Raw genomic sequence first — 283,440 nt, forward strand, 5'->3', positions numbered from 1 at the left:
CTCTTACTTTAAAGATTTTATTGATTAGAGTCGATCGACCGCGACGACGCGGACGATCTATTAAGTGGACAGTGACATTTTATTTCCAAAATCAGACATACAGCTTCAGATATTTTCCATACAAGTCGTAATCATTCCGTTTAATCAGTAATCAATAAAACGCGTATGTATCATATCGCGAATTACCTAATATAGACTTTTAATAAAAATTATTACGTTTTTGTAATTAATAAATAATGATTAAGCGCTGAGTGAACGTAACGTTACGAAATAGTAACATTTAAAAATTAAACTGTCATTGTGGCAGACATGAGATCAAATTAAGAGCTCAAATATGAAATGTCAGTCTGGACCATTCAGAGCGAGCACCTGATTCTGTCACAATAACACAAATAGCGACCCTACTCACGACTCAATCAAACGTCGACGAAATGTCGCCGGCATTGACGGGTTAAGAAGTTAACAAAAATACCAAATGGAGTGATTGACGTGATTTAATGTGTATTATAATTTGCTTTTTGTATTGTTTTTATAAATTAGTTTTGATATTACCATGTTTATATTGTTGGGACGTGCCTGATTGAGTATTTGGATTATAAAGTAGAACAGTTATTTAATATTTTCACGTTCACTTGTCATTAAAATACTATTTATAAACACATAAAATCTGAGTAAATTTACATATTATTTTTTTAGATGAGTTAATTATTAATTTAATGCGTATTAATTAATTATTATTCAAAATATGCAAAGTAAATAGTTACGTTAATTTGTTTATTTATGACGTTAAAAGTTAAAAGGAGAAAGTGATTTTGTGTGACATATTGGTCGAAACTATAAGGGAAAACATTATCTATGGTGAAATAAATTCCATATTAATTATTAATTGATTCTTAAAATTACTGTTATTGGTATGCTTGATGAATTTCTCCTCTTTAAATATGTAGTTTGATTAAATTGAGATTTATCAATTCTGTATTCGACAGCTTTATTAATAACGAGCTTCCGCCCACGACTTTTTACGTGCATCCCCGTTTTTCCCCGTTCCCGCAAGAATTTCGGGAAATCCTTTCTTAGGGGACGCCTACGTTATAACATCTACCTGCATGCCAAATTTCAGCCCGATACGTCCAGTGGCTTGGGCTGTGCGTTGATAGATCACTATATCAGTCACCTTTGAGTTTTATATATATAGATTCTAAGTTATTTTATATTTTTGAAGTGAAACTTCTTTATCGGGGTTGGAAAAAAATTTAGTGTAACATTTTTTCGTTGAGCGTGACATTTTTCCGTTACGCGCCATCTTTTTCTTATCCCTACCACGCGTGATTCGACGTATTTCTGTAAAGTTGCATATAGGTAGTTAATTATTTTTTGAAAAGGAAGTTTTACTTCTTAGTTCTTACGTGTGTACACGCACATATTTTTTATTCAAAGTGGACACAGGTCCGAGAAAAATTAAAGATCCTTAAAACGCAGTATTGTGAGTTATAAATGAATGAAATCGATTTTTTTCATAGCTATTTTATATAAATAAAATGAAGAGGTGAACACGACTTTTGATTTTTTTTTTATTTACTTTTTATTTAAACCCCTAAAATAATATTCAAAAAGTGCAAAATAAGTGAGCGAAATTCAAACTGCCAGAACGCGCCACCACTGGTCGAACGAAATGTGACGTCATTTGACACGACATTGTATGAATCATCACTCCATACTCCATAGTAAACACAAGGTAAACACCCACTGGACGTGTCATGTGACGTCACGCAGGCGGCGTTTGAACTGCTTACATTTGTTAAAAGTTTTAAATTTCGTTTTTAAAAATATCTAGAGTATTTTGAAGCCCATTAATATTTTTTTCTACGTTATAAAATAGTAAACTATTAATTTAAGACAAAAAAGAAAAACATGAATATTCCCCATTGAAGCAGTGGTGATATGGATAATGGACGGATACACTTTGTCAAGTACATTTTCGGCTCAGCTAGTCCCACACTTGTTGCTGTCCTCTTAGGACTTTTTCTTTTTTTTTTAAAGTAAGGAAACCTTGCATAGATACCCACGGCCCCCGGGGAAGCAGCCGTGGGTTATGTTGGATTCTTAGGTACCGACTAAAACCCCACTGTGTTCCGTTGAGCCGCTTTAATGATGGGGCCGCGGGTATTGGTTGGAATTCTTCCGCGACTGCTGTCCTAGGACCTATTTCATTCAAATACCACTGTTGTTTTTATTGAAGCTCAAGGTCACTCACTCTCTGCACCCATTAATTTAAACTCTTCTAGAAGGATCACCACCATTACAAGACGCCACGTCAATCTAGCTAGTTAACCTATTCCACATAAGATGTCACCTGCTCAAAATACAAGATGTCATCGATTGATCACTGACGACATCTGGAGCGTCACCACGCCACGGAAGCGTCGCCCATCCGTCATCGTCAATGGACAAAGCGTTTTGTATTTATCCCGGTTATTTTGGCGCGTGATTCATATGTCTTAGGACTTAGGGCATGGATGGGAATGTGTATTCCAGCATATGAGTTCAAAACATTCAGTCTTGTCTTATACGTCGCGTCGTATCAATTAATTATAGGTAACATATCATTTTAAATATGTTTTTGTGTACCTACTAAATGGCTGGATTGAGTTATAGTTTTAAGAGTTTAAGTTGCGACGTAAGCTTTGTGTTTTGAATTGACATCGAAAATTGTGCAAAGAAGAAACGTAAATGAGTGAAAGATTTAGTTGTTATTTGTGACTATATTGACTGTAAGAAACGTAAGATTAACTGAATTGTAGTTAGTTATATTTGTGTCTTTAACATCTTTATTTATATTAGTTTCACATTGTAAACTTGCACTGGCACTGTCTTTGTTAAACATTACCTAGCTAATATTTTTTAAATCGAAAATAAATTCTATAAAATTACATTAAAAATTACAAGCCACAGCGTTAACTTTAATTGCCAAACCAATAACAAATAATCGCCACTTCCAAAATCCCAACCAAACCGTCCTTACACAAAATCAATAAATTACCCCAAACGTGCAGAACTACAAAAATATATTATTTCGCGTGCAACTGCACAAAATCGCATAATTTGATTAATGACCGCTCTTTTTGTCCGTCGCTTCGACACATGTTCATCGATCAACGACAGATGTCGCCCGACGTGATAATGCGGTCAAGAAGATCGCAAATTTGACAAACATTAGTGCAATTTTTAGTAACTAGCCGCCTGCCCGCGGCTTCGCCTGTGGAAATTTCCATGAAAATCTTTCGTGGTTCACCGTGGTAAGAAGCTTGTCACTCTAGCCTCCTATCTCCAAATACATAAAACCATAGAAGAAATCCTAATTTTCACGGTTCACCGCTGTGAAAAGTAGTTTTATGTAGTACTACTATACTACTACTACTACAGTAGTAGTAGTAGTATGTACCTAGTACGTAGGTTATGTCAGTGACACAGAGTGTTCTAGTCTTCCACCAATCTCCAGACATATAATAAAATGATACAGAAAAATTGTTCCGTTGCGAGAAAGAGAGACAAACAAACATACTTTCGCATTAATAATATATATGATACATTCAAAACCATAGTATCTATGTTAAACGTATAAGAATACTCTGGTCAAGTTTGACTGGAAATTCAGTTAAGAGGGGTTAGGCGGTCAGCGAAAATTCAGCTATTCGGGACTGAGGTAAGCGGTGAGGGGGTCCGCGTTTAGTATGGAATCAACGTGCTCGAAACTAAAAATCGTAAGCGCCATTCACATTTTTATCACAAAGTGAATGAAAATATTTATTATTTTCTAAATCTAAAACAGTCACGAAATCGACAAGGTAAATACCTATGTATTTGTGATTTTATACGAATTATTATCGTAAAATACGGTTGTAATGAGCATTTATATGATATTTTAGAGGTAACTTCAGAATTTTTTTTTATCGAGCAAAATTTTTCCAATCGTGTTTCGGAAACAGTCATCCCATCCCACATACGTTCTGTAATACATATTAGAAATTCCAGTGCGAAAAAACTTCAATGTTTTCAATTATAGCTCATAGAAAACAGTTCATTTTGCCGTGTTCACCTACTAAGGCCCCTTAAAACAGCAATTATAATTCAAGATACGCGCTCATTCTATTGTATAGGAAATTAGCAAAACATGTGCATTTAATTGTTATAAACGATAATAGTATATTTGTAAAACTATAGGCTATATAGATTGCTATTCTGTCTGTTTATTCTAATGTATAAACTCCATACCATAGAAATACATATAAATGGTAACGTTATACCTACAACGACTCACATAATAATAGTTTTAGTTAAAAAAGCCAAGCACACTTGAATACGATAAACTTATGAACTTTTTTTTAAAGGGAAAAGGGAAGCGCTTGACCACAATCTCGCCTGATGTTAAGCTGAGATGTGGTCTAAGATAGAACGCGCTTCCCTAGAAGGTACCTATTCACTCTACGCATGAAGACCCCCATATTGTACTCGTCGGGAAATTATTGTATGGTCACTGATCCTTGAACAGCAGAAAGTTTAAATTAAATTGAATAGAATAAAATGGTCTACTGGTCTACATCTAATCTAAAGGAGTCGGTTAAATAGTAAATACAACCATACCAACATACCTACAGGTGAATTTAAAAAGCGTGTGATAAAGGAGTTATGTATATGGTTTCTGTTTTTATGTATGTATTTACTAGCTGCTGTGGTTCGCGGTTGTACCCGCAGTTCTCCGCTCTTGTTGGTCTTAGCGTGATGATAGCCTTTCTCGATAAATTGGCTATCTAACACCGAAATATTTTTTCAAAACGGACCAGTATTTCTTGAGATAAGCGCATTCAAACAAACACACTCTTCAACTTTATAATATTAGTATACATCAACTAATAACCTACTTTTAAAACATGCAGTTTTTGTAAAAGATCTCATTCACGGTTTCTAAACTAAAATATTATGTATACGACACTTTATTCTGTATTAAATTTAGACAGAGAAGAATTATCACCTGCTACTCCCACACAGTCAATTTACAACTTTTACAACTATACTAATATAAAAGACATAAAATTTGTAAGTCGTAAGATTCGTTTCCGACATCAAATAAGTTCTCAATACGAATGTATTTTTTATGTCTCGACTGGGTAAAATGATATGAATGATTTTATAATTGTAAGTCTGTTTTTTTGTCTAATTAGGTCCAGTACTAAAAGAGGCATTCATCGAATTGTAAGTGTAAAATTTTTGCATTAAAAAATATTAGGTATTTTCAACAGAAAAACTCATACGAAAAACAAAGTCGCCCAATTCAGTGCCCAAAACAAGTAAGGAAGATTGTTATCCATTAATATCATTTTTCTTTTCAATTTTCAAAGAATAAATATTCAAAATAAAGGAGCTAAAATGTATGTAGGTACCTACCCATAATCTCGATACATAATTATTACATAGTCACCAGTTTCAACTAGCTTAAAATAATAAAATGTCAAAATACACACACACACACATTATATTTTACATATCTAATATATAAAAATCAATGCCACTTTTCGTTGTAATTCCATAACTCGAGAACGGCTGAACCGATTTCGATAATTCTTTTTTTATTATATTCCTTGAAGTACGAGGATGGTTCTTATGTAGAGAAAACGTTAATATGTACCACGGGCGAAGCCGGGGCGGACCGCTAGTATGTACATAATATGCAGTTCTACTTTTCATTTTGAACTCAAAAATTAAAATTGTGAATCATTCTTTCAAAAGTGAGACGGAAGTTTGTTGAATTATTTATGTTCAGCGTTTTTTCGATTACGATATATTATTTTTATTTAATCTAGATAAAAATTTAAAAAAGATATTTATTTCTTTTTTAAACCAGTGTTGACAGTGTACCTGTAGATACCTGTAGATACCTACAGAATAATTTCTTTTTTAACATTATACCTAATCGTCAAATCTTTACTCCTTTTTTTAATTTAAATAATTTCAATGAGAAAAATCTTTAAAATACTGATTTGTTCTTATAAAATAATATACTAGAAATAAAAAATATACATACTGACCTATAAATATCCACGTTACCCGAATAGCCTATAAGTTTTATAAATAACTAATTTTCTTTACTATTATATTTACTTTCAATTGTACTCATTATAATAATAAATAATAATAATACTTCTTAACATTAACCCTGTAAAGATACTGCAAGTTTCAGCCAAACTTCTACACTCAACTCTATAGAGGTAACCCTTAAAAATCTCCTCGTTAACCCGTCACCGGCGCCCTGACGCTTGAGTGATCGGTCTCTTCGACCCGCTGAATAAATACCGAGATTTAGCACAATAAATGATTTAGTTGGGGTAATAAGCGGATTGATGTTAACGATAGCCTCGCATTTGTCAAAGGGTTAACTGTTTAACCCTTTTGCCAAGGAATGAGTCTTTTGTGGAGCGAAAAATGTCGGGTGGGTGTAAATGACCCAAGCTTTTGCGTAACTAGCTGCTTCAGCTGGCTTCGTCTTAGTTGGAGTAAGAAGACTGATAAATAAAGGCTATATTGTTGCTTAGAATTATTAATGTAGCTTGGAAGTCTAAACGTGCAAACATACAAAATATTAATTTTTTTTTCATCATAATTGCGTAGTGTTGAACGAAGGAGTGATGCGTTTGAGGTAGAATTTAAAGTAAGAATTCTAGACTTATTTATTGAATACTAGCCTACCGCCCACGGCTTCGCCCGCTTTGTTTAAAACCTAATAAATTATATACTTAAACCTTCCTCTTGAATCACTTTATCTATTAAAAAAAACCGCATCAAAATCCGTTGCGTAGTTTTAAAGATTAAGCATACCATACACATAGAAAGCGACTTTGTACTATGTAGTGATGTTACAATTATTGACAACAGATGGCGTTGTCATTATAATAAACTCGATCTATTATGTGAAATAGGTACCTAGTTGTATATTATTATTTAAATTGTTTACAAAGTGATATCTATTATGTTGATGTGTAATTTGAATTGGAACGATATAATATTATAGTTTAAAATATAATTACCGTTACAGTACTCTTAGCAAATGTATTCAATTACTTAATAATTTATGAAAACATTTAAAATTTCTGTACAAGTTTTATCATGACAATCCTTTTTCCGTTTTCTTAATATTATCACATTGAGATCGTATTATTTGTGTCAATGTCCCAAACTAATAACGAAACTAAATAATGCAGATCATTAACCACTTCTCGCTTCTCATCTAAATTTATTCGCTCGCAAACTTGACCAGCAGTGGACAGTCAACAATTCTTTATGTCGAACATGAAATGTAGCGTCGTTAGTGTGATTAAATCGACGCTCGGTTAAGATGTCTGAGTGATTCCCGGGGGGGTGGAGTGACTAATTAGCCTGGTAATGTATGCACGTACTTTGTCGTATTATAATATAAAATATTCATCTTTATACGCTTTAGTGGTATGAAGGTATTTTCAGAAATCACTAGACTTACTGATATTGTCCTTTTGGGAAATCGGCAAGACGGTTATGGTTACTACTACGGCTACTACTGTTATTTTTTATACAATTTACTAATTTATTTTCGTCTATTCCATAGATATAAGCGTAGATAAAAAAAATAATTGATTACACATCAGTTTCTTATTTATATACTTTTAATAATTAATAATTTAGAAGTACAAAATGTGTACTACTAGATTTGCAGTTTATTCAAGTTAACCCTTTGTAAAGCAAAGTCACTCTTTTCGATAAAAAATCAAGCATTATACAAGGAAACGAATATGATACTTATTGTACTTTAAGACAATATAATATTATAGTTATTAAAATTCTGCCCTATTTGTAATTCCACTTTATATTCGTCAAACATGTGCGAGTAATAAATTGCTGTTAATCTATTGAGGAGTTAGAGACAAAATGTGTTTCAAACTATAAAAAATACTTAATAAAGTACAGTCTACACTGGGTAAAATATATTGTATCGAATGTTTAATATTAGTAATTACTATGGATATTCTTCCTTGCAGTTTGAGAAAGCTTTTGGGTCATTTTGAACGGAGGCATGTCAAAATATATGCAAAATTTTTGAACTGGTTTGATATTCTGTTACAATGTTTAACCCAAATACGTGTGTTATAAGTAGATATAAAAATAATGCGAATTCTCTATTGTTTCCGTTCTTCAGAAATTTATTTTGTAATGTGTGTAAACAGTGTGTAATGATTTCATATGGTGTCGTTATTTGGATCATCAATGAAAAAAAGGGTATTGATTTATGTGTATAAATATTGTGTGTGTATTCTTACACTCTTTCATATTTTGTAGAACCTGTAAAATGTAATCTATTTAAAGATGTTCTTAATAATATAACTTGAAAATGAAAATCTGTTTTGAACATAATATGAAAAGAATTATAATTTTCTAATTCAAATTAGTTACACGTCTCCGATCGAGTTGCAATACGACAATAAGACATGTCAATTGTCACTGTAATCTGCTTATTAATTTGTAGTAATAATTATTGTATATCCATTTATTCTAAGAAAATTCTCCATAGATGGTCTGTCTTAACTTATAAATGATTAAGTAATAATAAAACAGTCTATTTCTATTCTTGTGTTTCATTTTTGCTTCACTCACTTTATTTGAGGAAAAAATTAACATATTCATGTTGTCTGTATGTGCGTGTAATGTGTGTCTTATCGCTAATTAGTCAATACTATATAAATGGACTAGCAAACCTGGCGAACTCCGTTTCGCCACCAGCACCAGTGACACCTTTTCTTTGCTATGGAGCCCGAGACCTTTCCAACGAATGCAAAACCGTGGAAATCGGTTGGTGCGTTCTGGAGTTATAGCGTCAGGAAGGAAAACCCGACTTATTTTTATATAGTAGATGTCAATAATGCAAGGGGAAATGATAAATAAAATAACCTTTAAAGTATTTAACATATATATTTCTTTGAGCTTTTAATTGCATTTTGAAATACAACATAAAATATTAAATAAGATTATTAAATTTGGTAAAATCAATATTTCAACACCTTTTAAATGAGCAATATATCTCGTCGGAGCTAGCGTATACATTCTTTTGAGTTTAATATTAAATGATACTTTGAACGTTACATTTATAATTACGTGCGACTTCGTAACACATTCAGAGGCTCGGGAATTAGTAAATAGACTAGCAAATATCCTAAACGATGTTAGCAACCCCGAACCTTTCAATATGTACAGAAACGCACTTCCATGATATTCGCCTGAAACTTACACAATACAAGTTTACAATATTCTTTATTAAATATAAAAGAGTTTTCACTCATAAGACCGTATATACACATCGTATAACTGTTGTTACATTGGAAGAATCTCACAATACCAAAAGACCTACACGTATACGAATGTAATTGTCCTCAAAGAAAATAGTAACATATCACTTTTAATAAATTTTAAATATAATTTTTATTCGGACAACCGTATAATGCGCTGATACAATGGTATACAAGTGTTCACAGTAGGGTTACCTAATTTACTTACTTAGTCTAAATAATAAATAGCGATCTCGCGAGGAGAGGGACCTACAGCGAATTTACACTAAGGAGATTGTTATATTGCATCCTATGACGATTTCGTCGTATTTACATGAATCGACCATGAGATTGGATCTCCGAGATTACAGGCATCGACGGATATCAAAAATTATATAAAAACAAAAAACTCCAAAATATACATAGATAAACTTAGAACAGTTAACTAACTCTGATTTACATAAAAAATTAAGTAACACGAAACATGATATTGCAACGGATTCGTCTGAATACTGACGGCCGCGACGCGACAAGCCAATCGTCGCGCGACGATACTTCCCTTTAGATTATTAGCAAAAAATATACTTTTACGAGAGATCGAATCTAAATTTCAAGACTTAACGTGACTTATATTTACAATTATCGAAATGGAATTACAATACGTCGTGGAAGATAAGCCGACCGGCCGGCCGCGCTACAACCTCTTTAACTAAAGGCAATATTTTAAAAATATTCTCTTACACCTAAATGAACGTAAGACGTTTGGCGTATACTTATGTCGCTAGATTAATTACACTAACCGTTCTACGCGGTGATCTCTAACGATTACCTAAATAATTAAATTGGCAAAGAGTTTCGAAATACTTAGCGTCGCGATGCGACCTAAACCTATGAAGGTTCAATGCAGGATATGGTATCATCACATCTGATGGCCCGGCGGACACGTCACACTTACACGTACTTGCTAGACAGCTGCTTCGCTAACTCCGTGTACTTGAGAAACTTGGAGTGCGGGCTCTCGTCGAACGACTGCGAGGGACTGCGCGGGTCCTGCGGGGAGGCCGCGTTTGAGCCGCTGCTCTTGTGCGTGCCGGGGGACGCGGCAGGCGGCGGCGCCTTCATCGGGACCGGCTCGGGCAACGCGCCGTCCTTCACGAAATGCATTTTGGAGAGATGGTGTCGGTATGCACCCTTGGAAATGAACGGCGTGTCGCATAGAGCGCACTTCATAATGGAGTCAGTGACGACAGCGTCGTTGCAAGCCCAACTGAAAGTTAAGATGCTCGGAGGGCCCGCGGGGGAAGGGGCGGGAGCGGGCGCTCTGTTGGAATTTGTTTCAGTTTTATCGCAAAGTTTTTGTAAAGCTGCGAGCGGGTGACTACCGCTGCGACGGGAAGAACTGGGTTCATTGGATGATGCACCACCGGCTAAATTATCGAACATAGAGGAGAGTGCTCCCAAACTAGATGCTGGCTTTCGCTCTGTACCAGGAGTAGGGGCAGATCGATCACTGGAAGGACTGCGCGGACTAGGCACTGGACTTGGACCTTCTATTTCACGCTTAGTAACAGCGGGTTTGACATCTTCATCTACCGAACTACTTGGCCTAGCTTGCTCCTCGTCATCGTCTACTTCAGTTTTAACCCTAACAGGCTGGTTGCTCAAGTCTACACCGTTTTCGCGCTCATCATCATCAGTAACCTCTTTCTTTATCCTAACTTCAGCAGGTCTATCTTCAGACGCCGGGGTCTGAGAGCCGCGGGTGTCGGGCGTGGTGCGCGGGGTCATGTGATATGAATCTAACTTTCTATCGGGAGTGAGTGATTCCACTCTACTGCCTCCACGTTCAGACATTGAACTGGATTCGCTACCGCTACGCTCGCGACGTCCATAGCCTTGCTGATGATGGTAATTTCTCAACATGTTCATTGTCTGAGGATCTACTAGAGGCTTTGTATAATCTACGCTTTCATCTATACCTAACCTTTTTAAGATACTTGAGCCGATTGGAGCGTGTGAAGCACCTCCAGGCATGCCAGGCACCGAGTGCCGTGAACGGGTGTCGAAACTCTTTTCTATTAATTGCTCAATAGCATTAAGAACCGATGGCGAAGAGCTTTTATCGTTACTAGCGTTATGGTCTTTGGAACTAGGAGAAGATTCATTAATAGATGAAGGAGAGCGGTGGTGCGCAGAACCTGGAGAAGGTATTTCATCATTAATACTCTTACGGCCATCGCGGCTAGTCGGCGTAACGTGTCCGGGAACATCAGGTGGGATAATGTTATTGGAAAGAAGCGCACTTTTCAGAAAATTCCTTTGGCTATTAGACATGGGCGCACCTATGCATTGACGTATATGCTCTACAAATAGTGCAGTCTCAATTTTATCACCGCATTTTTCGCAAGTAATTCGGCTTCCAGCACCGAAGTCTCTAATGGGCTTTCCCATTGGGACGCTGTTACCTTCGCCATTTTTAAATTCATGTTGTGCTCTCTCGAGTTCAAGTAGCTTTCTAACAGGTAACGACTTTTTTCGTTTTTCACGTGTCTGACGTCTCCTACCCCCGCTTTCAGTAATAGATCTCATAATATGCTCTTTATAATGCGAATTTTTAACCATGTGATTACTCAACTCTTTTAACGAACTAAACGCTTGGTCGCAAACCTTACAAGTTAAAACTGCGCTTACATGACTACTCGTTCCCGTGGTGGGAGGAACAGCGTTATTAGTACCTGGTGTGCTAGAGTTTGAACCTTTAGCATCATCGGAAGACTTCCAAGAAATAATTTGTTCTTGTGATATAATATTTGTATAATGTTGGGTACGCTGCATATGGCTAGTCATTTCTGCTAATGATCGGAAACTCTCAGCACACCACATACATTTCAATATCTGTCTAGTTTGTTCAGCTCCTTTTCCTAACCATACATCTTGACCGCGAACTAACTTTCTAGGTATTGGCATATTTTCTTTAATAAGCATATTAAGATCATTATGATTAGGCTTAGATGAACTACTTGAAGACGAAGAGTTATGTGACGGCGTCGAAGGTGAGCTCGATGGCGGCTGCAGAGAAGATGGCATGGGGGCACCTGACGTGGGAGGCACCGGTACGTTCACTCCACAATGCTTAGCTTCCTTCATATGAACTGTCAGATCAGCTAATGAATTAAAACTTTTCTTGCACCAGACACATTTCAAAACATCTTTAGTCTGGTCTGCGCCCTTGTTCAGCCAGTGCGATTGCCAAGCTGAATGTCGAGCGGCAGCGTTCGGTGTTAATCCAGCACCTAATGCTGCACTCTGAACAGATCTAAATAATTCTTCTCCACCTAACCTACTCAGTTCGCTCATCTTCTCGAGAGCTTTTGTCGCATCACTGGGGGTCGGTGCACCGTGCTTAAGTTTTCCATTCCAATCGCCGGGTACACCCCCTTTAGGCGAGAGGCTGGCTGCGGCTACGGCGGCAGCGAAATATGGCAAATGTGGAGCAACGGGCGTGGTCCATGGCGTCGCAAGAGGCTTAAAATCTGCAGACCTAGAACTTTTTCTCGTTGGAACCGGAGACGGCGAATCTTCTGGTCCTCTCTTTCTTGTGCCGACAGATAAATCTAAAGGCCCGTTTTCATTCTTACTAAGATTGACAGCATCATCGCCGTCCATATCATCATCGTCATGGGGCGACTCACTTCGTTTTGTACTGAAGTCCAACACGGCGTCTGCGCGTTCCGCGTCGGTCAGGTCTTCCTGGCAGGACATGAGAAGACGTTGTTGTGCCGCAGCGGCTGCAGCGCCGAGGTAGGCGGCTACAGCGGCCGAGTGCGGGGGGAGCAAAGCGGCTGGAAGCGCTGCGGGGAGGGCGGCGGAGAGCGCGGCCGGCAGCGGGAGGCTGGGCGCGCTGCGGCCGGAGTACACCGAGTCGTTGGAGGGGCACCGGGGCGCGCCGGACGACTCCCGCGACAAACATCTCGGACTCTCCCTGTTGACAAAACGACAACTATAAATACACACATCGTAATCCATGAATTAAATTATCATTTCGCTTTTCATTTGTAGCGAAACCGGTTTCGAGATATTCGTGTATGAGAACACGATTGTATATTATCGTTTATCATAATATTTATGGATGAACATTATGTGTTTATAATTTAATACATCCTATTGAAGTTTTAACAGATATTTACATTTAAATGAGATTTTTAAAATAGTCAATCACTTGTTGAACATGGCACTGTGTCATTATTTATAATTACAATGCCTTTTATAAATATTTTTTTATCACTAAAATTAATAAAATATGACGTTGATCTCTTGAAGAAACTTTCTATTTCAAAAGAACTGTTAATAGGATCGTTTAAATTCGATTATAGCTTTATGGAAATTGAATCATCATCAACATTCATATAAATGGAGTCAACCTGAAGTGACCTCATATATTTTAACGCTATTATTTTGTAAATTAGATGCTTAAAGCCTACTAGACTAGCTCTACGTTATTAATTTAAATTGTAAGATAACACTCATCGCATCCTTTAAATTTGAATACGAAATAAACCAATTGACAATAGAAATCTGTACTAGTCATCATATAAGAATGTTGGCAATAATTATAGTTATAGAAGAGAATCGAAGATAATTCCTTGATAAATGTTTATTAGCGTGAATAGAGGAAGGTATAAGTTATCCATGTTTATGAGACAATAAAAGATATCGACTGATGTAACGTATTCCGATATGAAGACAATAAAAATAAATCTTGTCAACGAAAATAGAAGGATTAGGATATTTGAGTTCGCATCAGAGTTGCCAACTAAACGCCAACTTTATAGCAGTTTAGTGCACAGGTGTTGGAAGAAACTATTTCCCTTTAGTGTGTCTTGAAATATCATTGTCAGACGTTCAATAAACATTGATTAGTTAGAGAGAAACATATTTTTTCAACAATAATTTTGTCAGCAAACAACAAAAATAAATTTATATGTAAATCGAAGACGGTGATAAAAACAAACATTAACGGAATAACTAAGCCGTAACTAATTGATAGAATTTCCAATTCAAATAATATTCATTCAAAATAAAAGTGCACTTGTATAAATAAAAATCGTACCTCACGTGGTCAGGTTCAACAATCATCTTCGACGAAATGTTTTCGAAATTTTCAAAACGTCGAATGGTGAAGCGTTCTCGAATCCATTAATGAGCACAATACGATCTTTGAAACACTTTGAACATGAGAACAGATAGACTTCCTAAGAACTATTGGAAATGTAAACACGACACGAAAGATGCGGCCGGCGGTCGAGAAGGAAATGCGCGGTGCCTGCGGCGGCGGCGGCGGTCCCGCGTGGAATGAGATGCCTCGTGATTTACGACCCGCCTGCAACACCCTCCCCCCGCACGCCTCGCGAGCGACAGAGACGGCCGCCGGGCTAACGGACGAATCGGAGCGGAGGAGAGAGACGGGTATACGTATTCGGCTTCGAGGGGTGGTGCGCTGCGTAATGCAAGCGTGCGTGCTATGCGCGAGGTGGACGTGCAATGACGGGCGATCGTTTCGTTGACAGGCCGACAGTGTAGCTGGCGCATAGCTGAGTCACCGTCGTGACACCGATCAAAAGTTTGATGAGCTATCGAAACGATAACTCATCGACGTTTGTAATTTAAATGAATGTTTGATGTAAGATTGTCGACTTATAGGATTAGGAGACGGTGACGAGGAAAGCGCACAGCGACACGCGGGGACGAGGCCTTTCACCGTGGACAGACAGGGGACAGGGGACGGATTTACGTGTATCATGAACAGATTGCTGCTTTTGACAAAGGAAAATGTCTTGTTTATCCTACTGTAAAAGACTTATTCCATTTCATGATAGGTACCCAAAAATACAATTCACAAAACTAAGCATAAATAGTAGTTTAAAAGTATAATTAAGCTAATGGTAACCATAAGCAAGTAGAGTTTGAAACAAACGTATGAAATTTCAAACGGCTCGCCAGCTGTTTATTGCTTCCTATAAGCATTAGTTGGGTGCGGGTCAATCAATCACTTATATTTATGTGACAGGTATTATACTCTTTCCCCACACATTCGGCACGCACACTTTCGGAAACAGGCGCACATTTAAATGCCTTATAGGTAAAAAATGGCAAAGTTACCGCGTTTATTGATATAAAAGAGTTTTTTGGCAAGTTTGAAATTTGAATTGGGACACTGCTTAAGTGTGACTAAACTACATTTAAAGCGATCTCAGATGGATTTTAGGTACATAATATGTTGGATTCAAATAAAAAACTTGAATTAGGTACTTATGGAATTTTCAAAACTGGGAATATTCTTGTTTTATTGTTATTTAAGTGTATTATTTCCTAGAAGAATTGAAGCTCTGCTGACGAGGAGTCCTTTTTGCCACCATCGCTATATTTTTTTTCTGTTCTGTGTTAGATTATTAAGATTTATATTTTTATTAAGGTTCATGGTAGCAAATAAAACGCTTTCTATTTATATACCATCTAGATTTCACGATTTTTATAACACTACAAAAACGATCAAAAAATACGATTTTTCCAAAAGCAAATATATTTTCAAGCGTCGTGATGTCACTCAATACAGCGTCAGATCATACGATCTCCATTTGCGCGGGGACACCTGTCATTGTTGAATAATTTCACAGTTACAACGTGAATTATAAAGCAACCAGATGTCTGAAGCCATAAAAATGCACAGCTAATAACTTTGGTCAGTTTATTGTCAGAATAAAGTAGTTCTTAATTGCAAAAAAAAATGTACCCAATTAAACATTTAAAAATGAACATTTTAGGTTTGTTCGTGATAATATCAGCGTGATACAGATCACCTTATTAATTGATATACAAAAAACGAATCGAAAATCTAAACAATAGTATCTGAGATGGATGTTCTAGAGGAGAATGTTTATGATTGATGACGTCTCCTCACTGCAGCTAATTGACAGTGATGGAACAGGGAGCGTAGATAGCCTGCCAATACATTATTTGCTGTTTAGAAAACTTTACAATCCATCCATAATACTAAACCTATATGCAAAAGAGTCGATTTTACGATAGCAATATTTTCCGAGTGATAAAAATCGGCTGCCCTTGGTCTTATAGTTTTTATTCCTCATAAACATTTATGTTCCTAATTAAGTTGTTGAGTTTCATCCATAATTCGTGTATTTCGAAGCCGTTTCGTATTTATAAATTATACATTAACCATTATTGATTATTATTTATGACACTTCTAACATATTTTAATATACTTTATTTGTTTTTATCACTATTAGACTACTTAAAGATAATATAATTATGAAAATCTGTTGAAATAAAATGTATATTTGATTTCTGATATCGAACTGATTTCCTGTACGACATTGTGGATTTTTTTATCTAAATTATTTAATCTATTAAACACCTGTTAAATCTATAACTTCTGGGTATTTTAATTTAATCTAAGACAAAACTGTATCTGTTTGTCCTTAATCAATAATGTGGTTGAGGCCGTAAGTGACATTTTAAAATGGCACGTAAATTACAAACAAGGTTATAATAATCGTCGATATTACTTTATCTCCAGCGACCATTATCTAGCATATTCGATCAATCTTGTCTCCTGACTATCCAGGAGACGGAGCTTCTTCAGTTAAACATATATTGATGGAGTGTCAAACGTAAAGTTCTTGATCATTTTTAGTGTCACTACCTACTAGCTGTCACTATCGCAGCCATTCATTCTTGGAGCGGCTATAAATCATTGAACTACTATACGGTCAGTTGTGAACTTTAATTCTTCGAAATAGAGGTGAGCGTTGAGATCGTTATGATTGGTGGGTTCCATAGCGTCGTGGACAGCAGTTGACAACTGATCATCGAAAACAATGGGATCGTTAAAGTGGACACCAGGATTGAAGGCGAGACCACCGTCAAGCAGACAATGCTCTTAGCAGTCGCAGTTGCGTGAATGATAGTTCTGATAACTTAATGATTCATTAATGCGAATTTTATCGATATTACTTGTTCGAAAAGTCAACAATGCTTGTTTTATTGAGCGTTCGAAAAAAATATTTTTTTTACACTTCTGATGCCTCGATAGTACTGATGATGTTTTTATTAAAATTGCTTATTATTAATTTAAAATATAATAGATAGCTGTATGAGGAAGGATACGTTGTTTTAGGAACGACTATCCTATCATCAGGTACGAGTAGAATATAAGTTTTATAAGATTGCCTTCTCCAAATACACATCTTGAGGAACCCATGGAAATCTTTCCAAAGAAAGGCTGAACCACTTCACTGTTCCTATTTTGTGGAACTCATGACCTTCCTAAGAAAGGTTGACCAAGTGTTATGACATTACCTTTCTGCATTAGGGTCCTGGATGAGGGTAGCCGGTATGCTGTGCTCGATGTCCCTCTCGTCGGGCGCCGGGGAGGTGCGGGACGCGGGGGAGGCGGACCTGGAGGCTTCATCCTCTCTCTCCACCGCCCCCCTCTCGCGGTGGTGATCCTTCACGCCGCTGTCTGGACTTGTGGCTTCTTCTGTGGACAAAGAGAGGAAACTTAATTTGGTCTAAAGCATTGTGTACATAATCGCTTCTATTATTATTAAACTCGTCTTAAAAATTGGCAACAGTAAGAGCCGCTATCTTTAGAATGTACATATAGTTTATGTAGCCAAGTTAGAATGTTCCTTCCTGGTAGTAAATTGTATAGCTTCAAACATTTAGCAACAGGTTCAATTAAGATATAAGATAACCGTCTATTACAGGTCAATGGAACAAATTAAAATTGAAAAGTAAAGTCGGTTGCTCAAGCGAAAACAGACAAACAATACATTCGTAAATCTTGATAAAACTTGAAATTTAGGTTGAATGGGAAAAGCAACATTTTAAAACGACAGTTACGATATTATCGCGCATTCGATAAAAATAGGAAAATTACCCAAAACGGGGCCAGAGCTCGTCGTGTTGCGCAAACATATGATTAATGATTGATTGATTATTCTGTTAGTCATAGACTCGAACGGATCAATTATTCAAACCGGCTATCAGCTGACATAATTTCAATAAGTCGATAATATCGATTCATTCGTCCGCTTATCGCTCGAAGCGTCTGCCCAATTAAGAACACCAGAATTAATTTGTCGACCTGAACGGTAATCGAACCTAATCGCTTGCGTGTTTGCTGTACACAATTTCGTGATTAAAATTCATCTGCCATGTGACAATAATTCTAATTTTGGTCGATAACAAACACGCAATTGGGACCGAATTTTGTTGCAATATCCAGCAGTGTCAATGTAGCATGAATGGACTTCAGATGCGCATCTAGACACCGGATATCACCATGATGCTGGGTATCAAATTAACTAAGACTAAACCGTCGGGACGAAGTGCAGAGCGCGACCCTTCGTCCCGATTATGAAGTTATCATACGGAAAACGTACCGAAAAAAGCACTCTGTAATCGGAGAGCATTCAAAAACGCAGCGACACGGTGGCCTGCGCGGTCCGCTTATTTCACTGCTCACTGGCTCGTGAACTGCGTTTTGCATGCTAATTGATTAAAACGCATCGTGTCAATCCATATCGGACAGAGATGCACCGCATGAAATGCCCGAGGCGAGCCCGACTTCCACAAACGCGTCCGCTCCGCTCACATCAAAGGAAGCATTTGCCTATGCCCCTGAATGCTCTTCCGAATTCGAGCTCAAATGACGCGTGGCGTTATCGTGATGCTTTTGAATTATTGCCGCAAACCAACACCGTTGCAGTCATCTGTCTGATTCCGCTCTAAGCAACCGACTTGTATAGACTTATCTCGCTAAAGCCAATGGTACAATTGAGAATTTCGGAAAACGGTACGAATTGTTGGCTTCTCCGTAAATCGATGCGAAGCGCGATTATCTGTGGTAAATTATTGATTAGCGATACGGATGTCAACGTTAACGAAACGCATTGGGTCGCAATAAAAGTTATAAATCGTGATTGTATCGTGCCATCATAAATAGGTCTCGATAGAGTCGGGGACGTCGTTAGGTTTTGAACTTTATCGCAGTCGTTTTAGCCGTTCTTATGGATAAATCGGCGATATGAGTTATTTGAACGATTTTTAGTTGAGCTTTGATCGGGGTATAAGTTATCAGCGGTTGGTATAATCACTCAAACAGATACTATGTCATATTTATCTAATGATCAATCAAGTGGTGATGGTAGCACTAATCCTTATCCCGTATCAGTCGATAAGGGACACCGTTTCGCAACACAAACTTTATTTGCTTTAAATTCTTTGTAAGTTCGTAGCGAATGCACTTACTTATCGGAAATTCTGGTGATTGATAATAATCGAATAGAATTTATTGAGTAAACAGTTGAATATATCGGAGTGATACCAAGTTCCAGCACTGAGCATTTGATGAAAGTATTGTTGATTTAACGATTAATAATAATGAAGATTGTCGTTTTGATATTGCATTTGTTTCTTTTATTAACGTTTTATATAAGATAGATCATTCTTAAAATATAATGATTTTGTAAAAATAAGTAACCATTGTTTCTTATCGATTTTGAAAGTAAACATACTCACTGTCTCTTAGTTAAAATAATAAGAGTTACATAAAGAAAGGAAGTAATAGAGACAATCAATTAACTTTACATATATTTATTTTATTTATTTCTCTTCAATAAAACTATACATAGAAAACTTATTGCTAATATACAAAAAAAAAGTATAGTTTATTAGGCGGTCTTATCATGCATGGTTGACCTATTGGAACGTTATATAGGAATTTTTTATTCAAGTTCAATCATTCTAAATTACATGACGTTTTCAATTTTGTGAAAAGAAGTAACTATTGTATCTTATCGAATTCTTAAGTACTACACTCTTCCTCAATTTAAAAAGCTTTTTGTTACCTACATATTATAAATCGTCGTATGTACCTATTAGATCAACATATTCGAAATAAACATAGTTTTCCAATTGGAAACTCTGTTTTATCAAATTCATGAAAATATACAAAGAGTGTGAGATCCGGCTGGAATTAAGAAAACTTACGTTTACAGTAAACAGACAGATTCCTTTGAGGTTATTATAATTAAATAAATCGAATGGTAAGTTTCAATCAGGCGACGACACGTAATTTCCCCGCTCTCGTTATCGACTTCTGCACCAGACGGCACAAAGCACAAGCTTTTGTTCCGTTGTTTGCGCGTTCGATTCCACAAAGCGTAGTTTTTGTATTAAAGAACCGACGGACCGCAAGTTTTGTGAGCCAATCGACGGTTAATGGAATTAGAATATTGTTCTGTGACGTCACGTTCCTGGGGTATCTTCTGTTGTTCTTTAACGTAGACGGTGTTTTACAATATTAAGATAGCAAGTTTAGTTAATTTTTTTATGCTTAACAGAGAACTATAGCTATATTTTAAGAAGCATTGCATCTTAAGCAATATAAGATAGAACTTATATTACTACTACTAGCTTCCGCCCGCGACTCCGTCCGCGCGGATGTCGGTCTTCGCGTGGATGGTTTATTTATCCATTTTGAGTACCTCTGACAATAACATCTTATAAATATCTATTGGACCCAATTCCCAAATACGGCTAGGCCTATAATAATACGCAACGTGTGTTCGCGGTTCTACGGAACAACGTCTATGGATAAAACTGAAAAATTAAGATTATTTTTTTTCTACGTATTTTTCCAGGATAAAAAGTATCCTATTTTACGCCCAGGATAATAAGGTATAATTATACCAAGTTTCATCGAAATCGAACCGCTAGTTTTCACGTGATGCCTTCACATACAGACAGACAGACAGACAGACAGACAGACAAAAATTTTTTTAATCACATATTTGGGTTTGGTATCGATCCAGTAACACCCCCTGCTATTTATTTTTTCAATATTTTCAATGTACAGAATTGACCCTTCTACAGATTTATTATATGTATAGATATAGATGATGCAGTTCAGATAAAATTGTTACAGTTCTTTTTTTCAATTGTCTTCCCTTTCAGTAGTTCTTCCTTCAAGCCTCCAATGTAGCGTGAACAACTACCTATATGTAACCATAATATACAAATCTCACTATACGTATGTAAAGCTCACTCGATACCACAACAAAGTGATCAGCCTACCAGCGAATTACAATCAATTTTCAACAATCTTTTCTAACTAATCCGCGCTATCTTGCCCCTGTCCGCGCACAGGCGCCGACACACTATCTGACAGTTTACGATCCCACCTGGTCAATTACCACGTGATAGAAGATAGCCTACTGGTCGATAAAAACCTAGGTTTAAAGCAAGGGTAAACGTGCGACTAATGTTTGCGACTAAAAGTTGCTAATTCTAGGATAGTTTAAATAATGGACCAAGTTTAAGAAATTAAAGAGTATATATAAATAAAATGTACGCTTGTGTGTTTAATCAAGATTTAAAATTTATCATTATAATGAATCAATACAATTAAGACAGCTCCCAAAATGAAATGCCGGAATCCTCGCAGTCACTAATCATCATTTATCAAACATAATAGTTAAATGTGGTTGATAATTTAAACAAAGAAATGATAATAATACTTAAATACATCACGAATAATGAAACCAAATACTTTTCATAGCACTTTTTACAAGCGTTGTTATCTTGTTATTAACTGCTACGCGTGCGACGCGATATCTTCACGACTTGCGACAAATTGTCGCGCGTTTACTTCACCGCTCTTTAGCTACCAAAGCTACTGCCTAGGATTCGTTACCGGTCTGAATTTACGACTTGTTATCGAGTATTGAAGACGCGAAACACTAGCTGAGCATTACGGGAATTTATTGGACAATACCAAATTAATTACGTCGCTACCTAGAACAGACTGAAGGAAGTTTTAAAAATAACCGAAGATAGTTTAAAGATGGGTAATGGGTTTAGTGTTTTTTGTATTATATTTAACTTATAAGTATGTTTTTTATTAAAAGTGGCAATGTTTGTATTTAATCGAACATTCAAACAGTAAAATCAAACCGATTATAATCTATGTGATAAACAAAATTTCATACGTTTCAATATATTCTCATTTAAATTAAATATCTACACTTTATAACACCCTCTACGTTTGGCAAGTATCAAAATTTCTCCAAATCTCTCTAACTGCAATCTAATCCAATCAAAGTCTACACTAAAAGAATGGCGTCACGTTTCCATCAGTTTAAGAATCACTTAGCGACGCAACAAGTGGAGGCATCATTTGTATCTGTCACACTCCAGTGAGCTATCAAACCTATACTCGTGAACTAGCCGTTACTAGTGTTTGTGCTGTTTTCATTTACTAAAGATTTGGTACTGTGTATAATAAACTAACAACGATTTCTTTTGCTACTGTAACTCTTCCTGAGAGTTAATTATAATAAAAAGGAATAGTTAAGATTTTAAACTTATATATTTGCATAATGTTATCGACTGTCAACTACTGCTAAAACAACAAGCCAAGCATTTGTTTATGTAAACGGTTAAAGATTTCAGCATGAAGAGAGAAGATCCCTACTTCCATACTAATATTATAAATGCGAAAGTAACTCTGTCTGTCTGTTATGCTATCTCTCAACCGATTTTGATGAAATTTGGCACAGACATAGGCTACCTTTTATTGCGAAATATGTACCACGGGCAAAGCCGGGGCGGACCGCTAGTTATAATATAAATTACAATTGCAAGATAAATCACGGAATAATATATTGACATATTCCTTACAATATACATAATATATCTACTGGCTTAAGTAGATTCAATTGAAGAATATTATTAAAATTACATAATATAACTTTAAATACGAATATTTATGATAAGTATACTGCTTTTGTCATAAATCTGGTTACACTTCAAACGATTTCATCTCAATTTTCTCTTCCAAAAAATGCATCTATCCATCTTAATTGATCTATTGTAAATCAATTGCGAGATAAGGGCCACAATCGTGATCGCAAGAGCAACAAGTATCATTTGTAGCTGTCACAGGCTCCAGTGTCAACGAATTAGAGCAGTCATCGTAATGATAGGATGATATATCTCGTTCAAAACCAAGGGATTTGTCCCTAATCCATTTAGATGTTTAACGACCTTTTAAAACGCGATTTGTTTTGTGTTTTCAGCTATTTTATATGAACATACAAATGATTATGCGAACATCATTTATTTCATGGATCTTACTACAATAATTTTATAAATATTTTGTCCAACTATTATTTTTATACTACCATTGGCTTTTGGCTAATTCAATGTCTGATGCTTAGCTTTTATCATTCTTAAATTCTACAAACACGACAACAGTTTTTTAAGCTTTGTCTTGATTTCAATACAAAATATCTCCAAGCTCCAACACATTTGTATTTTGTAGAAATAATATATCCGTAATTAAGCCCATCTACCGGTGTTAGATCATCAACACATTTTTCGATATCTTTTATTTATCATATTAATAAAAACCCACGGCAACAGTATGAATAATCGTTACGCAGTAATTATTGAAGTAATATCGTTAATATCAATCAACGTCAGACGAAGTTAAATTAATACCTTTACGAATCGAGTGTCGTCAATCGATGAGTGATGGATGGGTGACGTACACCCGGACCAAGGTTAAGTTACATTGGTACAGAGTTAGTGCGATGTGCACTCTAGAACTGGCTAAATAAAATAAACCTTTTATCAATCATAATATAAACCCTTGCAAAAAAGAAAAGACAAACGAAAAAGAAATAAAGCTTGTGTGGTAAATGGAATTGCAACGATGAATTAATATTTTAGATACATAGGTACTTTGGTATATTATCATGATGGACAAAATGAAGAGGATGAACTTTCAATATCATGATGAATTAACAAGCAGATGTATTAAACTACACAACAGCAGATTTCTTTTACTTTTTAGTACAGAAAAGAGAATGCCAATGAAACTTCCATACTATTTTTATTACCTAATTGTCTATTGATACATAATAATAAAATTATTTATCTGATTCAGTTCTATAATCCAAATAAACGATATTCCAAATATACAATGTGATGTAAGGTACCTATACAGTTAAACCAAGTTTTCTTAAAGAGATCTACTCAATCGATACTTACACTGACCAAATCAACTAACAAATCAAACGACCCTCAAACCAGAGTCCCCAAACTCAACCACAGATAGTTAAAGCTTGAAAAATCTCACCCAGGTTGTAGTACTACGTTACAATCCATATTTGTCAGTGTGGAGACGGTTGGACATCATTTTCATTAGAGGGTGGATGAGGCTACATTAATACTGGCGTCTGAGGTGCGATAGGGTCGTATAAGCCCGACCATATTTTTTCAAGGGTTCGTTGGAAAGACGTTTTCAATACGAATTGTTTAGTTTATTGTAGTTTATTAGAGTTGGATGATGCTCGTAATTTTTTTGTGTTAAAAAAGAACTAGATAGCAGAATAGAATTAGCCTTAGTTATTCTTAATGACATATATTATGCATTAAAAAAAATGGTTGTCTGTAAAGTCGGTTTACTGACGATATTTGAACGTGACAACGTCTTAAGGCCGATTGTGCTTCTTTGTCGCTCGTTCCGCGCTCTCGCTTGCACTTCAAGGCCTTACGGAACGCCTCAGAGCGAGGTAACGTCGCATGAGTCATGTTTTTTCGTGCGTGCAGCCGGCTCTATCGAATTATAAGACGTTGTCACGTCAAAATCTTGCCTTACTATATCTATGAACATGACTACACACACAAATATTACGATATGGAAATTTTTAATCCAGTAAGTACCTATTATTTCCAAAAAGCCAATCATCAATCAATCAGTCATAAGATTGGTGAAATCGCGGTCGTAAATTTCATGTAATCATAAGGTAAGTATCAAAAATTGTATTTTTCCACGATTATGAATGGACTGATAACTAATTAATTACTATTAAGATTTACAATTATTAAGTTGTTATTGCTTGAGCTAGATTAGATGTAAAAGATTATTAGCACATCCGTATAATAGTAATTATTTATTAATTATTTTCACGTGTATCTTTAGGCAATTTTTAGGTATATATTTTATTACTAGCTGTGCCGCGCGGTTTCACCCGCGTGGCTTCGCTCCTGTTGGTCTTAGCGTGATAATATATAGCCTGTATTACTCGTGGATAACGTAGCTTTCGAATGGTGAAAGAATTTTTAAAATCGGTCCAGTAGTTTATGAGTCTATTCATTACAATCAAACGAACAAACAAACAAAGTTTTCCTCTTTATAATATTAGTGTATATACACAACACACCGCTTAGTTTATCAGCATTAACGAGAAGTACCTATATATCTTATTTTTGACCATTTAAGTACCTACTTATAGGAATACATCACTTTGTCGTATGATTTAATTATTTATCAATATAATTAACGATATCAACTTAATCTGTCATACAGAGGCATCATTACCTGCTTTATCGTGAATTGTATCACCTACATTTTTGATATTTTTTTTGTCACTAAGTGCCGTTATCTATGTACAGTATAGTAAATTTATTCATATCTATTATAATTTATATAATATCTATCAAGTATATTTTATTTTCTTTTCAATTTCATAGTATTTTTATCACTGGTATAATAAATTATAATTAATCTTTATAATTGATTTTCGTAATTTGTTACCATCGCCTTATCTACTCATCTAATATGTTATTTGCAATGAGGTTGCTTGGAAGAGATTGTTATATAGAAATAAGACTGTCCCCGTTTATACCATATACCATACCGTCTATACCACTTATACTATGTTTATACCCACCGGCCACCGTAATACCCACCGTATCAATAACTAGAATTGATTTCAACTAAATAGTTGTTTTTTTTATAATTAACTAGCTTACCGCCCGCGGCTTCTCCCGCTTTGTCTAAAACCTAATAAATTATATACTAAAACCTTCCTCTTGAATCACTCTATCTATTAAAAAAAAACCGCATTAAAATCCGTTGCGTAGTTTTAAAGATTTAAGCATACAAAGGAACATAGGGACAGAGAAAGCGACTTTGTTTTATAGAGGTACTATGTAGTGATATCGATTTTCATCGAAGCCTTTTAAGATACCTATATCTTTAGAGATGAATAACAGTCAAAGTAGAAAACTCTATTTATATAGATGTAAAAATTCATTAAAAAAATATTCCAGAAAAAAGGTGACAAAATTGTTAGAATAGAATACAATTTTTTTTTTCAATATTTGCACAGGAAGTTGATTTTTTTTTCTATGATATTTATTATTTTTTACACTCAATTTGTCTGACTAAGAATCATCATACTATCAAAAATGCCATCTAAAGAACACATAAAAATTAAATCATTAACGACACTATAAAAACTTGATTCATACGCACCAAGGCGTCTATCTACTAATATTTTTACGCCCACATCCCGTTTTGACCCTAAGGTCAATCACGAATCAACATATTGTCAATACTGTGTCCGTCTGACGCCTACCTTAAACAGCGGGAGTCGATTTATCATGATTCTTAATAATAAAGATTAAAGATATAATACATTAGCCTTGTTTCGAGTACTGAATAGAAATGTTAATAGAGAATTATTCTGTTATAGTATTTTGATGTAAATGAGTGGTTTTAGGCTTTTTAAAACGGATAACGGATAGCGACTTATTCATTACATTATTTAAATCGACATTTCGTCAACTTGTGACGTTGTGCTCGCTGTAAAGTGTTCGAATCGTCGGGTTAAATCTATACTTATTATAATACGAGTATTATAAAGCTGAAAAGTTAGTTTGTTTGAACGCGCTAATCTCGGGAACTACTGGTCCGATTATTTCGGTGTTAGATAGCCCATTTATCGAGTATAAGGCTATATAAAGGCTACATATCATCTCGCTGAGACCAAGAGGAGCGGAGCACTGCGGGAAAAACCGCGGAGCACAACTAGTAATGAATAAATTGCGTTTAAAATCCCTTAAAATGTTTAATTTCTAAATGTATTTAATACTTAATCAAACACAAGAAAATAATGTGAATGAGTCAAAATGATGGTTGAATTTGAAATAATGAATCGATAAATGCAATATCTAATTCTAAAATTAAAATTACGTAGGTATATGTACCTATTTCTTTGTAAAAAAAATAATTGTGATAGACAATCTTTTTATGCTATAATTATTATTAAAATAAAATATAATCAGTTGACACTAATTGAATGATTTACAAAAATATGATATTAAATTGATCTATGGATAAAAGATATTTATTGCGCAGATAATGTTGTTTTTGTATAATTTATTGTTTTGGTATTGGTATTGTAAAAAGACAAAAAGAAGGAAATTATACGTGTCTTAATTTCGACGTTTTCAATTTCTTCATTAATTTAGTTGAAATAAGTTCAAATTTAAAAAACAAATTTAAATTATTGAATCTTAAGTGAATATCTATTTCCACAGTTACTTCAAAATACTTACGTAACTAATAAAAGATCTGGAACTATTAATTATTTTGATTTATTCATTGATTTTATTTGAGAAAGACTCAATACATATAAATTAAACAATAGAATCTTAAATAAATAAATAAAGTCGCGTCATGGCAATACAGTCACGTCATAGAGTAAGGCGACGATTTTGGTAGGTATCTTTGAATTTTGCAGAAGATGTTTCAATTGTGACACTCTTTATTTTAACCATACAGACACATACGGCGGAAAGCGACTTTGTTTTATACTATGTAGTGACTACAGATAAAAAATCTTGCCCCTTAGCAACCCGGTGTCGATATTGTAACAGATTATACTTGTAAACTCGTATTGATAGAGAAAACATGCGATTCACAATAGACGGCACGCGATCGGCCGGACACTCGCGTACCGTCAGCAAAATACGTCGGAAAGTAGTCGATGTAAAAAAAAGTAGTTAATCGTTAATTAATTTTCGTGCGTTTTTTTATACAATTCTAAGATCTGTATTCTGAAGTCAGTAGGTATTTGAAGAATATTTCATTTTCTAATTAATATTAATACTTAATGTTTCAATTATATTTTTCAATTGGAAAATTTATCGAGTATAATTTACAATTTTTTAAATAATGTAAGTTAAATTTTATCTTCATTATTTGTAGTGATGCGACACCAAATATAATAAAAAAAAATCATTAAGAAACATCGAAGTTTTATAGTTTCACTGAAAGAAATTGTATTGTAACAAAACATTTTGTTTGAATGTATTGCCACAAATTTAATCATGATTTACAATTTAGAGATACTAGATATTTCTTCTACCTTTGGTTCCTACTTCTGATGCTCAAAAAGACCCTAAAATCGAATAATACCAAAGTGAAACTAAAAATTATTATTTTTTGGAACGTCACCTTGTCTGCTGACGGTACTTTTGATCCAATCCAAGTACCTGCTCTAACGCCGCTCACTGCAGGGGGCGGGGACTCTCGCGTTTTGACCAATGACTCTACTCCGCTCAAGCAAAACTAATTATTCTGATTTATGCTCCCATTGTTCATTGTTGTATGTGCATATGCATATATGCGTCATGATGCATCGCATATCAACCTTTTCTCCAATATTGTGTTCTTGCCTTTGTTCAATTTCTGTTTCTTTTTCTACGTCTAGCATTATAACATTTTTAAAGCACCGCATTCGTTATCATAAACATTATTTTTTTACCAAATCATAAAATTCAAGACTACCGAAATTACGTAGTAAATAGATAAGATATGCAAATTGTAAATTAAAGGACACTAATTATTCATCAAAATCAAAGAAAGTAGGATACAACTATTCGACATCTCATACACAGATCCACTAAACACGCACACGCAAAAGCACAGACAATATCTGTCACCACAAAGCCCAAAAAGACGAAACCTTGCAAGTCACATCAAACCGCACAAATACCGAACGCCATCCATATACCCCAGCACCTTCGCATTCCCGAACAAAAATATTGCACCCGAATTCCGCTGACAGATAAAAAGGCGAAATTGCGAAAGGGGGAAAAAAGCGCAAAAGTAGCAGACCCCGCCCACTCGCGACAGGTGAATGCGTTTGCGCAGACTACGTGGAATACATTTGCGATATTGATATACAATGGCCGCTGACAGCGCCATCTATGGAACGTATTTATGGTCCCGCTTTTGTTACGATCATTCGATACGTCAATGTTTTGCATATCTGTGTGCTTGTTTTTATAGATGTTTGTTCACTTCCTAGTTCCTGTTATTTGGACATGTTAAACTTAACTCAACTTTTACTTACTTAAAGATCATGACGACTTGACGAACCATCCTCATACGATATTGTTGTATATTTGAACAATATCTTACATACAAAACTATGAATACTAATAATCCGAACATAGACAAAAAACAATAAACCGCTACCTATCTCGAGGACGTTAATCCAAAACTGAGACTTAAATCCCTCAATAAACTAACCAAATAATCTCCATCTAAACCGTTTAAACATGAAGTAAAAACAAAAGCCGCAAACAATAGAGGCGTGACTAGCAAACAGACAGATAACGCTAATATTTACATTACTCTAGATAACAATGCTTGTCCGCGAATTGCGCTCAATATGTATCTATGAATTAATTTGTTTCCGCGATAACCATTTTTAAACCTTATTTACTTGACAATTTTACAAATGGTTTAAGACTACCTATGGGTATAAAAGGAAAGAAGGCAGATACGTCAGATGATAATAAGAATCACTTCAAAGAAAAGTGGCCCCAACAATCGTGAAAACACTATGTAAGAAATCATATTGCGAGAAGAAATTATAGATCATGAAGATATAGAGTATAAGGTAACCTAGCTACCTAACTTAATAAACGAAACACAACTATCTACATACCAGTAATTTAAACATTTTAAACATTTAGTTATTTATCTTGTAAACTCAAAAATTTAATCACTACTACTCTCGCAAAGCACTCAATGTATCAAATTCTCTATCTATCAAATTATAATCATAACCGTTTATCCATTATACAATACTAATAACAGAATTTCAACTATTCGAACAGGGCCAGGCATTCTTCAACCGCATCACTAAATAAATCGAAATATGGAGGTTCTTGGACACTGCATCCAATTTTGGATTCGATCTCATTACCATAAGGCAAGTGCATCGCAAGCATTCGTTGCACTGGCCGAGACACACAGTCGAATAGAATGTGGAGCCAACGAGAATTCTCATTCGAACAATATCCTTGTCAGCTAAAAATAGCGTGATGTTACGTTTTTAGGGATGGTCGTATTCGAAATACTGTTTGCGATATTTGTTTAAAATTTAATAAAAAATTGTTATTAAGGGGAAGGCATACAATGGTTCCAGAAATAATACATTTTCGCTCACTACTTCATTAAAATTAAATTAGGAAAGGACTAGTAAGGTTATCGTAACATTTTTCATCGATGCATCTCATCAAACAACAAAAATAATAAGAACTTACCATAACAATAGACGCTGCAACTAAAAGAACATTAAATCGTCACAACCGTGAGTCCAAACGCAAGTATTTTATAACGTATTTAGATGCATTAAGGGTCATCCTTAACCGGGGAATGTCGATTTCATTACCATACCCTCGACACTCGACCACAGACACTCACCGTATATATGTATAGCATAATATGATGCTAGATTGGAGTCTAGCTTCAGAATAGATAGTGCACATTAGCATACGCTAAGAATATCCTACAATGCATTCGGGATTAAGGATAATTTAGATGTTTTTTCGCCGAATGTTATTTGGGTAGACTATAATATTTTCCATTTAGATGAGAACTCTGGAGAAAGTTGCGAAGTTATGCAAAAAATTGTCGAGCATTGCAATGAAATATAAAACCTGAATCAAAAGGAATTAATTTGTCAATAGCATTAGTCAATATTACAAAAATGTTACCTATTCATAAACGAAAACTGCAATAGAATGACCATCCAGTAACATCACCAAAAATAATAACCAAAAACGAATCCAACCATAAAACAAAACCCTAACAAAATCAAGCCATTGTTTTGCGATCGTAATTCAATTATAAAGCGGAGGAACAGAATGACCCGTAATACGTTAAGATGCACCGATTCGTGGAGACAGCGCCGACCGCATTTTATCAACACCTAATGATCTGCCGTAATGAGAAAGGTGGGAGCGAGCAACACCAATAAGGTATTTATGCCAGCGTCCTTATGTAATGGAACGTGTCAACGCTGCGGTGGAAAAGTCGCCCCCTATTAACGTCCCGGGAAATTAGAGAAAGCATTCCCGGGCAAGATAATGTACGCTGTGACGCCGGGTATACGGTAATGATATTAGTCCGTCAGACTTGTGTTTTAGTTAGGATCGAATTTTGTTTTTAGATTCGGTAATGGAAGCTTCAGTTGGAAATGCAAGGAATAAGTCATATTAGTGACAAAATAATTTATTGAAGAAACCTATTTTTTACATTGTATTGACTTTCTTATGCAACCAAGTTGGCAAAGTTATTAGGTAATATTTTTATTTATGTTGTATTGGTACCATTTTTCTACAATTTTCTGGTACTGTTATTCTGATACAAATAAGTTTCAGATTTTTCCTAATTTTACACTTGTAAAATTAGAATAAAATACATTGAAGCGAGTACTTACTCGCTTCAATGTATTTTATTCAAATTTATCAACGTTTAAATATCGCTTTAATCAATTACGCTGCAACATATTTCAGACTTTACATATCTGATAAAGTTAATTTCAAATTATCGTCGAACAATCTTGGTCAGCTTTGATCCTTACAATGTATCCCAACAATGAAAGAAGCGTAAAAATAGTTCCTAGTTCAGTTAAATTAGTACGAGCCCATTTGACACAACGTGAGCCATTTATCTCGGCAGAATGAGTGTCCAGTTATGGAATGGTTCTAAATAAAGGAAAAGGACAATAGCCGATCGCATGTCGCCGTACGCAGAATGCGACTCGTTAAGTCGCTTCGGACGCGAATTTAAGAGACAGCTTCTAAATATTGCGGCGTGCGCATGCGTCGCTGATCGGTATCGCGGGCACAATACCGAGCCCGTCACGACGGTAGCAGAAATATGGACGGGCGAGCGTGCCTCCTTGTTTTATGTTAATGCGGCGAGCTAGCGAAAAATATCCGAGTGATGGACCCGATACCGGCTACTTCATTTGCGACGAGGAAGTGAAATAATTAATGTGGATCCATCGGCATTCCCTCCGCTATCACGCCTGTCGATCTGCCGGTGAAATTCCGGCCCTAATAAGTCGCCCGCTCTCATTTATGTCCCAAAAAAGACGATAAGCGACAACTGCAATAATTTAGGATCATTGTTTCTTTTAATTTATGGAGTGGCCGATTGATTCGGCTTAGCGAAGGATGAGTTAACGCGAGGAAAACTCAATTTATGCCCGGCATCTTCGATATACATACAATGTGGGATTTAAATGCGTGATAGGATTGGCCGGTGGTTTTGGGCGGTGACCATATACGTGTCTTCGTGATGCACATATTAAGTTGGTTCTGTACATGGTCGATCGGATACGGAGGAAATACGAGATAGGCAGCGATGGCGATCGTGTCTCTCGACTAGTGAGGTTACAATGGGCGTCTGCAGCGAAATTATTAATGCCACGGGCGTTTGGCGTTAAACGCGGGTGGCTATTATTATCAAATGTATAATTCTCGTGCTGTATGCCCTTCCGTGATCTCAAAGCTCTGCTCGAAATCGCGACTCAATTCAATACAAATAATAATTCGTTATTCAGTTCAATCGTCTTTAAACATGTTGCTTCATCGTTCTGCAAGATTTGGGGCATTTAACTTCAAACGCATTTTCTATAAAGGGCACTATTCATTAAGCTGTAAACAAGTGAATAGTTAAATATCAGCACAATTAACGAGCGACTGGCTTGCAACATAAAACACCTTCAAAAATTCCGCAAAACCTAGGCGAAATCTGACGGACAGGATCTAAAGATTTATTCCCAGGTCCAGTATCGGTTTAGCATTAATTGGAACGGCTGATCGAAGATTTCACCTTCTATAAATGGCGCGAAGGTTTATGGTATCGAGGTGCGCTGTTGCCGTCAATGCGTCCGCGCTCGCTTGTAATTGGTCGGCCGCTGGTGACATTTACACGCAAACAAGATGGCCGTCGATATGGCGATTGACAAATCAGCTCGTTATACGTTGGATACAGTGTTGGCACAAATCTAGTCTTCTGAAATTCATTTAGTTACTGGCGGGTTTTTAGAGAGCAAACATTTGCTGTTACAATTGACGTTGTACGCTTTCTACCTCTACATCTAGTCCATTGATCAATCAGTCACTATTTTTTGTTAATTTTCATCAAAAGAAATAACATAAAACATAAAAAATTGTTCAGTATACTCAGAAGTAAAGACGTAATTATGCTCGTCATACGAAGCTGACATCTACTTAACTATAATCGAGACACAAATTTTCCAAACACCTGCCCCTAATACATCACACATTTTATGAGAACCTAAAAATGCACCCAACATAAAACAAAGGTCACTCGAGCGATGCATTAAAAATTCTACAATCGCATGAATTCCGTGTACATGTAATTACATAGCTAGTAAAATTTGTACTAAAAGTGAGGTGCCTCCGTGTTTCCGAGGCCCTATTAGCAAAGAAGCGTTTATGGGAGTCTAGCATGCGATACCAATTATTGTGGTTCGCATGGCATGCCTTAACGTTTGATCTAATGTAAAGCAAATAGCCTTGCGGGATGGAGGTCTTTTGGTAATTAATATATTTGCCTAATATGTACATGTTTACTAAGGAAAACATCGTGAGGAAACCGACATGTCGAAGAATTAAAAAGTTCGACGACATGTGTCATCCGCCAACCCGCACTTGGCCAGCGTGGTGGATTATGGCCTGTACCCTCATAGGAGGCCCGTGTCCCAGCAGTGGGAACGTATATGGGCTGATGATGATGATGATGATGATGATGATGTACATGTTTAAAAAACTTTGTAGTTTAAGGAACGGTTATACAGATATGATACTGCAGGAACTGCTTTCCGAATCGGTGGTAAATAATGATCAGTGATAATTTTTCTGGATTATGACGATTCAAAAGTGCTTCTAAATGAAGTCTAGTTGAATGAATAAATGTTTGAGTTTGATATTAACTGACTTATTCTATAAGTAAACGTGTTAATCATCTCTTATAATTTCATATTGTTATTCATAAATAAATAAATCTGTCTGTTAAATAGCTATGCTTCTTTTTTCGGGTACTATTGTCCGGTTCCAACTTTGAGCAAATGCGAGATGAGCTTTTTCGATCAAATTTATAAATTTTATTTTTATTTCGAAGGCATAACTTATATAGAAATAGTCGAGGACACACAATAGAAGTTAAGATTAATTTTAAGACAAAATTACGATACCATATTTTGGATATTTTTGAGCTGTGCATTAAGATGATTTTTTTTTGAGTTAAATAATTTAAACAAATTTTATATTCAAGCTGACGATTAAATATTTCTGGTGGTTGTTTTTATGTTTATCCTCTAAAATATTTTCAATAATTTATAGTAACGTAAATTGCGAGTCACGTAACACAAATTTTACAGTTTTATAGTCAAAAAACTTTAAAAGTAAGTAGCTTTTTGTCAATTATAAATTTCCAAGATTTAACAATACATTACAAATTATAAATTCCTCATTGCTGACAGACAATTAATAACGCAAGTAATTGTTGCAATACGATTAAGAGTCCAAAAATTTCACACCAACATCGTCGAGACGATAAAAAATCGTGTTGATAAAGGGGTGTGATGGATGACGATACGGCGGCGACACGGCGGCGACACCGTGACGGATGGCCGTCTCGCACAATCGATAGATCAATCATCGTACGACTGTCGCGCGGGCGTCGTACGATTTAATTTTTGCAAAGAGCTCTTCGAACTTCGTTCGCCTGGTACTTGATGGAATTTTTTGAGTGTTTATTGCACGATCTTATTCTAATTTCTGATATTGCTTGTAATAATATTTTTACGTGTTTAGTCGTAAGTTTTCAGGACACAAATAAAACAGAAATCGATGAATTTCGATATAAAGTAATTAGTCTACAACATAGATATTTGAACAGTCTAATAATGTCCTCTTATAACTCAGGCCCCGGAACCACAGACACAATAGATTTTCTATTGTGTCGTGGACCGATCGGGCCGCTTGGTGTTCAATGGGTTAAAGGACAAGGCAGGTGTATTTCACAGCTGTTCAATAAATGATCATACTACATCGAGATAACCATAAACACTATCGTGATTGATTAAATTTAAAACACAAAAATATATCATAAGTTTTATTCAAGCTTTAATATGACCATTTTAGGGGTAGCATGTTTACACATCGGTCATAATATTTTATCTTTTTATCTGCGCGTGCGTCACTCCGTGATGGATGGTATTCACTTAACTGACTAAATATTATCGGATGTCCCCTTAATAGCCACACCTTGGCACACGTGTCTTTGTGTTTCTAATAATTATTATTAAAATACAGACCACTATATCAACAGCGATGTATCTAGCAAATAAAAACGTCTATCAAATATATAAAACGTTGCATTTTATTTATAATCACATTACATACATTTATAGCATTTTTCAATTAGCACAACAACTTGCTCTAGCATCGAAAAACATATTCTGATGTTTAAAGAATTCGTAAAACAAGAGCAATTCAATCGCTGTACAGATATGAGCGGCGCTAAAGCCTCAAGTCCAGTTTAATACAAATTTACAGCCGCCTTGTAAACACTAAAACGGATTTAGTCACTCTAAGCTTATCGCAATAAAAACGCAAAGTTCGTCCCGGTAGGGTGTCCACAATAAACATGTCCGCCGGACAGTCCCGCGCCGCACTTATCAGCGACCATAACGTCCTCAACTTTACGACAACCTCTCGATGTACGCGCGTGCATAAATTCCAACAAAACGTCAACCGGCGAGATTTTATTTAACAGATCAAGGAAATTGTATCGATATTTCAACGATAATGTTTTCGTGTTACGGAACAGATATCTTTATGTGTACGTTCCGCGGGTGTTCACTGTTCGTATGTACAGATAATGCCGTTGCATATAGTGTTGTACCGCGAGCGCCTGTTTATTTCTTTGATGCGATAAAATAAAATTTATATAAATCGTACGTTTTATGGGCCGAGACGCGATGCGCTCAAAATATTTAGATCATTTATCAGGTGTACGCCGCGCTTCATAAATATATGTGTTATCGTAAAAACGCTGAACGGGACTGTATTTTAATCAAACACTAAATAAAATGGAAATCTTTCTGAATGTTATTGAACCTTAACGTTCAGCTCAGCGTTTGTTTATTTTCATACGTAACTAGCTTCTTAATAATACTTTCGGAAATTGCAACTATAAAGCTTAATACCCACTGGTCAGTAAACGATCTGCAGGTAAAGCTATCTGGGGCACAGTCAGGCTTTGGATGGGTGAACTTTAATATCTGCCCGTCAACATACGATCAAGACCATGATAGTAATAAAACAACGGCCTTTAATCCCTATCAATAATATAAATGCCTATCGATAATTAATAATATCTTAATCCGATTCAAGCACACAATATTACACAATATTAGTTACTAAGCACACTTCCTACAAATATTATGAATGAAAACACATGTAACATTTTCATCATAACAAGTAAAGTGTTTTTTTTTTTTTCATTATAGATGTGGAATAGATCTTAGAAGCTGATATAATCTAATTTTTGATAAAACAAAACGTGTAGTGAAATAAGCAGAGGCGGCTCGTGACAAAATTTTATGGGTGTTCACTTGAAATAAAACACTGAAAATACCTACATGGTGTAAAGCAGTACAATTTAATTAAAAAATTACTTATAAAGGAAAATCTATTAACCTTCGTAAAATATGTCTGTTTTCATCGACACGGTCATTGAACTCGCGTATTGACTTTCGGTACGCGGAATCTAATGCTTTACGAATGTTTTGTCGTTCGATAGACGCCAATTGCAGTTCATTCAACAAATGGTACCTACCGAGATTGTGAATGTTTTTTCATCTTGATTGAAAGATGAGCTAAGTCGTCAACGCCCGTTTCAGTCCAAGCACTCTCACCTCCGCCCGCTCGCCCGCTTCAAATAAAAGACACGGAAAACAAAATATTTTGTTGCTTTCATGTTCATCACAATCACACAACCACGGTGTTTTCACATATTGTTCGGATTTAAACACACGCGTATATGTTTTCGTTTCTGTCGTACATTTTTGCGTAAATCAAGTTCAGGCCGTGGCGGTCCCTTAGCTTTCAATTCAAGCCGAATTTGTAACGTTTTAACACACTTTTTAATGAACGCCACATTATATAACTACAGGCTATTTCAACAGTCAACACGTATCTTATGATTTTAATTAGAAAATTCCCGAATATACATTCGCGCGCGTGCAAGTTGACTATAGAGTGTTTGTTTATGTATCAGTGGCAACGTCGCGCGCAAGCCGCAATCGCTGTCTTGTTTACGGGCGCCCGGGCACGCGGTAAAAACGAACCGGCAACGTTTGCGGGAGCGGCGCTCCGAATTTTGCTATATTTTCATAGAAAATCTTCTGTTTCACGCGCAGGACTCTGACAAAACTATCTCTTTCACTCCTATTGGATTTCGTATTAGAAAATGTACTAAATATTTTTTTCATTGGAGCGCAATCGTGAGCGCTCCGCTACGCGCGTTTTATAATACAGTATTATACCAATGATGGATATATTCATTGGTATTGCCAGTAGTTTTTTACGATTACGATTGATTTTAAATAGTAATAATTAATATTAATAATGAAATTAAGGAGTATGATTTTATTATAATTATTTATGGGAGTTCACTGCACCAGCGCTCCTTAGGGCGAGCCGCCTCTGGAAATAAGAGATATAAATTAGTATCTGGAACGGATTATCTTGCGATAAACATGACCTAAACGTCAGCAAATTTGGTTGTTATCTCTACGATGTAAAATAATTAAATTATTTATAATATATTCTATGCTTCATGTTTACAAACTAATGCATCGATTGTGCCCAAGAGTGAATAGCATTTTGGAAGTCTGGTCACAGTGGACACTATTTTTCAAAAATTCACATTTGATATAATTTTAATAATTCAAGTAAGAAATTTAACACATTTCTAAATTACCGCCAGTTTATATTGAATTTTTGTTTTGTAGAGCAGATTATAAGAATGGAATGTTTACTTCTATGGAAGGAAGAATTGCTTGAGTATGTATTCATGGTAAACATTGTCAATCCATTAACAGGTGTACCTTTCTCCTCACAAATAGCGAACCTGAAAACCAGTTCCCTGTTTCTAATTAGGCAATTCAGTTCCCGCTAATGGCGTCCGCTCGGTGCCATAAAGCAAGTGCAATCTGATCGTGTGAACACCCCGCGGGACTGGCGCGGGACATGCGACGGGTTGTCACCCTATTGGTTGCGATAGATTTGTTTCGGCTTAGGTAATTAATGGTTTTCATGTTGTTATCGATTTCTGGTACTGACCTTACCAGAGTGGATGGCTGTTTCTGCTGTAATATAAATGTCAAAGTAAAGACTGTCCATTATTTTTGCGAAGATTGAACTGAACTGATTTCGATGATATCCGAAAAAGTTAAAGGAGTGAAAATATATGCGTTGGAACTTGGAAGTATGTTGGTTGAATTGTTTCAAAGCTACGAATTAAATCCTTTATTTATTATCCTTTAATTTCGTCATCAACAAACTTACAAAAATCCCAAATTATAATTAACCCTCCTAAATCCCGATCAATAAACCGGCCGACCATAAAGTCAACTGACAGCTGCCACAGATTATGCGCGGCGAATTGAAAAAAAAAAACAAAAAACGAAAAAAAAAACACAAACGTCAAACTACAAGAATCCACACTCAGTGCGTTATTGATGAAAACAATTCGAACACCATTTAGATAGCGTTGAAGTATTATTATACTCTGTGGGACGTAATTGCGAATTCACTTATGGAGGAGGCATTTACATCGGCATTTTTATAGGCCGATAGTGACTATAAAAATGTTGAGTTGTGTTTGCGGCGGTAATCAAGTTATGCGAGTTATTGACGGCCGCTTTTGTGCGCGCCGCGGTGTGGGGCGCAATTCGTCATTCCTTTTATGAAAACTATTATTGTTTGTGATGTAGTAAAAATACTACACAATAATATATGAATATTTACAATTAAGTGGGAGAATGTACCTAAGTACAAGTTAACTTTCAAATGAAGTTTCCTTTTCATGGAATTTACTATTGTTCAAAAAACGAAAAGTACTGGTAATTTTTTTTATTACCTGATTATATCTGTTTGGATATGCAGGTCCAGGCTGCATAGATTAAGAGATTATAGAAAATATAGCATTGTATATTTAGAAATACTATATTAATGCATAGTACAGGATTCTCCCTATACATTAATTTAATGAATTAATATGCCGCATCCAAATCTTAGTGAACCGCGCTGCGTGTGATGTCATTCATAACTCGAAGGAGTCGCCTCCGAGCGTCCTTTAAAAAGTTAAAACAAAATACAACGTGAAACTAGATTTATCCTTTTACATTTGAAATAATAAATTTTAACATTAAACTGTTCAAAAGGCAATAGTTTGATTGAGTAGGTACTTTAGTACGCAAAATTTGAATAAAACAGAATAATGGTCAATAAATAATCTTATTTATTAGATATTTTTATCTGAAAATAATTGCATAACATTTATGTGTTATTAGTTAATATATTAATAATAATAATATAATAAATACTGATTTTTATAAGATATAGTACATACCGATACGCAAATACAGTTAGAGCTACTCAGTATATAGTAGAAGGTCTCAACTTAAGACCAATGTCTACTTTAATTAAAATTATAATTATTTTATAACAATTGTCACATTAAACCGCCTTCAAATTGTCAGAACTAAACAAATTTTAAATTGGATCACAAACAGAAGGCACAAGCTCTCAAATAAAAAAATAAACATCAAAATCGGTTTAACCAGTCGAATTTTCTGAGATGACAAATAAAAAAAAATACAGAAGAATCGATAAACTCGTTCGTTTTGAAGTCGGATGAAAGTTATTGATAAAAAAAATAAAACTAACAAGAATTGCTAACAATCACTTGCCATAAAGGTTTGTCATTTATCAATCGGCCGAACGGCTGAGCACAATTCGATAAAATATACACCAAGTAAATGACATCAACCCCACACAAGGTAGGTATTCGATAATAAATCTATCAATCTATCTATATTGCAGGAGTTTTTAAAAGATAAATAAATTATATATAGCATTGATAAATGTGCGATAAGCGAAGTTATTTTTAAGTGCAATCCATACTATTAATATTAATATTATAAATGCGAAATCTGTCTGTCTGTCTGTTACTCAATCACGCCTACTAATTAACCAATTTTCATGAAATTTGATATGAAGATATTTTGATACCCGAGAAAGGACATAGGCTACTTTTTATCCCGGAAAAACAACGGAATCCGGAAATCCCACGGGAACGGGAACTATGCGGGTTTTTCTTTGACTGCGCGGGCGAAGCCGCGGGCGGAAACCTAGTAATTTATAAGTACGAAATAATCGTTGATAGATGTGTGACATTTATCATTTACGCAGGTGGAGGTATTTTATCGAAAACAAGTAAATTTTAATGTCCCTTAATAAGATTAAATATATATGACACAAATCTCTCATGGACATATCATTTTTATACGTCCGGGATTATTACAAGAATTCTTGATAAATTCATCACTTTACAAACTCAGTAATAAAAACTTCAATGTCGATAAAAATCTATGGATTTTTAACGATGCTAAAATGTACAAGAATCTAGGAAATAACTATATCTATACTAATATTATAAAGCTGAAGAGTTTGTTTGTTTGTTTGAACGCGCTTATCTCAGGAACGATTCGATTGAAAACTCAGGTTCGATTTGAAAAATTATTTCGGTGTTAGATAGCCCATTTATCGAGGAAGGTTATAGGCTAATATCATCCCGCTGACCAACATGAGCGGAGCAATGCGGGTGAAACCGCGGGGAACAGCTAGTCGGCTATAACGCAGATCTTTAGTACCTAGGTATCTTTAATTTTCTACAAAGACGTAAAATTCATTAAGTTTGAATATTAAGAGTGTGTGACTTTTTTAACCGACTTCAAAAAAAAGGAGGAGGTTATCAATTCGGCCGGTATATTTTTTTTTTTTTTTTTTTTTTTTTATGTATGTACACCGATTACTCCGAGGTTTCTGAACCGATTTACGTGATTCTTTTTTTGTTCGATGCGGGATGGTGTCGAATTGGTCCCATAAAAATTTTATTCCGCTAGGCCTAGTAGTTTTTATTTTATGAGCATTTTTGTCTGTACTCGATGACTTAATTTCAATGTAGCAAGTAACTTTGATTCACTTCCCGGTAACCGATTGAGCTGAAATTTTGTATACGAATGTAAATTGGATAGCGATGAAACATTATCATGACATGGAGCTGATCTGATGATGGAATCGGAAGGTGGCCATAGGAACTCAGTAATATATTGACTCAACTTTATCGAGTTTGGGCTCGTTTGATTCGTGTTGAAAAATACACTAAAAAGTATTAAATAAAAATAACTGCGTTAAAAACAACCGACTTCAAAAACGGAAAAGTAAGAAATAAAAAAGATTTGATATTATTAATTACTACATATTATTTTTATGTGCTATTTATTAAATAGGTTTGAAGTCGGTGCCAAACACTAAGCACTTAGTATTAAGCCCATGCACCGACATCAAACCTTTTTAATAAATAGCACATAAAAATAATAATATGTAGTAATTAATAATATCAAATCTTTTTTATTTCTTACTTTTCCGTTTTTGAAGTCGGTTGTTTTTAACGCAGTTATTTTTATTATACTTAAAAGTTAAATCCTACCAATATAGGACCATCATCATTTTTGTGGACAACCTTTTAATTTCTACATATTACTTTAAACCTTTTTTATTAAACTCAGAGTAGGTACTTAAATATAATATATATTATTTATAAAAAAGGACCCAAAGCCCTTTACAGAGTTAACCAACATCAAAACGATACAAAAAAGGAACATTCGAGAAAAAAAAATACATTCAATTAATAAACTTGACACTCTCTCAATCAACTTGGAACTGGAAAAAAAAGCGCGGGAACCTTCGAACGAAGCGGGTGTAATTTTAATTAATTGAGCTTAAAATTATTAATTTAATATATGATCAGTGGAGTTTGGTTTTGTATATATAGTTTATAATTGTAGAATTGTATATATTTAATAAATTTTGTATAGTTAGTGTTCGTATAGGTAAGTTTTTTTTTATATTTTATGTATAGTATGTAAAAACCAAAAATTCATAGGGTAAGATTCGGTAGATTGATCTATGAACGATCCGCCGGATCCTAATCCCCCAGGGCTGGGTACCCCCGGTCCTGAGGTAGCCAGTTATGTAACTATTACAAATACATGTCTAGATAAAAATTTAGTTCCGGAGAACACTCCAAAAAAAAGGCGTCTTAGAAGGAAAGAAAATAGTGAATTAAACGAGCTAATGTTAACTGAAAATACTTATGTTGATAATAGGCAAAATGAATCTAATATTCAACCTAAAATACTTGATACTAGTTCCATGCAAGATAGTCGATGTGAATATGTAGGTACAGATTCTTATCCTTACATTGTTCATGTTCAGCGAACTGAATCATCACCCGGGGATGGCTCCACATTGCACCCCATAACTTTTGGAAGGTTTTTGAAAAACAATAATATTAAGAATATTGTGTCTGGAAGTATAAAAAAAATAGGCAGAAACCGTTGCATAGTTGCATTTACTACAGCACAGGATGCAAATGATTTTATCAAAAATAAAAATTTAAGCTCATACAATCTTAATGCAAAAATTCCATTGTTTAATATTACTAGAATTGGTATTGTTAAAGGAATACCAACTGAATGGTCACCTGAAGAAATAAAAGAAAATGTGTCCACCCCAGTAGGCTGCGGTAAAATTATTAAAGTCAGGAGAATAAATTACAAAGTAAATGTTAACAGTACTGTATCTTGGAAGCCAACACAATCAGTTGTTTTAACTTTTGATGGCCAAGTTCTACCCGAACGTGTGTATGTGTGTTATAACTCCCTACCGGTTAACCTATATATTTTCCCTACCATCCAATGCTATCAATGCTGTCGGTATGGTCATACTAAAAATATATGCCGATCTAAACCCAGGTGTTACAAGTGTGGCCAAGACCATTCCGGTGACACTTGTACAGTAGAAGAAGATTGTGCATCATGTTTGTTGTGTTCAGGGTTCCATTATGCAATCAACAAAATCTGTCCAGAGTTTAAACGCCAAAAAGACATTAAAATTAGTATGGCTCAAAAAAACATTTCATATGGTGAGGCAAGTAAACTTTACCCACAAATATCAAAGTCGTATGGGGATGTATTAATATCTTCACCGGCTTATTCATCCCCAAACAGATTAAATGTAAACAATACAAATTCTTCATATAAAAAAACTTATTTTTTGAAACCAAAATCGTCTCCGAAAATGAACAAGGGTTTTGACAAAATAGCTCACAATACGATTATTAGGGAAGCTCAGATACCTACGCCTGAAAATGGCTGTGGTTATCAAGTAGCCCCTAATGAAACTGAAACTTCCCAGATAATGGACATAATTACTTCCCTTATCAATACATTATTAAAGAATAACACCTTAAAACCGTCCAACGTTGCCACTTTATATAAATTAATTGATAGTTTAAGTAATAATCATGGATTCCAAAATAATACAGTGGAACTGCAGAAGCGTAATACCTAAAAAGTCAGACCTAATTTACATAATAAATAAGCATAATCCTTTTTTAATCGCTCTAAATGAGACTTGGCTAAAACCAAATCTCTTTTTTCGCATTCCAGGCTATGTTTGTATTCGTGATGACAGAATTGATGGGTATGGTGGTGCTGCCATACTTATTAAAAAGTCAATTCAATTTAAACGTCTAACATTACCAGCGCACAATAATAAATATGTAAATAGTGTTGGCATTAGCTTAAAAAATAATATTTCAATAATTTCAATATATATATCGTATAATTCAGCATCAACGTTTAATTATTTACAAAATTTAATAAGATCAATTTCTACGCCTTTATTGTTGCTTGGTGATTTCAATTCCCACCACCAATATTGGGGAAGTAGTATTACTACTAGTAGTGGTGAGCAACTTTTAGATATTATGGACATGCATAATTTATGTATACTTAACACAGGTGAACCAACGCGACGTACGCGAGCGAATGAAAATCTGAGTGCGGTAGATCTTTCTCTTTGTTCGCCAGGTTTAGCATCATCCATATCATGGCGTCCCTTATCATCTTCATTCGGCAGTGATCACTTCCCGCTATTATTGTCAGTCCCCATAGGAAATACTAATAACACAACAAGAAAGCCACGGTTGAAGTACCTATTGAACAATGCTAATTGGGATAATTTTAAAGAAAAGGTTGATCTACGTATTAAAGATCTACCTGAAAGTCAGGCAGGTAATGAAGAGATTTGTTCTGAATATTTAGCGAAAATATTGATTGAAGCTGCTGATGAAACTTTCCGGCATAAATCTTCTAAAAGTTTGAAAGTTCCTACCCCACCGTGGTGGGATAAAGAGTGTAGTGATGCAGTTAAAGAAAGGAAGCGTATGGAAAGAATATATGAAAATGACATGTCTGATGTTAATTTTGAAAACCTCTCTCAAAATATTAACTTTACCCGATCACTCCTTAAAAAGAAAAAACAAGAAGGTTGGAAATCTTTTTGTTCGTCATTATCACCAGATACTTGTTCAAGTGAAGTGTGGAAAAACATCAGGCGTTTCCGATCTGCTTTCAGGGAACAAACATCTGTCATTTCTGAGGAATTAGCTCACAAATTTATGGATAATTTAGCTCCATCTACAGCGCCAGAGTACATTGGGAAATCATTACCTATTATCTCTCCTACAGACCATGATTATAGCTCTTTAATAGTATCTCCGTTTGTTTTAGAGGAACTTAAAGGAGTTCTTTCATGTGTTAAAGATTCCGCGCCGGGTATGGACGGGATTCCATATTCCTTTTTATCTCACCTATCAGAAATTGGTCTAAAATATTATCTGGACCTCATAAATTTAATTATGATTTCTGGGAACATTCCGCGATCCTGGAAATTACAAGAAATTATTCCTATTTTAAAGCCCAATAAATCTTCAAGTGACGTATCATCATATAGACCAGTGGCTTTATCATCTGTCCTTTGCAAAATTTCAGAGCATTTAATCAAAAATCGACTGGAGTGGTACTTGGAACACAATAATTTTTTATCAAATAGCCAATACGGATTTCGTAAGGCGAAAAGCGCCATTGATAACATCTCCATTCTGACTTCTGATATTAATATTGCTTTTTCGGATAATCAACATGTTGTTGCTGCGTTTGTTGATATTCGCTCAGCATATGATAATGTGGTTATCACAATCCTACAGCAGAAACTTTTCAGACTTGGAATTCCTGACGTTTTGATTAATTTAATCATATGTTTATTAGAAGAGAGATATATTGTTTTGAATATTGATGAATCAGTCCGTTTTCAGCGTACCATGAGTAAGGGTCTTCCTCAAGGGTCGGTCTTAAGTCCTCTATTATATAATATTTATACACATGATTTAGCTGATTCGTTTAATAATAGAATTAACATCCTTCAGTATGCTGATGATCTTGTATTATACACTATAGATTCTAGTTTAGATTCAGCTTGTATTTTTTTAAATAAAGGTCTCATCGAGCTTAAGGGCTGGCTAGATAAAAATGGATTGGATGTTTCTGTTGACAAAAGCGTCGCTCTGATTTTTACGAGATCGCGAATAGTTCCTAGGGTTGATATTAGTTTTAATGGGAAACGGATCCCACTCCAAAATCATACAAAATTTTTAGGCGTGGTCTTAGATAGCAAAATGTCTGGTACCTTTCACGTTGAGTACATATGCTCAAAATGTGAAAGTATACTTAATTTGTTGAGGTGTCTTTCCGGAGTTTGGTGGGGTGCCCACCCTTTTTGCATGAAATTGGTGTATAATGCTTTGATTCGCAGTATTCTGGATTATGGAACGTTTTTGTTAGAAAGCGGTAACGTAACGGCACTTAAGAAATTAGATCAAATCCAAGCTAAAGCTCTGCGCATTGTGTTAGGTGCAATGAAATCGAGCCCTATTAATGCCCTTCAGGTTGAATGTGGAGATCCCCCACTGAAGATCAGAAGGCAATATTTATCTGATAGATTTTTATTTCGTATAATACAATTCACCAACCATCCATTAATAAACAAGTTGAAAATTTTAAACGATCGGTTACGTACATCTTCTTTCTGGAAATATAAATCATTACCTTGTTTAATTGTAAGTTACCGAAAACTCATTTCAAGCTCAACTAGTATTTTTCAGTCCCCAGTTTTACCTCTGTATGCATATAACTTCAAGTGCCTTTTGATCAAACCAATTATACGGTACAATATAGGAATCAATAGGAATGATATGAATTCAAATGCAAACTTTAGGTTTAATGTCGATAGGGAGTGGCGCAATTGGCATCATATTTTTACGGATGCATCTAAAACCTCGACTGATAGTTGTGTTGGAGTTGGTATATTACACGTTCAATTTAAGATTACGCAAAAGATCAAGTTACCGCCGGAGTCTTCAGTCTTCACTGGGGAATGCTTTGGACTACTAAAAGCAATAGAATATATAATATTAATGAAGCTACATAAATCTGTAATTTTTACTGATTCAATGAGTTCTCTGCAATGCTTAGATAAATATCCTTTCTATAATAAACCATTTTACCCTGTTATTTTTGAAATCAGAAATAAGTTAGCCGAATGCCTGAACCTGGGATACTCGGTTACTTTTGCTTGGATCCCAAGTCATTGTGGAATCCAAGGAAACGATAGGGCTGACAGTTTAGCAAAGGATGCGGTGCAATGTGGAGATATGTATCCATACATTAATTACCCTCATGATCTTATGACATTACCGAAACGATATCTCTTTGAAGCGTGGAATACGGTCTGGGCAGATACTGGGCAGTGTAAGGGAAGGAATTACTATAGAATTCAACCGACAATACCAATAAAGCCTTGGTTTGTTGGTGTTGAAGCAAATAAATTAGTTGTATCTACAATAAGTCGCATGAGAATTGGACACATGTGTATCCCTAGCCATCTAGCCAGAATTGGCGTATTAAATACTGAAGTTTGCGAGTGTGGAGAGGGTGAGGGAAATATAGACCATATATTTTTCTCTTGCTCTTTATATGATAATTCTTCCTTTTATAATTCATTAATTTCCTCAAATGTTCCTCTTCCTACTCGTATGTCATATCTATTAATGTATCCTAAAAAATATTTTATTAATATATCTATTTTTATATTTAAGAATAACGTCAAATTGTAAGGTTTATTATTTTCCATTTAATCTATTTAGTTTATGTAAAGAATATGTAATAATATAATGTAATTTGTATTGATTTTTCCTAACTCTTCTGATCAACTTGCCTATACCGTCCTATCGTGGTCCTATCCTATTTTCCCGTGTATGGATTCCCTACCTTTTACTTGACACTGGCAAATAGTCATATCTTCTTGCCATTAAAAAAAAAAAAAAAAAAAAAAAAAAAAAAAAAAAAAAAAAAAAAAAAAAAAAAACTTGGAACTGTCATCATTATGGCGCCAGAAGAAAAAAAAATAAAAAAAATATTTTCTCCGTCGAAAGCTCCAGAAGGCGAGCTTACATCAATCAGTATATCAGCTTATCGAGTGAAGAAATTAAAATAAAAAAGTTATCAAATATCAAACTCGGGAATCGTTATTTCATACCGGTATGTATTAAATACCGTTAAGTACTTTATTTTTTTTATAATAATCAATCGATATTGGCAAATTTTCAGATTAAGTACATCATGTACTTACTTATTTCAATAAATTTTATCAAATTAATTCGCAGAATGGAACATTTTTTTTATGATACATACTAGTAGGTACTAAAAAGTAAAAATACCTAAAATTGACGTCATTCTGAAAAAATTTTAAAAAGACAATTTTTCGTCAGTAAACTTCACACTTAACTAGCGATTCAAATATAACTTTATCCTTTTAAAAATAGTTTCTTCGTTACAAAAACCCTTTATCAAAATCTATATGACATCCCATCACCCACCAAATATACAGGGCAGTTGCCCAATTAAATCAATGTATACTCTATATTCTATAAGTTCTATAACATCAAAGCATCAAAAAACGTCCTTCACATTTCTGAACGCCTGGTACATCAGTCAATCGCGCGGCTGACAAATTTATTATGAAACTTTTTTTGAAGTCCATACCGAGGACCAATGTATCTTAGTTTCCGGTCGTCTGTCCGTCATCAGAAATAACAATATTTTTAATGAATGTACCTTTTTGATGTCGACTAATACGCGATAACACATTTATAAGCAACATGGTGATGTGCGTGTGATATTTTTGAATAACATTCAAATATTTCGTGTCTCCGGTGTCATTGTATAGGTATTCGTAATCATCCGATGCAATATATTTAAAAACATTATTCAAACAACTCTCCATTAAAAATTAAAATATAATATTTAATAAGACACACATGCAGACATTATTGTTTAATTAAAATATGCACTAATATCCTTTTTATACGTAACAAGACACGAAATAAGAAATTTGGAAAGCGGCTATTGGTTTATACTTTATACGACTGAAAGTACCATAAAAAATAAACTATTAAACTCTTTTGTTTATTTTAAAATTATAAAACCTTTAACCCCTAAACACTTTCACGTAAATATAATCATATGCAAAATAGATAAATTTAATAGGAAAACAAATAAAATCTCCGCAGTAATCTATATAAAAATAGCATACGCCACGGGAGATAACTAGTATGCCTTAATTACATGCCAACTCAATCACATAATCATATGATTTATTTATAAATGGAAATTGGAGGTGATAAAGATAATATGTTCATTTGGGTTTTTTTGTAATTAAAGGTTTCTAATTATTATATGCGTCATAATTTAAACAGCTTACAAGAATCAAAATCATTAATTATTATCTGATTGTCTTGTTCTACCCATTAATAATTATCACTAAAATTCGAATGCGTTAAATGTTATGATCTTTATAAACGATACATTCTACGAAGTAGGAACTAAGAATACTCAATTTAAAATGCACTGTATACAAAATTCAATTACCTACGAGCGTGAAAAAATCAAATTAGTGCCTAACTAGCTACTTAAAATCAGCGTCCGTCCGATAATAATTGACGAATTAGTATTCCTATGGCGTGCTGGTCACTGCATCAAGACGCTTCAATGCGAAGACGGCCAGGGAATGCTACGTGCGCGTTATGGGCTCCTGGTACTTCATGCCTTATTACCGTCTATTATGTATGGAAATGTGTTTGTTTGTACGTGAGTGTGTCAGAGTATGTGTGTTTAGTCTAGAGTTAGTTTACCTACTATTACAAAATTGAGTTATAATTACAATGATGTTACTTATTTATATTTTACTATACAGGATGTAGAACTCACATTTATTGAGTCGCATACTCAACAGAATGATCATTTAAAAAGTTAATTGAACCCCTAGAAGTATTGTTTTAGTATAAATAATTTTAAATATTCGTTTGTCTTCCAAGAAGCTTCCAAGTATTTAAAACCATTCGATACAATGATGTCCTAGTACAACGTCCACAATAGACCCACGAAACATAATTAGAGAGAAAAGCGAGGCAAGTAAAAAAAGATGCACCAAATGAACAAAATGCACCCAATCACAAGACTGACTTCATCAAAAGAAATCCGCAATAGCGAGACAGTTCGTCCGTGGAATACAAAGAGGCGGGAGGGAGACACGAATACGCGAGGTGGCGAGGGGGACCGGGACAAAAAACATTTGCTTCCACTAACGAAACAATCGCGGGCATAATTGATTTTAACTTAGACTCTGCAAATGAAGTGAGCAGGGGGAGGTCACCGTGTGACGGGAATAGGAAAGATTTCTAATTGGATAGGTATGTTATTTACAGACTTAATTCTTGCTCAGACGTTTAATGCTTTGTGGACCAGGCCCTTAGTGTTGTGGTGGTGTGAAACAATACCGGCCAAGCCCGAGTCCTATTCACGCACTGTTCAAGCGAAATTGTTTTCGTAAAGAACTGCTTTTTCGTACCAAATAATTTAAGTTACTTTTTTTTATAATATATCATAGAGCTTCCTGACTATTATAAATGTTTTCTTTCAGTCAAGATTATTTTCACTTCCAATAAAATAAAACCTTGTGAATCTTTTAAAACTTGTAACGAAACTGAGTTATTACAAAATGAAAACTTATTTGCCACGAATTAATTTTTATTCACTTTGTAAATAGTTACAATTGAATTGGAATCTCGTTACTATAGGCAAGTCCTCTTAATCAGGTGAACACGGCTCATTTAAATAAACACCACTGTGCCCAGTCCAGATTCATTAGTTAGAAATCATTGGCACATTATTGTGGTTGCGTCTTGGCGGTTCTACGTTTCTAGATACCTTACATCTGCGTGATTCTTTGGAGGTGTAAACGCGCTATATTTATTTTTTATTTTTATTTTTATATCCACCATAGCGCACTTTAAGCGTGTTTTATTAGTAAAAAATGGTATTGGACTAGTTCTCGTAACTTGTTCAATATCGAATGATACGTACGTATAAAAATTAAAATATTTTACTATTGTATAAATATACCGTATTTCAACTTCAGTGCAAATTTACCCAGTAAAAAATCAACAGCTGTTGTTTACTGAAACTACGACAATTTTCCTTCATAAAATGTCTTTTCTATGAACCACATACGGCATACCTCCGTAGTATCATGTTTCAAGTTCACCGGTAGCCAATTCTGAAAGCCTAGTAGCACATGCTATAACTGTAGCAAGATAAGGGTCGTGTCTGACTGGGCTACTGCACGTCGAGATCGCACCGTGCGATTGTCGCGCGTTGATAAAGTCGCAAGATATGTCGAAGGATGCAGGGCTTTACGGTTCTTATAGACCCTAATACTTATTAATTCTAGATGTTCCGATGGATTTCGTATCAGATTGAGAGAGATAACAAAATATTTTCCGTTATTTAGTTATTATGTTTCATTTCTCGTCGGACGTTGATTACACCTTCTCTTAAATTTCACAAATATTAACATAGGCCAATTTAAAGGACTAAGAACGATCACCACATAAATTAGAATTATTTTGTTCAGATCAGATCTTAACTTTTTTCAAACGTTCAAAACCCGTTTTTAATTTTACTTACTTGTAGTGTTAGTAGGTAATATGTAGACCGTACTCGTAAACTTAACATACCTGAAACAAAAAGTTGTACATTAATTAAAGAACTTTTAAGATTTAGCAGAGCAATCATTTTCTTGATTGCTCTGCTAAAATCAAATTTAATCCATGATAAATAGTTTTCAATTTTTATAAATTGAAAGATGCAAATTTGGACAACAACATAAAACTTGTTTCGAAATAAAATTGAAACAGGGTAAAGGGCATATAAACTTACACAAGTACATGTGATAACGCCTATAGTGCGAGCAAAGCGAACCAACCTCTACAATTAAACATTTCCAAAACGCCAAGCAACTGCCAGAGCATATTTGGCTCAGATGCTCCTACAATTACCGCCATAAAAGGGGCTTAGGGGCCTTCCCTAATCCATTTACGATATAAAGACGAATAAATCAAACTTTACCACCTACACGTGTTGATAACACACACATACACACACTCACACAAATGGCAATTGTCTCCCGCTGAAATATGGCCCGTGGCAAGTTGTTTTGGATGAGTGGTACTTTATTTAAATTGTGAAACACTTGGTAGTGCCCCCTGCTTTGGTCGCATTTTTGTTCCTATTATAAGTTTGGTGAACGACGTGTGCTTCCAAAAGCACGGCAAATGCAGGAGAGGTGCTCTATATCTACCCTATATTTAACATTTTATAATATTTTGTAAATTGTGTTTTTAATAGTAAATGATACTTTAATGAAAATAGACATCTTTGGTAATTAAAGCACATTATATTTCACTACTGACCCCAGATACAATCAAGTTCAAACCAAATAAATTTATTAAAAAAAAACAACCCATCTAGAAAACTGTATCACCGAGCGAAGGGTTAAGATAAGTACCAGACAGGTATCATTATGCGGGCATACTTAGGGGTGGGGGTGCGGGGGTGCGAGGGGTGAGGGGGGCGGCAATTTAATTCTGTCCACGCACTAATAATGACCGTCATAATTCGTTCAAAGTGTCCGGTCGGGGACGCTTTAGCCCCGGTGGGGGCGATTCCTTTGCATCTACCCCCCTTAATTCCATTTACCTTGCACATTCGAGGTGATATTTTACGGTTTTAATACGCTGTTGTTATTGTATGAGATGTCTTAAAAGTTTCGTGTTGTGGTATTTTGGGGATTTGAAGTGACAGTTTGGGAAACGGCGTGGTTGTGTGTCTGTTTATCAACCCTGAAAAATATTTCAAATAGAATTGTGTAGGTTATTCAAATTGGACATCGATCATATAGTAATATCTAAGGACGGCAGCTAATTTTTATTATAAGCTTTTGAAAGCCATACATAGTTTCCCATAAATGCTTAATAAAGTAAAAATATTGAGTACATTTAAAATTGTATTTTTAAACAAAATTTCTATGTATTAAGGATGTAAGAATTACATCCTTCTTCATTATCATGATACCGAGTTAAATTACACCATATAATCACATGAACATACAGAATCATGGCAATTCAACCTGAAAATGTTAATCCTGACCAATATTTGCGAAGACCCATGCGATAAGCGAATTTACAAAAACAGATACAATATTAGCAATAGATTACTGATAACTTGTATCTATACAGTACAGAATAAATAGTAATCAGTAGATTTGCTGTAATCTCGGCCACTGATAAAATTAAAGGCGTTATTTACGTGTGATAAGAAATTTTACCTTTGTTCCTGATTTGAAGGGGTGATAATAACAATTAACGAAGTAATAGTGAATTAATCAATCATTAAATTAATTAAGTACATTTCCAAAATTTGGCATTGTTAGATAACCATCAGAATTTTATGTTGGTAATCATAATGTAGAAAGAAAACTCGAACGCGACTCCTGACTATGAATTATCGCAAATATTTGGTACAGATGTGCTTAATATTATTATTGATTTATTCCTTATATTATGGTATTTCCTTATTGATTTTAAGACTCGTGCATTATTGCGCAATATAAATATAGGTTATACGGTATATTTATAACATTTAATACCTACCTAAGATTAGATGATCTTTATTCGAAAAAAATAATGATCTTCAAAAATACTATTGGTATAGGACATCAGTTGCAATTTAGTTCATGCCTAATAATAATAAGCTCTAGAAAGTGTCTCTTAAATATAATATATGTATCATCTCATCATACAATATGACAATTAAAAGGGATCGCAATATCGTCAATGTGATCCCAACAGGGAACAACAAAAATAACATAAACGGCTTATAATTCAGACCCAACAGAATTAGCATTTACAAACAAACAAACCGTGTAATCCAAGTAAAATATCAACGAACAGACAACACTAATTCTAACCCGACAATAACCATTAACAGGGTCTATTAACACAAAACATAACATATTTAGGGATGTGACGGCCGCTATCGATGTAAGGTAAACAGGGGGGTTTTATCGACATCGACAAAAACGTCGACTCAGTTAAAGCGACCGCCACTAAATACGGAGTGAGAAAGGCTATTACAATATTTGCTAGAATCTCGTTATTTTTAAGTATCTCGCCAGCGGTTCTCAAATTACGGCGTGGGGGGAGATTAAACTTGCTGTTATGAACATGAAGACTAAAGAGAAGAGATGGAAATATTACGTTAAGTTTTAATTATACAGAATGTATACTAACTAGCTCGAACTGAAACATAACGCAGAAATTAATGTTTTACGTTTATAATTAAGAACTTTATTATACATAATATTATATAGACTTGTACAAGTCAAGTTTTGCTCTTTTTAAATACAAAAAAAAACAACCCAAAATACGTACATAAATGAAATGAAACATAAAAGTTAATAATTACACTGAACCACCAGTCGTTGGCGAGTAAATTGGTAATTAATTAAAGAGAGTATTATATCTAATGGAAACAATTAAAAAATCTTATTCAGAAGAGGCAATAAAGATTTAAAAAAATAGTGTGTTTTCTCATACCCTAAAAAGGTACTAGGACTTCATACTGGGTGCAGAGATGAAAAACTTTGAGCACCAGCGCGTACAGTGCGCGACGTCATAGCGCCGCGACGTGGGGTTGTAAATTATAATGTTTTATGGTTTAATACTGCAGATAAGGCGAGGGTAAGGAGCCTATTATTAACCGTGTTAACCGACCCGCGTGGGGAGGTGTACATGCGATTTTTCCGTCGCATTGTGTATACTTGCGACTAGTTGTTTGTAGTCATTTTTTATTATCTCTATGTTAGCTCTGATTTAGCCATGATGATTTTTCGCAAAAATGATGATATAAGTGTAAATGTATGTTTTATCTAGTTTCATTTACATGGTATACTACGTAGAACTGAGGTGTCGAGAAAAATAATATTCAATATTAAAGAAAAAAATTGTCTTAAGGTGGATGTTCCGACCGTCCCTCCATACATTTTTGATTACCTCTAAACACTTAACACAGACACTATTTCTTTAAAACTAATCATTTTATCACTTCTCTATAATGAAATGTGTGCGCGTTCGACCTTTTTAATCAATAATTTACAATATTTACTTAGAAAAACAACAGTAAAATACCGGAAAAATTTGACACTTCTACAGTAGTGTGCGTGACTTTTGCCAAGCGAAACACGACATAAAGCACGACATCTAGCGCATAGACTATATACTTATTACAGATCTAGCGCGTCAATGTCTAAACGAAAGGCGATGTTTAGACATAAGACGCGCTAGATGTCGTGCATTCGCGTTCGTTATCTTATACATAATGAGCATAATTCTAATAAATCAAAGTTCTGTGTAAAAATTGAGTAATTTCATTTCCAATCGTTCAAAGAAAATAACAATAAAATAAAATAAAACTAATGACCTTAGAAACTATGTTTTTTTTTGTAAACAATTTATTACTCATTATTGTTCGTCCGTCGTAGGTCTGTAAACTGTATTGTACACTGAAGGTAAATGGTACTGTAGGTACTTTAGTTCGGCGTCGTCGTCGGCTTGATATAAATTACATTCTTGATTTCATTGACACGCGCTATGATTTGCGCGCGGAATTTCTTGTGTTGTGAATTTATTTTTGTATGCTATGCATTTTAATTGATTCAAATTGCAATGTTTCTCTAGTATGCATTTGAGACTATATTGTAAATTGTAATAATTGATCGTGGGTATAGTAATTAATTATTCTAATAACGCAATTAGTAATATATGTATTTTCGGTGGGATTCAAAACAAAAAATTGGCCCGTGAATTTTATGAAATTTCACCACATTGCAAATCACATCAATCATAGTTCATACACATGTATGACGAAAGTGATTAGTATTGTGGCTAACATTGACTCATCAGTTCATCACTGAAACCAGTGATAAATCAGTACCTATATCATATTGTGTTTGAATATTTTTAAACAATGATATAAGTATACAATTATTATAAATCGGTAAACTATCAAAGTAATCACAAACTTGCAAACATTGGTAAAATGTCCAGTAGTTTATGAGCCTATTCATTACAATCAAACAAACAAACAAAGTTTTCCTCTTTATAATATTAGTGTAGAGACAAACACGAATACGATCACGAATGCAAATTCGGGGATTTTCTAATTATTGCTAAATAATAATTGAATTCGTTTTGAAATACTCTATAATTTTTAGTGTATAAATATTAAATAGACATTTATAATGTGGTGCTCATTTTTTTTGTACTGCTAACGCTATTGTAGGTACCTATTTTCGTTGTTTTATTTCAAGTGAACACGGCCATACAATTTTGTCACGAGCCGCCTATGATTGTAGGTACTTTTGTTAGGCTCCTTCGTCGTCCGCGTCGCGTCGGCTCGAAAGTTCTTGATTTCATTGTCACGCGCTATGATTTGCGCGCGGATTTTCTTGTGTTGTGAATTTATTTTTGTATTATTATTATTTTTTATTTATTTTTTTATTTTATTGATTCAAATAAAATATTTCACTAGTATGCATTTGAGACTATATTGTATTATGTATAATTTATCGTAGGTATAGTTATTCTTATAACGCAGTTATATTTTCGGTGGGACAATTTGACCCGTGATTTTTCTGAAATATCACCACGTTGCAAATCACATCAATCATACACACGTATGACGAAAGTATAGTGGCTAACATTGACTCATCAGTTCATCACTGAAACCAGTGATAAATCAGTATATCATATTTTATTGTGTTTGAATATTTTTTAAACAACGATATATACAATATTATTATAAATCGGTAAACTACCAAAGTACTTCCGAATTTTCAGACAGACAAACAAGTAGTTTGAACACGCAGTTTTCTTATACTAGTAGCAAAAATCAAAACCATAATATTATGTTTACCTACTATATTTTACTAAAAGTCGAGTGCGTCGAAATCGTAAATAATAATATAATGTTTTTCACCTTCCTGGTTATTTTCCCATAGTAAATAGTGTTTTAGGTTTGTTGTTGTAGGTAGGAATAATAATAATTATTCTTACTTGTTGGTTATGAAATGTATATTGAAATAATTTACTTTTACAAATCATTAGTGATATTAGTTTTGAGTGAAAATGCTTGGATCAGCATAATATTATATGGTACTTCAAATACATGTTTTGATAAAAAAACAATAGTGTAATAAAATAAAACTGCGTTTTATTGTAATCAATGTTGACAGTTTTAAATTCCAAAATTATTGATCAATAAAATAGTTTACACCAACAAATATAACTTTTATTTTTATAACCATCGTTCATAATATAAACCGTAGCAGGTGGCGTTTTGAAGTTCTGTCTACTCATACAGAAAAATGGAAAACTTGTTTTTTTTTGTAAACAATTTATTACTCATTATTGTTGTTTGGCTGTGTGTTTGGCAACTCGAAGCGTGGTCGTCCGTCGTAGGTACTTTTGTTCGGCGTCGCGTCGTCGCTCGTCCGCGTCGGCTTGATATAAAACATTCTTGATTTCATTGACACGCGCTATGATTTGCGCGCGGAATTTCTTGTGTTGTGAATTTATTTTTGTATGCTATGCATTTTAATTGAATCAAATTGCAATATTTCTCTAGTATGCATTTGAGACTATATTGTAATAATTGATCGTGGGTAGGTATAGTAATTAATTATTCTAATAACGCAATTATATTTTCGGTGGGATTCAAAACAAAAAATTGGCCCGTGATTTTTATGAAATTTCACCACATTGCAAATTATATATTATACAATTACAATTACAATTATTATAAATCGGTAAACTATCAAAGTAATCACAAACTTGCAAAATATGCTTTTCCGAATTTTCAGACAGACACACAATTTTATTAGTTTGTTTTAGCAAAGTAGGTACCTATACCTATACGCTTACGTCGCGCGTCGCGTCGCGTCGTCGAAAACGGTGCGCCCAGAAACAAACATACCTACCTAATTCAGTTACAATCCTTTTTTTGTTCCGTAATATATTGTATTCTAATACGATTTTTTTTAATCGTCGGCCAGTTCTACTAGGTATAAAAAGATAAAATTGAAATATAATTATTGTAGCGACAGCCATATGTTACTATGTTTTCGTAAATATGTTTTTCACCTTCCTGGTTATTTTCACATAATCTTATATATATATAAATGAATCGCAAAATGCGTTGGTAAGCGCATAACTCGAGAACGGCTGAACCGATTTCGATAATTCTTTTTATATTATATTCCTTGAAGTACGAGGATGGTTCTTATGTAGAGAAAACGTAAACATGTACCACGGGCGAAGCCGGGGCGGACCGCTAGTAAATAATAAAATAATAAATAGTGTATTAGATTTGTTATTGTATCTTGTATACCTACGAATAATTATTCTTACGTCTTGTTGGGAAATGTTCAAATACCTACCTATTGAAATAATTTACTGTTACAAATCATTAGTGTTATTAGGTAGTTTTGAGTGAATAGGCATGGATCAGAAATTCTGAATATAATATGCTACTAACTACTCAAATACATACACGCCAAACTTGTTTTACATTCACGCCATCTAGAGTTCAATCTTTATCATTTTTGTATACGTCTGTGTGTGTAAACGACCCTGTATGCAATGACAGATGTTAAAACGCATGGTTTTACCGAATTGGGTGGATTTTAAGGCAATGATATGACATATTTAAATAAAATATAATATTCAGTAATCGCCATGACTATTCCTACGACCTTAATCTTTTCCAATTACGCAAAAACTCAAATAAACTAGAAATGTAGAATTCAGCGCCATCTAGCGGGACATTGGCTGGGAACAGATCGTAGCAATCACCTTAATAATAAATGGTCCTTCCATTTATATTTTTTTAGTTTCCAGTAATATTTATGAATTATATGTGACTCAGTCTATCATTCCTTACCATTCATCTTCATCGTCGTAACATCTAGCATCAGGTCCGACACAATCGCACGACCAGTCGCAACATCCAGTTGCACGTCTACTCCCCCGAATATGATTTTTAACGAGCCATCCCCAAGTATGTAATTGTTCGAATACGGTCATAATCGTTATTTACGAAGCGTGCACGGCGCAAAATTATTTTTTATTGTTTTCATTTCACGTAATTATCAAGTGAACAACTTCCGATGTGATTAAATACATGTTTAGCATATGAAAAGAGTTTCTATGCATCTTTGTAAGTGAATTAATATATTTTTATAATTACATCCGTTCTGTATAAAATGCACTTTGTATTGTGACGGAAATTTTCTTAACAACGCTTTGGTCTTTGTTTCGCATTTTAAAATGTATTTTAACTATTATGTATGTTTTAGAGTTTGTGGAAGTCATAACAATTTAATTTTTCAACCTATTCCTGTCTCGTTTTACTCTGAATTAAATAATAAATAATCAAATATTCCGAGACATTTAACCACACGCCATCTATAACCGAACTAGGTTAAACTGATACTGTGAGAACTAAACAGCTGAAAATAATACAGTCATTTTGTAAAAATAATCAATTTTATATCAATTATTATACACACATGCTATTGTAGTAGATAATAAATTCACCTTTCGAAATTTAACGTATTTAAAAGAAAGTTAAGGTTATTTTTTGTTTCATGTGTATTAAGCAGCATAAAGTACTGATTCATTCATTGAAAATAGCATACATAACCCAATTTTCAGAAAATATTTTTCCAATAGATGTACCCTTTCTAATATTAACAGCATCCATACATTACATCCATACATTCCTACATTCCTGACCACACAAACATTGCAAATTCTGTATGCACTATGGGCCAATTCCAATTTAAATCACTTGCCAAATTTAAATATTATCACAACTAAATACAGCGTGGCCAAAATAAAACATTATAACAACATTGGGCTCATAAACACTGGTGTATCCCATAAAATGATAAACAAACGGCGCCGCGGTTTGGCTTCCAATAGTTGGCCGACATTTTTGTGGGCTTCTTCAATCATACAACCTGTGGTCGGTGCATGTGCTGTTCAAAGTATGCGTTTTTGCAAACATACTGTATAGCATTCATGTGTTCCTGGTATCTACTTGCATCGAATTGCGTGGTATTGCTGTGATTTTATGAATTATATAATTGAAATATGTTATGGAACTTATTACAAGTTAATTCTCAAGAACGGTTAGGAAACATTTACAAAATATTAGAACGTATATCTCGAATCGAAATAAAATAGACGATATTTGGATAGTGTATTATAGAATAGGATAGTCTTATGGACGTTGATGTTGAGCTGAATTCCATTGTAAGAACTCAACAACATCCATGTTGCATTTCAAATGAAACAGCAATAAATTTTTACACAGAAAAAAGTGCACTAACAAGTGAAACACGCAGAAATCATAACAACAATCTATCCTAAAAACGTCCGAAAGCCTTAAACCGAAAAAGCCCGGTAGATTTATAAACTGGCCCGACGCTAACATACTTTCACATGTCAATGGCGCCGCGTAAAAGCGTAAAAAATAAATGAAAAAAAAAAAATCACAACACCGCGTACATGCATCTTTTTCACTCGCTGACAAATGGGCCGAAAACGCGGGATGAGTCGGATGAAAAATCATTTGCAAACCCTGACGGCGCTCGCTTAGCCGGCCCGCCCCGGCCACTTTTTAACCGAACGCCATCAATAAAACGGAGAAAAAAAGCCGTGACTCCGCTAGGTACGTTCGCACCGACGACCGTATAAATCAAGCACAGCGCTGGCGTGGAGTCGCCCGAATTGTGGCGTTTTATGGCCTTTTGATTTACACGGCCACTATTGTCGCGTATTTTAATGCATTCGATAACCCGTGTTGCAAAAAGCTCAATGGAACTGCGATTTGTGACGTTGAGTTCCGTAAATAAAACTCTGACAAATTTTATTTCGACCGCGTTGTGCTGCACAAGTGCGTGGCATGTATTGTCTTGAGTGATTGTGAAATATGTTCCACGTTTATTTATAGCGTATGATGTTTTTGATTACTCAATTAAGTTGTTTTGAAAGATAAACGTCTCACGTGTAGTAACAGCGTCTAAATCGACAAATAAGGACTTTGTCCGTTACATTATTTTTAACACGCTTATGAATCTTATCGAAAAATTTAATAACAATCAATCACAGATTATAGAAAAACAATAACAAGTACCAATACTATACGTGTCATTTAATCATGATAACACATTTAATCTAATACCTACCTACTTATTACAAACGAATACATTTCTTCATTATTTAACAAACAGTTCATACCTCAACATGGAACAGAGTTGAACACATCTTACTTTACAGAAACCCATAAAAACAGTACTAACAGCGACTCCACGCCACCCGTGTCAAGTGACACTGACGGCCGGCCCATCACGCCCGATCAACTGGTGTTCCAAACCTCACTCATTCACTCACTCACTCATTCAGATCTCGAGTGATCGAGGATCACTCTCGAGGACCTTGAAATCATTCAAAGACTTACCTGTTCAGTTTTTTATAATCTGCAACAGATGGTGCGGCTTTTTGTGATGCTTTAGTCTTTAGATGCAACGGATTTATTTTAGGCTGTTTGGTCAAATATTATTAAAAGTGAGTTTAGTTTTAAGTTTGTGTTCTGTGACCTTGACGTTTTTTACGCCTTAATAAGTTTAATGAAGTATGTTTTGATGGTAAGATTAGGAATAAAAAAAGTTTATAAATAGTTGGTTTTTTATTTGAATTATGAATATATAGTTTAATAATTTTACTTACGATTTTTTTAATTATGTAACACGAAAACAATGCCTAGTGCCTGTACGATGGGTACGTTCCCAAAGTATTATGAACGAATGAATGAACGAATGAATACTAAATAGATCAATGGTAGAATAAGATATTTCCAAACTGACTATTAAATATATAATTTACACCAGAAATCCAGAAACTTACAAACATGTCTTCATTACTTATTTCATCGTAATACTTTACAAGATCGTAAAAAGCGCAATACATTGGCCTACACTCAACACTCACAAAAAGCGGACACTATCCTATCCAATCACACCGCACCCGTCCATCTCCATCCGATTTCCAATGAATAAAAAACAAACCAATCCCAAGAACGCGTTAACTAAATCCTCAATAAACGGAGAATATCACCGCGTTCGCAAATAATCAGGCGTTATCGAAAAACCTTGGTAGCATTCGCTGCACGTCCATAGTACTGATTGACGCGAGACGTAGCCCCCCCCCCCCCCCCCCGCGAACTCCCACACTCCTGCCTCCCCCACCACCCCCTTGACCTGTGATCTGAGTAAGAAACATGTGAAAAATGTCATTAATGCACTCCCCTAGACGGTCAATAGATATAGGTTTACGTATTTCTTGTATTGCTTTATCGACTACGTTTCGTCTAGTTTTTGTTCTGTGCCGTCTGAGATACGAGTGCTCGTTTCGATTGTTTTATTTCAACGGAGACTTTGAATTTAATTGGTGTTTTAAAATGTGCTTGCAAATAATAAAAATTATGTCCTAAAAATATCACTTTTAAGCTTAAACACACGTTCAAAGTTCATTTAAAGTAATTCTCGAATAAATCAATGTAAAAACGTCCGGTACACAGATCGAGCTCAAAAACTGAACAAAACAGTGAAAGGGGAGACCGAGCGGAGTGGCGAAGTTTGTTAATTTGGGCGAGCGATTCAATCCGCGCACGAATCGTGCATAACTTTGAATTGCACAGTTTAGAATAAATGGCTCGTCTTGTAGACGCTTTTCAATGTATTTTTTTATAACTAGCGTAAGAATGGTGGAGATAGTGACGAAAAGAACACAATTGCATTCACACTCATTAGTGGTTCTTTGTATTTGCTGCAATGCGGGCAAGCTTAATATTTTTTTTAACTCCGTGACAAATAATGATGAGATATACGTCAAGATACGGATAAAAAAATCCATTTTAGTGTCATTTTTATGCAATGTTTTTAACGTCAGTGGATACATTTTAACCTTTGATGTAGAATGAGGTACGAATTTACTAAAAACAATCTGGAATAAATCAGCTAAACAATAATCATTGCAATTATGTACATGCAAAAATAAAAATAAAAACCTTAGGGGCGGAATTCGGCTCTATTTTGTGAACTTTTTAGTTCAAACATTGTACAGATCAGAATGAATAAACTACATCTCTTCCTATTAGCACACAACATATAGAGACATCCGCATTGTTTACAGCATTTGGAGATTGAACAATCCACGGCCAACCCGATCAGATATCTTAATAACGTCCACATGGCGTCAAATAAAACCCGTCAATACAGACGCAATAACGCAAAACTCCAAACAATAGACATTAATAAGAGCGAATAACGCTAGGCCCCGCTATCCGGGATGCGCTTATTAAAACATTTCACCCGAGCAATATCTGGCGATGGCGACGTGCACAATATGTGCCGCAAACTCGGTCCGCATGTGACGACCTGTGGGAATCGCGGAGAAAACTTCATTAACTCCGGCGACCCCCTCCTCCTTACCCCCCGCCCTCCTGACGGACCGGTCGCTTATTACGTCTCGGACGTGCCGCGAAAATCCTACAAATGTGACGGCCAATGATCGAGGGTCACGCTTCGCTGGTTACGTATCTTTCGCATTTCGATTATGAGCGATTTGGAGTTTATTGCGCGATTGCATTGTTGTAATGGCGATCGACTTGACATAAACACTTATAGGCTCTTTTGTTTGTTGATTAACTTGAATTTCCCATTCGTATAATTTCTATGTTCAGAGACATATCACTTTACACCTACAGTTTAATAAATCGTGTATGACAATAGTAATTAAAGTATATTCATCGATTTCTCGAAAAGCACTGAAAAATAAATTCACGTAGGTATATATTTATTTTTTAATGCTATGAATAAACAAATACTTTATGCAGAGATATGAATAAACTTACAAATAAAAACACGTTTACATAAAGCGACCGCCAAGTATTAATATAACACAATTAAGTCAGCAGAACCCAGTTACTACTAAACCGCTAGGTACTATTAAAAGATCACCTAATTCGTGTCTAAAAATTGACGTAACGTGGATATAGTTTCTTAGAACAATCGACCACACAACTCGTTGGTGAAGGGGACTCAAATGTCGACTGACGCTGACGAAAAATGGGCCGAATAGATGGACTTTTGATGTCCTGATGATTTGTCGACTTGATGACGTTCTTGGGATTTATTGTGTGAAAGAGATAAAAGGCAACGTTGAAGACGCGTCGGTGGTTCCAGAATAGAACTTTCTAAGATAATCTAAATAATTGCTGACTTCATATTTTTGTAGCAGTCATACTCTATTTTAAGATTGTGATTGATAAAATGTAGCAGTAAATTTTGTGAGCACGAACAACATGATATTATGTAAAAATTCTATTGAATACATTATAATTCAATATAATAAGAGTAACTATTTTGAAAAAAAAAACACGTTTAAATATGTGCATTGTAAACTTGACACTGATTGTGCTAATATTTATCTTAACACCCGTGACAAATAGCAATTTTTTCCTGTAATATTTACAAATGTCAAGCGCAATAATATTAAAAGAGTATTTCCTGAAAATGTCACAGCGATGACAAAACCAATGTTACTGGATCCCAAAATAGAGGTGTAATTAACAAATTTGTACCATGCATCGGGTTGTCACGCAGGCGTCATTCCTCACTGCTGTCACCGCGTGACAGACATCTTCGGTGGTCTGTCACGCGTGCCAAATATCACACAGGAAAGATTATACGTTAATATTTTATTTTACTAGCCGACCGCCCTGGTTTCGACGAGGTTGAAGAAAATAAAATATGACACCATCCAACAAATAAAAAAATTTAAACCATCACAAAAACCGTTGCAAAATTTGAAATGAATACAGTAAGATGCAGTAAGTACATGAATAAACAGAACTGAAAAAGAAATATGACATATTAATTCCCAACATCACTACATACAAAACGTGTCTCTTGCAACTTACTTACCAGTCTATAAATAACAATAAAAAGTGAATCAATCAGCCGTCCAATAAAATTAACAAGCAGATAATTCAACGGGAACAAATAAAGGCCGCACTAAACCCGTCACTGTCGTATTTCTTTACGGTCTCGGCGACCGGCGTCAATCACTTGTCAACGGTTGACGACCAGCCTAACTTGACACTTGGAATATTCTTAATCTTTATTGACACCACCCACCGCTCCCGCGCCACGCGATAACACGCTCTCCCACCCCCACAATAGAGCTCAACATTCACGCAAACTTATATGTGCAATCCACCTAAGTAGCCCCTTTAAAATTGTGATTTTTATTGATGTATCGTGGATTAAAAAATGAATGATAATATTTGATTAGCTCACCAATATAATGGAGTTTAAAATAAAGGTGACATAATACGGAATTTGTACGGACGTTTATTTTTAAGTGAAGCTGTAATTTATTTTTACAAAAAGTCGCGTTTGATAAATGAATTATTTGATTGAAGGCCGAATTAATTTTGTACAGAATTATTAAAAACTGTCGATCACTAACGCGTTGTAAACGAAGACTCCACAAAATTTTATTTAGTAAAATAAATTGAAATTATAGGGAACAATGTGTAAGTTAAACACACTGAGTAAATTGAATTTTATGCCACAACATAAATAAATTACTGATCATGGAACTTGAGAACGGATGCATCGATTTTGATGTTTGTTTTAAAAATTGTTGGTGATATTGTGTATTGTTAGATTGACGTTGATTAATGTGATTCTTCAAATTCTTCGTTAAAAAAATCTAGTGTCATATTATTAAAAAAAATGTGTATTATTTTAAATTTAAGGTAAGTATACAGACTCAGCATCCTGTGAAATGCTTTACCTAATGTACGAAATAATCTCATGTACGATCAGTTCAATATAGCATTTCATAATTAAAATTAAAAAAGAGATAGATATAATATCTCCCATCTAGATACATATAATGTTAATGGTGACAAAAATCATAACCAATCGTTTTAATTTATTAATTACTAACTGATCCGAGTTTGTTTACCTACAATATTAAATTGTTATTTTAATATTATAAGTCCACAATTATATCACATATCTTTAATTCTGCCAAGCCAATCTTTTTCCATATAGCCCGACTCGTGTTTATAAAATAAAAACATTTAAAATAAACATCTCCGATTGAAAGCACGTCTCACATACAAATACTATTGATTTGACAATGTCCAAGACCACTTAAGCGTAGTGTACACTGTACTCGTTCATCACAGATGACGTGTGCATGTGTACACCTGCTTTAGAATAAACAAGTTGCAGGACAAAGTAACCTACGTTTAGATAATCTCGCACGCTTTGGGATTGTGTGGACCTGCCCTTAAGTAACCTAACCTCTAAATTGTCGGATAGTCACGTATTTTTCTAAAAGTACCTCTAATTGGAGTTTGCTTACAATTTATGATCGCCTGGTTAAACGCGGTTACGAAAGATAGCCTCGTTAATAGTGTTACTGAAAGATTAGCGAAACAACGAAACTTTGAATTTACGAAATGTCATCCTATGCATTGAGTAACTCTAATAGCAAAAAAATATATTTTGTATTTTTTTTTCAATCACAACATATTTGTTACAAACAAATAATACAAAAGTGTCTCTTTTAAAATCCCAATCCATTTTTAACAAATTTAAAATGTTCTACCGTATCCACACTAAGACCACCGTAACAAAACCCATCCACACATTGATTGATAGACGTTATTTTAGTTCATTAGGGAGCGTTATTGATATTAAGATGTACGGACCCACAATTATAATATTTATCCCGTCTAGACAGCATCCGTCAATCTTCAGCCCGACCCTCAAAAGGTGTTGAGATGCTCAATCTTTATAATAAATTCGTTTTTAATTTATCAATTTTAAGTGGGCGATTTATTTTGACCTGTTATGCTTTATTGATTGAGTCAAAATAGAATTGTGGCTGTCTGTTTTTATGATCCTTTACGCTTTTTGTAAAGGTGCTTTTTCTTAAAATTAAATGTGATGGAATAGCCTATATTACAATATGGTGTAAGCGTTTATTGTGAATGCTCGATAATCAAATTTGTAATTTCAGCTTGAATTTCATGTAGCTGGTTTGTTAAATGACGAAACTTTATATTTATGAAATACTATCGTAACTAGCCAAAATTCTGTTACCTACCTTTTTTTGAGAAATTATAAATTCTACCAGCAGAGCAAATATCATCAAAATCTGTTCAGCAGTCTTGGCATGAATCATGTTCAACTGACAAACATTCGATACAATATTACCGTTGCAGCATACCTTCGAATGTCATGCTATCCTGGTATTATTGTATACTGTTGTACAATATTACCAGGATAGCATGACATTCGAAGGCATGCACATCAAAACCCAACGACTACAGCTACAATCAAAGTTTAACCTTTAATTATGTATTCAATTCACTGCAGCGGAGTCAGCCATGTACAAAAACTACCAGAGCAAGTGGCATAAAATTCAAGCTAGTGCATAGAAATGTAAATGAAGGCTTCGTCCATCGACTGCGCTCTGGGGACACCTTGGGGCTGAGTTACGTCTTATACCCCCGGTTTGGGTTGTTTCCGCCATTCACCGACTTCCTAAATGACCCTTTTTTTGGCTGCAACGTCGCGGGTTTCAATTTTGTTTCTTGAGCAGTGTTTTAGCTAAGCTTTAAGAAAACATTGTTGATAAAACTACTGTAAAATTCAACATTATTTTTCAGTGTCAAAAAAAGGAAAATCTTATTCTATTAGAAACATATTTAGTTACAGAAGATAGTAGATACGTTTCAAGCTGATTATAAGTACATTTATTATGTACTAGCTTCCGCCCGCGACTCCGTCCGCGCGAATGTCGGTCTTTGCGTGGATGGTTTATTTCTCCATTTTGAGTAACTCGGACAATGACATATTATAAATATCTATTGGACCCAAATACGGCTAGGTCTATAATAATACGCAACGTGTGTTCGCGGTACCTACTACAGAACAACGTCTATGGATAACTGAAAAATTGAGATTAATTTTTTTTCTACGTATTTTTTCAGGATAAAAAGTATCCTATTTTACGCCCAGGATAATAAGGTATAATTATACCAAGTTTCATCGAAATCGAACCGGTAGTTTTCACGTGATGTCTTCACATACAGACAGACAGACAGACAGACAGACAAAAAATTTTTTAATCACATATTTGGGTTTGGTATCGATCCAGTAACACCCCCTGCTAGTTATTTTTTCAATATTTTCAATGTACAGAATTGACCCTTCTACAGATTTATTATATGTATAGATAAGAATTGTAATGCAATACAATAAATCTTTGCAATTTTGGATTCAAACGGGACAGTAGAACGAAAAATGTTAGAATTAGCGTAACAGAGCATGTATGTATGTACTGTGCCCAAAATATTAGGGTTGTCAATTCGAGACAAGTTTATATTCTACCTCTGTGTAATGTCAAACAATATTTAATAAATCCGGCGCGTGTAGGTGCAACGTTTGATCGTTCGCATCATACGTTATTTGTTGCTCTTTGTTTCAGCCGGCCGTGCCTTGGGAACGTCTATTCAAATGTCTCTCGTAGGGTTGACACTTTTTAGTTCTAAAATATTTGTTGCTACTAATAATTGATTGACTACTTGGAAAAACATGACAAAATGTGTCTAAAAAAAGGTACTCAGCAGTTATTTTTCTAACAAGTACAAGATTAAATTTATCACGTATTTAATTAAGCCGGATTGCAAATTTCTAAGTACTTAAATTTTTTTTAGAAACAACATGAGTCACCTAATTGATAAATACGCTTTATCTTTGAATAATACTATAAGCCTTATAGTATAAGGAACGAAAATGGATGGTACTTATCATAAAATATATTATAGTTTTTACGTACTATCTCTATATTACTTTCGACAATTCGGCAATTTAGTTGAACAGACAGACTTACAAATAATATTCCTTCCATTCCCTTACAAGAAATTTTTTTGAACGATGCATCTTTATTAATTCACAGATTTTGTATAAAATCTTTATTTTGTGAATGCAATAGATGTTAAAGGTAAAGAAATTAAAATTAACAAATTTTCCTAAAAATCTAACGTTTACACAGTGCAAATAAACACCCCAGTAATAATTTATTCTCGACACAAATGACACCTGTCAAAATTAATAACTCCCCGTTGACAACCCTATCCCTGCACCTTAGCAAGACGTCATCGCATCGCATCAATCAGAGCCGGAGGGCGCGGGTTCGAGTCCCGGCATCAAGATAGCGTACGACGATTAATGCTTATGTTACTATAATATGCAAGTAGGTATATACTATATAGCATATAATTTTGTTATAATGTATCGCCATGTGTTGTGATCGAAAGACGGGTCATGTTCAAGTACATTTTATGGCCAAAATATATACAGTGCAACTTTTATGTAATAATTATTAATTAATAATTAATTAATAGAGAGTATAAGTTTAAATAGATTTTATAATTTGTCTTTTAATTAGCCCCACGAAAAACTGCTTCAATGATTGTTAGGAAAAATAAATTTATTTTTTGAATAAAATAATTATTTTATAACATGATGCGACAGTTCGAACTAAATAAGTAAGAGAAATCAATTTTCCTTCTACAGAAATTCACCTTCAGAAAGACCATCTGACCAGATGTGGCTCAGTGTGGACACAGGTTGAACTAACAGTTAAACTTTGGCCTTTTGAATTTAAATACTTATACGTTGAAACTAGATAATATACTCACATATATATGATATGGAAAACTAACTACATAAATATATACTAAGTACTAACGTATTACCACATAAAGTCATCACTCATCACACAACATAAAACATTTAATTTTATAACTCAATCCCATTTCAAAACAAGGTTTCAAACATATTATTATCTACTTATAGAATATATAAATATATTTACCAAGTTAATTTATCTAAGTATAATGTATATTCGCGCGTCGGTTTGCGCATGCGCCCTTAATCAACTTGAGCGTGATGCGTCGGCGCATTCGGGTAGTGGTTTGGTAACTGACTGATTGCATTGATTATTTTTGTTGTAATTTTCCTGTATAGAAATTTTAACTTTATTCCATCAATTGAGAATAATATACATCTTTTTTTTTATAGACTGAGAAACAAGTTAGTTTAACATAGTGATGCAAAGTCCCCTGGATACATCCATCACTATAGTGAAAAACTAAAAAAAAATATAATTTTTACACTCTTGCCTAACCTTGACCTAATCGAAAATTGTTTATTACTTATACAACAAAAAAACCTAATTAAGATTCAGTTCTATCACATTCCTTAGAAACTGGATAATCGAACTTATTGAATGAATCCCAGCTACCTACATCAATTTAATCGATTACTCTCTGATTTTAAGGTCGAATAAAGTTATAATTTATAATGAATATTATTTGCCGAAACATACCTAATATTATATTTCCCCGCTCCCGCTCCGGCTTCCGCTCCGCTCATCACCAAGTCAACTCCACACCCCTGCGCGAACCGTCAGGAAGTCGTCACGCGTCACACTAACACGGACGAACAGACAGACGGACAGCAATAACATCTGATGTTACTGGTTATGCAGATTTTCAATCTTCCCGCGGGTTTGGCTTACCAACTGGTAATCCGTAATGGGTATGCCGTATGGGTGAAGCGTATTATGTTGGGCAATGACAAAAGTTTTCATGCGTTTTTTTCATGGCAGATAGTAATTTTTTATTTATATTTCTAATGCTTTAAATGTAATTTGAACAGTTTAGCAAGAAAGGAATTTTAGAGACAGACTCGGGATAATTTTTCTAAATATGTAAAGATAAAAGTCTGATTGTATGTATGTTAAAAAATACAGTGCACTTGTTTATTAACGATGCAGATGGTGACAGAGCACATATTATTGAGTTAAGTTTTTTCATGTGATCAGAGATAGGCTGGTTGTAGAGCTTGACCGACCGTCAGTGCGTACCTACCGTCGCGTCGGTCCTGACGATACGCATCAACAATTGTATGACTATGACACAATACGAGTGCGTATGGTCGGTCTAGCTCTGCATCCAGCCTAACAAAGTAGGTAGGTAAGTAATTATAAATGTCAAAAGGGAGATGGTTCGTTTATGTTCGTTATTATGTACCTACATGTTTATCACTAAAACTTAAGATTACAGATTTAAATCCTATTCATCCAGAGGATTAACGAAAGGACAGACAATATATCATAATATATTGTAATAGATCCCTATATTAATTAGTGTTTTATCGAAATCCGAATGATTAATGATTACGCATTAATTTACAAATCAATCATAGTAATCGAATGATAAGGTATCAGAGTTGGCAGGGTTTTTTTAAGACAAATATGTTGCAACAATTATTTATCAAATTAACTACATACTTCGTTTATATAACTGACAAGCTGCTCCGCGCGGTTTCACCCCCGTGGCTCCACTCCTGTTGGTCGTAGCGTGATGATATATAGCCTATATCCTCCCTCGATAAATGGGCTATCTAACACCGAAAGAATTTTTCAAATCGGACTAGTAGTTCCCGAGATTAGCGCGTTCAAACAAACAAACAAGCTCTTCAGCTTTATAATATTATAGTATGGATTGTACTTTTTTTCTTTACATAGTGTTGTTGCAATTATTTTCTATGCCTTAGCAACTGCATTTAACGTACAACCTACTTATAATTTAAGAAAAAAAAATGAGAGTTGTAGGTTTTTTAACCACCTTTAAGCCCAGGCACACATTTAAATTATATCACAGAATAAATAGTAGAATCAGGTTTAGAGAATCACTAAAAATTTAAGTTTCTATAAAAGGAATAGTTATATCGCCTGACAAGCAAATTGAGTACTTATTAACTTTTTATAACAAGTGATAACTGCGTTAAGAACAACCGACTTCAAACTTGCAAAAATGCCCATAAAATAAAAAAAACTACTGGGCCTATCCGAATAAAATTTTTATGGGACCAATTCGACACCATCCCGCATCGAACAAAAAAAGAATCACGTAAATCGGTTCAGAAACCTCGGAGTCATCGGTGTACATACATAAAAAAAAACAAAAAAAAACATACCGGCCGAATTGATAACCTCCTCCTTTTTTTGAAGTCGGTTAAAAATAACCTTGACCTAAACATTGACGACCACAATAAATAAGTAAAAAATAATTTTAAATTAAAGTAGATAAAGTATTAAAAAAATATTGAATACCTATAAGATGACAACTGCTAAATGTGAAGATCTCAATGATGTCATCCGTATAAAAAATATCAAATAACCTCCTCCTTTTTTTTGAAGTCGGTTAACAAACAATGATACCTACACTAAATGCAAACAAACAATCCCGTTACCATGGCAACCGGAAATACGTGCCACAAAACATGAACGTGCCATAAGCCTTCACACCGCTTACTCATAAAATTTGATTAATTACGATATTTTCAGAATTTTCAAAAACCCAGATCATTTTTATCAGCTCATTAGTAATTAATGAATTATTATTTAATATAATTAAGATAATAAAATGCACAATGACAATTCTATCTGCTGTTACAGATTGATCACAGTAAACGGATCATGCTTTTAGGGTTCCTTTATATTTATGAAAAAATCCTTAGAAGATTTTACATTATTTTTATATCGAATAAAATTCCCACGCTTACATCGATTCAAATGTAAGGTAATGAATAAAGGTTAGAACTATATTTTCTTCATCCGTGTTTTAATTAAATTAAATTGTTTAACATTTCTAATATTAAAAGGTTAATAATGTTTTTTATATCTTTTCTAACTCCATAACCACACATAAAACTGGTAATGTAAATTTTTCTATACATTAAAACTAATTTGTCGACATGTCATGTTGACCCGCCGGCCTCGCTCTGCTGATTCAATCAACGATGATTGACACTCGCTATTGACTGAATTAACATCTTCAAAGTCGGTTATGGAGGGTCATATGTTTGTGTATCACTAGTTTGCTGCCTGCGGCTTCACTTGCATTTTTCGATAAAAAAAAAATATAGGTTGCTTTTATCTACGAGAATCACGGTATCCACTTGTGAAACAATAAAATAGGTGCCTTATAGATTTTGAGTTAGAACAGACATACAGATGCGGCGGAGGACTTTGTTTTATAATATTGCCCTAATCCAAAATAATTTGATCTTTCTACAGAATCTTCTGTTTACTATAAACTGTAAAGATATACAATTACGAATTTAAATAAATTTTGCAATGAAAAGTTTATCAATTATGTTCAAGATGTTCTGTCTGTCCATCTGTCAAAGATTGAATATGACGGGGTCAATGTTAAGTTTGACGTTTATGATGAAACTTTTGTGGTAACTACTGCTTCTGTATTCATAAATATTTAACTCTATGTATTTATGTAAATAGGGTTGTCACTTGTTATAATTACTACAAAAATATATTTTAGTTTATTATTATTTATTATTTACTACAATATATTTTTAAAGTGAAACTGTTATTACATCGTCTCAAACTTTTTGGTCTGTGTAGCGCATGTCTCGTGACGCACGATACGTACGATAATTATCGTACAAATACGATAATTTTTAGTTAAATGTCTATAGTGTGAAAAAAAGTATCACTTTTACCGTGGTTTCATAAAACCACACAACATTTTTTTTTATTTACCTAATATATCAGTTCAAAATTTATATCCAAGTAGTACTTAACGTTTTACTAGTTCCATTCTTTAAGAGCTTTAATGGTTAATAAAATATTTTCAATTTTGAAAATCAATGAAATATGTAATGAATTACTAACTTTCTTAGTTGCACATTTGTTAATTGTCATATTTATTTAATATGGCTATATTGAAAAGGTGACAACCCTAATACATGTAAGAACAAGGTATTTCTAAATTTGCGATGATGAATAATGACGACACGAAATCGTTTAATCGACGATACATTCTAAAATTTACACCATCTTCAATTTACAGGCAACTAATATTGAATTTATTCAATTGAATTGAACTTTGGTTATATTAAAATAACAATGATTTTGACAAACATTATGAAATTCATGGTAATAAATTAAAATACAATTACGCGATCGCTGTACACCATGACACATTCAATCCAATAACGCACTTATTTATAGATCATTTATTTATCTAAAATACAATCGAATACAGGACATGTCCAAACACGCCACACACAATTCGAACAGCGCGGGAATCGAACCCACCTACGACACTTATTTACAACTGGACTTAGCGATATATTTCGAATCAAATAGTCGGACCATCATCTTGTTACACTCCTACGCTGCAAATGTGATGCGTCGTTATGCAAAAATGTACTTTATGCAGACGCATTACGGCGTCCCGGTACGTATCGGGCATGGTGTCGGTCGATAATTTGCGACCTTTTAATGTGTTATGTGTGCCTGGTACTTCGCAGCTGAGTCGTAAAGTGTGTTGTGTTGGGACATGTTTTTCGTAGTGTTGTTTAGTGTGTCGATGGGATGTCCAATAGATTGCCAATCCAGTCTCTTACAATGTATTTTAGAGGGAACTTAGTACACGTAACTGTAGATGACATGTGCCGACAGCGAAGCATCGTGGTGGCATTAGGCTATGATATCCTAATACTTGCATTGGGAAGCTTTCAATGATTCGATGCTCTTATTTGAAGTTAGGCACGACCTTTAGTTTTTCAGATGTTAATAATCTCGTTGTTTAAACCATCACAAGATTACATAACAATGTTTTTACTATTATATTAGTACATATTAGTAAATTATACATACATTTTTTGTACCCCCTAATAATTTGTAGTGTAAGTCATGGTATCGACAGCATTAGCGTTAGTAATAATATACTAGGAACAAGCCTTAGTGTTGATTAATAACATTTCATATTACACGCAACCTTATACAGACAGACAGGTAATCAGCCCATAGGTTCAATTAATAAGCTTTGTCTAATATCTAGCTAAGATAGGTGATCGGTGTAATAAGCTAGTTTAACGGTTTACAGGCGTAGTAATTAATTAAAATATTTTATAAGTTTTACGAATACAAAGTAGCAAATATAACCGAGATGTATCTTACTATTCAATTTAAAAAACCAAAATATATTTTAGCAAATTTTAGGCGCAGCAGAATAATCCAAATTTCAATAGAACTGTGCAAAAATAGCTAACAGTGTTGTAGAGCTATAATTCTGAAAATTTATTATTTATATCAAATTATGAAGGCTTATACATTCTTAGCATCTAATTGCATTCGCGTATCGCATTAAAATGATGCACCGTATTTTAATTCACATTTTACAAACATTAAAAACGTAACAAGCATTTAATAATTCACATAAAATTGCACCCTGTAACTTTGGCATAGAGTTAAGAATTGCACAGACGCGGCGGTACATACGACGTTGTTATCCGCAGCGTATTCCGCCTGAGCGCATTATATCTCCAGTCACTCTCAATCACTCAAGTTGTCCGCCTGTCAGTCATAAGCAAGACGAACGGGGGTCGGCCCATACCTCATGCCCCCCTGAGGGGGCGGTCAGCTCTTGAAGACAATTTATACCCGACCCGCTTCGTACTAGAATGTTGCGATGAAATTTTGTTTTGTATTTTATTTAGTTTGTACATTATACGCTTTATAAGAGATGTTTATTGTTGATGACGCCGCTGAATTACGAGTACTGTGTTTATAGACCGAGACCGAAGATTCGATTCTTGTACATTTATTTGTACATACATAACTGTAGTAAACGAAATCGATACAGAGCTCTTTGTTCAATTCGATTGCTAAATTATAATCTGTATCAATTGAGATTTTGATAAATTAAAGAGTATTATAATTCAGAATTTAGTGGACCTTTTGCATGCAGTTTTCTATCAGATTTACATATTTGTACCGAGAGTTTATCGTCCGTTAATTATGCAGCGTCAATTTTATTTCCCAAAAAAATTGTCATTACTTATTTACAGATCCAAGTCAGTATCAATTAACAGACGACGATGTCCTCCCTAATTGATCTTAGGAAGTTAAAAACAATATTAATGAAGGTTTCTTAGGCGTGTAGTCAAAAACGCGACAAAGCCGGCCGGTGCTGGCGAGTTAACATCATTATCGGTGGGGTGGGGCGGGGCGGGTATGGGCGAAATGCCGTGATAGGGTTGCCACCTGTTTCTGGAGGAATACTTAAAAAAACGGCTCTACTCGTAGCAATGAAAATTCAATACATAACATGATTACTTACTTCACACTCTCGAGCGAATGAACGATAGTTTAGCCGTAAAGATAGAAGTTGCATGAATTCATCAGCTCATCACAATATTGCAATGTTAGAAACAGTTAACTTAATGAAATATGTATAATATAATATATGATTTAAAAAACAACATAATGTACAATTACTATCAATATATAAAATATATTCAGTCACAAATAGGATCGAACCCCGTACGCCCAGCGCAGGGTGGCTAGTGGCAGCCCTAGCCACTGGGGGGACACACGTCGCTCAGATGTCGCGCACAGACGGACGTCTTTGTCCACCGCTTTATTTACCCGTTGCCTTTGTAAAGGATAGACGCGGCGATGTTTCTAGACAGCTGATATTTTGTCGGCTATTTGGTCAAGCTTTAAGGCTGGGATTATTTGAGCGTGCTATCGAAGGGGACCTGTTAAATGATGGCCGATACGTAATAAGTTTCTATTAAGACTCAGTCAAATTGGAATTCGAAACTAATCAGAATTTCTTTACACAAAACATATGCTACGATAGACTTCGAGTTCTGTAAAGTAATTAAAATACTAATTTAAATACAGAAAATTGATTACTTATACACTATTAAATAACGAAAAACGTGCATTCCAATTAATTTTCGTCCAGATATGTGTCTATCATACATTAAACCCAAGCGAATAAACTCGAAAGAATAATACATAAACTCGATACGTTACTATAAAACGCATGTGTTCACGCACACAAGCGCACTGGCGCGTCTACGGCTCTTAAGTCTATACATCTGACTCAATCAAAGTTGACATCTCAAAGTCTGGGTCGGACAATGTCTGTCATCGATTTTTCTCCCCGTGTTTGTTTATTTTGTCACGTTACTGAGGGACGCGTGACGTCACACATTGTGATTAAGTAGGTGTATGAATTTTAGTACTTGTATTTACTATAGTGTCCAATGTGTAGTATGAATTGGTACATAATTTAGCGAAAAACGAATATTACGTATCACTATTCACTACCTGATGAAAAAATGAAGTGAATGAAATTTCATTTCTTTTAATAGTTAATTAAAAATAAATGAACGAAATTACGGCTCGCATAACATAAATAGTAAATACTAAATAATAAAAATTAAGGTACATATTTCCTTAGAGCTAGCGCGCAAGAGCAACTTATGTCTCCGCAACTATTTTGTCTCTCCCATCAACTCTATAGGAAGTTGCGTCGCTACGTGCGCGCACTTTCTAACTAGCCCATGGAGTTGATGGGAGAGACAAAATAGTTGCGGAGACATAAGTTGCTCTTGCGCGCTAGCTCTTACAACTGAAAATCTTTTGTTCTAAAAAAGTAAGAAAAACTTACCCTCAATTCACATCCAATAATTCAAACAAAAACACAATTTCCATGACACCAATCCATCATCAACCAATCATTACAATCAACAATCAATTATCAATCGAAACACAATCGAACGTCACACGCCGCAGATAACTAAAAGGTCACATAAGAAGCGTTCCCACAATATCTTCAGTCTGCACCACTGCACTCTATCATACGCTGAACACTATTTAATTGACGGGCCACTCTATCAAAACAAGCTTGCCAAGTAAAATCGATAACCATTTTGAACTTTAGCACCAACTATTATGACACACGTCAGGCGTAACACAAAACATTGTACGACGGTTTGTGCAAATTTATGACGCACGAGGCGAATTAAACGTTAATAATATGTAAGTAGAGTCGATTATTGTGCGTGTGGTTTGTTCAGATGCGTAGCTGTCAAGTCTCCGTCATGTCACAGGAATGAAGACGCCTCTCTGTCTGGAACTCGACGTCAATGAAGAAAATAGTTGTGGTGTTGGAATGAGAACGGTTCTCCGTATTTGCGCGAAAATTACAGGCTAGCCTTAAAAATATTTCTTGAGGCCGACGTACGCTCCAATATTCTTTTATTGAAACGTAAAAGGTATGTAAATATGAAGAAACTCATAGAATGATTATGTGAAGCCAACTTTTTTTTTGTTAAAAGGTTCAAATGTCACGCAAAAACGACCAAACAGGTTTCGCTGTCAATTATAATAGGATTCGGATAACAGTCGATTTATCGTTTGCATGTTTCCGTTTCACACAAAAACTATTAAATAGATAAAACATTTTTAATGTGTTCCAAATCAAACAAGAATGTATCCTATGAACTTTTGTTATTTGAAATATCGATACAAGTGATAAATTAATTGATCCGGTTGACATTTTAGCAAAACCAGTAGATTTGAAACATTTCGCACACGTCGTATTTTTTTTTATTTGATTTACGCTAAAACAAAACCATAAAGAATGCAACATAAGAGATAGTAAAAGTTTTCAAAATCGCGACTTCGAGCAATAAAGAGTGACAGAAATAAACTATGTTTGACAAATAGCCTACAGATGTCGCGCGGGGGAGTTCGCACCTCGTTTGCTTTACATATTTTCGGATGAATACTTCACCACGTTCAAATTGTATTGTCTGACAATAATGTAATGTCACTCGTAAAGCTCTCTAAACTTATTGCTATTTGTCATGAAATTGTGTTTAAAAAATTATGACTATTAAAAAATAACAACCTCATTAACGTTCAGATGTGTTCAGAGCAGAGTCAATAAAAAGAACAGTAAATATTAACTTCACATTCGACCTTGACACTGGCAACTAGAAGCGTCATAAAAAAACATTACATCAATTGGCAACAAAATGCGCGCGAAAACAACGTTCGATTTTTAAAATGTATTCAGCGCTCATTATTCTGTGAAAATTGGAATAGAGAATTCCAAATAATTTCACGACATATTCCACACATAAATACAACGTAATAGCTATCAACAATCATGGAACGTCACCCGTACGAGCAGCGAGCACATACATCATAAGATCCAAATCAAATCTGACCGATAGCTATAAATTCGGAACAGAATCGATATATCAATCAATAAATCGCGCTGAAGATTGAGATATTTCACTCGAGGGGGGGTGGGAGGTGCCCCCGTGGTGGAGGGAGGGGGCAGTGACGGATATATTCCTCGCAGACACCCGTCAATCACCCGAGATATGATGAGAATTAATATTAGAATCGAGAGCCTGATAACGTAAATAGAATGCTGAAGATATGACAATTTTTCTTGACGTTTATTATTGTGGATATTCTTAATGAAATCGTTATTAAAATGCAAAGATTACGTCTTTATGTAGGTAGAATAAGATACGAATATTGGAAAAGTAATAAGGTAACATAAAATGTGTAGGATAAGAATTCTATACTCATAAACTGGACTCTATATCCAGTGGATTGTTATTATGAAGCAACGAGATATATTTTTTACCAAAAAAAGAACGCAAAACCAGAATGAGGTGTCTGTTTTTGAAAACACTTATATTAATAAGTTAGAAATGCCTATCTCTACATTTTCTACTCTACAATTTCATTAAATTTAATATCTAATATTATTGACAATTTTAAAAATACTTGAAGTTCTATAAAATTAAAATCTACCATTGAACACGTCTTGCAAGCACGTATGCTTCAATACGAAATCAATCAAGTGCGGGCGAGGGGGGAGAGGGTCGCGGGGGGCGGGGCGCGGCGACCCTTGACCTGTCGCTGTTTACTCTGCATTGCCTTGACGTTTGATTGATATGTCGGGACTCATGGTAGCCTGGTACCTTGGTGACTAATGCTCACTCCGCGTTTGACGTTTGATTGATGTGTAAACTCCTGCCGGTTCTGCCGCCTTGGTACTTTCAGTGAATAGTGAACGAATCATCTTTTAATAAAATTTTCAATTAATTAAAATTTTGTTTAATTTTATTTACGTCATTTGATTAGGAACTATTTGTATTATTAATACGATACAGTTCAAATCTATTTTCAAGACACCAGTGACTAGACTGAATTTATTGATTGATTATTATTGTTTCCAAATACTAGACTAGACTACTAAATTTAGCAGGTGCCAGTAGAAAGGTGACCCACATATGAATAATAATTTTAAACGTGTTTGTTTTTAATTTCATTTTCAAAGGCTAAGGGTCACTATGCCAACTAATAATTTTATATTTGTGAACAGTATTATCAATTAATATTATTTTTCTCGACGTATCTCCCAATCAGTAATAAAAATAGTGAGCAAAAAGTTTATATTCGGTAGATAAAAAGCGACAAAACTCGGCCTCGTGATTTTACAATTAAAAATTTGACAGCTGTCAATTAATGTTTAAATATGTCAATCAGGTCGGACGGACGGACTGAATAAATAAAATTACCAAAAAAATTACTAATAATAATCAATCAGATTAACGTTTTGTTTGAGCTTGCTTTTTTGTTTTACCTTGAGCAGTACATACCTGAAACAAAATAAAAACAAAAATATTAATTCTACGCTTATGATACCACATAGTTTGGTTTGTTGTGCGTTTGCATTGTGTATAAAAATGAAATCGTTTGATAGATTTGAAAAAAAAAATAGAATACCGTCTATTATAATGCCGTTTATATATTTATGCTACAGGAAATAAAAAAAACTGACATATCTACCGGAAGGCAATCCTTGGTTAGACTATTAGGAGATAAAATATATTTGGTTATAAAAGAAAATATATTTCCCGTTTCATCCAATTGGATTTGGAACTTTCGTATAAAACAGCAATTGTAACTAGTGGTCAAGTGATTAAAAAACTACAAAAATAATACGACAGAACAAGGCCCAATAAAGACTGTTTTAAAAAAACTATAAAAGTAGATGTCACATTCTGGCGACTACTTACAGTACGGTACGACTCCGGAGCGACTGCCAAGCGACATTTATCACGAAATAGCCGAGTGAATTTGAATCTTACACGTACGGTTCTAAAGTTCATTTTAGAACGAGAATTGAGTTTAAATTTCACAGCACCGCGACATTAAATCGTGATCGTATACATTGCGAAATATCGAGTACGGATAGTATAAATATGCACTTATCTTTTCTTTTTCTGCATTATGCGGGCAGTACCACGTGCGCTGCGAATAAAATTTTAGCACTTGCTTTGTTCGGATATTTTCGTAAGTGTGAGTGAGATGGGCGCTATTAATATGGGGTGGGAGCGGGATAGGCGATAGGCCATTGGTGTAGCAATAACGGGGTAAGTGAGCATAACTCGCGAGCGAGTTTTTGTGCTATCTGTACGGCTTCCATTTTAGTCCCAGCTTATATCTTTATAAGATTAGCTAGATATTTATTTAAATGGAGCTTCTTTCTGATAATTTTAAAGATATAGTAAGAAAATCTACCTTTCCATGTACCATATTGTTGTGAGTTTCCCATAGCAACATTTCATCACCCTCACAAATACAATTAGCGAGATGAAAACCGCAATAAATAAATGTAGCAATCCATTGCTGCGTTTCTTTGAACGTGAAAAGCTCGCGCTTTAAGCAGCCAAACTAAAGTGGAAATGTAAGTGAAACATGAAATAGAGCCAGATTGTGACGAACGGAGGCCTTTTGGCGCCATATTTATCATTCAGACGTAAGTGTCGTTTGGACAAACTTAGTCTGACGGCTCCTTATTATTTATGAGTGACGTGTTATAATTTCGTGAAATAATACCGTCTTATTCTAATGTTTTGGACGTGATCATGCTGTCCTCAGATTTTGGGACTGATATAATCAATCTTGTTTTTGTCTGGGTTTGCCCTTTTAATTTACCATAGGTATATAAACAACTTCCTATAAGGTCAATAAAAATTAAACAATCTTATATCATATTATTATACACTAGCGAACCTTCCTCTTTATAATTTATTCAAGTTCAAAAGAATCAGGCGCAAGAAGGCTTTGTTATTTTTCAGCTGTTACGATATTATCTATTGCATACACTTTATTGACATTTCAATTTTTGGTGAAAACTTCTTTAGCGGCGTTGGGTATAAAATCTTAAACTCGCGTCGGGACACGTGGCCTGATCGAAAAAGCGTAAGACGGATTTTTTTTAGCCTTATATTCCATGCGTAAGACGGATACCATTCCAAAATATCAAACATAGAACGTTAATAATCAAGTTTTCACTTCTGCCGGCACTCCCGGAGTGCAACCCGTCATTTTTTTCTTATATTTTGGCCATAACATGTTCCAGTTCGTAATGATGCTGTGAAATTCTTGAAAATGTCCTTGAGATTTCTTTAAGTTTAGGTACTCTCCATCTTTTGTGAGAATGTATTTTATGAAATTTGCTATTGCTATTTTTAATTACATACTACATACATACCAAGATTTGATATATCTTTTTATAATGTTTTAGTTCAAATAATTAGTAGAAATTTAAGAATCATCACGCTAAAACCAATACGAGCGGATAAAACCGCGGAACACAGCAGATGATAATAGTATGTAGTTATGTTATCTATATTAAAACTCCTCCTACAGTCGCAGTTATTTATGCTTATAAAAGCAATAAAACATCCACTTTTAAGAAACGTTGATTCACGAAAAAGCCATCATAAATTCATAGAAACATGACTCAGTATTACGAAAACGATTGATTTGTGACTCTACGTCAACAGACATTAATAAAACCTCGGAAAACGATAAACCGATAGTAATGCGGTTGTGTGAATGTCAGATGAACGCATACACGCATACGTTTCATTATCCTTCTTACAAATATAATAAATCTGTAAGTTTTTACGTAAATATCGCTAGACTTATAGGTAGATTCCGAACGAAGGCTTTTGAAGCCCGTACATACTAGCTGTGGCCTTCGGTTTCACCCTGGCATAAAAGCACCAGAATAAATTTTTATGTTCTATTTCAACTCTTTCAGGATTTTATTTCGAAAGTGTGGTCAATATTTCATTACAAATTTCATCTCAATCGGTGATGTGGTTTATCCATGAAAGCGAAACAGACAGACAGACTTTCGCATTTATATTAATTTTGCTCCAAAGTATGTTATAATAAGCGCTAAGTTAATTATTATCTATACTTATATAATAAAGCTGAAGAGTTTTTTTGTTTGAACGCGGTTATCTCAGGTAATACCGGTCAGATTTTAAAAATTCATTCGGTGTTAGATAGCCCATTTATCGAGGAAGGCTATATAATATATATCATTACGCTAAGACCAACAGGAGCGGAGCCAGCACAGCACCTATAAGGTCCTTACCTCCTTCCTTACCTTCGAATTAAGATTACTTAAAATTCATCTCAAATTGTGCTATAAGTGTAAAACATACCGTGGGTGTCACACATTGTCATAAAAACTAGATTAACACTGATGTTGTCGTAAAATAGTAATGGTGTATAATATATTTATGGCACGGTGGGCGTATGAAGGAGCACTATAAAAATATCAAAGATACGCTTGTGATGATGAATGTAGAATTTTAAATATATTTGGCACTTTTCTTAATATTACTACTCGACTATTCAAAACCCTAGCCGTTTAAATCTATTAATAAATATAAGATCTTCTTGAATAGCAAGACATTCTTCATGATGTGTCCTTCAACAACAATATTACTTCGAAGACGCTTAAACCTACCAAACGCTTAAAATAAAAGTGAACACTAATAAAGTCTATTAACAAAGCTTTGTGGCGTTTCTTTTAAAGGAGTCCTTATGAATTCATTACAAATACAAAAATAGTAAAGTATAGACTTTTCAATAACCTACGACATTAAGTTTCTCATGCTAACCACTGTACCAAAGTATTGCATGTGCAACATACATATCAACATCAATAATTCACTCCACTTATTATCAACTTCCGAAACCGATATTATGCCCGGACACTACATAATCTATACTAATACATATTATAAAGCTGAAGAGTTTGTTTGTTTGTTTGAACGCGCTAATCTAGGGAACTACTGGTCCGATTTGAAAAATTCTTTCGGTGTTAGACAGCTCATTTAACTAGGAAGGTTATGGGCTATATATCATCACGCTACGAACAACAAGAGTGGAGCCACGGGGGTGAAACCGCGCGGAGCAGCTAGTATTAAGATATTACCCTGCATTCCGAGCTGAAAACTGCAGCTAGCTCCAATAATAGGTAAACGCCGTAAACAATTACGCAACATTTCCTCAATTTAACAGATTTAAAATTAATCTATTTTTTATCGTCGAACCCGCGACACATGTCTCCGCTAAATCTGGCGACAGCTTTCGTTACTCAACTTTTATTGGCCATTAATCTTAGAATAAAACAACCGCATAAATTGTGTGTAAAAATATACATAGTTATAACGATTTCGGAGAGAATTTGAGGCGTCTAAATCTGAAGAACTGACTGTCTGATCGACGTTTATGAAACTGGTGAGTTAAGAAGAAAATTTTGCGTATTACCATTTTAATATTATCCCCTCAGTAAGTGCATGATTTTTTAGCCATACGGAGTTGTGAGGTAGTAAGTATTAAGTACGTATTCTGTGCTAGTAGAGTCACATTCATATCTGTTTAATACAATACAGTAAAAATTCTGATACTGCATTAATTCTTAAAGAAATAAACATTTGATAAAGAGCAGACACAACAATTTATTTATTGACATTTTCAAGAATCTAGTCTCCAAATTGGTAGCCAATTTTGCTAGACTCCCACACAATCCTTCCACAACAATAAAAAAACTTCTACATATTCATCAAATTTACATTAAAACAAATAGTAGCTAGTTTGGCATTTCCAAAATCGCATAATTGGTTCATTTTATGTGTAGATCTTGTAATTAATGGCGACAGTTGACGAGAACATTAAACGTTGATGTATTAATATCCCGGTCAATAACCTGAAGTAATATTTAAGCGATTATAAAATGGCGACTCATATTAATTTGAATGTTAATGTCTATTTTGTTCTGGGATGTAATAAATCAAGGTTTTTGTGTGTCTATAGAAGACGTGTTATCAGCTAAACGTTTCAAACTACTTACAAAGAATTGATTTGTTTTTATTGGCATATTTTATTGATAGAACTCAGAGAGAGAGAAGAGATAAGAGATAAGAAAAGAGCAATTTTAAATAATTCACTCAGGTATCAAGCAAAGCCTTTACTATGAAGACAAGACAACCTATACATATAATGCCTAGAAAGTTTGAAATTGAGTTTAAATGAGACGGCCAAAAAAGGAGATCAGTTATTTTGTCTACATTGAAAAACTTGATCAATAAGAAAAACTTCCATACTAAGGCTTCTCTTTTACGATATCCGAAAATTCTGACACACGCAGTCAGTAAACACTAGCTTAAAATAAATCCACCTAAATAACCATAACCAGTATCCATTGGAAACTGTTAATCAACACTTATCCCGAAACAAAACATCTGTCGCGATTTATCTCGATTCTGATGTATGCAATTGCAATACTGTGCATATATCCGTCTGCACATTACACGTCTCTCTCGATCGACGTACATTAGACAGGGATGGCGGATGAGTTGTGCACAGTGCGTAAGACTGTTAAGGTGAAAATGTGCAGATCAGTCAATAAATATGCGAATGTGTAGTCAATCAGCGCGGCCTGTTATTGGGAGATAATAAACACAATGATTCGGCTTTGTGCGGTCTTTCCAATGTGATTGCCTCACTGTCTCTACATCTCTGTTATCCTGGTAGCATAAATAATATTGGTTGACTTGATATACTGTGTAGGTCTCAGCTTGATACTGAAACTTTTATAATAAACTAGCGGTTCGCCCCGACTTCGCCCGTGGTACCTACATGTTTACGTTTTTTTTTTCATAAAAACTATCCTATCTCTTGTTGGTTATCTCTAATCTCTCTCTAATCGTTTGTTATCTCTTCTAAAGTTGGATCGGACTGCACATGGTGTGCGAATTTTATTATAAACGGTTAAGTGGTTTAGGAGTCCATTGAGGACAAACATTGTGACACGAGATTTATATATATTAAGATAAATGAAAGTACATATTATTATATGGTGCACAAATTAGGTAATTATCTATATTTAATAAATTGAGCATGGTTTTATTTACTATATTATCTAAGATCTATCACACCACACATAAATATCATATTTGATTGCTAAGAAGAACCATTAAATTCTATTAAATATGCGTTTACATTGTCTGTTCACCTTTAGTATAATGTAGAGGATATATCAAATAAGATGCAATGTATTATAAACATTTCGATTCTATCAATTTACGAGAAATCAAGTATCGAGTTTATCACTAGCCCTTAGATCTTATATTTTACTATGGGAGTAAGTTATATAAGCATGAAATAAATATACCTAATATAATTTGTTTTAAAAATGTATATAATCCAAATTGGCAGGAAAGCAGGTACACTTTCTACAAGTGCAACACTTATAAAGAATCGTAAAAAATAAATTCATCGTGCATTTAAATCTGATGTAATTATATTACAAAGTGGATATCCTCATAAAATGAGTTTTGGCCCCGAATCATGTCCAATAAAACTTTTTTCTACAGCATCATAGAGTAAATCACTTATATTTAATTTTATTTTCTAGAGCGGTGAAAGACCAGTAATGTCACTTGTAAAATGTCCCTATTTGTTTGAATTCCAAATATTTCATTAAAATAATGTATAAATACTTTATGTACCTAAAATACCATCATGAAACCAAAATACGAATTGAGAATGTCCGTATCGAAGTATCCAAAACGACAATAAAAAACCGTTTCACATAAACTATGTAATCTACCCTCACTATTGTAGTCTCAAAAATCCTATTGGATATGTGAGAATTAGCCTGATTGATGAAATCGTAGAAAAAATTTAACGATCGACATCCCAATAGCAATAAACTAGAGTCGGTATGTCGGATCCCACTTTTAGAGCTTTATCGAAACTTTACGAGGCAATGGAATCCTGCTTAAATGATACGGGCTGGGGCCCAGGTACGGGGCCTTAAGACAAAGCGTTTGATCTACAGTTAAGTCGTAGGAGGTGGTTTTAAGGGCACATGTAGAGCAAAGTTAAACTGTGGTTAATTTCTACTTTTTGATTTGTGATTTAATGCAATCAACGACAATACTCCATTTATTAAATATACATACACTATATTGTTGCATTATGTATGTCGACGCACTTTAAAACTTATTCCATTGGCACGTAAAACATTTAAAATTTTCTTAACCTCTCTTTTATTTGCTGGAATTTTTATTTATCGTAAATAGCAAAGTAACATCTACAATAATTTAAAAGAACTTCTATTTCAGGGTCAATATAGGGCCTCTAATCTATCAAATTCATGTCTGTTTGTCGGTTATTTAGTGACACTGCGCACATCGTAAAACTAAATTTGAGTTGGCCTAACGCTGGCATTCTTAAGTGTTCGCCTTTATATTGTCGACCGTGTATATAGGTGACATTATTTTATATATAGATAGATCTATAATGATCTCTAAATCATGTATTACATAATAATATATTATGTAACAGATAAATGTAATATAAGATATATTTAACTGTTGCGTTTATATACTGTTTATTTCATTTTATTTTACTATTGTTGTAAACAAATCATGCAACACTGCAACAGCTGTATCGTGAATTCAAATTCATAATTGAAAATATTGTAATGTTTTAGTAAGTAATCATGATAAGAAATGCATTTTGTTTTTATATTATGTTCAATTATGGCATTATAAATATAATTTAGATAAATAACTAACAGGTGCAAAATTGTATGGTTTAAAAAATGACAGTAACAATTCAATTTTACCAGCAGTGGAGAAAGCAATAAAAATGGCCGAGTCGTTAAGTGGACAAGCTACCTGTGCCCACACGCAGGCGATACATCGAAAACACATTAGCGGTTTAGGCTGTGCACAAACGAAGCAGACATACGCATTAGGAAATTAGAAATATGTTTTTCTATCTTCAGCACGTGGTTTTACTCACGTAGTACGTTATAAATATAGCCTTTGATACTGTTATTTTCTATGACAAAAAGTTCGTCCACACATTTTTATTTCACGACTTGTAGATTTGAACTTACTTTTAATTTCACGAATTAAAGTATGAAAAAATACATTTACAAAAAAATGTTATAAAAGAAAGCACTTGAAAAGCTGTCAATATTCAAATAAAATATTTTTATTAAATAACCTGTAAAGCTCTTATTGCTTTTCGTTGCCCCGATTAAATGGAAAGTCGTAGATGCGCAAGATAGGCGCTTAGACGCTCCCTGTGTAGAGGGCCTTAGATATCTTTAATTGCGTACGACAATCGCACAAATACAAATAAATTAGAACTGGACATCGTGGGTGTTCCCTTACAAGTTACATCATTATGTTTATTTAGCTATAAACGTCACTGCGCTTCACATTAATAAGGAAATAACAGACATAACGTTTAATTGTTTTATTAATTTAGTTAAAATTCATGGCGCGTATTTAGAGAACGCTAAATGGGTAATAGAGTAGGAATTAACACGCGTGGGCTTACATTTATTACCACAGCATTCGTAACTTCGTGATAACCAAAAGAACAACAATATTTTTAACAAATCATTATAATTTATTACGAATATTACGTGTGTGTCTGTAAAATTTAGGTCCCCTTAATAATAAAACTTGATTATTGTCCCAATTCCCGCGGTAAAACAATAAATATGACTTATAAATCTGTTCGAACACCGTCCAAACCAACAATATTAGTAAATATTTACTCAATAAAAAGCACATAAAACACACCGTTCCATCAAAAATAGCTCGAGAAAGAATTTTTATAACACTACGGTGCGCACGCGTTCTGACCGTCCCGGCGCATTTGAATGTGCCACCTTCCCCCACGGGGCGGGGGTAAAGAAGACGTATCTCGGCACCACGATCCATTGTCCATTGTTTTTGCCCGATGTTATTTATGACAGACGACATTCGTTCCCTCTCGCTCCCCCCCGCCCGCGAGCGCACCCCTCTCGCTCCCGCGAGGCTTCCGTCCGGTAATGTTATACCTAATAAATTACGATTCAAAAGATTATTTATTAGATTATTCATGGCGAGGTATTCTTGTGCCGTATTGGTTTGAAGGACATTTGCTTTTGGATTTGGTTTTTTTTGGTGATTGATTTGTGGCTTCGCGGCGAACAATAGAACTGATTCATGGTGGATGTTTACTAACAGCGGTTTTGAATTACATTCTATGCATGCTTGAGAGATACGCGTAATTTATTATTCGACATATGCTTGAATTCTATCGACATAAAACACCTTATCACATTTATAATTCATTCGATGATAGAATCTGTATAAGATATTACCAGAAAGTACTTCAAACAAATTATTATAAAACTGCATAAATAATCAGAAATATAAAAAAAAAATCTAGGATGTATAAATTTTGTCGAAAAGCTCTTAACACGAATATAAACATAACTATAATGTGTAAGTTATGTACGCCTCGCTTAATGATAATTAATGGCATACACTAAAATGTAATTATAACGTAAAAGAGCCTTCACATAAAGACAAAAAACTTGAAGCGACAGATGTACTCTAAATTATGATGATTGTCCTGTCGTATCAAAGAGCGAACGTATAAAGATATCCCGACCGCGGTGATGGGCCCATTAATTAACCTTAAAAGTTTTAATTAAAAAATAGAATCTACAAGGAGACAGACGCGCCGACGAATTCAGAATCCCTCGCGTCTCAACCGCTATAAATAATTGGGACAATACCCCCCACGCGGCCCCTGGATAAGTGTCTAAAATTTTCACAATCCGGCAATAAAAAGATAATTTATTAGAATAGCTCTTATTGTTTTCGTTATTTATGTGTATGGAGTAATGTAATCTAGGGTCCTAAATAAATAATTTCAGTGTAATGTCCTCCTTGCCTAATCTCCCCGGCCGGGACAGTCCGCGCTCGCGCCACTTAATGGCCACCGAAGGTATTTTTAGGTATAAACATGATTTGTTGTCGCTCTCTGACAGAATTTAATTTTCTCTGCGCAAATCTGTAAATAATTCTAATGAGTCATCCTCGGATCGAGGGCTTAATACTGGAAATAAACGATCTTTTTGTATTTTAATATAAAATAACGGTATATCAAAAATGTAAGTTAAAATAATCAATCTCTTGAAACAATTAGAATTAATAATATTTTATACATACATCGACGAATATAAGCACGTTTTATCGTAGTATTTAAACTGAAAAAATCACCTTTTCTACCAACCATACTTTCCAACAAAGATCGCCCGTAGAAAACTGCACATCACATGCAGATAGCTCCGTCTGGAGGTTAGTGGCTATTGCAGAAAATTAGTGGCTCTCCCCCCTCCCCCACATGATTTACACCACTATAGCATTATGAGTTTAATAAACAGGCCGTTTGTCACCGCGAGACTGCGCGTCGCCGGTCTTGCGTTCAAATAATTCTTACGATATGCTTCCCATGACGTTTATGGTCTTCCCGCTAACATTGTTGTGTAGTTTTAGCTAAATTGGTTCTAAGGTTTTTAGAAGAAAAAAATATACATGTCATCAATTTCGATCATCATAAAACTCGATCTGAACTCGCATAAACTGACAATACACTTATATTTCAAGTCCAATTGAAATCACAAAACCAAAACCAAAATCAAATTACCTCCCAATTAGATCATTTTTTTTTTCTTCTTTACAAAAAAATGTCACTTTTTTTTTTCATTACAAAAAAATGTCACTCCCAAAATGTCCATCCAGTCACGTGACCACATCCTTTTACTATATTTAATATTAAAATCGTGAACACAAATACCTGACCAGAGCGGGGGTGGCGTTTCCGTCCATATAGTTTCACCCCTTGGCTTTTAATTATAATACTTTATGGGCCAATAAATCACGCCTGCCGCCCCTCTGAGGATATCGCATCGATTCTAACTCTGTAACTATGTAATTATAATAATACTGAACGTTTCTTTGTTTGATGAGAGCTCGTTGGTGGTCGTTAGACATTGAATTTGTTATGTAGTTATATTATATAATAATGTATATAAAGAAAAACAATATATTTCGTCGCTGTTAGCGCGACTTCATGGGGACAAAATGTCGAATAAAAACTCAGTTCGACAAAGTAAACTCTTTATACCTAACTGTTTTCATATGGATTCCAAATTAAATATGATATACATATTTGTTTCTGAATATATCTTTAGCAAACAATAATTGTTAGGTATCACTACTTTACCACTAATTAGTAGTGACATTAGTATATTTGTACTACTTTTCAAGATATAAGTCCGTAGTTGAATACCAAACACATCTAAATTCTCATTTATTATAAACTAGCGGTCCGCCCCGGCTTCGCCCGTGGTACATATTCACGTTTTCTCTATATAAGAACCATCCTCGTACTTCAGGGAATATAAAAAAAAAGAATTAAAGAAATCGGTTCAGCTGTTCTAAAGTTATGCGCTTACCAACACATTTTGGGATTCATTTTTATATTATAGAAGAATAAATAATCGATTTCCTGATAAAATATAACAGATAAATAGCTAATAATTGAGCTAACACTAGACATACAAGTGAGTCGGTAAGGGAAACAAATTTGACGCCAACCTGACCCTAATAGCGGCCAATTTATCAACGAGTCCTGAAACGGGCCGTTCCTGAACATTTTTTACCTGTGGATGTAACAAGGATAGTGATGTACATCGCGTATTTAGTTTCGAATATTGTAAGTATAGCTTGTGAAGGAAGGGCGCAATGTATGTTAAACAGAGGAGGGAAGACGGATAATTATAAGCTTTTCTTGTGGTATGCTTGAATTTCAAGAAATGTGTAAAAGGACGAATTGAATATGTTCCATATTTGTTTGTTTTTTTTTAGGCCTTTGGCAAAATAAATTATTCTTTCTTTGTATTTAGTTTTGGTGTTAGAAGTATGTACTACGTGGCGTTAGTCTCAAGTGAAAGATTTCAAATATACTTTCAAACACTTCAAAATTATACAATCACCAAATTACTACTTTTAACATAACCTATTCCACCATTTTAAACCAAAACCTCGCCGTCACGAAGTCAGCAATCGATATACAGCAGACGAACCGCACTTTACCGTATTTTTGAGAACTCCACCATCTCATAAACATCGCGCAATGAGCACTAATTTCCCTCCGCGGAGGGAAGAGGGAGCTCCTCGTAAACTTGTCATATTCCCCCCAAAGGCGTGCCAAGTTTGTTGAACTGTATACTCACTTCAGGTGCCTTTAAGACTTTACATTTTTTATAGAATGCAGTAATGTTCTTTAAAATGTGAGAAACAAATGTATCTAAAAAACTTTAGCCCCTTGTCAAATATTATTCATCACTATAAGAAAAATAATATTCACCATTCAATACTATAAAACCTATATTATTCGGATAGCCCTCTGGGTCCTCTACCTCCCGGCTTCCGTTCATCGCTGCTTTTTGGGACACCCTATATAACTAGCTCACTTTTCTTTTTTATAAAAGTTCAAATGACTTAGGGAGAAGCTGGTGCCTGTATATACAGGCTATAGTTCTTCGAACTAAGCCTAAAACGGGTGCCACTTATACTTTTTACTTGTGAACAAAACTATATTGAATATGTCTATGTCTATGAAAGAATAAGAAATAAACGATATATTATTATTATTATAGTATACCTACACCCTGAAATAGTCAATTTACAGTAAAAAATATTCATATTATATTTTCTACATTTCATTGTAGTTTAACTATAGCAGTGTATTATGATTATGTAGTTCATAACAACTTTTTTTGACTCATATAATTAATACAGCACTAACAAATCTCCATAAACAACATCATTGGCGATCTCACATTTCCTAAACTGCAAATACTTTCATCATATCTGAACCAACGTACATGACAGACAGAAGTCAGATTTATGTGTTTACTGCATAAATCAGACGATGCCGCCTTTTTCCTCTTGTAATAACGTAACAGATATATGTGTTGTTACCCTTCCTAAATACCTATGTACAAAGTCGTCTTGGAATACTCAAATTAAACTTAAAACTTAATTATTTATTTATTAAATCGACTGTTTCGTCGACATGTTTGTCGAATGCAATTTGTGTTTATCATATGAGTTGTTGAAGAATAAGAAATAAATGTTATTATAGCAAACTATATACATATTTAATTGTTCCAATATAATATGAATAAACATAAAGAAAACAATACATTAGATGCTTGTGCGTTACGAAATTTGAGCCAGATAGATTAAGTAGATACTAGGGAACCAGAAAAAAGAAGCTATGATTAAAACAATATAGGTACTATCAATTAATCAAAAATAAAATTAAACAATTTCAAAATACACAGTTGACTGCATAAAACTCAGTGTGAGTTTGAGTTTTAAATACTTGGCAGCATCATTTCTCAACACAATCCGCCGCATCCAAAGTCCGCGATATTATACAACGTCGTGATTGATTGGACCGAAAATAGTGTTTTTAAACAGGTCGTGTAGATATTTTGACGACAATAACGCTTGTTTTATTAGTTCGGGAGTCGCGTAGGATGCTTCTGTTTACGACATTATCGAGCCAACGATCTAGGAAACATGGATGCGGCAATATATTCCGATGACTCATAATTTTTTTTAGATTAATTTATGTACTCAAAATTAATTTAAAAACATTTGTTTAGCTATTAGGATTTCCTTTTTTATGAATGCCAAATAAAATGTATTATTTATTTAAAACATCTATCAATATCATTTAAATCAATTGATTCAAACAAAATACACAACCTGCACATTTAAAAAAAGTGTTCACGTACCACACACTTCTTCATGCGTCTTTTCAGTGCAATTTGTTAAAATTAGCTTACAGTAATTAAAATTTTTTTACCTAGTTTGTGATGTTCATCTCGTACCTCACAAGCTCTCTACAAAGAACTCTATCAAACTCTACCACAATTCTATCAAATTGCCATCAAACTGTTTAACAGTTTGGCAGAGTACTAAGTTATTATGTATCTGTTTTTTTTTTTTGTACTGATATGAAAACATAAATTAATAACTAAACCAACCCAATACTCGGCTCTACCTGTACCTTCTAGGTCTCTACAAAATGACTCTCCAACTCTACACCGCTCCGGCGCGGGCGACTCCGCGGACACGCAACTATTCCCGAAGTGCTCTATAAATATAGTTTATGGCTCTATCAATCCAGTTCACAACAGCTGGCTCCCTCGTTTGGGACGATGATAGATCTCGCGACAAACACACAGACTGCATGGACGGCGTAAACTTTTCCCGACGAAATAAATTATACATATTTATCACCTTAGAGCGTCTCTACAACTCTATGTAATGTAGAGCGATTGCTTATTATGAAACTCTTTTTTTAATACGTGACTAATATTTAAACAGAGAAAATAATTATTTTTAGTCAGTCATTGACAATGTTGATTTCTGTCTAAACTTGTTTGGAATTTCGATGAAAGTTTGATCAAAATTAATAACACGACAAAACTATGTACGTTTTTTCATTCACTATTTAACTTGACTGCGAATAAAAACCAAATTTGTAAATTATTTTCTTATCATGGATTTTTAATGGAAGGCGCGTACAAAATGTTAAATAAATTGTGTTTCAAATCATTAACCGACTTCAAAAAAAAGGAGGAGGTTATCAATTCGGCCGGTATATATATATATATTTTTTTATGTATGTACACCGATTACTCCGAGGTTTCTGAACCGATTTACGTGATTCTTTTTTTGTTAGATGCGGGATGGTGTCGAATTGGTCCCATAAAAATTTTATTCGGATAGGCCCAGTAGTTTTTATTTTATGAGCATTTTTGTCTGTAGGTATTTGTAAATTTTGCAAGTGCAAGTTTTAAGTCGGTTGTTTTTAACGCAGTTATCACTTGTTATTTTATATGCACAAATAAGTAGAAGATATAAATGCAGCTAACATAATTACAGTTGTGTAACACTTCTTAAAAAACAATTTGAAGAAAATACACAACATCAGCGAAAACACTGTAAAATTAAACAGAGTTCAGCCATTCGACGATCGAAAGAAAAACAAATGAATTAGAAAAAGCACAATAACCGTCAAAAACATTTCAAACTTATACAAAGTTAAATACATTGAGAAAGTGCTATCTCCAGCACGCCTGCACTTCTTGACAATCGATTGACGGGTGTCGGACCCACCTTGCGACCCCCCGATGCAACCCCCAACCCCCACCCCCGAGCCCACAACCCCCTGACCCACATACGCTGTATTTATAATAATTGAAGCTAGCCAGCGAATTCGAATGAGTCGTAAATTGGTCACGTTTGTATGATAATGCATGGGCTTATCTTTCTTTACGAGTTAGAAGTTTTAAGTTAATTCTGTTTATGTGCTGAGTGCGCCAACAATACGCCACGGTATTATGAGACCCGGTGGAGACGTTGCAGCATACATTTACACTGCTACTGTCGGCGAAAAAGCGCTTGTCATTGCACAAACGCGAGCGTAATTGAGAGGTGCAGTTATGACGTCAGTTCAGTTAATTAGTGGTGACCGGTGATCAACTAATAAATGCACGCATCATTTTTATAAATTATTAAATTAAATCGATAACTTTACGAATATAATAATTATTTTTCCTATTTTGTTTTTCTTTTAGCTTCGATATCAATGATTCAATTAATTCAAAGTTTATAAATACTCTATTTATAAACAAATCTAAACTATTTAAATTACCAAAATGTACGACATCATTACTTTGAAAATGTACAGTTACTCAAATACTCCATTGAAATTAACTGCATAGTTTGCCACATAACTAACTAACGAGTCAATATGTAGTGAAACTTACTCACTGACCATCTTTACTAGCTGCTTGCCCGCAGCTTCACTTGCGTGGCACTCGATTTTTACACTTATATCTCTGAACCTACACATCCGATCAGTAATTTTTACGTAAAAGAAACGCGGAACAAACATCCGTTCAAAAATCACATTCAAAATTTAATGTTAATGTGATTAATGGTTTCGTTTCCTTAAGTAGTTGTTTCAGTGAGACCTACAACAAAAATGTTTCCGAAAAGTTTAAGACAACAGAATCAATTTTAAAGTTATAACAAAAAATCACCCGATTGATTCCATCACATAATACAATCACTACTTCAGTAAAGTACACATCAAACGATACATTTAAAACATGCCAACAGTGCAAACAAATCAAGTTGCAGATGGCAGCGACACAGCCTCCCTCCGTCCGTCTTAAATTATGTCCGCGACGTGGAACTGCTAACTTGGGACCGTGTGGGGTATTGGAAATATGGAATACATATATAGATTGATAGATTTGTAGTCATCTTAATCACTGTATAGTATAAAACAAAGTCGCTTTAAAACTACATAACGGATTTTGATGCAGTTTTTTTTAATAGATAGAGTTATTCGGGTGGAAGGTTTGAGTATATAATTTATTCGGTTTTAGACAATGCGGGTGAAGCCGCGGGCGGAAACCTAGAAATAATATTGCAAGTGCAGGCGTGCTGGAGATAGCACTTTCTCAATATTGCCTGGCAGAAATCACTGCATAGTGATAAGGCCGCGTGCTTTTGTTTATTGTAAATTGTTATTTTATGTACCTGGTTTATTGCACAATAAAGTGTTAAATAAATTATATAAATTCGAAAGTTTTAATTTTATGATAATATGCGTTGGTCATTCATATAGAGTTTGATTAAAATTTGGTGTGAAAATATCATCGCCTGGATTAATACTCAGGCAAATATTTTATCGGTAATAGTCTATTCATTATCAATTGAACTGAATTTTATTTAGTTTCAATGATATTACTTCCAAATCCAAATGAAATTAAACATTTGGAACAAATATTGTTTTAATTGCAGGAACTGGCCAATTAACTGAAAAAAAAACAAAATTTGCACATCTAAAAAGTAAATGAAAAACAGTCACCAACAACTTAAAAGATACAATCCTTAGTTTTATTAAGGGGATTGGTGTCACTCCCTATTTTATTCCAAAACATTTCCCAATAGCAATTGTAATTCAAATACAAAACAGCTGCAATTTACACAATAAATTTATTTGAAACCCGATAAAATTAAGTTTTATCATTACTATAACAGTATATCACTTACGGCGGAGGCAATAAAAATGCCAACACACGATTTATCGGGACCGTTGACAAGATCTCACTAAGTGTTATATCAAGTACCCTTTATTTTCCCAACAGACGAACTATTCCGTGTTTAGTTTACTCCGTGACACGCAAAGGGCTGAATACACTTAAATAGTTAGTCCGATCGACTTGGGAAAAAACAATTAAGTACCTACCCCCAAAATGTATTTGTACAACTTTTCAAAATTTCCGCCTGAGATAAGATTTTTTCTCAACCCCTTGACGTTATCTTTGACGCGGGGCATTTTCCGTTCTTGACACTTGTTCAAATGTTATTTTTTTTACAGAAATAAAGAGGCACATTGACGTCAATTGTTACAAACGTTTTTAGTATTGTATCTCTTCTACTTTACGTACCAATATTATCAATAAATGAATTGTTAAGACGAGGTAAATGAACAAAGAAAGCCTGCAATAACTTTTTAACCACTTATCAAGCAATTTTTTTATTTATTTAATGGCAATTCTGCTTTGTACAATTTTGCCAGTGAACAAAGCAACCTAACCTAAACACTTATCACTAAAAAAGTTAACAATTCCAAACCAAAAGACAAAAGAACACGCACTAAAAAGTCCTCTTAAAAATGCCCAAAACGTAGCAAGCAATAAATTGAAAATATAATACAAGACGTCTGTCTAAAGAATGAAAAGTGCAGGTGGATTCGATTGATCTGCGGCCGGCCGCCCCCCTCCCACGGGCGACTCATAAGGCGACGGACATTATTTGCAAGGGGGTGATTATCCCTACCATACGTAATGCCATAGGATATGTAAGAGTGCGATATTTAGAATGTGTTTTAATTTACAGGCTATTTTCTGTCACCAGTTTTTTTTATAGTTTGGAAGATCGAGATAGTGCGTAATGGACTTAATGGTAACTTACAAATTCGTATTTATATTATACTATTTTTCATTTCATTATGCTTGCTGCTTATTGCTGAACCGATTTCAGATTTTAGACTTTATCAATAATATTTCATGTTCATTTATAGATATGCTAAACCAAACAGAACATATTGTTATAAAACTGGCTATAAGTGTTATTATTTTAAGTCTTAAGTCATTTTAAACATACATTAAAACTATAATTCAAAAGTCTCATAAAACGATTCAACGCAAACGCCATAAGATGAAACAACGGTAACGAGAAAGTATAATTTGGAAATCTAGCGTCTAGTCGCAAATTAGTGAAGCACTCGTCCCGGCTCGCCCGACGCCGCGTCCGCTGGACGGTGACCACACGCTCCTATACACTGGGATTTTGAAGAATTTATGAAACCTAATTTTAATAATGACAGTGCTGAGTAATGTTGTACTAGATTTGTTTTGTTTTTAATAAAACAGAAATGTAATGACGCCATGAAAATATAATATTGTGTTTGTGTGTGTCTTTTTATAATTTGTAGCCTTCACTATACCTTCTGCATTCTAAAATATCGAAGCAGGAAGCGATACTAAAACTACTTACTATGTCTAAAATATGAATATAGACGAAAATTGTAACATTTTAGCCAAATTTTTATAATATCTTATACTTTTTACAAGCTATCCACAGCTAATTAACCATAGCAGAATAACACTACACTACACTCCAACCTCACAATCTTAAATTACACTAAAAATCGAACATAAAACTTATCCCCACTTTCCCACAATCATATGCACCGAACCGGACACTACCGGACCCCGTCTTGCCGCGTTTGACTGAGCAGAATCACTCAAAAGTTTTAATGCCGCTTCCGCGCGTGTGTGTGTGCACCCCCACACTCACACCACCCGATGTGTGTCAATACGAGCAGTACCTATTTACGTTGCTTGAAAGGACTTGGAAATTGTATGAAATTTCGCGTGGACGTTTTGTAAATTTCATGTTAGTAGTGAGTAGTGGCGTAATAGAGGCTGTTTGTTTTGCGCGGTTTGAATTATAGATTTGACTTTGGCGGTACTTCAATAAGCAATATGTGCAGTCGTTAAGTTTTTTCTTAAAGAAGGCAAGTCGGGCAGGAAAAACAGATTGGTCCTTTGGTTAAGAATTTTTGATTATTGAATATTTATAATTAGCTTGATAGGCATATCAAAATTCTTCACCAAATGACAAATCTTTCTTTAGTAGTAGTAGTAGTCAATCCTTTGTTTAGTAACCAAACATTTTTAAAACGAATCCCAACACAACAAGTGTATCACAATCCAAAACTACTGACGCATCATTTTTCAATAAAAATCACCTCCAATCGTTAAAACCACTAGAAACAAATTGCCGAATGAATATTAATTTAACATTGTGATTGTGATATAAATGACAGGGGATTTAATTAGCCAGGCCCGATACGTCACAGCTCAAATGAAAAGTTACCGCCAGTTACCAGTTAGTTAACCGCACCGACTATCTGTTAATACCCAATTATGCAGCCCTGGTAATATTTCGATCCAATTTATAAGTAAAATGAAAAAAAAATTGTTAATGTGTTTTTAAGGATTGAATCACGCATAGAATCTTCACTGAAAACTTTTGACTTCATTGTGAATGTTTGAAATCTAAATGGAAAATAAATTTGTTGGTACACAATTAAGAGTAATAATACGAATGTTACCTCACATCTCAAAATAAAATTCATATACATAGTAGACGTACTAGTACATAGTAGAGTCTACTATGTATATGCTATATACTTTTACTTATATACTTTTATACATTTTTATATAGAGGTACTTTTATATAAAAATGTCCCCCTTTCTCGAGAAATCAGATAAAAGAAACACGTAGAAACAATAACAGAAAAAGATATCTATAGGTACGCAAATATACACCGTTCCCGTCAAACTAAAATTCAGATTTCACATTGCCCTACTTTACCCTCCTTACAATTTCACAACCAATTATATGAAAAATCATACAGAATATGAAATGGGGGTAAATGCAGTTATTACATTCGATCAGGGCTTGATCCGCACAATCCGGGAATGATTGGCAAGCTTGTATGGATGTATGGAGATATGAATGTATGGATGTAACTCTTAATATGATATGAGAGATGGTTACTATAACTACCTGTTTATCTATTTCATAGATCAATTTTGAAAAAGGATAATAAATGTCATGTCGTTAAAATGTCTGCTGTTGACATTAATTTTAATTAAAAAATAACTATTTTACTTTAACCATCTCTATTTTTGTTAAAATGTCTATTAAAATCAAAACCAACAGCCAACTTGAAAAATATACGCACCGTACTGTAGTATCTTTCAGCAGATGTCTTATAAACAAAGCGATGCTTACCTGTAAAAAACAAAAAAAAAAGAACATTAATAATAATTTTTCATAACTTACACAAATGTTATTGACCAGAATACAAAACGTTTGGAATCACACGTTACGTTACGTTTCCGTGTTAAATTTTTTCTCATAGTCCCCTAAATAAAGGAAGTAGAAAGGTGTTATACCTAACAAGAAAGAAATAAAAAATCAAAATAAGAAAACATATAAATACATACATTAACTACAATCACCTCAACGCACATAAGATCAACGCAAGTAATAACGTAAAAACCGACCCGAAATGGTCAAATCAACCCTTCCACGGCCCCCGTGTTTTTATAATACCCCGGACACGGGACGATTTTTACGACTCTTATAAGAAGTACATAAACCTTTAGTTATACTTCACTTAACGGTGGATTTGCATCGACTTGATACCCGCCGATAGATAGTGGATGGAGGGGATTTTATCACCCATAAAGACTTCATTTTATTGCCGCGACATATCAGTAGGTAACCGGATTTCTTGAGTTGAAATTATTTTTGTAACTACCGAAGGATTTGTAATACTTACTTTTATTTTTATGCGTACGTAATTTGTTTATTCGATATTTTGTGCATTTATATCGTAATATTAAATTTTAAAATATTTATTGAATCGTGTCCATTAAATTAAACGTTTCCACGAACTCGACCCGTAGATGTCGCGTGTAAAGCAAGTTATATTAATGCTTTTATAATATTAACAAGGTACTAAAAATATATTTAATTATTTTGATAACACAAATTAATATGTAAAATACTTGTTTACATTATTTGAAAGTAATTTAAAAACGCACCGCATTGTATAAAGAGAATTTATATCCTCAAATAAGAAGTTCTTTACAATACATCAAGATCACACAATCCCAAGTCACTTTAAAATATATACTCTCTTAACCGATCGAATAAAATTGGCCCGCTCGAATCCCAAAAATGTCACATAAATGCAAACATGCATGCAGGCCGCGAGGGTCCCAGAGACCTTCCATCACCCGTTTGCATTCCTAGCCCACATCCGACCTCAAATGAAACTTGCGTATTTGAATACCCCATGTCGCCTGCTGGTGCAAATAAAAAAGCAACAACAGGCATGCCATTGAAAATGGATATCGGGGTAGATGTCAAGCGCTAACAAACTCAAGACAGTGTGCGCAAAGCAATATTGTTACCGAGCCGCAATCTCGTATCAACCGGCCGAATAGCCGAGATGCTTATGTAAATCGGGCCACGACCGAGCTTATTGTATATCTAATTTGATTTCTTTTGCAATACCATGATGGGAAACCTTACCTGCCTAATATCGGGATCGAAAATACCCACAGCAGCAGTTTAGGGTTATCTGATAGGATAGTTCGAGGGCTCGCTTTAAAATATTTATGAATGGTGTAGGAGCGAATTTGTTCTGTAATCCAATTTCGGTTTATGGCCGGGTTTAGTTTGCGAGATTCTTGGGGTCACCTTTTTATGTTTAATTAAGGCGTGTACGGGCAGGTGCTTTACGTGCTTTCATGAAAAATACATTCCGTTATTAAGGGTAAGTAAGACGTGTTCAACGGAACACAAACGTGAAATTTTTCTATAAATATTGTAAATATGTAAGTATTTGTTTTATTTTCAAAGTACTTACTTATTTATTATACTTATGTCTTGCGATAGAATATTTAAGACTTTATGACTACGCAACTCTATATATACATAATTCTAAATTAACGTTACAAGTACAATAAAACACAGATTAAATAAACAACGTCATAACAAACACAAGGCTAAAAACTTTCACGAAAAATCAAAATCAGTAAGTCAGTCCATTACCTCCAAATTACCTCACACGACTTGTGTATTCCAAAATTAATGAAATCCAGCATCCATTGTTCTTTCCAATGCACTTTGATATTTGTAGAGATGAATTCAGTGTTGTTACTTTTTCGCTAATTTTAATTGAACTGCGGTTATGTATGGAAGCTTTTGACATTTGATCTTTAAAATTTAAACTGATCTTTCCGTTCTATCTTGTTTCTTTTTTAATATAACATATTGATGGTACAGGTAGGTACTAACGTACCTATTATTGAAAAATATCTCAACTGTACTGTTTTACTCAAATAAATGTTTTTCATGACATATATTTAATATTCTACTTCTAAAGAGAAGGACAATAATAAATATCAGTAGAAAGAGCCTTATTAACAAAACATTAAAATCTAATAATACCTAAGGTGACGCTTAAGTTATGTTAAACTTTTTTGGTTGTTTGCCAACTTTTGCACCTTAGTTGGCAGCATGCGGTCAATTATTCCAGTATGAATACTCTACACACAAAAATTATAATAAAGACATTGATTATATTTTAATAAATTATATTTCGAAACATAACATATTATATTTTTGATTTATTTAAGTACAAATTATATTAATAAATAAATAAATAACATATTATTCGAAACTTTTCGGAAGGGAAGGAACTTTTAATACATAAAACGAAAATTACAGAATTTCGTAATCGTAAGACATAAGCATATAATTCGTAAATTTTAACATGTAATCAAATAAATAATATCTATTAATATAATTATATTAATTACTTAAATGAAAAATATTCAAACCTAAATAATCAATACATTAAAATCAGCTATTCCAGAAAACTCCATACATCCGCCATTCATACACTTACGATAAACCAAAATTAAAGTCATTTGCCTAGCCCTATTACCTTTAATACAAGTTTTCGAACATTTAATCGAACTTTGGACCGACGTCAACGATAGAAATAAACGCAACTCCATCCATTTAACCAAAGAAACGATTCCTGAGTTCCCGAGTATTTTACGAACAAATCAACACAGTTGTAAATGCAACGTCAAGTTAATTAAAACAGCGAAAAGTTTGAGATTTAAAAGCTGTAAGGTAGCGAGCGTTGATGGGCGGGAGCGGAAAAGATTTAGAGCTAGCGCGCAAGAGCAACTTTTGTCTACGCAACTATTTTGACTCTCCCATCAACTCTATGGGCTAGTAAGAAAGTGCGCGCACGTAAGAATGTACGACGCAACTTCCTATAGAGTTGATGGGGGAGACAAAATAGTTGCGGAGACATAGTTGCTCTTGCGCGCTAGCTCTTAAAAGAATACGGGTTCGTTTCGTATTGCTTCATTTAGCATTTGAAGCGATACTATTGCTTCTTTACAAACACATCCCTCGCTATGCATCCTCGCACATCTCTGGTGGAAAAGCACCCTAACTCAGGCTGTAAAGACTCGCATCAATAAAAAATGACATCTAAAATAAATTGTAGAACTCATTTGCGTAGGTACTGTTGTTTTTTTTTGTGTACAGCATCCAACTGTAGACAAAATGGGAGAAAATTGTTTTTTCTTTTAATAATAGGCCTAATTCGATTTCAGTTGCTTAGCTTATCACAAAAAAAATATAAAAATAAGATGTTAGATTTTAATTAAATTTTAATTTAAATAAAATCGCTAATAGCTTATCTATAAACGTAACCTTTTCGAACCGCATAAGCTGTCGAACTGAAAGAATTAGTTTCAAATATGCGACCGGTTCGTGAGCTCTGCGATACATTTTCTTGTAATAAATTAACTATTATTTCAATTTTTAATCACTACGTTACTTGTGCTAATTGATTTTCTTTTAATTTATGATTAAATTCTAAAGTGCATTTCGTCTGTTCCACTTATTTGCAATAATTTGTTAAAAGAGTTGTATTTTATGCTAATCTAAACTAAAATCTATTTTATGCAATATTTTGTCCATATTTAGTTAGATGGGACTTTCAAAAAGAACATACACTTGTAAAGAAAATTCAAACTACAATACGGTGAATTTAACATTCTAATATAATACAGGACATGTTTGTAAAGCGCTAAAGCTGATTTAAATAATCGAAAAGTGATATAAAATCTATTGAAATAACTCCACAAAGTAGGACATGTAAACAGTATTGTAAAACTGCTAAGGGAATTTCGATGTGAGGAAAAGGGACAAACGAAATTCAACACGAAATTTTTAAAGAATATAAAAAAATATTTCGGGAGGCGGGATTCAAACCAGCGACTTTTTTGCCGGGGCAACACATAATATTATTTTAAAAGTTTTAAAAACTTTATTATCTGTTCCAAACGAAATAACTGAACACGTTTTCTTTTTGAAATTAACTCCTCACCATGTCTGTCCTTTTCAAAACTAAAAAGAATACATTGTTTATTGGGTCAAGTTATAAATTTCAGTGCTCATGTGAACTCCTACAATACTAAGACAGAAAATGAACTATCTAAGATTATTATGAGCTGGGAATTTCATATGTCGCCTGCAGGCATTGACATGACAGGGCTGTCAGGCGCACGTCTGCGGACTGACTGTGCACACACGGCTAATGCATTCTTATTCCTTTTAAATGTATTTCTTTTGCAATAATATGTTTTGTTGGCGATGATCAGTTAGGGATGCTATACTTCGCGGTCGTTGATAGCCCTCGCAGTGATTTTCCGAAGTTATAATAGTTTTAAACGATGGTCGAAAATTTTTTGTGAAATTTTAATACTTGATTTTACATATAACAATCAATTTAATCAAAAAAGCAGAAAGAATTTATATAAAGCTGAAAGAATAAAAGAAATTCCATTGCTAAGGCGGAATATCGAGTGGCCGAGAGGCTACTACAATCGGAGCATATTTAACACAATTGTCATAACACAAATGTCACAAACAACATTTGACTAATTCTAAATGTCACATTACCCCATACTGGTAATTACCAAAGACAGTGTTCACGTATGCACTCGGGGGGCGCCAAGTGACGGCATCGATTGTGGAGGCGGGGAAGAAAGCTTTAAAAACAAGCCAGCGTCTCAACGACGGCCCAATACGTCCCCGGCCGGCCGTCGATTACGATGTAGCGTTGGCAGAAAAAGTTGATTTTCAACAAATTTTTTTTTTATAATACATATCTATATGAATTCGTCCATTGGTTTTTAATGGATAAAGATCATTTTATAATATGCACATTTATTTATGTCCTTTAATGTAATAAATTGTACAAAATTTTCAATACGCTATAGGTACTAATATTATATTGCGTTTGAAAAGCTTTTTTTTTATTTATTTAAAAACTCAGGCACCATGAAAAATACGAAGTAATGTTTTATTTAGTACAATACGTTCAACTATTAGGTATTTAGTGTGTAATGTGTATAATCTAAATTTGATTAAACTTATTATTAGTTCCGTTTGACATTTTTAAAAGTATCCGATATTAAGGGATAATATGATGACCAACACAAACACATGTTATGTTTAATTTCAAATTAGAATTTTAATATATGAAAATTGATTGCACATTAACATGCTGACGGTACTTTGCATCTGAGTGCGCACGGAAACACACGAGCATCGGTAATACAACATTCGTTATTTTTCGCCACCTTCCACCGTATTGATTAGTGCTCATTGCGCCTTCTCTGCACCTGCTGTCATATGTATTATGCGTTCCTGTGACATTTGTCGTTTTTACACTCTTTGCAAATCTTTCTACCTTCAGGAATTCCTTGATTACATACTAGGTGTAACCATAGCATATCTAAACGTATTTTTTTCTGTAACAAATTTTTTCCAAGAACTTTCCTTAATTTTATTGAGGCAGAAACGATGCAAAATTCCAAGCTTCTAGGGAAAAATGTTGTCAAACAAACATTAGTTATTTATGTGTATGATTCACCAGAAAATTGCTAAATGCAAAACGTAGCCGGTAAAATGAGTAATAAGGATGCTATAAAACTTTCACGAATTCTAAATTGTCTGTGACGAATCCGTGACACATTCGAAAATCCCGTCCAGATTTTTATTTACACAAAGTATATAAATAATTGATATTAATCATGTAGTATTCAAATAAAAGATTAAAAAATTTTCAAACAAATCACCATAATTATATTTGCAAGCGCAACAAGTAACAATCGATTAAATTAACTATGATAATAAAATAACATTAGCTCATAATAATTTGAATACAAAACCAGACGTAACATGAACTTCACAAAACGAACTTAAACGTACATCAAATCGCCACCAAAAAGACGACAACGACAGCAAACGTAACATGCAAAAACCATATCAACTGGTACTTCATACAGCAGAGGGAAAATAGCGCAAAAATCAAACACGAAAATGGCCAAGTAATGCAAAACGGAAATGCAGCTAATTACGTACAAGGACAGACGGTCCGACTTGTGTGTCAACTGACTAAAACTTTTCGAATTCAACTTGAATAATTGGCCGAAGGACTTATGTGAATAGATTAATATAGAACGGACGCCATTTTGACGGGTTTAATGCTGGATTTTAAACAACTCCTGGACATTACAGACGTTTGTTGCAGTTGTCTTTGCATCTCTAGTTTTATTGCCAAAAGTTTGTTCACTTTGTGAACCATAAAGGACATGTCCAGGAATACAATTAGAAGCTAATTGAAAACCCAGTCTATTCATGAGAAAAATCAGTCAGTAAAGTCAGAAATTCCATAATACAATGCACCACAAATACTTGACTTAAATGCCTATTATTCATTGTCCTTGTCGCACAAATTATAAAACAAACTATGATTCAAGATTAGACGATATTGACAAGCTAATTTGAACAATCTTGTCCGTCTGGTTGTTCGGTTTATCATACAATTAGCATTTCTATTAATTTTATACAACGGTCTATTAGCACCACTTTAATTGTTATCAGTTTTGAGATAGCGTTGACAGCTTTTGTGAATTAATTAATTAAATAAGCCGATATGATTAAATGTCTTCAAATGGTCTTATAATTGAGACTTAAAGATGATTTTTAACTGTATGTATTTAGGAATTCTAGCTGGATGACCACATCGCACGTCCTATCCCGGTGCTTCATTGAGCTGTCACAATGCCTGTTATTCGACGTCTATCCTCGAAGCATGTGTTCTTTATTGTTTATCAGTAGGAGCGTCTAAATAATTTGCTGTGTCTCTCAAACGCTGATATATGGCTGCTGGTTGTTTATTCTCCGGGATGTTTGATTGAAGTGCTGCAAAGTGGCGGTTCAATTGAAGATGGTAAGATTGACGAGATACAAGCAGACGCAAGTCTTTGAACCACTGTAGGTGAAAATCATTGTAATATATACTGAAATAACGAAACTAAAATAGTATTTAGTTTATGTACAAAAAAATTGGCTTAGTTGGTTAACCTTATTTTTAATAATTATGTCCTTACCAAAATTATCTAACAAAATTCTCAAAACCGTTCATCACCGTACTAATTGTAAACACTATGTCCCCAAAAGCTGGCGTCCCTCCGGCCCCGCTCTAATTAAACAGTGCTCATGATGGCCGTCAAACACGGCACACTCAGTGCATTAACTTGCAGAGATGACGCCAGCGCTGTCGCTCCACGTCGCTAAGTTTACTCTGCTTCGCTGGAAATTTCACTCCAGACTTGGATGGGTGAGGAACGAGGAAAGAGCGGAGAGCGGTTGGTTTATTTTGTGAATTTTCTACGAGATTTAACTGGTTATGTTGAGTAACACACAGGGCATGTTACTTAATAGGCTGCAGGTGTGAGGTACGTATAGTGTGAAGTTTGCTACTGTGCTAATTGCAGTTTATTTTATTATTGTTTATTTGATTATATCCATGCCATTTCATTTCGCTGTATAAATATCACCGATAAAAGCTTTTTTCAGTCTATTTTTTTCATAATTGAATAACAATTAAATATTTTCGTAAATTTATAATTTCTGTTATGTACTTCCCATAATATTATCTTTATTAAAACAAAAACCACAAACAAATCTTTACACAATTCACACATTCACCATTAATCAATTCTCAAATAAACTATGAAATCGCGACCTCCCATGCCCTGTACCACGAGTGCCCAAGTCACTCCTGTCACGTCACGACAGTCTCGCTAGCGATGACAGCCCGCGACTGAACCGTTCCACCACTTCTCACAACGCCGTCTTAGTTTATTTCGGCCGATGTTATTATTGATTGCATTTCCTTCGAGTTCGATTCGATTGACAGCGAATCGTTCCCTTGTGTGTTGGACAGATGGTTCAGCTTTAACTCTTTTGCTGTAGACGCAAATAGTGAGGGTAGTGTTATGTATTGTAAATATTATTTGACAGGAAATTTTAAAGTTATACAAATCAGTATAAAAATTTATTTAAATATGACGTCGTAAATGGAAAATTAGTACAATTCCTTTACTTTATTATGACTTCAAAGAATACAATAAAAGTTACTTTTCCACTAATTACAATATCAGTCAGAAATTATCAAAACAAAAAACTGAAAAACAGACCGAGTTTCTGTCTGATTACTTCTTTGACAATTCAGGTTGTCAAAGAAATAATTGTCGCAATTATAGCAAAGTTTACGAGACAATAGCATTGCGCAGTGCGCTACGATGTTGACACGACACGACCTGCGGAGGTCACTCGATCGAGACCCACTTGTCATCTCGCAAGGTAGACAGATTGTAGTCTGGATATCGTCTTTGAGATATTCTCTAGTGATTGACATTCTTGCAATACAAACGATTATATTTGTCTCCGTAGCTTCATTACATGTGGGCTGTCAGTTTTATGGATGATTCTTCTACGTTTCCAAAGAATTGCGATTATTTTGGAACCTCAAAGATAATGGAAATTGAAAAGATACGTCAAAGTTGCTGTAGGTACTTGAACAGTAGTTCAACTATACAGTAGTATATGCAGTATTTCCAGATTATAAAAAGGGTACTCTGCTGCATTTTATTATAAAAAAATTGTATTGATGATATTTATTAATATTTTTATTTCTGATGTTATATTTCAGGTAATCAAAGCCACAGGCGTTTGAAGAAGTGAACATTTTCCGCCCAAAGAAAATTAATTTCCACATGCACATACAAATTCTGCTCATTACATCTACGTATACATTCAAATCTTCTAGAACGTTCCACCCGCACGAACGTAAAGTGCAATACAATAAGAAATAACGAGGCAATATCAAAGCGACCGTCAGTCTTGAGCTGTGCGCCGGGACAGTCATTTCAAACTGACGTGGGGTGTGACAGGGGGTGAGGCGTGGGGCCGGGGGCCAGAGGGGGAGGGGGGTGACCAGATGGATTGATATTGCACCGTAAGACGGAACGATCGCACGATGGAAAAACACAACGTATTGCACTTGAAGGCTGTTGATAGATTGATTCGGTGCATTTCCTGTGACGACTGACGACGAACTTTTTTATGGCGAACGAGTAATTTCAAGTTGCATTGGCGTCTTTTAATTTTCTTGTTGTACTTACGTGAAAGATTTTGATATATGGAATTTAGAAATTACTTATAAACTGACTGATGAAAGTTATTGTAGTTTTTGTTCACATATTTAAAGTCATAAAGACTTTCTAAGTAGGTCGTTCGGTCCTGTAACTTTTCTAATTAAATGAATTATTTAGATTTTCGTGACGTTATTGAATTAATAGTTCACATACCTATATGACCTAACTAAACGTTGTTCAATGTAGTATTTGCAATAACGTTTATAAAATAAAATATTCGAGATATTACCATCCCAAGAACTCAAATCCGAAAACCAGCCAGAAAGCGGAAAAATTATACAAAATTTGCATTCTATGATTCAAATGATATTCGTGCAAGTAACTCCGTGACGTAAACGAGACGGGCGTGATGGCGATCCGGGACAGTGACGTGACGGACCCACCGGGGACACCCCCCCGGGGGGAGTCGGACTAAGATGTGTGCGTCGAGTCCGTGTGATCTTCGGAATTGAATGTCGAATTTTTAAACTTTTGCAGCGTCTTGATTGCGATTTTTTTGCCTACAGATATTTAATTTTAGTTTTTAAATATTACAAGGATATTATTTGTGAGTGTTTTACTAACTACGCTTCTGCATTGAGTTTGACTTACACAAAGTTTTATGCAAAACTGATGATGAGATGATTAGATTAATATTATAATATCCCTCGATATGTGAGTGAATTTTTAATTCATTTAATAGTTTTCAACTTAACCAACAAACACTAGTATAAATTTAACAATAAAAATATTTAAAAAAATTTTAATCTATTTTACACATTTATCAACATCAAATTAAAAAGTACTATAAACTAAACCACAACACCAAACCACACATGCATTCAATTACCAAGCAAGGACAATTAGCTGAAACAGAATTACAAAAATCGCCGAACAACAAAGCGTCTGTCTGTGACGTGGGACGTCATTTGCACAAAATTAAATAGCCTCAAAGAAGCGTCCGTCTGTCCGTCCCCACCTCCTTACCCCACGGATGCAGGTGAAACCTTCGTAGATATTATTTTGCAAGTATTCGAAGTGGGGGCGCAGTTACATCGTTACTTTTTGTGTGTTCCATCGCTTTTCTGTTTAGTTGTTTATATTGTGAGTTCATTAAACTGTAGTGTTATATTGTAAAACATTATTTACGTAATTAATGGTTGGTTCCAGTAATTAATTGTTTTAAAAAGTCATGTGCTTTTTCAGATAAATAAAAGTTTGTAAAAGTTTTTATCTTTGGCTTTGTTTTCGTTTACAAAGACACAACTGAACATCTTTTATTGTGAATAAAATCTAAGCAAATTCCTATATTACCAAAAATATTTTAAATAAACTTTTTTCTTTATTCTTTCTCCAATCAGTGTCCACCGGCTCTAGCTCAGAGCCTCCATACACTGCACTGACCACAGACGTGACTTCAAGATAAAATCCTTTGTGCCACCCGACCCCACTCCCCCCGGCAGATGGATTGATATTACCCCAGAAAGCAGGTGAGCGATCGTAACAATGTCGATTTAACTGTCTTGCAACTTGCTGCTAGACTATTTATCTGGACTTAGTATTTAAAATTAATATTTTGCTAAATTGAGATTGGATAAGATTTTAAGATGTACGTCGTTTTCATGTATCATATGCATTATAATTATTTTTACGAACAACTAAAATAAAAAACAATTTGTAATTACATAATATATTCATCACATTCGAGCTCCTTTATAAAGTTTCCAATCAAGCTATTGTATAAAAATTAAAGTCAATACATAAATATGAACACCGGAAATCGTAACAAAACGTTATAATTAAGAGCAATGTTTAAAATTCTAACGCGACTTAAAAACACCGTCCACTCCGGACATGGTAACTCGATTGACATAAATTAATAGCGTATCTTAACAAAAAGTGCACCCCCACCCCTCTCCCCACAAAGCGACAGAGACACATGTCCCCCCTTATTATCTACAATTAAGACCCGCCGATAACATTTCTTGACGTATGATCGAAACGACCACCGTTAAGAGACCCCACACATGCTCAAATAAACACCCGATAACGTCCGATTCACTTGGACTTCAAAGAGGGGTGGCAGGTCACCGCTAACTGGACGTTCTACTGACAAATTTATAACCACACATCGCTGTTGCAAAATCGGCCTTATTGCATTGAAATACGGTTGATAGTTTGTGTATTTTGTGGCGAGTGTTGGACGGTGACGAATGGCAGTCAGGAACGAGTGATTAGTGGCATGTTTGTGCTATCAAGGGGAATAATGACATTGGTTACGTCATTATTTCTTACGTTTGATGAACCAGTATATCAAGACCCCGGTTTCGTAATGAAACGCGTGCTGGGAAGGGTCGAGTTATAATTGAAACAGATAAGCTTTTAAACTAACTGCCATGCTTTATTGGGCTTTTATGTGGTGGTCAAAATAAAAATAAATTATTGAGACGTTATTGAGTTCGACCGCTTTTAGGATGTTTACTTAACTTTTAAATGATGATAATTTTTTCACAAAGTTTCAAACCTTTTCTTGTATTTGAGTGAACACGAGTTTAATTCATTATTATCTGTTCGAACTTCGAAGACAAGTTTCCATCTTACAATGTTATCGAATTTGATTATTGATGAGTATTATGTATTTTGCGATAGACTGATTTTCAAATAAACATTCAAATTTCAAATATAATACGGAAAAACGAATTATTTCTAAAATTCAATGTAAAAAAGAATATATTATATTATCTCCGAAGGAAAAACTGAAATTATTAAATAATCCTTTATTCACCCATTCTATTGCTGCGATTCGACAGCATTTAGTTTCAATTAAAACAAACTAGGTATCAAATATGAATAATTAGTAATTGCGTGACATTGACGGATGCCTGTCACGTCGTGGAACAGGTCGGAGTGACAAACGAGCTAGCCGTGACACGGGCCTGTCTGTCACCTTTCTGTCTTGGGATTATTGTAGCTTATTAATTATTTGTCAATTCCTTTTGTTTTTAGTGTCAGATAAAAATACTTATATCATCTAGGACGGTTAAAATATTATTGACAGTTTAAAAAAATTGTGGACGATCGCGATAGTATAATCATTTTAATTGTTAATTAAATTAAAAATATAAATCTTACGTCAATTAACGCAGAAATGTTCATAATCCCTGCAGTAATTCTTGTAATATAAACTTTGAATCCTGAGAATGAAAATTATTCTCTCTAAGAGACCGCAAAAAATATCGGTCATTTAAAAATACAAACTACGAAGAGCTTAAAGAGAGTAAATAGAAAAATATAAATAACTATGAGAATGCTTTGATACAATAAGCGAGTACAGAAAAATTATAAGCCTTTAACTGAGAGCGCAGGATCACATCGCTTTGCGATCGCCCGAGTGACGCGACCAGACCTCGCCAGATATAAAGCAACACTCATTAATACGCGGAAGCGATTTTTTGGTTCATCATTAAAAACGTAAGTAAAATGAATAAATAGAACTTCAATTACAGGGTTACTACTGACTATTGCAAGCTTATAATATATTGTATGTGTATGACTGTATGTGTAACTGCAAAAAATTCAAATGTTAAATCTTTAAATTCTATTCAAATTATCATTTAGTAAAAAATTGTGATGTAACAGATCCTATGTCATCAGTGCAGTGTATTCTTTATACCCTAAACCATTATTTACAAATTATGCTACAATAATGAACAGTTTCCATATGTATTGTGATGTCAAATGATTTATCAGTCACTCCGATTCCAGGCTTTTCTTTTCTAAGCTTGCATCAGCTCCTCCCCTAAACAAAACCGACGTCTTAATTCGGAAACACACTTGCAATTTACCAGCAACGGAATAAGCGAATTAAAACGCCTCAAAGCAAGTGCTCGCAAAGAAACATTGTTTATTTTCCGATGTTTATGTGAGTGACGGACCGCCTTTGAGGACAGAGGGGAAAAATTAGCTGCCGAGGGAGTCAGGCTTCAAACGGCGTTTGAACTTAACGGGCATGCGGGTATTTATAGTGTTCATATTTAAGCACTTTGATTCTATACTTTACGAGATTTACATGCAACTTTTCAGCTAAAGGTGTACAAAAAGAGCCTAACCAACTATGAAGTACATCGTGCAAGAGCTACCGTATGTATTTTGAAATAAAAACGGTTTGGAAAAGCCATCTCTGAATTTGATATTTTTGGTTTAATGGCAATTATAAATTTATAAAGCCATCTCTATTGTGAAGAAGCAACAATGCTTCTCAAGATATTAAAAAATGTGTGAAAAACTATTGGTTACATGGATTTACTGATTGGTTATCATCAAATATTAATTGCAAAAGTTTAAGGCAGAAAATTGAATACACAGGACACCAGGCCACAGGAACTCTCATTTTTCAATACAAGGGTATTCAATTCAGCTGGCTACTTGTTTTAAGTCTATCTACCAGACAAGAAAAACCGCAGTTAATATTAAATGTATTGTATGATTCTGTTATAAAAATATTTCTTCTCCTTTGTCCTTAAACAATCAGTCTATTTAATTTCTATACCACGGAATTAGAAGTCTGCATAAACGAGGAGCAATCCCAAAAGATACAATTAAGAAACCTGCCGTATTCTTAATAAAATCTAAATGCCTGAACCTAGAATACGCTTTAAATTATCCATTTAGAAACTTTATTATTCCGTCTAATTAGCCAGCATTTTAAAAAGCGGGTGGGGGAACCCCCCACACGATTATCGAAGCGAGATGTACAGTGGCTAACAAAAATCGGTCGATTTTTAATTAGGACCGGGAAGCGGCGACGTGATCTGAATGCACTGATCCCTCATCGTACTTGGACGAAAACTTAGTTAGATTTTTGTACTTGAGTGTCCAATCAGTGTCTGCGCTTAATGAGCCGCTCCTTTCTGTTTATTTATGTTGATTGGATTTTACTTTTGCGTCCCTCTCGTCGCTCGTCACATGTTTTGGAAGTGATGCTGATATTGGGTGATATATTCGAATTGACAATGAAGAAAGTTACCATATATTGTATGAAGACCTCAGTATGTTCAAAATATATATACCTATATCATGTCTCAGGTCACAATCTATTTGCATACCAATTTCATCTGAATCGACTCAGCATGTTTTGAACGAAAGAGTAACCAACAAATTCACAATTTACACCCATACAAAGGTCCGGACTTCCGGACGGACTACCATAACCGTGGTAATGGGTAAATTAGAGCGATTTTTAAAACAAGATTCAGCGTATTCAGAAACTGTAAAGTAGGCTGAACTATTTGCTTGCAAAACCGTTGAGAAATAATTGAAAGATTTAAATTCAGCTCATACCATCTATAATTTAAAACATCTGATTACGATAAGATCAATGAATGAAAGCATCAAATAAGCTGATATGCCTACTGGAATACAAAATCTTATCAGTCTACCCGTAGAATTTAACCCAATGACGTAACCTAGCATTTGCCACAAACAAAAGGAGCAATTTTACAAAAAGGGACGAGATAAGGCTAGATAGATAAATATATTATTAAAGTCAACGACCTTCAGGTACAAACAACTTGTATTTCACCCCCCCACCCCCTCTGAAGCTCATGCTTACAAACTGTCGCATTACATGGCCCTTGCAACGGCTATTTCCATTTCAAACAAACGATTTTGAACCCTATCACAAGGACTTAAGAAAAGCCCCGACGCATCATTTTTGTATTGTCATATCAATGATATTTTGCGAAGGAATTGAGCGATTTTGAACCTTATTTACTTGGACACGGAATGGCACAGTTTTACGAGTATTGTATACAGGTCCCGTAAAGTAGAGGACGGGACATATTTATGTATCTTAATTTTTACTTTGGATTAATAATGTTAGGAATTTATAGCACGGCTTAGAATTTGATTAAAATATGAAACATATCTTATGTTCTTGGAAGGGAATAACCCAAAAATTAAATTTATGTTGAAGCGGTGACTTTGTTATAAAATTGGCCATATTTGAATATTTAAGCTATGTCATTAGATGTTCATTTTTTACTTCAATACGATGAATTGATTATTATTTACTTACCTACTTTTTTTTATTTAAAAAGATAAACAAAATAATTCACCATATTGTATTGTATACAATAATATTTCGACTTTTCATATGAGGCAATTATAAACTACACAAAACATATAATAAACGTGTATAATCTCAATATCGCTTTGAGAATAATATTTTCTAATTGTACGGTTAAGTTTTAATTACAATAATAATAAGCCGAGATTACCAAATACAAATAAAATGAGTACTACACATAACGTTCACATTCACACTCGTACAAACTAAATCTAACAATATTCTAAACTTACATATCAAATTTAAACATAATCTACAAACCAGCTCAAAACAGTAGCCTCATCTTGTGAAGTCGGTGAAATGAACGATCACTCAAGTACATAATACAGTTATTGCTAACGTCTACAAGGTACGGGTCACCGGCACAGTCGTCTGAGTGATAACTGCTATAACGCCATAGAATAACGACGCAGATGCGACATTACATTTTGTAATGCGCTTCTAGTGTAATGCCGCCGAGCAATTGCATCTGTGAGGCGATGTTGTTTCGGGTATGTGGGGTTGTAAGCGGGAAAGAAGCTGAGAATAAATTATAATCTTTAATACAATTTTAAGATGAAATAATGATTGATAGAAAAGCTTTAAAATCTATTACTAATATTCTAAGCAGAAGAATTACTTTGTTTGTTTTTTGGTTGAACGCGTCAAGTGCATTTGTTAACCAATAGTAGCGTAGCAAATATAATAAATGTTGCAAATATAGTAAATTAATACGTGTGTATCATTTAAAACAATCTCCACAAAGTTATAATACAAAACAAAAGCACCCATCCGTTTTTATCGGCCAGCGCACTTCGACGTTAAGCAATTCGGAAACTAAAACAAACTAACTGGGACATCAAAGACATCAAAATTTAAAGTCGCCCGGAGGAATTGGGGATAAGAAAACTGCACAATTCCGCCATTAGTCGTAACTTATTATAGACAATTTCCTGCGCTAGAGCGCGACCAATCGGGCTGAGTGAGAACCGCTATAAAGGAAACGTTTAATAGGTAGTACAGAGTTACCGAGCGGAACGGGATTATGGAGTCGGGGAATTTAGCTCGTGCTCGTAGGTAAAATAGGTGCAGTGCCGGCTCTGTTCCTTATTGTACTTTATTCTTTGATCGTTTTCTAGTAATGCTCGATTGTGTCGATGCGAGCCGATGGGTTCCGGCGCTTTACATTGGTTTATTAATTATTCGTATTAGCTTTGTGTTGTTCATTAAATTCATATTTAAAAGTGGTGATATAAATTAATTCGTCATTTAAAGTTGCAAACAATTTTATTTCAATATGAATTATTATTTTAATTTTCAGATCTTCATCTGCAGGAAAGGTTATATTAAATTAAATATTAATTGATATTCACATGTTTGAAGATATAACGTTTGTTATGGACTTTCAAAATAACGTCATAGGCAAAGTTTCTTTACTTTCGAGTGATATATTCGTTACATTGTATCCCGATACAACCATAGACAAACAGCCAGTTTATAAATGAAATCCGACTCCAATACAGAAGCCTACTTAACCGGACGACAAGTAATGCTATTAAGATATCCATCACTCGACCAGCTCATAAAATTAGCATCCGAATGGTCGTGTTGGATGGTAGCCGGTTCGAGTGCCGTATATGTTTCCAATTATTTACATAGAAATCGATTATAGAGCATGGCGCCCGAACTTGAAAAATATATTGTTATTGCCTTGAGGAATGTACGAAAACATAAACTGGAAAGTTTTGTTTTATTGAATTTCATTAAAATCGGTTCAGCAGTCAATGGTAACAGTCTGTAGAACATACAAGGTGTCGGTTTCGTTTACTTTATTATTATTAGCGGGTATTACTTTTGAAACACAACTTTAGATTTCATTAAATGCAGTTGATTTATTTATGTACATAATACATTGTACCTATGTTAGTACATATTGTTATGCAAACCTAGGTAATTCTTCAACAGTCTTGTATTAAAATATTATCTAGTGAAATCATAACATATTTCCCAAACATAAATCACATTCGTTTACATCAAACGACAAAAAATTATTACAACTGTAGGTACCTATATATTTTAGTTAATGAAATTCACTCAATAAACAACAACGTCCATCAAATACATCGAACCCAATAAACACATGCACCATACAATAAAATTTCACATGGCAATATAAAAACACACCATAAATAATAATATTTAAAAACCAATCAAATATATTCCACCTAGCAACACTACGCCAAAACATTTACATAGACAACCAATAGATGCAATTAAAGCTCCGACAATACATCATCTGTGGCAAATTTATAGTCTGTAATAAAAATGACAGATGATAAATAATGGCGGGAATTAATTAAGATGACCTCATCTGTGGATACAAATCAATATTATGTCATTGGTTTTCAGTGTTTGGCAACTAATAATACCATTTATATTGGTGATTGATAAAAAATGGCGTATAAATTAATCGAACTGCGAAACGTGTCAAATGTTAGGTATGCTCTGCGCATATCTAGTCTTTATTACCCGGTATATAATTTTTTCTGATTATTATATATTTTTTTATATTTAAAATACGTGCATCTTCGAAAACCATTTCACGTTTGGAAGCGGTTTTCGAAGATGCACGTATGTTGTCTGCATACAGTAATCTGTAAGTTTATGCTGTTATCTATTACAGCGTGGATATAGAGGGGATAAATTAAATATTTATAAGTACATAATTAATATTTTTCAGCAATATAATAAATTAACAATCTTCAAAATTGTTGGTCCATACATGCTCTACTATATTCTAAAAAGCTTAACAAGGTTGGAGAAAAGCCATAAACACGTAAATAAGCAGCCATTGTCGACAAAATAACAGTGTCCATGATGACATTTAAACTATTTCATAAAACGGGACAATAGGGTGAATATAATAAACATAACGCTCGGACAGTCCCATTAACCAAATAGCATTAGATACGAATAGAATCACAACGCGGTGGATTAGGTCGTTGCGAGCGTTTATCGTCGCGTATTAACAGTCAAATTTACATGAAGTGTGGCCGTTTGCGGGCCGTACGTAAATAAAACGTAATTATTTACGAGTTATTGCTGCCGTTAATTAATATACGTCATTAATTGATTTTAAATGTTCGGCCATCGGACGTTGATAATTGAAATCCTCAGTAACAGATAACAATTAATTATTTATAATGTATTGTGGATGCGATGGCTGCCACTATTTCCTAAGGGCTGAATTTCAAACAGTATTTATGATTCATTTCAATATAATGATCAGAAACTGATCGTTTTATATGTTTTCACGTTACAGGTTTAATAAACATTAGGTAGATTGAATATCTCTAGAGAATACCGAAATGACAAAGTAAATTAAAGAAAAGAATAAAAATTACAAACTATAACAGCTATGTGTAAAATTTTTATTGTATGTGCAAGTTAAATACATGTGTACATTATAAACTTCTCGTTAGTATGATATAATATATATATATATATATATATATATATATATATATATATATGATTATTTTTATGTTGTATAAGAATTTGAATATATTAAATAGTTTGTATCACCACAGACTAAGTATCACATACCTTTGTACTAGTGAATAAAATAAAAAAAATATATCACACAAACATAAGCGGCAACTATTCCATTCAAACGGAAGAAAGGCGACTTTACAATTCATGCTTTGAATAAAATATTAAAAATTAATACAAAAAATGATCGCATGACGAGACCTCATAATTGTTAGAGTCGGATTCAATCCACGTCAACTCAAGGGGCCAGGCTCCATATAAATCTTCAACGGACAGTCCCTAATATATTACGGATGATATTTTGTAATTTAAAACATGATAGTTAATTTCATATTCGGTTGTAAATCAAGCATTTAATGGTACTGTGGGTGGATGGGATCAGCTGGATGTATGTGAAACGATCTTGTGATTAGATTTTTTTGGTGATTGTAGACTTATATGTTGGTGTTCACTCGCTGTCGATTCTTGCGTTTTTACACGTCCTTACATATCAAATTCTAAGTTTTTACATTATGAACAAGGATCTATTGACTGCTTCTGATGATAAAATTTTAAGAAGATATTTATTAAAATTATGGCTATTGCCATCATTAAAAAATCCTTTTTTAATGGCATAAACAACATTATATATATACAACGATACAAATGCCTCACATATCGGTAATCTCTACGCGGTCAAGAGCGGGTTTAGATCAACGATACGCCTAACAGTTCCCAAGTTACGCAGAGATAGACATACAAGCAGACCACCTTTATGGGAAAGCTGTGATTATTTTTGAGTTAGATTTATCAGCAATACTTTATATTCCAGTTCGAAGGGAATGCGAAATGGAAAGAAATTCTTATTCGATTTTTTTTTAATAAGATTATGTACATTACTCAGTATTCACTCTTCGATTAATAATGACAAATATTACAAGTAAGAAAAAACATATTTAATGGCTAAATAATTCATAGTAATTAATGTATTTTTATCGGTACCAAGGTGTGTGAGTTATGTGATGGATTTATTATGTGGTATTTATACACGTCGAGTACAGTGTTAAAGCAATTAATGTTTATAAAATATGCGTATACTTGTGTTTCATGATTATTTTAATTTTAAAACTTTTCAAATAGGTTTGCATTTTTAATCTTTGCCTTCATCCGTGATAAAGTATGTTACTTAAAAACGAAAGTATTTAAAATGTGTTGCAGACAACATTTGTATAAGATTTCATTCAAATCAAGTAAACTATAATCTTCTAAATAATGAACATTTTAATTATCTAAACAAACATCTCACATTCATCGACCACTCAATACAATATAGTTAATTCTTACGAAAAAATAGTCCTAATTTTATCGTAAAAGAAATCAAAACAAAAGGAAGGGTAAAATGTTGCGCGCCCCTGTTCTAGATCAAGATGCGTGCTTTACTGCGCTCGCGCAACTTGACAGATTTATGTGGGACGCCGCTCAGCCGCCTCTCGCCTAGGGGCGCCACAATGTGTTCATCTGGAGCCATTTTTTATTTAATCAAAAAAACGATTTTTAGATTAAGAAATCAGCAGATTCTTTTCGTCTCACCGATAAGATAAATAAATTGTATTAAAATGCATTACAAAAAAAAAGACGGGTTGCACTCTGGGAGTGCCGGCAGAAGTGAAAACTTGATTATTAACGTTCAGCATGTTTGATATTTTGGAATGGTATCCGTCTTTCGCATGGAATATAAGGGCTAAAAAAAAATCCGTCTTACGCTTTTTCGATCAGGCCACGTGTCCTGACGCGAGTTTAAGATTTTATACCCAACGCCGCTAAAGAAGTTTTCACTTCAAAAAAACACTAAATTGGTAGCAGAAATTATATTTTAGTTCAATATAGTGTCAGTGATGCAGACATTATAGCGGTGTAAAAATATTTCATTAACGTTAATATAACTCACCGCTTTAATTTTATTTCCTGTTGTCAAATAAATTATTAACAAACATTTGTTAACAGTATCTACTAATTTGCTCGCTTGAATTTGTTAAATAAATTTCGCACAATTTATACAATCATTGCCTTACAATATCCGACTGAAATAAGCATTTATTCGAGCCCATTTAAATATCTCACTAGTCCCATAAACTTTGTATCGGTGGTAACCCTACCGTCCTCATTAAACCACTCGATTGCGTGGTCGATTAGATAATAATTAACGCTTTAACATTCTACCTCACGGACTAAATAGATGGTGAGACTGAATATTCCATTCTATAAAACTATTGTTGTATATTCCCAGTTGTGTCGAGTTAATTGTGGAATCGCATCGAAATTAATAGTTTTGTGTGAAAAAAATATGTGAAGAATGGATTAAATTAGCTTTGTACCACGTCATGTGCGTTATTAATGTAATAGTTAACCCTATCTGAATTAACAAGTAACTTTATCCATTTCTAAAACTTTTTATTCCCCACCCGGAGCCAACTAAAAACACTGATAAAAAGGAAACACTTAAAAATACCGGTCGAGTGCGATTCGAACAAATTGCAACCGACCGACGTAACGAGGCAAAAACCGAAAACACGATTGTTAAATTACGCGTTTAAATACGGCAAAAAAGTCCACAAAAACGCAAATTACATGCGTAACCTGCGCCCGAGTGGGAATCCATCAACGTCAGCCGGCCAATCGGCGCGCGGGATTTAAATAATTGTTCTCGTATCCGGCCAATCGCGTTCGCGGCCTTCTGGACCTTTCAATGATTAATGTGTTTCGTAGACTTATTTACGAGTCTTTTGAATGATTTGTGTGTGTGCTATCGATTTACGATCGCGTGTCTGTGTTGACGCGCACAACACGTGATTGTGGCCGATCGCCGATCGCTGTGGATGCTTCAAACATGGACGGATTTCTTATTTACATTATACTATACGCTATTTATAGATATGTGAACAGATTTTGTGGTACTTTTCGATTGGACATGTGTTATGTAACATTTATATGATAATGCAAAGAGCGTTATTAATGACACCTTTGATAGGTAATTTATGAAAGGGTATATTTAGTTATAAATAATTTTTAAAGAAGTTAGCTGCATGTACCGGCTAGTTCTCTTCCAGGCTCCGAAATTGTTAAATATCTTCCTAATTATGTAATCAAACAAATTATACCTATACTAATATTATAAAGAGGAAAGGTTTGTAATTTTGTATGTATGTATGGTTTTCACGCATAAACCACTGGACCGATTTTGATAAAATTTGGCACAGACAATCTTTAGACCCTGAGAAAGAACGTAGGCTACCTTTTATTGCGAAATATTTACCACGGGCGAAGCCGGGGCGGACCGCTAGTAAATCATCGCACTTTCTCATAATAACTCCAGAACCGATTTCGTTGATAATAAACTTAACAAGTGTTGATAATTATTAAAAAAACAAAATACCCGACTGCACACTAAAAAAAGAGTAAAAATCCTATATTAATTACTCCCGTGATTGAAATGAATCTAATGATACCGCATACATATTTTTTTAAAGGGAAATTTAGAAAAAATATTATTATGTCTTTATCCCGTGGGACTTTTAGGATAAAATGTATCCTATGACACTCCCGTAATCAAGACAAATCTAACGATACCTCATACATCAAAATCCATCAAGCCGTTTAGGCTACAGGTGGTCACAAAGGAAAAGACATACATACATACTTACATACACTCGAAAAACATTACCCTCCTTCTTTGGCAGTCGGGTAAAAATACAAAATGTCAGAAATAATATACCTTCCCATACTTTTTTACGCAACACGACCAAAGCCAGACCCGTTGGTAAATATATAAAACTGTTAATAGTTATCGAAGAAATATTTAGACGAGCCATAACTTTTTTATGGCGATATTAACTTAAACACAACAGGCCCTTATCTGTAACGCAAATGACACTTAAATGTCGGCGCCTTTGATGCGTCTTCAGTTTACGGTAATGCTTTAAGAAGTCATAAATTATCCTGTGTACGGGGTGGTCAAAATAGTTTTGTTGGCGACTGCTCCGTGTTTTGTGTTAATTGAATCTATCCATTTTAATCACCATTTATATGGTGATTGGGGCAGATGCTATTTTTTATGATTAGATTGATTGTTATTTACCCTTGCAATGGCGGTTCTCTTTTATTTTTATGCGCTTCAGTTAAAAAAAAGAATGTTTATGACGTAATGTCAAATGCTAACTGCTCTACCAAAGGGCATGAAACTATCCATGAAAATGATATATCCATACTAATATTATAAATGCGAAAGTAACTGTCTGTCTGTCTGTTACTCAATCACGCCCAAACAGTAGGTACGCCTGGTTCAGTAACCAATTTTCATGAAATTTAGTGTGGAGATATTTTATACCCGAGAAAAGCGGCTTTTTATCCCGGGAAAATGACGCAATCCCGAAAATTCCACGGGAACGGGATGCGGGTTTTTCTTTGACTGCGCGGGCGAAGCCGCGGGCGGAAACCTAGGAAGTAATAAATAAATTTGCGCTTATTTAATTTTATTAATGACAAAGACTTGGTCACCTTTAAATAAGGGATAATGAGTGCTTAGAGCACTAACACCACAGAGACGATGCTGAATGACGATTGTGTCTTACCTGAAACAAAAAAATAAATAAAGAATAAATACTTCATTCGATTAGGTAGTTGGAATAACTAGCATACATAAGAAAGCATAAAATTAATTGCGACAAGAGTTGTATCTATTTAAAATTAACATGTTCTATATGTTACAAGAAACATTTCCTACTAAACATACTTACATAATATTTTACAAAAATTGTTTATCTCTACAATAGTAACACTACTGTTCTAAAAAAGAATTTTTTTTTTCATTCCTGAGATTAGCACGTTCAAACAAACAAACAAACTCTTCATTCTTATAATATAAGTACGGATTAAGATACTTTACTTTCTTATAAAATCAAGCAACAACCGTCAACTCTTCAACCACCAAAATCTCCAAAAACGCAGACACAAAAATACCATTTCTGGCAAGTGACTAGCGCATAACATTCAAGGCCTAACTTCACAGTCACTGGTCTTAGTTACTGTAACGTCACTGTCGGGGACAGCTTACTGACTCTTGCTGTAATTAAATCTTGAATAACGAATTATTTCAGCTGTTTTAAATGTTTCCGCTTTTAGTAATTTTCCATGGAAGAATTTTGGGTAATTAATTAGGTAAATAGCCTGTTGATAAACAAATTAAGTATTACCTATATCATTATTGAGAAGAAGATGAATATTATTTTTTTTCCTGGATACAAATATATCACGTTCGTATGTAGATAAGTTTCATTGTTTATAATTTACTTCTATTGTTCTATAAAAAAATACGTGTGGCACTCGGGGACTGCCGCGGTATCGCTATTGCATAGCATGCCTTCAAGCCACACCACGGCCCGTCGGAGTGGGGAGCGTGAGGTTTTTCGTTACGCAATTTCTGGATTCGATCCCCGCGCTCAAGGCCCGCGATAGAAGCTATGCAATAGCTTAATATCTATTACAATTATGTAATTAATAATACAGTCTAAAATATATCTATTGCACCTGCAAATACAAGCGCATATTAAACTGTCAAAATGTATGTAAAATTAAATATCAATATTCAATCGTATTACCAAATTTATGCATAAATTCATCAATATACATAATATTTGGAACGAATTCATAGATTTAATTCGATATGTCATAAAATTAGATCAATATGACATTTATTTATTAGTTTATTGATAATTCATTAACATGATAGCCAAAAATTAATGAGGCCATGCGATAAAACTAATAAAACGTATATAAAATACAATATGAAGACATTTGAACTGATCGAAACATTTTTTACGATGTATTAGAATACTATTATATTGCAGATAGATTTCAAGTTTACGACACATTAAAGTTACATTTTTGTTTGAATATAATAGCTTTTTATGGATCTGTTTATTTCTGTGTTCATTATTTCGTAATAAACGAGCGACAGCTGTATCGATATATTTATATTAGGATTATAAAATAGTTTAATACTCAATTAATATATTTAAAGATGAGTATTAATAATTAAATTCGTATTTTTTGCTAGTAATAATAAACGATAAGTCTGTAGTAATTTTATATTTTCACCTCATACTGACACAACTAAAAACTAAATTAAATAGTTTTCGAAGAAGTCAAATAAAATATCTAAAAGAATCAATAGACAAGTAGCACAGAATGAATATTCATGTAAATAAGCATTAATTACTAAAAACAATAAATTAATATCGACGGAATATCAAAGTCGATATAATTTTCGAGTCACGTGGGAGTGAATTTGTATACCTATTTGATAAAGTCAAACCATATCTCACTGTTCGATCATTGGTTACAAAATATATCATATTACTTAATGTTAATGGCCCATAAACTGATTTTATGGGTTAACGATTGTTGGTAGAATTTAATTTTTATGACTAAAAGCCCCTCCTTAAGGAATTTTTTGAATGCCGCCGTAGTTATACAAAACATAGTTGAGTTTAGTTCGCTTGGAAAAGAGACAGCTTGTAGCTGCTGACAGAAGTCACAACCTTTATCGCTTACAGGCTTTCTCTACCAGGCAACATTCCCTTACATATTAGAATCTGTCCAAAAATCCATAATATCACTATTGTATTTCATCATCATATACACTCAAAAGTAGCAGGGCTTATAAAATTGAATTTTAAAAGTTACTAGCGGTCCGCCCCGGCTTCGCCCGTGGTAGGTACATATGAAAAATAGATGTTGGCCGATTCTCATATGCACAGAAAATTTCATGAGAATCGGTCCAGCCGTTTCGGAGGAGTATGGAAACGAAAACTGTGACACGAGAATTTTATATAAAAGTTATAAGTACATATTTGTAACTCGCAAATCAAAGTCCATTAAATCCCTTGTCACTCATATTAATTCATTAAATGTTTAAATTGTAAGCCAACAGGGCTAAATGTCAACGAAGCTATCGACATTGTTCAGTTCAGTTATTTTAGTAATCCCACTTCAATCTAAATATGCACTGTCTACACAGTATACAATGTCCACTACTATTGCAACTAGATCGCAAGTCGATTCTAGTTTTTTCACGATAGCTAACATCTTATTGAAAAGTGAGTTTCCATTGCATTCTAAATTTTATAACTTTTAAATAAATATTGAATCAGAATTCGTAAATATTTGTTAAAGTTTTAATGCATTTTTATTTATTCACGACTACCTACATGTACACAATTGGATTTTGATGTAAAGTGATAACTTGAGACCTTTAAAATAAATAATAATTTATATGAATTTATGTAATTGATACCATCAATGGCTAACCTCGTAACATATTGTACATAACCAAATAATTAATTCACGGAACAACCTGAAACGCCTTAATTAACAAACAATTCGAAATCTTTTAAATTCTACCACGATGTTAATTAATATAAAATTCTATTAAAATAATAAAAAAAAACCATCTATTATCTTCTAACGGGGTCGAACGCATTCCACGAGATTCTAGTACAGATACTATCATGTATGGAAATGAAAACTACGACATTATTACAAAATTTAAATAAATTAATAAATACAACCGCCTAATTAATATCAACTATAGGTATAAAATATCATCAAGATATTTTTACACAAAAATGTCGGAATTTCTCTTGTCTGCTCACTTTCATCACATATTTATGACGGAAAAGGAAATAAATTGACATTCAGAACTAATTAATTCATCTTTATCGATTCATTTTGTCAATCTAAAGTGGTTATGTCATTTGAAAGCAATAGGCGTTTTATTTTCTCATAGAAAGTAGATCAAGTGAGTTATTTATATCGAATTGTGACAATATTATACATAAGTTTTAAATATTTATAGATATACCAGTTTAAAGATATATTATTGCAACATATTTTTACAAAAATTGAAATCTCGTGTCTGTCCATTTTTTTTATATGCAGATTCCTTAGATACCTAATCTAGCCTAATCTCAATAAAAAAAAAAAATGTTTCTAAATTTAAATCAATTCTTGTTCCAAATTCGAATTGAAACCAATGGTAAGGCATTGTTTGTCGTACACGAAACAGCGCAAGATCAACACACATTGGCTCTCAGAGTTGACCCGTGGCCATTATTTATTGACGCCGCGACAAAAATACCCGTCTGCACGATATGTCGATAGAACCTTAAAAAGCTGGAAACTTTCAGTCTTTTTTCGTCTAAAATTAGCACACTTCTTGACGATGAACCCCTAAGAATTTTGTATAGCTACTTGATATCATATTGTATTATTTATATCGATAAACAAAAAATTAAATCAAACATCTTCCCTAAACTAAAACTCCCATTCACGAAATTCATATTCAGAATCGAATACTGGCCACAAATGCTTACAATTTAAAAAGTTAACTGTCAACAGCCAATAGTGACCTCTCAAAATCACAGATAACATACATCTTTGCTCATCTCTAGATAGTGTCTGCGACAGTGTGCGATGCAATCTCGTCAACTCAAAGGGGTTGTATATAAGACATGCTATTCAATGCTGTGCTCGTATGCCCATAATATTTTTGCTGAAAACATGGAGATAAAACAACGGTGTCTCTGTATGACGGGTTTGCTTGCTTTAGCCTTTAGCTTATAGGAACTTTAAAGAGATTCTTGTTCGTGTTTATGATAAAGGTAGGTGTGAAGGATTTTTATAGATTGTAGAACGTAATAGAATTGATTTACGCCCATTTACCTTAACTTAAATATGATAATAAACTTAATATGATCATCTGTTAAACGTTACATGGGCTATTTTTGTCCAAAACTTAACGGAGATGAAAATTATCATTTGAATAAAAATGAAAACCCAATATAATACTAACATGATTTTATTTTAAAACATAAACACGCGTGAAACAGAACTCAAAACCAACCATTTAAGTGTCGCATATGACCGAACAGCATACGCCATGACATTTGAAAAGAAACGTTAAATATATGTAGCAAGGTGTATAAATTGAAGTGTACAATCGCGTACATTTATCCAGCGAGTATATAATATATGCGGGTACAATCGCGTAGATAAAGTGTCAAATATATGCCGGTGTCGCAGGTACTGTCGCGAATAGACGCCTTGTGACGTTTGCATTGCTAAGGCGTGAGGACTTTGTGACAGTGTAGCCGACCGCACAGAGCTGCTGTGGAGTCGATGTTGCTCTTATAATAATAATATTTGATATTACTTTATGGTATTTCAATCAATTAACAAATACGATGTTTATTTCAATCGTTATTAGATTATCATCGATTTGAATGTTAGTAATTATATGGCTATTTGAATCAAATTAGAAATAATTCCCAGTAAATGTCCCTTAACAAAAAAATAATAAAAAACACATACACAAACCTTACTAAATTCACAGCTTTAAAAAGTCTTACCCTAGCCTGACTGTACACATTCAATAAATTTAAGCATTAACATTTCCCGCAGCTCCATTCCACCGCTGTCCTCGGTCGGCTAATTCGTTGCATCGTCAGCGGAACATCCGAGACAGTTTTTGCATTTTACCACAGTTTATTTTGTCTTAAAATATACAAATTAAGTGTCGCCCGCATTTAGGGAGCCCTCTTTGTCTTATTAAAAGTACGTATGAGATAATAACAGGCAGTGGATTTTTTACTTTTATATTTGATGAGTTTTTTGTTACATTGTTTTGATATTATATCCTGCTTTATCAACATCAAAGCACATCATGTAACAAATTGTTCATCATTTTAAATTCGAAAGTTCGTTTATTTTTAGATATCGATGTGATATAATTACGGAACGCAAATAGATTATATTCTTCAATAACTCTAGGATTTAGACGTTAATTACTCTATAATTACTCTAAAAACACAAATAATAAAATATATTACCTGCTTACATCTTTAAAAAAAAGCATAAATATTAAATAATTAACGCAAGATATACCCCAAGATACATTCGCCAACGATACATATAACACCTAAAGTACACTATCTCTAGAATAAACATCAGTTATCGATACATCAGATAAACGAGCGCTATCGATAAGTACAGTCACGGAGAGAAGCCAAAGGTCGCAGGATCGATCGCCGCAGATGTCACTATTAATCGGTGACTTTAATCCGGCGGGCCGCGTATAAATCAACGTTAATTGTACCTATTTATAATTATCAAGTCAAACCACTCGGCTAATGACTTTCTGTCTTGACTGTACTTTGCGCTCACGAGCTCTATGGGACTTGGTATAGGTACTTATTTTTGTCGGAATTTAGTGTTTAAAAAATAAGATTTTGTTTATACTTTGAAAATTTTGGAATCACTTTTTTGGTTATATACCATGTTTCGTGAAGTTCATTCAAGTCTTAAAATACAGTTGTAATGTATGCTAATAAAGATTATCTTCATTCAAAATTAAACGGACCGAATTCAGTTCAAAATATATAATATTAAATTAAAAATTCAAATGAACCATTCAACAATAAAAGGTAAGAATCTTCACACTGTATTTTTCTGAATAAAATAAAAAAATCATAAAAGTATTAATTTAAATATCAAGAGAAAGCAGTCAAGCATCAAATTCGCCAAAATGTCGATAATGCGATAATATTCGCTTCTGAAATTGTTTTAAAACATTCCCGGAACAATTCGCATACATTTCGACCCGAAATACCGAGCAAACTGTAAAAAAAAACAATAACTGTTTAATATTATAGAAACTGATTATCCTCGAATCCACGTAATTATTAGTAATTCGATATCGTAACGCAATTTGCAAGTAAATCGATATTTTATCGAGTAAATTATATTTTAAAACAAATAAACGCGCTCCGGTTCGCAGTTAAATCAATAACGGCGCTTAATCGTCATTAAAAATAAATATTCCGATTTTTTACCTTCACGCGCAATTATTTTACCGTTTTTCGTTTATTTTGCAACGATTTCTTCAAAATTAACACGATATTACATAAACGTTCACAATCAAAATCGTTTATAGCAAACGGAGATATAATAAAAAAAAATAACGAGTGCACATAAATAACACATAAACAGTAGGTATTATTTGCCGTACCTATGTGTTTTAGGAAACTGGAGCCAATCTCGACGGAGACTAGGCAAGGAAAAGGCAAAAGTCACGTAGACAGAAAAGGAGTCTTTATGGGAAGGTCAAATAATAAATAAATCAATAACAATACTTTTTAACTTCAAAACTTATAATATAATATACTTTAGTCTCTTTTCTCAAACCACCTTAGCAATCAAATGGCACACCCATTCACCACACATCAAAATAATTTCAAGTCATAGACAACAGACATAAAACCATCATAAATAGAAATAACACTAAATCATACGCACACAAGAATAAAAAAAAAAACAAAAATTCCACAAAGAATGACCGCTCGGAAGAAATGGCTCGGAATCTATAAATCCATGACGGGATCCCGATCTTGGGGCATCACAAATATGTCAGAAACAGCCATAAAAGTCATTCGGATATCTCTAGGAGATAGTTTATTAGACGGAGTACAATGAGAGTCGAAATGCTGTATTGTTGTTGATGAAATGTACGGAGTTAGCGCGTGACGAATTTTTGTGGGCCTTATTTATTGCTCGGGTTCATTGGGAAAGTTTTCATTTCGATGTTCATGTAGGTTTGGGGCAAAAAAGTGTCGATATTTCGGCTGTGTGCTTGGAGAATTTGATTTACATAATACATATTATGTTTTTAGTTATTTTGTTTTAAAATATTTTAGATAACACTAACCATTTCGGAATTGAGGAAAGCAGTGATTTGTGCTTTCTACATATCTAAGTAATTAGGAATGGAGGAATTATCTAATCAGATATTAAATAAAATCATTAACAGCTTCAAAACAATATTTTTACAAACAAAATATTCAACCATGTCATGTCTGTATAAAAAAATTCCAATGTACTATAGAGGATTTAAAACCGCGCCTTTAATATATAATATCTTAGGTATATTATGAATTAGTCATTTTGGCACTGAGATCTTATTTGTCATGTACAAGAATCACCGTTTCTACTTTATGAATCTATGACAACTTAATTTATAAGCTAATAGAGTCTTGAGCGAAGTCAAAAACAGCACACATTTCATGAACATATCAACAAGTCACTGCAAACTTCACAATGTCCCTCTTACTTATGTCATAGATTATTCAAATTACAGAACTTGCAATTTCCTTTTACTGTATTGCAATTATCTGTGCTTCCAATTTGGATTGAGTTATGTATTATATATTAATGCTATGTTGTGGTGACGTATAAGTTTGTGACAAAACCAAAACTAACGAACATTAAGATAAAAATGTATTTTATTCGCATATACATTACTTACCAACAAGTATTATTTAAAAAAATGACATACGATCTAAAAACAACTACTACTAGTAAATTAAAACCATTAATTAAAAAAAAAACCACATCCCACTAGCGTTCAGGTGTTCGAACCATCAATACCCATCACGATTCGCATAAAGCACTCAATGGCGCGTCTGTTTAATTTAGCAATTAATCTGTGGCGCCAGATATACGGCCACTTTGATACCTAGCGACGACGCGCGACAGCTGCGCGACAAAAATAGTCGCCGGACGCGATTCCGCGTTTTTCACTGTCCATGCGCGCATCAATTTCTGTCTACATTTGTTAGCGAATGACAGATGTTTTACGCCTCTGACAGTGATAAGTAACATATACTAACTAATTATAAACCCCATATCACAATGGCATAGAGCGCAAAATCGCGCAACCCGCCGTAGCTACAACTTTGTCCACCGATTCGTCGCCTTGTAGTTGTCACTTGATAATGACGCTCGTTTTAAGGTTAACCCTTTGCCGGTTATAGATTGAAAAATTAACGGCACAACTAATCCGATAATTTATTGGGTTTTTAAGTTTCAACTTTTTTCGTTTCCGTAATTTTTATATATCACCGTGGACATTCAAAAAAGGAAATGCTACATAATTTATGTGCGATTCGTACATACTTTATAAAATATGGTAATAAGAAAAATATAAAATCCTTGGTGCCCTTTAGAAAAATCTGAGCGGTATAAAGACCAAACTGAAACATATTTTAAATGACGTACACACAACAAGAAATAAGAAAATATAAAATGACCATCTCAACAATGGATAAAATTCAAGATTACACCCTAACCTAATTAAACCTCAAAACAGCACACCTGCACGACCCTTAAAACATCAAATCAGTCTAGATTACGACTGTCCTATTTATCTTACAGCTAGACAAGTGACTGCTTTGTTCTGTGGCTGTGCGCCGACAAACGGACAGACCAGACATTTGGCGCATTACCCGGTTATTATGTTGAGTGATAACTTGGCCGGATTGAGGTGTTATTCTCGTTCTGTATTGAATGCTGATCTGTTGTGACAAGCTGTGGCCTTTGTTGAATTCGATGTTTAATTGATAACATTGTTATATAGAGATAAAATATTAGATTTTTGTATGTTCGTAATGGATAGACTCGAAAAATATAGTTGACAGATTTTGTTTCTTTCGCCTGTAGAAAACGGCATTGTTTTAAGGCAACGTAAGCTATACTACAACACTATTAGGTATTGTATTAATTATTTTTCAAGCTAGAAAGAGGCAGAACGAACTGCTAATAATTGTTCTTCTTTGACTGAAGTGCCTTAAGCTATTTTAATAAATACACCTGAATCCCTATAAAGTATAAACGATTGCACACTTGATAGTTCAATTTAACATTTCATATGGGTCCAAAAAGACACCAAAATCCGGTTACAAGCTTAACAGCTCATTATTTACCTTACTAACATCTAACCTTTCCGAAGTGAACTGCAGTTCGCTGACCAGCAGCGTATAAATCGATCAAGTGCGAGAATTAATGCGCCCGCGCACGTAGATCATTCGCAAAGTGCCGGTGTCAGCCGCCAGATGACTGATGTGTTATTATCTTAAATGTCTAGTGTATTTTCGACGCGATTATAATTACACTGTGAGGAATATGCGCTGAAATTGCATTGTTTTAAATAATGTTTTTTATTTTGTTGTTTGGTAGAACCCTGTGATTTACTTTATCTCGATAATCAAGTTTTTTTAAGCGAAAAAGTATAGTTTATGTTTCAAGAGTAATTTTACTAAACTATCAAATCTTGCAGACAAATTATTTAGTGTTTAAAAAGTGGACATGTTGAATAACAACCATTTTTATGAACCAACAATATATGCTATCAAAAGTTCAAAACCTTGCCTATTTACTACAATCCTCTATCCAAAATCGTGATTACATAAACAAAATCGAAAGCCATTTAAATACACTAAGCCCATTCCCTACGCAATAAATACGTCCCATAAAACCCCACTTGTATAATGTACACAAACTTAATGTATTCCATTAAAAACTCGCACCTCCCATCACAAAAAAGGCAAATAAATCCATCAGTTTGGAATTTAAAATTAAATCAACCCCACCTTTCTCTTAACAAACGAGATAGATAGATATCCCGGTGACGCCCAAAATAGTCACAATTGAAAGGTTTGAATCCGGGATGCCCTGTGACTGACAATAGAGAATTATTGTTTCACCGATTGAGTTTTAACGTAAAAACGTGTAAAAGAAGTTAATAATATAAGTGATGTGATTGACTACGACAAAACGAAAATTCAAATTTTTTTGCCAACGATATTTGGAACGACTGTCCTGATTATTTTGCCCAACTATTTCACTATATAAGACTGACTATAGGACAATTTAAAAACACTTCCCATAACATCAGATGATCGACACGATCCAAACGTTGGATCCAATTTAATTGAATGTCTGAAGTTGTCCGCTCGTCATAGAGCGTACAATTTATTGGTCCCTATATCTTAACTTATGTCCAACATAATAACTCTGTGACGGCTAAGTTGAATTTATTGTTTATCAGCGTAAGAATGACGATACGATCGCAAACATACTTCTCGGTAACTTAAACGTTACTTGTAATGAAATGTTTTGTAATGTTTTGTGAAACCTTGTAATATTGACTAGGTATTGTATAATACTTATTACTTAAGATATGAATAAATTATAGATTCTTGGATATTTCACACAAAGCTAATGTCGATGTAGTTTCAAACTAATATGTGGAATCATAAATGGTTATATACTTTTCTGTAGCTAATTAGCGTCCCTCTGTTGCACGAAATACAAATATAACACCTACTTTGACATTTTAGATTTTATATAACTCGACAGAAGCACTATTTTATCATAGCAATTGATAGTAATGTATCCAAACTACGAGTCAGATTATTTTCAGCATTACAAGTAAGCATCAAAAGCAAGCAACAAAAAACCTACTCAACGAAACTTCTCCGTCATGGAAACGGTTAAAAAACGCACCAATTCGTTTGACATCACAGCACAAACAAAGCGAATCGTCCTCTAATATTTATGTTAAACTCATCTTCAACACTAGGGATCTTGATGCAAATGAGCATCACCGTGTGTCACACAGCGACTTACAGCCGACGCAACAGACATGTTTATTCAAATATTAATGCCATAATATTTGGAATTTATCGCCGCCATCGCGCTTACGGTTATGACCGTGAGTTACTTTGATTGGCTTTTAAAAATGTAAATCGTTTGTTTTATTTATTTTTATGGGCTAGGGATTTTTACAATTAATTTTGTTTAATCTGTATTTATTTTATTCGGTTAACGTGTTGAATAGATACGCTAGCTATTAAATTTGATTCGATTCTGTGTTCTTTTTATGACCATCTAAAATTATACCGAGTTGTAAATAATAGATACATATATACGTACAGTAAAATGAAATCTCTACAATGCAATTCAAGAGAAATAATTAATGATGATTGTGAACCATTCAAACGTGTCCCAAACTACAAAAAACAAAAGAACGAAAGTACACTTTTTTGTAGTGACAACCCTATTTCGAAAGGAAACAAAAATTGCGCGCGCGCATCCCGTGCGTTACCGCGGAGATTTATCGCGCGATATGATTCAGAATGAGTTCAGAAAAGTGCCTCATTATACGAGAGGGCACGAAAATTGTGACAGCTTGATAGGGTTGCCACTTAATCTATAAAATAAATTACAATTTTTTTAAATATCTGTGATTACTAAATGTGTACTTAACAATGCTATAAAATGAAATTTTCACTTTCATGATTCCTATAAATCATTAAACAGTAACCGTATGGATTTATTGATTCATTTTATTTATTAAAATTCTGCATGCTACAATTGACAATCATATAGAATTTATACACTATTTTAATTATATTATTATTGTCCCCAGAATCCCAAATAAATCATATAATATTGCTCATTATATTCATACGCAAAGCACAAGCCGATCCGTTGACAGCGATGAGTCAGTCACGCGAACAGCAACTTTGTCATAGACAGGTGGATTTATTTATATGATGTCACAATTTATTATCACACGAACATTATCGTATTGTCGGGGGATATTTCCACATAATGCTACAGCTGGAAGCGAGATTGCTAATTCATTTTGATCTTATTTGCGGTGGCATTGATATTTTCGATACGCGGACACAAGTTTTATTCAAAAATTTTTTGAAGCACAGATAATAGAATACTATACTAGTAATAGAAGAAAAAAATATATATCTATACTAATATTATAAAGCTGAAGAGTTTGTTTCTTTGAACGTGCTAATCTCAGGGACGACTGGTCCGATTTGAAAAATTCTGTCGGTGTTAGATAGCCCATTTATCGAGGAAGGCTATAGGCTACATATCATCACGCTAAGACCAACAAGAGCAGAGCAATGCGGGTCAAACTGCGGGGCACAGCTAGTAAATTATATATATTAATTAATATAGGTACGTAGTAGAGTAAAAATAATCAACGCACTTGTAATTTCAGCTAAAAAAATGCAACTTTTTATATCACTAAAAATGTGGGTATAATACATAAAACAATAAAGATACTTCGAATACTCGCATCACCAATCTACCCTAGAAAGCAACAACCTAATAACCCCATTTCAGAACTAAACAGTGGCAACCCTAACTAAGGCCTTGTACCACAAATCGCAAGTGACAGCACAGGTAGCGCATACTTCTGCGAACCAGGGCTGATACACGACCCGTTGGATATCTAAGCGATTTCGGCTTATTTATTATTTGGGCGATATGGTAAACAGTCGCGGTTGATCAGTTGCTATAATAGACGATAAAGTATGCTATTTATTATACATATGAGTAGACGGAAGTTAGGAGGCAAGTTATTTTACCACTCATAGTGTTCAGATTATACACAGTCTATTTTGGTGAAAATAAATTACTGTATGGCTAAAGCTTACATCAAATAGTTAGGATACTTGACAAGATCTAAGTTTGAAACCGTTTACTTTTTATTTCCCGCACAATACAATCTGGACCTTTTCAAAGCGAGGGTGAACAGGCTTCTTCTAGGCAGACGTGCATCCAAGTAGACCACATCGCCGCTTTCCATCAGGTGGGATCGTGGTCAAACGTCTGCCTATTCATTATAAAAAAAAAAGATCAGTACTTAATGTGTACAATAAATAGATCTCTCAATTATAGGTACCTACTGCCGCATTGAGTAAACTTTAAATAAAAATCATACAATTGCAATTAAATCATACAATTCTTATCAAAACCTTTCTTCTGCATTAAAATCTCCATAAAAATTTGGAATTAGCTGCACAGTAAATTCAAAAAAATTTCAAGAAACCTATCTCACATGACCCAGATCACTACAGCTTCTCCCTCTTACATCGAAATTATTTCAAAATTCAAACATAGTTCCAATCATTCACATTATACACTCACCTTAAGAGCCTAATCACTAAATCTAAATCCGAAACTTACGATCCTTCTATCGGACCTTCCAAAATTCAATACGTAATATTATTCCATAGATTAATCGGCAGATGCGTTACTTCATTATTGAGTCTTGACTTAACGATTTTAATGATTTTTGAGGATAAACAAATAGAAATAGAAGTAATTTAATAGAAGCTGTGTAAAATCTCATTGATCTTATACATTTTATAACTGTGTACACATTGATATCCTTCCTGAAAAATATTGTCAAACATCTACAATAAAAAAATTGATCATAGAATATACTCAAATAAACAAACCCTCTTGTTTATCTAATTCCCAACTTATAAACTCAATCCCTCGTCTAAAAAACAATAAAATAAGTACCTAAGTACCAAATTTAAAAACGACTCCTGAAAAGTTTTATAAAGCTCCCCATTCACTTCCCTACTACACAAATTAACATCTGAAAGTGAGTGGGCCTGCAATCTGTGGCGATACCACTGTGTATTGAGGTAGTTGAGTTATGTAGACGATACCATCGTTTACTGCCATAATCGTTATGTATGGATATTACTTTAGAACTAAATATTTTTTGATTAGGATAACTATTTGTGTACGTGGATGAAAAAAGTGGGAAAAATTACTTCAGTTTTATAAAAACTAAAAAAAACACACCTTATCTCAACATACAGGTGCCAATTGATCTTATACTTACAGTAATATGATTATAGACAAATTAACCAACTTAAATTCATCGAGCGCACACAAAAACAAATTTTCATCCTACTGTAACACGACCATTTCAACTATCTTATACAAAATCTAAATCCTTCCCTAGCCTAACGATCTATAAAATCATAATAGCAACGAAGGCATAGATCGCTCGTTAATTACGCTAACAAGAGAAAGGACGCGAGTTTACGCTATAGATCGCTCGGCGCACGATAGATGGCGCTGCTATATCTGATCTGCGCGCGCGCATGCGTTTCCTACACGACTGAAAAAATGTCGCCTTTTTTGGAAGTCGGTTAATTGTGTAAATAGGTAGATGATATGGTACGGTTGTAGATTTGATACCTGTGAAGGTAAATGTAATTAGGTGATATTTTAATTTCAAATGTAAAATTTAAACACGAACGAACATTTTAAATTAAGTAGGTACAAGAAGTCACTTACACAAGATTTTTACTGCACTGTATCTATTTGACAATGTGCAGACGTATACGAAGTGATTAAGTATGGATACTTTGTGTCAACAAAGTAACACAATCACACACCTTGCAAATCCTTACAGCATCTATTTAAATCCACTAAGCGCTAAAACAAAAGTACTTTACGTATCTACGCGTACAAAAACATGCTTAATTAGGCCACGAATGCCCCAGATGGAATTCATTAGGCCAATTAAACATAAGGGCATTATTTGCCGGTTAAGGCAAGCGTAGGTGTTCTAAGACCGAATGTAGACTTGATTAATTAAGGGGGGATAATGAAGCTCATCCAGCCTTAATTAAACTGAGCTTTGGCAGAGATTTGGTTACGCATTTTTGTATGGTCTCATTGCAGGTGACTTCTGTGGGATTTAAATTTCTTATTGGCAGGATTTTTGTTCTATGGTTGTATGCTCAGATGAATATGTTCAGTATTGTTATGTATATTGTATTGTATTTACAGTATTGTATTTGTGTTTGAAAATAGCATAACTAGACGTATTGACATAAACTGTGTCCTTATATGGAGTTACACAATTAAAAAAATACTTAAATTATATGATTTCTCGAATCAAGAAGTAACCAGTAAAAGTATCAAACTTTAAATAATAAAGAACACGCGTAGATGCAATTACCGAATTTTCCTTCCAAAAACTTCCCAATCTCACCCACAAACAAAGACCCCTCTAACCATCTAACCTCCACATAATTCCGACAAAATAATTAGACAGCGCCGTCTTTACGACATAATCTATAATTGGCAATAAAAACACATCAATACATCATGTCCGTTGGCTGCTCCTTGCAATTTACCTGCACATCACTCCGCTATCTATTACGGGGGCTATCAATCATTAGGACACAGCCAATAAATATACGAGCGAATTATTATTTGATACGGAAATTCACTGCAAGATTTTATAACGTGCTCTGAACCCAGTTTATAGTAACTATAATATGAACGGGTTCTTTAGTCTGGTAGACAAATGAAAATACTTTTTTGTATCTGCAAAAGAAAATTCAGTGAAGAATAAAAATAAATTATTAAATATAATATGATACACGTGTAAACGCCTGCCTACTTCAATTGTATAGGAGTTACCAGGAAAGTGTTCTGAACACACACGAAACACACACAATAATAAAGTATACCTATATCCTTATCTATATCCAGTATCCTTTAAACATTATGCATTTATTACTTAATTACTTACAACTTGTCGATTGATTTTGTACTGCTAATGTAGATTCCAGTGTCTTACCTGAAAGTAATAGAAAAACACTATTTAAAACAAATATCTCAATAGAAAATTCATAAATAAAAGCTTACATCAAAAAAAGGAGGTACGTTATGTTTCCTTGAAGGTAACTAAATAAAATCTTAGTGAAAACGAAAAACAACACGTACTTCAGGAGGTTTAATAATTCGTGGTAGGGCGCAAAAATAAAGTAAAAATAGAATGATACTTGCATTTAATGTGTACACGCAATAATAATTATTCGTAACTAGTGGTCCGCCCCGGCTGCGCCCGTGGTACATATTTCGCAATAAAAGGTAGCCTATGTCCTTTCTCGGGTATTAAAATATCTCCATACCAAATTTCATGCAAATTGGTTCAGTAGCTTAGGCGTGATTGAGTAACAGACAGAAAGACAGACAGAGTTACTTTCGCATTTATAATATTAGTATGGATTAAGAACTAAACGCAGTCACACTTGTCTAAACAGCTAACAGCGCGGTCCATAAACGATCCCTATAATTGTCATTTCAATATCACGCAAACAAACACGTCACCGTCTATTACTCGATTAATCGAACATCGAATAAACATCCGAATAACATTGTCGCAGCGATTTTCTTGCGCCGCGTCGACGTCGCCGCGGATGACAGCCCGCGAACGTCAAACCTGACAGCTGACAGCCCCCGTCGGACGTCGCGTGACGTCAGCCGTCAGCCGCCGTGACAGATATCGCGTGACGTCACTGTCACTGGCGTACACGCGGATGCGGCAGCGCGTTTTAATAGCAAATTATTTAACGAGTCAGCTATTTATTTTGTTATGATTACGGTTGAAACACATTAAAATAATTTCGGTTATGCAGTTAAATTTAATAGTTTTTATTTATTATCTACATGTATTTCTCATCCATTTTATTACAGCTCCATGTTGTTCTATAATTTATTCACTTCGCGCTTACCCGTCACATCATATCCACATTTCTCCAGGCTTGATCGTTACAAAGTTAAAATATCTCAAAGCAATAAGATGAAAATCCGCAAGAGGGGACATTTATAAGCGTCTGCAGACACAGCATCTCTGATTAGCATGGGAATGTGTCTACCACACGATCCCCGCAGAAATATGCGCTACAGCCTTCAGTGTGCGCCCTGCCTTATAGGGTTGATGAACTATGCACTTTATTTGCTTATGTGTGCCCGTAATAGGGCTGATTTCTAAGAAATTTCAACGGTGTAAACTGATTGTAATGGTTAATTTATCTTTGAACTAACCGAAAACTTTTTTTTAATATCTTACTATTATAATCGTAAAAACGAATTAAATAATCGTGCGTCTATTATTATTATACACAAGAAATTTGTTAATGTCCTAAAAACTATATTTTATATACTACAGGAAGAACCTTCAATAGTATCTATTAATACGAAGGTAAATGGGAAAGGTAACTAAATTAATTAACAAAAGAGAAAGGTTGCCGTGCTTTGATAAAAGCATCATGCTCTAACAAGGGCTACCTTACACTCGCAGACGATAATCTTGAAACCCTTCACTCCTATTCTACTATACTAACTCGATAATTTTTGGAATTTTCAGGTAATATTTGTATTTCTCGCAACGGCTTGTACGAGTAGTAACTAGTAAGTATTTAGTTTTTAGTAAGTATTACTTAACATTGCCAAAAAAACTTAAATGTCATTTGCAGTTGTTAACATAATCGGTACATGTAAATATACCTAATAACTATCTAACAAATCATATAATGACAGTCGCAGCAATATTTACTCTTTCACTAACAAATAATTTATGTTCTTTATCAGCTATTTTAATATACACATTTTTACTCTACACAAAATGTATATAAATTATAATAGTGCGGCGGTACCTATCTCATCATATACCACACATATTTTGAGTAACTAATCTAACTAGAGGTTGTATACGAAGTTCAAAACAAGTTTATCAGTTTAACTATTATATCAGCAAGGTTTGACTGCTAAATTTTTCAGCAATATTCAATTACTAGCGGTCCGCCCCGGCTTCGCCCGTGGTACATATTTCACAATAAAAGGTAGCCTATGTTCTTTCTCAGGTTCTAAAGATTGTCTGTGCCAAATTTCATCAAAATCCAGTAGTTTATGAGCCTATTCATTACAATCAAACAAACAAACAAAGTTTTCCTCTTTATAATATTAGTGTAGAAAACATAGAAGATACAAAAAATGGTAAGTAATTTCCTTCCATCTTTCCTTAATTAATCCTAAAATATTAAAATGAATCCTAAACTATTAAATCTAATTCCCTTTTCTAATTGAAACTATCTATTAACAGATCCATCAAAAATTAAACCTGAAATATGAAAAAAACGTAGTTTAATCAGATCCCCAGCTTCATTCCAGCTAATTTCGTTTTTGAATCTCATTTCACTCGCAAACTGCCATAAAGACACTACACCGTCTAGATTGGATGTAAGGTTATTCCTTTCTTTGCTTCAACGAATTAAATTATTCCCGCCTATAAAGAAAAATTATTAGCACTCGAAACTTTATTTGAGAAATTTTGTTTTTGTCATCGTTCATCGTGTTCATACAGAGTAGTTAGTGTACGAAACTTTTGGAATCGTCGACATTTTATAGGTGTTCGTCAGTTCTTAGATAAATTAATAAGGTAAAAAGTAGAAATATAAAAAATGTAGTTTACTCGACTTGTAAGCATTCATGATGATTATGAAAAAATCTTATATCTTGCAAGCTAACTTTAAATTCATACAAACAATTCTTTTCAACTGCGATCTTTACCAACATCGAACCGAAAAACACCTCAAATATTAGCAATTACAGTCAACAAAAAAATATTGTGTGGTTTTATGAAACCACGGTAAAAGTGAAACTTTTTTTCACACTATAGACATTTAACTAAAAATTATCGTATTTGTACGATAATTATCGTACGTATCGTGCGTCACGCGACATGCGCCACACAGACCAAAAAGTTTGAGACGATGTAATAAAAGTTTCACTTTAAAAATCATTTCTCAAAACAATTTCTTCGGCCAAACCACTAAAACCAAGTAACTAGTAGCAGTTTCCAGCGGTCAACGTCCACGCAGGCAGAATCTCGATCGCTGTAAGAGTGAGAGATTACATCGCTGCTGACGGTACTTCGCAACAAATCATTGCCTAAGAGGCTCGGTTGTACATGTACGGTGCGCAGATAAAACTGATTTAATTTATGGCCGAAAGTTGAGCTGATCCAAATAGTTTATGAAGTTGATCCATATTTATTTCAACATGTATTCTTTCAATACGAAGAATCGAATTACATAATATATTATAGTATTATCAAACTATATTCTTCTCTACATTTTATTGTACTTAGAATATTTATTGCAACAGACATCCAAAAAACTTTCAAACGATAATGGATCCTTGATTCCTATGGATACTAGCTGTTTTCATTATCCGCTCACTCAAAAAGAAAACGTTATATTCGTATAAACGTTTTTTTCTATAACGCTCCCATGTCCAATTCATTCAACCAAAAAAAAGCTACTTAGTATGTATCTTAGACAAATTTTCAAAAAAATATGAGTACGTTTAATCTGCCTCTCCCCATACCATCCACTCTCCAGTAATTTCGCGGTAATCCTCGTGATTTACTCGACGCGTTACAATCTACGCTGATATCTACCGGTCACTAGCAGTCTAGGAAATATCGCCGGCCAACTTAACATACTTTTGCAGCCATAAACGGTGGATTTACGACATGTAGGTTAAAGAAAATCATTTGGTAACTGTTTGATAGTGTTGGGAACGTTGCGTATCGAAGTAATGTGTTTGCGTCATCACGTGATTGTAATTACCAACATAAGAAAAACGAAAAGTTTATTGATTTATTCCAAACTATATGGAATAATTTTTCAGTGATATTTGACTCTACATTGTGATACACACGGACAAAGCTCATAAAAGTAAGTGCTGATTTACACAGGGTCAGTAACTGACTACAAATTCGAGGCAAATCAGTGCTGACTCGAAAAAAAACCCTGTGTAAACAGATTTGAAGTCAGTACAGAGGCTTGAAGTCTAAGTAAACAGTTGAAGTCAGTCGCGGCGCCGAATTTCGGCGCCGCGACTGACCTGTCTATTGACCCTGTGTAAATCAGCATTAACTGTTTCCATAGACTTCAAGCCTCTGTACTAGCTTCAAATCTGTTTACACAGGGTTTTTTTTCGGGTCAGCACTGATTTGCCTCGAATTTGTAGTCAGTTACTGACCCTGTGTAAATCAGCACTTATGTTAAGGAAAAAATCGTTAGAATTCCGGTCTGTTTTTAAAATATAGCAGTATCTTCAAAAACTACCCACACTTCTAAACCACACTGGAACCATCCAGAAAATTCGATGAGCAAACTAAAAAAAAAAACTAGTTTAAAGCAAAATTAAAAGAGCGGAGATAACACAAGTTCCTCGAAGGCCGTATAAAGCTTAGTATGTCCCCCGACAGTCGTTGCAACTTGCATAACAGAGCGAGATAGCGCGCTAGAGCGGGACGAAAACTCTGCAGTTGTCATAATTTTCCCGCGCAGAATAGTAAAGATAAAGCCAGCGGATTGTAGACGGTTTTTTAGATGTAAGGATATTTTGTATCGACGTGTAGGTATAGAGAATCAACGTGATTGTATTGTAATTTAGGTACTTTTTAGGGATTGTAGAATTAATATGATGTTCTTATAAGTTCCTAGATAAAATAATGTTCGAAGCTGTCCTGTGAGAAACTGATGAAACCGTAATATCATAATACCTAGCTAGCGAAATTAATTAAATATTTCGTTTTCATTGACTGATTTTTGTCGCGAATTACGAAAGCTCTGAGTTTTATATTTTTATTTACAAAAAAAAATCAGGTGTTTATCTATAGATATGCAATAGCTTCAATAGACTCGAAACAAAACGCGCAAACCTCTACTTAATCACACATAAGCAACATAGCTAAGAATCATCTCGTCAAACAAAACAACATTCTTATTCTTTTATTGATTTGGAATACATCTCCTATTTATGCAATTATTTTCTTTTATCCGTGGTTGTCTGAAAAAAATCGCTCCTCCTAATACTTATTTAGAGATATTCAGCGTAAATGTGTTCTAATCACTCACCATAAGAGCCAATGAAGAAATCTTAAGTCATCAGTTAATCAGATAAAATCCGCAGATCGGCAGACTTTTCACTTCGCTTGACTAATTGCACTTGAATCCGATTTAAAAACCGGTCGTGTGTGACGCATGCGATTATAGACAGAGAGCTAGTTAGTGATGTTTGAAAGAGCCCTATTTATAAAGATAAATTGACAACGTATTTCATATTACCTTAAAACATTAATGGAAATACGTTTTTAGCTTTTTCTTTTCTATAAATATTTGTGTGGCGCACTATTTTGTCTAGTACCTACTCAATAAAGTAAAAATTACAATTGTCTTATGATTATGATGAATTATGATTTCAAAATATAACATCTGATCGAAAGGTTTACCAAAAAAATACCTATTGAAACAAAATCAATCTCAAAATTTTCAATACTGTTACAATCTGATAATTTCCCCAGCTCTCGGACTATAAACCTAGATTATATCCCGATTTTAGAGCAGTGGTGGCTCAGTGGTGAGACCTCGGACTTAGAATCGATAAGTCCGGGGTTCGAGACCAGGCGAGCGCGCAGGAAATAAATTGATTTTTCAATTTATCTGCGCATGTTGTAACATCACCACTGCTCGAACGGTGAAGGAAAACATCGTGAGGAAACCGACATGTCGAAGAATTAAAAAGTTCGACGACATGTGTCATCCGCCAACACGCACTTGGCCAGCGTGGTGGATTATGGCCTGTACCCTCATAGGAGGCCCGTGTCCCAGCAGTGGGAACGTATATGGGCTGATGATGATGATCCCGACTTCACCCGATATGCCCCCGCAATGGATAAGAAGTGTTGAATGACTGGGGCTAGAAATTATTCCAACCGACTAGCCATTTAACTTATCGACATATGGAATTCATTTCTATGATATACTAGCTTTATGCTCGGCTTCGCTTGACTGGCTATTTGTATAATTCCAATTACGTTATACACTGCATTATTTTGAAAATACCTAACCCTACCTACTCAATCATCGCAACTCATTTTTGTTGCCTTTCTTTAACTTCAATTAAATTTTGAAGATTCAAAAAAAGCTCATAAAAAATAACTACATACTATTAACTTTCCCAAAAATTACATACCACCACTATTACCAAAAAACACATACCAAATCAATTTCTCTTCCACACAACATTCGCAACTCAACCCATCCGCTTCCCGACCTCTGCTGTCCACGCTTACCCCACACAAAGGCTATCGCAGTAATTACTGACCAATCCGGCGCAGAGCAAACCAATGAGCCCGCCGACTGACCGGCTGATTTGTGGCGCAGCGCACTGTCTTTGACGTGACAATTGTCTTCGTCTTGGAGTTGGTGCAATTTATAGGATGTAGCGGAAGCGATTTTTATACAAATTAGCGATTTTGGTAGTCAAAAAGTGATCGTAAGAAGTAATGTTTGATGTTGTGATTGACGTAATTGCTATTCTCATATGGATATTTTAAAAACTTGCAAATCGACTTATATGCAAATGAAGATTATATATTTTACAGCCAATAGTTATTATTTACAGTGGCAATATATTATGTACATACATATTTATATCCTTCAATGTAAAGGAAGAATCGCATCAATCGGTTGAAACGGAGTTATAAAGTAACAAACGCAAAAAATACAGTTGAATTGAGAACCTTCTTCGTTTTTGGAAACGTCATTTTCAACATTTCCACTAAAATATTCGATAATAATGTTATCAATCGATTAAATTAGAACTTCTTTAAATCAATCAAATACCCATCCAACCCTTTCTTTGTCAGTATTAAAGCTACGTGTCTTCCTTATTTCCCGCGATAACTTATAACTTAGTCCACATGGCGTCCCGTCACGTGCAGTGACTATGTGAAGGCTCCTTAATACCACGAGACCTTATGTCATATTCATTTACATAATGCTTTATATCGGTACTGTAGTTTCAGATTACTCTCTTAGTTTTTAATAGTTAATAATACATAAAATACAAATTGCTATCAAGTTTAAAAGTGAACTTAGAGCAACATACGTGGAAAATTATATTATGTGTGTTTAAGTAATTAAATAAAAAATTATTTTACAAAATTCTTACTTATAGGTATCTACATAAAACTATAAATTAAAATAAAAATATTAATAGCCCCATCATCCTGAATACGTAATGTTTATTCAAATTTTTCAATAACACGCAAAAAAATAAACAAATTATACTCCATACCATCGATAGCCATCATTACAGCTATATCGCATATCATAGCATCGATTACGCGCTGACAACTTAATCTATACGTCACTCGCGCAGCGGGTCCGCAATGTACTGCGTAATTAGCTAACGTCTCATTATCGCATGATATATTCCAATGCGCTGACGATTTATGGGCCACTTTTTAGTGTCCGTTATAGTAATAACTTTAATTGATTTTAATTAATATGCTAGGTTGTTGGCAGATGCAAATAAGTAGGAAAACATATGGTTGGTCAAGCGTTACGATAAATACATAAATCTCGCAGTATTCTCGAAATTATTTTAGTATTGTATGGAAAACAAATCATTGTTACAATAAATAATAAATAATAATAAATAAATAAATATTACAGGACATTATTACACAAATCGACCTAGTCCCACAGTAAGCTCAATTAAGGCTTGTGTTATGGGTACTAGGCGACGATAAATATAATATTTAATAAATACATATATAGATAACACCCAGACCCAAGAACAAATAATTGAGTTCATCACACAAAAATATTTGCCTTGACCGGGGATCGAACCCGGGACCGTCGGCTCAGTAGGCAGTTACTTTACAACTGCGCCAACCGTGTCGTCAAATGTTACAAGTTAAGAAACTTTAACCTAGTAAGAAAGTAACCAAAGGTATTTTACGGGCTCTATTAAATTATTTCCTTATACATTTAAAATTTCTCACTTCTTATATTAATTCGACCATAACGACATTCTTCCACTTCTACATTAACTTTATATCCCATACACATCCATTCGACCATTCATATGTATCATAAATGACTCATAAACACCCAGAACAAACATACACAAATGAAACCCATTGGAATCACATCACATTGCTTATAGAATCCAATAAAAATCGTCAAAGCTATACAAAAGTAAATAAATATGTCCCACTGAAAGCGTTCGTTACCGCAGTATGAATATCTAGACACGCGGCAGCGTGTCAAGCCGAGTTCAAGCGAAGAGAACTGGCGAGCAGCTGCCGTGTGTATATTTACACGAACCGTTTCGAGCCACTTTTCACCCCCTTATAACTCGAAAACTATTTAAGTTAAATAAACCAAATTTGGTACATATCAAGAGGACCTCAAGATAAACAAGAACCTTAAATTTCATAAATACAGATTAAACAGTTGCGTAGATATTAATATCCAAAAATCGCAATTTTTAAGACTGACTGACTTATAGACATATACAAAACCTAACCCACTTCCAGATGACCTAGAAAGTTCAAATTTTGTAATCAGCTAGGTAATAGTGAGTGTACAAAGGAAAAAATCAGAAAATACTGAATTTATCTGTATTTAATTTTTTTTTCAATGACATTAATTTTGTTTGTATGGAAAAATGGAAAAGTTTAAAAAAATAGAAAATAGTATATTCACCTTACTAGTCTTAAAAAATAGATCAAAACTAATCAGTGGCCGAAAAAAATTTTGAAATCCATCAATAAATGACTGAGATATAGATTATTGAAGTTTCCATATTTTAGGACGAAACATCTGTAGATTCGAAGCGCCTCTGACATCACACTCACTCGCGCTAGTATCGCTAGGGCGGATTACTTCGATTGCATGATTTCTTTATTCAAAACTGTTATTAAACGTAAAATAAAATAAAATTGTAATAAAAATATTGCTCATACAGTTAAAAATAGTATATAATTTTACATATTCACATTTATTTATTCTTTATTTATGAGTGTTTACTGTTTAGTTTAGTTTTAATTTCAGTGTAAGTAAATAAATAAAATCTTTATTTTACTTTAAACATGGTATTCAATGGTGAATGGTGATACAATTATATTAATAAAGCACAAACATGTTCAGCCAATACAAGCATGCAAAAATAATTACCATAAATGGTGTAATGGAAGAAGGCTTCGTCGAAGGTCGAAATGATTTAATTTGCGTAATATTAATATAGTGAAACATCTTTAGGCGCGTTTAGAGTAAAATTTTAAGATCGCGTCATGGCAATACCGTAACGTCATGGAGTAAGGCGACGATTCTTCTACAACGATCTTTGCATCTTGGTAATAGCATGGACCCAATAATATTCGTCCATGGTAATAGTGTGTGTACAAATTCACGCTGGATGTTTAGAAAATCATGTAAGTAATCTTTTAAACAGAAAACGAGTTTAAAAAATTGCAGATAATGACGGGGCAATGTGCGCTGATATTCATAAAATATAAGAAAATATATAAAATAATACTAAACAAACCATACAGAGAAACCGCAAGAAAAAATAAAAAAATCGTATATAAAAAGTATTATAATATTCATAAAGTAAATCAAATTTGCAGAGTAATTTTCTGTACAAAAAGTAATGATATCCCACCAAAAACATAAATGTAAAATTTGGAGCCGAGTTCAATCGTTGACTTAATTTACCAAAAAAAGAAATGAGATCTAAATGTGTGCCAAGTTCTGCAGACAGTCCAGAAATTTATTTACAAAGATGTATTAAGTTCTTAGGTTGACTGAAAACTCAATTGTTTTATTTTCCCTTAGAGAACAATGTTTATTCCAAAATATAACTTTTTAAATTTGAATAATATAATTATTTTCACAAAGCAAACAACTAATGACCTATTGAACCCCATAATTTGATGAGGCTAGTTTTACATACTGTTTATATTTTGTGAGGTTCTAAAAACTAGCCTCATTAAATTATGGGGTTCAATAGGTCATTAGTTGTTTGCTTTGTGAAAATAATTATATTATTCAAAAAAAAGTTATATTTTGGAATAAACATTGTTCTCTAAGGGAAAATAAAACAATTGAGTTTTCAGTCAACCTAAGAACTTAATACATCTTTGTAAATAAATTTCTGGACTGTCTGCAGAACTTGGCACACATTTAGATCTCATTTCTTTTTTTGGTAAATTAAGTCAACGATTGAACTCGGCTCCAAATTTTACATTTATGTTTTTGGTGGGATAAAATTATAGTAAATGATACTTTTTGTAGGTACGTCATAAGCGACGCGGATACTGTAGCGATTTAAAATACTAGTTAATAACTTATATTTCAAACATGCTACAAGTATTTGAGTATTTTTTTTAAATACAAGATTATAACTTTTAAAATTAATAACACCCTAGAGAATTGAGCTGAAGAAACACTAAACATTTAATTCAAATTTACCTATTTTACATACAATATTTGCGTGTAGCTTTGAGTCGAGAGCTTTTATTACATAGTTTAGAAGAGTTTCGATTAGAAAGATTTTGATAATAGTGCTAAAGTAGAAATTGAATTTATTAATTTTCCCTTAATTTACGTTAAGTGACCAATAAAGAAATCAAATTAATGAAAAAATTAAACATCTGTGCTTAACTTTATATTATGTCTCTATTTTCATGTTTTATTAATAGTGATGATGATTGTAATACATAATATGTTAATACTCTTTGTTTGAGTTTGAGTTTTCATTGATATTTTTCATTCGTAATTTAAAAGGAAATAAAAAATTACAAATATCGCTACTGCTGCTATATCCGCAGTCTTAACTATTACGCGGTGCGTGGGCGCAGGTCAGAGATCTTGAAATGAAGAGATTTCTTAAATAGTCACAAAGCTTGTTCTGGCGCCACTCATCTTGTGTTCTACCATTGTTTATTACTAATTCCTACTAAAACACAGCATCCGGCTATTTTTTTATTCAAATGTATTATAAATTATATATTTTTTAACCGTTTTGCTTCAAGTTAACCATTTTATTTAATATAGGAGTACCGTTTTTAAAATTAACGTGTGTTGTACCTGTATATGTTTAAACATTTATGACTCAAAGTTATGTTTCATAACGGATCTATATTTGTTTGAACAATTAACTGCTAAGGGTTTTATTTTAATATTCCAACTGTTAAATTCTGGGAAATCAACAGCAAAAAAATATTTAATTATTAACAAATATAATTATTTGCTACGTAACTTTAGAGGAAATTCCATTTAATAATTCACAATACTTATTTAATCTTTGTAAATTTACTATACTCTAAAATAAACAACATAAATCAAACAAAAACAAAACAAGCTAGAATCCTTTAAAACAACAACTACCCTGCTAACGTCACAAAAATTGACACTTGACCGAATCAAACGGTCAAACGAAGACGTACCAACCAGCCATCTCTACAACCTAACATATCCTCAACTCGAGTGTAAGTCGAATCAAAGCGAACAACCCTTTCCTCTTAATCTCGTAATTCAACCTTAAAAAAAGCCCTTGAAAAGACAAGACCCCGTCAAAGGTGGACTAGAGACGTGTTAAAACCTTACTGGCCTTTAATTAAAGCCGGGGGGTGGGTGGGGGTGTGCCTGTCCACTTCCGTACGGCTACTTCATTTCGGAATGAAGGAAAAAAGAAAATTCAGGTGCCTCCTGTCTCAGGACAGCGACGGGTGTGGAGTGGGCTTGTGTTCTTTTTTTGTGAATTTCAGGCGTCGATGTGTATTGATTTAATATTATTATTAAATATTTGTAATGTTCTTTAATAATGTTAGTTCGTAGATTAAATATATTACTAGATATTAACTAATATCTTTATTTAATCATCATTTATGGTTAATAGTCGGCTACTTTAGGTATAGAAATAATTTGACGAACAAATCTGCTTCACATAAATAACGTTATCAAATTATTATTTTTTTAACCGAAGAACGATATTTTTAAGTATCATAACTTCAATTACTTTAGATATTAGTTAATAGTATTTAAATTCATAAACTTCGTTGAAAATCACGAAAAGCCCATTGAAACTAATAACTAAAATTATAAGCTTAAAATTCTTCCCAGCGACTCCACACCATTCCTGTCATCACTTGGCTAAATCGCAACGAATTCACTCGCATAACTTATAGGTTAATATCGATTCTGCGTCGAGGCGAATTCGATTTATAATCGAGTGCGAGTGTGATGTCCGATTTAATTATCAGCTTCTTTGTACGTTCCTAATCAGAAGGACGAGACTGTAATTTTTTAAGCCTTTTGGATTCGTGTTTGAATTGTTAATAAGAGTGCTCTGCTTTGGTCCTTTTGGACTAATATGGATAGACGGGATCGAAGTTTTAGATATCAGATGCGATATGTAAAAATTGGGGCCTTTGCTACGATAGCAACGTAATATTATGACTGAGGGAGTTTTAATTAATCTGGTTCATTAGATAGTTACTTTTCACGGATATTTTGCAGTTCTTAATGTTTTAGTATTAATTATTACTATTACTAGATAGTATTATTGTCTGGTTTGGAACTAACATAGTAATTTCGGGAACTAAACTCACTACTTATGTGAAATTTATTACACATTACAACGTATATCTAGTGTATGTATATTATAACGCTAACGTCGCGCTAATGTATGCTTATGTGAACCTACACTATGAACTTAACTGATACAGTTACTTATAAGCAAACTAAGTCACATAATCTTGTACTTAACCTCAAATACATACCTATCCGCAAATTCCAAATAGCAAGTAAAATATTTGATTTCAATTTAATTCCTGCGCTCGGGTCATTGCGCCCGATAAGGCAAAGGGCCATAACAAGCTATTGTTCTAAGCAAATGAGGAAAACAGGTGTGAACGCAGCGTTAGAGCTGTGTAGGTCACACTGAATCGAATAGTTCTCCTTTTAGAGTTAGAGTATGCGAGATAATTTTTGAATAAGCTTGCGACTCTATAGTTTTTTAGTCTACATTTGGAAGGTACGTAGCTGTAAAACGGAAAATTACTCATAACAGAAACATGATGTGGGTTGTACAACTTTTTTTTACTATTTTCAAGAACTGTTTTAATCCGAACTTTACCCAAATAACATTTGGTATGAACCTCATATCGATAACTTTTCCAATTATATAATTCGTGTATTTCGACAGCATCCACCACCTCTATGAATAAGTGTGATAACACTGATAACAGTCACATCCACAAATCATTCAGTCTACAATTTATTTATATTTTATTAATTTTTTTTTCAAAGTTCCCACGGAACCCTAAAACACACGGCTACTCAAGTATCCAGCTATCAGATTAAATTACGAGCTACGTAATGACGTTAAGGAATTATTGGTAATGGCCGATAGATGGCGCTGAGACAGGATCCAAGAATGCCGATGTAATTTGCGCCTTTAAATGGCGAAATGCAATAATACCCGTAGTCAGGGAGACGGCTGATTTCAGGTATTATGGAGGTAGGTAGTGCGAGAGGTGAATGGAAAAGTTATTATTATAGGATTAAAGAATTGAAGTAGCTTGCGCAAAACATTTTACATATAACTTAGGTACTAGCTCATAGGGAAGGCTCATAAAAAGTATGGGTCTCAATTTTGGAGTGATTGTTTAAAATCTTTTCATAAACATATATGTACATACCTTGTTTCAACTATTTTCTTAATGCAATTTTATTGTATTGTGGTGTAGCAAAAAAAATTAGCTCATCATTTTATAATATTATTTTTAATAGATGAATGAATTCCTTTATAAAAAAAACAACAACCAAAGTAAGCACAACTAAATAAATAGGTATTCAATTAATTTAATGTTCAATTTGAATGAATAAAATATTATCACTTTATGAGTAGGTACTGTCATTCAAACTGAAAACTCCCATGTACAAATCTACAATCATTTGAACACCCTACTTCGAACATACTTACTCACTACTGCACTATAAAATACACTTAATAATTAAGTGTCGTTTATGTCACTGGGCAGAAAGAATACGTCCAGTCCTTTTGTGACGAGATCACGAGCCTTGTGAAGGTGCTGTGACTCATTGTAACTTATTACAAGTTGAGGTTTGAGATATACGCGGTAGCGATAGCGGAAAATAAAAGGAAATCGATCGATAAAGGTATTTCAAAGTAAGGATTCATTTTATGGCAAGAAAATACTTTTGAATTGAGAAAATATTCGTAATTCATATATAGTCATCATCAGCCCATATACGTTCCCACTGCTGGGACACGGGCCTCCTATGAGGGTACAGGCCATAATCCACCGCGCTGGCCAAGTGCGTGTTGGCGGATGACACATGTCGTCGAACTTTTTAATTCTTCGACATGTCGGTTTCCTCACGATGTTTTCCTTCACCGTTCGAGCAGTGGTGATGTTACAACATGCGCAGATAAATTGAAAAATCAATTTAATTCTTGCGCGCTCGCCTGGTCTCGAACCCCGGACTTATCGATTCGAAGTCCGAGGTCTCACCACTGAGCCACCACTGCTCTCAATTCATATAGGTATGCAGAAAATTCAAAGGATTTGATTTAAATTAGAAACATACATGAGTGATTGAACAATTTAAGGTACATTTGAACAAACGAAAGGCGAGGAAATCTACGCGCAAATAAGAGTATTACAAGAAATTCCTAATTCATTCTCATTCTTGGAAAATTATAAAAATTTCTCAAATGTGAATATTAAATTAATTCATTATTTGGCTTTAATTTCCATAAATATTACCTAAATTGATCATCGATATTTCCACACGCTCAACCTCGCACCACACCACGTGGGTGTAAAACTTACAATTCTTTGAGATTCAAAGGGCTTTGATTTTATAAACCAGCTGGCCCCATTCACGACTGACGCACTTTATTAGCACACACTGTAGGAATGTCCACTAAATCTGTCTGTTTATACTCTAAACACAATAAACAGAAGGCTAAATACTAAATAGTGAATGTCTCGTCAGTATTGTGTTGGATTGTTTATTTCGTATGTAAAATTGTTGATACTGTAGCTCGCTAATGTTTAACTAATATTATGCGAAAGTAACTTTATCCGTCTATTTGTCTCTTCTTCACCACTCAACCAATTTGGATGAAATTTAGTACAGAGATAACTTGAGACCTGAAAGGACATTGGATAAGTTTTATTCCGGACATCCACGGGTATGAAAACTATGCAAGTTTTTGTTTATCTACGCGAGTGAAGCCGCAGTCGGAAATTTAGTAATATGTACATAATATATAATGAATGCGAAACGTCATGTGCATCAAAGGTGAGTCAATCACGGAAAAAGTATCTTTAAAAAGGTATGCATACGCAAATTTATTACCATCATCATGCCATTTATAGATAAGAGAAATCTGTACTGAAGACTTAGTGAATATGACGTGTTTCACCTTAACTGAGCCCCCGGAATCACAGACACAATAGAAAATCTATTGTGTCGTGGACCGATCGGGCCGCTGGGGGCTCAATGGGTTATCATTTATTTTTGTAAAAAAACACTTCTTCTAACGAATAAACGATTCCATAGATCTTTCGATACTAAGGTAAACCAGGTATGCCAGGTATATAAAAAAAAAATAAGCGTGGCTTATAACGTTAAACGTGAACGATTTACAAATTTATAATACATACAAATACCATACTTTATACAGATGACCACCTCACCAAATAATTATAACCAATCACCACCTTAGAACCCCTCCCCCCCCTTTAATTCTACACATGTTCCAATCCAGCAGTAATCAATGGTGGAGCAATAAGTGGTGTAATGAAATCCGGTGATTACGGACGATTCCGCGATATTTATGGCCGGTAAACGATGTTGGGAGCTTCGTATGCGCTTGCGCACCTATTATCTGCGTAAAGTTGGGGATGTACTGGGTTTATTGATTTATTTGATGAATTTAAAAACCATATAATTTGTGAAACTGTGCATTTTTCTAGTTATTTAATTACTATTCATTAAGAGTAGACATATCGAACGTGTGTCGATTCAATGTATAATAACAACTATATCGTAATTAAAAACAAAATCACATTTATCTATAATAAATAAGTAGCTACAGGTTTCGATAAAATAATTATATAAAATCGTTAGGGTAAAAGTTTTTTATAACAAAAACATAGATTGTTAATCTTATCAAAAACTCAATCTTTTTCTAATTTATATAAAAAATTTATACATCTTGGCACCAAGTCTATATTTCATACACAGAAGCGATCAGTGTACCACCGCCTTACTCTATTACGCGCACTTGGTCCATTACGCGTATAGGTGCGTTATCTTTAATTACTGCACTTCCCAGATTACCGTGATTTACCCGGCCCCGTGCTTTATTCAATTATTACCGTAATTGATAGGAATGTACCGGTGCCAATATTTTATATGGACACCACCTAAATACCTCTTGTGTTACTTGTTTATTATGAAGTAAGTAATTAAAATATATACGTGAATAAACATATATTCTGCACCTAAATCACAACAATTTATATTTTGTATAATGGTTTGCAATTTTGCATAGTATAGGTATTTTTGTCTTTATACCTACATAAAACATAGAATAAATTGTTGTATAAATGTCGATTAATTTCCCTTAGATTATAATTTTCGTGAAAATCATCTTTAGCACAGTAAAAAGTTTTGCTGTCGTCAATGTTTTTAAATTTATTTATCAGAGCCTTAATAACAAAACATATATACATTTCTATTTAATATACATTCCCTATACATTGGTATTTATTTACGAATCAACGTTGAAGACACCGCGGGGCGGGCGGCGCGGGGCGGGCGACCTGTTGCTTCACTAGTTGCGCGCCCCGTCGCTGATGATTAAATGATTCCGCTCGCCGGCTTAGATGTGTAATGCCCCTTATTGCAGTGTAAACACCGCTTTATTCCCCTTTAAAACGAATTGTCTATATCTAAAAGTTAAGAAGGATGTATTTACTAAAAACATTTTTAGAAAAATATATAAATTCAAATCAATATACCCAAATTCAATTTCAATATTCGAACACAAAACTAACGACCAATTAAGACTGATAAATATTTATATTCCTTAAATAATACAACACCGCTCCAATTAGCGCGTCATTAATCTTCATTTCTAGCACTAATGTATTTCTTCAAATCTATTTATTCAACTATTTCAGAACTGTATAAATCACATTTCTACATATTGAAATGTAATATATTTATATGTATTTATTAATATAGTATCTAGGACACCTAGGCAAGCTTTCCACGGCGACGTAACTACATTAGCCGCAGTCATCATAAGTCGTGAACTATCACGTTCTCATGATATATAGATCGATCTGCCACTCCCTCCTGCTCGCCTGGTACTCTGGGAACGGTCACTGCCTTCGATTGTTTCATTAATTTCCATTAAATTTACTGCATATTTACTTAATTTATGGTGTTCCCAGTCACTATTTCTAAAATGGATATGACATCGTGACAATAGGTACTACGTATATATTTTAATGTTGTTAGTATAAATATCAAAAAGGAAACGTATAATATGATGTGAACAGAGCAAACTTCAATAGATTTTTGCAGTTATGTATTGCAGAAACAACTTTCCGAATCGTACGTAATTAGAATAAATATATTTTATAAAAGTATGTACTCATTTCTCTTTAAAATATTTGTAAAAACAATTTGAAATCGGAGAGAAAATGTCACTGTTAACTCAGTGGACACAGTTTACATGTTATTTGTGAAGCGTGCACGTGTCGGGAGTCGAACCGAGTCACGACATCGCTTGTAAGTGTGCTACAATCAGTTCTTTACAGGCATTATGTCTCTCTGTACAAAGAGGATTTCTTTAGAACATAAAGAAGTTCTAAATAAATCCTATCCAAAATAGAGATGCATTTTTAAGTGTATAGGCACTTAAAAATGAATCTATATTTTGTGGTTCCAACCATATTTACTCATAGCTACTTTTTTCTTTTAAAATTTAATAGATAGTTTTCACGAAATGAAAATGTCTAATTGTCCCGAAACAAATAAATTTATGAAATGAAATCCCAGTTTAAATATTACGCGTGTGAAAGTTCACGCAGACGAGAAGATATTAATTGAAGACATACTTAACTATATTGTATACTAGCTGCGCTCCGCGGTTTCACCCGCATGCTCTCTGTTGGTATTAGCGTGATGATATATAGCCTATAGCCTTCCTCGATGAATGGGCTACCTAGCACCGAAAGAATTTTGCAAATCGGAAGAATTTTGCAAATTTTGCAAATGTATGAGATTGACGTAAGCTGTAGATAAACGTATCTACAGCTTACGTCAATCTCATACATTCGTAGTTTATTCTATTGAACGCTACGCTAACAGAAAGCCACTTGGCTAGGGGGGCTGAGATTAGCGCGTTCAAACAAACAAACAAACTCTTCAGCTTTATAATATTGGTATTATATAAAATTCCTCGGATGACTGCCCACCAAACATACTTAATACATAATCCACAGCCCAGATGACGCAAGACACTGACAAAGCTAAGTCAAGTTAAACTAAACGTCTTATTTCACACTTGAAGGGGTAAACACTATTGCGGGCGCGCGACGTCTCTCGCCTCTGTTATTGATAGAATTTATCAGCTATCGAGTAGTTTATGTGGCGCAAGGGATAAGAGCAAGCGATTTTAAGATATAATAGTTAAGAATATATAAATATGGTTGAAATTTCGATGTTTAAACGATTGTTCATTAGTTGAAAAATGGTTATACAAATACGGATGAAATTCTGAATACCTACGCTTTGTTTGTAACTTGGCTAAAGATATGTAAAATTAGTATCACCACCACTGAGACTAGAATAAACTAAATAAAAGATTTGCTTTCTAATTTGGGCACAGTTTAAATATAACCAAGCGAAAATCATGAATGCTGCAGGCTGCTTTCTAACAGGAATCAAAAAGAGATTATTTGTAAGTAATTGAATTCTCCTATCTCTTGTTAACAAATATAACCTTTTTCTGAAAAATATGTCATAAGAACAACCCAACACTTCGCTAACCTGTTGTTTCAGAAATAGAGCAACACAGGCCACAATTCACAAACTTAAATATAAAATAAATAAATAAACTTCATTCGCAAACCTCCGTCCGCCCATACCTTACACCATCCCGAACTCTAGCGCCCCGTCTCCCCGCGTTAAAATCAACCAACCTGTAACTACCTGCCGTACTTACGTTATTGCATACAACACGTATATAATGAGATTATAGGCGATGGTTATTGCTGCCAGCAGTTTGCAACTCGAGCGCAACTTGAGAAATCACTTTGATATTGATTGGAGGGTGATATTTGGAAAAATGCAATTAAACTGTGACAGGTTACTAGTATTATCAACACTCTTTGTACTGATTGTAGACTAATATGTAGAAAAAAAATCACAACATAAGGGCTCAGTCAATGGTCTGGTTAATTTTAACAATGGTTCAAAAGTTTTGTACAAGTTTTTGAGAAAGGGATTAAGAAATTTAATGCGATATTTTATAAAGTTGATTACACGTATAGAAAATAGATTTCCATGTTTGGATGGATTAAATATAGTTAAAAAAAATAAAAACAAATCTCTCAATTAATTATCAATGTTTTCTTGAATAAAAGCTAAAAATTTATGTAATTACCTTGCACATTTAACACACAAAATTTACAAGCATACACAGTCATACATTGTAACACTTTACCAATAAACTAAACGAACGTTTCCCAAACAGGATTTTAAAACTCAAAAATTAAGTATTTCCAACTTAATTAACATTGGAAAAAACATAAACATATCAACGCGCCCACGCTTCGACTTCAATCTTGAACACTTTGGGATTTGCTTTTAAAATGTCACAATACGATTGACGAGTTGCATTTCACGGGTTAAAATACAAATATTTTACTGACATTTAAAATTATACATGTTGTGTACCCTGTGTTGTTGTTGTAATAAGCACTTGGTAGGAAAAGGTAATCTAAACCTAGGAACTGAAAATTTCAGCCACTACCTAGAGAAAATATTAAACAATAGTCTTTTATATTATCTTAACAAATTGAAATTACTTTTATCTATTTTAATTTCAAACAATCAAAATGTTTGGTGCTGTCGAATAGCTTGTGCAATACATAATTAAGTTTCCAAAAAAGGACTTGTATTAAGTGGTACTGATCAATTTATATTTATTTTATCGCAAACAACGCAAAACCGAATATAACTTAAGTATTTATAATTATTGTGTAAGTACTATATTTATCACACGGTTTTTCTCGCCTGGGTTGCTATTTCAGTCCATAATCTATCTTTGTGGCGATTTACCTACATGAAGAATAGCTGTCATGGCCTGACAATATAACAAACATACACCCATGTTTCCCCCTACAACAGGGTAAAATTCTTTATAATTAGTACATATTAAATAGTACACAAGTTTGTTTGAACGCGCTAATCTCAGGAACTACTGGTCGGATTTGAAAAATTATTTCGGTGTTAGATAGCCCATTTATCGAGGAAGGCTAATAGACTATATATCATTTCGCTAAGACCAACAGGAGCGGAGCACTGCGGGTAAAACCGCGGAGCACAGCTAGTCTATAATACGACTCTACCTAGTCTACCCATCAAAGAGGTCTATTCAATTTGGTTTCCTTATAACACAAAGGCATAGCTACTATATCACTAACACTTAGTTATTATTTATATGAATATTAATGAATACATGTTAATTTCAGAAAGAACTGTGAGGATATTATACCATGCGCTGCTTACGAATCGCATTATTTACATACACAATTAATTACTCGTGGTTCAGTGGTAATGAGGTGGTATACTGGTTCAATTTCTACATTATATAATACTAGCAATCGGCCCGCGGCTTCGCCCGTTTTGTCTAAAACCTAATAAATTATATACTAAAAACTTCCTCTCGAATCACTCTATCTATTAAAAAACCTTATCAAAATCCGTTGCGAAGTTTTAAAGATTTAAGCATACATAGGGACAGAGAAAACGACTTTGTTTTATACTATGTAGTGACTAGATTTATGTTACATGCATTACAAAGTAGATTGCAAATTTGTTCTAAGTTAGTTTAATTGTTAGTAACTTATTAATTGGCTAATAACTTGCATTTAAAATTACATCCAGATATTAGAATTTAGCTTAATGTTACTTTTGTAACTGACTAGGCAGAAATATATAAATAAGATCCCATACTAAACTTTCGCTTGTGTTATGGAAACCAGATGGCTGATAAACATATTATACATACATAATTTTAAATAAATACTATGTTCATCAAACGAATATTTGCCCCGGGTGGGAATCGAACCCACAACCTCTGGCTTGGAAGGTAGGGTCACTACCAACCAAGCCAACCGGTCAGTCGAAAGTATATATATATGTAGTTATATTAATTTGGCACGCCTCACCAATTTCTCTGTATTGCTAAAAGGTCTAGTTATGTCTCATTTCTCTACCTACCTCCGACTATTCTAAATCCTGCATTATCAAGCTTTTTACTTGATTTATGATTTATTATTACTAATATTATAAAGCTGAAGTGTTGTTTATATGAACACGCTAATCTCGGGAACTACTCCTCCGTTTGAAAAATTCTTTCGATTTAAGATAGCCCATTTATCGAGGAAGGCTAGGCTAACATCTCGCTGATACCAACATAACAGGAGCTGACTCTGCGGGTAAAACCGCGGAGCACAGCTAGTATTGGAATATGTTATTCCAACAATTACACAATTAATTTCGTTAACAAAAACTTTTCCAAGATCTGAATAGTCGCGGATTCTTCTATGATATATTACATTTTTAACATGTGTGTGTGTGAACATATAATTATTATTTATGTATGCATATTAATATAATTTATAATACACATTAACAGAAGCTAGTTTTGTAACATTCGAGCAGCACATTCCGTCTTCCGTTGTCATTAAGTGCCTTGATTTAAATAATTATATATTTTCCATAGCGAAATATATCCATTTTTACGGTTGTCGCTAAGAGATTTATTTTTATGTCACATTAAATTAGATCGCGCGTTAATAAATTGAAATTTGATACGTTTAAGTTTTAACATCACTTCATATGAAACTTCGAAACAATCTGATTGTGCGACAGGATTAGAACCCGCGTCTTTCTGTTGACGATTTCGATGGTAAGTAGTATAAAAATTGCTCATAGATCACTCACCTCACCACACTCAGCTCACCAAAATGTTGGTGAAGATTACCTATACACTAATGACTAATGAACAAGTGATAACTGCGTTAAAAACAACCGACTTCAAACTTGCACTTGCAAAATTTACAAATACCTACAGACAAAAATGCTCATAAAATAAAAACTACTGGGCCTATCCGAATAAAATTTTTATGGGATCAATTCGACACAATCCCGCATCGAACAAAAAAAGAATCACGTAAATCAGTTCAGAAACCTCGGAGTAATCGGTGTACATACATAAAAAAAAAAAAAAAATACCGGCCGATTGACCTCCTCCTTTTTTTGAAGTCGGTTAAAAAGATTTAATTTGAATATGCTGACATTCGTTTTGTACAAATAATAATATTTAAAGGTTCTAATTTTTAATCTCACCTCAAACGTAATGAAAATAGTAGAGCAATTCTCAAGTTCCTCACTTTTAACTATAGTTTTTGAAAGTATATCACAGTTACAAAACTACATTACAAAATACAATATTCAAATCGATCGAAAGTTAACAGTACTATCGGCATACTTGTCGCAGACCAAATGTTTATCACAAACATTTCCCATTTATTTATGTTTGGACAAAGCCGTTAATAAAAATGTTAACAAACAGTCACGATTGTGTCCGCATTGCTAAATTATTACATTGATTTCATAATTAATTTCGAATATTTTATAAACTGATGAAAATCTCCATAATTTTAGTTTAACGTATAACCTTATATAAGATAGAGCTTGTAATTTGACACGTTCCTATATTAGATCATAAAAATATGTATAAATTCGAGTATACATTACTAGATTTTCGCCCGCGGCTTCGCCCGCGTTTTCAAAGGAAAACCCGCATAGTTCCCGCTCCCGTGGGATTTCAGGGATAAAACCTATCCTATGTGTTAATCCAAGTTACCCTCTATATGTGTGCTAAATTTCTTTGTAATCGGTTCAGTAGTATTTGCGTGAAAGAATAACAAACACACCCATCCTCACAAAACTTTCGCATTTATAATATTAGTAGCATACACATAAAGATGATGTGACATCGCTCCGTACAGATTGATTTAATCGACACGAGGGGACATTAGATATGCTAATATAGTTAAGTGAATTAGAGTTGTAAGAACGGGTTCATAATGGTCAGTTAGCCTTAATATTTTGACAGTCGACATAACCACTAATATTAATAACTAGATTTCCGCCGGCGGCTTCGCCCGCGTTTGCAAAGGAAAACGCGCATAGTTCCCGTTCCCGTGGGATTTTCGGGATAAAAACTATCCTATGTGTTAATCCAAGTTACCCTCTATATGTGTGCTAAATTTCATTGTAATCGGTTCAGTAGTTTTTACGTGAAAGAGTAACAAACATCCATACATCCATACATGATACATCCATACAAACTTTCACATTTATAATATTAGTAGGACTATCAAAGCATAAATGGAATTTCAAACTGACCGTAGTTTACGAAAAAGGACTTTTCATTAGTTAAAATTGATATATGAATGAGAAACATTGTCTTGAAATTTGGATAACAGACATAGTAAAACTAAAACGGTTCAGTTTTCTATATACGCCAATCTAACTTACAACGCGTATACGTCCATTTTACTAAGTATATTAGAAATCTAAATAACCAGAATCATGTGAATATTTTTTGTAATAGACCAACAAACATATCAAAGCCACTTGTTTAATACTTAGGTACACATTTTTTATTATTTTGTAAGCGATAATATCAATGTACATAGTATGAACACCACTTTATGGACTGCCAAAGTAACAGAACTCAAAACAAACTACGAAGTGACATATTTTGGACATAATTTAAATGAAAATTCAATATTTGTGCTAATTAGAATTTATTGAAAATAAAAATTTGATTAATATGATTAATTCATTAGTCCACATTGATTCTTCGTAATTGACATTTGGACTAGGATATTTATATTTGACTTTTAAGTCCTTTTGAAAAAGATAAATTATTTTATACAAAAAGTCACCGATTTTTTAATTTGTTTGTTTATCTTAACTTTGTAATGGAAATACGAGATATAACCTACGAAAAAATGTAAAGAAAAAATCTACAATTTTTGTTGGTACCTAGGTATATTTGTTTGATTGATTCAATTAATTGATGAAGGTTTTAGTAAGGCTCTAAAAAAGATCTTTCAAAAATTAAAAATCAAACATTAAAAAATAATTCTCTCGTTCATTTACGCACCTAGTCGCGACGAAGTTACTTGACAGCGTATTTACAATATAGGTAAGTAAGTAGACTTCATATTTATTTAAAATTAAATTGAATTAAGCCATGACCACACACGTTTACGATCTTCCACAGAACGGCGACAAGTGTGAAGCGCTTTTATAGCCGTCTGAACGACCTTTACGGCGCGTAAATCTCTTTGGTTTTTGTGACTCTGGTTACATGATCTTAGATGTATTTTAAAGAGTTTACTTTTATTTGAATATAAATAAATATGCTCTACATATGGATCTATAAAAACAATTGAATCTATTTGGCTGAAATTTGCTATGTAGATAGTTCGTCATTTTATTAGGAAACTTGTGAAATGTAGGTACAAGGAACCTTAACTGAAAGATAACCATAACAATCAAGTATTTAATAATATGCTATAAAATAAATATCATGAATTCCTCCTATAATATATACAAATTCCCTTAAACTATTAAATAATGCTTATCATAAATGAATTTATAATTCAAATCACAAATGACAGAATTTGAATATAACAAATTTCTTCAAATGAATAAAACACTATAATAAAATACGATTTATGACAACGCGCCCCTAAATCATCACCAAAATGAATATTAAAACTATAATTATCATAAAATTTATAATAATGTACAAAGAACTACATAATTATGTTAAAATATCACATAAGTTTATGATACAAGTGACCGCCCCGTCGTCGCGCGTTGCCCGCTGTGTAGCTTAATTATTATCTACATGTTAATTTGGATAAACAGACAGCATCGAAGACTTTTAAATATTTTATAATAATTTCATTAAGATACGATACTTTTCTCTTTCTTTGGCTGATTATTGTGTGAAATCTAACTTTTGTGTATTTATTTTAATAAAAAACACATCAGATGATGATTGTTTTCAGTACAAAATATGTCTTCTAGTTAACATTCCATACTATCTCAATGTGTAAGTCACATATCTTTAAATTAAGTATTTAATCAATTGAACGATCAGCAAAGGCATCTCTAAAACCAACCAGCAGTTTACCTACACAGTACTAAAACGCCTAATAGTGTATAAACCGCCTTAATGAAAGACAGCAAAAGTTAACGATAGATAAAATCAGTTATAAAACTGTATGAAGCCGTAAATTGGTCGCAAAGACGGGAGTCATTCGGAACTCCATAAATCAGGCATCGGGTGTTTTCGGCCTACCCGACCGATCGTAAAGATAAAGTGTGCCCACTGTTTGTAAACACAGCTTTGCGCGGATACGACACATTTTTTTAGTCGGTTTATAGCCCGTTTATGATTCGCTATTGCTTTTTATTGGCGCGTGATTGATTCGCTTTGACAGCCATTCTCGATTTAACGTTTTATCACTTTTCTTTCGTAAAATTGAATATTTTCCATCGTTTTTAATTTTTATCCTTCTTAATAACAATTAACTAAATTTCTACACAGTAATTCAGACAATTTTAATGTCTATGAAAAGGAATAAGGTTTAATTATGTTGTGCCGTCCTTAGACCTCTTAAAATTTAGTGTTATAACATTACTTAAATTATGAACCTACGACTAAATTTCTTTAAAAATGATTTTTACATTGCTAAACTCATTTGCATACGAATTAACAATATCTATAACACACACAAAACATTGCGGAAATACCTTAAAATCCGTAGAAGACATCCCACTGTTTCTTGCATCTATTAGTTTCACAGCTTCGGAACCAATATGCAAATGTAACATCTATACAATTTTTTCACCACATTTTACGACTCAACCCTCTCGAAGACAAACCACAAGCAGCAATATAATTAGAACATAAAACTAAGACGGGAGCCAATCGTAAAACATCAATGGTTTTACGATTCAAGATTTGTGGACGATTGTTTTATGAAAACCCCGATAATTATTAATTGGGCTTGAATGATAGAGTTTGTGAACTGAGAAGTTTGGTAGACTTTGGTGGTTATGCCAGAAATATAATAGTAGTTTTGAAAATCAAATTTTGTCAAAGGTTCAGGTATGTAGGTCATGCTGTTAAATAAAGTAGGTATACATTTAAATAATAATATAAAAACAAGCTGATCCGGAAAGCTTTGTATCTACCGCACTATCATTTTGATTAATTTTAAATCTCGTTGATTTCATCCTATGCTACAAATTCGGTTCAATATCGGTTCAATAGAAATAATTACCATTGAAAAAAAAAGAACCTTCCTTCTCCTTAAGCATTGCGTCACACCACAATTCTAACAAACCAACCCTAACAAAACAATAGTCACGCGAACCCAGCAATTACAAAAACCACTGTTTGTCCCAAGTATTCATGTCCCATACCCCACAAAGAGAAAGCATCAAGCTGGGCCATAAATTAGACTATGCAGAACACTCGGTTTTTATTGCATCTCCCTGCGAGTTATTGTGCATGGACACGCTGATTTAGGACAGATGTTCGTTTGTAATACAGTGATCAAGAAAATAAATTAAAATTTGATACGTGGAAAGGTGAGGGGCTACTAATTCTTTCGTAGTTACCGTTTAAACATTATGTAGGGTTGAAATTGGACAATCCTGTGGAATAATTGAAATAATTCATGTTCTTTAATTGTATTTGATATAAAACATTCATAAAAGAGATTAGATATTTAAAGCAAAGGTACCTTCTATTTCTTAACTAAATAAATGGATGGGTGAATACTTTATAGTATAATTCATATTATATATATTATGTATAAGGTTCAATACAATACAACGATAGAAATACGCCGTTTCCTAAGAAATTGGTTAAGTAGATAATTGTGTTTTTATCTACCTACATCAAAAACACCCTTAAAAACTTTTTAATGTCTACATATAGAAGAACATCTTATACATCCTCTAGTCTGTCACCCTTAATCGTAATCACATTAAAACATAGATGGATGCCATAACGGCCAAGCGTGTCCCGGTCCCAGCCTGCACTTTAACACCCATTACAGTCGACAAAAAGCGTATAATAGCAAAAATAAATATAATTTATAGCGTCACGGTGGCTTAACATACAAAAAGACCTTTGAGTTATGCACTGTGTTTGTGTAACGTTTTTTCTATAACAATAACTTTATATTTATTGCATTTAACTTTGAATATTCAAACTTGTGACAGTGCTATAACAATAACGACTCTATGTATTTGTAACAAGACTGAAAATTGATGAGTTTTCATGCGAACAACTATTCAAATAAGCAATATTTTAGTTACGTTTTTATCCAAGTTTTATTTCAGATATTTTTGACTAATTCCTGTCATTTGATAGCTGAATGAAGGCTTGTTACGGTATGATTTAGATTAAGCAGTTCTTTTGAAGTGAAATTTGTTCAACATCTAAATAAAGTTTTAAACTTTTTTAAATATGTTTTAATAAGAATCAGGGCACATTACTGTAAGGGCGATTTCTTTTTATCTACAAATGTTTACACCATTAAACTTCTTCCAAGTAAATTTTCTTGATAAACAACTCTATTTAACGTAATAAAACTATAAAAGTTAGGTCTTAAATAATTACTAACCGTTTTCGTTAGGGCTCAGCCAACGGTAGGATGGTCGTGGCTGCTGCTTGGAGCGCATCTTAGGCGCGCCTGCCGCCCGCCTCGCGACCGCTCATCTGGAATGACAGCCGTTTTGTAGTTGTGTACGGACAGACCAACAAAAAAAACTCAAATTAATAGAAAAAAAACATGGTTGTTTTTGTATTATAAATGCAAAAATAATTATGTCCGTGCGTATTTTTAATTTAGTGATAAGTTTGACACAAGATCTAAAAAGTGACATCATCACTAAACGAAAACAACGATGAAAAGTCATCGCACATAAATATAAATCAAATAAATTTGTCATTTTATTAGCAATTATTTACATCAAAAACAAATATATTACCGATAGATCTTAATGGTTTATCAAAAGAGCGATTATAATAAATAAAAATAAAACTGCATCCGACCTTCCTGACATTCAAATTCTGTTGACATATGATTGAATGTCATCTGTGGCATTTTAAACAACTTTTGAGCAATTGAATTTACTTTTGAGCATAGGTACTTTTGAGTAAATAATATCAAAACTTTTAGATTTTCTTTCGAAAAGTTTATGAAAGTAAAAATTACCAACAAAATAAGGAGTAATAATTCACTGACCACTGTAGGTGCAAGATAAAAATCTTCTTTGCTTAAACAAAAAACTAGTTAATATTATAACTTCTTATTAAACTTTACTTGTATTAACAATATCTTAAAGCAAACAATAATAAATCATCGTCATGCTAAAAATTATTTAAAGTAAATCATTTTCATACCTTCTTTACAATTATATCATTCTTTGTTACCGTCGTACAATAATTATTGAACAAATGTTTACATTCGTACTATTATTGTAACAAATAAGTCAGTTGTTTATAATTTAGAATAAAAAAGTAAATTGTATTTCCGATTTCAGTACAAAAACGAACCATTGAGTTACTATATTATTTTTCTTAACAATTCACACGGCGCCATCTAGTGGTACACCATAGTAAACATGTTTTATCAATGACCTTATCAATTCACTGTTCATTATCATAGTGTGTCAAAATCAGCAAATTGCTTCGAGTGTAATGTGTATCAAACAGACAAACCGAAAGGTTTTTTTGTAGTTTCAATTATGGTCTACGGACATGTTCTCTATAATATTATAATCATTGTTTTATTGAAAAATCGCTCAAATTTCAATCAATTGTCACTTATGTGTTGCTTCAAAAATGTCATTGTGATAAGTAAAAAGCATTACAAAAACATGCCGGACCTTTCAAGAAACGATTACCAATAAAATCTTAATATCGATAAATAAAGGGGTTAATCTGTGACAAAGCATTTCGAACCGTCTAGAAGTCGATAAATTAACAGGCTCTCGTGATAAAATCGATTTTTTTGTAAAACCCAAGAAAGGGATATATGAGGATTGAGGATGTTTGTAATAAATTGAATATCATATGTAATTCGACACGCGATCTTATGATGCGGGTGTATTATGACTATTATTTTGATTTATATTGTTTTTGACAATGAATTATTATTATGACCGAATGTGACGGATTTAAAGCGTGATTTATTCATACCTATATACCTATGGTTTAGCACATAATGTCTGCTTATTATAATACTGTATTCATAAATACATAATTTTCGTAAAAAACCTATGATTTCAACAAAGAACGACTACAATAAATCTAAAAAACAAGACTTTAGTATTTTTTCAGACGTCTCCTTGCGATGACTTTGCACATTTAAAAGCTCATATTTTATATGTTTTTTTCACTAATTGGCACAATCATTTCATTCGTCAAGTGTTATCTTTTTAAATGGACCTATTACTGATTATTTATTACTATATTTTCGTCAAAACTGTCGCCAAATCGATTTGAGTGTCTTAAGTTACTGAATTACTATCGGAACAAGTTTTATCATTTTTGTTTTAATTATTGCAAAGAACGCGTTAATGGCATAACCACTTTAAGAATATCGGCTAATGATAATTAACACAAATAATTTAGTTGTGTATTTAATTATTATTGTACCATATTTTAAAGGACAAATAATAAAGTTATTAAGTTTTGTCAATAAAGTGGTGTTAGCGTTTTATCATTATATTTTGTTAAATGTTGATGATAAAAAAAAATTGCCAAAACGGAAAAAAATTTTTTCACAGATTTTTATTACTTTATATCTAAATTGTTATTTAATAAAACAAAAGACTTATATCTGCTGAAAACTATCACTATGACTAAAGTCTTACATTTAACAGTTATTTTTCAATAGTATACGTTCTATTTCGATTTATTTTACATTATACATAGGTCAGATATATAACAAAAGTTGAATCAATTTGATGATGATGATGAAAAAAATGTCAACAGATGTAAAAAAAATATATGAACACTACTCCCCCGTCTAGACAGACTATGATATAATTTGATATACAGCAATAAGCCTCCTTTACTTACCATAAAAATAAAACAAATTACGTAAATGTTATTAAAAACTGGTTTAATGCATATCATCTCTTGAAAACACACGGAAACATTTTTCGGGCGAGCTCGTTTCGTATTTCCAATTGAACTTAATAATTTAAAAACCCTTTTACAAGACTCGTCAGAAATCGTTTGTGGTTAAGTACCTACTGAAATAATAAATCTGATGGAAAATAATTTTATTTTTATTCTAATCTAATCTAAAGTCAGCGCTTAAGTATAATATATCGTAGTTTATGTTCATTTCTATCTGTTGCTTGCACCCTTCCAACTCCAAAACATTCAGATTATTAGAAAAATAAACTTATACATCTACAGAACCCAAAACCCACACTATCTTAATACAGACTCCAAAAGGTCGCGCCATACCCACAGCCTCATCATTTCCCGCTCCAGCGCGCACGCATCAAACGTCGATCCGTGAATTGCCAACTTTATAGACACAATAAAAGCCGTCCGTCAGAGATAAAGGGCGTCAACATAAAATCCAAACTATACTGTTATTGGCGACTTTATTTTTCTTTAGCTTGACAATTTATTAACTTCTTTGGGACGGGATTCGTCCGAACCTGATTGAGCCTGTGGTTGTGATTTACTGTGACATTCACTGGATATTTTATTGGTAATGTTGGTAAAGATATGCTTGGAGCATGTGAAAGGTTTGTTGTTTAGTGCTTTTATCGAGTTCGACGTAATTTTAAACAACGAGTAGTAGGTAGGAGTTTATCGACTGAAGAAAATTGTTCTCGTTATACCTAATGGTTTAGTGTTTACCTACCTATTTGTTTTGAATTACGAATATTCATTCAACTATCAACATCATAATAAATTATTAGTTTTTGAAAACACATAACACGAAAAATAAAACAAATAATTTAATACACAAATTTGCAACTTTGCGTTGCAGGAACATAATATGTAACCTATTTATTATTTATATAAATTTTCGGGGTCACCTTCTGTCACCAAACAAGGTTCTGTCAATCTGACAACGATCTGTCGGTTGTTTATTAATACATAATTGACTTGCTGAGTGATAAAAGTATCACTCGATAATTGCATAATTTTAATTAATTTCAACAAGTTTCAGTTTTAATAAACGAATAATATGGAGCTTGCCTTGACAAAGGTGCGATTGGAATTAAGGACTTGATTCAGATTAATGTTTGACATTATTTATTGACATTATTTATTAAGCGATATAACTTCGCCCATGAGATTAGCTCTTTTTTAATTCCCCAAAACGATAGTCGACGTAAATGTAATTTTAAATATTTAATTAATTCTTTAAGTAGGTATCTAAGCAGTTTCTGTTAGTTACGTAACTACACAATTAAAATTAGTTGCAAGTTTAAAGTAGACAAAAATAGTTCTAATACCGTTTAATATTAGGTTGTTCTAATTCCGTTTAATGTTAGAATAATTAAAAATACATCAGTTGACATTCATACATTCAATTGAAAATTATCGTATCAATTTCCACATAACAAAATACGTATAATTACATATGTATTTGTAATTTAAAACTTTAAGCTATGCCTCGCGGTTGCACCCGCAGTGCTCCGCTCCAATTGGTCTTAGCGTGATGATATATAGCCTATAGCCTTCTTCGATAAATGGGCTATCTAACACCGAAAGAACTTTTAAATCAGCCCAGTAGTTCATGAAATTGGCGAGTTCAAACAAACAAACTCTTCAGCTTTATAATATTAGTATACCTAGATACAATTATTTTCAGTTAGCACCAAGACACCATTCCTATCATAATTCGCCATCATAGCAGGTGGCATTGACTCCCTATCGAGTGTCAAAAACTTGTAAAATATAGTCCCGTCCCGATATCTTGAAGATTTATTCGTCCCCATTGTGGGACGTTTTAATTCTTTGTGGATAGATTTATGTGTGGACAGATGCAGATCGAACGTGTTTAGTGACTTTTTTGATTTTGTACTTTGGGTATATGCTTCTTATACCTAGAGGTAATATGCAAGTCTTCAATTTGTTAAGATAGTCAAATATTTTTCCTGGCTCAAGCTGTTGAGTTGAAGTGTGTGTATGCAAATATAAGTAAATTAACCTTTGGTTTTATAATATCTCAATTATATCGATAACATTTATTAAGGAAATAATGTAAAATAAGCATACTTCTTTTGTATGCACTTTTCTAATGTCTGTATTATTACTATTTCTGTGGTCGATGCCTGTGTGTATGCTGAGCACACGTGTCAGAAGTGAAATTTCTTTGGTAAGATTTAAAGATACCAGACAGTATTGCTACGACGCAATCTTGAAATTTTACTCTCAACGCTTCTAAGGAAGTTTCACTTAAAAAAATACATTTCATCCCCTATCTAACTAATCCCATGCCAGTTTCAAAATGCCATCACTGAAATGTATCGTGACGTCATTGTCGGCCATTTTGGCGAGTCGCATTATAATTTGACGCGGCGACGGCTTTGACAGGCGACATTTAATTACCGACCCCTCATTACCTGGATATTGGCGGATATTGATATGAGATTTTTATATGATACGACACGATGTCGTGTCGTTTGTAAATTACGATACGAACCAAGGGCAGACTGTAATGTTCAATCTATGGTTATAATCGTTAGCAGAATGCGTACTTTGACCATGTCGCGCATTGAAACAACAAGTTACGCTCCATTACGATAATTTCAACGAAGACAATTTCAATGTTCACATAATTATTATTTATTTATACAAAAATATTTTTTACAAAATCACAGCAAATTAAGTAACTCAATAATCAATATTCAAAAAACTGCCTAAGAGAGAAAGAACCTAACATATTCCGTAGAATTTTCACAACCAAATCAATCAGCTTCACGATATCGTAGCCATCTATCGTAACGTGTAAAAATAAATAATTTATGTAGCTTTCAAAAATCTGCAGTTAATTCGTGGAAATTTTTAATAAAGCCTTAATTAAGATCATACGCCGCCGTGATTAAAGCCGTCACTGCCTATTGATGATTAAAATGTCAAAGCGATCACTTTAATTATTATATTTTAATAACGATAATAATATCGTTTACACTAAATAGAACTGCCTCTTTAATGTTTTATTAGTTTCCGAAATAAGTACTAGCCGATTGGTTTAAAATTACTGTTAAAATTGGGATGTTATTAGTTTTTCTAATTACTTTGATAAATTGATTTGGGCGTTTTTTATATGAAATGGGCGTTGGTAAAGCTACTAAGTTTTAATTACGAATGTTATAATCTAAACAAATATTACATACATGTTTCGTATTTATCTTAAAACTATACTATTAGAAAACGGTTTCGTAAATCTGTTAAACATACCTAAGTATAGATTAAAATCATAGCTAAATCTGTGGCTAAATCTATTAAAATCTTTTACTAGAATATATATCAAATGTTCTTTTTATGAAATCTCGAACATTTTTCAGCAAGCGTGGTTACGAACAAACTCTGCTGTCAAAGAGACATCAACTTTACGTTGCACTTTGTCAATCTCAGTCGCTTACCATTATTTTAGGTGATTTTTAAAAAGGAAAATTCGAAAAAATCACATATATTTAGAAAATAACTGTTCTTAGGTATACTTAATACTTACAGTACTAAATTAGAATTGTCAATCAGAAAACATTTGAAGTATATTCAAACTAAAAGTCTTAAAGATCAATGGAAATATTTACGCATTATCGCAGTGTCTTCAACTAAATATATGTACTAGGAACCAAGAGTAACTAAAGAGGTCTTTCAGCTAATGTTTCGCAGATCTTACACTAAATCAAAGTCAATGAATAGATGGCGCAGACGCAGACCTTACGACACGATCGTCCTAATTTTGCGTATAACTGTACTGCAGGTTATCTGAGGGCTAGATTTCATTACAATCTAAATAAATAATTAGTGAATAATTTAAAGGTACAATCAATGAAGTACGGAGAAAATAAGAATGTTTCTGAATAGCAAAGAAAATAAGTACGACCATTATTAGGCGGGTATACAACCGACGCTGTTTTTGTGCATGGATTACATGAAGAAACTGAAAATACTTAAAATAATGGAAGAGATTAAATAATATTAGCCAATAAATAATATCATAAGAAATAGAACGGCTGAGTTGTAGCAATTAAATAAGTAAATGGGTGCTTCTATTTAGAATTATTATAATGTAATATAATAAATACCTTATTAATGAAAACTAAAAAATCATAAAAAAATGAAATATAAGAAGAAATAAAAGTATGCTAATAAACTGCTATAAATAAAATCATGTGACAACCCTACAGTACGATGCGTAATAATTTAAAATGAATGTCCGATCACCTGTCAGCGACACCTAGCGTCGAGTGGCGGTAAAGAGCATTAGAGCTATACTAAACTGCAACTACTTCAAATATTTATGGTTTTAATCATTATTTCTGATGGATTTTATTACAGTGTTGTTTTGCTGTTCGAAAGTTTTCCAGGTATAAGAAATAAATTAGAATTAAGACTTGTCCATTATGTAGAACACTTTTTAATTTGCAGTTCTTTTTATCAAACTAGTGGAAGATTAAAAACAATTTTTTATAAGTAAGTATAGTCATCAGTAGGTGCTTCATTTTATTCAAATTTAACAAGTCAGTTCCTGGCAAATAAAATAAATAATATATTTACGCCAAGCGCACTGACGGACACGCCATTTGTTCACGCATTTACATCTAATCAAAGCATGAAAGCCTAGCAGAGAAATCGCAGACTGATTAGCGAAATAAAACCCAAGACTTCAACAACTTTCCAACAAGTATAACCAGAGTGTTCCTACGCACTAGCCATAAAATGCACCGCGAAAATCCACCTTACACCCTTAACATAAAGTTACTGCCGCCGGTAAATAGAAAATTGCATTTACATATGAAAATATAGCAGCATAGCATTACAAAATGAGGCAAAATTATGATGGATGCTGATGTTTCCCGCTAATAACTTCTTTGCAGCGCAAAAGCGACCTTATTTGAAGTTATTAGAGTTAATTTTGTGCGGGCAAAGAGTAAGGTATCAATCGGATACGTCAGTCGGTTCGTGTCAAATGCGACAGTGCAACGTTTAATTCTGTTATGTCTTGACTTGCAGTTTCTATTTCACGTATTGTGCACAGATTAGTGGACATTGTCCGCTTTGCTGGAAACCTTGTCCACACAAGTTACTCGTGTACCAAAGATTATCATCTATACATATGTCATTTCTAATAATTATTATTGGCACATAATCTATAAAGACCGAAAACGATGACATTTATTTAAGCACTATAACATTCTACCACAAACTCTTTGGCACATGTCAATTAAAGTTTATGTTATAGCAAAAATAATTACCTACAACTTCATCTGACGGATGTTATTTACAAGTAAAATACTTCCTTGACGCCAGTTTACTATTTAATACTCATTAGCAGAAATCGAGTAAATCAAAATCAAAACGCCGAGAAACTAGTTTCACTTCAAGGCAGGAACGTTTCGCGGTGCCACATCTGCGACTTGATCTATGGCAGCGCATATCACGACATCTGATATGAAACCCACTCGCATATTTCAAACGACAGACAAATTGTGCGCAAGTCTGTAGACGTCGAGATTATCTGCTATCCGGTAATAAAACTATCAATAACAGAATATTTTTGCTAACAATGATTTAGATGACAACTCACACAAATTTTAAATTAAACTGTTTATCCAAACATGTGATGCTCTGAGTTCGCTCCAGGAAAATTTACACATACTTAAACATGTAAATTTGGGGCACGTTATTACATAATATGTATACAGTAACAATTGATCAAATTCCTAGTAAAAAAAAATCATCATGACAATAAGCCACTCATCGTTTAATTCGCTTTTCTTTCCTTTCTTTCCAGTGAGCCTAAGTTTTCACTTTTCATCATAAAGTCAAAATTACGTTTCAATCGAACAAACTTCAAAAATTCCCTAAACCATAAACACGGACTTACAATCTTTAAAATCGCACGCCCAAAAAGCTTTTAGGGTAGTAGGTACCTCATATTATTACCAACCTAGTTCCATCACCATTCGCCAACATCAATCCTCAACATGTATCAGTCACATTTGACAGTTCAAACCGATAAATTAATAACAAGTGTGGTATCAATACATGCGTGCGCGCACATTAGCGGCCGCGTGAATGCCCTTATTGGTCATGAATCTCAATTGTCTACGTCACCGTTTATTCCGTGATTTACTGGGCTGATTTGTATAATTGTGAATGACTAGCCTTTCGCTGTCACTGGGCTTCTACGAATCTTTTATCACTCAGTTGATAAAGTGCGTCGTTCCCGACTATTGCGAACGATGTTCTATATAAGTGAGGCAATTAAAGTTTTTTACGGCTACTTAACTACATAGTATAAAACAAAGTCGCTTTCTCTGTCCCTATATGTCAGCACATATACATAATCTACGACTAAGCTGAAATCTATCTAGGTACCATGTTTAGGTTCTAAACTGAATCATGATTTTTGTATTTCTTCTTCTTGATTTTTAAAAAGAGGCAGTTTCCCAGAATATCTAATTGTTAGGGCTTCCGCATACAACCGTAAATGCCGGAGACCAACCGCAAAAATTTCTTGAAACATCATCTCAAGGTCTCAACCACAGCTTGAGTGAAAACTTGTTTTATGATAAAAATGCCAATATCTTTTAAAACAGCATTAATACAGAAAACATCGAAGATCTACGCTTTCCAGCACAGTTACTTTTTGTATGTGCTAGACCGCCATAGTGTGGCTAAAATTTGTTTTAAATGTTAACAAATCATGGCACATCTTCTTTAGGCTTTTGTAAATTGTATATACCTATTATGTACCTACTCTTTTTGCTCTATTTTCTGGGTGAAGAATAAAAACCATCACAATTTAGACACCTCAATACTTGTACTTAATTTTCATTAACTTTATAATATTATATAAAACTCGGAATTAAAAATAACAAACACTACAATCATAAACCAAGTAATACCTACTCATTATCAATAAACCCATGATAACATCAAGAAAATAATAAGTACACTAGGTATATAATCCTATAAAATACAATCGGAAAACCATATGGCCGTGTAACGACTACTGCTATAGGTGAAAAAACTTAGCAGTTTTATTGATTATCGCGGAATGAGCTCGAGCTGTGCATAAACTTGCATGTGCTTACCCACTGTGCAGGGAAATGTCGCGCGACACTGTAAAGTAAACAGTCACGAGATTCATAAGACGTCCAAATCTTATGATTATACTTATTACCAGTTATTATTATTCTGAAACTTGTTTTTAACTATATTAATTAATACAAAATCAATCACAAATACACCAAACTCAAGAAATTTCCATACTTTAAAATTAAATTAAAGTGGAGACAGAAATCTGTAATATAATTTGAATTGATATGTAGACATATTATGACGCATGCAGTGATAACTGCGATATATAAATGCTTTTTTATTAAAATGATTAAAAAGAATGAACCAATAAAAACACACTGCATGAGCCTATATAACTCTTGGTTTACGCATATTTAAAAACAAAACAACCGTTATATTATCATTCAAGAGTAACCATTGTACACAGTCAAGTAACATGAGCTTGCGTCGCACAGTGCGTAAACCAGCGTGTTCAATAAATGTAAACAGTACGAAATGAAGCCCGCTGTCAATGCAGGTATCTTGGGCCATAAAATTTTTATTGTCCTATAATTTAGTGGCGACCAATCAGCTGCCGATCCATTACCGGCGTATGATTGAGCCGCGGTCGACATTACCATATTTTAAAACGATAAAATCATTCGAGTTTATGCTTGATAAACATCCTTCTAGATTCTTCGGATACGCTGTACTTTGTGTATTTGAGAGGATTTAGCGTGATTGTAGCTAGCAAGTAGGCCAATGCCATTGCCATGCAGACATTGAAAATTTGAATGCCCTTAAAATTGTCAATTTTTCATTATAATTCAAATAATAATTCCGGTTTGTTCTGGTTTACAAACAGAGTCTCTTCTAATAAAAAAGCTAAAATTATCACACTGATTTGTTAGAGGTGAGTCTGTCATAGAGGAGTTTCATTCACAAACCGTGCAAAATATATTTATCACAATTAATGTATTTAAATGCACAATGTTTTTACAAACATAATAGGGTTGTCACAACACGTCCACCGATCGTCAAACCATCGCATTTTATCAGTAATTTTGACAAACGACAGCTCTGAACATATTACTGGCAGATGTTTTATAATTGCTCTGTTAATTGAATGTTTAATTATGATAATAATATATTTGTAGGTATGTATGTATGTAAATGTCAGCAGTCATAATATTAATGGTTTTATAACAAGAAGGACGGGATTAACAACTTGCGATCGCCTATCTGTATAACTGGACACAACATTGCTATGTAAATAGAAATACACATAATTCTACAACTACTATACATATATGTGTGTCTTTACGAATAATTACAAGTATTTTTATGCAAAAGATGATATAATTTATTTAAAAAATAACTTATGTTATTCAAATAACATGTAAGTGGTCCCAAAGCTACTATATTAATAATCCGAATAACCGCTAATAATATTTTATTATATTTTAGCTCATATCAGGTTAAATTTTTATTTAATTTCTTATGAAATAACATTTGAAGTACATACATCCTCTTTGAAGGATGAATTGAGGCTTTTTAAAAACACAAATATCAAAACGAACTGAACGCATTATATGTAAAAATTATAATATGAAACTGCACAAAACTAACAGACATACACATAGCTAACACAAACCACCCAGTAAGTCTCTTAATTAAAATCAAACTAAGCAGACGCCACAAATCGATGCGCAAGTTGCAAAAATCCCCAGTTGCAACAAAAATAACGCGTCTCCGACAGAGCGGTCGTTTTTCCTCCTATCTTCACATCCGCTGCCTGACCGCTCCTTTGCGTATTGGGCCCCACGCCCTTGATATGGGGCCTCTAACGTTTCGTTTATGAAGCGTATCGCATATTGATGTAGTTAAATCTGTTAATATGTTAGTAGTCAAATAGACGATAGTGATAGATACTATGATTTTTAAAACTAAGACTGATTTCAAAGACCCTTGTATAATGATTATAGTATTTACTTTACAAAATATACTTTGTGATTACTACAGCTAACTACGATAAGCTACAATGAGTCTGAAATTGAAAAAAATATTAGATTTCATGAATATTCAATATACATATTTTAATAAACGAAATACACTTGTATTTACCATTTAAAGCCCTAAGCCCGGGGCCTCAAAACTCTTGATTCCGTCCCTTACGCATGGTAATGCTGTCTTTATCTAAAGACTATAGAGTCTTGACAGAGGGGTGCTGAGCGCATGTGTCCGCGAAAATGAAGGAAAAAAGAGCAAGAGCCTCATAAAGCGACGCCGGCGACGGTCCAGCGTGTTGCTAACTTGATTTGTTTGGAAATTTCTATCGCTCAATGTTCGATACTTTATTGGTATAACGTATGTAAGTGACATTGAGAATTTATCAAATGATTAACTTATTAACATCAGTCGGGACAAAAACTGAACTAGATTTGATTTTTTAGAAAAAAGCTTAGAGTGACAATAATTATCAATTCATGTATAAAAAAAGTTTATTTCTTTTAGTGATTTTCTGTTGAATTGCGATAAAAAAACAAATAATCGCGGATCGGGTCATCGATCGAATCGATCTGACATATATACATATCAGCCAACGCTGTAAAATAACTTTTTAAAAATGTTCTGCTTCTAGTATGGCTGATCAGAATTTGATGAAGATGGACATATGTACTTCAAATTATTTAGATGAATATTCCCCTATCTGTATATAAGCTATACCAGAATAAAACCTAAGTGTTGCCAGCAGTCTGGAGGCAGGTGTCAGAACCATCCCGCTCCGAGACATCGATCACAGATAGGCTACTGTCCGATAAGGAGCATGTTTCCAATATCTCATATTTTTCAAATTCCGATATTTAGCTAGGGTTGTCAACTTGGAGTTGTTGAACATGATGTTATCGGTTGGAGGGTGATTATTTAGTTTGAGATGCATCTTTTGCGATGTTCATAAATTTTTTTTATAACTATAATTATAGACGATCTTATGTTAATAAAATTATACATAGGCTGTCTTATATATTTTATATTTCAAAACTAGCAACTTATTATATTAGATAGAGACATTAGCAATTCGCAAAAAACATTACATTAGTATTATACTTACCTTACTTACATATAAGAAATGTTAAATAAATAATTATAAACAACAACCGTCTAGCCATTAAACTCATGTAAACTTTTAAAGACTTTCTTCTACTTTGATTCCCAAAAATAAAACCAAATATTGACAATTTGACACCCCTACATCCAACCCTTTGGACTATCGTTACGGCGACTCGCTGTCTCCACCACGTACAAGCCTTTGTACTTTAGTATTTACCGACGTGAGCTCTTTAAATGAATTAGCGGAATTATGTTGTAATTCTACACTCTTTTCATTTGTAATCGCATTTTGGTTTTTTATTGAAGGTATAATGTTTAATTATGCTGGAAGCAGCAACACTTGTGTATTCGATAGTTTTTCTTGTGTATACGCAGTTAATACGTACCTGATTTCTTCATAATATGCAAACGGTATGTTTACTTTTTAATAACAGTTCCTAATTTCTAGAAGAAATATTATACATTACAAATAATTCGATAAGGCAATAATCTACTGCACTTTCCAAACAATATTTCAATTAAAGTAGTATAAAAATTGCCTACATTGATAAGAAACGATATTGACCCCTTGCACATAATATTAAAAAGCATACACTAACAAAATATCAACGCCTAGATTCCCTAGATTCCTAGTCACAAAACACGCACTCACGCACAAGGTGGCGGACCTCACGCGCGCTTAATTAAAAGACCTGTCGATTTTGAAAAGGGATAAAAAGGGCATTTCGATAAGTGTATCACTAATGAAGCTACGCAAATTGCGCCCACGCACGCGGCGACTTTGATACCGAGCGCTACTGAATTTTTAATCACGAGGATTTACTGTGCGCACTGTCTTGAGATTAATTAAGTTTGCAGCAATTAGGGACTTTTTGCTTCCACAGGTTTTTAGTTTCAATGTTGGGTAGTGATAGGTCAGGAATTGAAGAAGTTATAGTCTTGTTTTTTAGATACGGACTATATTGTGCTGTAATTGTGCAAGTTATGAAAGCATGTATTCAATTCACGTTTCAATCGATTAACTATTTTTACAAACTGATAATTATATGCAAAATACCGTAATTATCACGACATTTAACACATATGACAGGAACAACAAACTAAATAACAGTAATGTTTGTGAAAGCGAAATAAATAGTAATAATTATATAGTGATAAAAAATTATAAAAGTTTTTATCAGTGTTGTTGACTTTAAAACATCCTAATTTGTAGTACTACAAAGTTATGAACACAAACAAAATGAACTGTGTATGTGAAATAACTGCTATTTACACATTCTTATGTTTTTCACCTGATTAACTGATTCCCAACGTTAATATACATTGTAATCGTCAGTTACCGAGCGTTAATAGATCATTACTTCAAACTCAGTGTTGCCTAGGTAACGGAATTTGAAGTTACCATCATCGTTTAAAATAAGTAATTAGATAAAATATATTAGAAAATACCTATGTGAAATCTTAAAGAGTATACAACTTAGATATGATGTTACATAAAGTACACTATGTTCATTTATAACGTAGGTTAATTACGTAATAGACTAGATAAATATATTTAAAAATATATATAATCCTTAACTATAACTTAGGTTAATATACCTATCATAAGGGGTTTTAAACAATTTGAATGTTGCCAGTGAAAATATTTTACGCACTATTAGGATAACATACACAGTGTCAAACAGGTTTGCTTATTTCACAGTTGCAAATACAATTCTCATAAATTGATTTGTTAATATTATATGTAGGCCATAGCCCATAGTGCATAATTTTCCAATAAAACAGGGGAATTCAACATTGGCAACAGATCGCGTGTATTGCAAATGGCGGACCACCGGCGCACGCGCATAAAAACATTAAAACTATGAATTGTTTATTGCCTTTTACTAATCAATAATCGAAACCGAGATAGTGTAATCGACATCGCCTATTTATAGACGGATTGTTGCTTATAAATATTTATTAGCGTCTAGTTTTGTTTTTGCGGTGGCCGCAGTAGTGATAGTGGCTGTGTCAAAAATGTAGGGACGATGGGAAATAATGCGGTTCTAATTGAAAATTATTAATGGAAATAGATATGTCACTTAGGTATTATTTTTTTAATCTATTAATCTACCTATACAAATTACAAATGTTTATATTGACACCGAATTTATTTTTTCATACATTTTATTCAGGTTTTAAGCCAAAGTGTATAAAAAAATTATTATAAATTTGTAAAAAAAAATATTCTTAATCAGTGTTCTTTACGCCATCAAAACAGTTCAAACAGTTTTTACATCAAAATCTGTTTTTTTATTGATTTCTCGTTTACACAAGACTCGGACCCAGATCCTACAGCAATGAAACATACTAATTCGTAAGACTTGATGAATCTACGTAGCCAGTGAACAATGACCACTATGACGTCACACGCTGAACAATTCAATCAGTCGAGCGCTGGTATTACGAATCGTAAAGCGCAATAAGAATTAAGAATACGCAATTTGTGTTTGTGTTTTTATTGAGGCGATTAAAGCGCTGCAGGCGCTAGTTAGGTATGGGTTGATTACATTGATACTGCTGAAAATTATGATTGCTGGATAATTAGTTTTAACTTTTAAATATTTATTTGACGTGACAACGTCTTATAATTCGATAGAGCCGGTTGCACGCACGAAAAAACATGACTCATGCGGCGTTAACTCGCTCTGAGGCGTTCCGTGTAGGCTTGAAGTGCAAGCGAGAGCGCGGAACGAGCGACAAAGAAGCACAATCGGCCTTAATGTCGCCTCTACACATAGGCCAGCGCATTCGCCAGCGGGCTGGCGGTGCGCTTGCAAACGCGCTTGTGAGTAATCCACACATTGGAAGGTCGTTCAGTATGGTTTGGTTCGAGCCAATGTGCGGACGGATTCAAAATGGATGTAACAAACAAAGAAATAAACACACTTTCACATTTATAATATTAAAATAATATTAAAGTAGGATGCTCTTTGTGAAGTAAAACATTGTGAGGAAAACGGCATGTCCAAGAACCTTATTTATTTGGCACTTTTAATACATACAACATTTTTATTTTTATGGTACTTATTTTTTGGGTTCCACAGGCAGTTTTCACTCTGATAGAGCTCAATAAATTTAAATATTTCCTCGTTACTCATATTGTTCGCCATTTTGTCAAGTTAGGTGTTAATTCGCCGCAAGAAAAAAACGTGCACTCCTGATCGCTGCTACAGTCAAACTGATCGCGCGGCCAATGTGTGGATGGTGCGCCAAGCTTGCGACAAGTGTCCTTTGAAGTTTCCGACACCGCACGGCAAGCTCGCAAGCGCGCCGGCCAACGTTCAAATACCTACCGCAAGTGCGCATTTCGCCCGTTCTACACATAGACAAGTGCATGTGCCAGCGCGCTTGCCAACGCGTTGGCCTATGTGTAGTGCCGGCATAAGACGTTGTCACGTTCAACAGTACTATCGTCAGTAAACCGACTTTACAGACAACCATTTTTTTACTAGAAAGAGGTCATGGTATAGTCTCATAGCAAGTCGCAATCCTCATTCATCTGAATAATTTTAGTAAAAAAAACAGCAGAATCTGAATTAAAAGCTAGTTTAATTGTGATTGAACACTTAATTATCTTCTGACTTTACCTAATTTTACCTGTCAAGTGTCTTAGTTTAAAATAATCGAATTTATCAATATACTGTGATCTAGGGATGCTTACTACAAGTTCTAATTAAGTATAGTTTACTCATTATTAGACTTTTAATATAGACGCTACAGGATTTTCAGATTTCTACAATATTTTTAAGATTCCCATATCAATTTTTCCCTTAACTCAAATCTAAAAGCAGTAAAGCTAAAATAAAAAACACTAACTAGATACCTATATTTAAAAAAATATTAGGTACTTAAAAATAAGTCCTTTTTAAAGCAAATAATTATTTATTTTCTTCGCAAAAAAATGTAATGTTAAATGAATTTAATTCACCAAAAACTAATCAGCAGCAGCCCTACCTCATCAAACAAAGCTAACGGCACCCTATCGTAGATCGAACACTTGAATGGTAAGATCTGTTGTTGGTGACGTCACACTTTGATTCCATGACGATTGTAACTTGTAATCTTTACTATTATGGATGATAAAAGAGTTTGATGGTTGAAGAAATTCGAAGAAACGAAGTGTTAATACTATTGGTATATTTTGAATGAAACAGTCAATGGTCAAAAAAGGAATTACAAGAAATAACTGTATTAATTTATTGATACGGACATTAACTCAATTAAAATAATAATATAATAGATCGTGTGTGCCGAGCACACGTGTAAGAAGTGAAACTTCTTTGGCAAGATTCAAAGACATCAAATTCGCCTTACTCCATAACGTGACGGCATCGTGACGGTATCGCCACGACGCGACCTTGAAATTTAACGCGCCTTAAGAAATTTCACTTTAAAAAAATCTAATATCAATTTATTTAAAAATAACAAAAGGCATGAAATGATCGTGTAATCAGCAGAATTCAGGTGTATTTACGATACATAACAATTAACTACTTTATACTAAATCAAATATCATATTTCTTAAAAACGATTCAATAACACCAAATATCACATCCCAATAACTTATGCAAAAATAATACGAACGTTTCTCTCACAGATTTTAAATCAAAAATCAATTGAGAGCCGGGTCAAGATTCAATCCAAGTTGAAGAAATTGTTCTTTTGTTGAAATGGAATTAATCGTGGATTCGAATCCGCGACCTTTGTCCTTTTGTGCGGGACCTCATTATGTTTGAGGGTTCTGATTGCTATTTGATTTCAGATCGATAGGTGCGAGTTTGAAATACATATTTTGTTGTCGATACGGATACAATATTAGTTAAAAGGTGTTGTATAGAGAAGTAGAATCTTTTTCTATACCAGGATTTGAAGATATTAGGAGATATGTATAAATGTATAAAGAATAGAAAACATTCGATCACGAGGCGGGATTCGAACCCGCGTCCTTCACGCCTATGCTTCCTTCATATTATTTGGAGATGTTAGATTAAGGATTAATTGAAATGCTCACAGAATATATTTAATTCGTACTGTATAATACAATTTTAATTAATTATATCCTGGATGCATATGTTACTCACAATCATCATACAGGTGTTCAACTGTTATGGAGAGACAACTTTAGTCTCTCCATAACAGTTCTGTGAGTACAGTAATAGTCCAAATCCCAAGTTACTTGCTTAGCACAAAGCTGACCACATCACGAGACATCTACCAGTTCCAAATGCATCAAGCTGGTCAGCAAGTCTACATGTGTTTCACATTAGCTATTTCTGGAGGACATTACTCAAGACATGATAGGAACAGTCTATCTGTTTATAGTCTGATAGTGACAATACGTTTCTGTCTCAGGCTATTTAACAGGCAAATAGTCATGCGATCTATTTATAAGACTTTTTATACATCTTGATAGTTTTACAGGTCTCTTGAATATCATGTTATCATATTACTCTATGGAACCAACGTGTTTCGTTGATTAAAAGCGTGTTTTGTGATGTCAAACGTCAAAAGAGTTGAATGGTTTGTTAGTTTTAATTGAGAATTTATTTGTTTTGATCGTGAGCCTATAAATAAATAACTTGTAAATACACAATAATATCTTGAATATAATATGATATGCTGTAGAATATTTCTTGAACTTAAAATCAATGCCGGTGAGTGGTGATATCGAGGTATGTTTATATAAGGTTCCTCTGGCTTGCTTTACCGTGGAACGAGACGCAGATAACCGCTACGCGCTTTTTCAATTATTGGGTTTTGCGACCGCCTTTCACACGAACTATAACATCATTTGAACTCAACCATGCACATGCTCTATTCTACAATAGCTAACACTAAACACATCAAGCACTTGACGAATTGTTTGGCTTAACGGAAAAGCAATTAAACATATTGACTAAGACGCAATAACAATTAATGGCTCGAGTGATCGCCTCAAACTTTCATGTGTGCCATCTCCGACGTAACGAGCAACATTAAACGATAAATCATACACAATTTAGCATCAAACGTGCGCAAACGGCCGACACGCCGCGATCCGAACGCTTTTACGATCGTACCGAGAATATGAAACCGTTGTCGCATAAATCAAACCCATCATACACCGACGACATCATACAATTTACCCGTCACAATCGCCGCGGCCCAAACTGATTCTTATCCCTGATCGAATACAGGATATTTCCGCCCGTCCCACGCGGACGGTGCGTTTTGATTTTGAAATTGTTTAGTTGTAATGGCAGTTTTATTCGGCGGTAACTCAAAGGCGAACGGTACAAGTAGGCCGGAATGCTGCGTCCCGATAGAATCTCGGATGGACTCGGCTTATTAATGTGATGTTTGAGAAATTGCAAACAAATCGCTCAAGTGGGAGTCGAGCACTGCTTCGGCACAAAATGGGTCAAGCTCGCACCGGGGAAGTTACCACACCCTCACAGAAAACCGGCGTGAAATGGTGGCATATTAACAGTATGCTACCGTGTTTCGTACGGTGAGTGAGGGGTCCGGAGACCCAAAAACAACCCCCAAATATGAACGCGGTATTATCAGGCAGAATACCCCAGGAGGGTACCGGCACCTACGGTGCAGGAGAATCCCTCCCGCAGCGCCTGCGCTGCGGCAGCCCGTCGTATTCTGGGGCGGGCATAATTCCGCTCGGTCATGTGCCAAGGGGTTCGCAGAGCAAGCGAAGAAAATCACCCCCCTCCACTCTCACGGTGGACTTTTGTAACATCCGGGGGCTGCACACTAATTTAAACGCCGTCCACTACCATCTTGAGACGGCTAAGCCGGCCTTGCTCTTCCTGACTGAGACTCAGATATCAACTCCGGCCGACGTATCTTATCTCACATACCCTGGTTTTAAGCTGGAGCATACTTTTGCACCGCGTGCCGGGGTATGCGCATACGTTAGGGAAGATATCTGTTGTCGACGTCTTGGCACCCTTGAAGGTGAGGATCTGTCCATTATCTGGCTGCATATTGACTGCGGCGACCACCCTCGCGTCTATGCTTGCCTGTACAGATCCCACAGCGGGAATACTGGTACCGACCGTTTATTTGAGCACATCCAAGAGATGATCGACACTTTGCTTGTACAGTTCCCTTCTGCGGAGCTTGTGGTTTTAGGCGATTTCAATGCCCACCACGTTGAATGGCTTGGGTCGCGTACAACTGACCACGCGGGACGAACTGTGCACGATTTCGCTCTAGCCTATGGCCTAACACAGCTGGTCTCATCGCCTACGCGAATACCGGATGTGGAGGGCCATACTCCCTCTCTTCTGGATCTTCTGCTGACCACACATCCCGAGAACTATCAGGTCTCCGTCGTGGCCCCACTGGGGTCATCAGACCATTGCCTGATACGGAGTATGGTGCCACTTACGGGTTCGAAACAGCAGACACCTGCAGCTCGACGCCGTGTGTGGCACTACAAGTCGGCAGACTGGGACGGAATGCGTGGTTTTTTCGCTTCCTACCCATGGGGGCCTGTTTGCTTCTCCTCGGAGGATCCCAACGCTTGTGCTGAGTCTATCACTGACGTGGTACTGCAGGGTATGGAACTATTTGTGCCATACTCTGTTGTGCCCGTCGGTGGCAAATCCAAGCCTTGGTTTGGACGTTCCTGTAACATGGCGTCTCGCCAGAAACAGGAACTTTTTCAAGCCTGGGTTGCAGCAACGGCGTGTCGCGATCCAAGCGTTGGTCTCATCAGAAAGAAGTACAACTTTGCCTCCAGATCCTACAAAAGAGAAATCGCTAGGGCTAAATCTAGTTATATTGGTGCACTTGGCGATAGACTAACGCGACTTCCTTCGGGAACAAGGGCGTTTTGGTCCCTCGCCAAGGCCATCCAAGGTAACTTCTGTCGTTCATCCTTTCCACCTTTGCACAAGGACGAAGACTCTCTGGCCCATTCCGCTAAAGAGAAAGCCGAACTCTTGGGCGCTCTCTTTGCTAGGAACTCGACGCTTGATGACAGGGGAAAGACACCGCCGACCATCCCGCGGTGCAACCATTCAATGGCGGATATACGTTTCACACAACGTGCCGTTCGAAACGCTCTCTTTTCCCTTGACATCCATAAGTCGACAGGGCCGGATGGAGTCTCCCCTATTGTGCTTAGGACATGTGCTCCTGAGTTGGCACCGGTTGTAACGCGTCTTTTTCGGCTCTCTTACGCCAAAGGCATTGTTCCGAATTCGTGGAAGACTGCTCTTGTCCACCCAATCCCTAAAAAAGGCGATCGCTCAAATCCATCTAACTACAGACCGATCGCCATCACTTCTTTACTCTCCAAAATAATGGAATCCATTATTAACAGCCAGCTCATGAGGTATCTGGAGGAGAACCAGTTGTTAAGCGACCGGCAATACGGTTTCCGTAGTGGTCGCTCGACTGGTGATCTTTTGGTGTACCTCACTCACAGATGGGCGGAGGCGGTTGAGAGTAAAGGGGAGGCATTGGCTGTAAGTTTGGATGTAGCGAAAGCCTTCGATCGGGTCTGGCACAAGGCACTTCTAGCGAAATTACCATCTTTCGGACTTCCTGCGAGGTTATGCGATTGGGTTGCCAGCTTCCTGGAAGAGAGGAGCATTAAGGTCGTAATCGACGGTTCTTGCTCTAAGCCTCTTCATGTGAACGCTGGTGTCCCACAAGGCTGCGTGCTATCTCCTACACTGTTTCTTCTGCATATCAATGATTTGTTACAAATCAGTAACATTCATTGCTATGCAGACGACAGTACGGGGGATGCTCTTTATCCCGGCCGTGCAAACACCTCAAAGGAAAGCCTCAATGAGAGTCGAAACAAACTTGTGTCTGAAGTCGAGTCTTCTCTCCAAGAAGTCTCGGATTGGGGCGAACTTAATCTTGTCGAGTTCAATCCCCTAAAGACACAGGTTTGCGCGTTCACCGCTAAAAAGACCCCATTTGTCGTAGAACCTCGGTTTAAGAGTACCCCCCTTAGTGTATCGCCGAAAATCGGAATCCTCGGAGTTGAAATCTCGAGTGACGTTCAATTCCGCAGTCATTTGGAAGCGAAGGCTAAATTAGCCTCGAAAAAACTTGGTGTGCTCAGTAGATCGAGACAGTACTTCAAGCCGGCCCACCGACTTCAGCTGTACAAGGCTCAGGTGCGACCGCATATGGAGTACTGTTCTCATCTCTGGGCCGGAGCCCCACAGTATCAACTCCTTCCTCTTGACCGCATCCAACGTCGAGCAGCTCGAATTGTCGATGACCGTAGGCTTTCCGATAGGCTCGATCCACTGTCAGTGCGGAGAGACGTTGCGTCTCTCTGTATACTGTACAGAATCTACTATGGGGAGTGCTCTGAGGAATTGTTCCACCTTTTACCAGCCGCACAGTTCCACCACCGGACCTCACGCCGTAAAAACCAGTTCCATCCGCACCATCTGGATGGTTGGCGCTCCACCACTGTCCGCTTCACCCGCAACTTCCTTCCGCGTACGGTGAAACTGTGGAACGATCTGCCACCTGCGGTGTTCCCGAACAACTACGACATTGGGGCCTTCAAGAAAAGAGCGTATTTGTCCATTAAAGGCCGGCAAAGCACCTGTAACACTCCTTGTGTTACAAGTGTTTATGGGCGGTGGTGACCACTTAACATCAGGTGGCCCACCTGCTCCTTTGCTTGCTCTGACATAAAAAAAAAAAAAAAAAAAAAAAAAATCATGGCTATGATGGATGTCTAAGTCACGCAGCCGGAGGCTATTTTCGGGACGATTAAGTAATCTGTTAAGATTTTGAACCAAAACATGAGAACATTATTGCACATTATTATTTCGCTGATTCACCTACGCTTCCGTACAATAATTGGCGTGAGATAATTATAATCGAGAGGGTCTACGTCACAGGTCTACGTTCAATTCCAAAGGAAACTATTGAAGAAGACATCGCTGACACTAAACATTAACCTGATAATAACAAGCCTGATACATAATTTTAGAATCTGATAACAATCTACCAATATATGGATACTAGATTTCCGCCCGCGGCTTCGCCCGCGTTTGCAAAGGAAAACCCGCACAGTTCCCGTTCCCGTGGGATTTCCGGGATAAAAACTATCCTATGTGTTAATCCAAGTTAACCTCTATATGTGTGCTTAATTTCATTGTAATCGGTTCAGTAGTTTTTACGTGAAAGAGTAACAAACATCCATACATCCATACAAACTTTCGCATTTATAATATTAGTAGGATTATTTAGAAATGAACCATGTGACAGGTAGTATATTTATATAATAATAAAAACATATACCTAATAATAGCTAAAAACTCCTTATATAGGATCACTTACATTGCTTCAATATTTTATTCCATATCGACGTCGCAATGACCTGAAACAAACACGAAGTAGGTTATTCATATATCTTAGTTGGATATTACGATAATTACTTACAAGTTAAAAATGCATAAAAAATTATCTAATCGCAAACACTAATCTTGTTAAAAAACCATCAACTTAACAGCTAGTAAGAGTAAGGTCATTATAATGCGTCAAAAGTAAAAGTTGTATCATTCCGTATTAAGATATACGAGTGAATAATCGATTAATTCGCGTACAACCGGCGCCACATCGATTTACAATCGATTCCAAATAACCAGTTGAAATAAAACCGTCGTTTACAGTTAACTTCCAGTAAACGCGGATCTTGCTTGATTGGTTGGTGCTTAAAGTTTTATGGCGGTTGTAAACAGGGTTTAATGGGCGACAAAAATTGGGTTAAATCTGACGTTTTAAGGGTGTTTTCCTGGTACATCATCAGACAAGATATCGTGCAGATAGAGGCCTGTTATTTTGATTAATATAATATGTAAGAAACCTTTGTTGCTGGGGTTTTAAAGTCATAAAATTGAATTAAAGCACGTGTCGAACTTTTTTTCACTATGTCAAATTTAAAAACACTAGAATTTTGCGCATGTGCTTCAACGTTCAATAGAAAAAGCTTTAATTTCGAATAGAATCATGTGATTTTAAAATCGACGAAATGAACAATTCCTTTCGAGTTTCGACGCTATTCTCTGTTATTCAGTAACTGCGTTTACCCTTTTTGCAATTTCAAGTCTGATGATATTAAGCTATCACATTCTCTTTATTCCAAACTCTTTTATTAATACTTCATTTATTCAAATAGTGTAATAAAGAAACAGATCGTTTGCAACTTAACAGAAGCTTAGTAACTTTTCCATAAAATAGTAGGTGAGATATGGGTTGAAAATTAGTCTGTTTTTAGCGTGAAAAGGAAGTAAAAATTTGGATAGACCCTTTAATTATTGTACCTAAATTATTTCAAAATCGCAAGCAGAACCGCGTTGACACCAGCACACATCGCCACCGGCTTATTGGAGACAATCACGCAATTCGCGAGTAAACCTGTCACATTGACAGCGGCCATTTTTATTTTTACTTGTTAACCGCCGTGTTTTATTTATGTCATAATATTGTAAAGTTTACAAGAGATGCTATCGTGAGCAGACATGTTTTTGTGTGGATATGCGAATCATTGAATAATGAACTAATTACTATTCGGTTTATACTGTTACTAGTTGCACCCGCGGCTTTGTTCGCATACGCTTCACATTATCGTGAAGCAGCCTTTCCAGTAACCTTCGTTGTCATCGTCATATCTAACTCGATGATAAAATTATATATGTATAACAGCATCAATACATATATACACACACATTTATAAATATTGTAAAACTTAGATTAACCTTATTTCCCTCATCTTATCAATTATCATTCAAACCTGGAGCCATCATTAACCTACATAATATATAATAAAAATTAAAAACTTAACTAGATGACCTTCACGGCTGCACTGCTCACAAGTCACAAACAACATAGCATGCTAAGAATACTAACACCATCACCTAGACCTCCCGATTTGTCAACAAACCATTACATAAAAATTACAAGCGTAGAGCCAAGCCATAAATAACACTATTGAGCATAATTTATATTCTAAGTGTATTCCCTTGATCAAAACAAAAATAATTTATACGCAAGACAAAAGATGAATGTGTTTACTAAAATTTACAGCTTCATCCAGTCCACGATAACTCATCGTTGGCATGCCACTAATTAAACAGCAAGGGCTTTAATTAATTTTTTGAGTTTGAGTTTGAGTGTGGCCACAGGTAGAAGTCTCTTGTGGTCTGGTTTTCATTACAGTAGGTAACCTAAATATATCTGGAATACGGACACTGATTTTTTCAAGTAATTGAACCGAGGAATTTCTCTTCTTCATTTCTCAGGAAGGTTCTCTTCTCTGTTTTTATATAGAAGGTGGTCACTGCAAAATCTAGCAAAAAAACTGTCTGTAATAAAACAACAACTAATCTGACGATAAGTGTAATAATAATTGTACAATTATATCATCCATATTAAGAAATGAAATCAAATTCCACAATTTGATGATAAGCAAAGTTAAAAACCGAACTTTTGCTCTTTTGTGCCAAATTAATCTAACAAACGAAGCACTATCCAAACTTCAATTGGTATTTTTATGAATACATCTTGATTGATTAAACGCGCCAATAAAAGCGAATATAACGCTGCAATTTCTCAAGCCTGCTCATAAAATGTGCAGTAATTTAAATCGTAAATATCGTCGTGTCGTCCGCGCGGATAAATCATTTCACTGTAAATAGGGTCTATGATGTAATGGGGGGTGACTATGAGTTTGGGGGAAGGGGGACTGTGGGACTGAGCTTTTGGCGGTGTATACATTTTATGGGTGATGAAGGAAGAAAGTGGCTTCGTTTTAGACTTAAATTATTACAAAAGGTATTATAACCGGATGGTAAGTAACAACAACACATTATAACATAAGTAGATTGTACCAAACATTTGCTTTCTTAAAGGTTATCCTTAAAATTATTTCTATTGAAACAAAAACAAAAATAAACTTTAGTATAATAAGTTAATATTGCATGCACTAAATCAATACCTACCCGTTTGCTCGACCCACTATATTTTAAAAACGTCGAATGGAATAATTAATAAAAACGCATTTGAAATCTATTAGTCTTCGTTCTAAATTTAAAATATTGATATCAAGGTACATAAACGAGTCCCAAAAAGTCGTGAAAATATGCACCCTACAACGTTATGAAGATCTCCGCCGCCCGCGGTGCGCGCGCGCACGGTATGTGTCGTACTAATTATTATTATTGTTTATTCGTTAAATAGCGAGATCTTTGTGTGTCATGTATAGAATAGTATTGCAGTTTATTGGTAAGACTATCTAAATAGATTATGTGCCAGGCGTTAATTAAACTGCATACAAAATTTCAGCAAAATCACTACAGCATTTTTTTTCCTTTTAGCAGTAAGTTGTCTTCACGTCTATCGATAATATAAACTTTCAGACATATAGAGACTATTAAAAATAAGGCAAGCATTTGTTGATTTAAAAATGTAAAATTGTAAAGTTGTACTGGACAGCTTTTTGCTACAGAAGCCACATAACTACTGAAATGGATCAGCTTCTTATGTAAACAAATAAATTACACGTATCAGGCATATCTAGCCAATTATTAAAATCAATATCAATTAAGGAATCGAAAAGTCGTCCTTCAAAATTTTGAAGGAGATAAAACGGGTTTTTTGATGTCAATGACGCGTTTAAATCGTGCTTTTAAGTATTGGATCTGATTAAATTGTGACAATTTACTAATTGACATTTATAAATACATTAAGGAACCAATATTTAATCAATAATACATTAAAAATAATTAATTTGTAAATTAATTCTTGTTTTAGATTAAAGGTCTATTGTTTCTAGGAAACCTACAATCATCTTTTACATAAATATACCTACTTACAATGCACATTCTGTTTTAAATAGTTGATACCTCTCCTTTTCAATTTTAGTTTTAGCTTTGACCATTTCATCCATACGTAAACAATTTAATTAACGATTAGACGACGAAACGACACATTAGCCAAGTATTCTGCATATTATGAAATGCTTCACAATTTTCGCCAATTCTCTTTACAACACATTTCGACAGTACTGCAAACAAATAATGCCACTGAGGTATCGCATTTTGATGAGCATCACAGGTTCATTGACCCCACTCAATCGGAAGGTCAACAAATGAAATCGTCCAAGTAAACGAATTAAATGCTTATCAAATCACGACCACTCGAGATTATCTAAAACAATTGTGGAACAATAGCCTGGAGTTCAGGTAAGACGATCCTTTCTATTTAATTAGAAATCGTGAAATCGGCGCGTACAAAAGACGGATTTGTTGTTGATTATGAGATATACAACAATGAGTTTTCATATCAAAACCCACAATTAGAAATGATCTCTGTATCGCTTTGTCGGCTTGTCATTGGTTGGCGCGCTCCGCTTGGAGCCGCACCGTGAAATTGGGATTGTCCGCTGTTTTATCGGTCAATGAAGTTTTTAAAGTGAAACTTTTATTACATCGTCTCAAACTTTTTGGTCTGTGTAGCGCTTGTCGCGTGACGTACGATAATTATCGTACAAATACGATAATTATCGTAAGTTTCACTTTTACCGTGGTTTCATAAAACCACACAACATTTTTTTGATATCTTCACTCTTCAGTAATAAGGTTACAGCTTTTCATCAATACAAGAGAGAAAGAGTACTCTTTACATTATTATACCAGGATTGGTATTGCTTTCATCGTGTATTGACCTGATAAAACCATAAATTTTGCGTTACGAATGCTATGGATAAATTGCCTGATACTCAGGTAAAACATTAAAATTTCCTATTATTTTTTTTTATTAAGCTATTAGTTTTTCCGCAATTGATGTAAACTTCGAGATTAAAATACATGAATTTTAATAAAAAAAAAATCTAACATTACACAACGTCAAAACATTTGTGACTAAATTACGTTACACTTGAATAAATAGAAAAATGTGTTTAAAACATATAGCTTTGTTTAGTTTGTGGAATGTAATACTTAAAACTTAACTGCATACTAAGAGTAAATATAAATACATGGATAGGTACACTAAAACTGTAAAAGGACTTATAATTATACTATTTAGTTAGAGTGCCATGATATTGTTAAATAATTTTCATGAAATTAATTACTGCACACAATAAAAAAAAACTTTTCGTCAATCATCGTTCCAGTGGGTAATTATAATTATCCAACCATTAATTAAAGAAATTAACTAAAAGAAAAGACACCAAGCGGATCAAACCATCAGTGTTTGTCAGTTGTATCGGACAGGCGCTGACGAGTCAAAGGAATCGAATGATGGACGTCGTGACCGGTCGCACCACGATACCATCGGGGTGTGGGGTTCTATGGGATATTGTTTATTGCTGTTACTAATGTTCATTGTATAACACATCAGAAATGATTAGGTTAGCAGGTGGTATCCCAAAGGGATATTTAAGGGGTCTAGATTTCTGTATCCGCATATAAAAATATTGGCATTCAAATGCTTTAAAAAGAAAGCCCTGGATTGGCGTGAAAGGATGCGGGTTCGAGTCCCGCCTCGTGAACGATTTTTTTTTATTATTTATAAACTTATATTTATGTTAACGTTAAGTTTACGAACGAACGTTAAAGAATCAGTTTAAAATAAAAATATTTCACACATTATCAAATATACATAGATATGTAGCACGTTAGACAGGTATAAAATGAAGACACGATTTACTGTTTCTATTCACTTTCAGTACAGAAACGTTTAGATTAATTTCAACTTTTACTGCACAAGTGTCTCGAAATATTTCCTTTCCAATTTCTATCCAAAAGCGTTATCTCACAATAAGTTGCTTTATTCGCTCATAGTTTGTAAAAATAAAGTATTTACTATGGAACCCGACGCTCGTCAAGATGACTTGCGGATTCGCGCCGACCCTGTTGAGCGCTAGGGGAGGTATGCTTTGAGGATTTGGTGGACATTAGAACGCTTAATATAACCATTTAAATAACTTTTCAATGTAACTAGTAACTACATAATTGAAAGTACGGACACGACAATTATTTATACTACTACGACAATTATTTTTTAATAGTGCCAAAAGGTTATATTAGTTAGTTATTTGCAACTCGACTTCTTTAAAATAATATATATGAAACGCTTTCTTTAAAAATGTATCGTTTTATTATTGGTACGTACCTTACTAATAAAGCCAATAAAATTATTTCAAATATTTATATACAGGTTTCGATCCGACATTTATTTACATACACATACAGTCTTTTTTTTAACACCTGAATTCTGAAATAAGGTTCAGTCGCACATTATTCCATACATAAATTTTACAAAAGTACAAATTAAATACACTCAAATCTGCAATTGAATATACAGCAAGAATTTATGAATTACATGATATTTATCCATAGAAACATCCCCATAACTTTATCCCACAAAGTCGAAACCAATGGACATCCCCGTCACGGCTAAGTGACGGTGATCGACAAAAAGGAATGAAGTGCAATTTTATTAACACAAGCTTCGAAAACCATTGAATGGTGTAACAAATGATGTTGTTTGGAATCTGGAAAATAGATGAAGCATTAGCTCAGAGTGACAGTGGTCATGGGAGGAGCGGGAGCGAGTTAAAAACACAAGTGGCTTGATAATTCGTTTAAAATACCAGAAAGATGAATGTCCAATGTCCATCTAGATATGAAAAAGTTTAGCAGTTTTTTTTTTTTTGTTTATATGGACGATTTACTGATTAATGTTAGGCACTGAAAGTTTCATTACATAATTCTGTCCTCCATAAATAAATTAAAAATGTATAATCAACACCATCTATTCTTAGTACATTATCTAAAGTGTGTACAGAAATAATAAAAACCAACGAAAGAATCTCCCGCTTCCGCTTGCGCCTGTAACCTCTCTCCTTCCTTGAGTTTGATCCATTTTGATCCATTTCGTATCTATTGATGGCGATAACAGATGGATCGGATGATTTCGGTGATTTTTGCGAAGGGCTGGCTTTCAGGTGCGCCCTTTGTACGCTTCAATGGGCTCTTTTGAATTTTGAGCTGCCGACACTTATATCTGAAGATATATGAGTGACTTTGTTTATCAAAATATAGAAAGATTATTATTATTAATAACTATGATATATAGATCTACTCCCTCCCGCCGCCGCCTCCTTGGTACAGTGGTTGACGCGTGAGCGTAGAACCGAGGGGTCCTGGGTTCGATTCCCGGTGGAGACGAAGAAAAAAAAATGTCTCGGTCTGGTAGGACACAGAAGGCTGATCACCTACTTGTCCCTAAAGAAAATCGATCAGTGAAACAGATGTATGCATAATGCATCTGCCCCTTACCCCACTACGGGGACACGGGACTTCACTTATAGATCTACTAGTTTCCCGCCCGCGGCATCGCACGCTTTGTTTAAAACCTATTAAGTATAAAAAATTACATACTAGAGCTAAGGCTCTAGTAAGTAATTTTTAATAGATAGAGTGAATCAAGTGTAAGCACTTAAACCGCATCAAAATCTGTTGCTATATGAAGGGACATAGTGTCAGAGAAAGCGACTTTGTTCTATGTATACTATGTAGTGAAGAATTCCGAAAAACGTGTAGGGTAGGAATGTGCCTAGTTTGTTCCTTTTATACTAAAGATGAAATAATTATTGTTTTGTAATATGTAAATATGTAGATGCGGTTTTGCATACTTACACATAAATAATTTAATAGAAAGTTGTAACGTTACCATTACAAACACTATTATGTTATCTGATTTCATCAATACACACAAAAAACAGACACTGTATTGAAAATTACTATGACGGTATTTACTTATGCATGTTTAAAAACTTTATAATAATACTAGCTTACCGCCCGCGGCTTCGCCCGCTTTCTCTAAAACGATTTGAGATTTAAACTATCCTATCTATCAAGTTGGATCGAACTGCACATAGTGTGTGATTTTTATTATAATCGGTTAAGTGGTTTAGGAGTCCATTGAGGACAAACATTGTGACACGAGATTTATATATATTAAGACTAATATAATATTCTTATTACAAATAATAAGACAAATAACATCACTGTCAGGTTATTACTCAAACATCCAATTTAAAAAAAAATCATATTTGGTTATATTTTACTTACGACACCTTTTATTACTTACGACATTTAAATTTAAAATAAACATATCGAAGGGAAACCATCAAAACCACATTAAAATATTACGAACTGTTAACTCGGCGGAAACTGAACCCACTACCAGTTATCACGCTATTTCCTATTTGTTAAATAACCAGTTATTAATAAAATATTAAATTAAAATCTCCATATTAATGACCGCCACAACTCATCATCGAAAGTATAAAATTACAAATTTTTATTTACATAGCTACGTGTGGCCTGCAGGTACGAGAATATATATTTAGAAGTAACGACACGATCGCAACACGACTATAATTTTTTCTTCAATTTTTTTTTTTTAAGCTATTGCATAGCTTCTATCGCGGGCCTTGAGCGCGGGGACCGAATCGAGAAATTCCGTAACGAAAAACCTCACGCTCCCCCACTCCGACGGGCGGAGGTGTGGCTTGAGAGTGTGGAGGAAGGAAGGTGGAATTCCTCCATCGAAAAAGGAGGTTTCTCGACCAGTCTACTCGACTGGCCGGCCGTTATGGCCCCAATGGATGATGTCGGAAAGTTGTATATATAGCTCTGTACCGAAAAAATTTCGCTTGCGCGATTCAGAGCGCGGTGTCGCTACAAAGGCATAGCATGCAATAGCTTTACCGCGGCAGTCCCCGAGTGCCACACGTCGTTTTTTTTTAAGTGGGAGTCGAGCATGCTTTAATACTGGGTCACGCTCGCACCGGGGAAGTTACCACACCCTCACAGAAGATCGGCGTTATAGTGGCATTGCCGCGTTTCGTTCGGTGAGTGAGGGGTCCGGAGACCCATTCCCTTCCTTTCCTCCTCCTATCCCGTCTCCCTTCCTCCCTTTGTCCCACCCTTTTCCCATCCATCTCCCATCCCCTTCCCATCCTTCTCCTATCCACTCCCAATCCCTATTATTAATTCTTTCGAAAAAAATGGAAGCGGTTTTATCAGGTAGAATACCCCAGGAGGGTACCGGCATTCACAATGCAGGAGAATCCCTCCCCCAACCTTCGCGTTGGGGCAGCCCGTCGTATTCTGGGGCGGGCATAAATCCGCACCCAAGCACTCCGCTAACAAACACCAGACAGAATAGACTTATACCATCTTCGCCAGTCACGCATTCCGTGGATTTTTGTAACATAAGAGGGCTTCACTCTAACCTCAATGCCGTACATCACCACCTCGAGACGGCCAAGCCGGCCCTGCTATTTCTCACGGAAACCCAGATTTCCACCCCGTTGGACACGTCGTACCTCACATATCCTGGCTTCAATCTAGAACACTCGTTTGTTCCACATGCCGGCGTATGCGTGTACGTAAGGGAGAACATTTGCAGTCGACGTCTAACAACTTCTGGGGATATTGGTCTCTCTATTATATGGCTGCATGTTGATTTTAAAGACCGCCCTCGTATATATGCATGTCTTTACAGACCCCACAGTGGAAACAATGGGATTGATCAGCTCTTTGAGCACGTCCAATCAATGGCTGATGAGGTATTACATCAGTTTCCCTCTGCAGAACTTATTTTACTAGGTGATTTCAATGCTCATCACGCAGATTGGCTCGGATCACGGACAACCGACTACGCAGGGAGAACTGTGTACAATCTCGCCTTAGCCTACGGTCTGACACAGCTGGTCTCCTCGCCCACGCGATTACCAGATGTGGATGGTCTATTACCCTCTCTGCTGGACCTAATACTAACTACACACCCTGATAATTATCAGGTGACGGTCACCGCCCCAATCGGGTCCTCTGACCATTGCTTGATCAGAAGTGTGGTGCCAATCGAACGTGCAAAACGGCCGGAACAGGCAACCTGCCGCCGAGTCTGGCATTATAAGTCGGCAGATTGGGAGGGACTGCGACTTTTCTATGCCTCCTACCCATGGGGTGGTGTTTGCTTCTCTCACGATGATCCCAGTACCTGTGCAGACGCTGTCACCGATGTGTTGCTGCAAGGTATGGAACTTTTCATTCCATCCTCTGTAGTACCCGTCGGTGGCAAGTCAAAACCCTGGTTTGACCGTTCTTGCATTAAGGCGTCTCGCCGCAAGCAAGAGCAGTTCGAAGCCTGGACCAATGCACTGGCTACTCGTGATCCCAACGTAGCAACTTATAAAAAGAAATATAACTCCGCCTCTAGGGCCTACAAAAAAGAAATCTCCGCAGCGAAGGCTGCCTATATTGAAAGGTTAGGTCATAAACTTGCGCAACTCCCATCTGGATCTCGAGCATTCTGGTCACTGTCCAAGGCAATCCAAGGCAACTTCAGTCAGTCGTCATTTCCACCTTTACGCAGGGGTGACAACACTCTGGCTCACTCTGCCAAAGATAAGGCCGATCTCCTGGGCGCAATCTTTGCGAGTAACTCAACATTGGATGACGGTGGAAAAACACCGCCTTCGATTCCTTGTAAACTAAGCTCAATGCCAGAAATTCGGTTTTCACAACGAGCTGTTCGTAAGGCACTCTGTAACCTAGACACATCCAAGTCGAGTGGGCCGGATGCAATCCCTGCTGTAGTGCTCAAAACGTGTGCTCCCGAGCTTACTCCAGTGTTAGCGCGCCTATTTCGACATTCCTACACAAAAGCAGTAGTACCGAATTTATGGAAAATCGCTTTTGTTCACCCGATTCCTAAGAAGGGCGATAGATCTGATCCGACAAACTACAGACCCATTGCCATAACCTCCTTACTCTCCAAAATAATGGAAAGCATTATCAACAGCCAGCTCTTGGGTTATCTAGAGAAAGACCAGCTATTGAGTGATCGCCAATATGGTTTTCGCCGCGGTCGCTCAGCCAGCGATCTCTTGATCTATTTAACCCATAAATGGGCGGAGGCTGTCGAGAGTAAGGGGGAGGCCCTGGCTGTAAGTTTGGATGTCGCCAAAGCTTTTGATCGGGTCTGGCACAAGGCGCTCATCTCCAAGCTCCCCTCCTACGGACTTCCTTCGGGACTTTGTAACTGGGTTACCAGCTTCCTCTCAGGCAGAAGCATAGAGGTCGTTATCGACGGTTTTCGCTCTGCTTCTTTGCCTATTAATGCCGGTGTCCCTCAAGGCTGTGTGCTATCCCCCACGCTGTTCCTACTGCACATTAACGACATGTTGCAAATATGCAACATACACTGTTATGCGGACGACAGTACGGGGGATGCCTGTTACTCCGGCCATTCACAAGTCTCTAGGACATACGTGGAGGAATGTCGAAATAAACTTGTGAATACTATCGAAACAACGTTAGATCAAGTTTCTGAATGGGGAAGGCTCAATTTAGTTGAGTTTAATCCCAAAAAAACACAAGTCTGCGTATTTTCTACTAAAAAGTCACCATTTCTTGTTTCTCCCCGGTTTCAGAACACTCCCCTTAATATCTCACCGAGCATTGCAATCCTGGGTGTCCAAATATCGAGTGAAGTTCAATTTCGAGGCCATCTAGAAGACAAAGCCAAACTAGCTTCTAAAAAATTGGGTGTGCTCAGCAGATCTAGGAAGTATTTCAAACCAGCTCATCTACTCCTTTTGTACAAGGCACAGGTTCGTCCACACCTGGAATACTGCTCCCATCTGTTTGCTGGCGCCCCAAAATACCAACTTCTCCCTCTAGACCGTATTGAACGTCGGGCAACTCGAATAATTGACAACCCTAAAATATCCGACAAGCTTGATCCGCTCTCGCTCAGAAGAGATTTAGCATCGCTCTGTGTTTTCTATAGAATTTATTATGGGGAGTGTTCTGAGGAACTCTTCGGTCTAATCCCACCCGCTCAATTCCACTACCGCACCTCCCGCCAGAAAAATAAGTTCCACCCTCACCACCTCGATTGCTGGCGGAGTTCCACAGTGCGTTTTACGCGAAACTTTCTCCCGCGAACTGTGAAGCTCTGGAACGACCTACCAACGGCGGTATTCCCGAGTTCTTACAACATGGAGACTTTCAAAAAGAGTGCCTTTAAGCACCTGAAAAACCGGCAGTAATTTAAATAAATTCCCGTGATATCCCTCTCTTTCCTTTTTGAGGACAGCAACACATCCTCTTCCCAGTGGATGCTTATGGGCGGCGCGTTTCGCTTAACATCAGGCGACGCGTCTGCTCGTTTGCTTTCCTATTGCATAAAAAAAAAAAAAAAATACTCGAATGTAAACTTTTTTCACCTGAATTGATATTATCGGTTAATAACATGTGCTAGGTACAAAACCGCGGGGCACTAATAGTTTTCAATAAATCGTTCTTGTTAATCCACTACCAGATTGAAGCAACAACCAAGAATCATTCAATAAAACGAACAGATCTTAGCAAGGTCCAACGCAAAAAGTATAAAAAGTTTCAATAAAACGTCCACTGTCACACAATAATAGCGCAAATTAATTTCAAAGGAATAATAAAAGTGAAACGTTTATACAGTCCAAGCGAAAAATAACATCGAAGCAAGATCGTAAATGCGTTATAAAAACCAATGGAGTTTTATTGCCAAAGGATAAACGAATCAAAACGCGATATTATTTATTGACATTTACGCAGAACGCATTTTATCTGACAAAGTATTTTACTCGAGTTCCACGTCATAAAGTTAGATGTATAAAAATGTTTCGTCAACTTAGCAACCGTGCGATACGGGCACGATCCGATAATGAGGGCGATAAAAATTAATGAAGAATCGTAAAGTGTAAAATTCATGCGATGTCATTGGTGACGATCAAATCTCAACTTATTGGCTCCGTCAGTGTCCGTACTATTAAAAAGCTATAAAGAATTTCGTTTGAATCACCTTGGAAACCGTACAATACTTTTTATTAGTTTTAAATAATATTGGATTCATTGAACTGTTTTATTGTAATAAAGTGGCTGTAACAGGAATTCTCTTAATGACTCTTAATCTGTAGTAAAGGTAGTTTTTCATTTTACTATTCTTTGGTTAATATTTATTTCAATTTACATTGTTATTTTCTTAGAATCCATACGTATATTATAAAAACGAAAGTAACTCTGTCTGCCTGTTACTCAATCACGCCTTAACTACTAAACCAATTTGTATGAAATTTGGTATAGATATATTTTGATACCCGAGAAAGGACATAGGATAGGTTTTATCCCGGAAATCCCACGGGAACGGGAAATATGCGGGTTTTTCTTGGACTGCGCGGGCGTTGCCGCGGGTGGAAAGCTAGTTCTATATATAAAACGAGTCTTATTACATGGAATTCATAAGATTGAAAGTCTTAAAAAGACTAACGTTACGAACACTTCATGCATTGTTAATAATTTAAATAATTTATTTCCTTTAATAAAAATATTATTAATATCTTCCACACTCCACTGAACATTCAACATGCAAATATAATAATTGACCCCTGCACATCCATAAATAGATTTCAATTTTTTAAACATCCTGTATACAAATCGAACCGGAAAGCCAGACACAAAGCCATCGCTCAACCACCGCACCGAAGGGATTAAATGCAATAATTGCGAAAGTGCATAATTAGAATGAGAACCTGTTAATTACATCCTGGCGTCGTCATAGTAATTAATAAAACAAGTAATATAAAACGTTACATTACGTTAGTTTGTATCGAGGTAATATAGATGTATCTTGCGGACTGGGTAATTGTGTTGAACAATCAATGTAACAAAAAACAAATTGAGACGATTGACTCTAACTAGTGTTACAACTTACAAATAGTGTAGTAGCGATGGCCTCTGTAGTACGTAGTACATAGTAACTCAATGTACAGGATGTGCTTTTTGGTCAACGTTTTGATACGGGATGCTCTAAGTTTCTATAAAAAAAAAACAAGCCATGCGAGTCATCAATCCTTTGTATATTTAGTAACAATATTTATATCAAGAGTACCAGCAGCTCCGACAAAACGCTGATTGCGTATTAGTAGCTTAGGATTTATGGCAATACTTAACCTGTGGATAGCCGATAGATAGCAGAGAGTGCTCGATTACTTTACCGTGTAATGATTTGCGACACTTCCTTAAACGTAGATGACGATTTATCTAACGTTTTGGTCCTTAGAGTCTTCAAGGAAAATATCTGCGGGTACGTCAGCTAATAATTTCTATGCAATTTCAATGTGTAAGTGATTATGGACACCTTTTCGTGTCACTCATAATGTAAACAAAACAATGAGCGTATGGGTTTACTGTAGGAATATCTACATTTAGAGTTTAATATTATAAAAGTACTTCCGGTCAGTATCAATTTTCTTTGAATCGCAGAAAACACGTGAAAACTCGGCGTCCCAAAAACAAATGCTTGATTCATGTTACCCCGCATTTTTATGACCCATCAAACTTACCTACATTTCTTCTAGAATGTGACAAATCATACCAGATTTACTTCCAAAGCTAGCTCAAACTGAGTCTAGATGATTACGTCATGTATCGAATGCCACATTATCAACCATAAAACGAGATTGTATCGCGATTGTTGTAAATTATTGCGTTATGTTAATGGGATTGATCTCGAATGTTCTTGGCATTCTTATTCATGCAATTGTCATATTGATTACTTGATGGAATGACATCTATTGCTCAGCTCGGAAATATATAATTATTTTTACTATAATCGGAACCGACTTCGAATGGTCAAAACTAGAAAAAACTTAAAAGAGTTCCCACGGAAGGCTTTCAAACAAAAAAAAGAATCATTAAAATCAGTTCACTCTTTTAGGAATTCTGTGATAACAAACCAATAAAAATACAGTCGAATTGAGGACTATACAAGTTCAAACAGATTGTAAAGTACACAAGACACGAACTAAGATATTTGATTCGTTTTTACGAAATTTGTTTTTCCAAATTATCTAATTTGGCTGAAAGGCATGCAAAATAAAAAGTATTTTAATATTATATAAGAACTATCTCTCAATCTAAACATGGTACTAAAATAAACCAAGCACATTTCTCAAAACCTAACCGTTTCGCAAGTACGTCTTGACAAACTGTTTGAGCAAGCAAGTCCAAATAAAGAATACAAATAAGCGTATATTTGAGCAGGTAATTAGCCATCGCAAACAAATGTGCTGTATCGGTGATTGGCAGCATTGTGGGCCGTAGGGCTGCCACTGACGAGTTATGTTTATTTATTGTATAACTAGATTTCCGATTTCTTTTCCTAGATTTCCGAATTTTCGATTTAGAAAGGATAGTCAGAGGATTTAAGTAAAAAGTACGATTCTGGGTATGTAGGTATGTCAAAAATTATTCGATGAAAATGAATTACTTTTCTCTAGTTCATTGACTTTCGTAATTTAACTTATTACCAAGTGTAAAGAGAAATGGTTGAAATTAAGAAGTTCGTTTTTTAAGTTCTCAATAGTGATAACCCTATTTAAGGTATACCATGGTGTTAAGTTGCTACGAAAACTAATCGATTTGTTTTTCGTTTTCAAGAATTTGATAACATACTGGACGTAAAAGTGTAAACAGATTTTTGTAAAATAATCTCTTTATTTGGTGTACCTACCTACCTGTTAGATAGGTAGATAGATAATAGATTATTGCACACACGCAAGATTTACAATAAACACAGAAAAAGACAAATATATACCTGTTATTTGGTTAAAGTAATTATTTATTTTGCCAATTTGCAAACTCTAAAATAGCACTTAGATATGCTATCATTAGACAAAAATACCTCTTCATACTAAATAGTAGGTATTTTTAGTAAATTTCTCTCATAACTAAAACTTCGATTTAGCTCCCTAGTAGGGGCTTCAAAATTTCTATTGAAAATTGGTAATTTCAATGTCAGCTGCACTCAATGCACTGATGTTTTGACGGCGCGGGTTTGATGCCCGGAAATGCCTGATTGACGGATTTAACTCGCTGCTATGAAATGTTTTTCATATAGTTTAGTTCATTTGTGCATTATATGGATAAATTTTTGATAGATTTTTGGTGCAATTTTATTTTAAATGTAACTTTGTTTTAACTTGGCAATGTAGCTTTTACATGGCAAGAAAATTAAAATCAATTGCAAATAATCTTTTTTTTTTCTCTTTACTAACTATATAACTAGCGGTCCGCCCCCGCTTCGCCCGTGGTACATTTTTACGTTTTCTCTTCATAAGAACCATCCTCGTACCGTTCATTCGTAACGCCGTGACCAAGGGAAATAGGGATTAATTTTATATATTATATATAGAGATAAATTGAGCTAGTTTAATATAAAAAATTGCCCCCATACCCCAATGGTTGACAACTAAGCTAAGATATATCTATTTCTATTCACACTCAAGGGTCGCGGGTTCCATTTACATAACATAGGTCAACGATGCAATTATTTCCCATAACGATATGCAATAAAACAAAATGGACTCCCATTTACATGTTACGATATGTCGTATACAATAAACACATTATATTGTTTGAAAGACAATTATTATAAACGTATCGGACACTTTAATTGTACCAGCTTGTTTACCGAGCTTTCCTTACTACTGCTTAATTAAAACATTTTTATCGATTACATCTCGACAACGTTGTTGTGACATTTTATGAAATAATAAGTTGATTTTACTAAAAATATGTACCGTCGTAAACATGTTGTGTTTCATTTTTTCCTTACTTATAGTAACTCCTATTAATAATTTACTACCTATTAATAGAAGTTACTATAAAACATATTTAAATTATTAATATTTCGATTAACATAATCATGTGTACACGAATACATGTTACAGCGTATATTATGCAAATATTCAAATTCGCATGTCGTATCGTACGTCAACGAGATGTCGGATCGGCGTCGTGTCGTGACGTTCAAATGGTCTGCAACGGCTCCATAGCCATATAAGGTAATTTCCGGCAATAATATATGAACGAGTGTTAGCGCATTAAATGTCTATTCAAAACTATAATATCCCAGTGCGATATATTTCAAGTTTCAACCATTTTATTTTGCAAAGATGTTTCATATGAATAGACGGTCACGTGATAATTTAAATAAAATTATAAACCTTCCCATTTTGGTGTAGAATATATTTAAAATTATTGAACCGATTTTGATAAATGTCAACCTATAAGATCGCAATAGGTACGATTAATAGTTTCCATAAAAAGTACCTACATACAGTATGGAAAGCATATGGAAAGCAGTATGGAATATTTGTTATCACAGTGTTTATAAAAGAAATATACAACATCTGTCATATCTACGATGTACATAATTGACAGATCAATGATTGCTTCCAATTTTTCTAAAAGTATTTATTATTTTCTCTAAAACTATTTTTATCGTACAATTGTGATCGTAACATTCAACATGTAATTAAAATCAATCAATCGATGTCGCAATTGACGTTACATTATTTCTTAAAATATTCGTCACGCACTTAAAAATTCACTAAAAAAATAAAAAATAAAATTAAGAGCACTCCACAACCGCGTGCAAGCCAGCTAGGCATCAAGAATTAATTTAAATTTATATTTTCTGTAATAAAACGTTAGCGTAAACAAAGATTGTATCCAATCGATCTACATCACAGTTTGATTGACACACAGACGGACAGCCCGCTTCATTCGATATAATTACACTGCATATTTTATTGCATGCGTAACACGTGAGCTGATTTGCATCTTATTGCAAGGGGATAAGGTTGCTGTTGCATTGGGATGTGGTAATTACAATTTGACGGGTATAAACCTTGATTTTTAGATGATTTAGATTTTAGATGGATTCTTTGCTCGTAAAGTTTACTTGTGTTGATTATTTGCGAAATTGCTAATCAAAATAAAGCCATAAGAAATAGAAAAACATTAAATATTTGTTGACATTTAAACCTGAAACTAAGCAATAAGCATAACTTCTTCCATACAAATTAACTTCTAAACATATTTAAATATTTTTGGCAGTAAAAAAGTCAATGTCTTACGTTTACAAGATTATTATGTCATTGATAACTGGAGTCCCATTACTATATGATGAATTACCAATTATCTTTCTACTTAATTAAATTACCTAAAAATTATAATTAACTACAAAACTATCGTCGATATCGAGTTGCTGAAATCCGCAATTATTAAAAAATTCATAACTTATATTTTACACGAAGATATGTAATCAAGAAACAAACACACAATAGCCTGCGACAATGTAATCATCTGATGGGAGCAGAAAAAAGGAGATACTTTATGTACTTTGGTTTTCCTATCCATGTGACCTACTTTAAAAGTTTTGCTCCCACTTCTGATCTTTACTTTAAACTCATTAGTCATTACCATTATTTCCGATACTGATGAACCTTCGAGGCTACGTGCATTGCAATTTCTGGTCTGACGTCATCATATCCAGCATCTCTTTCAAAAATAGCCGCTATTACACAAAGAATGGAAGCTATAATGCTTTGTCACATGTTTTATCATAACATGCGGGAATCAATCAATAAATTCGGTCGGGTCGCCTGATTGATTGATTGATTGACGGACAGCTGACAGCGGCCTGGTAATAACAACGAGCGATGTATAAATATATACGTATAGTAGAGCCATTTTAATAGGCAACATTTGACAGTTCAACAAAATTCAACAACGTAACCTAGTAACGACGACATAGAATAACATGATATTTCGTTTTGTTAGAACTGCACATTTGCTTAACTTTTTTCAATAACGATTACATATTTTTAATAATAATGACCGATACAAGAAATTTTAAGATTTCATTTTACTGATAAACCATCCTAAACATAATAAACAATTTCTGAATTGAAGAACTGACGTCGCTACAATTTTGTGTCAATAAACCTTTTTTCTTTTTAAATACTAGAGACGTTACTCTAAAAATCGAAATCTGACATCTAGAATCGAATGCATTGATTACTTGTGAATAAAAATCATCATAAATTAATAAATTCGATTGACAAATGTTTCAAATCCGTATCGATTAATACACTTTAATCGATGTTTTTAAGCAGGTTACCTCTCTTCGAAGATAAAATTGATAGACGTCAAATGTTGCCTATTAAATTGGCTCGACTATAGTTTATTACTAGCGACCTGCGATTTATTGATGAATATTCAACATGAAGGACCTTTTATTTGAATTTACAATATGAGATGGATTGATTTAATGAATCTAACGTGCCAATGTTCTTCAGAAACAGATCTTTAGGCATAGATATGCACTTTCCAATCGACTGAAACATCACCACTTTTATTCTTTAAAGACCAAGGAAACAGTCCTCTAATTTTAAGCGAAGGCGATTAATACGCTCTGGAATTATACCCAATGTATTTGGCAATCAATTATCAACATTTCAATTATATGTAGACCGTCTATAGGATAGAGGAAATCGTTTCGGATAAACAATGACATTCATTTTTTCAGAATTCGGCTCGTGCATATTCTGACGTCTTATTAACTTTCACTTTGCCCAAACCCATATGCAGATCGCAAAAATAAAAGGGCCGAAATATACCTGCATATGCCTGGTAGACCTTAATCTATTTGAACTATAAAATAACTATACCTAAGTTAGACTACGCATGGGTTCAAGGTTTTCATCACGTTTCATTTACTGAATTTGCCTCTCCATAGCCCAACTATTATACCAAAAAATACTTTTCTGGCAGTCCAAATATCACCAGCTTGCCTAAAGCCCAGATGGCTACATTTCTGCCAGGAAGTTTCCACGGAAAAAACAATTTTAATTCCCAACGGAAGCTCGGGACTAAATCAATATGATATGACAGTTACGGTCAATTTATGGGCGCTAGTTAATTACAAACGGGTGGGGGTGGGGGAGTCTAATGACTTGTAAAGATGCTGTGTTCGGTATGTTATTGTTTGTGGTATGTTTTTATGTGTTTTAGGGCAGTTTGGAATGGAATGTGTTCGGATTTTGTATAGCTTTGTGATGAGATAGTTGGAATAATTTTACATATATCTTTGGCAGTTAGACAACTCCTTCTTGATCTATCGATTATTCAGTCTTACTGATAGATTAGATTGTACCAGCTTATTAACGTCACTATCCTTAAAAAATATTGTTTAAATGATATGTATGTAAATGAGTGAGATAGTAAATTAAAATACATTAAACGTCGAGGATTATTAGAGGCTGTAGGACAGGACAGAAGGATTTTTATATCCCACCCATATCATTATCTTTAAACTTTTTCCTCTCACTGTCTCCATAGAAGCAATAGTAATGAATAAATCCCGCTTTAAACCCCTTTATCGCCTACACTACGCATGTGCTGACTGCTCGCTACACGCCTGTCAAAACACCATCCGTTCGCGCCAATTGATACAACACAAACACTGTGGGTAATGTACGTTTGATTGTGATGTGGCCATGTATTCATTTTATTTTATTAGTGAGAATTGATTAGAAAATATTTGAGAAAAAATTGCACAAAAATAATTATTGGAACAAAGGTTTTTTCATTCGTGTGATGGAAATATTGCATTTTATGAATAATTTTGTGAATTTAAAAAACTGGCTTTTGAAAGGCTTAGTTAGTTGATAGTATACCTAGTAGGTTAATTGCAATTTTTTAAATTAGATATTTCTTACACATATAATTTAAGTCTTCTTCTAAGTAGGTACTTTTTACAGCTACCTACTACAAGCTAAATATGGAATTAATGCCTATTTACTTACTAATAGAATTTCAATAAATTACTCAACAAAAAAATCATAGCCACCATCTCACATAGATACTTTATAGCGCATTTGATCGAATTATACCTTCCTATGTTTATACAATCGACTTTTTGATCTGATTCTAACGACGTGCCGCGCGATCCGAGCAATTCGGTCGATATTACGGCATCGATTATTTGATACTCGTGAATAATCGATATTCGACATGTTTATAGCCTGTGCTGAAACAATCAGTTTGTAACTTGTTTTTTCAGAGCAAATAGATTCCTTTGGTGCTGTTTGATTTGATAAGGGTGTAGGAAATTTATAATAGCTGTAATTTATATACAGATTGTCGTTTGAAGTTGAAACTCCTGCGCATATGGATTGGTTTCGCTGATTTTATTATAAGATATCGATACAACCACAAATATATTATTTGAAAAAGATAAAATGTTTTAGTAACAAATAACAATCAAGATTTTTTTTTGTACATTGGTTAGAACTTTTCAAAAACGTAATTTTATATTTAAGTAGGTACCTACCTATATTTTGAAAATTTTCTTTAACCTTTAGCTTTCTCATTAGTTCATTTAAAAAGTGCCTAGTAGTACCTAATATCCATGTATCGATGAGCATGCCACTAACACACGTTATAATCAATTTCATTTAATAGCTCATTAATCAGTATTTATTGGTACATTAATTTTTATGAAGCTAAATTCTTGGGTCATTACTTAGTAAGCAGATACGTACTCAATAATTAAATCGTCAGTTTTATGTAAAATTAACGGTTATACATTCACTTGAGTAACGTTCAATCTTACAGAATTAAAACAAATCGTGTTATAAAAACGATCGTAAAGCACACGAAGAAAAATGTAATATTATGAAAATTGAAAAACGTGATTCACGTTTTATTACATTCACGAAGAGTCACCTAAAACTACAAGAAAGCACCTATTAAAAAAACACCACCGGAAACGTCGACGTGAAACCCAAAAGAGCGCCCAAATAAATAAACTAGTTTACACGTCACGATATCGGAGCGATAAAAATTCTTTGGTCGTAACGTATAAATCTCGCGGTGTCAATTAAGTCAGCCTAATGTCGTATTTATGTAAATCGGTGACGAATCGTGGCTCATAGTGACCGAAGTGACCCGTTCGTTGATACATAACTTAACAAATGTCATAGGATTCCCGCACCCGTAGATCATGTGTTATCTCTGTCTAGGTCTCTTGCGTCCATCTAGACTTGTTTTCGAAACATCTTTATTATACCTAGCTGCTGTAGAACATTGGTAAAATGAATGTCTATTTGTTTGTGACATTGAACCTGACATTCGATATTGAAAGAAAGAAAGAAAGAAACATTTATTTATCAGGGACAGCACAAGGATATTGATTGTTGATACTTGATAGGATTGTTGCATGTAGAGAGTGATTCAAGATCCTAATACTATCTTGAAACTTGACCTATGCTATATTTAATTCAACATAAGGTAATTTGTTGAATAAGTGGCACTGCTAGCTACTGCTACCTTTTGCATGTATGCCGTGTCGTGAGAAAAAGGAAAGAACAAAACAAAAACTTAAACTTAACATAAAGTCAAGATATGGAAGTTACAATTACATTTAACCAATAAAACATAACATTGTAAAAATAGATATTCACAACAGTTTCATCAATAAGATAGATTGAGACTACACCACAGAACTATATTTGATATATAGGTAGATCTGTGGAATAAACTATAAAGTGAAAGACCTAACACAATTTTTACATCTTCGTTAAAAGAATGCAAATGCTATGCCATTGAAATCCCACTCAAGTTGTAAAATCACAAGGATCGGCATTTTCTCATATTAACATTGACCGTTAGGAGTGGGTGGTGTTACCATTTTGAGTGGTTTTAAACAAATAAATGGTTATGTTCTTGACATAAAACGGTTGCTGATTTGACCACTAACGGTTGAAATACTATAGAGTATTGGAATAGCTTTCAGTTGCGTGGGAGACGCGAACGTAGATGGTCGTGTGATGTTTTAGTATTTTTTAATGATGAAAACATTTAAATATGATGTTAGAAAAGCTTTATATGAGCTATTTTAACCTTTGTAGCCCTTGCGCCTCAGATGAAAGGGGATAAAAAGTTCAAGGTGAAAAATATATCCCGTTTCAATAAGGAATATAATAGAACTTATAGAACCTATACAACATAGTATTTCTTGTAATTTTTTTTAATATTCTGACAAACTTATATAGGTACATTTTAAAAATATGACAAGGAGAGCAAACACTGCTAAAACTAGGAACATTGAAAGTAAATTCATTTTATACTGAACTAGCTGCTCCGCGCGGTTTCACCCCCGTGCCTCCACCCCTGTTGGTCGTAGCGTGATGATTTATAGCGTGATGATATATAACAATTATACTATTAACCTTGCTAATGTGTGCTAATCACTTGTTAATAATTTATATATAATTGTATGTTTGTAAATTGTAAACAATAATAATTAAATAAACTAAGGCATTTAAAATCACCTTCCTCGATAAATGGGCTATCTAACACCGAAAGAATTTTTCAAATCGGACCAGTAGTTCCCGAGATTAGCGCGTTCAAACAAACAAACAAACTCTTTAGCTTTATAATATTAGTATAGATAGTAAGTACATATTTAAATAATAGACTCCTCAATTCTTGTTGTTATTAAGATTTTCCTTGGTCTACCAAAGTCTACAATACCTACCTGTAAGCTGTAACTGATTTTGAGAACTTTAAAAATCACCAAACAAAACTACTACCTACTAAGGCTAGTACCTAAAGGCAAGACTAATACAACAATTTTAAAACCGTTTTATATCGATAATTTCTCCTCGTAAAACTCGACCATCTTTAAATTACAATAAAATTGTCAAACAATATTGATTGTTCTACAAACTTCGATAAAAAGCAATTATCATAATATAAATAATTTCATTCCTATACCAATAACCGCGGGCGACAGCCAACATGTTAATAGCAGAAATAAATTAAGATTCAAAACAAAATAAATATAATAAATATGGCGGGTGATTAACGGCGCCATTGCAATGCGCGGGAGCGGCCATCTTGTTGGACATTATTTTGTAATATCTAATATTATTTAATTATTATTTTAATTTTAAAATCGTTATTAAATAATTAAATGCCATGTGTGTTCCGGTTTTATTAGTTTAATAAATTTAATTGACAATAAATTAATATAACCTATAAACTATAAAGAAATCAACTTTATTTTACAGATAAATGGATAAAAATACAGGTTTTATTAACTCAAACAATTGGAGAACTACCTACTGAATAAAATTAATTCACTTATCATCGTAAATCAGTTTATTGGGAATTAATAATTTATTGAGGGAAATTATTATCTAAAGAAAACTAGCTTCACGTTGCGGATTTTCTTGCTCAATTTACAAATATATAGCAAATGTTTTTTTTAATCACATAGGTAGCTAGTTTCTTGCTTAAAACATCGGTTTATCGATTTTAATGAAAATTGATTCAGTACTTCAATTTATTAAAATAAAAATAAACATAGATAAAAAGATACTTAATTACCTGAATAGGAAGCAGGATATTTACCTGTACAGGAAAAGTGATGTCTTTCTCTTATTCACACACTTTCCCTATATTTGTCCTTGTCATTAATATTGTCAATATAGTAATCGTGTTTCCATGACAACAACATTTATACAATTAACCTTGCTAATGTGTGCTAATCACTTGTTAATAGTTTATAAAGAATTGTACGTTTTTAATCAATAATAATTGAATAAACTAAGGCATTTAAAAACAATAATGGTTATAGATAAGTATGTTAATTGAAATTAACCAATATTAAAATTAAAGAAATGAACATGTCAAGCTAAAAAGAACATATCAATCATAATTTATTCCTTTTAGAACTGTTACAATCGTCCAGGCAACGTAAATGAAATAGACCTTTATTTTTATACCTATACTATTAATGTAACTTAATTTATATAATTATATATATATATATATATTATATTATCTTAATTTATTAAAAAAATAATTAAGATACACCACTAAAATATCTCTGAAAATAGACAAACTACACAATTACAATTAACTTACAACCAACTCAAGAGAGTTGCCATACATCAAATAATTTTAACGCCCAATTAAGTGTAATTACAAAACTATGTAGCCAATGATTAATCCCGGCACTGACATTGCGCGGGCGCCATTTATAATTACGGTCACGCTCCACGCGAGCTATCATTCCGTGGGAACACCATCAAACGCGGCGTATTGATTTCGTGTTTATTGTTTCAATATTGACGTTTAAATAGTGTGTCGTCGCATTTTCCACGTTTTTTTCAATTGTTTTGTTCTAGGTCATTGTAATGTACTGACATGGATAGAGCAAAGTATTAGAGGTAGGTTATTCAGTTCAATGCTATTAATGTTTGTGTATTTCTTAAATGAATGATTTATGATTTAAGACTTAAATGGATTAGTGAAATATAAGAATGTGGAAGTATTTTAATTTAAAATAGACACTTAATTCAGTCAATGGAATGTTTTTATTAGACTAGGAAAATATCACCGTTGCTATCATTATATTAGGTATGGAAGTTAGAACTTAGAATATTGAACAATTCATTAAAAAATTTAGCGTGAAGTAGGTACCTACCAAATATTTTAAACAAATTTTAAGCATAATAATATACAGGTGTACATTATAATAATACATATTTAGCAATTTTTATAAGGTTATAAAAATTGCTTAATATTATTAATTATTATCTATTAGGTAATACCTACCTATCTATATATATACAGCTTTAGATTATTTAAATGATAAAATTACCAATGAAAATAACCTGAAAAGTTACCAAATTTTTTAGAATTTAGCTACAGACTGTAGATATCTAGATATAATAGGTAGGTAGTCATTTTATTTCGTCATGTTTCAAAAACGCGTGGTCAGGAGTAAGTATTGTAAGAAGTTTTCCGTCAGTTAGTTTAATTAATCTTGACAATAAATACCTAGGTAGTTATTAGTAATAAATTAATAATGCATTGTCTAAGGGTTATTATGTTAGGTACATAATATACATATTTAACATATTTTATATTTACATTTAGCTAATAACTAATAAGTAACTGAATAATATTGAAAAATATGTACAGAATTTTTCCTTGGTTATCTTTATGTTTGTTATATTTTGGTAGTAAGTAGTTACTTCAGTAGTCATATAAGTAGGTAGGTATATTCATTAAAGGTTCTACCTGTTACTTCTATGATTAGTTAGGTTACCTAGTGTTTTTACGTTAAGATCATAATTTATAAATAAACAAAAACTTTATACCTCACTTAGTTTTGATAATGAAATAATTTTATTTTCAAACCATTTTAGTTCAGGATACATCGCCCATTTTTGCAAGTGACTACTTTCAAGCTAATTTTCCGTTTGTAGCTTTATTTTGATGAGACGCCCAATAATTTCGTGTACGAAAGTCTCGATTGTGGTAGCTAACAGAGATAACAAGGATAAAAATTTTTGATTTGATGGTTCTCAAATATTTATTACTAGGTAACTGAATTTTTTTTTTGTTCAATCTCAAGATAATTACCTAAATTATTCGAAAAAATATTTGTCCTACAAAATCTATGGTTTGTTCAAAAAGTCCCCCTTTCCAAAGTGTATCTATAACGAGGTCATCATAAATGATTACTAACAAGCTGATTTTTTTGTTTTCACTTAGTTAATGTTTATATAATTCAACAGACATATTGTCCTACAAATTGCGTAATAAATATTTGAGAACCATCAAATCAAAAAATTTTATCCTTGTTATCTCTGTTAGCTACCACAATCGAGAGTTTCGTACACGTAATTATTCGGTGTCTCATCAAAATAAAGCTACAAACGGAAAATCAGCTTGATAGTAGTCACTTGCAAAAATGGGCGATGTATCCTGAACTATTTCATATTTAGAACACTATCGAAAATAGTAGGTATGACACGTGTCAGGAGCAAAATAAAACAGTAGGTCCTTAGTTACAAACGAACACACTTACATAACTCAACAAATAATATTATTTATTTTACACGGCACTCGTAACATGTGTGTTTTAATGTACCGTGGCTGTAATAAAACTTATATTATATGTGAATAGGTACATTTCCATGTTTATTTTAAAATATTTTATTATACTGATAATTTATGTATTACTCATAACTGGGGTATGGTACATTGCTATTTTTACCTTTAATGTACAACAGGCAATTTCAGATAGGTAGGTACCTGACCTATCACACAGGTAAAAACTAAAAAGCAATTTATCGACTTCAGATGGATTAAAACCGGGAGCATAAATAGTACTGAACACTACCTACATAGGTACCTACTTATGTAAATATGTACTTTGCTGTTAATATAAGTTACTATTACGAATCTAATTACACTCTATTTTATTTATCAAAAAGGGTCCATTCATGAAAGAATACGCACCTACCTAGTTATACCTAGGTACACTTTGATTATTTATACAACATTAAAGTGCTTATATTAAATTGATACTTATAGGTAATTAAGTAGATTTTAATTTGGATATTTATAATCCCATAAGAATGCAACCACTTTCGCAATTTTTCTTATAATATACCTACCTAGGTACGTACTCTTGCTGTTTTATATTGAAGGAATATACTCAAACATGACGCAGTTTTCTTACTTCTTGTAACTACGTACCTACCTATTATACAAATATGTTTAGGTACCTAGGTATGACCGTATGACCCGTTACCTATGATCTTTATAATTTAAATCGGTATCTTTTATAAAACAATATTTGTAAATAGTTAATTTTAAAATAGGTTGCACCATTGCACATTTGCACAAAACATCGTTACACCAAATAAATCTTTGTAAAACAAAAGTGATTAATACTACTGCACGATTAACATAAATTAAAAAGTGTTTAATCACGCATAAAATATTCGCAACTCCGGCAAGTGGAAATTTCTTAATAAAAACCATTTTATTTAAATGCAAATTAAAAAAAAAATATCGCAAAAATGTTCCAAGTCGCAAACGTCAAAAGGGTTATGTTTGCGTTTTGTCTCTCTCTAGCACCCCGCCCCCCTCCACCCCCCGCCCCGTCGCCCGCAACGCACTACAACTAAAGATGGCGGACAAGAAAAATATATTATGCACTTCATATTTCGTTGCACTCTTGTGCGAACATTTTCCGCTAATTTGATTGCTGATAAACTGTGTGTGATTTTGGATAGTTTTCTAAAATTTGAAGTGTTTGGTGTTTTATTGTTAGTTTTAGAACGCACAATCTACTTATTTTTAAAATATAACAGCGTGTTGATATAAATAGTAGGTAGTAAGTAATAATAATTAATATGATTTTAGTGGAATGAACAAGAGGAACTTTTCTTTAGATTATAACATTACTGTTCGTGTTCTTCTAACTTCTGTTACAATTCTCTGCCTGCATAACAATAAAAAACTCTTGTATATTTTTAAAATTAGGAAGAAGAAGAATATTAAACGATATTCATGATTCTGAAATTATTCACTTTTTATTAGTCCATTTTTGAACAGGCTCAATCTAAAGTTATATTTAATTATCCCGTCCGTGCGAAATAAACCAATAAAATAATACGAGCTTTTTATCGTGGATATTATACTTTCAAATACGAATAAAATGCAAATTTTTCGCAATAATATCGGAAAACATAAAATTTTCGAGGCCTCGTCGCTACAGAATATTTCACAGAACCGACGCCGGCCGTCGCCTATACATCACTGAGAAGTTTTGCTGAATTTGCCAACTTTCGTTTCACCAAATTCAGTCTCACAGGAAACTATTAGCGAACGTTACTTTTAACTGAATAAACTGTAAAATATAATTGATGTTATATTATGTGTAAAATTAAGTGAAACTGTAAAACATTCACGATTTAACATCGCCGTGAAAACGTTTCCCCGACGTTTTCCAATCGCTTACCTTACAGCAGAAATTCCTCGGAGTGTCAACAAGCAATGTCACCGGTTCACCGATCACCTGCACCTAAGCAAACTCAACTATCCTTTGTTTTCCAAGTGATATTTGTTTTGGACATACGCGAACGGAACGGCACTCGGTCAGGCGCGTGATCCACGGGCAGATATTTGGGCAGGTGTACGGCGGTATCGCGGCGGGTAACACAACACTGAGCACTGGGTATGGTTATTGGTTAGCAGTTAGCACTCGCGGCAACACGTGCGATTGTTTACGGTCGGCGCGGGCGGTGTGCGCGACGAGCGGTCGGGGAGCGCGCCGCGGCCGGAGTGACGCGCGGCGCGGAGCGGGCGCCCGCAGCGCCGCGGCGGCCGCCCGAACTAGCGCACTCAATCAAACGTCCCCGTGATAAGATGCACTCGCTCTTTTTGCATTGCTCCACGTTTTTTGTATTGAAAAATATGCGCTGCAGGCGCTGTTGCGATTTATTACGCTAAATCTTGAATGAATTAACATTATTAATCGTTAAGTATAGGTTTCAATTATGAACAATGAATTATTGTCAAACGAAACAATGTTGTGTTCGCAATGTGAGGCTTTAATGTATTAATATAATTTTAGTTCTGTTATTAATATGATGATTGTAATAATTAATTATTGTTGCTAGGTCAAATAGGTAATCATGCAACAAGAACAGACACCTTCCCAGTTTATTCGATTCTTTGATTTTTTATGCCTAATTAAAAATCGGTTTGGTTTACTGAATGCCAAAAACTGTTTCCTTCACTTTAACAATCAAAAACTCTCCATTTCATTAAATAGGTAGGTATGATATATATAGGTACCTGCCTATGTAAATTATGAACATTATTTTATTATGGTTGATGCTTTTATACCTAATACCTACTTACAATAGGTATAAAAAATAAAATAATACTGGCTACCTACCTACGAGTTATCGCTTTTTTTTTACTACTTATAGGTAAATTTATCAAAATAAGCATAAATGATCATTTCTGTTAATTTTAAAGATATTTGTATTTTTTTGAGATCTTAAATCAATGTCATGCCGATATTAGTACAAGGTCAAAATTATTTTTAGACATAGGTACTTAGTTAATTTACGCACAATCTTCTTTTCTGCAGATATATTGTCAATAAATTATTTAATTAAATATCTGCAAAAGTCTTTAAAATTATCAATAATTCTGAAATAATATCGTCTAAAAAATGACGATTTGCATGCAAACAGATTAAACTAATATTTACGACAATAATTACGCGAAGAAAACTTGCGACTTATTGAAGTGTCATTGACAAGTTGAAGTCAAAGGTTGGAGCGGGAGGGTGACCTTGCGGCTATCCCGCTCGCACGAGGGCGGGGCTTACAGCGGCCCCGCCCACCGCCGTTCCCGCGTAACTCACTCGCGATGCTGTTGTGCCTACGTTTTGTATTTGGAATTCGCGCGTTGACATTTCGTTGAGGAATTAAATGTTTTTTTTTTTAATAGCTTATCTGTTTTATAGATAACATATTTTATCGCACGCCTATTCTGTACGCACTATGCTGCTGGCTGGTTGACATTTTGCCGCGGAATTCAGTGATTTTTCATTATCTTTCCAACTCGGATTGTCTAATTAGGTTTCATGTTAACTTTGTAATTAATTATTTATCCATTAAAACAATGATTTATCTATGTACATAAATGTATAACGGAATTTAGATTACAGCTTCTCCCATTGCTTTTTTTATTAGTAGGTAGGTACCTACCTACCTACGTAGGTACCTACACAAAACTTTTTTGATATAAATGACACTGGTTTTAAACTAGAATTTATTCACATAAATTATTTCAGCATCAAGTACCTACATAATGCAATAAGCAAAATAATTGTACCTACCTAGATATCCAACTCCACCTTGCAAAATTATTATTTACCTAGTTTGGGAGTCAGAGACTTCAATATTTCAAAATGTAAAATCTTTTTGTCAATAAAGAATTTTTTTTTTTTAATAAATAAACAAACTAATTTTGACCACCTTCCATCAATCTGTATCATTAATCGAATAAACCCTCACACAGGAATAAAAATGTATGAATCCAGGCAAAAAACAATAAACAAACTGATAACACGAATTAAACGAATGCATTAGAGCGTTTTCACATTGTCCGGTCCGATATCGGATATCGGAAGCCGATAGCCGATATCCGATATCGGACACAATTTGCCCTTTCACATTATCCGATAATATCGTCCCGATATCATGAGTGTTGCCAGAAACTGGAAAAGTAGATATATGGAGAATTAAAAAAAACAGTGGATGCATTTATGTTACAAAAAATAAACTTTATTTTAAATAAAATAAATAGTAATAAATAAACTATGTTTTTCAAACCGGTTTAATCTGCTGACTGCGGAGTTTGGATTTGTACCCTCTGCAGAGTCAGAATCTAGTTTCAATATTCAATTTCATTGTGAGGCTTGTTTTTTTTATATGCGGTTTTTCTTTTTTTAATAATAGAACATGTTGTGTGGTCGTAGTGAATTTTAGAACTTTTTTATATTAAATCATGTACGACTGTTATGTTCTTATACAAATAAAATAAAATAAAATTCAACTCAGTATTAAAGCGACGAAACTGGCAAATATATAAATTCAAATTACATTTACAAAATAATGTAGGTGCTGTTATCTACCACAGAACAGTAAATTATCTACGTAGTACCACAGACTAATAATAATATAGCCATATATATAATCTAAGCATACGAGCCATGACAACCAAAATAGTAAACAAGCCAAACAAGCTCAAAAGTCGCCGCGCGTTCTTGACAAAATTTAAGGTCGCCGCATTCTAATTCTGAAATTTTAGAGAAAACTAAACAAAATTGCCGTATTGTAAATTTTCTTTTCAATAAAAAGAGTTTGATTTAAAAAAATTCAACTGATAGATCGTAGTTGTACATACAGTAAAAATAACTACAAAAAAGAAACCGACTTCAAAAACAGCTGGAAAAGTAAAATATAAAAAAGATTTGATATTATTAATTACTTAATATTATTTAGATGTGCTATTTATTATACAGGTTTGATATCGGCGCTAAAACAAAGCACTAAATCTGTGACTCAATGACAACAATACAATAAACAGCTTACAGCATAACAGTAGTCCAAGTAGGAGGAGAAGCGAGGCAGAATGAGTAAATAAAGATAAAAGACACTAATATTTCGAAGATACGGTTGAATTTAAGAACGCAATATATTTTTGTTTACTTCAGTTCAGCCAATTGCCGTATATTATAGGACGGTATTAAAATAGCTCCCGTAAAAATAGTATTTTTAATGCCTTTAAATACTTAAATGAATGTTTTCTTAATAAAAAGGTTTAAAGTAAATGAAAGGATTTTTTTTACATTTAGCGCCTAGAAATGACTGAAAATACACAAACTAGTGCTTTTTTTGCTGTTGGTATACTACCTTTTCGAAAATTGAGTTGGTAACACTGAACATTATCGTCCGATAGTTCACGGGAATATCGGTGTTGGCTCCGATATCCGATATCGGACCGGACAATGTGAAAGACAGGTACCTAAATCATACATTTTACTTAGCCTCCGATATCGGATATCGGCTATCGGCGCCCGATATCCGATATCGGACCGGACAATGTGAAAACGCTCTAACGTATCAAATAGGCCGCGGTCGTTGACCCCAGCTGTCAATGCGATCACCATAAAGTGACAATTTTATCACCTTCACCTTTTTGAGTAGGTACCACAGCGTGAATTGCTCGCTTTATTTTAGTTTGTTGTCACAACCGTAGGAAGAAGTATGCTGTGTACCTACCTACCTACCTGGATGTAATTAATAAGGTACCTGCTTTTATTAATTATTTTGTATTAAATTTCTTTACAAAAAAAAAATAAAAATATAATGCAACTATTAATTTATTAAAATTGAAAAAATCATTTAATTATAATGTCATAGATTACCTAAGACAGCTACATAATATATTAAACACCTGTTTGTCATTCCCTTACCTGAATAATACACATAACATACTGTAACTATACCTAAGTACGTACCTACCTATCTACCTATCAATAGCTACCTATTTATAGGTATAAAATGTATCTTTTATAACGGGATAAACAATATGCATACCTTTCATAGAAAATACTAAACAGAGACATTGTGATGAAAGAATACGATACATAATCATGCAATTTGTAATTTGTAACCAATTAAAATTCCGTTGACATCTCAAAAGCTGTTAGATAGGCTAACCTAGAATGCCTTATAAGCTTTATATTAACTTGCTTATTAACGAACACAAACGTTATCCTCTCATTATAACAAAACCCCTAATCAGAACATCATAAAAATCATAAAAAAAACAATCTACAATAAAATCTAGATAACCTAATACCGGTGCATCTCACGCATATAATTTGGCGCCATAAAACAGACGTCATGTGATGACAGGCGTCAAGCGCGCGAAATTGCGCTTTACGACCACAGATTACCTATAAATAAAAACATAATGAATTTGGAAATGGACCGTGTGAGCCAAATTGGACTCTATTGCAGATTGAATTTAAGGTAGATGTTTAAAACGCGCATTTTTTTTTTTTCTGCCACAATGCCTAAAAACACTGATGCAATGAATGAAAGACATTGTGATGAAAAATCATTATATTTGAAATTATTGAAAGGTAAATAACAAAGAAGGTCACTATTATATCACTATGTTTAAAGCTTACCTATTTTATCAATCATATTTTGAATTGTAATTAATTTTTTCAAAGGAAAATGACATAATAATATGAAGATTTCAATTGTTTTTTGTCTTCACAATTTACTTTTTTAATACAGTTTGATTAGTCACTATCCCAATATGGTAACTGGTAGTCAGTCGCTAACGAGCAGACATTACCATACATTCCTATTTTTATCAACCTATTATTTATGTAATTTCTTAGATGATATAGACCTATTACTAATTACACAGTAGGTACTTTTAAATAACGGTGCTATTAGAACAATTAGGTGCTTAATATTGAATTTTCATTACCTATAAAAAGTTATTATTTTTTCGAATAAAATTTCGATGACCAAAATGTTCAAATATATATGAAATCTTAACAGTTGTTTAAATCCAAGTTCCAAAACAAAAACCTCATATACGTACAAGTTATTATAGACATTGTTGAAAAACCTCTTATAAAAGGAGACTTGTGTATCGATGTACACTACCTATCTACATTATCTAAAAATCTTAATCTCACGAGTTGGCTTCCGAGCCTCGCTGAACCAAAAAAAATCTTCAACTCTGTGTTCCAAATCCTTCGAATAAAGCGAAAGCAAACATCTCTCTTTTATATATTCTGTGATCTCTACACATATAAATTTCAAAATGAAACACAACAGAACATGCGAACCGTTTTGGAGCATTTAAAGTTTAAACATTCGTGTTCGCCATTCACCTCGACCGACAAAACATTCGTATACGAATGTCTGCACCAAACACTGTTTACACATACGTCTTCCCTTTGATTAGGTCCAAAACCACTAATATGCGAATGTCAAATCTAATAATGCACAGTTTACACATGCATGTTAGTTAACCTCGCTATTATTTTTTAGGACAATTTTTACATTCGGCCAATCTGATCCCATACTAAGCTTTCGTTTGTGTTATGGAAACCAGAAGGCTGATAAACAATAGATATACATACTTATATAATTTTAAATAAATACTTATGTAGATAATTAACACCCAGACACAGAGCAAACATCTATGTTCATTACACAAAAATTTGCCTCGGGTGGGAATCGAACCCACGAACTCTGGCTTGTAAAGCAGGGCACTACCAACCAAGCCAACCACAGTTCACACAAAAGTGTAAACGCACCATTAAAATATTGTAACAGCTTATAACAATGTAGGATGGTAGTTAGTTGAGCGGTGAGTCGGTGACAGGTTCACGATAAACAATGCGGGAAGCGGCGTCGGAACCGCGGTCACTTGTTCAACTAATAGATAGTGAGTTGTGACTTGTGAGTTGTGAGTAGGTACTCACTGTACAGTGTACTGTGATGTATGTGTAACAGATAGTCGGTAGTATTCATTTCCATCGTATTTATGCATGTCTATACAGTATAAAAATAAATCTTTGTATGACCTTTTGGAATCGTAACATTTGATGATCTACAAGTGTTGTCCAATCTTAGTTGGTACGACCAATCCTCGACTGTGCATAGGCGAAGCGGGAAGCCGTTAATTTTTGAAACGTTTTTAGATACTGCATAGGTACTACTGCATCAGTAAAGGTTGTATACATAGAAATATCCTAATAAATGGTGATGCTTATAATCGATTATATAGATAGTACTATCTGAAATAAAACTTCTATAAATTATGGTAAAACTAAAATCAAAAACAAGAAAATGTAACGTTAGTCTTTTTCGTCTCAAAAAATAGTAGAGTAAGTTTTTACTTGATCCTACATTGCGATAGATTTAAGTGAAACCTTTATGTTTTATATTATGATATGTATAGACTATAGCTAAAGCTATAAAGAACATAAGCCACGATTATTATAAGTCGTAGCCTTGACATTACCTCGGGTCTTTCACCAAAGACTCGACTTCATTCATAAGAGTTCACCCACGCGAAATAGGTACCTACTCGTAAATATTGCAATTTTACGCAAACAATAAAAATATATTTTTATCATTACCTATAGATAAAAAATAGGTACCTACCTACATATTCTATTTCTTTCTCTCTAGCAATACAGCCTTAGTGTTAGATACGAGAGAAAAATATTTTTTTTTGTTTGTAGTATGTTTGGTATTTGAGAGTAAGTAAGTCTTTTTTCGTGACCTACAAGCTGTAGTACCCTGATACATTATTCGAGAAAAAAATAGATAGGAAAACGTAAAAGTGTGTAGATACTTATTTCATTCAAAAATTCGACGATTACCTACCTATAGATACATCTTTATGATATTAGATAGAAATGTATCATTTACCCACAACTTAAGAACATTTTAAATACAAAAAACATAAATTACAAAATGTTCCACAACCGTACGTCCGTACATAACGCAATTAAACCAAACCAATTCAATAAAAAGCCTTATCAATGTCCACAAAGTCCCAACAAGTTTGTCCTTAATTTCCCCGATTTACGTCAATTATTTGTTAAAACTTTAAGTCCATAAACACGTAAATTTATTACGTCTTATCAGGGAATCGTCCCGTCCGTCCGTCAGAATGCGAAAAGCGATGTCAGAGCCTAATGGTATCATAACTAAGACAACTTACTACCACATAACCAATTCTTTATCTTTAAAACATAAACTTGCGTGCGTCCAATATCGCTGCACATTCATTGCTCGCTGAGTATGAACACGATGTGATTATTAATTCATGTGTAATACTTAGCCAGCAATGTACATCACGCGATGTTAATCTTCGATGTATTAAGATTAGATTTGGCCATTAGCCTGCGCCCGCGCAGTGAATACATTGATCGTTCCCTTATTGGATTAATTTATGGTAATATGTTCAGAGCGATAGCACCGAGTTACGATTAAAGAGTTTTTATGTAAATCCCGCCATCTTTGTTCGCTGTTTGTGGTGGAAGTAAGGAGATGTCACTTGGTAAAGAATAAAAAATTAATTTAACTAATTAAATATGTCAATAAACTTAACGAGGATTTCCTGCTTTCAAGTTTACAATTGGTTTAATGTCACAAATACTTAAATAAAACATACTATCATAAACTGTGTCCTTTTTATCTTTGAATAGAAAAAAAGAGTAGTAAATACTAAATACATTATCTATAGATATAGGTATATATTATACCTACTTAAATATTCAACTATTTTTTATAGTTGAGTTGTAATGTCTATGAATGTGATGAAAAATGTTGGTCTTATACAAAAATTAAATCGATTCCTGGAGTTTGATGAGGATGACCATTGACAAGTTTTCCATTCAAATGTTCATCCCCTATATATAATTCACAACAATTTTCCTTTTTTCAGTGCACCGTCTACCTATAATTAATCAAAATTAAGCCAAATCAGTTCCCGCATAGTTCCCGTTCCCGTGAGATTTCCGGGATAAAACCTATTCTATGTGTTAATCCAAGTTACCCTCTATATGTGTGCTAAATTTCATTATAATCGGTTCAGTAGTTTATGCGTGAAAAAACATACTATATACATACATAGATATTAGATACAAAACTTTCCTGTTTATAATATTAGTATAGATACAGGATAACTTTCACATTTATCTGAACTCTTAAAATCGTAAAAGTTCAATAATTGAACCACACACTAAAATAATCAAGCAAACAGTTATTTAATATAATATCGAACAACTAAGATAATGTTTTGTTTCTAACATTTAACGATCCATAAAACAGCGGTGCCTCGCACTCTTCCACACCTTGTATAAATAAAAACATGATATAAAGAAAATTTAAATAAATATCTTTTATTTTAGCCAATTTTATTGTTTTTTAAATTACTCATTTGTAGTAAATGGTTGCTGACTGTTGAACTGTATGTTGTAGTGTCGATCTTTAAAACTGAAGGAATATCATATTTTAAAAATATCTACTGTATGCTGTGTTTATAAGTGGTTTTCTATAGTAGTAAAGATTTGCTTAGTTTGGTAAACCATTAAAAAAAAACGAGGATAAAAGAGAGTCCCATAAGTACATATTATGTAGATAATACTACTAATCAACAGCAATTAAAATTTAGGACGAAAAAGTATCAAAATTTTGAACGCATTTTTATAATCAGATGATCAAATTATGTAGAACAGCAAATACATGATTAAAAATTAAAATAACACAAGCATTACTTTAACTAGCAATATAAATGATACGTTCATTATATACCTTTTATCGAATTAATATAGACATAATACCTACAGTCGAGTAAACAAAAAACTCTCAACCAGAGGCGGCTCGTCCTCAGGAGCGCTGGTGCAGTGAACTCCCGTCCGTGATAAATAATTATAATAAAGTTATACCTGCTCATTATTTAAAATCTATCGTAAAAAACTCCAATTCTAATATCAATAAAATAAGTACCTTTACACATTTATAATATAAAAATGAATCCCAAAATGTGTTGGTAAGCGCATAACTCGAGAACGGCTGAACCGATTTCGATAATTCTTTTTTTATTATATTCCTTGAAGTACGAGGTTGGTTCTTATGTAGAGAAAACGTTAATATGTACCACGGGCGAAGCCGGGGCGGACCGCTAGTTACAAATAAAACACATTACGTATACACTCTTGTTCACAACGCACAACGCGAAAAGGAGCTTACGGAACGCTATTGCGCTCCTATGAAACAACATTCAGTACATTGCCTACATACGAAATCCAATAAGAGTGAAAGAGCGCCACAGTCCGAGGGAAAAATAGCCATTTTCGGAGCGCCGCTCTCAAGCGACGTTGCGCATTGCATGACAGCAGCAATTGCGCGCGACGTTGCCACTCCTATATTATAAACAAACGCTATGAATACGCTCGCGAATGCAAATTCGGGGATTTTCTAATTTTGCTAAATAATAATTGAATTCGTTTTGAAATACTTTATAATTTTTAGTGTTTATATAGACACTAGATTTCCGCCCGCGGCTTCGCCCGCGTTTTCAAAGGAAACCCGCATAGTTCCCGTTCCCGTGGGATTTCCGGGATAAAACCTACACTATGTTTGGCGTATAGAAATTTAACTTGTTTATACAAATTTTCCTTGTTTATACAAATTTTCCTTGTTTATACATATTTTCCTTTCTTATGGAAATTTTCCGGCTTATAGAAACTTTCCCGACATACAAATTTTTCCTGACTTATCGTAATTTTCCAGACTTATGGATTTTTCCTGACGTATAGATATTTTCCTGGCGTATAGAAATTTTCCTAGCATATAAACGTTTTCATTGTTTATAGAAAATTTCCTGGCGTATAGAAACTTTCATTTCTTATCGAAATTTTCCAGCTTATAGAAATTTTCCAGACTTATGGAAATTTTCCTTGTTTATACATATTTTCTTATGGCAATTTTCCCGACTTATGGAAATTTTCCTCACTAATAGAAATTTTCCTGGCTTATAAACATTTTCCTTTCTTATGGAAATTTTCCATATAGAAATAGAAATTTTATAGAAATTTTCCTGGCGTATAGAAATTTTCCTGGCGTATAGAAATTTTCATTTCCTATGGAAATTTTCCAGCTTATAGAAATTTTTCCGACATATGGAAATTTTCCTGGCTTAAAGAATTTTCCTGGCGTATAGAAATTTTCCTGGCGTATAGAAATTTTCCAGCTTATAGAAATTTTCCTGACTTATGGAAATTTTCCTGGCGTATAGAAATTTTCCTGGCGTATAGAAATTTTCCAGCTTATAGAAATTTTCCCGACTTATGGAAATTTTCCTGGCTTATAGAATTTTCCTGGCGTATAGAAATTTTCCTTGTTTATAGAAATTTTCCTTTCGTATAGAAATTTTCCTTTCGTATAGAAATTTTCCTCACTTATAGAAATTTTCCTGGCTTATAAACATTTTCCTTTCTTATGGAAATTTTCCTATAGAAATAGAAATTTTATAGAAATTTTCCTGGCGTATAGAAATTTTCATTTCCTATGGAAATTTTCCAGCTTATAGACATTTTTCCTGGCGTATAGAAATTTTCCTGGCGTATAGAAATTTTCCTTTCTCATGGAAATTTTCCAGCTTATAGAAATTTTCCCAACTTATGGAAATTTTCCTGACGTATAGAAATTTTCCTGGCGTATAGAAATTTTCCTTGCTTATAAACAATTTCCTTGTTTATAGAAATTTTCCTTTCGTATAGAAATTTTCCTTTCTTGTGGAAATTTTCCTGGCTTAAAGAATTTTTCTGGCGTATAGAAATTTTCATGGCGTATAGAAATTTTCCCAACTTATGGAAATTTTCCTGACGTATAGAAATTTTCCTGGCGTATAGAAATTTTCCTGGCGTATAGAAATTTTCCTTTCTTATGGAAATTTTCCAGCTTATAGAAATTTTCCCGACTTATGGAAATTTTCCGGACGTATAGAAAATTTCCTGGCGTATAGAAATTTTCCTGGCGTATAGAAATTTTCCTGGCTTATAAACATTTTCCTTGTTTATAGAAATTTTCCTGGCGTATAGAAATTTTCCTTTCTTATGGAAATTTTCCAGCTTATAGAAATTCTCCCGACTTATAGACATTTTCCTGGCGTATAGAAATTTTCCTGGCGTATATAAATTTTCCTTTCTTATGGAAATTTTCCAGCTTATAGAAATTTTCGTTTTTTTTTTATTTTTTTTTTTACACACAAGCACACAACAATAAACATTACAAATAAGTATGAGGAATATTTAAAATAATAATAAAACCATCAAATTAATGTGTGGTTGCGTGCGCCAAAAAAGGATGCCACTCAGGATACCTGAGGCATTACCCGACTTATGGAAAATTTCCTGACTTATTGAAATTTTCCTGGCGTATAGAAATTTTCCTGGCGTATAGAAATTTTCATTTCTTATGGAAATTTTCCAGCTTATAGAAATTTTCCCGACTCATGGAAATTTTCCTGGCTTATAGAATTTTCCTGGCGTATAGGAATTTTCCTGGCGTATGGAAATTTTCCTTTCTTATGGAAATTTTCCAGCTTATAGAAATTTTCCCAACTTATGGAAATTTTCCTGACGTATAGAAATTTTCCTGGCGTATAGAAATTTTCCTGGCTTATAAACATTTTCCTTGTTTATAGAAATTTTCCTTTCGTATAGAAATTTTCCTTTCTTGTGGAAATTTTCCGGCTTATAGAAATTTTCCCGACTTATGGAAATTTTCCCGACTTATGGAAATTTTCCTCACTTATAGAAATTTTCCTGGCGTATAGAAATTTTCCTTTTTTATGGAAATTTTCCAGTTTATAGAAATTTTCCTGACTTATGGAAATTTTCCTGACTTATAGAATTTTTTCCTGGCTTATCGTAATTTTTCTGACAATCGAAATTTCCCTAACTATTGTTAAAATCATTTTTCCAATCTTCCTAAAATTGAAAATTTTGACGACTGATTAAAGTACTACCAACCATCCACCTGGCACCTATTCCCACCCACATCCCGTACGCTATGCTCTCTATCCACGCCGCGCGTGCGCAGAATGGCTCAGTATCTGCAGAGCTAGCGAACGTATAAACTCGCCCGGTCGTTGGGCGCTTTCACCAGGGCCCTGGAATTATGGAATTATTATTAATTTCATGAACAATATCATTATGTATGTATTCATGTATTCATTTACGTATTTATATAAGTATGTATGTATTTATGTATAAATTTATTATTTATGACACGTAGTACATATTATCTCTATGTTTATGACATAAGTATTTATATTTATTTATTATTCATTTTATTCAATTTTAAAGCATAATATGTAACCTAAATGTAATGCACCACCACCATAAAATATGTAATCCTTATGTTTTTGGGTTGTCTGGCAGAAATCGCTTACAGCGATAAGACCGCCCTCTGTACATATTATAACTTGTATCACTCTTATTTTGTAATCTTGTATTTTTGTGTGCAATAAAGAATTTTTCATTCATTCATTAATTCATCATCAAAATTTTTATTGAAAACAATATTCATATATTTTTCTTTTCCCGCGGATTCCCCTGATGTTAAATTCGCATTAGTATGAGTCGTTTCACCGCTGTCAAAATTTACCCATGGCCATTGGCCATGTCTCATTAAAACGAATAAACACACTTTCGCATTTATAATATTACTAGAGGTCCGCCCCGGCTTCGCCCGTGGTACATATTTCGCAATAAAGAAAGAAAGAAAGAAGAAAGAAAGAAAATACATTTATTTGTACCGATGCACATTAATACATAAAAAATAAATAAAATTAACTTATAACTAGTTACAACGGCACAAAATGGATAATATCCACTCAGTGGTTTGAGAATCTAAGGACATATAAGACACTTAGATTCTCCACTGATTTTCAGTGGACACCACATTGACATCCTGACAGTGGCAGTGTACTTATTATGAAAAAAATAAAGAAAAAAATAAAAATAAAAGCAATAATATAATATATAATAATATAATATAGTAGATAGGAAACATATCATATATATTATAAAGAATTATTACTTACATAACAGACAATAATACATTCTAAAAGAAGATACAATACTAATACGCGATACATCATTTAATTAATAAACAACAACTACAAATAGAATTATTACCGACCTCATAACCTTTTTGTAAGCAGAGCAAATGGAACTTCAGTCTGTTTTTGAAGCCCAATACATTGTTGCTATTGCGGATCGGTGGTGGCAAGTCATTCCAGCACTTAGAGGCACTAAATTTAAAGCTACCCCTAAATGCTGCAGTTCTGTGGAGGGGCACTTCCATCAGTACATTCCTGTACCGTGTTGAGTGACTCGTGTTTGACTCCGACAACCACTTCAGCTTTTTGTACAAATAGGCTGGTACTTTGTACTTAACTACGTTAAATAAAAGTGTAGCTAGTTGTATTTGCTGTCGATACTCCATTTTTAAAGTGTTACTACTGTTCAAATACGGGGTGACATGGGCTCGGGGTGGAATATTGTGACAAAAACGAGTGCAAGCATTTTGTACCCTCTGCATTATTTTTTTAGTTGATGCTAATAACCGGGGACCTATGACAGTGCTAGCATAATTAAATTTTGAGAGGATCAGCGATTCGCATAAAAGTTTTCGAACGTTTACATTTAGATAATTTCTTATTCTGTACAATAATTTAAGACGATAGAAACAATTTTTTGATATATTAATTATGTGATTATGAAAACGTAAGGATTCGTCAAAAACTACACCTAAATTGCGTGCTTCCATAACCCTTTCTATTTGTTCTCCGCTTATTGACAAACATGGTTTTTGGCTTGCAATGGCATTAACTTGGCACCTGGTTCCTAAGATCATGTATTTACTTTTACTTGGGTTTAAAACGAGGCAGTTAGTTTTTGACCATGAAACAATATTATTTAGATCTTCTTGAAACTTTATCAAGGCAACGTCCATCTCACTCACTTTAAAAGAAATGTATAATTGTATGTCATCAGCATATATGTGATATTTACAATGTTTTATGATATTCGTGACATCCGCTGTGTACAAAATGAATAGCAGTGGACCGAGTATGGAGCCTTGCGGAACGCCTCTAGTAGCCCGGACACACTGAGAAGTACATGCATCATCTCCACCTATTTTAACGACCTGTGAGCGATTTGTAAGGTAACTTTCAAACCACATAACCGTGTTCGGATCAAACCCGTAATATGTAAGTTTTGAGAGTAGTAAATTTATATTAATAGAATCAAAGGCACGTGAGTAGTCTAATAAGACTAGTATGGTACCTTCTCCTTTATCTTGTGCCTCCAGTACGTTATCGACGACATCAATCAAAGCACTAGTGGTACTTCTATACTTCCTAAACCCAGATTGAAGGTTAGGTAAAATATCGTTGGACTCTAAGTACTTTCTAAGCTGGTCACAGACTATTTTCTCTAAGACCTTGGACAGGCACGGCAAAATACTAACCGGTCGTAAATCCTTGAAATGTACTGGGTTATTGTTTTTTGGCAGCGGTGTTACTAATGCCTTACGCCAAAGATAAGGAAAGGTATTCGATGTGATGGAAGCGTTGAAAATCATAGTCATTATATCAATGATGTATGGCAACAATAATTTCAGCATTTCTAGCGATATGCCATCGCAGCCAACCGCGTTGGATTTCAAAATATAAGGTAGCCTATGTCCTTTTTCTGGTATCTAAATATCTCCATACCAAATTTCATGCAAATCGGTTCAGTAGTTTAGGCGTGATTGAGTAACAGACAGACAGACAGAGTTACTTTCGCATTTATAATATTAGTATGGATTTATAATGTGGTGCTCATATTTTTGTAATAAATTATCCTGCTAATGCTATTGTATTTTCGTTGTTTTATTTCAAGTGAACACCCATACAATTTTGACACGAGCCGCCTCTGCTCTCAACCAAATAAAAAATAAAAAATATCAGCTTCCATTCCATGTAATCGATAGAAACAATTCGTTCGCTCCAGAACAAAAAAATGTTCTGGAAGTTTCTGCAATAAACAACGGCTGATAGGCGATAGCAGGAACGCGTGAGCCACACTGGCGCACATTTTATACAAACGATGACATAAATACTCATTTGCAAGAACAATATCCGATATTGAGTGAGGCCTGTCTTACAGGAGTACAGTGCTGGCCGAAGAACGGGAACGCTACAATATTTGGATATGTTATATTAAGATTTTTGTAGGGTTAGTTTATAATTTTAAGATAATGTTATGAAAAAATAAAAAAATAAAAAGGCATTATGTTTCTAGGCGATGATCAATATTAGTAAACTACATATAGTGAACAAGTGATGTAGAGTATAAGATTTTAAGTAAGTATAAGCCATTGGAATATTGAATACAGAAAGAGAAATGTTTTAAAAAGTTTGGTTTCATTTTAATCTACAGCGACAAATTTTGACAATATTGTTGTAAGAACGAATTATCTCATTAATTGTATTCTATAGACTTTTTATTTCTTATTAGCATACATGACCTATTTCAAGCATATCTGCAATCTGTTGTTATCATAATAAAACAAACCACATGGAAATATCTGCAATTCTTTTCTAAAGCCTATTTATTCTTGTGCAATTATTTATCACTCATTGTAACATAGCGTGTGCACTGAACATTAGGCTATCAATAAAATGTTGTAATTTGTTTAGTTGTATTAAATTTATTTGCCGTGACCAGCGCAAAAGTGATTAAGGTAAACGCAGGTATTAACGACCCCTCTAAGGCAATTTCAAAATCAACCATATTTTTTAAGTATACTGGTTCTTCTAAAGATTTATAATTTCATTTTATATGCTAGTGTTATGTATAAAAAATGTATTTATTGAAGCAAATACATTCTAATAAAGGATTATCTTGTAAAAAATAATTTACAATGTGACTTAGTCGATTGTTGCTATTACCGACCCATAAAAACGGCTGTGACGCTATTAACGATTTTTATGCAGCTATTCCCGATCGTATGTGAGAGGAAGCCTTTTTCCAGCAATGGAATGTATAGAAGCTAGTGATGATGATGATTACCGATCTTAATAAAATGAAATAAAAATGCAAATATATTCGTATTTTTTAATTGTAGTTATTTTTAATAAAACAAATGAGTACTTTTTAGTAATGAACTAAATAATTATAAACTTTTAAATTAATCAACATAATACTATTAATATATGTACATATATTAAATTAAGGATTTCAAACTCTAGGATATTTCGTTATGCTATTTGATTGATTGCTTCGGCGAGTTGTGTTTTACTGAATACTTTTCGCCGCTTTCGTGGCTCCATATTTCTGGAAAAAATATACCTAATTATATGGTTTATGTTAATTTAACCTAAAAACCTAAAAATATATATTTTTTTAATTTTTTAAATTTAACCTAAAAATATAATTTTTAATAGGCACCTATTATGTCATAAAAGTAATAAAAATATGTTTGCACGCTCAATTACGAGCAGAATGTTTAAGGATCAATATTATCTGTATATACAAACATCTTTATTCTACATTCTGCAAATAAAGCAATTTGAATTTGAATTTGTAGATGAGAAACTAAACAATCTATATTCGATCGGTAATAGCTTCCTATAGTTGCTATTGCCGACCCACATGGGTCGGTATTAAAGTATGTAAGTATAAACCTAAATTGTATTACCGACCCATAAAAAAATGGTTATTTTAATTCATTTGATCATCAGACTATAAAATAGATTATAATTGATTAATGTCATACAAAATATGAACAAATACATATTGTTTAAACAAAAAAAAAAACAATGATTTACTTCTGTAACTATTCGATAGGGATCCTCGAAAATATCATAACTTTGTATAAATTGACAACGCTAAAAGACACAACACTAGACAAAAAAGTTTAGCCGCTAATAGATTTTTATGAAGACTCATAGCTTAGATTTAAACTGGTCCATAAAACCACTTGTGTTAGTGTGATATAATAACATAAAAGAAAATAAAACAAAAAGTTACGTTGCTGCCATTGCCGACTTACGGGTCGTTGATACCTGCCGCGGCTTAAACTGGTGAAGCTAACACCGTCCCATTTTAATTTTAAGTTTTATCGTTTCAAATTACTTTTTATTAATAAAATGTTGTAAGAAATGAAAAGTTGACACTTAAATGCATTGACATTTAGTAATATAAATTAAAGTATAGATGTCATTTGTTTGTAAATGTCTTAAAAAGATACTCACAGTACTTACCCGAAGGAACAACGGAACAGTACGACACGTCCTGCTTCCACGCTACCCCGCAGCAACTTACGCATTTTAACTCTTTTTTGCTCAGTTACTCACTCTAACGTTAAAGTATACGATGCTCAAGTAATACATTCGTGTATAACTTTGCCTACCTATAGCTAGAATAGTTCTGGAAACGTTTAAATTTCGAATTACTTTTATAGGTCGGTAATACCTTCAGATTTTCGATGGGTCGTTGATAGCTGCGTTTACCCTAGATTAATTTACTGGATACAATGTTGAAAAACACCTGCTTTTACTGAAAATATCAACTTGACAATGTAACATTGCAAAATATCGTAATCAAGCCCAAATTATAGAGATTACTCAAACTCGAACTGAAACATTTTTATTTATTGCGCTTTTTAAACGTCTGAATACAGAAAAATCATGATTTACCACCTGTTCAGAAAGCAGGTATTTCTTATTTGTTTTTGCAGTTAACTACCCTTAAAGAAAACCCTTCCAATTATTTTCACCTTATGAGACGTTACAACCAGATTTATTATAGACTGATAGATTGACCGTAATTTTCTAGATCTAAATCTAGTTTAAAATCTATCGCTCTGTTTCTTCATTCCTGCTTACGTGTGAAGCGACAAGTACTGTATTTTTCTAGAAGATGATTTTGTTTACACCTTCCTACATGTACTTAGGTCTGACTTAGGTATATATGGTACACTGTACAGTATCAAACCATATTCTCATTCAATACCTGAACCACACATACAAAATATGCACAGTACCGCTTGCTGCGCCCGCGGTGTAAACTCATTCATGTTTATTCGCCGGTCCAACCCTCAACCTATATATTTATCGGTTTGCATCCAGTAGCTACACTTTACTAGCGCCGTTCCCAATCCGTCTTCAATTTTACAACGTTATGTAGATTATGAAACTCCGCAATGCTTATCAATACCTGATGTGATTATGTGGAGTGCTGTTAAAAGCACAGTATGCAGTGGTTAAAAATTTAAAAATTTTATTGATCGTAGTGTAAAGTATCGTAGTTATTAATTGCGAAGCAATGCAATGATGCAACGATGCAACATTCAATTTCATGAATTTACATGGCGCCATCTCCACTCTACCTATATGAAAATGGAAATGAGTTAAAATAAATAGTTTTTTTGTCTGGAAGAGAACAATCGCTCTTACAGCGTTATCCTTTTAGAAAGGAAACTGTAATACATAATCAATTAACATAATTAATATATTTCGATTTGATTTCGATTTTTATTCAGTACCAAAAGTTTCCCCTCAAAAACTAACTTTACTACATTTTGCGTGTACCTTCGAAGTTCGCACGACAATCATAGCTCATGATGAATCTGTACAATATTACTATTAATTAGTGAATCCGGAGTAGGTTTTATGGATGTTCTGTTCCTATTTATTTAATTAAGTGTGGTTTTAATAAGTAATATAATAATAAAAAACAGTTCATGATTTACATAATATATTAACAATGCCTTTGGTACAACATAGTTTTAAATTGGCTCGCCAGTAAAGTACTAAATAGTAGATATATATTGTACGCATTTATCAAATCCAAAGATATCTCATAACCATTGAAAGAAAGTTTATACGCGCCTATCTATCAGAGGTTAGGCTCAGCCAGGTGCGAGCTAACGGTCTAGACCCTAACCTAGTGCATTATGCTATAATAAATGTATAACTTTAATGGTTATCTCTAGGCATTATTGGCAACTTTCATCTTGTTCACGTTCATTTTTTTTAATTCTGCTCAGAATATACATATCTGCCTACTGAGCCGACGGTCCCGGGTTCGATCCCCGGTCAGGGCAAATATTTGTGTGATGAACTCAATTATTTGTTCTTGGGTCTGGGTGTTATTATCTATATATGTATTTATTCAATATTATATTTATCGTCGCCTAGTACCCACAACACAAGCCTTAATTGAGCTTACTGTGGGACTAGGTCGATTTGTGTAATAATGCCCTATAATATTTATTTATATAAAAAAAAAAACAAAAAAAAAAATTCTACGATAAGTAGCCAAACTTTTTGTCAGGGATGTTTTGAGCTTTTTAAAATTTTTTGTTTACCTTAATTAAGTTTTTAATATTTATAATGCTGTAAAATTACTAATCATCATACGTTATATGCGATATGCGTGTTATCTTCGATAAGTATGTGTTTAATGAAGACGATGTAACGATTTTAATGAATATTCGTATTTAATTCAATTGCAAAAAACATTAACACTTCCATGTAAGATCGAAAAACGAAATATATTACTTTTTAATGGCTCAATAGTTTTCATTGTTTGCTTATAATGACAGAGTTTTGTACAAAGATAATAACTTAATAAGGTTCGTGGGAAAACCCTTATTGTTTGGAAAGTAAAAGTATTTATGACACTAGCTATTTATTGATTAAAAATCAATTAACATACCAAAATATACCGGAGAAAACGAAAATAGTGTTGTTCTCTAATCTCTTTTATATTCACGCTTTAGTACATATTTATATAAATAACACTTCAATACAGAATAAAAGGTGTCCAAATTATTGGGCGGCCTTATAAGTTATTAGTGACCGCTTCCAGGCAACTAGGGTAAAAGGTAAGAAGCAAAATAAAGCAGGATCGGCATCGACGGGATGAGCACGATTACAGAATGTGACAAACTCTACATCGATATAAAACAATATCAGATTAGATAAATCAATATTCTATGTTTATAAAAAGATACATAATCCATTTTAACACATTACCATAATTTAAAACTAAATCAAACACACGAAGTGATTCCGTGAGAATATAGTTGTTTCACCCGACTGCGTCGACACTGATTGAGGTCCTCCACTTGAATAGTGATGTGGGACTAACGGTTTTTGTTCAGATCGATTGTTTATGATGGATAATGAATGATTATCGAGCAACGGATAAATATTTTATTGGTGTTATTACGCAGTTCCAACATTGTAGTTACAAATACAGTCGACATTTCGTAGAGTTTTTACTTTTTTATGTTACAGGCCGAGGCGGACCGCTAGGGTCCGCCTCGGCTTCGCCCGTGTTACATATTTCGCAATAAAAGGTAGCATATGTTCTTTCTCAGGGTCTAAAGATTGTCTGTGCCAAATTTCATCAAAATCGGTCCAGTAGTTTATGCGTGAAAAGTGAAAACCATACTCTCTCTCTTGTCGGTCCCTCATGTCTGAGGATCGTGGTCATCATCAGGGTTGCATCTGGAGCGGATGATTTGAAAACCATACATACATAAATAATTACAAACCATTCCTCTTTATAATATTAGTACGCATATATAGTTCAGGATCCATCGCCCATTTTTGAAAGTGATTAATTACTATCAAGCTAATTTTCCGTGAGTAGCTTTATTTTGACGAGACACCCAATAATTTCGTGTACGAAACTCTCGATTGTGGTAGCTAACAGAGATAACAAGGATAAAAATTTTTGATTTGATGGTTCTCAAATATTAGTTGTTACTACTGTTACTACTGTTAGCTACCACAATCGAGAGTTTCGTACAGGAAATTATTGGGCGTCTCATCAAAATAAATTAGCTTGATAGAAATTAATCACTTGCGAAAATGGGCGATGGATCCTGAAATAATAGATAGTAGATGTAGATACTATAATACTAATAACTATAATACTATAATCTTTGAATATAAAAAAGTGATGTTGAATTCCCATTTGTTTCTTTGCGATTTTTTACTGAAATTAAGTAGGTATGTTATGTATTTGTATTGGGAAAAATAATTTTGTAGATTTTTTTTTGCAAATGTACATAATATACGTTATATGTATACAGGGGGTCCCTTTTATATTTACTGCATCATTATCATTTACGACATAATCTGTTTACTCGCATATAGAGCGTGTTCAAAATTATTAAAGAAAGCCAGTAATAATAAATAGCATTTTAATAAACGCGACCTACATCATCGTACAAGCGGAGTCGTAAAATAACACATGTCGTCTCATGCTTACTTCCATTACGCTTATAATAATGTTCATTAAAACATAATCATTATATAAATTGGTAAACATTACGCGGTAAAGGGTTGACCTTTAGACACCTGGTAGACCACACAGGTCAACTGCTGGGCGATTATATTAATGTAACCTCCCGTCTTGAAAAATAAAAACCCTGGGTTTATAACCTAGGTTCTATTACTATTTGTGTGCAGGTATATTCTAATCTTTATTACCTAAAAGTGTTGTAAAGGAAAAGCTGCATGTCGCATAGGGTCAAACTGCAAACACCATCACTACATAGTATAAAACAAAGTCTTTTTCTCTGTCCCTATGTATAGGTATGCTTAAATTATTTAGTCCCTATGTATATATTTAAAACTACGCAACGGATTTTGATGCGGTTATTTTAATAGTCAGAGTTATTCAAGAGGTGAAGTGAAGTCCCATGTCCCCCAGTGGGGTAAGGGGCAGATGTATTATTCAAGAGGTAGGTTCAAGTATATAAGTAATTTACTAGGTTCATGTATATATGTAATTTACTAGCTGCGCTTCGCGCTTTTACCCGCAGTGCTCCGCTGCTGTTGGTCTTAGCGTGATGATATATAGCTTCGATAAATGCTCTAAGACCGAAAGAATTTTTCAAATCGGACAAGTAGTTCCCGAGATTAGCGCGTTCAATAAAAACAAACAAACAAACTCTTCAGCTTTATAATATTATAGTATAGATTTGTCTTTGATAATAAACATGTGACTATTTGATATAACATACTTATCAAACGAACATTTTGTACTATGTGAATCTATTTCTACTACGATATCATTTTTTGTGTAACTGCTGATAGGTATGTCGCAAAAAGTACTAAACAACTATTGTACGAACAATAGTTGTTTAGTACTTTTTGCAGATAGATTAGCATAGCATAGATGGAATAGCTACGCTTCGCGGATTCAACCGCGTGGCACCGCTCTTGTTGGTCTTAGCGTAATGATATATAGCCTATAATAGCCTTCCTCGATAAATGGACTATCTAACACCGAAATAATTTTTCAAATCGGACCAGTAGTTCTTGAGATTAGCGCGTTCAAACAAACAAACTCTTCAGCTCTATAACATTAGTACTTATAGATAGGTATGTGGTCAGATTATATAGGTTTGTTTAATCCTAAATTATGATAAATTAGGTACGATTTCAAGAGCTGACTAATTAATTTAAAGAAAGAGTCTAAAATTACATTAAAAAAAATTAAACAGGCTGACAATGTTATCAATTAAATATCCCACCAAAAACATTTTCATGTAAAATGTTGCCAAGACAAGCCCATATGACTCGCACTGTCAAAAAGTTATCAGATCTCATGTAGAGCCAAGCTTCTAACACTACGTACGCCCTAACTCTACAAGGCCTAACTTCACAAACTCTACACCTTAGTCAAAATAATATTATGTGGCTTGGCCATTTCGCTACATTCACATCGGCGTAAGGTGAAAAATTAATTCACTGTTCATTGCTTTTGTGTTATACAATAGTTCTTGTAGTAACGAACGGCCAAGCCACATATTTTAGCGTTATTAGATTAGACCTCTAGCGTCATCAAAATTTAATTTAAAATTACAGGTCTCATACAAACTCCCATCCCCTAGTTTAAGGGGTTGGGGGATGAAAGTTACAAGTTTTATAATGTTTTTGTTGTTTGTGTGCTAATAATAGCTTACATACAAAATTTCAGCTTTCTAGGACATTAGGAAATACCTTAAGAATTTTGATGATCATCAGTGAGTCAGTGACGAAATTAGCGTTTTTTAGATATAAATAAAATCTGAAGTATAAAAGCTAATGTAATTAAAACTTAATATGTTCAATAAGTCCGCTATTGACAATATATCCCGAAAATTTTGTTGATCTAGCATAATCCAAACCCAAGTTATGAGGGTTCAAAAAAACGTCGAAGCGCTTCGAGAAAAGGTAGGTAGTGCCCGTGCGCTTCGCTTTCGCTTGGCTCGTGCCTCGTCTTGGCGGGGGCACTACCGTGCCCCCAGATACAATATAATATGTGCGCAATGTACGTAAAAAACAATATGTTATGTGAAGCATTCTGTTTAGTACGTATTAATCATTTGTAATACACACTTACTTTGTATCCAAGCCATTAACACACATACAGGCAAACTAAAAAACTACATAACACGCATTTCGTACTTCAACTCAGATATATGTAAAACGCAAATCTACAAAGTATTCTATTAATTAGATAATAATATCTGTAGAATTTATGCTCATTATCAGCAACCAAATGCACATGATTTTAAGTACCTACATTTATATTTACTAAAAGCAGGTGTTGGACCCTACATGGTGTAAGGAAGGAACATAATGAATTTTATAATAGGCAACGGCCATCATTATAGCGATAGCTCTGCTTCTAATTTCATTGTAATTTCCACCACGTATACTGCACCTTGGCTTACTGACATGTAAAGCATTTATATGTAAAAATAATATCCCATTAATGCTATCTCTCGGACTAATATGGAGTTTGAAGCCTGTATAATCAAGTCTTGAAGACCTGTAGGGTAAAGTTATAGGCTTATTTCTATGAAAAAGGGTATACATTGTTTTAAGTGACGATATGAAGTAATGAATGCAATAAAAAAGTATTTAGATTGAGTAGGACATTTCTATGAAGTGTCCATTGTCGGATAACTACAAAGGACTATAATGGTTATGATGTGAAGAATAATGAATACTTACTCTGGAATATTTAGATTTATAACTCTATTAAATAATAACTACCATTAATGTTACTCATTATTTTTTACTATCTGAGAAAATTATGCCAACTTAGAACAACGAATGTCGAATACCTTGGTATTCACCGACACAGATTTCTAATAATCATCCGATACTCGGAAAATGCGAAACTTTGTTATTGACTTTCTGCCCCCGACTTCATCCGGGTTAATGTTCGACTAATCTTAATATATATAAATCTCGTGTCACAATGTTTGTCCTCAATGGACTCCTAAACCACTTAACCGATTATAATAAAATTCGCACACCATGTGCAGTTCGATCCAACTTGAGAGATAGGATAGTAATCGTTTTAGAGAAAGCGGGCGAAGCCGCAGGCGGTAAGCTAGTTACAGTATAAAAGAATATCTAAACATGTTTCATGTACATCTGACTACTATCGTGTAGTACCTAACATTGTCACCCATTACCCCAGACCCATCTCTTCAGATTTTTTAAAATCATCAAACGATGGTTGAATTTTCAAAAATCCTGTACTATATCATCCTTACATTCTACGATTTATTGTCACCACTCACCACCACTGTTAAGCATATTGTGGAATTTCTCGAATTTTCGTATTTTGGAATTTGTGTTGATTAGCAGCCATTAATTAAACCAGTTTCCTTTTTACACAATTAAAAATCTGCATAAAAATTTCTTGATAGAATTAAGACCCTTTGCAGAGTATCGACCATTAAAATCAATCATCATACTCGGATATCGATCACTCGCCATAACCGCTGTTATTTACTGCACTCCTGCGCACGTAATTATATCCCTTTGTGTGTGTGTGTGTGTTACACCACGCACACTACCATAGTTTACAGTACATTACTGCTTTTGTTTGAGAGTTTGTGGTTCTGATTAGGTGAGGAGCAATGGATGTAGAATATTTTTATGTGTGGTTGTGTGAGTGAATTGGAATTAGTGATGAACCTATATAAAATATTTATAATTGGCATAGTGAGCAATTAATGTTGGAGAATTAATGTGTATTCGAAATTCAATTCCTTGATTTTATATCGATGATAAAATTAGTTATTATATTTATTGACAACATTTATTATACATATTGAAATTCTTTAAAGATTAGCTTTTATGTAATATAATGTTTGATGCTTTTTTTTATTTCATATCAACAAAGAGAGAATTCCGCTAGATAATAATTATGACATATTATTACTTCTTTTTTCCCAAAAATATCAAAATATGTACATATCAATTTTTAGCCATCAACCTTACATTTACATGTAATTTACGAAAATTTTAACTTCTGGCAACTGCAGTCTGCAATACATAAGAAGACAGTTAATACACATACTTACCACAGATTACCTATTATACAAAATGTTCCCATATCCTCATCAAATTTGGTTCCATAAAAATCTCGTCAGTATATCAGTAATTACGCACAGTGAATCGCGGCAGAAACAATGTGGCGTTAATAAGTGTCGGCGGTCGCTATAAATAAGGGCCCGGTCATAAACACGACGCGTCGAACCCGTCATCTGATACTGTGGATGCCGCCTTATCTCCATTGCACCGCGGCATGGTAACGCACGGTAAGGGAATAAGGATGGTTGAGCTGATGGTATAATCATTCAAAACATAGATGATGACATCTTCTATATTATTTAAGGAATATATTATAAAGGAGAACTAAGATAAAATAAAAAATATGATTCTTTAAACCTACAACCATGTGTCTTTTCATTTCATAACCATAATGGAAAATGAAATATATATACTACACCTAGTGTAATTCTACAGCAGAATTATACAAACGCATTATGTGATGACTGACAACCTTCCTATAGTACTAGTATTCACCCAATAAGACTTATCATAGATACATCTTAAAATATGATGCAAATAACTATGATACCCACGAAAAACATAACGTAACTAACCTTATTCAAATGATTAATATTCTGCCCCTTTGCAACTCGAAATACATACTTGTAAACCAGCAAAATCTAGAAACAGACAAAAAAATAGAAAATATGATTGGGAGAGTTTTCGTATTGCCCAGGTAATTTAAATCTCGTGTTACCATGGAAACGCGTCCCAGCCACTCTAGGTAGACTAGGAGTGGTAGATAGGCCGGTAATCGGCAGCTTCTCAGTGGTAAACACTGGTGTCGAACCCGCACCGATCTGATTAAATTATGTACTACTCGGATATTGAGAAAACTTTGCTGTGTGCTAAGAATTAAGATAATGCAGCGAGTTGAGATTTAGAAAGCACAAATAAATTACTACTACCTAATTATGAGTGTGTAACATTATGGAAAGTCAAATATGATTTATATGATATATATGATTTATAACATTTGATTTTTTTTTATGATACAAAGATTTTGACACTGTTCGCTGGTTGCAGAGCTTGACCGACCATCAGTGCGTACGTCAGTCGCGCTGGTCATATGTATGGAAATTCATAAAACCGTTCATAGCTAGACCGACCATACGCACGCGTATTGTCATGCGCATTAGTGTCATAGTCATACAATTGTTGATGCGTATCGTCAGGACCGACGGTACGCACTGACGGTCGGTCAAGCTCTGAAACCATAAAATAGTGTAAAAAAATTATATTTGTCACCAACACTGTCAAAATATTATAAAGCAACTCTTGTTTAATAATGTTACCCCATTCGTTATTCTCGAAACGCGTACTAGATATCAGCCAACGAAATTTCAGGAATTCTAGCACAGATGTTTTACATAACCAACGATCAAACTCACAAACTTCTTAAATACATCCAAATAATTAGATTAGCCTCCATTAGCAATAATTCGCGTTTTTTTTGATTTCAATGATTGATAAATTAGACAGAAACAGGAACTCACTTCCTGCCCAGCAGATGTTTTTTAAACTGATTAATCTTAGTACATAATTTTCTTAGAGCTAGGTAATATAGTCACGCGAACTGGACGGTCGGGGATTCGATAATTAATATGCTAATAGTTCAGCTTTGCCCACCCTTGTACGTGCGAGGCATTATCATTTGGTGTCAAAGATTATGTATAGATATGAGTGGTTTATACGCACAAACATCAAGCCTTTGTGAGCAACTTAGTATTTTTTTTAAATATTTTTATCAAAACAACATCTAAAAAACAAATGATAGTATTAATTACCCAATTACTGAACTGTATAACTGTAGCCTTCTCTATAAAGTAGGTAAATCTTAGTAAATCAAATGGAAAAATTATTTTTGAAAGTAAAAAGCTAGGAGAGTAAATAGTTTAAAAAATATATTTTCGTTACAAAAACTACTCAATCTAGATAAACTTCTCTAAATCAATCGAATCAACTCACATCTACACCTCGTTTCTAACACAAACAAAACAATCAACACCACATAAACCTCGTTACTCTTTGCCGCTCTGATTTGCGTGCGCGCGCGCAGCAAAAACGTCATAATTTACGAGCGAGCGCTGACGTTTGAGCGACAGCCGGCATCTAGTCAGCCGTGCAATTATAAATCGCATACATTTTTAATCCGGCTATAAATATAAAGTAGCTGTAATTCCCGACTTTGCCTGTTATGTAATTAAACGCTGGGAACATTTGCATACAGAGAAACAGCGAATAAAAACAAGAAAAACATTAAGTTTTTGTATAAACTTTGACATCATAATGATTAATGACCACCATAACAATATTATACTAGTGGTCTATGAAGTTAGAGGTAGGAATATCTGTGGCATAAGGTTTGCATGCCGGTCACTTGGAGTACCACCTACAATATATATGTACCTATTACCTATATTCTTTCCAATAACCCCTTAAATACCACCAACAATGAAATACAGTAGAACCTCGATAAGTTAAAGTCCAAGGGAAACACAAAATATTTTAAGTTATAGAGGTTTTAAGTTATCAAGGGTCCATCCATTTTTCACTGTTTCTATAGCTTTTAATTTATCAGCGTAGGTGAGGGTTGTTAGTTTTCTTTTTGGACTCTTTTTAAGCCAGGTTTATCACACAGTAAGTAAAGCGATGTTTCCAGGACAACGATCTAAAACTTATGATGGAAGTAAGTCGTTGTCATAAAGCTAACCGCCGCAAAGCTTAGAAGAATTTCGATAAAGCAAACAATAGGTTTACGTTAACAATACATAGTAAACACGTGCAAGCAATAAATACCGAAACCTTTTGTTTTGACACTCTTTCAAAATGACTCATTGACAAAAATTTTATGTTATAGAGGTTGTGGAAACATTTCTTTAAGTTACTGAGGGCCAATACAGAGATTATTTATTTAAGTTATAGAGGTTGCGTATTTTAAGTTAGAGAGGTTTTGGGCTCTGATGGGAAGGGAACATATTATTTTTTGAAGTTACAGAGGTTTTTATGTTACCGAGGTTTAAGTTATCGAGGTTCTACTGTACAACAAAATGTAGAGTTTCACTTTATTATAACAATTTTAACCGTTTGCACATTAAAGTAGGTCTACATTAGACATAGGAAGGATACATTCAAGCCGTTAGGACAATAGCCTTCAATTAAAAAAAAATGTATGCAATATATTTATGTAATTGACAAATTGCCTTATTTAAAGATAACTCATTTCCTGAAGGTAATTGTATATTTAGCCACATATTTAAATCCTTAAAATAGGTTCCTGCATTTGAATACAAGGTGCCTTGCAATCGGAATTACAATACGTCCATTAGTATTAAAATACAATTCAATTTGGAACGCAAATTCCGTCGTTTTGTGGAAATAACCCGTCACTGGCTGGAAGCGGCGTGACAGCGCCGTATCTCGTCGCTGTCAATCCCAAATTCAGTTTGACGCGTGACAGGTGACGCGTGACGTCAGCTGAGCCTGACGCCCGTCACCTGTCACCGCCGTCGATAACATTCATATTTTGAATGTGCGAAATTTGCAGCGGTATTTTTGTTTTTAAAAGCAATTTTTCTGTGAGGCGATTGCGTTTTTAGCGTTTTTACGGCAATTTAGCTGCAGCCAAATTTGAGGATTTTTATTGATTTGGATTATAAATTATATTATTTTTCTTTTCATATGGTTTTAATTACCTATATGAGCCTATATGCGATAATATTCTTCTAAATATAACAAATATTTTCTTTTCTATTTCACATTCACATTATTTTGATCGTATTGATGAAATTAAGGCTCTATCTCTCTAGGACGCACAAAATATTTGTTCATTCAATGAACGACGTACAAAAGTTCTATAGAAGTATTTCCTTTTTAAAAAATTGAGTCATCATTTACCAAAATAACCAATATTCTTGACTATTATTAACTATTCTTAACTCCTACCAATACAAATAGCTTCTCGAATATTGAAAAACATAAACACAAACACAGGTCAATACGACGAATATCCAAAGCAGAATTAAATGCCTAAACACTAATAAGGATTCCTGGATAACGCGTAATAAGCTACACTCTGACGTGGGGGGAGTGAGGAGGGGAAAGGGGGTGAATGCGAGCCTTAAGTGAATGAGAACAAAACGAAGGGACAGTGTTGATGTAGATTTACGTGGCTGGCCGGTGCTCTACTGGGCCGACGCGGAACAGCAGAGCAGTGGAGTCGCATGAATATTGTTTTTAAATTTGCAATGCCAACTGCATCGAAATGTTTTGGTAAACGATATTATTAATATTGCGTACAATAGGGCTTTAATTAGTAAACAGGCAGGAAAGCAAAGCAAATAATGTTCATAAGATCGTGAAGGCTAAATGGTAGAGCGTTTATGATAGCTATCATAGCTAGAGGCATAAAACTGTCGTTGAAAAAACTTTTCCAACATACAGAACGAATAAACAGATAAGAAAAGCATTGGAAATTAATTGAACAGAACATTAGTTTGTTACTCGTCAGCGGCATATCAATGTATGGACGGCAATACCTATGAATTTTATTTTAAAATTGTGTTGATAAAGTTTTAAAGTTTGTTGATATAATGATAATAACATGTTACATATCAGTTTTATATTAATTTTAAATCTTGTATACAAAGATGGTATATGAAGTTTGGATGCTACCAATTAAAGCAGCGACTCCACACCCCTCCCTGTGCTATTATGTGCGACAGGATCGCGGGCTGCAGATAGCGCGGCAGACATTTTTTGCGTCCCCTTTTTGTTTCGCTCTGTCCACATACTAACACTGACTACTGATCAATTCTACATCTTGTGTCTTCGGAATGTTATCGCGAATCACCGGATACGGTGGTAATTATGGGAGTTTGAGCTTTGAACGTTTGCGTGATTTTTGCGATGTGATACCTATACTCAAACAGTCAAACTCAAAAAATTTTTTCGGGTAAACTTTTCTAAGTGCTTAGAAGAGCTTTTTTTACTACTGTCAAGTTTAATATTTTTTTGGTAGAGCAATATGTCTGGTATACAATATAACGAAATCTCTATATTATGAGAGTTGAGTTTTATATAAACAGCCTATTTGGACAATTTCTTATACTTGTCATACATACTTTTGATTTACTTTCGATCGTTTTGCATGTTATTGTTAAATAAACAATTGTGTTCTGAATGAATTTGAGTGTATCAATTTCATAAGAGGTCAATGGATAAGAAGATTCAAACCTTTTGATAAGAAACATATGTAGGTAAATTGTAATTAATAAAATAATAAATTTACAAACAGCTGTATAAAAATACTTTTTTAATTTTGTAAAAACGTAAATATAATTAAACAAAGAAACATAAAAATTCGCCTAGTGCTCGTTACAGTTGAAAATTATATAATATTCCTTTTTAAGCATAAAAATAAACAGCTCGATAAATTGCATTTAATGCAAAAAGTGCACCTTTCCGTGGAATAGCACAATATCGTGAATTCGTAGCAAATTTAAATTCAACATCTGATCCAGGTGTAACAAATTTGTGAGTCACGCGTTCCCGGTCACTATCTGGCTATTACCAGCGCTTATTATAATGACCACCGCGAAGAGATTTAATCGCGCGTTCCAATACACGTCTGCTCGCGATGACAGATAGTAACGAAATGCGTTTAAATGGATATATCGTGGATGCGTGCGCGCAGGGAATAATGAGCAGGTGAGCGCTTATCGGTGGCGTGTCAACTTAGTGTCGTTATTGTAAGCTAAATTAGTGGACATTTTGTTTTCAGACACTGTTCCTTGTTACCGCTGATAGGTAATTTATTTGTGAATTTAATAGAATTAATGTTGTGTCGTATTGTGTGGAACGCTGTTTATGGTTATGCTCGTGGTTTTGAATATGAAATTGTATTGCGATATTAGTCCGCTGGAATTTTTATAATAATCGTTTAATGGCAACTTACACACATGTCGATTGAAGCAGTGGCGATCTGAACAATATGCAGATAAATTGAAATATCTTTTTGCACATGCACAATGCACATGTAGGAACCTAGACTTATGTAAACACAATATTGCCTGTGCTTTCAAATTCATTAAAATTTTCCTTTCCAATCTTTTCTCTCAAATTACAGACTTTACCAAAATTAAGCAGATTTGAAACGTATTTTTGATTAAATCAATCTTTTGCGTATTTTGCTCCTCACATATTTCCGCACATCAACGGATGATCTCCATATCTTGAGATCTTGTCAACAGGAGATGGTATCAGCCTTATCACCATCACTCAGAGTCAATCAAATGATAGGTAGATGATTGACGTGATATCAATACAAATGGAAAATAATATTGAGAACATTGCATTTTATAATACAAGGCCGATGCAAATGTTGATTTTTTTGTTAAATAATTATATATATAAGATTTTTTTCGCCAAGTAAATTCATAATAAGTAATAACATTATTAATTAACATAAATTAGTAAACATTAATCCATTAACCAATCAAATTGTAAGATACGAGGATGTTATGAACAAATAAATAATAAATGTAAATAAGATGAAAATCTAATTTTTAAATTAGATCGATGGAAAAATTAAATTAAATTTTAACATGATAATATATTAATATTTATAAAAAATCTGTTTATTATTTATTTATTTTAGTGATTTCGGATCAAAATTAAAAACACACGTCGTATTGCAAAGTCTCAAAAAACAAGTCCTGCTAGTCGATAGATCATAGTTAGTGATAATTAAGAAATAGGAAAATGTATTTATTTTACAAAATCATAATTATATTTTGTTACAATTAACCTTTGTTTTACAATAATCACATGTGACATCGCACGCGAGGTTCCGTGGTCGTGCAAACAAAATAACAGTTACAATTTGCAACCGAATTTATGTCGTGGATGTCTGTTTTTCTGTTTGTATGGCTGTCAATATTTGTTGATATTTCTCAAAAATGAAGCGATTTTGTTAAAATTTGGAGTGTGAATGACATCAATTAAAATTATAGGCTTGATAATTAAATATAGACTAGCGACTATAGAAATTATGTGGCCTAGAAGTCAATCGAGTCGTTTGCTTTTGAAGATTATTATCTGGTTATCCAAATCATGCAAGTGCTATCAATGTTTGATATTTTTCATCATTATTATCTTCATCGGCCGTTGACATATGTGACATCTACTAACCCACACTTGGCCAATTTGTGATGAACTACGACCTCAATTTTTCAAGTCATTTTGCAGTGGGGAACGGAATAGACTGGGACGGTGAATAACTGACCTTACCTACACCATCTGTAATAACTAATTTAGATACATAAATATTACCCAGATAATATTATACAGTCAACACAAACCCATCCAAACATTCACATTTCTGCGACTAATAAAAACAGGCTCATAATCAGCACCTAATTGACTTTACCTTACATCAAAGTTACATTGACCCCTGTCCACCGTTTCAACGAAGTATTCTTGCCAATTCATTTAAACTTTTCCCGCCTGTTTATTCGGTAATGGCAACACTGAGGCGAAAATGATCCAACTTAGATTGCAACTCCATAACTGGGAATTGACTGTGTTTTTATGTTGCCATGTTTTTATATTAAACTAGGATTATTTCTGAATTATTTTGCTTATGTAGAGCGGGATGTTTAAGCAGAAAATTTTTTGGTTATAGAAGTGAATCCATTTAATGTGTATGGTAGTTATTAATATTACTATTGTGTATTTCTATTAATATAAAAAAAAAAAATTTCTACTTTCAATGAAATCATCGACTTTGGTATTTACATTTTGTCTGAAAAGTGCTAAAAGATAATAAATAAATAATTCGTAATTCTACGTTAAAAATGCCCATAGGTAAATCAAGGAGGTCCTTTTCGGGAAATTATTACAAGAAGTAATTTTAATTGATTAAATACTACAAATGCGAGAGCTCGAAGAAATTTAATATACACTAGCTTCCGCCCGCGACTCCGTCCGCGCGGATGTCGGTCTTCGCGTGGATGGTTTATTTCTCCACTTTGAGTAACTCTGACAATGCCATGCATGCCATGCCTTATAAATATCTATTGGACCCAAAAACGGCTAGACCTATAATCATACGCAACGTGTGTTCGCGGTTCTACAGAACAACGTCTATGGATAAAGCTGAAAAATTAAGATAAATTTTTTTCTACGTATTTTTCCAGGATAAAAAGTATCCTATTTTACGCCCAGGATAATAAGGTATAATTATACCAAGTTTCATCGAAATCGAACCGTTAGTTTTCACGTGATGCCTTCACATAACAGACAGACAAAAATTTTTTTAATCACATATTTGGGTTTAGTATCGATCCAGTAACACCCCCTGGTAGGTATTTATTTTTTCAATATTTTCAATGTACAGAATTGACCCTTCTACAGATTTATTATATGTATAGATATATTCTCATTAAACACTTGACCGTAATTTGAAGCTTACTTATTGAGAAGGTACTTAGCTTTTTCCGCCTATTTTCCCTCTCTTTCTCGTTGTATATATGCTATCTCTCTCGCACACGGCACACCTCCCACCAGGTGGCGCGGCCGGCGCACGATAATGTGCAGGCGCTAGATCTTCTTCATTGGCGTCTAGCTTCCGCCGCAAGAAGGTTGTCTACAAGACTACAACCTTGGTGCTATTAAGTATTAAGTATTGCATATTGCAAGTGCTAAAAGTGTGAAAAAGTGTATCCCGTCGGATCGGTACAGTGAGTTATTTTTACATCTATTGTAATGACATTTTACTTAAAAATGAGCAAAAATCTTTTAAATCGACGGTATATCCGTTGGACTTTATTTAAAATGCTGAGGTCTTTTAGTGAATCCTTCAGCAATAGTTTATTTTTCAATATGCTTTAAATACTTAATAGCATGTTAGATATTTAAAATTAACGATACAACCGTTACATTTTACGTGAAATAGTAACTTTTCTTTTGAAATATTTTATAAGTAATGCAATATATTATACTAATGAATATTTGAATTTCTAATACTGTGAGTAAAGCAGATTTTAACGGATTTACCGTTCGGCTTTACTCGTATCGTTAATATTACTTTTGTGATTATTTGATATTGACTAAATATATCAAATACCCTCTCTTTTATATAGATATTTTTATTTTATTTCATTTTTAATGTGTTTTTATTACAAGGTTACAAGTGAATATTAATAGTATGTATGGATAAATCCAAGGCTAATCCTATGAGCCAACTCAAAGCTTAACAGGCATGCAATCCATTGCTACGACTTTATTACATTGTCGTTATCACTAGGAACGGTTCGGAGTATAGTTTATAACTAAAAATTATCGAACGAGATGAGTCAGCTCAAAGAACAAATTATATAGGTATTACCTATAACAGGAACAAATTGATGTTAGCGTAATTGCACGAATCACAACGTGTCCGAACATGTCGAGATATGTTATAAATCGTCCGGGAGTTAGCCGCTCATCTGAATAATGATGGAATACGCACAATGCACATGTTCAGTAGGTACCATGAACGTACCACACATTCAAAAGTATCCGTAGTCTATACGTGTCCTTTTATGAGTATTAATCTGATCCGTATATAAGCGAAAATAGACATAGGTATTACACACAGCAATTTTGGTTTGAAAATTACTTTTATTTATATTACGTTTCCTATGTTTCAAATGATGCAACTTTTTGGTTAAAACGAGTAAGTGCCAAAATTTTACATTTAAATTTTCTAGTTTGGAAAGAGACGTTATCGTATAGTTATCGAGATACCTTAATTAGAAATTAAATTTAGAGACATTTCAAAGGATTTACTATTCACATATTCTAACGTTTTAGAATAATATTATAAACTTGTACACCTTGACAAAAAGTAAAAAAATTGCGGGTGAGCGGAGATTATTTTGTGCAATAAAACCGTCCTACGATGGTATGGCCACGTATGGCTGCGTTCGTAAGGAATGTTAACGGATATAAAGCAACTGAATGTGACATCGATTGTATGAACTAAATTAAATATGAATCGAAGTTCATTTTAAAATTTTGTGTAAATGATTTGAATTTTGACTTTATTAAATAGTTAAAGCCTTCTTTTTATATATACATAACAATTAATTACCATTGTCAAATCAATTCTTATTTCATCCTGGACAGCTGTTGCTAGCATTGGAAAATAAGTTAAAGTACCTTGTTACTATATTATTATTTTAAATGATTATTAACTTCTAATTTTATATTAGCACCTTAAATCTTGCTCGAAGCAGATTACATAAATGTGGCCGCTAGGTTTAACCGCTACTCCTCGCAGGTTAGGTTCGTTAGCCAGGTTAAACCCACCCTCGCAGGGTGACTATTAAGTATTTTTGGGAAGGCCCTACTTATTTCAAATTACAAATATCCCTCGCGCAGCTGTCGCTCGCAGGGAAATAGGTGCAAATATATCAGCCCTCGCGGGGCTTTGATTACAACCGCCCTCAAGGAGAAATGGTGGAAATATATATCAGCCCTCGCGGGGCTTTGATTACGACCGTCCCTCACGGGGAAATGGTGCAAATATATATCGGCCCTCGCGGGGCTTTGATTGCGGTTGGTGCAAATATACAAAGGATTGATCATTAAAATGATCATAGATATTTGCTTTCGTCAACGAGGACCCACGAAAATGTTAGAGATGACAGTAACGGATCTTCACTCTTCTAAGGTAGGTAGAAAAAGGTTTTGAAATCTAATTCACAGTGGGCCATCTATACAATATAAGTATAGTAATATAACCTAATAAATACAATAAAATAGGTAAGAGACGTTAAATAATTGGACGCATGAAATGAATACTTTGTATCCTAAAAGGTTAGCTTACGCTTATTTAATCAGGAAACCACCATTGGTTTATCAATTATGGAAATTGCGACTTGAACAAATTGTATTTACCAATGCAGAGCCTCACAATGCAGAGAATCACAACAAAGGGAGGCGAGTCGGATCAAATATCATCTCGCAGATGATTTGGGGCGGTGGTTTCCAGGATTGTCACCAAGCCTTGTGTCAATGGTATATTTGTTATCGTAATTCCATGGCACTAGCCGACCAATTTTCACATAAAATCACCTGAAGAGATTTTTTAATCGCAAAGCGATTGAATGTAACAAATTACGATTGGTTATGTATAGTTGACCTCTCATAGGCCTACTTTAGTTGCCCGATCTTGTAGGCAATTTATTCGACTCGTTTATCCACCCATGAGTTTTTCTTCAGGGCTCAAACAATAAATCGCTGAGGGATTAGGATAATCATTTGCTTAGACAAGTTTCTTGTCATCCCACCAGGATTATTATATTATATAATAAACTTATATGCAACTATTAACGTAAAACGTTTAAGGACTCAACGAGTACTGTGAATTCTGACTATTGAGTTACTTAGGATAGAGGATAATTAATAACGGAAGGTCAATCCTTCCAAACAAAAGCCTCGTATTATTAGATATTACTTGGAACCCCTACCCTTCACGAGAAAGCTCTGCCAGATGACTTCACATTTGTTTGATTTGAAGGGGGGGGGGGGGGCAATAAATGCAATGCAATACAGACTATACGGCTTTTGAAACATTATAAATATACCAGATAAGCGAACTAAACCTTTCTGGTTTAGTTCTTGCTATATCGATATCCGTGCCTGCTTCTCGTGGTTGCGGTTGAATTAAGTTTATCAATGGTCATAAATGCAATTCTATACAGATGATATACTGCATTTTAAACATGACAAAGTCTAGTAAGCCAACTAAACTTTGCTAGTTTAGTTCTTACTATATCACTGTCCGTGGCTGCCTCTCGTGGTGGTTACAGATGACTAAAGTAACGTCCTGTCTTCGCATCCACAACCAACTGTCCTTTCATAATCTTAAAACAGATTCATTCGACATAGATCCCCACGAGTTCAGTTCTTCATTTTTGCACTCGAAAAACTGTGGACAACCCACGAGCAGTGCCTCCATTGGTAGCAGTTACAATCAAGGGGTAACTAAGGTAAGCTAGCCATATTAGGGATGTTGGAACAACCAACCATATTCAGGGCAACTTTCTTTGTCCAGTTTAACGTTTAGGCAGTCGTAGCATTCCTACGGAACAAAAATGGGATCAGATCTGCACCCTTAATGCAGTTAATCGAAAGGAGATACCTTCAGACGACGATAGTATTCAGAACGCACCATATTCCTGAACATAATAATGCATATTAATCTGTTGCCATTGTCCTGCAGCAGAATTCCTTAGCGATAATTTGTTCTCGTTAGAGCGAGCGAGGGTTGTAACGATAATATGAGAAATCCTAGTCAGTTCGAGGCCTGAACGACGTGTAAGAGTACTGCTATTTCAGTAGTAGTAGCACCGAGAAGGGCGAAGGTATTCTGGAAAGCAGAACTGAAGGCCCGGTCAGCAGCACCATTCACCTAATAGACAGTGTTTAGTGCTGCACCACTAGAATCTGACTCTGAAGGTATACAGAAATGTATACATTTTCCAAATATCAAATGTTATAGTCGGAAGAAAAATCCTATTTGCCTCCGTCTACCCAAAAGACATACGGAGTAGCTAGTAGAAGTTGGTTGAATTAGAATAAGTATAATTAAAAACCTTTGTTACTTACTGGATAAATTTGGCTCATTTCCTATCTGACGTTCATATAGCTGTTGATGGCCTAGATGTTATGCACAAACACTTTCATTATAAATAAGTCACGTTATGTAGTCCCGAGACTTTTGGTATATAAGTTCTGATGTAAACCATAACTATACCTTAAAATTAATTTGATTAGAACTTAACGTACTTAGCTGTAGTAATTGCAGGTTTGGGACACAGATAAGCTCTTATCATTTTAGTCTCTAACTTCTTGAGTTCATTATATGTTTCCAGTACAGAGTTTAAAACCTATCAGTTTTAAATAAATAATTCATGCATTGCACTGAAAGTACCAGCCATGTTTATATTATGATCGGTGGCGTTGGCTCTAAACATTAATAGACACCGCACGCTTTGGTTGGATGTTACATATTATCTGTATTATAATTTAAACCGCTTACCTGGTTTATTTTATTACCTTATCCAAGGGATGACCTTTTAATTTATTTGACCCTAAAAGTAAAGACCAAGGTCTCTACTTGTCCGCTAGTAGCAGGTTGGGTTAGAACTGTGTGAGTTGAGACAGCTGGTAAATCTATGTTATGAGGATTCAATGGTGCTTCTACAGAAGTCTAATTGAATAAATAAAGGTTTGAGTTTGAGGTATTCTTGCCTCGTCGGTGATGAGCTGTTGCTTAATTTTGTAAGTAACATCTAAATGCGTAATTAAAAGTCGTTACTTGCTCTTTCGCAGATTTACGCTAAAGATAGTGGAAATTGTAGTAACTTTAACTTTTCAAGCCCAAAAGGTTAACTAAGGTACGCTTGAACCAATCTCATAAGTTCTAATACTTTTAATCATTATGATTTACTTTTTGGTTCTTATTTGATTAACTTTTTATTGTTAATATAAATAATATAAAAATTTAAAAATTTGTGTGATTTATTGGTATACTATCTGCACACCTTACTCTTTCAAATAAAGAAATAAGTAATTACTTATGTACCTATTCAAATTCACATTGGCGTCCATATATTGTACACCAGGTGGGTAACAAACAGGTCTCAATAAGTAAGCTTCAAATTACGGTCAAGTGTTTAATAGCTGTGTTTTACCTGAAATAAAACACATATTAAATACTTACCTATATTTGAAGCTTACACTTAACGTCCACCTGTTGAGTATTTCGACTCAATGAAGAAGATCTAGCGCCTGCACATTATCGTGCGCCGGCCGCGCCACCTGGTGGGAGGTGTGCCGTGTGCGAGAGAGATAGCATATATACAACGAGAAAGAGAGGGAAAATAGGCGGAAAAAGCTAAGTACCTTCTCAATAAGTAAGCTTCAAATATAGGTAAGTATTTAATATGTGTTTTATTTCAGGTAAAACACAGCTATTATCAGTTGTATAATATATTTTTTACTAGCTGCGCTTAGTGGTGGCTCTGCTGCGTAGTGGTGTTAGCGTAATGATATTATATACCTAAGCCTATAGCCTTCCTCGATAAATGGGCTATCTAACACCGAAAGAGTTTTTCAAATCGGACCAGTAGTTCCTGAGATAAACGCGTTCAAACAAATAAACTCTTCAGCTTTATAATATTAAGTAGGTATTATAGATTTTGCATAAGTGGTTGGGTAAAATTTTTCATAATATTGATATACATAAAACCATTTTCGGCAATATATATATATAGCATAAAATAATATAAAAAAAATATGAGTAGAGGTATTAGGTACGTACCTTTATAACATCCACTTAGTAACTGCATTATTCTTCCAACGAATAAGGTAACAATTACACATAATTAATAGATGATACATAAAATAAATAAAAAATAAATAATAAAATTGTTTTATTTCAGGAAATGTTGGGTTCCCATATAAAAGTAATATATAAAAACAACATACAAACGACATAGAATTATAGATTGTTTTATTCCAATAAATTAATGATTACATTCACATCTTACGTTAATGTGTTAAACTTAAATAAAGTAACACCTTGATAATAAAATATTACCAGAAGATAGTGCTTTAGCGTGTTGATAATAAATTCAATACATTTTAATAATTTCATTTTACCATATTTGTTCTTCAATGGTCTGTATATTGTAATTATAAATAGGATATTCTTTATCTTCATGTCGCAATTATTGACGCGGATAGTCATGTTAAAGTTGTATAATTTGTCGAATTGTTAATGTGTCCAATTTATATTTAAATACAAATATTTATATGTATTAAAAAAGCGACCTTGTTAGGTCCTGGTACTGTTTTCGTTTTATATTATAAAAAATTATTATAAATATCAGCATTAACATTTAACATCATAGGTATGAAATGCGGTCATTGAAATTTATAGATACATAGTGTAATTTGGTCCTATTAAATTATAGACTAGTTTTACCTAAAAAATAGCAAATAAATTATTGTAACTAGAAGAAAACTTTTTATTATAGAACAATTTTTATACACAATTTTAAATGAATGCACTTTATTTTAGAACAATTTTTATACACGATTTTAAATGAATGCACACATGCACATTTTAAATTCTTTGATTCAAAATATTACAACTTTACTTGAGCCAAAACTCGTCAATCTGAACAACTAGCGCCATCTCTTGGTATCTTGCAGAAGCTAAAACATTTAATTTCCCGCTGTTATTTATTTCAAGAATCAAGCAATATTTATAAATTGTATCTATGTTTTACAGAGTGTATTTTGTTAACAATTATATTAATCTGTATTAAATTTATTATAAAATTTTAATATTTCAATGATTGTGGCAGAAATACAAACACTTAGTTTTTATATGTAGATATTATTTTATAAAATGTTTCAATGTAATTTTATTATTTCAACCTAAATTTATAATTTTGTAGGTGAAATAAGATTTATTTTACTTTTTAAAACATTCAGAAGTTGTCTTTTCAGATAATGATCTAAGTTTCAGATAGACGCAAACGTATTTTATCGTGTTTAGCGTTCCTAACCATAATAATTAAATTCAAAAAGACCCTGTTATAATAATATTAACTGTATTATAATTATGTAATAAAAATAGCTTCTGTATAGAAGCGAGCATTTGCTTATAATGCAAAATAACAGGCTCAAGTTACACGACGGTCATTCTCATGTGTTTTTATTTATCATGTTTAATTAAGCGAATCGTGGCCCGATAGCCATTGTCCGACTTACCTGTTCAACGATTTAAATCTCTTCGACCGGTTACACCGGCTGTCCACCTTTTATTTTTCAATAATTTATTTACTTCAATATACCACAACACAGATCAAGGCGAACCTTTGCATTTTACCTCTTAATAACACCAATATGAAATGTTTTAAAGTTTGCAATTAATTTAAAAATATAATCTTCATTTGAATAACTTTTTTACATTGGCAACATTGTTTTGATAAAGTCTTGATAAATCGGTAACATTGTTTCAATCATCGTGTTCTGTTTTTGAATGTTCGCGTCGAGCGCGGGATTGAAGTCGCATTTCGCGCCACACGCACACGTACGTCATGCAACGCGTCGCGCGCGTTTGCTGTCAGTTGAATCCGTCACGCCGGAGGCGGGACGCCAACAAACGACTCGACCAACTTCGAACGATTCCGGCTCGCTTCGTTCTGTCTCCCTCTTGTAGCTGTAAAGTGAGGCGAGTCACACGTTGCTCTGAGAATTATTTTGGTTTTAAATTCATTCTACAAATTAAATCTTGATGGTAAGTTAATTTTATTATTATTTTAGCCCATAAATGTACTTAAAGTTGTATATTCCTCTAATCATTCCGTAAATTGTGTTTAACCCGTATGGGAAGTGTTGTTGCAATTATTATCTCTTTATCTACAAAGCTTTTTAAAGGCTATGAACAGATATGATTTCATAAAAATCTAAATAAATTTACTCTTGTTATAACAAGCTCTATTTTCAGTTTATGAATGAAATATAATATCTTCAAGTTCTAACCTAAAAATGTTTGATGCTTATAGTTTCCAAACAATTATTCATAGATGGCGCTCTAGCAAAAAGATGTCCAACTGCTCTCAACTTTTGCCTTAGTTTTATGTGACCGAAATAAACTCAGTTTTTTTAAACATAATAGTTGTCATTTTGATAATATATTTGTAGAATAGTGTTCTTAGTTCAGGATACATCGCCCATTTTTGCAAGTGACTACTATCAAGCTGATTTTCCGTTTGTAGCTTTATTTTGATGAGACACCGAATAATTTCGTGTACGAAACTCTCGATTGTGGTAGCTAACAGAGATAACAAGGATAAAATTTTTTGATTTGATGGTTCTCAAATATTTATTACGCAATTTGTAGGACAATATGTCTGTTGAATTATATAAACAGTAACTAAGTGAAAACAAAAAATCAGCTTGTTAGTAATCATTTATGATGACCTCGTTATCGATACACTTTGGAAAGGGGGACTCTTTGAACCAACCATAGATTTTGTAGGACAAATATTTTTTCGAATAATTTAGGTAATTATCTTGAGATTGAACAAAAAAAAAATCAGTTAGTAATAAATATGGTTCTCAACCATCAAATCAAAAATTTTTATCCTTGTTATCTCTACAATCGAGAGTTTCGTACACGAAATTATTGGGCGTCTCATCAAAATAAAGCTACAAACGGAAAATTAGCTTGATAGTAGTCACTTGCAAAAATGGGCGATGTATCCTGAACTATCTCGAATTACGCTTACCAAAATGTATTTCAATCGCTTAACTTTCTGTTTCATATTGAATAACAATAATACAAAAATTGATACTCCATTCAGCATTATGGAGATGGAGTTTTGCAAAAAATCACGCGTTCCAAGATATATTTCTTGTCCCACGTTGTTTTTGTTTGAGAGCATTATGCAAACCTCGTAAATCTGTCACACGGGACGCGTCTAATCTTGCCTTTATGACGAGTGATGCATTGCTGCCATTGTCTATAGCGGCCGTAAATTTTATTTTTTTAAACATTACTGTTACAAATATTATAATGGCGCAATAGTTTTCTATTGTGATGCTACTTTTACTTCTAGTTTTGACGCAATTTTTGTTCGTAACAACAAACTTTTTGCTCTATCTCTCTCACTGCAGCACGTTTGGTGATTAAGATTTACCTTATTTTAATTGAATTAACTACTCAATCCATTAGGTATGTGATCTCGAAAATTATTTCTCCCAAATTAATCTAATTACATAGGTACTAAAAATACTAATTTAAAAAAATGCATGCAGTAAAAAGCAGATTGGACTGAAGTCTATTGTTGTTCGCTGTGGTTGTTCGCCATAAAGAGGAATAGACCATAAATATAATATAATGGATTTAGAGGGCTGTATGTCGGACACATTTTTAAAATAAACAATTCTCGTTGGGGAATCGCTAATTAATAATAAATCAACAGCGGGGATTAGCGTGACGTCACGGGACAAAATAATGCTTCCGCTTTAATTTATATTATTTTTATTTACTAATTTATTGCCTTGGACACCGCCCTGGAATTTAGGGGTATGTGCAATAATTCCATTGGTGTTTTCTTAGTTTAAATTCGGCATAGTTTCTGTACGTTTTTATTGTGTGTTTGTTTTTACATTCCGTCTCATATCTAAGTTACCCTTACGGATGTAAGATATTTTATAAGTAGATATTCATGGGAGTAAATATTAATCGAGCATTATTTTGAAACAATAATTATAACAGTTATTCTTTTAAAAACCATATGTGTTATTATAACTCAGCCCCCGGAATCACAGACACAATAGAAAATCTATTGTGTCGTGAACCGATCGGTCCGCTTGGGGCTCAATAGCATACTATTATCATTGAAAAGATTTATCATAATGTATTACATACTATGGGATACATTTAAAATTAATTCGTTATAATAAAAAAACTAAGTAGTGCCAACCCTATCGGGAGAGCACTTGATATAGCTGTTATAACGCACTGTATAAGAGTGGTACCTTTTGCAACTGATCGGTCAGCAGCAGACGTCATGTGTATTGAGTGATAGAGAGCCGTGACACTGACGCTTTTTGACACACGTGTCACTGTTCGATGAATCCAGGGCTGCCTCTGATCAATTATTTTTAGTTTATGCTGAAGATAAAAATTTTCAATATTAGGAACTACATTTCCCAAAGCTGCTCTTTCTTTGTCTATCGGATGCTTATATTAAAGGTCAGAAAACATCAGTTATAACGTACGTTCAGGTTTAACGTGAAATTTGATTAAGTAAATAATTTTGCTTGATTGCAGAGAGTCCAGGTCTTTCGGGTTCTCAATTGATGCTATTACCTGAATTAATTATATTACCTACATATTTAAAAACAAATCTTTAAAAAAGTTTAACTTTAGCTTAACACAAGCTCATTTGTAGTTTTTCAAAACCATTAATTAAAGTAAAAAGTGAGATGTTAGATATGCTAGCAATTCCTTAATTTATTCGTACCGCAGTCTGTTTGAGAGTGGCTTGCGTGTCCCACTGAAAATTCGGATGAATTATGTTTCAATGTAATGGGCTGGAATACGGAAAGGTCGTGTGATATACGGACAGATAGCTATTAAATTTTATTCATATGAGCTATGTATAGAAAACAATTGAAGGCATCCGGTTTAATGGCCTACGTTTTGTTTTGACTGTTTCTATTACACGAATTGGCAGCTTGTTTGCATGTCGTGTGTGCTTCTTGTAATGAAATGGCTCTTTCATTGAGATTTGGCTAAGTTGCAGTAGTGCACTATTATCTTATATTCTATACAGTACAGTGGTTAACTAAGAAGTATATGGTTCGATTACCGGATGGAGAAAGTTCAAAGTTTCAGTTAAAAGCCTAATCGTCGAATTATAGTCACAAGTACAGTGGGTACATGATAGGAATACATTTTAAGTTTTATTTTTGTCTGATGTTTAGTGTACCTAATACACCATACACAATCAAGAAAAAAAACAATTCTAATTTCCAGATTCCATTAACATTTTCGACCTGCAGCAAAAGTGCGATATTCATAAACCAATCAATATTTCACACCTCAAAACATATTATGCAAATAATTGAAAAGGTAATTAAACGAAAACAAATGCTGACTTGGTATCCATAGATTCAGAATTCTGATTATATCGTAAAATCAACATGGCGCCCCACGGCTTGACCTTTTGACAGAAATTCTTGGTCAAACTAGTTAAATTAAAATGCGCCGTGTGGGAGGATCCGACCATTTGTATTAATGTAACCTAATAATGCTTTAATGAATTTAAATTAAATTTCCCATTGATTGTTATGATTTATTTGCGTGTTGTTGATAAATTCGAATTAACGTCACATATCGCAAAAACTAAATCAATTTTTTGTTCAATATTTCCAAGAATACTTTTTTGTGTTATACGACATACGTGCGAAAGGAAATAAACTTTGATTTATTATTTAAATCATTCAGATTCAGTATATTAAATTTAGAGCTGCTTTTAAACATTATCGAACAAAGACTAGACTAGTTTATTCCCATGTCTTGGCTGCTACTTGAAGAAGATAGAATAACGGATTTTGACGGCACAAGAACGCTGTATATCTATCCCTCAGGAACCGTTCTTTGTAATGGGATAAGTTACTCTGAAAACTCTAAGGGTAAAAAGTTGTATATGAAAATCTGAGTTGTGTATTTAATATATGATCGAGTTGTATTTAGACCTTCGAAGCACCTATCTATATAACTATAAACTATTAATTAAACAATATTAATATTTAATAATTATAAGTCAATCGGAATTTGCATTAGATACAAACTGATTGACCTTCGTTTTTATTTTACCATTTAAAAGTTAGTTGTCAACAAGGCAATCATAACAAACTACATAGGTAAGTACTTATAAGAAATTTACCTAAAATTTTCTTATAAGTACATTAACACACCTGTGCATCAGTTGCTCTTTATTGAATAACTGCAACAGATGTTACATTATAATACGTAAAAAATTATATCAAAAAATTCAGTTATCACGAATATCTAAATAACACAGTCGTCAAAATTTCTTGTATCAGGACAATAATTCATACATACTCGTACACAATAAAACCTTTTTCCATCCCTAACCGACATAAATAAGATATGTTATTTTAGTCAATATATCACATGACAGGTGGTAGATATTATAATTACAAAGCCCGTATTATCATCGGGATAAGGGTGAAAATCGTGCCGTCATTTGTTGATTTTAATCAAAGTCTAAAGGCTCGACTCATGCACAGGATGCTTCGCAATTAACTTTCGATTAATTATGATCTCGAGTCAATCGATTTGTATCGATTTATTTGGAGTGCTTGAAATGGTAAGGTAATAGGTATATTTGTTACGTAGCGTACACAGCAATCAATAATTGTAATTGTTACTATCAGTACTTCAGAGCAAAATAATAAGATTGGTTATTTTTGTGTTAGGGATTTAACCGAAACAGCCTTAAGGTATACGCGATAGACATAGGTACTTGACAACTGTACAATCAGAATTTATTTTTATGATAAATCCATACAACTCTATTATACCTATATTTTTTTCAACCCTAATAATATAGAAGCTCTTAATATTTTATCCAGAAAGATAATCTCTAAGTTAAAACTATTTAATAGATTACTGAATATTTTACAATCAGGTATGCATAAAACATCAGCCTGTATACATTTGACGTTTGATCATCTTAATGCAATATTATATAACTGTCACCTTATGTGATTTAGGTTTCACATAATCGTTATAAATGTGGACGTTCAATGGCATTCTGTTATGTGACGAGAGCTTTTGAAATACTAATATATTACGGGATTAAAATCCACGTGAAATAATAATTATCCATTTCATTCGCGATAAATTAAATAAACTTAAAAGTGCACTAAAGACAGCTGACGTTACAAGGATATTGTTTAATTAACATGAAACGTGAAATATAATATTAACATCGGGTTAATTATAACTAAAATTGACTATCCATATGGTGCATAAATTCTATCTACCGTTCCAATTCCTTTGGCAGACTTACAACTGCGCCTGGCCGTTATTACAGGTGTATTATGATTTACGGCACTCATTAACTCACACTGACACTATCAACTTTATTATAATTATTACCTTTTATTTACGATTAAATAAATTACGGCACAAAATTACCGCTTACAATTACAAATGAAGCCGCTAACGCCATCTAGTATTGGCCTCCGAAACTATTTAATGTTCATTTGACAGCGCGCCAATCGAGTTTTGCGTAATGTCAATTTTGAAATAATTGGTACAGATAATGAAAAAAATAGTGATGGGTTGATGTGTTCGATTGTGCAGCGAAGTGAATGTACGTTGCGTCGGCGTCTGACGCGGCAAAGCGCTAATCGATGCGCGCACTGCGCTGTCTTCCGACGGCGGCCATTACGCACCTTTATGACCACCCAGCCGCCGCGCCCGGCCCGCTACCCCCGCTCTAAGGCGAATGACGAATCAATATGCCGCCAACCGACTCAACACTTATTTATTTGACACGATTTATTAGCCGAATGCCTGTAAACTTTTATGCGGCGCGGAGGGATGCTTTATGATGGACACGGCGGTGATAAAATTCTATGTTTTCTGCCGTCTACTTTTATTGCGATTGGAGCAGATGTCTGTCGTTCGTTCCTGCGGTATTATTCGTAAATTTTAACGGTGCTACGTGTCTGTTCGTCTATCGTTTATGGGGGTCTCGATTTTGGACGTGACTGGTCATTCGATATATCAGCTCACGTTGGCTTATTGGAACCGGCAGCGGCGTGATGGAGATGTTCTTCTGCAACTGTAGCACGATCATTGATAAATAAATGGTTACATTCGAAGGGAAAATGTTCAACTTCTGATCAAACTAAAGTGGAGTATAAAAGAATAGCTTCTATGGCCGAAACACGACTAGATACAGAGATGAGAGATGGTCCTATAATAATTATTTGCATGATGTGGACCGTTAATCTCTTGATAATTTAATTTTTCGATGAATTTGGTTGAACATGAATTCCTCAATAAGTTATCGAATGAACAAAATGGAATTCTTTCATGCAAATATTCCTCATCCGAAATTCAATTACAACTATAGGTGATGCCATTGATTATCTTTACCAAGAAGCTTCTATTATAATTTTCTGCAATCTATAACTTTGATAATTGATATAATCTAAAACTTTTATAATTGCTTACATTCAATAAAATAAGGATTCGGAAACTAAACCAACACAGATATTATTTCTGGTCTGAAATTCGCAACTTCTTTATTATCTTCATTTTGTATATAAATATAAAAATATATAAGTACCTAAATATTTTACAGCAAACACCTAAGCTTTAACCCCTTATTGCATGAATTATGAAGGAGATGAAATAAAAAATATTTTTTTGCAAAAAAGTGTTTATTAGACCTTACATTATGAGATCAAATTGAGAAAAAAAATTATTTACTTATATTATAGAAAATTTGAAACGGCGCCATATATGGACTCGTATGCAGTGTTTGTTGTATTTTTTCTGTCATATATGGCTTCGTATGCAATTAGAAAAAAGTAACTAATTAATAAAATAAAAACATATTCCGGTTTAATTTCACACACACGGTTGCTAAGCCCCAAAAATAACTTAGGCTTGTATCCTGAATGCTAAGTCAACTGATATACTACATATACTTTACATAAATCCTATCCTACTAATATTATAAATGCGAAAGTTTGTGAGGGTGGATGTATGTGTATGTGTTTGATTGTTATTTTATGTTTTATGTTTGAAATTTAGCACACATAATATAGAGGGTAACTTGGACTAACACATAGGATAGGTTTTATCCCGGAAATCCCACGGGAACGGGAACTATGCGGGGTTTTCTTTCGAAACGCGGGCGAGGCCGCGGGCGAAATGTTAGTACTTTATGTGGATACCTAAATAACACTCAGAATCACAGCCAACTAATACTTCGTGAAATTGCTAAAAACAATTATGTACGTTTGTCATTATAACATAAAAACACGTTATATTTTTGACATAACGTGAAGGAACGAAATTGGAGCAATATAGGCATAGCTGACGGGCGTTCTTCTTCCAAATTTGGTAATGACTAATCCCATCAGATCGTACAGAATCAAAATGAAAATCTAGATGTCTGTTTTTCGTAGCTTTTTTGCGGCAATTGGCGAGTCAGGAATACGGAGGAGACTTCAGAGATGCCGATGTTTCTAAGTATTTTAGAGACGACCACGTCTTTTGGTAATAAGAGCTTTCCCTGACTTTCGCATATGCTCTGAAATGGCTAATCAAAAATCATACAGTGGCATATAGCATGAGTCTGTATTTATTGATGATGATATGATATTTACATGCTTAGCAGTGAGATAAAAGTGTGCAGGATCGATACTGGAACAATCAGTGAAATTATCCTTCAATGCATACCAAGCCACATATGACATAATATATTTTGGACAGAATGCATACGAAGCCAAATATGACAGATTTGGAAAAGTACAAAAAACTAGATTAAAACAAAAAAAAACAACCTAACCAAATGTTTTACCTTATTTTAGAAAGACTAATGAATGAAGTAATATTTTTTTTCATGGCTTTACTCACCTTTTTGATATTGAAATCTTAATTTGAAAATCACGGTTTTTTCCGCGCACCCAAACCGTCGCACGCGCTAGACTAAATCTGTAATATACCTGATGGATAATATTTACACTGTATAAATTAATTACATTCCAATTCTCGATGAAATGCTGTTTAAGATGTAAGGTAGTTTTTTTAGATATTGTTTATAGTAAGCCTATAAAAAATTAATAAACTTCGTCGTCCATATATGGCATTGTATGCGGTAAGGGGTTAATATGCTTGTATTTAATATGTATCTTCCTTCTGTAGTTCCCATCACATTACAGTAACTCCACTCAACTAATTAGCTCGCAAAAATTACAAATGAAAATTCTCGCTAGCTTCTGCGTTTGTTTTAAACAAAATGGTTGACGGAAGCGCGTAATTTTCACAAATATAGGAAGGAAGGCGCCGTTTCCGGCCGCTTTCGATGGTTTTATGCTAATCTTGGCTATTTGCTTTCTTTTTAGCGACAATTATTCACGGCTGCGGTCGCCCTTCAAGGAATTAACGCTGTGACCATAAACATTTTACTAGTGAGCGATTGAATCTCAGTACAGCCGTTAAATTGAACTTGCAGGGTTCTCTTTTAATTGTATTTTTAATAAAATAAACAAGTTACCTGGTGGCCGTCTGTAGGTATCTTTGAATGTAAGAAGACTCTTTCTGAATATACTAACCTGAAAACTTGGCTCCATCTACCCTCTTCAATCCATAAATTCCAATTTCCAACCAAATGAAGGTAACGATTGTTACCAAATAAAAAGTTACTTACTCAATCGTCTAGTCTCCATCCAAACCACTCATGTAGTCACACAACAAGTTCAAAATTGAATACAGTCCTGAATCTACCCGAGTGTATACTGTATACTACAGACAAACAGGCTAATCCAACCTTATCGTAAATTGTCACATTATGACGTGCGGAACGATCGCGGGGTGAGTGGGCGCGGGCGCGGGGCTACCGAGTTTTCTAATTTCGCCCCTTCGCTTTATGCGCTAATTCGTGTAAGCAGTTTCTAACGCGTTGTTTCAAACATCTACCACATTATCCTTTCCACTTAAAAACCCTTATCCCAATGGTGTAAGGTCGTTTTTTGAAAAAGCATCGCAAGTTGCCAATTGACAAGAGACGCAGAATTTACATACATTCCTTGTTTCGGTTTTTAAATCGTGCATTAGCTGTGCTAATTGTCTATGCCATGAACGTTCTAAATTAAAAAGCTTCTTATTGTTTATGTTTTGTTCGTAATGCTCTTCAATTTTAAATAGTAACATAATTAATTTAATAATTGTTTCATCTGTGTATTTCAGCATTCATATTTTACATGAAATTGAAACTTTCTTTATTGTAGAGAACATGGCAGCTAAAGTTGAAAAGCGCGCGGTCGCGCTAACAATTAATACTCTTCATTAAATCGATTCTTCAATTATTATGCCTTGATACACCCGCCATATTGTTGAACATAATTACATGGGAGGCTCTATTGACAAGTATTGATGTTTTTAATCAGATCTTAGGATACGGCATTAGTATGCGCGCTTGATTTGTGGCCGGCCGGCTCATAATTATTGGATTTCGATTTATTTATAGTTGAGCCGTCATGATTTATGTATTTTTTCGGGCCCTCAGGTACGCGATACGTCATTTCAATAAGTTACGCATAGACACACGATCACATCCATTAGGATGTCCCGCGGGATTAGTAATGTCGTGTGGAATAATGAGACGGCGGGCATATTGGAAATAACGCAAATAATGAAGGTGTAATAACGCAGCTGTGACGCGCAATCGCCGCCAGGGGCGCGCGCGTCGCTTTCAAATGTGCTCATTTTTATTTTCTCATCACATCTGAAGAACCCTTTGTTGTTGATTTATTAAAATAATGTACGAGTATTGAGTACTACACGTCACAAGGGTTTATTAACACATTCATGTCTATACAGGCTGCTTCAAATCAGCTATGGAAAATTTATAACACGACAAATTAAATTTTAAAAATAAAATGTTTTATATTTTATGCCAGGATATTGTTCATTTTAAATTTTAATTTCAGAATTTAAATAAACAAAGGTACATAATTAGATGTATTTATTTAATACCTAGTAGTTGAGAGGTGACATTTGTGGAATTTATACATAATTAATTTTTGCATTGTTTATTTTATGAATCTCGTTCAGTGAAAAAAAAAATATATCGTAAAATATATATAAAAAAATATATCAAAAATAAAATGATTAAATATTTACTAAAGTATATTATGATCACATAAATCAAATTAGCAGTAATAACATGAACGCCATCTAGTTTAGGAACTAAAATACAAGAATTTAGTGAACAGATTCTTTAACAATTTTCAAAATATACTTATTACTTATCCAATATTATTATATAAAATATAATAATTTATACTCATCCTTTAAAAAAACAATTGACATAAATCGACCGCCATGTTTTCCCGCGTAATGCAATGTCGCGCGCCAAAATGATGGATTAACGTCACACGAGAATTTCCTTTAAAAACGCAAACAAAGAAGCCGGTAAAATTGCATCCAGCTAATATTCCCTTGCCAATCATCTCGCCGAGTCAATTTTCAATTTTCCCTCTTAATAAGCACGTCACTGCCTCGGTCGGAACAATAAAGACGAGTTTTAATTTTTTTATTTTTTTATATCAGGCGCTTGACATGCAATGCAATAGAGTTACCTAGCTATACGGCCATATTTACCTTGAAACAATTTACGGTAGCGATTCTTTATTTATTTACATTATTTTCCTGTTATCTTAATTATTATCTTCCTATCTCAATGATACTGATAAAATCAGTTTTTATCGCTTTTAAATAGCTTGGCCTGTGGGCTTCTTAAATCTTCATTTCCTTGAATTATTCATGAAAATATTAAACTGTATCGTAAAAATTTTACGACTCAATCATTATCGAAGAAGAGGAGAAATCTAAAATATTTGTCAATCTTACGTTGAATATTGCATTTTTTTATATTCATAGCTAATTAGCTACCAATTAATTATACTTATTTAATTTTAATTAACTATAAAATTATAATTATATTTATAAATTTATATTTATTAAGCATTTGAATGCCATAAAAACAAAAAAATATAATTATATTCATTTATTTAAATGTACAAAATTAGTTTTGTTTGGTTTAAAAATTTACAAACTTCAGTAATAACGTAGTAAGCGCAACATAATACTTAATTTCATCGCTATTTCAAAGAGCAGAGTGGCGCAGTGGAAGCGTGCTGGGCCCATAACCCAGAGGTCCGTGGATCGAAACCACGCTCTGCTATAATTTTTTTTATTATTTTTATTATGATACAGTCATCATTATTAACATATTTTTTATTTGATACACTTGTTTTTGCAAAACAAATTGTTCTAATTTTTTTTAAGTCCATACAATTTGAGTCAAACGTTTTTCTACACTCTGTGGGGTGATAGTTTTACAATTGAAGTGAATGAACAGTAAATATGTCTGGCTATAAGCATCTATGTAATTGCGGGGCGAGTTTCAACTCCATTAGCGGGCCGTCACGCGAGATTTATGTTTAATTGAAATCTTGCAGTTATTGTGCCACTGTTGATTTATCGGACACGTGGTTACCCCGAAGTTGGGGAATGCGCGACCAGTCCCATCTTGGGAGGAAGTATTTTAAATACGTTCTGATAAGATGAATACATTTCGTATTAAATTAATTAATTAATTTTTTTAATTTAATGACGTAGTTAGTCAATTATTATTTTTTTAGGATTGAAAGGGTGAAATAAAGAAAAGTGTGTTAGTAGATATGTGAAATAGGTACCTACAATGTATTTAATATGAATAAATAAATCTTACAAATAACGTTTTAGGAAACTAACATCCTCGCAAACGAGTTAATTATGAGACTGACCCTGCATACTTATACTAAACACCCCAACTATATTTCATACTATCACAGATAATATAAAAGTATATACTACTTACTTAGAAAACATATATGTAATAATTCGCACAAACGTGTGGTATCACCAACATGATACCAAATACCTACCACTTGATAGCTGACGGCGGTTCTTCAGTACCTTTCACTGTACCCTGTGGTTAATGAACCAACCACCCAGCATAGCCTAGCCTTGAGGTTGGAAAAATAGATCCTTTATTTTTGTTAGAGTTGAGCGACGCTTTAAATTTTAAAGTAACTGGGTATTTGAAAATGAATTTTCAAAAAAAATCAAGGAAATACAACATACCTAGAAGATATGAAAATATGCACCTAGGTAAGTCGGTTTACCTTCCACCTTTCGTTTCGAATGAAATAACCTGCATCTTTCAAATAACATATTTTTACGTTGCATCTAAATAATTGATCTAATTCAAACAGTTTACTACCTAGTTCACATTGCAAATATACTGCTATAATTAAAATTCTAGTTCAACATAAAAATTATAAATAAATGACCAATACATTGGACGCACCGCACGTCAGGTATGCAAAAGGTGCATTGAACATAAATCGGTGGCCACGCCTAAATCTAATGAGAACTATAATTGATTCCCTCCCAGCCTCGCTGTTCCTCCTTACCTAGGTATATAATTATTAATAACTTGCAGTACTGTATATTAGACGTGGATTGTATTTTATCGAATGGGAGCACGGAATTGGTAACTGGATGAGTAGATAATAACTAGCTAGACCGTGTTATAGCACTTGAATTATGTTTACACTAGGTTTCCGCCCGCGGCTTCGCCCGCGCAGTCAAAGAAAAACCCGCATAGTTCCCGTTCCCGTGGGATTTCCGGGATTGCGTCATTTTCCCGGGAAAAAAAAGTAGCCTATGTCCATTCTCGGGTATCAAAATATCTCCATACCAAATTTCATGAAAATTGGTTCAGTAGTTTAGGCGTGATTGAGTAACAGACAGACAGACAGAGTTACTTTCGCATTTATAATATTAGTATGGATATAGAGGAATTTTCTCGAATTTGATGAGCAGTTAGGAATATTATTTTGAGTTCATTAATTTATTTTTACTATTTAATACTCGTAACTCGATGATTCTCAAAGGTTAAGGTCTTTTAACACTGCCACTACCTACTTACCTACCATGAAATTTTAATTTTCTCAAGGAATGTTTGATTCATTAACAATGGAACAGAAGAACAATAACAGTAGTATATTCGGGATGATAAGATATATTTCAAACTCATTAATTGCTACAATAATGAATAAAAAATAGGGTAAAGAATTCAAAGTTGGCCTAGAAAAGCAAATTTTCCTTTACCTTGTATTTCATCACATTTTTTTTTTTTTTTTTTTTATGTCAGAGCAAGCAAAGGGGCAGGTGGGCCACCTGATGGTAAGTGGTCACCACCGCCCAAAAACACTTGCAACACTAGAAGTGTTGCAGGTGCTTTGCCGGCCTTTTATGGACAAATAAGCTCTTTTCTTGAAGGCCCCAATGTCGTAGTTGTTCGGGAACACCGCAGGTGGCAAATCGTTCCACAGTTTCACCGTACGCGGAAGGAAGTTGCGGGTGAAGCGGACAGTCGTGGAGCGCCAACCATCCAGATGGTGCGGATGGAACTGGTTTTTACGGCGTGTGGTCCGGTGGTGGAACTGTGCGGCTGGTAGTAGGTGGAACAATTCCTCAGAGCACTCCCCATAGTAGATTCTGTACAGTATACAGAGAGACGCAACGTCTCTTCGCACTGACAGAGGATCGAGCCTATCGGAAAGCCTACGGTCATCGACAATTCGAGCTGCTCGACGTTGGATGCGGTCAAGAGGAAGGAGTTGATACTGTGGGGCTCCGGCCCAGAGATGAGAACAGTACTCCATATGCGGTCGCACCTGAGCCTTGTACAGCTGAAGTCGGTGGGCCGGCTTGAAGTACTGTCTCGATCTGCTGAGCACACCAAGCTTTTTCGAGGCTAATTTAGCCTTCGCTTCCAAATGACTGCGGAATTGAACGTCACTCGAGATTTCAACTCCGAGGATTCCGATTTTCGGCGATATACTAAGGGGAGTACTCTTAAACCGAGGTTCTACGACAAATGGGGTCTTTTTAGCGGTGAACGCGCAAACCTGTGTCTTTTGGGGATTGAACTCAACAAGATTAAGTTCGCCCCAATCCGAGACTTCTTGAAGGGAAGACTCGACTTCAGACACAAGTTTGTTTCGGCTCTCATTGAGGCTTTCCTTTGAGGTGTTCGCACGGCCGGGATAAAGAGCATCCCCCGTACTGTCGTCTGCATAGCAATGGATGTTACTGATTTGCAACAAATCATTGATATGCAGAAGAAACAGTGTAGGAGATAGCACGCAGCCTTGTGGGACACCAGCATTCACATAAAGAGGCTTAGAGCAGGAACCGTCGATAACGACCTTAATGCTCCTCTCTTCCAGGAAGCTGGCAACCCAATCGCATAACCTCGCAGGAAGTCCGAAAGATGGTAATTTCGCTAGAAGTGCCTTGTGCCAGACCCGATCGAAGGCTTTCGCTACATCCAAACTTACAGCCAATGCCTCCCCTTTACTCTCAACCGCCTCCGCCCATCTGTGGGTGAGGTACACCAAAAGATCACCAGTCGAGCGACCACTACGGAAGTTCCTAGCAAAGAGAGCGCCCAGGAGTTCGGCTTTCTCTTTAGCGGAATGGGCCAGAGAGTCTTCGTCCTTGTGCAAAGGAGGAAAGGATGAACGACAGAAGTTACCTTGGATGGCCTTGGCGAGGGACCAAAACGCCCGTGTTCCCGAAGGAAGTCGCGCTAGTCTATCGCCAAGTGCACCAATATAACTGGATTTAGCCCTAGCGATTTCTCTCTTGTAGGATCTGGAGGCAGAGTTGTACTTCTTCCTGATGAGACCAACGCTTGGATCGCGACACGCCGTTGCTGCAACCCAGGCTTGAAAAAGTTCCTGTTTCTGACGAGACGCCATGTTACAGGAACGTCCAAACCAAGGCTTAGATCTACCACCAACGGGCACAACAGAGTATGGCACAAATAGTTCCATACCCTGCAGTACCACGTCAGTGATAGACTCAGCACAAGCGTTGGGATCCTCCGAGGAGAAGCAAACAGGCCCCCATGGGTAGGAAGCGAAAAAACCACGCATTCCGTCCCAGTCTGCCGACTTGTAGTGCCACACACGGCGTCGAGCTGCAGGTGTCTGCTGTTTCGAGCCCATAAGTGGCACCATACTCCGTATCAGGCAATGGTCTGATGACCCCAGTGGGGCCACGACGGAGACCTGATAGTTCTCGGGATGTGTGGTCAGCAGAAGATCCAAAAGAGAGGGAGTATGGCCCTCCACATCCGGTATTCGCGTAGGCGATGAGACCAGCTGTGTTAGGCCATAGGCTAGAGCAAAATCGTGTACAGTTCGTCCCGCGTGGTCAGTTGTACGCGACCCGAGCCATTCAACGTGGTGGGCATTGAAATCGCCTAAAACCACGAGCTCTGCAGAAGGGAACTGTACAAGCAAGGTGTCGATCATCTCTTGGATGTGCTCAAATAATCGGTCGGTACCAGTATTCCCGCTGTGGGATCTGTACAGGCAAGCATAGACGCGAGGGTGGTCGCCGCAGTCAATATGCAGCCAGATAATAGACAGATCCTCACCTTCAAGGGTGCCAAGACGTCGACAACAGATATCCTCCCTAACGTATGCGCATACCCCGGCACGCGGTGCAAAAGTATGCTCCAGCTTAAAACCAGGGTATGTGAGATAAGATACGTCGGCCGGAGTTGATATCTGAGTCTCAGTCAGGAAGAGCAAGGCCGGCTTAGCCGTCTCAAGATGGTAGTGGACGGCGTTTAAGTTAGTGTGCAGCCCCCGTATGTTACAAAAGTCCACCGTGAGAGTGGAGGGGGGTGATTTTTTTTGCTTGCTCTGCGAACCCCTTGGCACATGACCGAGCGGAATTATGCCCGCCCCAGAATACGACGGGCTGCCGCAGCGCAGGCGCTGCGGGAGGGATTCTCCTGCACCGCAGGTGCCGGTACCCTCCTGGGGTATTCTGCCTAATAATGCCGCGTTCATATTTGGGGGTTGTTGTTTTTGGGCCTCCGGACCCCTCACATATTAAGAGAGTAACACTGGGCATTAAAAAATCACCACTAGTATAGGAAGCAGTTCTTAACAAACAGGATATAAGTCAAGGTCCCAGTAACGTATGTCTCCCCCGGGATCCGCTGATTCATTAGCACTGAATGCCGAACTAGCATTCTTCATTACGTCTAAACTAGCTATCAATATATTAAGTATCTGGTAGTTGTGTTGCTTGTTCTACAGAATATCTAAAACATGCACTTGTCTCTTTTGGTAGGTACTTAATAGAAAATGCAAACTGAAAAAATTATCTCATACCAATTTTGATGTACCTATCGTAAAACTGGTAAAACATAATTTTTTCAGATTCTGCAATGCCTTTAACTAATATAAATTAATTCTTTCCTCTCCTGTTCGATTATAGAGTCATAACTTGTGTCACAATATTGTTCGATAGTAGGCAACCCAAACTCCTAAAACAGCTAGTAATAATGTCATGTATCTAGCAGCTAGCTAAAATATCTGAAACCTGACTCGCCGACAAATGATTTACAGCACAACAATCGGATAAATAAACCCATAAAATACCTTCACGAAAGATGTTTTAGAACGTACAATATTGTAAAACAAAATATAAGTAACGCATAAATCAAGGTTCCCGCAAAACGTCGAGCTAACTTATCTTAAAAATTGATACCAATAAATTAGTCGCCGGCCGCGAAGATTAAGTATTCCGTATTACCAATCAACCGGGGCCCTCGGTTAATGCACGAGATCCGTATCTGTTACAAGTATATTACACACACAATGCATTGAAAAAGGTGCCTATCCGTCATTGGTTTATGTGTACAGCCATCATTACTCCGCGTCACGGCGCGCGAGAGCAGTCGCTGCGGCGACCAATGGCGCGCCGCCGCACGCGCACCCTGCCGCGTTCTTTATACCGCGGACGCACGGGAATATATCACCATTCAAAAGGGTTTACGTATCTTGTATTCGTCATCGTTAGAGGCTGGCTATCCCAATAAATAATAGGTATAAATCCATCGCAGTTGAAATGGACCTTTTTGAAATGTTTCTGTGTTTATGTGCGCGTCAGCGGGGAGTGGGCCCGCTCGCTTATAATGTTGTATATATTTTGTGATGGCGATGCCTTAATTGGACTTGTCTTACTTCTCTCCAATCAATTCAAAATTCAAGTCATTTTAATGTATTTTGTATACTTTTTACAAGTCTGAATGAATCAGTTTTCTGCATAGATAATAATATACTCATAATCCTTCCACCAAAGCATTATGGCTGTACCGTTATAAGATAGGTATTTAATATTTCGCACCTATGAAAACAGATTTTCAATTACCTACCTGTAAAAGATGTGGAATCAGACGATCTTCTTGAATGAAATGCTTTACAGATTCCTATAACCTGTTGTATGACAAATTGATATGTTTCATAATTAAAAGAAGTTGAAATTGCAGTTTGATGATCGAATTTCTTTCTTACTAAGAATTCGACTTGCTCCTTCTAACGACTTTCACCTGCGTTCGACTGCTCGGGTAACGATAAAACGTATATGTACTAGGTATACGTACCTACATTTGAAAAATCTGCATAATAACGCAGTATACATACTTCTAAATATATTTAATGTATAATCATAATATGAAGGGAACACGAAAGTTCTACTAGAAAAGTTCTTACAGGACTATCGATACGAAAACTAATATCTTATAGGTATAGACGTAAGACGATCTTCTGTATATTATTTTACCTGTAGTTGTATGAATTAAAGATACTTTCGTACTAAAGGTCTAAAGCTATATTGATGTGTGTTAAAAGATGGGACTTGAGACCGGAAACAAGCTCACTATCTATGTTTATGGGAATTTGATAAGATCACACGATTTAAAAATAGTTTTTAAATCTCTAGATCACTTCTATTAAAATTATTTACCTATTTTATGGATTATTAAAGACATTCCATGAAAACGACATTGACATTTGACCCAGATCATCATTAGATACCATTTTATAACAATTTGGTTTATAACAACTTCTTCACAAACAAATATTTATTTTTTGTTAGGTACCTAAGTTTTACGTTTTTGTTAGATAAACAGTTATAATACGTGAATTTCTCTTTGCAATACCTTGAGCGTCTAGAACAAGCTATACAATATAGCTAAAATGTAGATATCATAACAAAGAATAAAACCGTCTATACATGGATACGCCGGAGGCTGTACCACACACCGCGAAATAATGAAACCTCTAAATGCAAGACATACATAGCACAGATAATAATATTATAATACAATACTAATATACATAGCATACAATTCACTAAGTACCAAGTGGTCCATTCCGAATTTCCGATAGCTCTAATTCAAAATATAAATATCAAGTTTTTTGTGCATTAATATATTTCCTAGCACATTTTAGCTACTCAGATAAAGCTTAATCTTCTGATTCTAATCATTTCATTTGAAAGCTTAGAAAACACTAAGAAACAGTCATGTAGGGAATTCGAATTACTCGCATCCTCACCCTACTCAGTTGTAAATAAATAATTTAAAATTGACATGATTCTAAAAAAGCAACTACAACGTCTGCAGCTTCTTCTCTGTAGATACTGCTTTCTGAATCGGTGGTAATAATGGAAAAACTGTGCGCACTAAGAGTATTCAAGTGCCTCTAGAAGAAGTGTAATTGAATAAATGAGTTAATATTATGAAAGCAGACACAAAATATGATGGTCTCAAGTAGAATGCAGTGGGCAGTGCGTTGTCTGTGGCTCGGAGGTGACAGGGCGGGGTCGATCGATGGCGACGTCGTTATTAGGACGACAGCCTTTGACGACGACGAGGGGTGATGCATTTCGATAATTTTTGTTGGGATGATGTTGTAATTTTTTTTATAATATGCTTTATAATACAAAAAATGACGTGGCTTCTCCGTTTTGAGATGAGTTGCTGTAGATGAACTTTACTAAGTGAATACAGTTAAATTGTAACCATTTCACTAACAGTTGGAGAATAAAAATAATATTGACAAATGTATATTGTAGATTAGTTATTGCATTTGGGCATTAAAATAAGAAGGATCAGAAAGCTTAGTGGAACTAAGAACGAAACTCTAGTAGTTATTGATATCTTCAAAAAATATATTTTTAATTATGATTTAGTAATGTTAACTTGTGGACTCACAGTATTTCCTATAATTATGTTTCGGCTATCTATCAGTAGTACCTACTGTAGCGAGTAAAAACTAAAAATAGTTTGGAAAATCCAAAAGTGCACGCCTCATAATCTCATCCTTTACAATAAAATTGATTATTTATAAAGAGTACACTATAAATATAAAAAAGAAATAAAATAAAACAGTTGGAAACGTAAAGAAAGCGGTACCGTAATAATTGAGCTATTTTTCTTGTGGCCCCACCTAGATGTGAAACTGCGCAGGTTTAAGGGACTGACTACCAACTTATTTTTTTAAACCTTGGCTTATAGTATAAAGAATCGAGTTTATAATGGTGAATTTTGAGTACACTATAAATATAAAAAAAATAAAATAAAATAAAGAATATAATATATAGATATTAGATATACTAAAATTATGGAGAACAGTCGATATATTTTTTTTGTTTATTTAATAACAATTAAACCACATCGAATCAGACCCTGAAAAATGAAAGGGTTCTATTCCTGAGCATACTCAAGCGTAAGAGAAAAAAAAAGACTCGATTAGTAAAGTATTTCGGTCGCTATCGTGTTAACAAGAAAATCTTCCGCACATACAGACACACGGACGTCCAAGACAGAACTTTTTTAAACTGTTTTTTAACTAGTTTAAATAACAAAAATGACATCAAAAATATCATGAATGTTAAAAATAGTGTTTTTTCTTAATATGTGTGTGTATGTATTATCTTACAAGTGCAATGTATGATACATAAAGACATTTTAAGTTTGAAAAATCAGATGTTTTGCGCGAAGTGACAGTAGTACCCACCTCAACGCTTCGCTTATGAGGCGTGCAATACTAAAATACAATACTACCTACAAACTTTAGAGGAAGGAATAATTCAAATTTCATTTTTCTTATTTGACACACACTTTTAAGTTTTAACAAAAATCAGTATCGTATTCACACGTCATACCTACAAAACTAAAAATTCATTGGGTCATCAAAAGTATCGAAACGAAAGCAACCCGATCGCACACAAGTGACGGACAGACAGCGGGCTGACGGACACATGTACACAATAGACACGGTTGACTTCTGATGCGATGCACCCGTGTTCGCTTTTATTTCAGTGTCCCCAGTGGGGCAAGGGGCAAGCGCTTGTTTTAGTTGGGAAAAGTTTTTTTGTATGATGTAAGTATTTCAAAATTCATTAACTTCCAAAGTACTCAGGATGGAATATATTTTTTGATAATAAAAATATTTTTTGATACTATACGATTTATTTTGATGCTTTGCCCCTTCACCCCTTGATACTAAATTTAGGAATGGTATTTGAAGTTGTGTCGCCAAGTATGCAAATTTGTTTAAAGAAAGTCTCTTCTATTCCTTTTAAATTACCTATACCTATATATATATATATTTTTTTTTATTTCTATAATTGACTTGATAATAAGACGCATTATGAGTTCTCATTTTGTAGACTTGACTACATTTAAGAATGATACAGTAATTTTGAAGAAATTAGATTAAACATAAGCCAACAATTAATTAGCAATTACAGAACTAAAAAAATCTTAACTCGATACTGTTATAAGTTATAACGAAACAGAAAATTATTGGAAAGATTATCTTTATATATCTAATTGTACTTTCCGCGTAAGGTGTACCTACGCGCCAGACAGCCAAACCAAGATCGCTACGAAGAAACCGCGGCCATAATTAAAAGATTCTACGAACACACGACAATAACGTCATTAGCGGCAACTGACGCGGCCATTTGTCACCTGTCATTTGTCAGCGGTTTGTCAATTGTCAGCGACAATGGTGTCAGGCGGTGCGCTCGCGATTGAAGCGTGTCCATGTTATTGTTAATAGATTGGTGATACGCGAAATGTAACATACTGTATATTGCTAAATAAATAAATTGCAGCGTTACTGATGGAAGACTAAAACATTTTAATGATCTTTCTGTCTACACTCTGCATCATCTTTTGCCCCATTTCCGGTTCATAAATCAGCTGTTTTATTTTGCTATCTATACGAAAGAAGATACCTACCTACTGCTCAAAGCCTTG

The 283,440-nt window shown here is 34.3% G+C and overlaps 1 protein-coding gene, 1 long non-coding RNA gene and 1 other non-coding gene across 4 annotated transcripts; 1 reads left to right on the top strand and 2 right to left on the bottom strand.

The window, feature by feature from the left end:
- Window positions 1-8,980: 8,980 nt before the first annotated feature.
- LOC123690880 (protein tiptop-like) lies at window positions 8,981-220,541 on the bottom strand. Of its 2 annotated transcripts, XM_045634991.1 has the most exons (5): window positions 220,233-220,541; window positions 191,769-191,808; window positions 168,634-168,728; window positions 17,721-17,901; window positions 8,981-13,326 (listed from the first exon to the last, which is right to left on the bottom strand). In XM_045634991.1, the coding sequence occupies exons 3-5, from the start codon at window positions 168,689-168,691 to the stop codon at window positions 10,296-10,298; spliced, it is 3,270 nt and encodes a 1,089-aa protein (XP_045490947.1). In that variant the 5' UTR covers window positions 168,692-168,728; window positions 191,769-191,808; window positions 220,233-220,541; the 3' UTR covers window positions 8,981-10,295. The 2 variants fall into 2 exon arrangements, with proteins under 2 accessions (XP_045490947.1, XP_045490948.1); XM_045634992.1 differs by lacking the exons at window positions 17,721-17,901; window positions 168,634-168,728; window positions 191,769-191,808; window positions 220,233-220,541 and adding an exon at window positions 14,455-14,843.
- A 48,337-nt stretch (window positions 220,542-268,878) lies between these two features.
- LOC123691264 lies at window positions 268,879-270,337 on the bottom strand. The gene is made up of 2 exons (XR_006751373.1): window positions 270,102-270,337; window positions 268,879-269,025 (listed from the first exon to the last, which is right to left on the bottom strand). It is a non-coding gene; the product is annotated as an uncharacterized LOC123691264 (long non-coding RNA).
- Window positions 270,338-273,360: 3,023 nt separating this feature from the next.
- Trnam-cau lies at window positions 273,361-273,432 on the top strand. The gene has a single exon. It is a non-coding gene; the product is annotated as a tRNA-Met (tRNA).
- Window positions 273,433-283,440: the final 10,008 nt, after the last annotated feature.

Source organism: Colias croceus, chromosome 4 (genome assembly GCF_905220415.1).
Source record: "Colias croceus chromosome 4, ilColCroc2.1".
NCBI lineage: Eukaryota > Metazoa > Arthropoda > Insecta > Lepidoptera > Pieridae > Colias > Colias croceus.

Bases quoted from the DNA above. Each gene is read 5' to 3' on its own strand.
- LOC123690880 (XM_045634991.1), bottom strand. From the start codon at position 168,691: ATGCGCTCCAAGCAGCAGCCACGACCATCCTACCGTTGGCTGAGCCCT. The intron at 17,902-168,633 runs GTTAGTAATTAT...CTTTGTCCACAG, and splicing joins GCTGAGCCCTAACGAAAACG to AAGAAGCCACAAGTCCAGAC. The intron at 13,327-17,720 runs GTAATGTCATAA...TTTTGTCAACAG, and splicing joins CAGGACCCTAATGCAGAAAG to GGAGAGTCCGAGATGTTTGT.